A 226,179-nucleotide genomic window follows, 5' to 3' on the forward strand; every position below is an offset into this window, starting at 1 on the left:
CACCCTGTTCCCCCTTGTGATGTCATTTTGTGATACAGGAAGTGCTCCATTATGTTTTTAAACTCCAACTAAACTTCACTAGAATCATTTGGATCATTTCAGCTCTGGAATTGCTAATCTCTACTGAACAAACGTAAAAGGTATCTGTTAGCTTAAAAACTACCACTTCATGACATCACAAGGGGGAACAGAGCATTTTGAGCTTTGGAGATGTAGACAGACTAATAATAAAGTGTCACTCAAACATGTGTGAATGAAATGAAACACAACTCCAGGTCTGTTTTTGAGGAGGAAACAGCATTATAACATGGATTAAAGCAAACAATATATTATTCTTAATCATTACAGCATTAGAGCACTATTATAGCATTATAATCATACATTTTTCAAAGTTGAATTATTTTATTTTTATTTCATGGGGCCAAAAATGTGCCAGCAGAAAGCATTAGGTCGGTTCCTGTCTGCCATGTATTATTGAAAGCTTTCAGGCTCTTGCTCTTCTCTATTAATAGGTGGCAACATAAAAAGAGTACGCAGAGTTCAAAAAAGAAATAGCTCTGGTTACTAGACATTTCATTACACACGTCTGTCTGGCAGAATATGAGCTGCAAAACGTTCACATTTACATTTGACCTGGTGTGATCCTTCCACAGGAGAATGAGCCAGTCAAAAAGTGCAGATTTTATAGACTGGTGCTCATGTTAACATCAACACAAACATTTCTCTTGGCAAGTCTCAGTACCAGATGTCCTACCTGTGAACAAGCCCTGCACACACTGTGATAGTCAGGGCAAAGTGACTCAAGTTAAGTCCTGCCCAAAGACACAATGACGCTATCGTGCTTTAAGTGGGAATGAATCTATATATATATCTATATTTTTTTAAATACAGAAAAGTTGGCAGAGATTGTTTTTTTCTGAGCACTTGAATACCTTGAATACATGGATCAAAATACAACTTTGATGAGGGAACACAGTTATAACATGGCCAAAAGCATATACATTTTTACATAATACTGTATATCTCTTCCCCATGGATGATTAAAGTTGGACTAAACACCTAAACTTCACTTGTAACCATGTTTCAAATAGAGCTGCTAAACGAGGAAGTACCTGGAGGACTAAAGGAGAGAGTGAGGGGGTCTGGGGGATAGAGTGTGCTTGGTCTAACAGATATCCACACCTGTTTGTAATCAGGTTCTGTGTGATGTCACGTATTACTTGAAATTGCAGTGGCCACTGGAGGCAGCACACACTCAGTTTTTGACAGTTTTTTGAATCCAAAGCTGCCTAGTTTGCACTACATAGTAACAACAGAACAATGATAAAACGCCATACATACAGTTTACTACAAAACGTTCACATTTACACTGAAAACAGTTGAATTAGTGTTTAGTTAAGTGTGTTCTCAAATGAAAATCAAAACTTAAAGAAGAGGAAACGGAAAAAGTAACAGTCCAAAGAGCTTTACAAACACTACCACACAACAATCCTCATCCTTGTGCAGAAACATCCTCAGAAAGTACATCTGCAGTAAATAAACCGTGATTTATGCAATACAACCTTTCAACAATTTACATCATGACACAAATTGTAAAGTATTTGAACCCAGCGCACTCTTACGTAAACATTCACTGCCCGCTTCCTGTTTCCACACCTGCACCATGGTCTTTTTACTCTTTGAGAGCATCGCTGTGGCCTGGCTGTTTAATCAAGCGCAGTGAATCAAAGATGTTTTGAGCTCTACCCCCTCCTCTACCCCTCCTCTACCCCTCTCTCTCCTCTCCCTCCCTCCACCTCCTTTTCCTCTCTCTCCTTCTCTTCTTCCCCATTTCTCCCTCTCTCCTCCCTTCTTTTCCCCTCTCTCCTCCTCTCTGCCTTTCTCTCCTTCTCTTCTCCCCCATTTCTTGCCCTCTACCCCCTTCTTTTTCTCTCTCTCTCCTCCTCTCCGCCCTCTCTTTCTCCCTCTCTGTCTCTTCCCTTTCAACCCTTTCTCTCTCTTTCCCCCTACTCAACTCCCTTGTCCTCTCTATTTCCTCCTCTTCTTTGCCCCCTGCCTCCCTGTCCTCTTCTCTTATCTCCCTCTCCCCCCTCTCTCCCCCCTCTCTCCTTCCTCTCTCACATCTGTTTTCTCCCTCCACTCCTCTCCCCATCTTTCTCCTCTCCCTCTCTCTTCCTTGCCTTTGCCCCCTCTCTCTTTATTCCTCTCCCTTATCTCCTCTCTTTCTCCCTCCCTCTCTCTACCCCTTCCATCCCTTCTCCTCTTTCCTCCCTCTCCTCCTCTTGCTCCTTCCCTATCTCTCCTCCTCCTCTCTCCCCTCTCCACCCCCTCTCCTCCTTCCTCCCTCTCTCCTCTTTCTCACTCCCTCACTGTTTCCTTTGCTCCCTCACCCTCCCTCCTCCCCACTTCTCTCCTTCTTCCTATCCCCCTCCTCTCATCCTCTCCCCTGTTCTCCCCCTCTCTGATCCTCTCGTCCTCCTCTTCTCCCTCTCCCTACTCCCCTCCTCTCTCCCTCTCTCTCCCTCTCCCTCTTCCTCTCTTCCCTCTCTCCTCTCCCCCTCTCTCCCTCTCCTCCTCTCTCCTCTTCTCCTCCTCTCTCCTCCTCTCCCCCTCTCCACCCCCTCTCCACCTCCCTCTCCTCCTTACCTCCTCCTCCCTCCTCCTCTCTCCCCTCCCTCTCTCCTCTCCTCCTCCTCTCCCCCTCCTCCCCTCCTCCCCTCCTCCTCCTCCTCCCCCTCCTCCTCCCCTCCTCCTCCTCCTCCTCTCCTCCTCTTCTCCCTCGTGTGTGGACAGTAGTGGTGTGTGGGAGTTTGGACATAAGCTGGCCGGAGCATTCTCAACTTCGTGCCAGGAGAGAATTCTCGGGCTAGTTGGAAAAGATAAATATATTCCCCCCGTTTTTCATCCAGAGAGAAATGAGGACCTCCTGCTCCCTTTAGCAGCCATCAGATGAGAACAAAAGCCTTCTTCAAGTAATTATCAGCAGCGGGGCTCGTAGAATACAGCTGAATGTTACCAGTGTTTAGTAAATTCAATCTGATTTGACAGGCAGTGTGTCAGTGCTTATACATTTTTGGCAGTTCATGGATTTCATGTTATTTCGGGCAGCACTGGCTCAGTGGGTGGAGCGTTCAACTATTAACTAAAGTATCTCTGGAAGTGTTGTGTCCCTGAGCAAAACACTTCACTCATCTTCCCTTAAGATACAAAATACAAACTACACTGCCTGGCCAAAAAAAAAAGTTGCCAACTGATTTAACTCAGCAAATATGTTTGAGTTGCTGCAGTTGTTCAGGTCTAGGTTCAGCAACAGTCTGTGCTCAAAGAATGAGGTCAGCTGACACATGAATATACTGAATGAGGTTATTCCAGGTTATTCCATCTACAGATTTTTTCTTCTCTGATGGCATATTCCAAGATGACAATGCCAGGATTCATCGGGTTCAAATTGTGACAAAGTGTTTCAGGAGCATGAGACATCATTTTCACACATGGATTGTCCACCACAGAGTCCAGACCTTAACCCCATTGAGAATCTTTGGGATGTGCTGGAGAAGCTTTGTGCAGCGTCAGACTCTAACATCATCAATGCAACATCTTGGTGAAAAATGTATGTAACACTGGATGGAAATAAATGTTGTGACATTGCAGAAGCGAAATCGAAACAATGCCACAGTGAATACTAGAGTGTGTGACCTTTTTTTTTTGGTGGTAACTTTATTTTTGGTCAGGCAGTATATATGAGCACAGTGAAGCTTTTCAGAACTTTTTTGTTTTGAAAAAGTGCCCAGGAGCTACAGAGGTACAGGGTCTAGGACTAATATGTTGGTTAGATGTAGGTTAATGCCATGGAGTAATAATGATTTGTCCAGCTGACAGATTTAAACTTTACCTTTTGAGGGATTACACAGACATGGAGTAATAATGCACTTGGTGGTGGTAAGCTACGTCTGCTCCAACTGCCCTTGGGTAGACTGACGGAAGCAAGGCCCCTCCAAGCACCACCAACCTCACCCACACTCCAAATTCATAATAGTCAATGTGGGGAAAGTGTCTTGCCTAAAGGCGCAACAACTGTTTCCACTTGAGGCGCTGCTTTCCTCGCAATGTGGCATCTGGTATCCCCAACAGTCTAATATCTAAGTGCTAACCAGACCTAGCCTTGCTTATCTTTTGAGATATTTCTAACTCGTTCTGGACATTTATTATAATGATGTTTTTAACTGTTGTATGTTGTGCGTCTAGCCTCTCTCTGATCAAATAAACCATGTTATTTTTCAGACTGTTTCTGTGTCCAAGCTGCAACCTGTTCTCCAGTCTGTCGGCTCCTCTCACTCCACATTTACCCGGCTCCTCTTTACCATTGTGAGCTCAGACAATTATTGCATAACGCTTCACTAAATTACTTTCCTTATGTTCAAAGACTGATTCATGCCTTACAGTTCTATTTTAACCATGCTGGCAGATTTGCGATGCCAGACTTAGACTTTTAAGTGAATGTTTTGGGTCCTTTGAAGGCGTAGGTGGGATAAGAAAGAGGGATTGGTGTAATAAAACTGGTCTTGTAGTCGCTTTTATTGGATGCTAATGGAGACGCACACGGGTATCGTACACACACATCACACTAAAGACTAGCATAATACACATTGATTTTGTCATAATCAATAGTACAAGAGGTCGATATGAAGCACAGGATCTCTCCATATGGCTCTGTTTGTCTTTGTCACTTACTGTAACATATAGAAGAGGCAATCTCTTATGGAAAATGAGTGTTTTGGTGGTTCTGTGTGTGCGGAGGTTTGTTGTCTTGAAAGAGAATGCAAAAAGCTATTAAGATAAATCTAAATATTGATTCCTCCTGTTAAAATAAGTGATAAAACTGTCCGATGTTTATTTTTTATGAGTATTTACTTTTAGACTTTTAAAAATAAAGCACTAAATGGACTGCAGTTTGATTTATAAAAAGTATTTCAACTTTCATCCCATTCGTCATGATGCTGTCCGTCTAGTTCCGATCGCCTTAAAAGTGCAGATTTTCACTCGCTGTTCTGTTCGTTTCCTATGGGGAGTTTTGCTCAGTCAATATTAAAAGAACTTTCAGAGTAGAGATGGCTAACATACATGAACTTTAAAATGAGCCACTTTTCTTATCATTAAAACCACTTCAAATGCATGTAATAAGTTCATTTCTTTTGCGTGAATGTAAGTTTAACATTAATAATTCCATTTCATTTATTACATGCTGTTAGTGGAAAAAGAAAAATTCAGCTCTGACACACTTAGAGTAGTTCAATAAACCTAGATAACAAACAGAAACTGTAAACAAACAGGTGTTAGTGTAGTTAGCTCCTCCCTTCAGACAGATATAAAGCAGTGTCCATCAACAATCTGAGCAGAACTGAAGAAGCGTCTCACTCCTTTTGTCCAGTTGACAGAATTGTATTTTTCTTTTGCTGTGGATCAGACCTGGACGACTGGGGGATTGCACAGACATGCTATTAGTGATAATCCATCTCTAACTGGCTGTCCTCTGTGTGTTTTTTAACAATTGATTTGTTTTAGCGAGTCTTGGCTAATTCCCCATGGAACAGTATCTAAAGACACACTTTTGAGCCAGGTAGCATTTCGGGGACCCAAGTCTAAAAGATATGTTTAGGCTGTATAGTTTGCCTGTGCAGACTATATATGTATATGATAAAAGAAGGAATCCAAACCTTTTTCTGTGCATACAAAAACACCAGCAGAGAATGCAAACATTAGGGACTGCTGAAGGAATAGCTGCTGGCAATGACATTGATTTAACAACAACAATATGAATATAGAAATGTGCAAGTCCGGCAAAGTTGTATGGACTTTAAAAAGATAGAGGAGCACTTTTTATTACCACCTGATGACATCATGCAGTGGGTTGAAGCATTTTGAGTTCTTGAGAGGGACACTCAAGGGACAGTCAAATAAAAATAAAATAAAAAAAAATAAATAAAAAAAAACCCTCTATATATGTTTTAGAAGACTATTAACAGTTGTGCACCTGATTGAACCTCAGACTCATTACACTCTGATTCAGCTGCAGATCCCAGGCCTAACTGTGTCTGTGAGGTCAGTAAAACCCACCATTTTCACAGGGAACCCTCAGAGACTAAACACCATCCGCCCTGAAGTCCAGCCTACACTTTCTAATGACAACTTTTTTTTTTTCTTCACACTCTGCTGTTATTAGAGCTGCTGAGATACAACACTGCAAGCCACCTTTTCACCACTGCGATCTTCATCAGAGCCCTGCAGAATATGAGAAACACTGTTTATTACTTATTTTACGCCTGGTTTAGAGCAGCCTTTTGTATATATGGATGTACTTTTTTACAACTTTTATCTAGCTATGTCCAGTAGTGGAAAATGCAAAAGTAAAAGTAACATTTTCAGGTATCTTTAACAGTGGATACCGCATTTAAGAGCAGGTACCTGTACTTTCTACTTGACTACATCTTTGAACTTGACTGAAAAGTAAAAAGTACTTTTCTTGAGGGTTTATTTTTAGCACCTTCATGGTAATATCCTGACTAAAGGTAAAGTGTCAGATGTGCATTACTACTGTTCAAATCAGCAAGATTATTTATCAAACACATCTTTAACACTTACATTTAACACTCAAGACTTATACTTTTTACTCTTAAAGCACTTTATTTTACCTTCAATAGTGTTCCTTAAGTAGATTTTGTATGTTATAATTTTACTTGAGTAGTTCTTTGCTCATGTACATGTACTTTTAATGAAGTAACAAGATCTAGTACCTCTTCCATCACCGGCTTTTATCTTATCCAGGTCAGTCTTTCTTTCGACGTGTTTTAACAGCTCTGATCCCACTCTCCCTTACGGTCAAGAGCTTTGGATCACGAGATCCACGGGTAAACCAGCGTCCATAGTGATTTTCCCCTGCAGGATGAATCCATCCTATAGGGAGCTCGGTCACCCGTGTGGAAAACAGAAACAGAAACGTGACAGCTAGAGCGATGCAAGCACGGGACTAGGAAATACCCAAAGTGGCTTATAGACGAGACCCGCTTAGATCACTATCCAAATCCAAATCCAATCCATTGTTGAAAGCTGCGGGTGCTACGTCAGCCAAACAATATGTACATTATTATATGCTGTGTCCAGTTCTTATAATATATTCATGGTCCCATAGCCTCTAATGGAAGAAGTGTCCACCTTGAGAATGCCTGATCTCGTCTCATCTTGGAAACTTTTCTGGACTATATGTTGCGCCGGAGTATAAGTCAAAAAATGCATAGTAAGGAAGAAAAAACGTGGTTGTCCGTGTGACTGTAACGAAGATGCAAAATGTATACTCAGATGTGACTTATATTCCACATATAAGTCACATCTGAGTATAAGTCGCACCCCCGGACAAACTATGAGAGGAAAATAAAGTGTGAATTGTAGTCCGGAAAATATGGTACGCAGGGTTGGGTTAGTACTTGGATGGGGCACCACTGTAAATATTATTCCAATTATTCATTCACAGAAAAAGGACAAAAAAAGGGAAAAGAAAGAGGAAAAAAAAGGAAAGAGGAAGCAAGAAAAAAAGAAAATAAAAAATGAGAGGAAAGAAAGGAAAGGGAGGAAAGGAAAAGAGGAAAACAAGGAAGAAAGGAAAGGAAGGAAAATAAAAAGGGAATAAAGGAAAGTGAAAAAAATAAAGAAATAAAAGAGAATGGAGACTCAACCCTGAAAGTGAATGTCAAAACTAGTATTCATTCAGTCATTCATTCATTTTACCTGCTCAATAATAAAACATTAGCTCATTGTAATAGTGCATGTGATGTTGTGTCCTTAAGCAAGACACTACATCCACCTTGTGTATGAATGCAGTGTGTGAGGGATGGGTGGTGGTTAGAGGTGATGATGGCGCAGATTGGCAGCCTCACATCCATCAGTCTGTCCCAAAAGAAGAAGAAAAAGAAATAATGGTAAAGTATTCACAACCAAGTAAGGAGTAAATAATGCAATATAAAGCAATTTGTGTGTCTTAAACAGCGCTATATAACTCCAATGCGTTATTATTATTATGACAGATCAGAAAAAATCCTGTGTTTTTATAGCCACCATCTTCATTTCAAGATGGTGGTTGTCGAGTAACAGCTTCTGTTTAACCTAGCCTTAGAGTTGTCCGTTGAGAGCTCTTGACTGGTTTAAATTGCATTGCAGTTTGGAGGTTGCTCGCGTACACTCTCGTAGCAGCAAATTGGACAAGGTGTTCAGAATGGATGCCGCAGGTCACTACAGGGGAAACGGAGCCAGATCGCACTCCACTTTACACACTGTGCGGCCGGAGAGTGCAGTTTTTGACAATGTGAAATGTACCGAGCGCAGAAGTTCAAACAGAGGGTCAGTGTTACAGTGGGCAGGACAGAACACACCAGCTGGCAAAAGAATGGAGAAGCTGAAGCTGCAAAAAAGATTCTCATGCGTTGTTCTTGGTGGTTAGGTTGTACACAAGATTATTGTTGCATTAAAGTGGCGATAGAGTGAATTTTTTTTGCCTGAAGTGCATTTGAAAGTAATGGTAAATGATCACAATTTTACATGGCGCTTTTCCAAAACGCTTTACAACAAGGAACCATTCGCCCATTCACACACACATTCATACACCAGTGTACATAGACACTTGGGGCGAGGTGGGTTACGCGTGTTGCCCAATGACACAACAACAGCATTGATCTGTGGGAGCTGGAATCATCCTGCCAACCTGTGGGTCAGTGGATCTAACCGCTCAACCAAATGAGCCACTGTCGTCCATAATATATTTTTGTAGTTATGGCTTGGTTTGGTGATAGTACCTGAGGAAATATTCATCATAATTTTACACGAGTCAAGTGGCAGTTTGTGAAGAAATGCAGAGAAAAAAGAAAAAGTTGTAAAACATAGTAAGTAACAGGGACTTTGTGAAACAGAATCCCTTGAACGACTTCATCAACCAACATGCAAGACAAAGTTTAAGGTTTTGACAGTTTAATCATTAATTAAAGCATTAATTTAACATTTTTGTATTTGTGAAATTGTAACTATTGTGTAATTCAGCCCTTGTTAACATTATGGTTGCTACGTAATAGGACATTTGACTTACCCTCAGTTCAAATTGTGACCATCAGAGGGAGAGATACTGAAACATCTGCCCATTTCCAACCATGAAGTCAAATTATAACCTTCACCATAATTCCAAACTAAAAAAGATTCAAGTTTTTTAGTACAATCTTGAATCTAATGATGTTAACTATGTTTTAGAGAAACGCACAGTCTCTCACATGCAACTTTAAACCATTTTATGTTTTTCTCCAACAAAAATAAACCAAGAGTAGTTTAATCTAATTCTCTGACGTCTGAGTAATCCAGCAGACATAATCAACCTCCCTCAGACTGGACAGTACAAAATGGTCACGCTCATCTTAAATGTCATCTGAGGGTAATCCAGAAATGCTTCTCTGTGTATTTAAAAACACCTGTTGTTTTTGGTGTGTCCTGGGGCAAGACAAGTATTAGACAGACTGACAAATAGTGAATAAATGTCTTCGCAATACATAATTTTACACTCAATTCCCATTTAAAGGCCCATTATGTAACTTTTTCGGTTTGCTATCTGTATCTGTGGAGATGTTTTTGCTTTGCTTGAAATGTTCCACACTAATCTTTCTGTTTTGCATTTATTTAAATACAGGTGTTTTATTGCACTGAAAATACCTGCTAGTCACCATTAGACAGACAAGTTTAAGCTTCATGCAATCACCAGAAAAGTTACACAGTGCAGCTTTAACTCAAAGATGAAAGTAGATTGTGTTCATTTCAGTCATGTGTTTGTTGCTTCTGTACTTGTATTTCTAAGCCGACCCTGCTCATTAATTACCAGAAGAATAGCAGACATGGCGTTACGGGTGGCTTAAGCTGCCTTAAGACTTTTATCACGTTGAGGGAAAATCTTCTATATTTAGCCGCTCATTTCCTCGTGCGCTGTGGTCACAGTCTGTCCTCATATAATTAATGGCAACATCATTTTTCAAGTGCCACTCGCAGCCAAAATTAACATACCATCAGAGGCCTGGGTCTGTGTACCCGCTTTCCCAAGAGCCTTATCTGCTCCCGGGTCTGTGCTGGGATACATGCAGTGACCCACCTGCTAAAGGGGGACTGTATATTTGTATCTGAAATCCCCTTTGTGATATTAAAGATACATATTATGCAAAAATGTACTCTTTTGGCTTCAGTCACTTTTTTCATTAATCCTGTTTATGAAGTCCTCTCTTGGGGCCTCAGGAAACACTCCATTTTAATTTTAGGCAGACACATGCAAAATTAAGCTTGTTATATAGTTTCTCTTATCCTTATCTTGTATTTTTAGTGATTCATGCATATTTGTACTGTCACATTTGATTGAAAACTGAAGTGGGTAGTCTCAGTTACTTTTAATTGAGTCACTTTTCCAAGACATTATACGTTTCAGTGTATTTTTCTATAGCAGCATAACTTTACACCTATTTGAGTATTATTTGAATTGTATTGAATTAACGATACTCTTATTATTTGAAGGTTTTGGACATTTTAGTTACTCCTCAAACTTTGAATCTACACAAAACTTTATGTTGACAATATTAAATGATCTGAACATTTGTGTTTCTTGCAGCTCCTTCATTTATAATATAGTTTTTCTTGTTTTTGTGTCTATTCTTTGAAAATACCAGATTTTGTGCATTATTTAATGTTTTATGCTTGCAATTACATTCACAAATTATAAATCAGATGTTACGTCCACACAGTCACTCTTTAAGTCACTCTTGCTTTAAACTTTTCCCAAATACTTTTTTGTTCTTGCTTGAGTAACATCTTGGACCATTACTTTGTACTTCTACTTAAGTAACGTTATTTCTGAAGTAATATCACTCCCACCTGAGTATAATTTTTAGCTGCTCTACCCACCTCCGATCAAAAGTTGCTGCTTGCTGTAAAACTGTCGCTATGAAGAGTCAGGTTTAGTCGCATGTTTTGCCTCCTGTGCTGTTCTTAAGTCTATAAATTGTCGCCAGACTTGTTCTGAGCATTTCTGGTGTCGAATTGAACTGCTTGCTTACATTAGCTTGCCAAGTATGATGCTAAAACAGCTAGCTTTAGTTTTTGTTCCCATGGTAATTCCCACTCCTGCCAGCAAAAGTACTCAATAACACGTTTAAAGGTCCTATATTACACAAAATTGACTCATATGAGCTTTTAACCATATTAAAATGCAGTTATCTTCTCAAGAACAGACCTGGAGTTGTGTTTTGTTTCATTTACACATGTTTGAGTAACACTTTATCATTAGTCTGTCTATATCTCCAAAGCTCAAAATGCGCTGTTTCACCTTGTGATGTCATGAAGTGGTAGTTTTCAAGTTAACAGGTATAAATTTTACTTTTTGTTCATTAGAGATTGGTAATTCCAGGGCTGAAATTATCCAACGATTCAAGTAAAGGTGTAAGGAGTTTAAAAACACAGTGGAGCACTTCCTGTATTACCACATGACATCACAAGGTGAGACAGAGAGTTTTCAGTTTGAGAGAAGAACTCAGCCTAAATATGCAGGATTTGTGTGTTAAACATGTGTGAATGAAACAAAACACAACTCCAGGTCTGTTTGTGATGAGGAAATATCATTATAACAGAGAAAACAGTGTAATATGTTCCCTTTAAAGGCCAGTAACAATACAAACAATGTATAAGATCTGGGGTGATAGTCGTGTTGACCCTCAGATGATAAACTTTCCAGTTCAATTCTCATCCAGGGTGCACTAGAGTCACAGTAAAGGCATCTGGCATAAAAATTCTGTATTACATCACTGAAGCAGGTAATTTCTGTGTGATTATGTCTTGTTTTGATTCATTATTTGCACAATTTCATCACAGAACAGTTATCATCTATCACGGACAACAAACCCAGCTGGTGTTTCTGCCAGCCCCTGACACGCCGAGTAAAATACAACTTCCCTGCTGCTATTTTCTGACCATTGTTTAAACCGCAGATATGATTTCCTGTTTACTGACTTTGGACTTTTTTATCAGGTAAAGAAGTAAAGTTATGCCAAAGCACATTTATCAGTTGGCAAAGGACAAACCTCGAGCAATAATTGGACTTCATCATTTTTAAACCAATCTGATTCTCATGAAATCGCTTTGAGTTTTTATTCAAGCTGTGGCTGATTGAGATCAGTCACAGCACTGCCAATTATAAGGAAATGTTTGCATGTTGAGAGCGGTCATCTGTAGGTTCCTGTTGGTTACCATTTATGTTTCAATAATATCATTCTGTTCAAAGTTCACAGTAAAAGTTTGGCCAGAAAGACTGAAATATGAACTGACAAACTTAAACAAAGTTCCAAAGTTTTTCAGAACATGTTTGTACAGATTTGATTTTGTCATTTTATTTAAACAGGGAGAACCCAATAAGAGCGCCCTGTTCAAATACAGAACAATACAAACAAAAACAAAACTAAACAAATAACTACATGTATTCCATTTATGGGAAGCAAAATAACCGTTTCCATTTCAGTTCTAGTGCGGACAGTTTTAGGATGTAGACAATCATGAGATCTTGTTTTAAAAGTTCCCGTATCAAAGTTCAACAAACAAGTGAGATATTCAAGTATTGTTGTAGTCCTTTATAAATACATTTATACAGTCTTGTTCTTCTGATAGACAGCGATGGCTGACCTACTCTTTCATAGAGTGAAGATGGTGGGGTTTAAATTCATCACTTTCATGAAACAAAGGGCTAGAGTGATATCTGATCTTTTTGTGCAGAATAAGACCGGATATTTTGTGGCTGGTGGAGAAAATGATGGAACCTTATAAACTGCAGTCTTTGTGTCCATTAAAATTGGGATTTGCAGCCCTTTAGGGTTCAATTCCTAGACATGGTGGGGCATTTTATATAGAGTCTAAGTTTCTTCATCTTAAAGTAGAAAATGAATGCATTACATAGACAAATTCTCCATTTAAATGCTCCTGATCAAAATGCTCAAATCCTGGCATTGGAATATGCCCGTGCCATCAGGGAAGAAAAATCCATTGATGGAATAACCTGGTCATTCAATATATTCAGGTGTCAGCTGACCTCATTCTGTTGCTGAACCTAGACCTGACCAACTGAAGAGGCTCGTACCCCCTGAAAGCTAGTGCCGGCCCTGACCCCAGTGACATCAAAGTATGGGTCAAATGTAGTGGGCAAATTTCAGAGCACCACCCATCAGCCACGAGAAGTCATAAAAATGTGTCTTATATTGTATAAGCAGCTCTTGAGGTGAGTAAGTTGCACGCTGTCTGCATCTAATTAGAAAGCATGTATTGTCCGATAATCAGGAAGTGTTCAGGCACTGTTAGCATGCTAGATGTTGTTAGCTTTACAGTAATGGCAAACTCCACTCCGGTGTCTGAAAGTTGTGAAAAGTGCATATAAAGTCATCACTGTGAATATGATGCTCAGAATGCAGGAGGTAAGTGAATAATAACTTTGGACCACTACAAACTGTTTAAAGTTTAAAGTTTTGTTCTTCATGTTTTTTAAAAATCAGGTACTATAACTACCCCAAGCCTCCCCTGGTTCAGGCAGCAAAGTTCCAAGAAACTAATTTCTTGAGTGCATCATGGAGAGTTACCAGCTACTAGTTAGATGTTTGCCATCATACAAAATACATGAAGTAAAAGTGCAGTTGTCATATTTTTTTGGACTAGAAGTACTGATATTTTTGTTTAATCATAAATAAACAAATGAAAACTAAATAAATGTAACAAGAGGAAACTAGATCCAAGCTCCACTTTTCTATCCCAGAGCCTCAAACCAGACCATAAACAAACTCAACTTCCAAAAAACACATCTGTATCCAGTGTCCTGTGAAGCAATCCATCATAGTTCTAAATAATAATACATTTTCTGCTCGACTAAAACCATCCCACATTTAGTTGACTAACTAAGCATGACATTTTATCAAATAGAAGCAAAAGTAAAACCAAATATTTGAACAAATTTCAACTAAAACAAAACATTTATTAGTATTTTAGTTGATCTATCCGTGGATGGTGTGGATCAAAATGTATTCTGGTCGACTAATTATTAGATTATAAGGATTTATATGACAGCAGAAGTTAATAAGTGAGTCAGCAGAAGATTGGGTATTTTGGGGAATTTACACATAAAAAAGCAGATTAAACTCATGATTCAACTTGAATCTATCTTTATACAAATACACTACACACGTACACATTTCTAGTACATTTTTCTGCATTAATAGTTGTTTCTGTTGTAGTGTTGTGAGTCCAGATTGGGTCAGATATGTAATAGTTTTTAGTAGAATCTTTGGCACGCCCCCCTTTTAGTCGTCTATAATCTACAGGACCTGTGTTTAGTCGACTACAGCCCTAATGAATAAACGACACCTAACATTCTACTCCCCTTTGTCTCTTACTGTCAATCCCCTTATGGCCTTTTGCACACGTCTCAGTGTCGGCTCTGGACCAGCCTCCTTTGTGCACCCGCTCTGCCCTGGGTCATGCACACACAGAACAGTCCTCAGAAGTCTCCACTGCCTTTGATCCAAATGACAGTGTGACTTTTGGACTGGGGACTTTGGCATTTGGCAGTTAGCGATTAGCAGTTAGCGACATAGAGAGAGCAACAAAGCCTTCATGCAGAGAAAAGGAACAAGGGGAAATATAAGAAGTAAGATCCTTATTGTTATGCAAAGTTGTGAGTAAAAAATACAGGGATGACCATATATGGAAGTGCAGGGGTACCAAATTTTCTTTGTGGTCTTACATCAAAGGAGTTCACCAGGAGTAACTCAGGAGTTACCTCAACTTTAAAAAAAAAAGGAAAAGGTTGAAACTATATTTTTAAACATTGCATTAAAGAGGGAGTATTTTACTTTTATGGGATATTAACTGCTAACACATGACATATTTAGATCACCATATTACTTTTTATAGTATAGTATAGATATTCACCCAAAACAACATTTTCAAATATTAATAAGTTTCACATTTGTTTCTGATGCTCAAAGACCCTAAGTCACTTAGGGTACTGCACATTACAGCAGGTTTGCTATTGTATATTTATAGAGAACCGCATAGACATGGACGTAGGCTTGTGGGCAGAGCATTTTACAGGCTTGTACTGCTAACCGGACAGAGAGTTTGATTAGGCCTTGGGAGAGATCACTAAATCATAGCAGTACAGCACGCTAACGTAACACATAGACAACAAACTGAATACATGTCTGGTAAGTTTACGTGAGATATTAACAGTTAATCAGATACGCTAAGCTAATGTAACATATGCACCTTGTCCACAAACACAAGAGACATGAAAGTTCTTTTCACTGATGTTTACTGTGGTCTTACTTCTTCATCACAGTTCACACCGTAGATCTAGCAAACACATCAAACATAACATAAGCTCTGGCTCATATCACATATACACACAAAACTGCACATGAACGCATGGAAAATAAACATACCACTTTGGCCTGCGAGTAAACGAACCAGTGAACTGAAAACTTTATATTTTACTTCTCAATTGTTTCTTAAATAGTGCTCTGTCAGGTAAAAGTTCTCATTAGCTGAACCGGAAAACAGGAAGTAGTTTTCATGACTTTAAACTATGATAAACTAAACATTTACAATATTGTTCCAAATGAAAAAATTATCACCTTTATGATATTATAAATGAAGAGGAAATAAATAAGGGGAAATTAAATATGAAATGTATAAAAGAAAACGAGTCAAGTAAATTTCCTTACAGGTATTACAAGCACCATCTAGTGTTCAAACAAGTGAACTGTAACGTGTATAATCAACGTTACCTAACACATATGTTAACACACACATTAAGTATAGACAGTGAACTGAACACATGTCTGGTTTGTTAACGTAAGATATTAACAGTTAATCAGATAAATAAAGCATAAAAAACAAGCTAACAAGTTTACTCTTGATCTCACCCCAAATCACTAAATTCATTGAATTCTTCATCCTCGGTGTGAACAACTGACAACTCTGCCTGCTCCGGAAGTAGATGAAGTGCCGCTCCAGAAGTAGATAAAGCGGCGCTTCCACGTGGCTGTTATCCTAGAGTTCCTCGCACAGCCATCAGTGTGACAATAACGAAGATGTGACATTATATATTTTAATAATTTCACATAAGTCATGTCTGAGTATAAGTTGCACCCCTGGACAAACTATGAAAAAAGTGCAACTGAAAATACGGTATTTAATTGTATTTATTTATTTATTTGATTGGGACAAATTACATGTTTTTTGAATGGCAAAGGCATGTTTTTAATTATAAGAACAAAACAATACAATTAAAAAAACTATAAAATTATAACATAAATTGTATATTTGTATATATATTCTTTATATTATAATTTAAGATTAAAGTGACATTGATCTTTTTAATAATACAGTTTGTATTTAAAAATACAAATAAAAGTAAAATCCACAATTTAGAGTCTAGCCATTAAACCACAAAATAGTAAAAAAAAACACATGAATATAGACACAGGGACACTCTTTGGTGCCCTAGCTGACACTGATTTGATTGATTGATATAATGTGCATGGAGCAGACATCCTTTATCTCTGTGAAAACTTGGGCACAATACTTGAGTGAATGCTAATGTGAAAGCTAACACACTTTACCTTAATAGATCTCACATAGAGCCCAGTTTATCTTTGTGTCTTATAAAAGTGATGAAATATCAAGAGTCCTCTCCTCTGGGACCATAATTCATTTTTCTCTCGGCGTATGCAGCTCTTTTCAGTCTGATGGATCTTAACAAAGACGAGTTGGGTTATGGAAGGTCGCCCCAAGAGCAGTGGAGGAGCCAGGTAAGTTCAGAGGAGAAGTATTACACTTTTTATGGATACAAAAAATAAACAATAACATCACCACTTTTAATTGTATTCATTGTAAAGAGCAATATTTAACAAAAAATGACTAATAATTCATGGCATTTCATTGAGCAAGTAGCAGGTTTTTATTTTGCATTTTTATGTATTTATATTGACTCTGGCTATGCAACACTTCTGAACATTGTATGTTTTTGTGTACTTTTTCCATAGTCTAATAGGGATGCACTAATCCGATACTGGAATCAGACATCAATGTTGATACTGAAAAATATTCTGGCTTGGATATTGGCTTCCACATATTGATTCCGGCATTATCCTAGTTTGGCATATAAATTGTTGTAATAAGACAATGTAGTGTCATAACTGGCCCAACCTCTAAGGTCGTTTTCACACTGCCACACATTAGATCAATATAAAAGGGCATTCACTCTGAGTGCAGTGCCCTTGGACTGGTGTGACCCCAACAGTCTCATTCTGGGCTACGTTAAAAGCTCCAAGAGCACTTAAAACAGAAGGTCTTGGAGCGACTCCACTCACTCTCTGGAGTGGGGTCAGTGCACTGTGAACACGGTCGACCTCGAGCACAAGCCGACCTATACAGTCCGCTGTGCAAGTTAAAGTGCTTGGAATTAGGCAAAAAAGCACTTGGATCACATATATTTGTATGAATGTGCACTGCATAGATGCTGTTGGACACATTCATCTGATGAGGCAAATTAAATGAACCAGGGCCGGTCCCGTCTATAAGCAGAATAAGCAGCTGCTTTGGGCCCCGAGGCCACCAGAGGACCCCAAAGAACCCATACATTTATACTGAAAACAATAATTGGAATGTTTTTGGAAACTAAAACAGTGCTCAGGTGTTTATAGTAGTCTAAATATCCTCCCAAAACGATTAGGTGTGTTTTATTTCTGGTACCTAAATATATGCTGCACTGCTGCCATTTGTTTTTGAGTCGGGCATTGGTGTGGACAATTTGAGGGAAAGAGGGGAGCTTTGCCTTTCTCTGGATGCACTGAGGCAGTGGTGGTACATTTGAATGGGTGTTTTACAGACTAAAAGACTAAAAGTTAGTGAAGTTAAGTTTATCTAAAGTACGGGACAATGTATGAAGAGCCCAGAGGAAGATCGTTTTGGGGAAGGGACTTTTCAGAGATGACTCAAAATATGCCACCACTTTACCACTTTGGACCTGCAGGATAAACCAGGGAAGCTGGACGATTATAATTATGCAGACAGGATATACATCAGAGTGACAAAGGAGAGCAAGTGAGTCTGTTTATTACACTGGCTGTTTTTAGTTGTGGCTGATCCTTTTGTGACCTAAACTGTCAGATGATGTGAGTGTAGTTAAACCAGGTTACTGCTCCTGTGTCAGATTAATGATGTTGATTATGGCAGAAACCTGTCTTTGTTACATCTGCTGGATGAATGAACAACCTGTGAATGACTCCTGATAGTGTTCTAAATGCTCATCAATATGCATAATATGCAAATGTGTGTCACGTAACTCAACCCTGCATCCAAAGCCTGACAGTAAACATCAATATATCAAGGACCTAAAATCAAACATGAGTCTTTCTGAGTTGGATCACTACTTTGTACTTCTTGAGTAAGTATATCCTTGCTTATGTAGTAGTCTTTTGGCTTTTCTGTCCAATTCAGCATTTTATAACTTAAAGTAAGAATGAATGTAAGCCCGAGTTAGCCAACTGAAACACATTAAAATGGACCAGAAATCAGGAACAAAATGTTATGCTTTTATACTGTTATACTTGTGGCTATTGCTTGAGATGAGATGATGAAAGCATTGTCTTCATTTGGTCAAATATGAATATGTGACACTGGAAAATTCTGCTTAGGCCCCCCTGAAGGTTAGGGTCGGCCCTGGGATCAACTTATTATCAGCGACAGCCTCCTCCTGCGTCTGTCTGTGTAGGTCCAGATTGTATTTGCCCCAAGGGGCCATTTAAAAACATTGTTTTGATTGATTTTTCCTCACTATACAAAAGTTATAGACGTGCTACACATTTCTAGCAGCAAGTCCTTTTAGTTTAAAAGTTGTAATGCCAGATTAAAAAGTCCTTTGTCAATTGAAATGGCCAAGACACTGCCAACAGGTAGGAATATTATTCATTAGCCCTTATTCAAGCAATTATATCAGTAATAATTTGTGAATAACATTCATATTTATATGTATAACTGAAACAATTCTATCTCCACACTCCTCAAATTGAATTCTTGTTAAATCGTTAGCTGCCAGCCAAATTTGCATTCTCTGTACAACCCTCCCGCCTGTTTCCAAATTAGCCAAGGTGACTCGTGGCTTCAGATTAGGGAAAATCCATTCCCAGAGACTTCTCCTTTGCCTTCGCACTACCCATAATGTGTCATATTGGCATTCTGTGAAGACCCTTGCTTCTTAATTTAAGGATTTTAAAGTCTTCGACAGTGTTTTGAGAGACAAGCAGCTACTTTCATCTGCACTGTCGTAAAAACTTATTCACAGAGCAGACCGCACAAACCGCACCTGGCCCGTGGGAATATTACCTCCTCGCTATAAAAAGGCAGAAAATGGCTTTATGTCAAACAATGTTAGTCAGACAGTCACACACCAGCAGAGGCAGAGAGAGCAGCCGTATACACATTGAGTCATGGTGAGTCTATACAGTGCAGAGTTCAAAGGTCGCAGTGATGGTGGTGCATGCTCCACTTACTATATAATGTGCAAATCAAGAGAAATAGAAAGGAAGCATGGAGACTGGGAGTTTTTTATGCTTAAGTTTGAAGCAAAAGTCCTCAGGGTGTTTCTGCTCCACAAGAACATGACCAGAGCAGAGGCAGATTAACTTTTATCTGTGTGTTTGGTAAAAATATTAGTCAAGTATTTTAACGTTAGTCATAAAAACTGTTTAGACAACTTAATGGTAGGTATAAGGGCTGCAAGGTTAATCTCAATCAAATCGAAATCACAATTTAAATGGACACAAGAAGCAAATCACAAATCACTAATGTTTTAAAGGGCCATATTACTCTATGATCTATGTTATAATGTTCCTGATCACAAACAGACCTGGAGTTGTGTTTTGTTTCATTCACACAAACTCTGTATATTTAGGCTGAGTTCTTCTCTCAAACAGAAAACACTCTGTTCCACCTTGTGATGTCATGTGGTAAAACAGGAACTATTGTATTCTGTATAAAAACTGCTAGCCCTGTAGTTTATAACTGTACAAACATGTTCTGAAATAGATATGATTATTTTTTTCTTATTTTATAGGTCTATTTCAGTCTCTTTGTCAATATTCCTGGACATATTTAAAATCTGAACTTGGAACTGAAAACTATTTTTAAAACATAAATCACAAATCTAATCACAATGTCAGAAAAGTCACAGTTTGATATTTTACCACATTGTGCTGTTTTACATGATAATAGAATCGTTGAGAATTATCCAATCAGACAGCAGAATAAGCTTCACATGAGTCCAGAGCCTCAATCCTTATTTTTTACATTTTGAATCTAATTTATAAATCGTAATATCGCTACAGCAAAAAAAGTGTATGGTTGTAGGCTTAATCTCAAATTATAACCTCCCAAATCTATAATATAGTTTTACAGATGATTAAGGAGGGAGGACTACATATATACTACATAGCACTGTTACAAAAAAAAAACAAAAAAAAAAAACAAAAAAAACAAAACCATTTATTTTTAATTTCCAATAATAACTTAACAAAATGTTTTTCAGGGCATTTTTAAAGCTGACTAATAAAATAAATATGATACTGTTAATAGTTTAAGCAGAAACTAACATTTTGGTCTCATTAAACATCACTGTTAGCCCCTGTGATGGTTAAATATGTATTTTTGAGGTGTTTGAAGTGTCTGTCGTCTTCACCTGCTCTGTTTGTAAAGAAAACCAGCTTTGCAACATCCCCGACTTTCACCCGGAGATAATTCTCCTGAGAAACCCTTCTCTTTTTTAAATATTTATCAATGTTACGTACTTTTTACGTGATTATACTGCCTTATTTCTATTCTGGGATCCAGAACACACACTTTTCAATACTTTATGAAGATGTGAGTCTGGTCACTGATGAATCCCTGTTTTCAAATGGCTGTGATTGACAGGTGGATTAGCCAATCAGGGAAATACATGGTCCATTGGAAATAATAACCTACCTAGATCTATTAATTTCAAAGAGCTGTTCAAAAGACCGTCTCTTTCTAGTGTTTATTTATGTAACAGAAGCCAATGTGAGAACTCATTTAAACAACAAACTAATCACAGAGAGAAATGACCAAGGCTCAGATGTGTTTAAACTGGTTCAAACTGAGAGTGGGAGAGAGTTTACCATTTGGAATTATGCAGAATGTAAATCAAACATCGCACGACAATAATAATAATTTAAAAAGTGAGTTATTATGATGCCAAATCTGTTTTTTGTGTGTAAAAAGCTCTCACCAACTCTACTTCTGGGCTGATTCTTGTGTTGGTTCAGCATAAGTTAGTATAAAAATGCTGAAAATTTTGAAAAAAAAAAAAAAGATTTGGCATTAAGGACCCATTCAAAAGAGACTTGTTCATTGATGGTTAATGAATTTAAGAAGATCAGGGCTAATATTTATCACTAAGAATGTGAATGAGTTTGACTACAGCAGAATTCCACATAAACACGCCTGACTTAGGACGCACTGTGAATATTATTTTAACCATAGACAAAACCACCCGCTGGTCAACAGTGTGACCACATCATCCAGAGATATATTAACCACACTGGGCGCATATTACATGTTACGTAACCACAGCCCACTTTCATCTGACTCTTTCTGAATCCTGCATTTTCTGCTGTCACAATAATAACACTAACACCATTCATTTCAGCGAAGCATTGGCCATTCCGTTTGCACTATTACGTCAGTGCGAAGGAGTATACAGGCCTCGGGAGTCCTGTCCGGTTATTCGGGGTGATCTCCTCCGGCGCCAAGTGATGCCAATTGGAGATGAAGAGGCCGTCACTGGCAACTAGGCAACTGCGACAAGCCCAAGACTAAAAAGAAGAAGTAGCAAAGATAAGACCCTTAACACGCGCACAAAAATATTAAACACTCTAGCGTTTGTTATGCTAATTGGGATGTAATCAGGAGTGAGCTGCAGTCTTCCTTCTCCGTGACATCAAAGCGAGGTCTCTGACAAAGAAAATGGACAGTTGTTTTGGTAATCAGTTGCTCACAGATCTTTTCAATAATGAAGGTGAGTTAGAAAGGCACTCCAAAACCTAATGGGCACCGACAAAATGAGACTAAAAGCAAAGATGTTCTTGTGTCTGTCTGAAGTGTAAAGCACAAGTTACAGGGCGTACGAAAGTGGCCCTAAAAGTGTTCATTTGCATTGGGAATGAAAGGTCTGTTGTGTTATGTAACAAGTGCGCATGGTTTTCTTCTGGAGTGTCTTAAGTCTAATACAGGATGTGCTCCACTGTTTTTTTTAAAACTCCACACACCTTCACTAGAATCAATGGATAATTTAAGACCTGGAATTGTCAGTCTAATTTGAACAAAAGGTAAATGGTAACTGTTGACTTTTCAGACTAATAATAAATACTTGAATGAAACAAAACACAACTCCAGGTCTGTTTTTGAGGAGGTAACAACATTCATTCAACAGTTAACTTAGCGTAAGGACCTTTAAGAATCACCAGCTGAATTGTTGTAATATTGATTGAATAACAATTGCCAAACATCAACTTTTTATGAGTTTAATTCACGCCAATACACTGGAGACCTGATGGACAGAGTCTTGCCCAAAGACACAACGGCATTGGTGGGACCTGGGATTGAACCGCAGACCTGGGTAAACAGTTAACCAAGTGAACTATCACAGCAGACTGATTGATTTTTGCACAAAAACACAAACAAATAAATACATAATTCAATAAAGCTTCCAGACTGTTACCATACAAACACAAAAAGCCACAAAAAAGAACAGACACACACACACACACACCTACACACACACACACACACACACACGCACCATTCCAAATAGGGGTGTGACACAGGATCCAAACACTGATATACTGACACGTTATTTTTGTGAGTATCAATTTATATCAATTTGTGTGTTGCTTTATATCAGTATGATGCAGTGATTTGATCCACAGCCCTATTTCCAGTACAGGAGAATGTGAAGATTAAATGATCAGACGTCATTACACAACATCTTGTCCAATTACTTTTATACTTATATTTAACATTGAACTTCTAAACTGATTTGAGCCTTTAGTAAAGTCATTCGAGGAAAAAGGAGTGCGAGGCTGCAGTGGTGATTCAAAGGTGCAGATGGACGTGTTGCCTTGGATGTGACCAGGAGGGAGCACGTGGATGTGGTCCTCAGCACGAGAAAGCCAGGATGACAGCTGAGACAAGACCCTCCCCCCTCCCTCGATCTCAACCCTTAACACGCCTCCCTTGCCCTTCAACACGCCATGGGCAACTGTCACTCAACCACGACACGACGCCAACTTTTCCACGGCATAATTGTACTGACAGGAGCCTTGGTATTTCACTGTGAAACGCTGCTATTTATATAATGCTGACATATTGTTGATCGTTTAATTAATTAGCACATCATCTTGGGTGCCAATGTTAGCACCTCACCATCTGTAAGGTCTTCACGGTTTACACATGTAATTCATAGACGCAGAAAAGGCACCACATTATCACCGTTTGGAAATATGAAAACACAAAACAAAATGTTGTCTGCACTGCATAAAATGAAAGCACTGCATGCCACAGATGTTACATAATGGATGAGGCACCATGGGGCATATATTGTGTTTAGACCAAACTGCAGCCCAGATGATGGTGCAGTTCTTTCTACACAGACATCACTGAGTCTATTCTCACCTCCCCCATCACAGTGTGGTACGCCGGGGACACTACCAGAGACACAGACTACAGAAGAGCATTGTGCGCTGTGCCGAGAAGGTGATCGGCTACAGCCTCCGATCGCTTCAAGACCTGTACGTCTCCAGGACTTGGGGGCAAGCAGGTCAGATCACAGCTTGCTCTTCTCACCCAGGAGTATTTGCGCCTCTCCCTTTGGACAAGAGGCTGTGGTTTGGCCTTGAACCTCCCGACACAAGAACAGCATTTTCCCCTCTGCTGTTAGACTCATGAACACTTTATAACACCTGTCACTTTAAACAACTTACTTAAACACTTCAGCACTTTTACTTATTTTGTAGTTTTGCACTGCATGTTGTTCTGTCCATATTATATATTTTGTATTTATATTCAGTCAAAGTCTATTTTTATTTAACACCTTATTTTTCATGCATGCTCTTATTTGTCAAGATTATATTTCACCATTATTATTCATTGTTTCCTTGTTCATAGTTTGCTCATTTTTTTCACTGACAGCAGCAATAAAGCATTTTCTGGAGGGCATACGTCTTTTGATTTAATTTGAAGCTTTTTGATTATCTCTCCTTGATCAGTAATAATACTGTTATCTAAAACCAACAATCAGACAACAATAAGAGTGAGATTAGGTCTGCACACAGTGAAATGCACAGACAGTGTATGAGCTGAACACAGCTGCATAAGGTCCTCAAAGGTTCTCAATGTTTAGTAGTGAAAATATAATATAAGAATAAGTAGATACACTTGAGGTCACCTAAGTTTAAAAGTAATTTTATAAGTCGGCTCTAGCCATTTTTCTACAACGGCCTCAGACTGGTGGTCAATACAATGAATTATTAAATGGGTGCATTTAGCAGAGGTTAGACCGAGCCACCATGTATTCAGGTTTGGAACCATAATGTCAAGTTTGTCCCAGACTCCAAAATGTTTCTGACTGAAATTATGACAGGCGATTTTTGAGTTTCCAGTAAAATCTCTGGTTGAGCCAACAGAAATGGTCCTGGGCCATAGTTTGGACACCTCTCTGTAACAGTTTATAGGCCTTGAATTAAATGGACAGTGTTAGAAATTTGTGATGGCAATTGGAACACCAGATGGACGAGTGTGAGGCGTTTTCAAGAACTCCGTCTAATGCAAGATAGAGCCACTATCACCTCCAGCCACAAGGGGTCAGTAAAAGAACATTTGTGTAAGTGTGCTGACTTCCCCTCATCCATACTCCTTTGTTGAAAACATGCTATGACAATGACCGTTCTCAATCAAAAGTGAGACGAATAGGTATTATTATTAAGTCTTAAACTAAGATAACAGCAAGTCAAGTTTTCCTTATTAGTATTGACCTTTGACGGTTGAAAATAAATGGCTCTATATTTTATCCCTGCATGTACGACTTTGATGAATACTTTACTTTTATAATAGAAAACTGATTTTCCAATTGATTCGGCCGACTTGGCTTAGTTCCCCATTTTGCACAAGCCAAGACAAGCTATTAAAGAACCTATCATTTAAAGACAGATTAAAGTCAGTCCCTTAGCAAAACACCCCCAAAAGCTTTTTCAAACCACTTCACAGCCTTCTGACTTCTGCACACCTCTCTGGAATATTTATGCGCTCAGCCTGCTGCTAATGTCTTTCTTTGACTTTTACTATGCTAACATTACATCATGTGCTATTGATAAGTCGCTGTGCTTTGCAGACATTGGTTTTATGACAAGCAGTAGATGAATTGCTTTGTGTGTCTGAATACTTTCGAATGCATGCCTATCTCTGCATGGTTCCCAGCACTCCAGGCACGTTTGCACAGCCTAAGGGGGGATTCTGTTATGTCACATTTGTGCTGGTGGGTAGCTGGTTTGTTGGTGTTTTTTTCCTGTTTTTTTTTTGTTTTTTTCTGGGGCCAGCTTAGACAACAAACCCCCCCCTCCTCATAAAAGACAGGGCAGAGCTAAAGATAGACAGTGCCATCACAGGGACAGTCATAAATCACAGCACTAGACCCCCGGAGGCTTGGTCCTCAGATGGTGTGGCTTAGTGCGCCTTCATTAGCCTGTCGCCACAGAGCGCTAGCTTTGTTTTCAAGCTTTTGAGGTGAAAAGAGAACCCATTTTGTACTACGAGGATGTAACGACAGAGAAGTTGCACAGTATGGGTTTATTTATTATTTATTGCATTGTCGTCAGGATGCTGATGTTTTTGTAAAAATTCATACCAAAAGTGCATCCACTATAATCTTTTAAATATGAGTGACATTTTTGCAGCCTATATTTTCATGTTGACTGCAATAAAATGGAAAAAGAATCATTTTATATTTTCTCATCAGCTATAATAACAATTTTTTTTTCAAAGCGCTGAATAAAGCTGTTCACAAAATATGTTTATTTTGAGCAGCTATGGGATGCCTGTTAATAACTAAAAAGTAATGCAAAAGATTTATTCGTAGTATTTCAAATAAGAATAGGCACTTCTACTATTCACTTCATGCGCAACACTCCACAACCCAGACCTTTTCCTTTAAGACCAAAACCTTGCCATATTTCTGATGTATAGTGTCGATATTGTTGTTGACTCTTATTTTAATGAAGATAATAAAACATTACCTACCCTTAATTTGCAATATTGTAACATATATAGTCATAAATGTTCTCTACTATTCCCATGTGTACAGACATCATTTTGGCACTGATTGGACACCACCGTGCTCTTGTGTAACAGTCCCATATGTTCCAAAGTCTGATCCCTGGTCTCTCCCTGCCCATAGGGTCTCCACACATTCCTGTCTCAGCTGGACATTCTACAGGCCCCCACCGGCTGCATGTCAACAACCGAGCGTTAACAACCCCCCAATCACCCCAAACATCCACACCCAAACTGGACAAGGCTATAAAAACACTGTCTGAAGGTACAACGGTCCACAGGCAACCGTGGAGAACATTACCCAGAATAGCTGTTAGGAAAATGCTGTGTTAAATGAACGAGGAGGCGCTGGGCAGGTAAGAATTCTGCGTCTGAATGTGCAGTTTAGGTGTAAATATAAAGATGTTTTGGCGTCTTAAAATGGCTGCTGTTTTGCTTCTGTAACTTGTGAGACTAAAGTGATATTAGTGCTCGTTCTAAAGCCACACAGAACAAACCTGGTAAGTATTTCCTCTTCAAGTTAACTTTTGCCAGTGCATAAATCGTGTCAAATCAATATTCATCAATATTCATTTTAATTATGATCCAAATAATCATGTTTTTTTCAACTTTCATACAACATACAGACAGATTTTTGTCAATGACTGTCCAGATATATCAAATTAAATAGGTTTAAATCTGCCAAAATAGCATTATAATCTGCAGTGGTGACATCGCTTCACAGCTCCATAACTCTCATGATGGAGTAGAATGGAGTTAAAATGGAGTAAACTCTATTCAGCGTATCTAATCTCTTACTTCAGACACAACTACTACTACTGCAGTTATAATAGAACAGGAAAATACATTGTCCATGGAAAACAAACACCCAGGAACCTCAACCCTCACTCGTTTTAGTACCCTGGCCTCTCTAGCGGAGATCGGGAAGGAGTCACAGAACTCAAATGAAAACAGCATTGAAACAGCCACGCCAGAGATTTCATAAGTTCTGAGAGAGCTAGAAACTCTTAAGGAGCAAAGATGTTATATTGAATGAGCAGGAGAGATTTGAAAACAGGGAAATTGAAGAACAAAACCTTAACCGTTAGAAATCTCTTTTTGAGTAACCAGGTGAGATGAAAATTTGCTCCCAGAATGAGCATACTGAAACAAGGGAATGTCTCGGAAGCCTTGAGAAGGAAATTCAGATTATTATAAAGCACCTCAACTTCAATAAGGAATTTAAAATAGTCAATCAGGAGAAGCACACCAGAAGAAAGTGACTTGGCTATCTTCACAACACTTAAAGCCAACTTGCTGCAAAGAGTTTTCAGGCCTTCACCAACTAAAAATTACATTAGACAAACATCAAGCCAGGAAAACAGCCAACTGCATCTACTGAGCATCACGCATATCTACAAATGCTGTCTGGAGATTTTAACCTCAACAGAGGAAACAAAAGGTATTTGTCAGTGCAATTCTGACGAAATCAGTGCTCAATAACATGAGAGACTGGAGATCACTGGTTTGAGTGGATACAGTCAGAATATTTGAAGTTTCTACTATATAATAAGGAGAAATAGACCGTTACTAAAAGGGACAACCATTCTGACAATGATGGTGAAGTTGGTGAAGTGTTGGTTACCTGGATTGGCTTTGGAGGAGGTTTATATTGAGTCCATCAGTCCATCTGATTCAGAGAACTCCATAACATCACATTATTATATGGACTGGTCTGATGAGCACCAGGAGAGTGTGTGCATTTGTATTCACAGAGCTCTGTTGCATGAAACGAGTTGTCATGGAAATAAGTTTGTTGATCAGCTGATTCCTCTCGTGTGGCTCATGGTGCGGTGTTTGGAGTGAATGATGTGTGGTGCATGTGAACAAGTCCAACCCAGAAGCGAAGTAAACAGGACTAAATCTAATGCTCCACAGAGCACATTAACATGTATGAAAATGACTTGTCCCTCTCTCCTGGTCTGATATGTGTCTGCCGGCTGCATCGAGTCATTCTGAATATTATGTCTCACATGAGTGTCATGGACTGGGGCTCTCCAGTAAAGGTTGACAAGCTCAGGGCGAAAGGATTTTTTCCGCGTTGTGATCATAGACTTCTTTAATAATAATAATAATAATAATAATAATAATAATAATAATAATAATAATAATAATAATAATAATAATAATAATAATAATTATTATTATTATTATTATTATTATTATTATTATCATTATTACTATGCCTTACACCTGTTATGCCCCTCCGACCACCACTTTGCGCTGGAAGATCACCGCTTTAACCACTGAGCCACTGTCACCTCTTTATAGTTGTGTCCCAATAAAGAGAAGATCCCTCTGAATCTGTGAATGAAAATTTATGATTGGACTTGAGACAATTCTCCTCCCTCAGATGGAGCACATGAGCAAGGCTTGGTTTAAAACTGGATGAAGTAGCTGACCAATCCATGACTCTTTTGAATGCTTGAAGTCTCAAGATTCAGAGCCAGCAAACCACATACCTTTGTGAAGTCACCTGCATCATGACTTGGAAGACTTTGATTTATTTAATTTCACATAACTTTGAGGGCTTATAACGAACCTTATACAAAGGTTGCTGGGACGTTTGAAAATTCTAGTTTTCAATAATAATAAAAAAAATCCCAGCACATCTATCAGGTGTGGTCCAAAAGATATGGAATCTTCAGTGTAAATTGTTGGATCTTCTCTCCTTAACATAAAATATTGGGAACCGGCCATCACAACCATCAGAAACAGCCGCACATTCTCACAGATGTATGAAATCACTGCCATTGGACGACAAAGGCTTATTTTTAGATTCAATTTTTAGATGAACGAATGGTTCCATATAGTGGACGTCTTATGGAATACAAACTCATTTATCATTTAATCACTAGTTTCACAATGACCAATAAATTATGTAAATATTTGGCCATGTGTTTGATTATTTGATCCAAAAAAAATGTTGTTCATTGACGTTAGCGACTGTAGCTTATGACAGATATGCACGTAATGTTTAAATCACTAAACTGTACAACGTAGACTGCAAATATTTCACTTAACTGTATAAAATCCAACAAAAAAATAAATGCTGGACTTAACCTTAATACAAAATGGATCTACACAACACATTTTCTCCAGCCTGTGATAAATATGTGTGATCATCCTGTTTAGGTATGTCCAACAAAAAGATTAGAGTGACTGAATGAAAAATTGTTTGCTAATGACAGCTGGCTTGTGACTGTAAAGTTATGTGAGAGTTGGGTGACCAGACTCCCTATTTACTTGGGACAGTCCCAGTTTTGAACCCTGTGTCCCCTGTCCCAAGTTTTATACAAGAATTTGATACACACCAAGAATAAAGAGGGGCGTAAACTGTCATTTGTTTAGCCAAAATACAGAAAAACGCGCTTGAAAATGAAAAAAACACAAAAATATGCACTCAATTACACTGACTGAAGTCTCTCAGATGACACACTGTCATGAATGGACCGAGTGCATAATAATATTCTTAATTACACGCTCTTTTCACAATTTTATTATTACCAAACCCCTCCAGCTCGGCTCTGTCCCAGTTTATGATTTTGAATCTGGTCAGCCTACGTGAGAAACACTTGTTTAACAGCACAAATCAGATCATCTGTCGTTATTCCAACCAAGTGAATTCTTTATGGTCTGATTGTGTTAAAACTTAGATGAAAGTCTAAGTTAACTAACAGAGCAGTGCCTCTGGTTCACATCATCCCCCAGAGAATGTTGATGAAAGCTGAAAGCAACAATAATGAATAACTTTAAAGAACTGGTTATGTTTTGTCACATTTTTATGACAGTAAAAATCAGGTACAGTGGCTTTAATAGTTGAAGTTCAGTGGCATTTACTTATTTTTAAGAGTTCCTACATAAAGTCCATGGGTCAGACCCCAAAATTTGAATTAAATTTGAAATTTTGATTTATGGATGAAAGTGTCATTTATGGACAAGTACACAGCAAACATGCTAATGTTTTGTATTTGTGGTGTTTAACTGTATCATTTAGGGTTATTTAGCCCAGTGTAAAGCAGTAAAGGAGTACAGGGCTAATAGTGAGTTACACTAACAGTGAGCCACAGTAGAACACATGACAGGATTAGGACTGTTTTTTAACCATGTAAATGTAATTCTTGTCTCAAATATTAGCATCTATCTATGTGTTTGTATTCATGTGAGTTGGTTTAGAGCCATGACTACATGATGTTTAGTTAACTCAGCTGAAATGATTATTAAACTGTACAATTTTCCGCTTCAGACAAACTTTTGTACGCAGTAGAGACAGTTCTGATGGCATATGTGAGTAGTGTGAGCCTATTTAAGCTTACACATATTTCAAATGTATGAAATAGGCAAAAATAATATTTACGTATTTTACGTACTAAATCAAACTGGACTTTTCATGAGGACAAGGCTTCACCGACCATCAGAGCCTATGGGACAGTACATATAGGCTTCGTTCTTTGGGAGATCCACCTCTGTGAGAAACATCTTTGTACTTGGTGGCTCACTATGAGGCTCTGCTTTGAAACAGTAAAGACATTTTATACATTTTCTGAAACCTAATTTAATATCACAAATGTGTGTCTGTCATGTTCCTAGAGGTTTCACGGTTAAAAGTAGGAACACAATTCAGGCAAAAATGGTGACAAAATTGTCTCATGTAGCAATTTGAAAAGCTGTGGTTACCATGGTAATTGTCAGTCATAATTGTGCCTAAATGAAAGGTAAGACTGTTTTTCATTAAAATGATGCCAAACACAATAGTTTATCATTCAATAGTTTATCATCAAAGTGCATTTTCCACACATGGTTTGACTCTTCAAAGGCTGAGAACTGTGACCGCTGAAACTCAACTTAGACATGGAAGTTTTCAAAAATCAACCTGTGATACTGAAATGTTGTCTGGCCTGTAGACTAATATGGCACACCAGTGTTCAAAGTGTTCTCGTCTTGTCTCTGTCAGTATGGTTCTGTTCCATACCCACGCACCACCATGTCAGTCAAGTTGTCAAACGTACCCAAAAATAATGCTATTTTTATGTTTTGACAATAGGCAAACACTTTTGTTCATGCCGTAATGGAGTTATTCCCACCCACAGTGACTTTTGTTCTGTTAAGAGGCTTCTCATATCCAGATGTCACCACAGGAAAACAGGTTTAAAAAATGGAAACAATTTTGACTGAATTGTTTGGAGAAAATGTCAAAAGAAAGAAATTACTTTTTGTATCACAATAGAAAACATAATGCAGCCAAAAACATTATGAAAATATTACAGCTAAGTTTACAGATTAAAATAAAGTACATACCTTGTTAGGGGAGCTAAGGCATTAAGAGATACAATACTGGCAATGTTTTGAATTCATATGAACTAAATATTTAAAATATGATACAGCTGTATATATGTCATCGTCCTATAATCGCTGCTACAGTTCACCCTCTGTTTACTCTGAGCTGCACTGCAGAAACACACACACTTATGTTTAGCCTTGGACTTTTGCTCTACTTGCACAGCGCTGACTTACATTAAAGTATATTTTTAACTGTTATTTATATTGATTTTTCAGTTTTATTAGTTAAGTAAAAGTACAGATAAAGGAGAAAAAAAATACTCAATTAAAAGTAAAAGTATTGAAGTACCCATTTAAAAATGTACTTAAAGAGTATAAAGTATTTACACAGTCACACAGAATCTAAGATCTAATAAAGCTTTAAATGTAGTGATCTTCATAAAGATTTGTGCTGAATTTTGTTAAAAATAAACCCTTTTTCAGCAGGTCTCAGGTAATTATAAAAAATACTTTACTTTTCAGTCCTGGTCAAAAAGTATAGTAGAGGAGTACAGATACCTTCTTCCAAATGTAGTGTGCTAAAAGTAAAAAGTATCCACTTTAAAATGTACTTAAGTAAAGTACAGATACCTAAAACTGACTGTACTTTTACTTCATTATGTTCCGCCACCGTATACATAATATATCATACAATCATATTTCTTTTCTCCTGCTGTTCTTGAACTGTACATTGCAACACTTTAATTTCCCCATCATAGGATGAATAATATTGTATGATGTGGTTCTCTTATCTCTTCTTATCTACTCTGTTATTGTTTGTATTTATTTTATAATGTTTCCATTGAGCAGGGCATGTTCCAGGCTGGACTTTGCATCAGAGGAATAATGATTCATTTCTATTAATCTGGTTGTGTTTTCAATGAGCGTTTCTGTTTTGTCTGAAAACATTGTCAGGGGATTTTTCATGCAGCTCTATGAATCACTGGAGAGACGCAATAGTTAGTTAGGTCCTAGTGGAGCCGTAAGATACATTCACACACAATCAAATCAAAATTGCAGTTTGAATAGTCACAGTTATAATAACATTCTTCCCTCTGCAAACCACTACACATCCTCTTATTCTATATACCCACACAATATTCTGACATGTGTGGGATTCTTCATATTTCAAGATTCCTTCAGATGTTAACGCTTGTGAACATATTTAAAACATGAACTTGAACAAACCATAACTACTAAAATCGCAATTAGATATTTCTGTTCAGCTCTCACCATCCCAAAGTTACCCTGCATCTCAAACCACTTACTCACCCTTCTTGTACATTCATTTATACTGTATGCCATCAGCGATCATCCATCTTGTGTGACATGTTCTTGTAAATAGTTTGACCCAATGTCTGACATACAGGCACCATATGGTACAGTTTACTACAGAGAGAGAAGGAGGAGGGTGAGTACTCTGTCTGGGACTCGCTCACATTAACCACATTCCTCTCAGAGAGACAGAGGTAGAGAAAGAGGCAGCAGAGGTAGAGGCAGAAGTAGAAAAAGAGGCAGTGGCAGCAGCGGTAGCAGAGGTAGAGGCAGAGAAAGAGGCAGACACAGAGGCAGCCCTGATATGAGCTCTCTGCACAGGCTGAATCATCACTCAGGTGTGCTTAGCCACTATTACACAACAAACAACTCTGTGTGTCTCTCTGTCCTGCTCTAATATGTGTCTGCGGCTGCATGGAGTCATTCTGAATTTAATGTCCCGGGGGATGAATGTATTTTCATGGCTCTCCAGTAAAGGTCAGCAAGTTCAAGGCAAAATCATTTTTCTCTTTAAACCACCTTAGTCTTAGTTATGGGCGACATGGCAAAAAATGTATATCAAAATTTTGATGGAGTCAGTTCAGTTTTATCATGATTTCAGTTTCATCACGATTCTTGAACAATTTGCTTTTTTGTATTTTGACTTTAAAGGGTAAATGCAATCATCTGCCCACTCTGAAAGTTCATATTCTCTGTGATTGGTTAAATCCAGGTGTCACTCACACCAACTGATAGAAGTAGGTGGGAAAAGTGTTTGTGTTTGAGCAGACAGCTGTGTTATATGGAGAAATAGTGAATCATGCTGTGACCGAAATAGCACATCATTGTTATTGTCATTGTTAGGGATGAGTGTGATTTGATTATTATTATTAACATATTGCCCAGGCCTAGTCTTAGTATTTACATTGTTTTCTAGTGAAGGGTCTGCCTCCTGCTTGACTTCATAGGTATGTTATTTCTTTGCCTGGAATCTTCCACAGAATGACATTAAAAGACCCATATTACACTATTTTCTGATCTATGTTATAATGTTCACACATGTTTAACACACAAACCCTGTATATCTGAGCTGAGTTTTTCTCTCAAACGGAAAACACTCTGTTCCACCTTGTGATGTCATGTGCTCCACTGTGTTTTTAAACTCCGTACACATCACTAGAATCATTTGGATGATTTCAGTCCCGGAATTGCCTATTTCTACTGAAATAAAGCTAAAAAGGAGGTGTTAACATGAAAACTATCACTTCATGACATCACAAGGTGGAACAGAGCATTTGGAGCTTTGGAGATATAGACAGACTAATAATAAAGTGTTACTTAAACGTGTGTGAGTGAAACAAAACACAACTCCAGGACTGTTTTTGAGGAGGAAACAGCATTAGAACATGACTTAAAGCTCACAAAACTCAACTTGTGTGCATAATATAGAACCTTCAAACTTATCGATCTACATGGAGACCATTTTGTGCACCTTTAGTGTTTTCTTGCTTTCAGTATTGTAATCATTTGTGAGCGTACAAAACTCTACGGTTGCAAGGGCCTGTGTAATCAAAGTAGTGAAGGCAATTAGAGAGCTGACTTACAAAAAAGTCCAGTGAAGGTAAACATGAAGGAGCATTCCCTTGTATCTCAGTGTAGTGGTAATGAAGCACCGTCCCAAATGACAGCCTTTCAGCCACAAGATGACATGGGAAATGTACAAGGGTAAAATTGAGCTGATGTAAAAATTCAACCCAGAATCCCATTTTTTCTTCATTCTGGTGTTTCCTGTCACATGCCACTCACACCCTCTCAACCAATCACATCTCACATCATTCATTATTTAAAGCAGTCTCTTTCCCTCTTCATTCTGCCATTTCATCTGCATTCACCAGGAGAACTATTAGCCTCTTCAGCCTCTCCATCTCCTCTTCACCACCATCAGCCTCATCCCCTGCAAATCCATTATTCTCTCCTTTCATCAGACCTGCTAGCTTCTCCGTTAAAGGGAACACATTACGCTATAATCTGATCTTTGTTATAATATTGTTTCCTCATCACAAACAGACCTGGAGTTGTGTTTTGTTTCATTCACACATTTAACACAAACCCCGCAGAATTTCTTTCAAGTGGAAAACACTCTGTTCCACCTTGTGATGTCATGTGGTAATACAGGAAGTGCTGCACTGTGTTTTTAAACCCCACACACCTTCTCTAGAATCATTTGGATAATTTCAGCCCTGGAAATGCCAATCTCTACTGAACTAAAGGTAAAAGGAGCTGTTAACTTGAAACTACCACTGCATAACATCACAAGGTGGAACAGAGTGTTTAGAGCTTTGGAGATATAGACAGACTAATGATAAAAGATTGCTCAAACATGTGTGAATGAAACAAAACACAACTCTAGGTCTGTTTTTGAAGAGGTAAGAGCATTAGAACATGGCTAAAAGTTCACAAGAGTCAATTTTGTGAAATATAGGAGCTTTAAATAAACAACACATCACACAAGTTTGCAAGTTTCTGGTTGAAATAGGGATGAAAAGAAGTTAAAAAGTAATTTCTTTTCAACCTTGACCAGCTATTACTTACTCATTATTATTTCAGCTGCTGCTAACAACCAGATAGGTAAAAATAAGGCGTTTTGCCACACTCCCCACAAGAGAGAGGGAGAGTCTCCACAGTTTTTCTAATATTTCATTTTCATTCAATTCTATCCCCCTTGGACCAGTGCCAATATTGAGAGGAACGCAAGCCGTTATTTGAAAGTGATGCGTTTAGTTTGTCAGGGTAAAAATGAATTGGTAGAAATTTAGGGATAGCTTCAAAAAGAAAGTGTTTAATTCATGCCAGGCTAAATCAGTGCTAAAAACTGTGGCACAATATGTGATGTAGTTTCATCATTGTGTAATTGGTGACAGGTTAACTTTTTACATGTGAAACTAGCAGAGATATCCACGAAAACACTAAGAGTTCCAAGTCCAAAGCCTCTTATGAGCACATGGGTTAATAAAGTAATAATTAAGTAGATTGTTATTAAGTCGTGAAGGGATTAACAGCTTTATAACATTAACATTTTATAAGGAAGCCACCCTGAAAGCTATTTTTATCCAAGAACAAATCACTTGCATCAGACTTGGAACTGGTATTCTGCTTTTGATATAAATACCAATAATGTGGATAAGGGAACTCTTAAAGCTCATTTTATTTCTGCAGTTATTGCGTATAAATGGTCATTTATGTAGTAGATACTTTGAGAAAATCTACGTTTAGGGAGTACATATTAATTGCTAACTAAGTGCTAATTAGTATGCTAGTCAAAGGTTATTCAGTTCAGTTTCAGTTAGCACTAATACAACTCTGTATGTACAAAAGCCATAATGCTAAAGAACACTACTTAAAGGGCCCATATTACGCCATTTTCTCATCCATGTTATAGTGTTATTTCCTCATTAAAACAGACCTGGAGTTGTTTAAACTGCATTCACCTTCACTAGAATTATTTGGATGATTTCATTCTTGGAATTGCCAATCTACTGAACTAAATGTACAAGGAGCTGTTAACTTGAAAGCCACCACTACATGACATCACAAGGTGGAACAGAGCATTTTGAGCTTTGGAGATGTGTTACTCAAACATGTGTGAATGGAACAAAACACAAGTCCAGGTCTGTCTTTGTGGTGATAATGACAGGACAACATGGCTTAAAGCTCACAAGAGTCAATTTTGTGTAATAGACAACCATTAAGAGCATTGATGGGAAGAAAAGGTCACCCTTTATAGTAATTACTACTAAAAAAAAGCATGGAGAAAGACTTAATTTATATTAAACAAGAGTGACTCAGGCTTAGTAACTGAAAGATTTTCATTCTGCACTCATATTTATGATCATTTGTTTTAATTTGTAAATGCAATGTCTGTCTTATTCAGTAAAGCACTTTGAATTGCTTTGTGTATAAATTTTTCTCTACAAATGAACTTGCCTTGCCCTAAGAAGTTAGAGTTATGGTCTTATGGGCCACAGTAGCTCAGTTGGTAGAGTGGTTGGTTGAACAATCAGATCCACTGGCCCACAGGTTGGCGGTGCAATTCTAGCTCCCATTGTGTCCTTGGGTAAGACATTTAACCTCTTCACCTCCAGTGTCTGTGTACACTGGTGTATGAATGCGTGTGTGAAATGTGAGTGGTTCCTTGATGTAAAGTGCTTTGAGTGACTTGAAGGTGGAAAAGCGCTGTATAAAAATATGACCATTCACCACCATCTTAATTAAGTTACTGAATTATTCTTAATATGCAATGAGTTCATTGTTAATGAAGCCTTTTTTTTTTACAGCTGTAAATAGTGTAGTGAGGGTTACTGAAGAAAATATTTCATACTGAATACTCAAATATGGCCGTAGACAATAGTCATTATGCATGTTACGATCGTTTAGCCATTACTATGTGATCTCTAAACTCTTATCTCGTCCCTACTACTCTGGCTCCTGTGAAACTATGTTAGTCAAAGCTCCTGACAGAGTCGAGATGCAGAAGTGACACTCACACCTTTAGTGTAAATCACACTCTCCAAATAGAAACACCTCCACATGTATCAGACACCACCTCCACCACCAGCTCCATGTCAGCAGAGCTATGTGGAGACTGTGCTGACAAAACTGGTCAAAGTAAAGGCACGGAATACTTGTACATACTGCATGTCATTTTGATGAAAGGCTGTTAAGGTGTTTCAGACAGTCAGTAATACTCATCACTCGATTCTATCCCCTTTGGACCAGTGCCAGTATTGAGAGGAATGCAAGCCATTTTTTGCAAGTAATGTGTAGTTGTCAGAGCAGAGCTTCAAATGTAAATGAAAAAAGAAAATGTTGAATAGACGCCAGGCTAAAGTTTGATAAATCAATGCTAAAAATTCTAGCAAAATGTTTGTTGTTGTAGTAGTAGTAGTAGTTGTTGTTGTAGTAGTAGTAGTTGTTGTTGTAGTAGTAGTCGTAGTTGTTGTAGTAGTAGTCGTAGTTGTTGTAGTAGTTTCATGGGTCTGTAATGGGAGACAGGTGACATTTTACTCATGGTTTGTGAAAACATACATATATTAAAAAACAAACAAACAAACAAACAAACAAAGATAGCTATACAAAAAGCAAAATCTATCAATTGTTCAAAACATTTTAGGAGTTCTGGTCAGATTACTGGTGGACACTGTCTTATATCTGTCTGAAGGGAGGAGCTAACTACACTGAAACTGGAAACAGCTTTTGTTTACAGTTTCTGCATGTAGGCTAGGTCTGTTGAGCTACACTAAGTGTGCACTGTGCCTGACCCATACTTAGCATTTTCATTGAGCTCTTGATGGGAGCTTTCACACCTACTGATATCCTGGCATATCTAGACATTGTGCAGATATGCATTTATTGTATCTATTAGTTAAAGTAAGTAAGTAAGTAAGTAAGCTCAACAGATGGCAGATTATGAAGGAAAAATATTTTTTTTCTACAGACTTTTGAAAAATACATAAATTAAAAAAAAATGAACGGGGTTTGTCTCTTGGGCCATATGGATTACAACATCAAACATTATAAACCACAAAGGTTGGTATATGGTACTTCAAGGCACTCAAAGGACTTTACATCAAGGAACCACTCATCCATTCACACACACATTCATACACCAATGTACACAGACACCAGAGAGGGGGTTGAGTATCCTGCCCATGGACACAACAACAGCATTCATCTGTGGGAGCTAGAATGGAACCTGCCAACCTTCGAATCAGTGGATAAACACTCCACCAACTGAGTTACTGTTGCCCAAGTTATGCATTCATTCTGCTCTATAGGATTTGAATTGAATATAATTGTAATGTCATTATAGCCTTTAGGAAAACTATTACTATCACAGCTGTCACAGAACCAAAATTTTAGAACAGTAATTTCCTTATGCTGGCTTCAAATGTGTAGGCAGCCCCCCGCCTTTTTAAGATGATTCAACAAAACATTTAGGCACATCGAAACAGTCATTCTAACCATTATAATCCCCCCTGTTGAGAGACTATATCACTTGTCATACCCCTAAATAAAAGCACTCAGCATCCTCATTAAAACTATTTACTTATCTGTTAACTCCCTCATGGTCACAACCTGCACAGCTGCTGCCTTCTCTTAAACCGCGCTATCCCTGACAGAGGTATAAATAAATACACACTCAGAGTAAAAGCTATTCTAATGCCAAACCACAGCGCCACAGTGTCAGACAGCTCAGGGTAGGCGCGAAGAGACACCTCACCTCTGCTCCATCCCACCTGGGAACCCACGCAATCAGCTCCAGCTCGGCGGCCATTTTGATCTGCGAAAACACTCGGCAAACTGAATCAGGGATGGCAGGGCAATAAGGCAGAAGATGCAGATTGCGTGCGGTGCGGTTATTCCCTCTCCCATTTGCATTTCGTTTTCCAATTTCAGTTCGACAAAGGAGCACGCAGGGATGTTGAAGGGCTCGGGGTTTTTGTATGAGAGGGGAATGCATGATGGCCCGCAGTATTCGGATTGTACAGATGGAAAAGCGTTCGGCCCTCTTTGATAATGGTAAAGTGTTTTTTTATTGTCACAAGTGAAAACGTAAAATGGTGTAATGAAGTATAAAAAGGATAAAGACCTCAGCCATGGCACTAATCTGATATCGCAATGGTAAAGTTATAGTGCCATTGAAATGACCGACATTACCATAAACATCACATAAGTACAGTTTCAATATTTTCATTATATTAAGGTAAAGGTTGAGATACACTTATAGTCCACCCAGGCATTTGACCCATCCTTCACTGTAGCCTGGGTAACCTGTGAGGAAGAATGGGTGCCAGGGACCCATCTTCATAGTTTTTAGCTAAGCTTGGTCAAAACTACCGTCTGGATTGTCATATCTTCATATGTTCTAATTGCACATACTGTACATAAATCCTATTAGCTGTAACCTGAAAAGACAAATGAGTCTTAGGGCATGTAAACACAAGCCTACAGTGGTTGTGTTGGGGTGGTCATGTGACTGTGGTCATTAACTGTGTTAGTCAGACACTACACCTGGAGGATGCTGGGAAAATGGCATTCCTACCACAACCTTTGATCTCTATTTAACCCACTGACACAAGTATAAAGTTCCGGGAAGCTCCTACCATAAATCTCACTGACATTCTCCCATAGACAATACTGTTAGTATAATTTTGTTTAGACTTTTTCTGTTGTTAATTATGATATTGTTTTTACCTCATACGTGCAGAAGTTGAACTTAAATTCACTAATACAATATTTCTGTTCTATATTTTTAACAACTGACTTGACATTCAATATAGTGATGGATACAAAATGTCTTCTTTCTTCGATCAAATGATTGAAATCTTCTTCGCTGGTCATTACAGATGCATTTGTGTTATGAAAATGACTCACCCCCATTCTAAGAACACTTTAAAAACAGGATTTCAGAGAGATGGACATCAGCTGTTGGATTTGTATAATTATCCTCTAACCTTATGCTCAAACATGGACCTCTGTAAATGCCAAACATTTGTCAACACAGAGACCATTTTATGCCTTTTAAACATCTGGACATATTCAGAGCCAGGGGCAGTTTGACAGTAGTTCAATAGTTCATAGTTTGTATTTTAAAATAATAATAGATCTGTTTTTTGCTCTTAGACTCAATAGGTGGATTGTGGAAAATTATATTAGTGTTAAGCTCAAATGAAAACAGCTATGCTATGAGGCAGGCAATATGCTCTAAAATGTACAAATAAAGTACAAAACTCCAATGGAGACAACACCAGGTAAGGACCAGAGGCTGACCTCCAAGAGTAGACACACTGATGTGTTGAAGGACGTGGGAATGGAACAATCCCCTGCTGCAGAAGTGGTCCTCAAGGAATTGAACTCAACTGAAATTTCCAGTCAGGTGAATTCTTGGAAAATGTCCATCCATCCACCTTCTTCCGCTTAACCCGCACTGGGTCATGAGGGCAGCAGTCTAAACAGGGACTCCCAGACTTCCCTCACCCCGGACACGTTCTCCAGCTCCTCCGGTGAGACCCCCAAGGCGTTCCCAGGCCAGCCCAGAGACATAGTCCCTCCAGTGTGTCCTACGTCTTCCCCGGGGGGACATTCCCGGAACACCTCTCCAGGGAGGCTCCTCTCCCTGAGCACCAGAATGATCCTTGGGAGCTATGTTGTCGCCCTGAAGGAGTGACGTGGGGCTGTCCTCCCGTGGACTCACCACCTGCGGGAGGATCCATGAAAGGCGGGTGCACAGAGATCTGGGCAGCGGTCGAAGGCCGGGGTCTCGATGACCAGATGTCCGGACATGGAGACTGGCTCTTGGAAAATGTGCACTGGTTTAAGTAATCAATGACTTAACTCAACATGTTTTTTATATTGCATTAAATACTTTCACTCCATACTTCCCCTCATTATTATTTTTCACAGTTGAATTATTGTATTATGATTTGTTGTCTTTGGAGGGCTAGCCAGGATGCTAATAGGTGTGAAATCACTCATTAGGGGCTTGAATGACTATGCTTAATAAGACTCAGGCACAGTGCACACTTAGGGTAACATAATAGACCTAGCCCACAAACAGAAACTTAACAATAGTTGTTTTGAGTTTCAGTGTAGTTAACTCCTCCTTTCAGACAGATATAAATCAGTGTCCAGCAGTAATCTGACCAGAACTGAAGAAGTGGCTTGGATGAGTAGCAAAACATCTTCACTCCTACAACGATTTGTCCAGTTGACAGATTTTAGTTTTCTTTTGTAATGGATCAGACTTGGACGACTGAGGGATTACACAGATATCGTAACAACTTTTCTCAAATTCAGCTGCAATCATTACACACCAAGCTAACTATTTGCATTTATATTACAAAAAAAACATGCCTGACCAGACTACATCTTGTCTTAATCTTCATTCATGAGTGTCTTTCTACCTACATCACTATTGTAATTATTCTCAATATACCTATATATACTCCAACATTCTCCCTGGACATAGTAATCAATAGGGGATGATTTGCAAGTGCTGATTACTCCTATGCTCTTGGGGACTTGAGTGTTCTAGGAGGCAAGACCAGATTGACTGGAGAGCCCTTTACTTCCATATCAATCAGTCACACACATGTCTCTATTAGTACCTCATGTTCAGCGATGAGCTCCAAAACGTGGAATAATGCCTCGTCTCATCCGCACCTATCTGATTTTGACGCTTCTAGCAGGAACACAGGAAGGAAGTATCATTATTGCGTTTGCTAAGTCAATTTCCTGGGCCCTGCTTGTATTCATCTCTCAACATGAGGATGCGGGTAAGCTATCAGGTTACAATGCAAGGCCACGTCCGCGAGATGCTAGCGCGTGTGGTATTGCCGTTAAAGTGCACGATTTCTGGACCGGCGCTTCCCATGGTGCAATTCACCTTTCACTCTCTCCTTCTCACTGTTTCTCTCTCCCTCTTGTCTAGTCCAGTGGGAAGACAGGTCCGGGCAGGCAGGCGGCAAACAGACGGAACATGGTCCTCTCAGGGGAGATGGAGTCTCTTCTGTTCTAGAAGGATCCTGGAAGGTCAATGCAAAGTCTCATAGGAAATGTGCGTCAGTCAGGCGCAGCATTATAATCACTGATCTCTTCATCATGGCACTTGTTTGGGGGTGGTGCAGTATTACATAATTATAAAGTAAACATTTTAGCTTAACACTTAAAAGGCCTGTTCTCATTTTTTCATTCATATATTTGAACAAAAGTCGTCTTGCCCCAGTACAGATCTATGATATAAGCAGCTCAGTTTAAAATAAGTCCACTGCGTGCTGTCTGCAGCTAACTAGAAAGCAGGTTATTGTCCGATAATTAGAATAATCACGTTAGCATGCTAATTGTTGTTAGTGTTAACGTTATGAGAAAAAGCACTGATAAACTCATCAGGGTGAATACTTAGGATGCTCGGATGCGTAAGGTAAGTGAGGAATAACTTTGGATCAGCGCAAATCGTTTAAAATGAAGTGGTTGTTTACATTTTTAAGACAGTAAAATTCTGGTACGTTTAATCATTTTCTTTGATGAACCTGGTAGTCTTAGAACATTAAAGAGCATTGTGTCGTTGGGCGGAACACTTCATTCCCTTTATTTATATGTATTATGTATGTGTATGATAGTTGTCAACATTTATATTGTGTCCAATTAAAAGTATATATGTCTAAAATACATAGTGCTGAGTCCAGTGTACTCGTCCAGTGACACCAGCCCTTAAAAAGCATATTAGGCAATTGTTTGGCATCACAGTATCTGAAAATGCCTCATGAGAATATTTTATTTTTAAACTGCTTGTGCTGCAGTTTTATAAATACATTTGACATTGACCATTTGTGCTTTTATTGTACTTACTGATGGCCGTACAATCTCATACTGTCAGGCCCCCAGCCATTCTTATCTTGGTCTGTCCAGTTCTCGTGACATTTACGCTATCTTAAGAACCAAACTTTCCTTTGGGATCAATATAACGTGTATTCACAATGGGCAGAAATTTTGAGCTTTTCTATGTCGATAATAATAACTACTAAAATAAGTCACAGTGAGTACCCATCACACTCATGCACTGTAATATGAACTGAATTGATTTATTCTAGAAGATTGATTTTTCTTTTTCAATATTGTATTTATCATTTTCTATAGATCAGCTGTCTTCTGTTTTTCCATCAATAGTATTTTCTTCCATAAATATCAAATTCTTAAAATGAGAATGATTGGTGCTCTCATTTTAAGTCTCTAGAGGTTTGCATTTGACACTGTTGACAACCATATGTTCCAATATTTCCTACAAAGACTCAAAGCAAGGCAAGGCAAGTTTATTTGTACAGCACATTTCTTTCATAAGGCAATTCAAAGTGCTTTACAGAATAAGAATGACATTAAAATCACAATACAACAAATCAAAACATAAATAATCATCATAAAATTAACATTAAATGAGAAAAGTGCAGAATAAAAGCCTTTCAGTCATATGCACAGCTAAACAGAACTGTTTTGAGCCTGGATTTAAACACTGTCAAAGTAGAGGCCTGTCTCACATCTTCAGGAAGACTGTTCCAGGTTTTAGTTGCATAAAACTCAAACACTGATTCTCCATGTTTAGTCCTGACTCTGGGCACCAGCAGGAGGTCGGTCCCTGAAGTCCTCAGAGTGTGAGATGGTTCATGTGGCTCATGTGGGAGATGTTCTTTGGTGCTGGTCCATGGAGAGACTTGTTCACACAGAGCTGTTTTAAAGTCTATTCTCTGGGCCACAGGAGCCAGAGACCTGAGCACAGGACACATGTGTGAAGTACTTCCTGGTTCTAGTCAGAACCTGAGCAGCAGCGTTCTGATTACTTTTATCCCTACCTTTTAAACAGAATCTTTACAGTCACCTTATGTCATTTCACCTCCTCCTCAATGCTCATAACCTGTGGAGTGCGGCAAGATTCTATTTTAGGTCAGATTTCATTCTTCTGTTTATATTCTCCCCTGGGACATGCTATATCCCGCCATAAGTGTCTAGCACAAAATTATACTCATGAAGTTTTAACTCTGAACTTTTATGGACTCTTTTTTAAATGACATTTATTAATTTATTTATTTTTATGTCTGCACTTTCTGCATTTTTTTGTTTGATATATTTTAACCTTTGTCTTGATGTGCTGTATTGTCTTATGAAGCACTTAATAAATTCTGTTTTTAAAAGTTCTAAATAAAGATCGTTATGATTAATATAGAGGCAATTGTACTTATAAGTCATAAGTTGGGTTCATGGACAACACCAACTGAAATCTGACTGCATAACATTATTCAGTAAAACCCTGAAGGCTTTTAATAAAACAATGTGACCTTCGTACCCGCACCCATTTGGGATCTCCCACAGGACACGGTATGTTCCGGAGAGTACTGGAACTTCTCAACCTAGCTCTGGTTGCTATGTTTCTCTAAGCTGTTACTGGCATTGCTGCTGGGGATTTTATGAATGGTTACATAAATCTTTGTATGCAAGTGTGTGAGAGTGGGTGGTAATGATGTGCAAGCATAGGTCTGCATATTCCCAAGACACCCCCCCTCCCTCCTCCTCTCCGATACCGTAGTCTCCCCTCTCTCTACCTCGATCGGTGTAGGAGAGAGAGAAAGTGCCTTACAGGAAAACAGTGACTAATGTCTGCCCTCTTGTCTTGTGTAATCCGATCGGCCCCCAAGGCAAACCGGAGGGCACGGTCTTTTCACTGTCCAGAGATGTTGCACAAAATGGCAAGACGTTAAACCTATGTTACAGTTATAATACACAGGGTCAGATCGGATATGATTACAGAGATTCATTAGTCATCAGTAAGATTTACCAAAAAAAGAGTTGTTTTTTTTTAAGTATTCATTAGCATTAGCAATAACATGTGTCTTTACCTTTCGAATTTGGCTACTGATCATGTAAAACAATCAATTTATACAAAGCTAACTGTGCTAATGCTAACTAATTTGATTTTATTTGCCTAGATTTCACACAAATGGACTATGTTATCAGCGTATTATTCTATTCTACTTTGCGTATGAATAATAAGTTAAATAGCGTTGTAATAGTTTACTCTAGATGCCCATAGACCCTTAGTCCATTGACGCCATCCACCCCCTGAGTCATACTACCCCCGCTGTCGTAATCCGCTCAATAATGTTCATGAATGGATGGAGCCAGTCTGTGTGCAGTCATAGAGTCTCTGCATGGCCACAAGGTTAACTGGCGTCCATTACCTAAGCCACAACATCCAAGGGAGATGACCCATACAGCGCTTAAGCCAAAACTGGTAGTGCCGCATTACTCAGACTATGTAAACACGGAAATAGTCGGATGAGATAAGCCTACACACTTTCGGACCCGTCATAATGATAAATGCTGCAGCGCACAAATGCATCAATGGTAAAGGAATTGGAGACACATGCTACAACAGCGGGTAAAGTGAGAGACGCTATGGAGTCAACCGTCACTGACAATTCACGAAACTTCCAAAAAAGTTGACATTTTTTTTCCTATTCAAAACAATATTCCAGAAATTTCATCCTAGGCCAACAAAAGCTCTGAAGTATTTAACCATTCACAAATTGAGCTAAAATGGTAGCTGAACACACTTCCTTATGCTGCACCAAAATCACGCCAAATGCCTCTAGTTGGACGCCTTCGCGGGCAGACGATTGAAACTCAACGTGAAAGTTCAAATAGTTGAACTCTGCCGTCTGTGGCGTTGACGCTCAGATGCACCGCGTGAACACTTGAAATGCGCCTCGGAAACGTTGGACTAGCATAGATGCGCGTCCCCCGTGATTTGCATGTAAACCCGATGCCCCTGATGCAGCAGTCTGAGCCCAGCATCGGCACTTTTTTACATTTTTTAAAGTAAGTTTAAGTTACTAGGCTAATATAGCAATTGATAAACAATGAGATTTTCCATGGACACTAAGCACAACTTACAATAGACTATTTTACTGGCTACATGTTCAAAAGAAGACTCACCCACTGCAACAAAACCAGTCGTATTTTCCATTCAAAACACAGCCCTAGATACCTCAGACTTGCCATAAAACTTATTAATGTGCACTCAGCAGTAGTACACACATTACTAAAACACACTTGACTGGACTATTTCAATGATGAACTTGCAAATGAATAAATACATTGATTTAAAGATTGCCGCTTAAACCCTGGCATGGGTAGAAAGCAGGGTGGTGATAAAGGGAGGAAGGTGGAGAGGCTAAGGAAGTGTGCGGTTCTGCTCTTGTGGTGAGGTGAGATGGAGATGGGTTGAAATAGAAGAAGGGTAGAGACAGGACACGGGTAGCGTTAAAGCATTGAAGGTGATTGGTTAAAAGGCAAAGTCAGTAGGCTTTGATTGACTGACAGCAGACTGACACCAAAGAGGTAACAAGAGGAAGGAGCTGGGCTGAAAATACAGAACAATCTCCCTTATTAAACCTGCTTGTCTGCTTTATATTTAAGGGTGCACTATGACACTTGTCTCCATGGAGAAGGGAAGATGTGCTTTGCCTGGAATGTCTCACAGTAAGACTTTCAACTTATTTGTTTTGCTTATATTGAATTACAAGTGTTTTACTGGTAAGAAATGTTTTGGAAATGTGACTTTCCACATATCTGACCTGTACCCTCTGAAAAGCACATGACAATCCACACCAGAAAAGTTACACAACAAACCTTTAATGGGTGATAAGAGTCAATAATTGCGTTTTAAGTAATCCCTGTCCGATTTGTTGATGACAAAAACTATTATTGTGCTATTTCATAATGTTATTTGCTGCTATTGAGAAAAAGGTGGCAGGTTTGTGTTTATACGATCGGATTTGCAAATGTTGGCGACAGTTTTGCCATTTTGAAGAATTCTCTGTCATCTCTGTAATCCCTTTATTCAAAACAAGGTCCAAACAAGCGTATTTGCAACTTTTCCTCCTCTTTTTTTTCCCTGCATGAATCAGACAAGGTACAAAAAGTTTCTGGGTAATCCATTTATGTCGGGAAAGGAGAAAAAAAGATGCAACTTGTATGGATTTTCCTCTTTATTTAAAAAAAAAAAAAAAATTGTTTGTAATATATTAAATTCTAAAGTTGAGAAAAACTGAATTTAGCAGCGCATTCAAAATTACTCAAATAAAATACAGAAATTAAAAGCCTCTAGCTGTCTTCATAACACAATTTGCTTTCATCTTTTCTCGCACGACAACAGCGGCTTGTTTACCACGGCAACTTCACCTCTACATATTACTTAGCATAAGGCTTCCGAGATGAAAACATATTTTTGTCTATGGAATATTAACTAGTGTTTTGTGATAATAGATGAATACCTCCTTCTTAGATGCAATGTCAATGAGCCTTTCTTACCCCGGCCCTCTGTGTCTGTCTGCTTTGTGGTGAATCTGCCACGATGGACAGGGCCAACAAAAGGTGACACTTAATTTACCTCTGTCATAATGGACGCTGCCTGCTGCATCCATAATTAATCCACAAGTGTTAGGTACATTGATAAGACACGACCCTTTATATAACATATGTAACCTATAGACTATACATAGGTGAGGAGACAAGAAGCTGTGGACGGTTATGCGTAGAGAGGTTTAAGGTCTTAAATATATTGGTGTGATAAAGCACAAACAAAACAAGGCTTCTGTGATGAAATTAGCTACCGATCAGCTAATGCAAGAAATGCTACGTTCAAGAGAATACTTCAGGTTAATTCACCCAGCGTTCATATTCCAAAGTTTGTTTTTAGCCAGAGCACAAATATCTCGCCAATCCGTAAATTCTCCAGGTTTTTTCCCCTTGTTTGTGATCACATTGCCATGTTTGTGTTGGTTTGTTTAGGTCGTCTCCGCCACATTGCTGTCATGCCATCGGCCTGTCCGCTGAGCTGGCTCGACTCAACTGAATCATCTTGAGCTGAACAAGACGGTTTTCTGTTAATTCGTGAACTCACAAATCTCACGAGAATTCCCGTAGCTGTAAGGTACAATTAGCAATCCACAACACATTAAGCAAAGAACTATTTTATGACGTGTTGTGTTAACATTTACGTATATATCTGTTTATTTAAGTTATTATAATCTCTAAGTTATCCAGTTATGATCCACAGCAAAAGGAAAAATCTATTTGGTCCAGTTGACAGAAATGACTATGAACTTCTTACTGTGGATCATGGACAAGTTTCATTTGTGATACCTCAGACAAGTAGCCTGGTTAGCCATCTGAAATGAAGTTTAAACATCAAAAGGTACATCATTAGTAGAGCGGTCAGACCCACTGACCCACAGGTTGTTGTTGCGATTCCAGTTCCCACAGATGAATTCTGTTGTAGTGTCCTTGGGCAAGACACTTAAGCCCCCCTAGTGTCTGTGTACACTGGTGTATGAATGTGTTTGTGAATGGGGGAGTAGTTCCTTGATGTAAAGTGCTTTGAGTGCCTTGAAGGTGGAAAAGCGCTGTATAAAAATAGATTTCTCCGCAAATCTGAATTACATTATACACAATTAGACAGAGCATGTGTGTAATATAGCAACAGATTTTTATTCATCATTATAAATTAGTGCTACATCCATAAAATCAAAAAAGCATTTTCAAAGCACTGTACTATGCTGTACAAATACTGTCTAATGCCAAAACAATCTTAATCAGGTTCATTCTAATTAGTAATAATGACCAATAGCTACTCCCTCTGCTACTTACCACACAATCCTGTAGCTATAGCATGGTTTCAAGCAGACAGTAAAAGGACCCATAGATAACATTAGCTGCGATTAGCAAACCAAGCGTGACTTCTGCCTTTTAAACAGATCTTTACAACCATGGCAATACCCTCCATAGGACAATCTGAACAAATAGACTTGCCCTTTATGGCCCTAATAAGAACCGCTTGGAATAATAACAAGCCCAGAACTACTACAAGGCTAAACCAGAGCAAAAATAAGATACTATTTTTACTCTTAGAATCATAATGAAACATGGTCAGCGCCCTCTCTGTTTTATCAATGAAGGATTTGAAATAGATTTAAAAGACATGGCAAGGAAAAGGTTCATAGAAATGTGTGAGAGACCATGCAGTGTAGGGCTATTCTTATCCCCACAGTCACACGTTGAGGCAGGAGCAACATGGTGTATAAAATAGCTCATTATGTTGAACTGTCAAAGAAAAGTACTACTTAAGGTAATCAATATTTGCAGGGCCATGGGGTTAATCTGCTCTCTGTACACTATAATACAGAGAGCGCAGGGAGATATATTCGATCAGGTGAATGCAATGGCAGTTAGACGCAGTATAAAAGCCATTATTATGAGTGTTTTAAAGTTGCACTATGTGACTTTTCTGGGGATCTGGTATCTGCTTGTCTCCAGTGAGATTGTATTGCTTTGCCTGTAATGTTCCAATATGGCATTAAACAGATCTATCATGCGTTTATTCTATTACAGGGAGGTTTATTGCTCACAAATGCCTTGAACATGGCCTAGTGACGTAACTTGCAGTGGAATATTCTGGCTGAAGCATTACATCTCCATGGAGACGAGAAGAGCACCTGAAAAGTTACATAGTGCAGATTATAGACCCTTTTAGAATTGGCAGAATGAATGAGGACAGATAATAATTGTGTTCTTTTGAATGAATTGTTCTACTTTGCACATACAGAATATATTAAAATAAGAATATTTCCTTTTTTTTTCTTTTACATTTTGACCTCTGACAAAGACTCACGTAAATCATAGTAATAATGATATAATGACTTGACGAGCCTCTTATTATTATTCTTTCACTCTCACACAGTGGAGGAAGGTAAAACAGTACAAGAAGTAAAGTACATTTTTAGGTATCTGTACTTTACTTAAGGGGTACTTTTTACTTTTACTTCACCACATTTGAGAGCAGTATCGCTACTTTCGTATCCACTACATTTTTTTTTAAACTGGACTGAAAAGTAAAAAGTACTTCATATGATCTGAGGGGTTATTTTTACCGTGTTCGTGGAAACATCCTGATTAAAGGTTTTGAGTTCTGAGTAAACAAAAATAGATACAGACATAAGACACTGATCCATATAGTTTTTTAATCAATATCACGACATTCATTCATACATTTTGAAACAGGTACTTTTACTTAAGTAGATTTGCTCATGTGTTACTTTTACTTTCACAACTTTTTGCCCCTGTATCTGTACTTTTACTTAAGAAACAACATTAACTACTTCATCCAGCACTGCTCTCACACCACAAAGATAAGCAAGGTACATGTGGAATCTCCTACTTATAAGACCTATATATTCCAATCAAAGTGACATTAATTTCATGGTAACATTCTGTATTATTATATTTAACGAAAACATGCACCACAGCCGTCAGCAGCCAGAACAACACAAACACTCGGTCAGAACTGTGTAACTACAGTTGACCTTGTACCAGACTTCTCCCCTCAGAAGGTATGCAGTGGTATCTGGCAGCAAGATGTTACCCCGTGGCCTCCATAAGGACATGTGCATTCCCATGGGTCATGTTTGTTGGTCAGAAGATTCCGAAAAGGTCTTGGATCACCAGTTTGGCATTGACCCCTTCCCCCAAAAATGGATGAAATTTCAGACATTAAAAAAAAAAAAAGTCCCAGGCGAGAAGTCAAAGGGGAAGTCTTGTCAAAACTTTCCTCTTCCCCAAGTTTATTCTACCCTTTGAGAAATGCTGTGACAACAAACAACTGCAAACAACTGCTGATCATATGCAGCGCAGACCTGGGAGGATTTCTGTGAGTGATAAGAATATAAACAAAAGTAAAGTTATGTAGGTGGATTTCTGATTGTAACATTTATAGTTTGGGAATTTTTATTTATTTTTTATAAGTATGACGGGCTAAAATATGTGTAGACGGGGACATATATTGAACAGGTGAATGCTACAGCAATTAAATGGAGTATAAAAGCCATCATTGTTAGTGGGGTTTATTTTATTTTAATTGTTAAAGTTGCACTATGTGACTTTAGTGGGGGATCTGGTCTCTGGTATTGCTTTGATTGTAAAGTTCCAATATGACATTAAACTGATCTATCATGTGTTTATTTGATCAAAGGCAATATTTGTAGTAATCAACACTTTTAAATGTGATTATTATGTAAAATTATTACGTATAAGCTCTCATAATAAAAATCTCTCTTGCAACAGTGTGATGCACAAAACCCAGTTCAACAGGTTGAGAGTAAACAGTTTATTTGATGGTGCCACATGTTCAGCTCAGGAGGTTAGGTATTAAATCATGTTGATCTGTAATGAAATGTTATGACTTTTTAAATAAACTGTCTTTTGACTCATCCTCTCCAAATGTAAGAAGACTAATTGCGCATTTGCCTGGCTCCGTCACACCACGCTGCCTCGTGTTGTGACGCCTCGCCGCGGGGCCCCGGTGAGTCCCGGGTCAGGACAGGACAGGGTGTGGAGCAGGAGGGAGCTACTTTGAGGAGAGACAAACAAATCTTTGACAGCAGCGGGAGCACTGGCAGGCGGCGGCATCGGGAGCAGAAATAGCCTGTGTGTCTCTGTGCGCGCGTTTGCAGCGAGTGAGCGGCGGTCCAGTGTGTGGAGTTGTCTGGGCTCTCGTGTCCAGCCGGAGCTCGTGCGCGTACGTGCCTACGTGAGTCTATAGAAGGAGGGGAGGGCGCAGCTGTAATTGGTTTCTCAATGAAGGCTCATCAGCCTCTCCCGGGGGGTTCGCTGCTCTGTGGCGTGTAGCGCTGCTGCTCTGAGCTGCTGGCGAGCTCCAAGCGCCACTTCGGACGCTCCTGTCAAATAAACAAGTGGCCAGGAAAGGGATCATCGCGAGCTTCACCATCTTCACCGCTGTTCCCCCATCCTCGTGCGCGGGATTTCAGTGCGCGCCGTGCCTCCAGCCTGTACGGGAGTCGGCTCTACTGTCACACGGAGGGAGCAAAGTTTATCGCACCATGAGTGATCTGGAGGAGGACTTCGCCAAAATCCTGCTGCTCAAAGAGGAGAGGATACGGGACTTGGAGCGGCGTTTGGCCGACAGGGACGACGAGATCCAGGAACTCAAGAGGAAACTGCACAAATGTCAGTCCGTTCTGCCGTGCGCTCAGCAACTTATTGGACCGAGGACCCGGAGAGCGCAGGGCATCTCCGCGGAGCCTCAGACGCAGCAGGACTTGTCCAGACAGGCTTTTCGGAAATACGCTAAGTCGGAATGGTGAGTACATGTGTTCCTGCGTGCGCCCTGACACGCACATACAGCATTTGAATCAGTTCATTTGGCACGGTCAAACTTGTTGTGCACCAGCTCACTCCTCACGCACACTTTACCCCCGCTGTCCGTGCGGTTTTACGTGTAAACAGGTCCGTGTGGCCATGAATGGACTAAGCACTTCTGATTCTTGTTTGATTCTTTGGGGCCGATGACGCAGCTTCAAGGCAGGCGTAGCAGCTTCAGAAAAGAGCTCCTAATTGATCAGATCCATCATGGCAGTCCCACAGGGCGCAGACAGGAAGAAGCGCGATGCATTATTGGCTTTTAGGAGCTGGACGCTGAGGACCAGAAGTGCATGTCGGAGGATATTTAATACACCATTAGAAAGTGCTTTGTTTGACCATATGCTTCCTTCATCACCTTTAGGCGCTGGTTTGAGCCTCGGAGCGTGTGGCAGTGCGCAGGGCTGGACGTGGTTATTGGAAGTTTGGAGCACCCTGTCCTTATTAGCGCGCACTAATCAGAAACTCATCTAAACAAATTGCTTCATTAGGATTATGAACACCAGCAGACACAAGCTGGTAACTTGATTAAAATGCATTGGGCAGTTTGGGTAATTTTATTTCACTGGCGAAACAGCTTCCCCTGCTCATTTGCATTTATAAATTGAGGGCACGTTGTTGTTATGGTTGTTGTCAGTCACTGGAGGAACATTCAAGGCCGCAGGTTGAATTGTGCTCTGATAGTTCATCTCATTTGAATAAAAGTTTTCATCATTTAGACACCTGATCCATTTTTCTAGTTTTTCTCAGAAATGATTGACTTCTGAAAGTTTTGATGACAGCATTTTTGGAAAGCCCTAACACACAAGCTGTTAAAGGTGCATTATGCAACTTTTCTAGTGAAGTGTCCACCACCTGCTCCTCTCCACGGAGATGCTATAGCGTTGCCTGGCTTGTTCCACAGTACGGCATTAAACTGACCCATCTTTAAAATTAAATTACAGTTACTTTTGTAGCCCAGAGACACATCGATTCTGACTGTGAGTGGATCTGCCTCTCCACAGATCTGACCTGTAACATGGCATGTTGACATTGCCTGTTACCATGGAAATAGATACATTTAATGCCATATTATTGAATATTCAAGGCAAAGCAATGACATATGGAGACAAGCAAGTACTCACCAAAAAGTTCTATAAAACATCTTCAGCTTTCTAGGCGCTAAAAGTTTAAATAAGCTGTTAAATACTATGGAAATCTTTGTTTTACTTCTTCAACTTATATTATCCCTCAAAATTATGCTAACGTCAACTCCAATTACAGCTTTTTATGGCCCATATCTATTGCCTCTCTTATAATTATCCCCTAGAGCAAGAAATCCCTTGTTTACAGCTTTTCTTATGTTGTGAGGAATGAGGGGTGAACTGTGGCTGTGGGGGCGTTCACCTGTGGGTGCTCTGTCCCGGGGCGATGACTGGAAGGGCTCTGTACGACCCCTCCCCATCCCCATCCCCGTGCCTCCCCACCCCCTTTTGGAGAGGGCTCGTATGGGACGGCACATCAGCCTCCTCATGTTACCACGGCATTGAGCTCCGGATCCTGTTTCGATCGATCGGAAGAGGGGAGGGAAAAACGGCTGAGCTAGGATGGTTAGGGAGGTGAAATTTAACCCAGAGGAGCTTTGAAGGACACCGGGCAAAAGAGGACGACAGGATGGGGAACATACGAGGAGAAGCTGCAGTTCAAAATGCACTTCAGCCAGTAATGGTAACTTTACTGATGAGTCGGCGAATAGGGAGTGGAATGAAATGAATGGAAAACGTGTGAGAATAATCGGGAATAGTAATAGTATTTTGATAATCGCTCTCTAGGCCTGTCACTGTTTGAAATGAATAACAGAATGAAGCAATAATTAGCCACAGAAGTTACTTTTTCAACCGCGTACAGCTCAAATCTTATCGTATTACAACAAAAATACCCACAATGTCTTCACTTTTATAAAGAAACTGGACACTCGATAAATATAGAGCTTCAAAGTATATCGTTCCAGCTTTCGTATATATTGAACAATAAGTCAATATAGTAATTATCGCTACAGGCCTATCACTATCTGCACTATACAGACTCTAAAATACATGCCCAACAACTTTTATGACAAAGACTGCTGCAATATTCAATCAAAATGTCAAAAAACGTAAAATGAATGGAAAAATTTAGCGTTCAATAGTAATAATAATTTTACTACCAGAAAAAAAGACTCACTGACTAGTTCACTACCAAAATAGTCCTTAGCTGCAGCCAATGATCGACCGTCATGGCTTTAACCTTTCACTTTTTCCATACAAGTTTTATGTCACTTGATATTAATAATGTCAAGTAGCCTGGATTGACTTGCAGGTGAAATAGGTGCTGTAATAGTGATCGTAGTGGTGACAGTAAATCACCGCAAATAGAATTGTTTGCTAATTCAGATGCTGTGTTTGCTCGGTGTTTCTTGGTAGATTTCAAGTCTATAGCCTCCCACAGCAATAGTGCCGTCCCTGACAATAGATTTAATCCATCTACTAAATTATTGTGACGTTTCATATTCTTATATTCATACACATTCACCGGCACGATATTTCCCATATAAGGCACACAGGCTCTAAATACCAAACAGCTGATAAGTAGCATCCTGTGGGGGCCAGAGCCTGTCCCAGCTGTCAGCTAATCACAGGGCTAACGCTAACATTCACAGACAAGCGACAGCATCCGGAGACAGGCTACGGAAGCACCAACAGGACATAATGGCTGTACAGGCCGCGATGTGTCGGCAACGGAATCAAACCTTCAACCTTCTGGCTATAAGGCACGAGAGCAAAATGTTCAACCGCAATAAAATGTATGCCATTGTGATTGTTGCAAGATGAGAGCACATTGATTTAAATAAGGCTAAAAACAATAGCTGCTAGCAATTAGAAAGGAGAGACCTTATGCTGTGTTTTGAGTGATTTTGAGTGATTCATGCATGTTTGAGTAATCTTTTTGTCCTGCATTTGAGACGCAATCACCTTGAAAATTCTCATTTTCACCTACCCCCTATCCACACCCACTTCTCTGTACAGTGACATAAGAGTGGAACGCTTTGCTGTCATGATGTTCAAAGTGAGATAAAGTGACGAGCAGAAATCAGTGGTTGTTTTTCTATTGTTAAACTGTTTTAAAATGTGAAATTATAATCAAATAAATACTGGAAAAAAAATCCATATATGCTTATGTAATTACTGTAACGTAAGCTTGGTCCTAAACCCTCCCAAAGTTTCATGTTGTGTAATCTTTTCTCAATACTCCTTTCCAAATGGGATAAGTCATGCAGTCAGTTTATTTAACACAGTTTTGGATTGTGACATTCAGCTCTAATGGCAGCCAAGTCTGTTTTATTTTATTCCAGTGCACAGCAGTCCAAACTTAGCTTATGAGAGAAATAAGACGATAAGAAAACACAAAAATCATAAGAAAAAACAGACATGTGTAAAATGCGTAAATGTTTTGAGGCTCCTTATCTCGAAATGGAACAAAACGTCTCACATCTCCACAGGATCAGGACAGGAGTTTATGTGAATGTAATCCACATTGATACTGCCATGACGTCATGTTTGTGAGATATTGTTACCACTTGTGAATACAAACACTGCTTTACTTGAAAAATATGTAATCGATCCTCAGCAAGACCAACCCGACCATCCAAAATGCAGATATAAAAGTCACTAAGGAGCAGATTTTATTGCAAACATCTGCTTGTAAAATCCTGCTTTCTGATCCTATAGGGGATTGTGCATTTGGATAAGCTGATGTGCAATGAATATCTGTCAGAAACGACTTTACCACAAGTTCACGTACTGAGAGCTTAAGCGGTGGAAGAAGTATTTCAAAGTATAGTCTTAATTCAGTATGCCAAGTAGCCAATAGTTTGAAGTTTTCTTAGTACCACAACTATAAAATGTTACTTTAGAATATGATCATCCATAATAATACACTAAGTACACGTAAAATGTTACTGAAGTAGAACACATTTACTGCTACTTCATTCACTTGTGCTGTATTACAACTATACTAATACAAATGTTCAGCTGCTACACATACTTACACTTTATCACAGCTTCCAGTTCTATAAATACAACAGTTGTTACTTTGTAAGCACAGCTCCTTCATTATTATGGCACAATCTAGTAATATTCAACTTTTTACCAATCAAAATATACAAAATAATAATAATAATAATAATAATAATAATAATAATAATAATAATAATAATAATAATAATAATAATAATAATAATAAAAGCAGAAAAGCTCAGAAATGTCTTTATAAATGTATGTAAAATATTGATGGTACAAAAATAAAATACATTTCCATGTTGCCTGTTTCTTCTCTACTATTAGACTTTGATATTTCTGATATTCTAACACTAATTAAAATAGACCTGCAGAGTGGTGGAAGGTGGTGGAAGTTTTCGAGTTCAAGTTTCAGCTTTGAGCAAAACAAAAATAAATACACAAAATTCACAAGAAAAATTAAGAAATGGATTTGTATTTCAATTTTTCACCAAAATATATGTAATTTTTTAATCAAGATCTCTACATTTACACTTATAAACAACAAATAAACAACACTTGAGTGAAATACTTTTACTTTTTACGCTTTAAGTACATTTCTAAACAGCTACTAAACTAAATACATTTGCTTAAGTTGATTTTTTTCATGTGATACTTTTACCTTTACATGAGTAACTTTTTACCTCTGTATCTGAACTTTTACTTAAATAACAAAATTGAGTATTTCATCAGCCGCTAGATCTGCACAACCAATACAGCAACTACTGACGCTGTTACTATTACAAAAGTACTGCCAATTTGTCCCTGTATTGTATTTGTAAATGTATACTAAATTGCTTTATACAAACTTCTACACTAAAAGCACAATACAAGTGTAAAGGTTAAGGCAGATTGTGCATGTTTCAAAAGAATAAAAAATAAATAAAAAAAGATAGATCAAATATATTTAATAAGACACTAGTCCAGTGTATTGGTCCACACTTGCTTGCCTCTTGTTACAGTTTTAAGCACGGATCATTTGTCCTTGTTTTGTCCCTATGTCCCACACTGGTCTATTCTTATAATTCAATAGGAGGGCAAAGCTGGAGCGCTTATTACAGCATGCCTTTAATCCCTGCTATTGTTTATACCCAGCAACCACAAGAGGGCAGCTGTGGTCTTTTCTTAGCAGCGCTTGTCTCGTCCCATTTGTTTACATGCCTCACTGCTGTCAGGACCAGGGGGAAAGCACCGTGCCCTCCCTCCCGTGACCACTTCTGTCTGACAGCTGTCCACATCCCCCCTTCCCCCCCAAAACCCTTATAACAACAACAACAACAACAGCAACAACAACCCGTGCTTTATCCATATTGTCCTTTTACGCACGTTACGCACGGCCGGTAATTCATTCATTATTTATCTGATCGTCCTTGACAGCTTTCAAATTTTGGGGGAGAGCTGACTTCTTGCCAAAAAGACCTGCGCTGTTAATTTTTTGGGATGAGTCATTGAGATTGAGATTATGAAACGGGTTTTGTGCAGAAAGTCCAACAGACGCGCGCTGGATTAGACTGTGGGGGTATGCTGAGGTGCTACTGGGGAAGGAAGTGTCTGGAGAGGAGAGAAGGGGAGGAGGGGGAGGGAGAAAAGAGGAGAGGGGCAGACTGGGGATTTGCATGTCTGTCTCGTGCAGAATCCGTCTATTTTTACGCTTGTTCACAGTCGGATACAAGCGGCTGAGGGTGCCAATTTTGAATAGCGCGAGGAATACCTTTACAGAAATCTAGAGGCAATTTTGAATGTATCACTTGAATAATTTGAATATGCTTATTATTATTATTATTTTTGCAATATTTAGAACAACAAAAATGTAGGTTGTTTCAAAGAACTCCAGAAAAAATGCTCGAAAAATGACCACTTTTATTTTGCGTGGCATATTTTTCTTGCGTAATAATAAAATACAGTTTAAAAAAATCCACAATTGGTGCAAGCAGCCTCAGTGGATTAAAACAAAACATGCCCTTGCAGTTAATGCACTTGACACTTAACAGCTCCCTACACCTCCAAACGCTTCATTAAACATCCAAATTGCCCGAGTCCCCTCTCCACCTCCCGCCTTCAGTCACTGCCCGCCTGTGCCTGAGCGCGCGCGTGTGCTGGGCAGCCTCGGGGCGACTCGTGGAGGTATGAGGATGATGACACGCGCTGCCTCTCTCGCTCTCTCTCCGGGTCCATTATTCATGTGAGACGAACAGCCCCGGTGCGCCAGCCAGACTGCGCTTCTCCCGCTCCACGCGCTCTGTCCGCCGGGTCACAGCCTGACGCACGCACGGCCAGGACGCTCCTCCGCTGTCACACGAGGAGAGGAGGGAGGGAGGGAAGAAAGGAGGAGAGAGAAAGAGAGGGAGAGAGAGGAAGAGGAAGAAACTTTGCCTGGTTGTGTTTCAGACGCGCTATGGGTTCACCTTAGCTCTACCCACACTGGAGGAGGAGGGATTTCGTTTTAAGGAGCGAAACACACACGGAAACAACGGATTAAAGTTTTATGCCTGGAGCTTTACCACTCCGAGTGCGCTGTGACTGAGTGAAAGTTCGCGGAAGTGCAATGATGGGCACGTTGCGCGACCTGCAGTACGCGCTCCAGCAGAAGATCGAGGAGCTGCGACAGAGGGACGCGCTCATAGACGAACTGGAGGCAGAGCTGGATCAAAAAGACGAGCTCATCCAGAGACTGCAGAACGAACTGGACAAGTACCGCTCCGTCATCAAGCCCGCCACGCAGCAAGTCCACAAGCACAACCAGCTCCGCGAGCACCAGCGCTCCAAGAGACAGGCCATCTCCGCAGAGCCCACCGCCAACATCCTGAGCCATGACAAGCTGCCCTTCTACGACAAGAGCGCAGAGTAGGTACCCCCCAGACAAAGCAGCTGGTGTACGGGAGAGGAGAGAGGGGAGCGGGGTGTCTGTAGCTGCGGAGATAGTGGTGGTCCCTGTGCGAGCCTGTCTGATGCGTAATAGTCTCCAGTGCAGCAGCAGCAGGCGCAGCACCTGTGGCACAGATGGATCTGGTTTGCCAAAGTCATTTGAGGTACCGGTCTGCTTCTGGGGCATATCGGTCAAAGAGGTGAACGACTCTGGATGTGTAGGCTGTTACATAAAGAATACAATATATGACATAGAGTAAAAAGAAAAAAAAGTTGGACATAATAGTTTATACCTTAAATTCACGGTGTTGCTATAGTAACAGAGGTCTCAGGTCTGAATTAAGTGAACAGTGGAATTGCAGAACTTTACATTCACGGCATTCTTTAAAGCAGTGTCTATCTGTGGGTCTCAGAATGATAAAAAGTTAGCACCGTTGCCGTAGCTGTTATTAACAATTCCAAACAAAACATTACATCTTTTGAATGGTCTCCTGTCCTCAAAATGGCACCATATAAAAGGACGCTGAAACCCCTGAATAGATTCCCACACAATCGCAAACATTTGCCACATGGAAAATGAAATGTCTGAGCGTGCCATTGTTTGCTTTCAATAACAGCCGCAACAGTGCAAAACATGACAATGATGATTAAAAAAACAAACAAAACTTTCCAATTTGGATGCCCTGGTTTTCCAGTAGCTGGCACAGTCTTGAGTTAACGCTTGTGTTGTCGAGCACATGTGCAGCTCTCATGACAGATCAATGTGTACGGCTCATGATCATTATTCTCTGTGACAAATTTGATATTGGACTGCAACACCGCTCAAATTCAAAGATGTTACTTATACCGGCTACTCAGCAAAAACACAAAACAAAAACATGTGCATATAATCCCATTGCAGTTAAACGTGTTCGTATCATTGAACTTGTTGCGCATAAGTGTCAATACGTGAGTGAGTAATGACTGAAGGACTAAAGCGGGGGTCTTCAGCTAAAAATCGGAATTACCAGGAGCTCTCCAAGGGATTTATCAATTATACATACTACGCTGAATTATTCCAGTTTGATTTATCACATGTCTGCTTCCATAGTAAATGTACTTTAGATCTGTATGCCTTTGTGAATGAATACATGGATAATAGTTTATGTCTATAGGCGTCTCACTGTGCTCCATCTAAGCCAAGCTGTCACTTTTATATCAACTCAGCTTCTTGTGAGCGCCCAAGGCTAGTTTTCTGACATTGTTGTTTAGTAAAAGTAACTCTCTAAGGTTGGAGACGTCTGGACTATAAGTTCCTGCATTGAGGCGATAATAATAATATACTTTGTTCTGGGGTAAGTTGGTAGAGTGTTTGTCCACTGACCCACAGATTGGCAATGTGCTTCCAGCTCCCACACATGAATGCTGTTGTTGTGTCCTTGAGCAAGAGACTTAACCCACCTTGTCCACAGTGTCTGCGTGCACTGGTGTATGAAAGTGTGTGTGAATGGGTGAGTGGGTCCTTGATCTAAAGCACTTAAATGTGGGAAAGCGCTATATAAAAATGTGACCAATTACCATTTCACTTGATCTAACCTGATTTGTACTGACACATGTCGTCATAGTGACAGTTATCTACAGCTTTCTGTCGTCCATTTTTAATCATTTATGAATTATTTATTGAATGATTAATCAATATTGCTTAATGGTTTGGGAAAATATCTCCAACCAGCCTGTAGTGAGGGGAAGAAGCTGGAGGGGCTGAGACAGTTTTGCTGCTGCGGTGTAGAATTGTGGCACATATTTGACGGCAAGAACAAAAAGGGGAGAAATTGTGATTCATATGAAAGTTCTGGTGATTGGCTGAAAGGCAAAAGCAGCAGGCTGTGATTTGCTGACGGTGACAAATGAAACGGCAGAAACAAGATTTATCAGAACGTTAGATTTAATACAGTTACATGTGTTAATCTAATAGTGTCAGTGAAAGTATTTTTTTCAATAATCATAATATTGAATGCTTCATCTCTTCTCACAATAAACACAGCTAATATTCAACACTGTGACACTGGTGTTTCAGTGTAAGTTTATCAAAGCTGAGTCCAAGTGGAGGTGACACAAGGCAGAGCTCTACTCTCTGTTTATGTGCCTGTCTGTCCTTACCCAAACACCGCTGTCCGGAGTTTGACAGCCATTTTAAATTGGGTCTAAAATAGTGCACAGCTGTGAAGAAATCCAGCTGTTTGACACTGGGCTTAAGAACAGACTTCCTCCTCTATATGTATTTGAATACAGTATACGCAATCAGAGTTTTAGTACTGCAAGTGATGTGACAAAAGTACACGCAAGAGTCATCAGGGGAGCCATTTTAAATCAAAATATAGTTGCGTTGATATGATCTTTGTCACACTTTACACTGATGTTAAGTCATTGCTGGGCTTTGTCAAGACTGTGGCAACGTAATATATTGCAATTGGATAAAAATAACAGTTGAGTAAGTGCAGTTATCACATTGTAACATTTCAACTGTTTATATAATATAACGTTTACTGTAAAGAACCAAATATCCCAACGTTATTGAAAAGCACTGCCATACTTTTTAGACCTATAAAGAGTTCAGATTCTTGTGTTATTTTGACAGTTCATGTTTCATTCACTCTGTCCAAAAGTTCACTTTTAGATTTACTCCCATAATCCTGCAGCCCTAGGCAAGACACACATAAAAATAAAACCACACTATAAGTATTATCCATGCACACTAACTCGAATAGGCTATACTCTGACCTTGTACAAGTTCTATTTACTTTATTCATGCAGTAAACAGACAAACACTGCGAGCTCTTGAAGTGTCTCTGCATTGGCATATTCCACTTTATGTAAAGGAGAGAGTGGTATCGTGCCATCCATATTAAGAATGGTGCCTTGGATACAAATGGCATAAAATGTGGGTCACTAGAACAGTTTGCTCCAGATTTGTGCTGGCGCTTTCGAATCCAAAAAGTGGGTCATTTGATGTAAGGTTCCCATGGATGACTCGAAGGTGTTTAGGAGGAGTCGCCATACGTGCTGCATTTAAGAATATTAATAGAATAACATGATCAAATAGTTAATAAGGTTGGCAGTTCAAATCCCGCTCTTGACCTAAACATCATTGGCTGAGCGGTCAAATCCACTGACCCACAGTGTGATTTCAGCTCCCACAGATGAATGCTGTTGCTTTGCTCTTGGGCAAGACACTTAACCCGGCTTGCCCCCAGTGTCTGTGTACACTGATTGTGTGTGTGAATGTGTGAGTGTTTCTTTGATGTAAAGCGTTTTGAGTGACTTGAAGATGGAAAAGCGCTATATAAAATGTGACCATTTACACTGCTGGCAATATCCAATCATGCCACTTTCATACATAGGCAAGGTGGATGAAGAGTCTTGCCCAAGGACACAACAACAATATAGACCAATCTGAGCTGGATTCTGACTACCAAACTGAGAGTGGTTGGACAAATGCTTTAACCTTTAAGCCACTGTTTTGCACAATGGACTTCAGCCAAATTGTCAGTCATCTTAACTGACATTAGAATCTGTTGATTATAGTTGGATTAATCACTTAAAGTATTGTTTTCTGCCATTGTGCTCTAGTGCTTGATTGAGGTCAGAGGTTTAAGCACTTTGAGTGTCTAGAAATCCACTTTTTTTCATCAAAAAGTACATTTCAAACTCGAAGCAGCACATAGTTCTAAATTTCTACCTCTTAAACTCTTTCTGCACAGCCTGAGTAGGGGCGTAGTCCTCTAGTTGTGTTGTTGGTTAATGAGTGAGTGAGTAAATTAGCTGAAGATGTGGTTTTTTTTTTACATAAAAAGTTTTTTGCATAAACTCCAGTGCAGTTGCGGTCTTGTGAATGCAGTTTGGGTCAGATATAGCGAGACATGCCTTTAGTCGACCCAGCAATTCTTTAGTCGACTACAGCCCCAGTAATAATCTTTTCTAATGTTTATATTAATTAGATTTCCACAGCCAGAAGTCGCCACGCTGTTTTCGCTCCATGCCCCACATCTCCCATGAACTTAGCTGAGGTCACGAGTCCCAACACAAGCCAGAGTTGTGTATCTTCCGGAAAGAGGCAGAAGTAAACAAACATGGCGGCTGCTCAGATGTGTCAGATATGAATGTCATTATCGTGTCGACAAGGAGGCAAACACTGCTCCTGGGATTGCATCAAAGTAACCGCCCACTAGATTTGTTTGGGAAAAGAAAAAGCTATTAATCTTTGTTTCACCTGTCAGGACTGCGTTAGGCGAGCACAAAGGAAGCATGCACACTTACTGTTTACCTGTTGTGCTGTTCTGCTTCTTATTTAGACCGAGTTCTTCTTCAGTCCTGATTTAGACTCGGTTTACTTCTTGTTCAGACCTGGATTTGGCCCTGAGAACTTGCAGTAAGACCTGGTTTGGAGCTAGTGCAGGCCTGATACCTTATTAAATCCTTCTGTTCTGGTTTAACGCTGCTATCAACCTTGATTAGCTTTACTTTAAAGGTCCACTGTGTAACTTTTCTGGCTGAGCATCCTCCAGTTTCTTGTGTCCTTGAAGATGTTAGCTTTTCCTGGAATAAAATAATATATAATCAAACTTATCAACGTCCATGTCAACAAGCAGGTGACACAAGGAGACAGGAAGTTACAGGTCAGATCTATGGAGAGACCACACCAGTAATTGAAAAAAATGCAAGAAATATTCCAAGAAAAGCAATTATATCTTCATCCAAATAACTATTTTTTTCATTCCTCTTCCATTTTGAATCCTTCCTTTGGACAGAGACGCCCTGTTCCCGGGAGACGCCCTGTTCCCGGGAGACGCCCTGTTCCCGGGAGACGCCCTGTTCCCGGGGTGCTGGTTTACCTCACCAGATGCAGGGTGCTAACGTGATCATGTCATTAGCTTAATTTGCACTACGCAGCATATGCCCATCATTATTACAAGGATTTCGGCTCCACAATTTTGTTTTTAATGAGAATTATTGCAGTTCACACGTACTGCAATCATGGGCCACTTCGGTAAACATTTAAAACTAGAGTGATTTTGAAATGCTGCCAGACAGACACAAGCAAAAAATATATAAATAAATAAATAAAAATTGTCGCTTGAAATATATTGCAGTAAAAGTCGCCCAAACTTCGATCAAACGCTTTCCAACTTCTGCCCCAATTTCCGGAAAAATGTTTTTCCCTAGGTTTTTTTTTTCCTCTGTTCAGTCTCTATCAACTTGCACACATAAAGTCAGCCTGCAAATGTACAGCGAATTTCTCTTTGATTTATTAGTTGAAAACCAATTGGGATTGTTCTAAAGCAGGCTAATCTAATCAGAACGGCGAATGTTTGAGGAGCTTTCAAAGACCTTCAGCAGCTGCGCTTGTCAAAGTGCTGCACAGCTTCACAGCAATGCAAACGTGGGACATTTAGACTGTATTTGGGTTAGTTTTGGAATGGGATCATTTTAAACTTGCTTTTTTTGTTTAGTTCTCTCAGTTCTTCCATTTGTGGGTTGGTCCTGGTTTATTTCTGGCTTTAGTTGCTGAGATAGACCTGGTGGATGAAAATGACTGTTTGGATAAGTCGAAATGGGGCGACATTGATCTGAATGAAAATCCTGATAAAAGAATTCAAACATTCTGTCATTATTATGTAAATCCAACAATATACAGTATGCTAAATGATTTTTACAAATATTAGTTAATGTTTAAGTAAAATTCCATAAATATAATTTCTTCAATATCAGTTCTTTTACATTTTACATACAATATGTAAACTCTGGATATCTTTAAAACAACATACATGATATACACCTGTCCCTCTGTATATCGTGGTTCACCTTTCGCGGCCTCGTTGTTTCACGGATTTTTTAGTGCAAATTTGCTTTTTTTTAAATATTTTTTTTTTTTACCCCGTATGAACGTGCATTGTGTTGTGCGTCCTGATTGGCTGTTGGACTGTAGACCATTGTCCATCAGTCTCCTCCGTGCCGTGTCTCCTGTACAGTACAGAATGTGTTCAGACAAATTTACATAAACGTTTGATCGCAGTGTGACTCTTAAGTGCTGTATGTTTGCAATTTGTTTTCTTCCAGACAAAACTCACAATGTCGATGAAACGTTCTGCACCGACAAAGGCGCCTACGAAGGTTTGAACTTTGAGAGAGTTTAAACAAGAGAGAAATGTGACAAAATGTTTATGCCTGTGTGAGAAAAGTGTATAAAGTGTGTGGTGAGGGGTTTTACAGCCAAAAATATATAGAATAATGTAAAAAATAAAGCTGATACTTCGCGGATTTACCCTATTGCGGGTTATTTTTAGAATGTAACCTGTGTGATAAACGAGGGACCACTGTAATAGATATTTTGATAATCTACCATATGTTTAACCTTGAATCAGGCTCATTATAGCCTAGTTTTAGGCTTTAAAATATGGATGGCACAATACCACCTGAGTAATTTCCGTTTTAGTTTTACAGAGCCTGCAATTATCCAAGTTAAAACCTTTGCCAATGGTCTCACTCAGAGAAACGTAACAATATCCAAATCCCATGCCATATTATCAGTTTTCTATCAAATTGCTCCTGAGCATGCAATTCAGTCCTTGCTTATTCAGCTTAACATTTTGCTCCTTAAATCTGTTTTATCAGTAGGTTCAGGCAGAGCTTAACCTTGATTTAGCCCCACGTTAGTCGGGTTGTAAACTAAATACTTTCTGAAGTGCTTGGCCTAAAAACGTCAACAGCATTGCAACATTGTACATTACTTTTATGAAATGCGCCAAATCTCCATAACCAACCACGCTCCTCTTTCATCTCCACCAGTTGTTCGCTCCATCCTTCCATCTGCTAATCTTTTTGTTTTCTTCCTTAAAAAGCAGCATATTTTCTCCTTTTAAGGAACTTGCCAGGGCCCCAAAGTTGACTGGAGGAAATCTATCATCCTCATAAAGTAGCTGGTGTTTTTGCAAGCCCGTGGCCAGACAGACTTTAGAGCAACGTGGAGTCAGTTCTCCTGGGTGTAATTGTGATGGAATAGTGGATTAGCAGATAAGGTCAGAGGGATAAAGGAGTTTCATGGGTAGAGCTGCTCTTAAAAGTTTACTAGGCTAAGTAAAAGTAGCATTAAAAAGCCCAGTGGGAGTCATCAGCCCAAATTAAACTTCATTAAAGAAGAATTACATAGCATTTGGGGTTTAGCATGTTGAAAATTGTAAATGGTAGATCGAGACTCCTCCTCTTTGCTGAGCACTCGTTATTAGCCGAAGGACTGATAATTTACAAATTTGGGGAAAATAAATAAAAAATGACTCACAATGAGCTCCTTTCTCAGAGCCATGTTAGATTAATTACAGTTCAACAGTGAGCAGAAATTTATTTTAATAGATTCTTTTTTCAGACCAAGGTTCACTTTGTTTTTCTCAGAGTGGTCACGTGATGTTGCGGTGATGTCTTCCTACCGGTGGAGGCAGGGCAGCAGCATCATTTAGCGCAGATTTAAATAATTAATCAGAAGACCAGATGAGCCTCATTGGAATAAACAGAAATCTTTGGTTCCAAAAGTTAGATTTCTATTAATTTGCCCATAGACTTTTAAAATAAATGAATAAATAGGGTTTATGTGCACTGTAATGTCACTTTTATAAAGCTTTTAAACTCTTCAAGACGCTGCACCTGATTTTACTGTTTTAAAGGGCCCAAATATGCGTTATGTTATAATATTGTTTCCTCATCACAAACATACAGAGTTGTCTTTTATTTCATTCACACGTTTAGCACACTAACTGAAACTAAAAACACTCAGTTAAACCTTGCGATATCGCCAAGTGGTGATACAGGAAGTGCTCCACTCTATTTTTAAACTCCAAACATCTTCACTGGAATTATATGAATAATTTGCAGCCCTGGAATTGGTGAACTTTTAAGCTAAAGCTATTGTTCATTTAAAGTTCTTCACTTCTCAATGCACCAGAGGATATTTTAGACTTTCAGTGGGCATCTCAATTGACCAAAACGTAAAACAAAAAAGCAAAAAGAATTTATTTATAGCTGTTAACTTTGAAACTATCGGTTAATGACATCACAAGGTGGAACAGAGCATTTTGACCTTTGGAGATGCAGACAGCCTAATAGTCCAGGATTACTCAAATATGTGTGAATGAAACAGAACACATTATAACGAGACTAAAAGCTCACAGGAGTCCACTTTATGTAACCTTTAAAAACATGAAAAACAAATACATTCCGAGCATCCTAAATATTCTCCACAATGACTTTATCAGCACTTCACAACTTTAAAGATGGAGTTTGGCCGTCATGGTAATGCTAACAGCAAATAGCATGCTAAGAGTGCACTTGTTGATTTGCAGAGATAAAAACTAATTAAATCCAAACAGCACAGAGCAATCGATGTCACCTTAAGAACGGCATATACGATGTATCATCAACTCATTACATAAAAACTTTGTGTACAGCCACTTTGTTAATTAGTTTTAATGTAATCTGTGCAGCAGAGTAATGTCATTTTACTTCCTGAATCCATATTTGAGCTCAATACACATATACGTTTCTGTATATAAACTGTAATGTCTTTATTCTAATGTCGTGTTCATGTCATTACATTTTCCAGTGGCACTTGCTGTAGGTGCTGGCTGCTTATTCATGTATAGAAATACTTATAGCACCATTACCTTGCATCATTTAGTTTGTTTATGAAGTGTGAATTGCATACTGACAAACCTGATTCTTCTTTCTCCATTTTAGAAAACTGCAAACCCTGACGTATTGTTCTTTCTTTCTATTGTGATAAAATAGGGTTTCTGAAGTTAACCAACCAGACAATGAGTCTATGGAGGAAACACGCTGCATTATGCTCCTTGTGCTATTTCGAACAAGCTAATAAGGCAAAACCACCACATTTTTAGGGTTGTCACCGCCGTAGGACTGACAAGTGCTGTTTATAGGTGCGACGTCTCTTAATCTCTGTCGATTTTCGGGTGACTCTTGCTTCGATTCCCAAGGGCATAGGAGCAGTTGGTTTTGGGCCATCATACTTGTACTTAGATTAACAGCAGTTCAAATCTCAGAGCTTGTCGTTGTCAGCTCAACATCGCTGAGGGGGCTTCTACCTCGCACCTATATCCAGCCGGGATCTGTTCAAACACATTAACATTTTAATTGACGAGTGACTGTGCACTTTCCTGAGGACAGTGATAACGGAGCCTTTGTTTCTTAGCCTGAAATATATATCACGCATTTTGTGAAAGTGGCAGGTAATTCAATTCAATTCATGTTCCTTTCTATTACACATTTAAAACAACTGCAGCTGACCAAAGGGCTTCATATAAAAGGCAACAGAAAACAAATATACAGATAACACGATACGTAGTAAAAGAACCATAAAACACCAATACATCCTGTCTACGTTGTAATGCTCCAGAATAACAGAATATTTACCCTTCATTTTTGTAGACTGGCTCCTATAACGGAAGGGTCCAGGCTCATGATGCATTTGCACACCACCCCAAAATGTTCCCCTATTTATATTCCCTCACATTAGGCGTGATAAATTATCTACAGAAAGATGCACAACGTAACTTTTCTGGTGGAGGGTTATTGCTTTGCCTGGAATGTTCCACAGTATGTCATGTTATATTTCCACAAAAACAAGGTTATAGCTACAGGTCCAGTTGGAGGTCAGAATATGCATTTTTGAACTATTAAAACACCAGCAAGTGAATAAATGCAAGATGGTAAAAGCCAAAGTTAAATCTGTCAACTGGACAAAAAGTTGTAGGAGTAAAGACGTTTCGCTGCTCATCCAAGCCGCTTCTTCAGTTCTGATGCAAGATAGATACATTTAAAGCAATATGGTGGAACTTTCCAGGCAAAGCAGAGTCCATAAAGAGAAGCAAGTGGCAGAACGTCTGGCCAGAAATGTCAACAGTGCATACATAGTGGCTATAAGATATTCAAATGTAGAGTTATAGTCATGGTGTTTGATCGAAGGAAAAAAAAAAAAAAATTCACATTTGTGGATCAAGATGAAACATATTGGAAAATGGCAGATGACTAATCACAGGTGGGCTAACATTTACTTTGATTTGAAGCTGTGCCAGGCCAGCTACGGACCAAAACAGAGGCCTCAGATGGATGCCAGCATCTGTGATTCAGGACTAGGCAGGGCTGAGCAATATCCAAAAAAAAAAAAAAAAAACCTTAAATAAACTTGTTTTTGTTTTATTGATTTGCAGTTTGGTTTGGCTGTGGACCTGATGATTAAAAAACACCCAAGCATAGCACTGATGATTAGAGTTTACTGAATGTGGTCATATTCCATGTATTTAAGCAAAATTTGTCTTACCCCAAAATTGAAATATTGTATAAGCAGCTTTTGAGTTTAAAATGTGTCTGTGTACTGTCTGCATCTAGCTGAATTATAACATCTCATTTGTCAGATAATCAGGAAGGAATCTGAAAGTGTATGTTAGCATGCTAGCTGCTGTTTACGTACCGTGACAGCAAAACCCCGCACTGGTCTATGAAAGTTCTGAAAAGTGCGTATAAACTCATGGGGAATATAATAATAACTTTAACTGCAGACTGTTTAAAATGAACTTGTTCTGTTTTTCATGAGTAAAAATCAGGTACAGCGTCTTTAGAACGTTATTTATTGACAACCGCTGAGAAATTATTGATCTGGAGAAATGAAAGCAATCACTGAGGTATTCTGATTTTTTTCCCACTCCTATTTAGAACACCATCAAAAACACTATTATACCAACTTGGAAATGGAAACATCAAAATGCTCCATGGTCAGAGGATGTTCCAGAGCCAGTTTTTATAGACAGTCCACGTTCCAAGACTAGAACACACATATGGCAATGCACAAAAATAGCTTCTACATTTCTACAAGTAGCTTTTCCGCTAATAGTAAACAACATGACAGCCAGCATAATTGAGCTATTGGCAAACTTGCAAGACCATTACCTTGAATGTAGCTATTTCAAACAAGAACGCTATTTTTACCCAGAAAACATATCGAATTAATTTCCTTGTAAAAATCCAAATCTCTTTTCTGACTTTCTATTTGGGTCGCAGCTCAAAGTTAATCACTACATAGGGGGGTTTAAAAGAGGCTTTTAAACATTTTGGCAGACGTTAGTTTCATAAAGGGGAAAATGCGTTAAGTAGCATTTAGCAAGAGTGTAACAGGCGTCAAAAACATGGCTGAACAGGTTTTAGATGTCATCCCTGCATGTTTGAGTAATCTAGAGATCTCTCCCAGGCGCCATTACAGCCCTCCTTGTGGTTAGCAGTACGACTCTGTCCAACGCTCAGCCCACAAGCCGACGTCACCCATGCTCCCGTACAACAGTTTTTCATATACAATACAAAACAATACACTACAGCTTCACAAACCTGATGCGATGTGCAGTAGTTTCTTTAGTGAAATGCACATCGATTGTGTTGTGATGCTTTGAAAGGGAAGTGACTTAGCGCAGGGAAGCAAATGGAAGGGATGTCAAAACAGCGTCATGTCGTCACACTGTCAAAAATGAAACTGAAACATACCATATTAATAAGTTGTTTTATATAGCATTTTCAAAACAATAAAATAAAAGCCAACAACATAGTATAAAATCACTCTTTAAGTTGTTGAAAAGGACTTGCCAGTATAGTTTTCACTTGTGATCTATAACATCCCATTTAAGTGGTTTATACTATCAGAAAGTATATAGGGCTTATATGAAGAAAAAAGACAAAGCTCAAGTGCACGGCTTTAAGTCAGCTGAGATGATACATGAAGGACAGTTCACATAAACTGAACAAACCCAGACAGATTCCTTTGAAAGATCTGCTGAAGATATGCTCCTTGGACTGTCCCAGTTTTGGAGTGTGGGAGCTGATTTATGTTCTTGTGCTTTCAACTGAAACATCTGAATATTAATGGAGCAGTTTGTCATCTACAAGTGATTACACAGAGATGGTATGCCAGGGCATGTTACATTTCCTTAAAGGGCCCATATTATGCTGTTTTCTCATCTCTGTTATGATGTCGTTTCCCCTTCAAAGAGAGACCTGAAGTTGTGTTTGGTTTCATTTTGTGATTAATTATGTTTTGATTTGTGTGATTTTAATGTCTTTCTTACTCTGTAAAGCACTTTGAATTCACACATGTTTAACAAACCCGACATTTTTAGGTTGAGTTCTTAAACACAAAACACTTTGTTCCACCTTGTGATGTCATGTGGCAATACAGGAAGTGCTCCATTGTGTTTTTAAACTCCACACACCTTCACTGGAATCATTTGGGTCATTTCAGCCCTTCAGTTGCCAATTTCAAACAAAATAAAGGTAAAAGGAGTTGTTAACATGAAAACTACCGCTCCATGACATCACAAGGTGGAACAGAGCATTTTGAACTTTGGAGATGTAGATAGACTAGTAATAAAGAGTTACTAAAACATGTGTGAATGAAACAAAACACAACTCCAGGTCTGTTTTTGAGGAGGTAACAACATTATAACGTGGCTTAAAGTTCACAAGAGTCACTTTTACGTAAAGTTAAGACAACAATAAAGTGATGTGGTTTAGGTCACTGTATATTTAAAAAGGGCTTATTTAGTAATAGACTATGATTTTGACTTTGCATTTTGTTTATTGTAAACCTCAATATTAATCTAAATAGCTTAGAACCTGGTCCACTGACTTCCTTTTCAAAATAGCAGAACTGCCTCTTCATAGTGCCATTTCACAGCAGACAGCAGACGATTTTCAATTACGTGTTTTTAGTATTGAAAAATGGCCATAGTGGAAGGATGGAGTTTTTCTGAGCCTCAAATGCAGAACAATATTCAATACTCAAAAGTCAATACTTAAACATGCATGAATCAATCAAAACACAACTTTGAGTAAACTATGATTAGGGAACACTGTCATAACATGGTTAAAAGCTAAAAAAGTCCATTTTACGTCACATGTGTACAAAGAAATTCTTCGTCTTCCATAACATAAAAACCACAGCTGACGTGAAGCGTTGCCATAGCACCCATGACTGCTGCACCTGACAATATAGAAGCGGCTTATATAGGTAGTTACGCCACTTTGAGCATTGGATAAGTCTACTATTGTACATGGACTTAAACCAGGTATGTTTTAGATGAAATTTGAAAAGTGAAGTCAGTTTTAGCATCATAGGGTATATAGGACCTTGAACTGCTGATTGTAATTACCATTGTCTAGTAGTAGTAGATTCAGTAGATCTAAGAGACCTAAAAAAACAGGACAACAGAGAATCAGAACCTAGGAGAAAAGATGTAACTATTCCTTGCAAAAGCTTCAGAGGCTTTTCAGACAGCATGAAATCCTGGCTCATTTCAAATCTACGAATACTTAAAGACAGAAACTGGTTCAGCCAAAGGACAAAACCTTGAGTTACAGACAAACAAAGCAAGGTGTTCTACTCCATTCAGTGTAGTGAAGGCTGCAGTGCGTGTTATATTAGAGAAAACAGCCACTCCATTAGAGAAAGTGGAGAGCTGCTTGGGACCCCAATCTTCTGTACATCTCCATCTCAAAGACATTAACCACTCCTTTGAAGACAATGAGCTACAGATCTTAGCCAAAGAAAGGAAATGATGTGAGGGAGGGACTTAAAGAGGGCATTTTTACTAGGAAATACCATCTTTGAACAGGAACGGGGCCCTTAGACATCATCAGACCTAAATCAAAACAAGGAAAACAATAGTGATAACCAGTATGCTAATAGGTGTAAGAGCTCCTCGAATGCAATTTTATGCAAAATATAATATTATAGATAGAGTTTGTTTCACTCAAATATTAAAAAAAAAGATATTCCTCTAAAAGTTCAGACATTTATATTTGTATGGCCAAGTTTTCCTCCATGCCTCAAATGCAAAATGAAATGCTTATTGTTCACTGTTTATACTGTTTATGTATAATTCCCTGCAGGTAGTATTTTTTTTTTCTTCTGAGAGAGTGCCTTGTGGCGCCTTCATAGCCTATTTGTCCTTTTAGCTCCTTGCCCCTCTGGTGATGAGTACCTACAGCGTTTCTCTCTCCCCCTGTCTTTTTCTCTCTCTTCATTATCTCCTTCTCTCTCTCGCTCTCTCTAAAAGACCAGCTCGCTCCAAACCCAGAGCGCACAATAGAAAGTGCCTCAGCTCTGCCTGTCAAACGTAGCAGCAGGTGCGATAAGGAGCGTTCCCCTTTTATGAATTAGACGATACTGTAAAAGGCTCACCACAGGAGGAGAGCCTTGTCAGATTAACCCTGATACATAATATTAACCTAATTCAGCACTAAACCAGGCTAAAACCAGCTCTGGGGCTATGCTTTGCTTAAGAAATGTATATGGAAAGAGCGGGTCTTAGCTTGTGATGCCTGGTCAGGTCTATTTTGGTGTTTTGGTGAAGCGTGACGACTGGTCTTGACTGGTTTTGGCAAAGGTTCTGCTGCAGTGGACAGATGGACAGCCCTTCACAAATCCGCTTTTAACCTCCACCTGGACAACGTCAATGTCGTTTAAAGTCATGTCTCTCTGAAAGGTGCTGTTAAAATAGTGTTGCTATAAGTAGAGCGGGGGTGGCTTTTGATGTTAAGGTTAAAGGACACACGGCACAAACTTTCAGTCAATGGCATTTAAACAATTTTGAAATACCGGAGCAAAAAATCACATCAAAATCTACTTAAAGTATTAAAGTACCTGTTTAAAAAAGTACTTAAAGAGTAAAAAGTAAAAGTATTTTGTGCAGATTTTGAGATCTATTAAGGATTCAAGTGGAGTGATTTTAATGCAGATTTGTGCTGAATTTGTTCAACAGAAACAACTGATGTGGAGGGTTTTTTATGTGTTAAAAATAAACCCTCCAACCTTTGCAGCAGGTCTCAAACTATCATAAAAAATATTTGAATTTTCAGGCCTGTTCAAAAATGTAGTGGACTAGAAAGTACAGACACCTGCAAAAGTAAAGTAAAAAGTAGCCACTGTAAAATGTACTTTACTACTTTTTTTGATACGTTCCATCATTGAATTTAACTCAAAGAAAACAATCTGCTCTAGTCTGAGCTTCCACACCGCATTCTTTTTCTAGGAACTTTTCTACTGTTGTTACAAATGTGTTACCACTTCTGCACCAGTTGAACTCCTGCTTCTAACAATAGCTTTATCTGCTGCATTCTAAAGTCTTTGGAGTATAAATGTTCTGTGTATAATAGCCTATTGTCTGACATTAGCTAGCCCTTGCACACGCTCTACTTTGCATACTGGGTGCTTACAATTAGCCAAATGGGACTTGTATCTGTGTTCATCCTCTCAATTAGCTTGTAGCGGAAACACTGATTTCCCCAAAGGTCAAATTATTCCTCTGACATAGCGCCCCCTTTCATGTGGTGTCTCTTGTTTTAAGCTGGTCCCGTGAAGCCAAGTGTACTTTAAGCATATTTTTATTGGTCTAATAGGTCTGCAGTTCGAAGGCCAACTTTTGATGTGCAACCATTTGAATCCATTAGCCCTGGCTTTTGCTGTTTAGTGACTTGTTCAACAGTTTGAAGATAATAAAAATGTCTACCTTATTATCCAGGGAACCAGCGGAGAGGGACGTAATGGTGTAGCGCCGTGATCATTTTCAGTTTGAATATTCATCTAATTTTGTTTATAAAATGAAAGAAAGCTGTAGAGATGGCTAAAAAAAAACTGGATGGAGCAAGAACTTGGAAACTTCACACAAAAAGTTACCCAGGACTTGGCTGTTTGTGTCGTTCCTTTTGTAGAATAAATTGTATAAAGAAACAAAGCATCCAGGCAGATACAGCAGGAGTCTGTACTAGTGTTGTCTCGATTTCGATACTAAGGAAGACTCGAGACTCCATAGAATGTATTTTCAACATTAAATCGTAGTACTTTCTTTTATATTCCCATGTGTCTTAAATCTGTGTAATCCCTCAGTGTCCAGTATGTTCATAGTGGTCCATGGATGTATTGTAGTCTATGTTTCTTATACTTGTACTGATACAGCTCAAGATCATTCTAAAGACATTCAGGAAAGGTTCATTTCTGTCCAATTGATGCGAATTTTTAGTATCAATACTTGCTGAAATGAGAATCTAGTTTCGATACTAGTTTTAGCATCGATTAGTATTTGATTTTCAATACTTTTACCACCCTAGTCAATACTAAATTGTCCCGCTTCGTCCAGCAATCAAACCAAGGTCTTTGCTAACAATGATGTAACCCTGCAACCTCGACAAGCTTTGTAGTTCGGGCTGAATTATAGTTACGGTAAGATTCGAATTATATTAGATTTGATGATTTATAACGTGTCTATTCCTTTTATATCTTCATAGGTCCAAGGAGTTGATCAAGGAAGCCATCAAGGACAATGACTTCATGAGTAACCTGGAGGCGTCCCAGATCCAGGAGATCGTGGACTGCATGTACCCGGTGGAGTACGCCAAGCACAGCCTCATCATCAAGGAGGGAGATGTGGGCTCTCTGGTCTACGTCCTGGCAGGTAAGACAGCTCCGCAGAAATGATAAATGTTTGTGAAACCCATTGTCTTTGAACGCATCCCCATAGGTCTGACTGTGAAACGAAAGGGCATTTTTGATGAGATGATCGCGCAGGTGAAGAAACGGCTGGCGATGCTGCGTTCACTGACATCCTGTTGATTCCATTTGACGACAAAGTGAGCCCGCTGAGGCTTTTAGACGGGACTGATTTTTTTTCTACTTCGGCTTTTATTTACACTGCATCGCTTGACGTGATTGTGAAAAATATTGACCATATGGGAGCAAAAAAAGTAAAAATGGCAGCTCTTATCTAGCCAATAGATTTGACCACAGTGACACAGAGTTTATGCCACTGAAATCAACTAGATCAATACAACAATATACCGCAGTTGAAGTTCATAGTATGTTTTGATTGAGGTCACATAGAAGTGCAAACAGTGTATAATTGTGCCTATTATGAAAGCAGCAGATGACCCACTATCGCAGATGCTAGGTTGGCGTTTGCGTGCTGGTGAAAGCATTTTAATCACTGTCTGAAATGGGAGTTGCAGAGAGGGATTATGAGGGCGGAATTAATTAATAAACTAATTTATTTGAATGTCATTATTTTGTTTACCATTGTTGTTCCAGCATTGCATGTTTTAGCGTGTAGTTGGAATGTTTGTCCACTGATCCGCACGTTGGCAGTTGAAATCCTGCGCTGGACATAAACATCATTGGTTGAGCGGTCAGACCCATTGATCCACAGGTTGGCGGTGCGATACTACCTCGCACAGATGAATGCTGTTGTTGTGTCCTAGGGCAAGACACTTTGCCCCCAGTAGCTGCGTGGATTGGTGTATGATTGTGTGTGTGAATGGGTGAGTGTAAAGTCCTTTGAGCACCCTCTTATGAAAAAAGGTAGAAAGAAATTGTTGCCTATAATCATGTCAATAAACATTAATATTTTTGCGGTACTTACATAATTGAAAATGAAAAGTAGGAGTAAATTATTAATCTAAATCCCCCATAGTTGTTGATACATATATAGTAGCTGAACCAAGCACATATAACTTTGTTGGATAAAGTTAAATGCAGTTTTACAGTGCATGTGTTTGTGCTGTGTCTCCATCCGAGCCGAACCTCACAGTTGTTGTGATGTAGTGGTCAGTCAGCCGCAGACTCCAAATGCATCAGCCTTCAGCGCGGGCAGCTCATACTCCAGAGTTTTTGTCAAAGGTTGGACAATAAAAGATGGCATTTAAAGGTTAATATTTTACAAGGAGGTGCGCTGCTATTGATTGAGGGATTTGTCTCTAGTGGGCCACCTTTTTAGATTACGGACTCTACTTGGCATTTCTAGTTTTATTGTGCTGTTGCGACGTAGCTGGAAATTAAACGTCTTTAAAGTAGTTTCACTCATGTGTGATGTAATGTTTACTGCATGTTTACTTCTACCAAAATGACTTCGTAGTAGAGACGGGACAAGATCTTGTGCCACAACATCGCCTCAAGGTAGTGCACATATGAGGAAAATGAGGAAAATGAGCTTACTTATCTTTACATGTGACGTGGACAATAAAAAGAAGGGCTCAACACAAATGAGTTATGTTTTGAGAAGCTGTATTTCAAACAAAAACTGCAAAACTGATTTATGATTTATGTTGAAATCTGTCTTGTCTCGTCTTGTGGGAACTGTGTCTCAGTCCGTCCCTTCTTCATAAGTACTATCTTCATTTGTTGACAGTACTATTTCAACTGCGGCCTCGCTGCACTGTTTTGTTTACTTACTCATATAGTGATATTTGTGTGCAGGTCGTGGTGTATGTTTGTGTGTGCTCTGTTTAATTGGTCTCTGTGAGTTTAGGTTAATTTCCTTGAGGTACTCTTAGCCCCACCCCCTGTGAAAACAACAGCAGGTTTATCCATCAGCCGGGTACTCTCGAGCCTCTTTCTCAACATCTGGACAAAATTCCTGGACGCTGCTCCTGACAGATTTCAAAAGTGCAAACTTCCTTAGTAACATAGCAAAAGAAAATTGATATCTCTCAAGTGGACAGAAGTTTTAAAGAGTTAATACGTTTCTTCCTCAGCCAACTGCAGCTCCAGGGGCAAATTTCCTCATCTACTAATATGAATATTCATTTTCAAGTAGCCTGTGGTTTGCATGGCAATTATAGGCCTGTAGTAGTTTTAGTAGTAGGCCTGTAGTAGCAGGCCTGTTGTAGTAGACCTGTAATAGATGTAATAGCAGGCCTGTAGTAGTAGCCCTGTAGTAGAAAGCCTGTATTAGTTGTAGTAGCAGGCCTGTAGTAGTAGGCATGTAGTAGCCTAAAGTAGTAGGCCTGTAGTAGTAGGCCTGTAGTAGCCTGTAGTAGTAAAGAGTAAAGGGGGTAAAGATTGTATTGAAATAAAAGACATGGAGGTCATATATTCTTCTGTTTACACGCTGTTTACATGTTTATATAAATTACAAAATTTAGTTGTGAGTCAGTGAGAGGATAAGAGGGGGACACTCTCTTACCCCCCCGTGATTTCCACTCATATTCAGTTCCGACAGAGTAAGGGTAAGTCACTGTTAAATACCACCAAAGCCATATTTTGTATCATCATTCATCCCTCTAATCTGCTAATATGATTCTTCAGTGACATTACAAAATAACTCAACCGAAAAAAAAAAAAAAAAAAAAAAAATCATTATTCGAAATTGTTCTTAATCTCCAATAAAACCAAACTGTGCTGCAAAGTGTGACTAAAAAAAACAGTTGACTTTCATTACTTGCGTGACCCTGACTCGTCTTTCTCCGTAAAAAGCATGGTGCAGTTTGGCTCATGTGGCTGGTGTGATGGGGCCAACTACTCTCTGGAGAAGCATCCCTCTGTTTGAATGCCAACACAAATGTTATGGCTGCATTCTGTCTTCATTTAGTGACTCACAGGCTTTAACTCCCTGCTCCCTGTGCCCTGGATAAGAACTATGACTTAGGAGGTAATTATATTTAGGAGATGAGTCAGTCAGATCGATCAGTGTGTACCCGCCTGCATCTCTACTCCAGTTTACTCCCGGGAATTGGTGCATGTTTTTATACAGGAGTCACGGATCACTGGAGCCACATGGAGAGATGCGTCCTACCACTTAAATGTCAATATTCGCTATAGAATATCTCCAAGCAGTATTAGTAGTGATTTAGGTCTTGATTACAAAGTTGCTAAAGCTCTATAGTCTCTATAAATGCAGTGAATACTACTTAGTTATTTGGCATTTTCTGATGCCAAATAGCAGTCCAAGCTTGTAACCAGTGAAAGAAGCAGGCTGGATTAGATCAGTAATTGTGCGTATTGGCAAGGTTTCTTTGTAGATAGTGATTTGCATATTCATTTGGCTTATCAAGCTAGTTTGTTTTAATACTAGTACAAGCTCTTAATTCAGCAAAATGTCTATAACTTGTGAAAAGCCAGTTTAGTGAATAAGTGGTTAGCACACTTTTCTCACAGTAAGAACATCAAAGGTTTGATTCCCGCATTTAGTTTGAAGAGCTTTCCTGTGTCTGGGTGGGTTTCCTCTGGTTTACTTGTCACTAATAATATGAAGTCTATAATCTTCCAGTTGGGTACTTCTGGCCAAGATCTAAGACCAAGATTCTGGGTCTGGAGCTGCTTTGAAGTTGTTCACCATTCCTGACAGGTTGCCCAGTGGTAATCTTTGCAAGATGGGTCAAAGTCAAAGCACTCATTTTTCCAAACCACACATACAACTGTGGTAAATGGTCCATTTTTATAGAGCATTTTTCCAACTTCAAGGCACTTCAAAGCGCTTTACCTTAAAGAACCACTCACACATTCACACAGACATTCACACATCAGTGTACACAGACACTGGGGGCAAGGTGGGTCTTGTCCAAGGACACAATGACAACATTCATCTGTGGGAGCTGGAATCATACCACCAACCTGTGGATCTGACCGCTCAACCAATGATGAGAGTGGGATTCGAACTGCCAACTTTCAGATCTGTCAACAAACACTACCAACTGAACTACTGTCAGTCCATATATGAACAACAATATAACATCTACACTATAAGAACAACGAGCCGTGAAAACAGTGTTTATCTTATGAAAATGTGATCATTTGACCTTTCAAGTGATGATCTGCTAACGATAAGTGTAGGCAGCTCTTATGGTATATGTAAAAAGTTCCATTGCAAACACAGATAGCTCTGTTTTGATGACATTTGGCAAAACATATTTTTCCTCTCTGGGACAGATTGATTTATTGATTTCAGCAAAAATACATTTGACTTTTGAAAATATTACTATAGATACAAACAGTAAACTGCAAGCCTCTGCTGACTTTTTAAAGTGGAAGTTATTTATATATTTTTTGCTAATTAACTCTTCATTTATTTTGCATATATTTTTCTGTATTTAATTTTAAAGGTCTGAAATTGAAAACATAGGCCTGTCACAATAACTATTATATCAACTAACCGTTCTATATGTGAAAGCTGGAACAATATTTTGGGCCTCAAAATGTATCATGTGCACAATTTCTTTGTAAAAGTTTTGAGATTTAGGGATTTTATGTTGTTAAATGAGCTGTAGAGGGTTCAAAAAGTTACTTCTGTGGCTAATTATTGGTTTATTATGCTATTCATTTATTGCAGCTCACGCCATTTAATGATACTACCTATTTAAAATAAATGTACTAGTATTTTCTTGCAGTATTTTCAAAATTTGTTCTTATTGTATAAGTATTACACTTATTGTATGTAAGTGGCATAAAGCAGTTTCAGTATTATGGTTTATCGCAGTATTTCTCTGTGGCAATATATCATGCTTTAAAATGTGTTATTGTGACAGGTCTATTAAAACACGCTACTTTTATCTTGGCACCACGTCACAAAGTATAATACCCAAAGCTGCGTACTCGTTGCTATTCCTCTGGTGCTTCCAAATATATTGATCAGTCTAGTCTCTGTGGATTGTTTTGAAAAAAAAAACAATGAACTTACCATGTGTTTTACCTACACACTTCTGCAAAATGAGTAATGCATGTTTAGCTCTGACAATAACAAGTGCGCTCTTGACTTTATATTACGCCTGTAAGACCAGATATGCAAACAGAGGTCTACAATCTAACTGGAAAATGCAAATGAAATGCAAAAAAGATCCACGGTAAGTTCCAGCACAGCACCTGGCTTCAACGCTATACCAAAAAGAGGGGGGGGAATGTATAATAAATAAATGTGACAAAAATGGAGTGACATGATAAATAGATGACATGATGATAGTACATTGTCATTTTTCATTACCAATTTGACATCACTGAATATTAAAATAAATATGGCCATGCTAGCTCGGCGTTTGCGAGCTGACGAGATGAGAAAAGATTTTAATCACTGTCTGAAACGGGAGCTGGAGAGGGGGATTGTTAGCGTAGGTGAGTCGTCATGCTAGGTCACAAATGGGGAAGTGTCTTGATGAAATGGTTCCTCTTGAATGCAAACTGAAGATAGAAATGAAAGGTGGGAAGTGCTGTCAAGGACTTTTCTGATTTCTAAGATAGCGGAATAGGTTCTTTGAGAGATTTGATGTAATATTAGCAGATGGATTGTCCGATGTCCAATTACAAAGCTTTATGTATTGAACAGAAAAGTATTTAATTGCATTTTTGTGTGAATATGTATGCATTTTTTTATATTTTTATGTTTCCTGTTACTATGAAAAGTATTTTAATATCATAAAATAGGACTACACAATATATTTAAATCAAGAATACAAGTGAGAGTAGGTGCAATTATCATATCACAAAGACTGTAATTATTTAGCTGGTAGAATGTACTATGCAAAGAACAAAATATTCTGTCTTTTTATAGAAAAGTCTTGTTTCAACCTCTCCAAATATGTTCTGAAATTCATTGGCTTCTTGTATTAGTTTATCACTTTATAATTCAGTCAAATGTTAATGCTCCTGGAGTTGTTTACAATGTGCAGCCTGAACAGAATCCTATTTTTAAGCACATATTGCAAATCTAATCCCAATCGTAACACTTTGAAGAAAAAAAAAAAAAAGCAATTTTGCAGCCCAAATATAGAAGATTAGTTAAATTCCAATACAAACAAATGATGTTTACATTTGTGCAAACTGAAGGCCATGTAACCCCATGTCTAATCCCATTTTGTTCCCTTAAGGCATACATCATCCACTTCTCTTCAGTTTTGCTTCTTTATGACAGCTGATTATCTCTTATGGCCTGAACTTGTTTTGCATAGAAAACAAATGCTATCAGCAGAGCCTGGGGGTTGAGGCCCTGTTGCCAAAGTGTTTGCAAGTCTATGGGAGTTTGTAACGTGGAGTGACAGGCAGTAGGCTCGTGCCATGTATGTCACACCCACAGCTGCAGCCGCTCTGTTCTACATGATTTTCTTATCAAATGAGCTGTTCCGCTGCACACTGCCGTCTCTTAGTGGAACTTGGCAGGTTAATAAGGCAGTGAGGTGACGGAGACACTCACAAAAAAACAGGTTATGGAGTGAAATGATCTATGAAGACTTTTCTGAGTGGCAGGTGCAGTTTGGAAGTCTATTGCTTCATTTTGAATAGTCTACTGTAACTTACCACTTACCACCTCATGTAGCTGGTGCAATACACGCTCATAGTGAGCACATATCCACGCCGGCTGTTGCTTTGAGACTCATTTGATTGCTAACCATTTTCAAATAGCTTAAATGTGTATGCTAGCCCTTGTTTGGCCTGGTCTGTGCAGTGACATTTAACGAGTATGGCTAACTTCGCCAATATTTATACTGGCACGCTGTTATTGTGTCACCCTTTGTCTCACCAGGTTGTTATTGTAAATGATATTGTTAATAAATCACCTGGTTAATAATAATAATAATAATAATAATAATAATAATAATAATAATAATAATAATAATAATAATAATAATAATAAATGAAATACATTTTAAAAAGTAATACAAAAAAAAAACATAATAAAATAAAATAAAAGCTTTAAATACTTATATATACTACCCCCCTGATGGTCCAAACTCTTACAAATAAAATATAGCTAAATGAAACTGCAAAATGTGTGAATCATTACTAAAATACCATTAACACAGAAAATCAAACTGGCTAATGTGAACATTTCCTTCTCAATATTAACCTATTGGATGATAACAAGCTATTTGAAGAAGAAGAATTATAGAATGTCAAGCATGCCCCAAACTCACCTCTCTACACCTCTTTTCATTTTGCCTTAAACTCTTTACCTCATCTCCATCCATTCGTGCCAAAGTCAAGTCTTAGCTCTGTTTGTTTAATCAATAGCCTTCCAATGGCCTCCTTCATGCTAAGCCAGCATATTACCTGCCCATTCTATTTAAACAACCCGCAGTAGTTAGCTTTTGTTACAGATGTGCCAGATAATTGGAGATTAGACACAACAGTAGCCGCTCGAATGGAAAAGATCTTGGCACCAATTTTGCTCTGTGATGAGGCTGGCCCGCCATGGACATTTTAATGATATTTTGTTGTCGGCCCTCGTTTTAAAAACACAGAGCTGATTGCGATAGACTAGACAAAAGGTGAAGTTTCCATGGCGATGAGATGAGATTTTTGATTGGCCGTGGCACCGGTGTAGAGGCGCGCAGGTGGCACATAATGATCATAACCATTGTAATCATGTTTCAATGAAGTGTTTCCCCCCAAACAGAAGAACATAGCAACACTAGCAACACTATCCTGGCTTTTGTTAGGCTGCATAATGAAGGAAAGAGGATTTAAAAGAGAATTACAGAAAAAATATGGATTATGGAACTTATTAAAAGTTTACTTAATTACTCTGAAAGCCAAATCTTTTCTTACTTGGCGGTACTTGGTGTGAGAAGTTTGAGAGCCGCTGGTATAATGCTATTCTTAATCGTCTTTTCTGAACTTTTGGCCTCATTATGGCGGGTTCCCGATCAAAAACATTCGATTCAGTTGTTTTTTATTTCATCCTTGCATATTCGAGCAATACCGTGTTGATTTCCAGATCTCGAAACACCTTTTGACTGGCTCATACATGTTTTTAAAGTCTTTTCACCTCATGTTCTGAATGTTCTGAAGTCAATTACATTAATCTTCTCTTTATCTATAGCTTGTATTTATTCAATTACAGAGGTGCCTCTCACAGATCTGACGTGTAAATTGACCTGGTGGCATCATCTGTTGTCGAACTTTTAAATATCAAAGCTATATTGGTGTTAAATGATCATTAATTTTCTGACTGACCAGTACAGATCAGATTAAAACCCATTTAGCCTACACCCCTGTCTCTTTATTTTATTTCAAACATGACCAGATTGTCCAGTTGTAGCATACACAGACCATAACGTTATATATATTTAGAGTTGATATTTTGAGCACATTCACATCCAGTTTCTTGTATCCCTCAGTGCTTTTCTTCTGTGGATCTTGGCATTGTTTGTGTAGAATCGCCCGACCTACCTGGTGCAGCCGTCCCCTATGGCAGGACTCAGGAGCTGTCACAAAGAACAGACCCTTTATGGCGTGTATAGTGGGATGTATAGGACCACAGTGCAGTTTATTTTCCGCTTCTGACTTGTGTAGTGATGTGCAAAATTAAATGGCAACAAAAAAAACCCCAAGTGAAATAATAAAAGTGGCTGTACCTGGTCTTCTCACTGCAGTGGAGCCATATGTGTTTCCTGCTTATACATATGTAAAAGCAGATTTTGGGCATCATCTGAATCAGAACAAAGCAAAACAAACTCCGCTCTGATCTCTAGAAGTTAAGAAAAGCACTTGTAAAGTCATCACGGTGAATAATTAGGATGCTGGAATGCATTGAAGAATAACTTAAACTGGTTGTGTTTTTCATGATAGTAAAGATCAGACACAGCACACTTCTTCCCCAGGCTACTCCAATTTATTCTACAACGATGCCTTTAAAGCAGACAAAGTACATTACAGGCCGCTGTCTTAAAAACGTGAAACTCTAGTTCATTTTAAAAGGTTTGCAGTGGTCCATAGTTATTCCTCACTTACATTATGCATTCAGAGCATCCTAATTTTTCACCGCAATGAGTTTATAAGCTTCTCACAACTCCCAGAGACCACAGCGGAGTTTTGCCGCAGCGGTAATGCTAACAACAACTAGCATGCTAAGATGGATTTCGTGATTAATGGACTATAATTAGAGAATTAGATGGAGATAGCACACACTGGACATGTTTTGACCTCAAGAACTGCTTATACCATACATTTTGCACAGATATATGTGAAGGAAATATGTGAAGAGGGTACAGCTTTAAACAAGACTTAACTATTAAAACTGCATACACACACACACACACACACACACACACATAACATAATGCACATGTACCTCATATAATTTGAACTGTGAGCTGGTAGTTACATTTTTTATTAGGATATTATGCAAAATTCAAATAGACTTCTTCCAAGTTGTGCTTCTACAAGGTTCTGGCTTAATATTTTAGCCTAAAATAAATAAGAAATCTCAGTGAAGTCAAACATTCATGGACGATAGCTCTGCCAGTATGAACAGTGCAATGCGGCCATCTTGAAAAAACAGACAATGTTTACATGCTCGTGCCATTCCGGGCTCACGTGCTGTCCTTGGACGCCGTGCGACTGCACTGGTGGTCTTCTGGTAAATATCTGCAGTGTGAGTAGGATTTTAAAGCCAGTAGATGACATTGAATCATGACAGCTTGATGGCACACTGGGTGGGAATTACACACCAGCTGCCTTTTGAATTAAACATTTTATATCATGAAAATATTAATGCTCTAAAGGACATTGTGTATTGAGGATCATGACATGCTTTTTATTTCAATTCAATTTCATTTTATTGTAGGAATATGATATAAAGTCCATTTCATCATCTACTTTGTGAAAGTAAAAGTGAAAATGAAAGTGAGCTTTTTTGTGATTGTAAAAAACACCAAATCACATGAAAAAGACAGATTAGTCTTCTGGGTTTGTCCTTCATGTAAAGGAATGTGTCAGTATAAAACATTTTAATTGGATGATACATTTTGAAAAGGAAAAAAGTCAAAAAGCATGCCAAACTTTGTTTTACAATGCTCATCAAAAAGAGCTTAAAGTGCACTGCGTAACATCTCCCAAGACACACCACCTCTTCTCTTTGAAGATGTTATTGCTTAGCCTGGAATGTTTCACAGTATGGCATTAAACCATAGACTTTATATACACACACACACACACACCCCTACACACACACGCACACACCCCCCCACACACCCCCACACATATATATAAATGGACATACTGTAGCTAACCCACTAGTTCCAAACAGGAAGTGATCATGGACGCACTTCTGGCTCCATTGACTCTGGCTCCAGTTCACTTTACATTGAAAGATGTTCCTCTCTCTGTAACTGCTGCTGTCAGGCTCGTCATTTTGGTCTTCAAATGTTCACAGTACCTCGCTATTTGCTATTTTGTCCGTAAATCAAAATATGAACATTTATAACAGACAAATCAGGTGCCTTGCTTTTCTGAGGCTGCTCCAACTAGCATTAGCAACAGGTTTGACTGACAGTGTTGCTAAGGTCCCTCTCCCTGCTAAGCCGTGGTGCAGACAGGAAGGGGGCGTTACCTTCAACAGCTCTGCTTCAGATTGGCTCTTTTGTTGCTATGATACTCGTGGTTGGAATTCCAAACATGGCACTCGGCTTCAAATTGGCCCCTATAATTTCTAGCCTCAATGAGCTTCATTTGACTGGAGCTGAATGCTGTGGGTGAGGTCACACTCACTTAGCCCACTTCTTTATACAGTCTATGCATTAAACACATCTATCACCATGGAAACGAGAAGGTGGAAACATCAAGCCAAGTTACAGGTCAAATCTGTGAAGAGGCGACCTTGCTCACAGTAAGAATGTTTGTTTTTCAGTTTTCTTCAGCAATGAAAACACTTTTAAAAATAAATGTGCTTGATGAATATGTTTAATGCAACAGCATCTCCATGGAGACCAACAGGTGGCAGACCGCCCCAAAGAAAACCCCCCTCACCCCTCCACAAACATAGTGTACACAGGGGAAAGGCATGGCACTAGACAGCATACTTTTGTCGTATTGTGCTTGAATAATGCATTTGTCTGCATTTGTTATCTTTTAGGCACTTCAAGATGCCTCTGTATTTTTTATTAGTTTGTCTAAGCTCAGCAGGGGAAGAGGAACGACAAGCACACGACGGGTGATGGTGCAATATGACCAAAGTGTCAGACTGTACAGCTCAAAGACACTGAAGGTCCTTAACATTTTAGCTGGAAGCACATTTTATTCAATTGTGGTGTTAGTGGATTTATGGCACTACACAGCTTTCTCTATCTCAAATTGGTAGCAGTGCCAATTAGTGTCTTGTTTCTTGTCAGGTAAGGCTGGTAAAATCCTCAATTCCAGTGTAGAGTTGAAGGAACAAAAAACACACAAAAACAATGGTGATATACAATAGCATTTCCCCAATGTGATTTACTCCAACTAGTGTTTTTTTTCTTCTGGTAATCCATCATAATCTGAACTATGAACATAAACAGATGTACAAACACACTGCTTTTGTATTCCCCAGTTCAGCTCAGGTATTTGTGAGAAGACAGATCGATGTAAAGTGCCAGCTACCACAAAATGCATTACAACATTTAAAACTTGCGTGTTAATGGAGAGGTTTAGATAAAGCAGAAAAGCAGAAAAAGGGCCAAGGATTTAACGATAAAATGATAAAACATCCTATCTTAGTTTAAGCTAATGGTGAACTGTATAATGTTTAGTATAGTGGGTCTAGTGGCTTGTCTCCATCTGTGGCAGAACATATCTCTATCTTATGTTTATTCAGTTGGTGTTTTTATTGCATTGCCTTTCCATAGATCTGACTTGTATCTTGGCCTGGTGGCATCTAGGGTTGTCAAAAGTATCGAAAATATGATACTAATACTCATTTGGGCAGGTATCAATACTGAAAAAAAGTCAGAACAGGACAGAAATGAACCTTCCCTGAATAGTTTTAGAATGATCTTGAGCTGTATCAGAACAAGTATAAGACACACAGACTAGTATACGGTATAAGGACACATGGTAAAAGAAAGCACTTCAATTTAATGTTGAAAATCACATTCTATTGTCTTAATAAAGAGTGTTTTTATTATTATTGTGGTATCAGAATCAATATTGAGTATCTGATACTAAGAAGTATTTCGAATTTGAAATTTTTATATTGTGACAACACTAGTGGCATCACCTGTCTCTAAAGATCCATCCATTCTTTTCCTCTTATCCGGGGCCGGGTCGCGGGGATAGCAGTCCAAGCAGGGACTCCCAGACTTCCCTCACCTCAGACACATCCTCCAGCTCCTCCAGTGGGACCCCAATGCGTTCCCAGGCCAGCCGAGAGACACAGCGCCTCCAGCGTGTCCTGGGTCTTCCCTGGGGCCTCCTCCCGGTGGGACATGCCCGGAACACCTCCCTGGGGAGGCGTCCAGGAGGCATCCTGATCAGAGCTCATGACCATAGGCGAGGGGAGAAATGTAGATTGACTGGTAAATTGAGAGCTTTGCCTTTTGACTCATCTCCGTCTTTACCACAACAGTCCGATACAGCGACTGCATCACTGCAGACGCTGCACTGATCCACCTGTCAATCTCACGCTCCATCCTTCACTCACTTTTGAACCGAGATACTTGAATTCCTCCCCTTGAGGCAAGGACTCACCATCCTGAAGAGGGTCTCTAGAGATACACTATCTTAATGCTGTACTGTGGAATATTCCCTGTGAAACAATAAAATCTCCAAGGAGACAAGCAGGTGGTGAACCCTCCAGCAGAAGTTACATAATTTATCTTTAAGACTGTAAATAACAAACAATACTTTGAGCCTCTCTTATGCAATCAGTGATCAGTGATGTGATATAATACTACGACATACAATATGTTACACAATAGCTATTAAGACATTATCACTATGACAACGGGAAATCTGTTATTTGCTAAAACAGAGCGGCTTTCCCTACTCTTAATAACAAGCAGGTAGTATTTTGAATCATTTATAGTAAAATCGTAAGAACTTTGATGGATGCGAGTTACAGTGAAAAACAACATGACTTTTCCATTTTCTAATCAAAAGCCATAGGGAACATGCAGGTCGCTAAATATGTTTTTTCCAATGTGAATTCCCTGTAGATTATCAACTGTTTCATGTGTGGCTCCTAGGATGATTATTACAACAGAAAATTCCTTTCTTTGTGTTTTGTTTCATTTCACACATGTTTGATTAAGCCTTTAATATTAATCTGTCTAGGTCTCCAAAGCTCAAAATGCACAACACATAATAAAATACATCAGGCAATTGTGCAATATGGCCCTTGAACTGTGTCAAAAGCTCTCCTACATGTGCTTGATATAACTGGTAATAATTGTATGTTGTCTGTAATTAAAAGTTATGTTTTATAAGTTAGTTTGGTGCCAAAAAAAGATAATGGGAACAGATATGTGTGACTATTTTTGGCGACATATTAATCTAAATTGTGAGCAATCTGTGATGCTGGAGGCTAAAGTCAACGCTATACTTTGATGCAGAAATTGTGTCAAGAGTGAATTATGACACTGATGCTGTTTGTTAAAAGCTGTTTCATATTTTGGACAGATTTACCATGAACACTGTTGAAGTCTCTCAGCGTAGGTATTACAAAGCAGTCGCTATAACCTTATCTTAAATTGTGGATAAATATGCAATTTATGGGCCATTTATAAACTGTCCATGATCATTTTGAAATCTGTTTGACTCAAAGCCAATGCAGCCATAGAAATTCTAAAGTCCAAAATCACACTATATGAGACATTTTGCCAAATAAACAGATCTATAGATTGCATTTCCCTGCGCTTCAGTACAGTGATCTAATAGTGCTACTGTTACGACCCGACAGGAGAACAGAGTTAAGGGTTCAAAGCTGGTTCTTCGTAAGTTTTTAAAGCCGTTGAAGAGAAAAACCCTTATCAATCCCTGTGCCCCCCAAAAAAACAAAGTAACAAAGGAAAAAGACCATGGTGAGCCGGCCAACGTAAAATAGAGACAGTGCGCTGGGCAGGCCGACCTTGTACGGACTTGTAGGAGCCGCCGCCGTCCCTACTCTAACGAAAAAACAACCCCTACACAAAATAAAGAAACAAACAAAAGAAGCTATGCTAACGAAAGCTACGGACTCGGGATGGAGACACCAGCAGGGGGCAGTGCCGAACCCAGAGTGCGTGAAGTAATGTGCACGGGAGCGGAGACTGTGCTCAAACTTTTGACTCGTACTGTATATTTTGTTATTTTAAACAATGCAAAATCTGATTGGCCTCTTATTAAGCGTTGCACTGCCTCCTCCCTGTAGCAGCAGCAGATATTATGCACGCCGATACCGATACTGGGCCATGTATATCCGTGCATCCTTAATAATAATAATGGTAATAGTGATGAAATGTATTATAGTAATTTGCACTGATTTGATGACCATGTGGTTTAGTGGCAGAGCTGTACCCATTTGTTTACAAAGCTGTGTCTATGCCTCTGTCAGAACTGATGCGTCTTAATAACATCTTATCAACCATCACACCGGCACCACAGCATTTTTATTCAAAATATTCCACTTACTTTTGTTTTGACGGATGGCACACAGACACATTAGTTCTATTATACTTGTTATCACTGGGAGGATAAGGGGACTCCACAGATAGACACTGCTGTAGGCCAACCTCCGGGATCAAACCCACAACCTGCTGAGAGGCAGCACTAACCAAAAAGGGTCAACCCAGTGGTGTACTGCCCTGTCATGGGAAGAATGTGCCAGTTGTCCTCTGTTTTAAAGTGAGGAGACCTGCTGTGGTTACCTGAGGCTGAGGAAGGATTTTCAAGAGTTTTCTTTTTATTTTACCACACCCTCTGGTCTGTGAGCCTTCTTCACTCGACTGTTCAAATGCTCAATAAAGCACTGCAGATGTGGCTAAAAGTTGGAGTTCTGTTTAAAAAGAGGAGTGTTAATGAAATGCCGTAGTAATTATATCAGTCAAGTTTTGGTAGTGGTTAGTATTATACTGGCAGTAATACTGGTACTGGGAGTATTTCGCCATTGTGGTAATAGTATTAGTAGTAATAGTAATAGTAGTGGCAGGGCCGGCTCAGCCTGTAACCAAACGAAGCAGCTGCTAAGGGCCCCAAGGCCACCAGAGGACCCCCAAGAGCCCATACATTTATATTGAAAATAATATACTTAAAGTTTTAATAGAAACAGGGCTCATGTGTTTAGAGCAGCCTAAATATCTCTCTCAAACAACTGCATTTGTTTTGTATCTATAGTAGCAAAATACCTGCTATCTACATTTATTTTTGAGTCGGGCAGAGGTAAGGGCAGCTCTGTGTTTATGCTGGTAAGGTGTCTTTATAATTTAAAAGTAAACCCACTGTCGCCAACTGGAACACATTAAAATCCACCAGAAACAAAGAAAAAATGTCTAGAATTTAAAAAATCTTGTACCTTATATGTTTGTGTTCTGTTCTTGTGACTGTGATATTTGTGACATTCTGGATGTTTTCAGTCTGATATTGGTCATATAAACACAAATACAATTGGTCAAGGTGATGAGATCAGAGTCAGAATGTTGTCAAATGTGAATCACCAATAACAGAGCCAGGATACATCCGCTGTCAGGGGCCCCAGAGACAAATCCTAAGCTGAAAGGCCCCCTGAAAGCTGGGGCCGGCCCTGGCTGCAGGTGCTTAAAAGGACATTTCAACATGTTTTGTTTATCCCTCTTTAGTAACTTTCAGCCCTTTACTCCTCGTGCCTATATTAGCTCCACATGTGGTCACATAGTAGTTCGGCATTTGTGTTTATTTTTCAGATAGCGGTAGAAGTATGTTTTACTCATGAAAAGTACATTACAGCTCAGGTGCAGTAAATAGACTAGAATAGATTTATCTTTCGTAAAGATCTCAGTGTCGTCCTTGGACAGTTGGTATTGATAAAAGCACTAAACCTAAACAATGACTGTAAGTATCTATGTTATCGATTCCACTGGGGAGCCTGTCTCTGTAATAATAATAGATGTTTCTCTACCCCCCCACCCTTCTATCTCCTTCCCCCCACCCTTGGGTGCTCACTGTCCAATGAACCAAGAGAACTGCACTTTTCTCATCTGTGGCACGGACAGGAGATGGAATCAATAGAAGCACCTGAGTGAAGAACATGATACAGAAAGAAAATTAAAGGCGCTATCACTTCGCCACTACTATAGACACGCTCCGCTGACCTGCTCATGTGAGAACTATCACAGAAGAAAGATATTCTCATGTTAATACTATGTCTGAACACGTACACATGTATAAGCAGTGATCCAGCTTCACTTTACGACTACCTCAGGATATATAGCATTAATCATATCACTTACTACTAAAGGTGCGCTATGTAACCCACCTGTGCTGTTATTACTTTGCAAAGTATTTTAAGCAATAAAAACCCCAATAATGAAATAAATGTGTGATAGAGAAGTTGAACGGCATGCTGAGGGACATTCCAGGCAAAGTAATAACAAAGTAAAATATATGACTTTCAGTTTCATTTACGCTGTACTGTTGCCTTCTCACATGTACAGACGAGATTCAGACCTGTGACTTTCTTTTTCCATACCTTCTGCTGAATTAATTTCTCCATTGTTCACTTGTTGCTCATATGATCTGTCACTTTTTATGTTAACGGTGACACATTTTGAAGTGCGATATATTGCTGAAGTAAATATAGACGATAAACGATAATACTAATGCCAAACCATAAAGCAGAAAAAAAAAACCTGCAAGAAATAAATGACAGAATGCAACACTTACGTCGTTAGTTTGTGTCTAATGAGTCATAATTCATAATTCTCCTACAGCTTAAATCTCATTACAGTACAAAAAAACTAACACAAATGTTCTCACCAAAAGTACCACAATAAATACTGACCCCCAAAAATGATAGTCCCATCTGTCACGTACTGAACGATAAGTTGATGTAGTAATTAATATGACAGGCCTAATGTTAAAGAGGTAAACTGTGTTGTTCTCATCACAGAAAGGGCATGTAAATATATCTGAAGCATACAGGCCTGTCACGATAATTCAGTAAATGAAAGGGGGAACAATAGTTATCATTTGTACATTTTCTTTGCAATAATGGGGAGATTTGTGCCATTTTTTCTACATTATGATAAGATGTGAGCTGTATGGAGGGTGTAGAGCTGGTTCAATCTGCTTTTCATTTGTTACGGCTCAGGTCTTTGATGATACCTTCTATTTAGGGATTATCCTGCTATGCGTGCATAGGCATAGAGTAGTTTCAATATTATCGTTTATCGTTATAGTTCTCTGTAGCGATATATCATGCTTTCAAATTTGTAATCGCAACAAACCTACAAACACATGATGTATTATTGTGAAGAAATAAGCTGTTCCCTTGTTCTTTATATGCTCCAATTTGGCATTTCTTTTTACTCCAGATGATATCTCTGATGACACTCAACACCAAATTGTACGTTATCAGTGGATCTCTTTAAATGACTGCATAATTATAATAACCATCAAAATGTACTAAATGCTTCTAATTTCCCATCATGCATTATTTTCACATTATCTTTTATCATAATAGACCCTTAAAGTATATTTTTACTCTGCTATTTTTCAATCACTGCAGCCGGCTATGTCCTACCATTAAATACCATAGAGAAAACTGTCGAAAGTATTGGTTGTTTTGCTCTCTATAATACGACTAATGCCTCGGATGTACTAATGTGAGATGTTTTGAGTGAAAGTAGGGCTCTGTCATCTTCCACTCCAGAGCTTTTTGACAGGCTCTCTGGGCTTCTCTTATATTAAGCCTGTCCAACTCAATATTTGACAAATGAAGCTGGTCTTCTGTTCTTGTTGTGTGACGTCATTTCCAGAAATAGCTTGTATTGGCAGAAAATTTGAGGTAAAAACCAGCTGGCACAATGTTGCTCAAGGATACGCTCTCATGTGTTTGGAATGTTAAGTTTGTTTCTAATATTATCTGATCCGATTGGCTCTGAAGTCCAATAAAGTTACTGTCCACGATGCAGACTATTCTGTAAAGGATTGTCAAAACTATTGAAACTCAGATGCTAATGGTAATTTAAATAGCGCTTTTCCACTGGGGGTGAGGTGGATTAAGTGTCTTGCCCAAAGACAACATTCACCACCAACCTGTGGGTCAAACAATTATGTTTTTTAAGCCCGAGAGCAGGTTTTGAACCGGCAACTTTCGTATCAATGGACAAACACTCTTCCAATTGAGCTACTGTCGCTCTCTGTCTCTCCCTGTGGCTTCCTTTCGCTCCGTGTCTCTCCCTGTCTCTCCCTGTCTCTCCCTGTCACTCCCGTCTCTCCCTGTCGCTCCCTGTCGCTCCTGTCTCTCCCTGTCTCTCCCTGTCGCTCCCTGTCGCTCCTGTCTCTCCCTGTCGCTCCTGTCTCTCCCTGTCACTCCTGTCGCTCCCTGTCTCTCCCTGTCGCTCCCTGTCGCTCCTGTCTCTCCCTGTCGCTCCCTGTCTCTCCTTGTCGCTCCCTGTCGCTCCTGTCTCTCCCTGTCGCTCCTGTCTCTCCCTGTCACTCCTGTCGCTCCCTGTCTCTCCCTGTCGCTCCCTGTCGCTCCTCTCTCTCCCTGTCGCTCCCTGTCGCTCCTGTCTCTCCCTGTCGCTCCCTGTCGCTCCTGTCTCTCCCTGTCGCTCCTGTCTCTCCCTGTCACTCCCTGTCGCTCCGTCTCTCCCTGTCGCTCCCTGTCGCTCCCTGTCGCTCCCTGTCGCTCCCTGTCGCTCCTGTCTTTCCCTGTCGCTCCCGTCGCTCCTGTCTTTCCCTGTCGCTCCCTGTCGCTCCTGTCTTTCCCTGTCACTCCCATCGCTCCCTGTCTCTCCCTGTCGCTCCCTGACGCTCCTGTCTTTCCCTGTCGCTCCGTGTCGCTCCTGTCTCTCCCTGTCGCTCTACTAATCAATACTACAACTAACTAATATCCAAACTAGATACTCATCTAGAAAGTGTCGATACAGCAAAAAAAATAAAATAAAATAAAATAAAAAAATAAAATGCATTAATAGGACAAAATTTTAACTTTCCTGAACAGTTTTAGATTTTGAGCTTTATCAGAGCAAATAAAAGACATCATGTTAAGATAAATCAAGTTAAATTTTAATTTGTTTTATCTTAATTGTGTTATTGGGTATCAAGTATTCAGTGAATTCCTTAGTATTGAAAACGAATTTGAAATTTTAGTATCGTGACAACAGTATCTCCAGTATCCACCTTATTCCCTCCACTTTTACTTCTAACTGTGACTAACCCTCACTTCAATTATGATTGGACTTCCACTTAAGTAGGAATTCTGTATGTAATTCCATGTTAGAGGAAATATTTTAGCATTTTCTTTAAGGTTCACTGAGTCACTTTTCAGATTGAGGGGGTATAAGCCACCAGCTTGTCTTCATGAATATGTTATTTCTTTGTCTGGGATGTTCCACAATATAGAATTGAACACATCTATCTCTTTGGAGTCAAGCAGGTGCCAATCCAAGGTACAAGTCAGATCTGTGGAGTTTGGACACACCCACTCTCTCAATGTGTTTTTTTTTCTTCACTACTTTCTACATTTTATAAAGAAACAGAAGACATCAAATATATGAAGCAAGATATATTGAATTATATAGTAAAGAAGTTAAACATTTTAATAACTCTATTAACATTTTTTCAACAAAGTGTGACTGCTCTGAAAAAAAAAAAAAAAAAGGAAAAAAAAATTGAATGAGAGGGCATGTCTAAACTTTTGACTTTTGACTTTTTGGTAGTATATGTTTAATGCCATACTGTGGAACATGCCGGCAAAGCACAAAATGTTCCCTCAGAAAAGTTACACATTGCGCCTTTAAGGGTGAATGGTCTGGGACATTATGAACAAAAACTCCGGTCTGTAAAATTGCGATTCGACATATTGCCGTATCCGTCAGTGTCCAAATGTGGTTTTAGAGTCATTACATGTTCTGTTTTTGGCTCATAATGATGATGTCACACACTGAAAATGGCTGTAGTAGAAGTACCTCTTATGTTCAACCATTATGGGGAGTATTCATGCCTCATCTCATCCCAAAAAGTGAAGTGTGAAATGGTCCTATTTGAACTACTGGGATTTTTATTTCAAGGCAGAGCAGAATTCTGAATTTTTTCTCTTTTCTGTGAGATAATACTACTCACAATTTTATAGTAGCATTAGTAGCAGTAGCAGTATTAGTGTTGGTGGTCATAATGGTATTGTAGTAGCTTTTGCACAAAACCTCAAAGTGTATGCGGGACTATTCTTGTAATATTTCATTCTGAACTTGGCTGTGGACTCTACCTTCTGTCTGTTGTATACTTTGATGTTTCCCTTTGGCCAATGTTATGAAATATTAAGTAGATTTAAATGTCTGTCATCATGGAGGTGGTAATGACAGCTCAGTGTTGACATGTCAGGAGTCTCTGCAGTGGTGGAAGGTAACGAAGTACAAGGAGTAAAGTATTGTACTTAAGTTTTACAGTGGGTACTTAACTTTTACTTACAAGTATCTGTACTTTCTACTCCACTACATTTCTGAATTGGACTGAAAATTAAAAAGTACTTTTCACATGATTTGAGGGGTTATTTTTTTCGTGGTAACATCTTGACTAAAGATTCTGAGTTCATGTTTCGGCTTTAGACAAACAAAATAATTTTGAGATTTCACACATTGCTTTATTGCATAATGTATGACCCTGGAGTACAGGCCGTATGGACCCAGGCCGTATGGACACAGGCCTCATGGACACAGGCCTCATGGACACGGGCCTCATGTCCCTCTGCAGCAGCCAGTCTAAGTAGTATGTTCAAATGAAACAAAATCAAAATATTTGTGCTGTTTATGTCCCTAATGGAGCATAATTAGCCTTGATCACCAAAGCATAATGGGGGAAAACTTAACTGAGAAAAAATAAGAATAAAAATTAAAGGTCCACTACGTAACTTTTGTGGTGCACAGTTTGTCACCTGCTTCGCTTAGTGGAGACGTTACTGCTTTGCCTGGAATATTTGATGGTACGGTATTAAATGTATCTGTCTCCACGGACACAAGCAGGTGATGCCTGCCAAATGCCAAATTACACATTCAGATCTGTGGAGAGGTGTCCTCATTTACAGTAACAATGAGGCTTATTCAAGGGATAAAAATGCTTTACTGTGGAACATTCCAGGTAAAGTAATGACATCTATATAGAGACTAGCAGATAGCAGATCCTACACCTGAAAAGTCACACAGTGGCCCTTTAAATGTAAAATGTAAACATCTGTAAATTGCCCAAAAGAAAGAAAAAGCATAGTGGATTGCTGCTTGTCCACTGTCCAAACCCTGACCCTGACCCTAACTCTGACCCTAACCCTAACTCTGACCTTAACCCTAACCCTAACTCTGACCCTGACCCTAACCCTAGTTCTGACCCTAACCCTAGTTCTGACCCTGACCCTAACCCTAACCCTAGCTCTGAAGCTGACCCTAACCCTGACCCTGACCCTAACTCTGACCCTAAGCCTGACCCTAACCCTGACCCTAACCCTGACCCTAACCCTGACCCTAACCCTGACCCTAACCCTGACCCTACTCCAGCTCTAACACTCAGCAGATAAAACCTTGCCTGGTGCTTGTGTCTTTTCTCTCTAAAACACTTCTAGGCGATTGGTTGGTTGTACATTTTAAACACATACAATACTCACTATACTCATACTCAATACATTTGTATTCATTCAGTAGTTGAATCTGTCATGTCATCATTATTATCACAGTTACATAATCTAAATAATGAGAGTCCACATGGCCAAGGACAGCCAGGGAGTGCAGTGGTCTTTAGAAATGAAAGCGGACTGCGATCTGCCGTTACTCCATTGTTGCCTGGCAACTTAAATACATGCAGGGCACAGATTGTTGCTGCTGCTGCTGTCAAAGTAGCATCCTGGGAAATTGCACAGTAAAACGTTGAGCCTCTTTGAATTTGAGTGTGAGAAGCTCAGGGGATTCCACTGTAGCCTAAAAGACACAAGAGCTAAAAACTCTGCTAGTCTGGGCCGCCTAATGGGATTTTTATCAACAGGCTAAAGTAAAGGCATAATGAACTTTTTAACGAGAATGGATGGTACTTAGAAAGATCATGTTGAAGCACTTAGAAATTTCCCTGTTGTGCAATTTGTAATGTTATATCAGCAGCAGGGGATGATTGATGAGGAACTTTGTTTGCAAGAAAACTTGAAAAGTTGAATTTTGTTATGAAGTTTTTATTTCTTTTTTTACTTAAATGGTGCTTTAAGGAACTTTTCTGATGCATTGTTCACTGCCAGCTTGTCTCCATGTAAAGTTACATGTCACATCTGTGGAGTGGTAAGCCTTATGTTTGGCCTTGTGTTTTCTCAAGGTATTTTTGAGCAATAACACCTTTAATTGAATAAAAATGCATGTGGAATATTCCAGGCAAAGCAAAAAAATCTATCATTTAAGATTTATAAAGCTGCACTTTCAGAATCTGCATATTAACACCAGTGAACAAAGAGCTTGTTTTTAATAGCTGATGATTTTCTATATACTTTTTGAGGGGCTTGACAAAATGGCCACTCGTAAGTATTGCATCAAGCTTTACCTTTTGGTTACAAATAAAATAATGAAGAGCACAGCCAACTCCGTACCTAAACAGTCGACACACAGTTACTCCACGCTCTCTGTCATAATGTCATTTCTGTGCAAATATGTTTCATATGCAACTCCCCTAAAGCACAATGTCTTTTTCTATTTCACTCTGTCTCCATCTCCATTTCATCTCTCATTGGCGCACTCATTCACACGCACAAATTTCACTGCCAGTACTGCCACTCCTGAACTTTGACCCCAATCTGTCTCTTGTCGCTAGCCTCCTTCCGATTGCTCATCACTTGTAAGTTACCTATTGTATTCTAGCGCTATTGTCAGCCTCCACCTATCTTCCCGTCCATCTCCGCAGCTATTGTTTGCAGCTGTAAGTGTCACTGATTTGCAAAGGCATAGCGCTTTGTCTTTTTGGCCTGTGAGTTCGGAGTAAGAATTGATCCGATATAGTCACTCCACCATGACGGAATTAATGAAACGTTCGTCGGTGATCCTTGCTGCTTTGAACTCCATTGTGGCCTACCTGCTTTGGAGAGTCCCTCAGTCGGAACCAAGCAAGAGGAGGAGGAGGTAGAAGAGGAGGAGGAGAAGTAATATGCAAATTTTCTCCCAATTCAATTCTGTCTGGACCACACTGAATCTTCACCCTGTTTGTTTATGCCGCATAAAGTAAAATATGTCCATGTTTATATTGTGTGGCTATATGCAAACTGGAGGCAGAGTATGCTAGGAGTGGATAAGCCGTCTTTGCAGAGCTTAGAGACAGAGATGAAGGCTCGGAAAGTGAAGACTTTGCTTCTGGATATACGGAAAAAAGGCATTCTTGGCTAGACTGTTGAAAGCTGAAAAGACTTGAAGGTAAATGTGAAATTAGGAGTATTTAAGCTCATTTTGATTTGGTTTTGGAAACCAAAAACGCTTTCATGTTCATTCACTAGCATTCTTTTTAAGTTGTACGCTTGTTTTAGGGGGTTGAAGTGCCAGAACAGAACCCACAGTAAGACAGAGGAAGAAATAGAGACACTCAGAGAGATTACTTTCAGTAGGTCTGAGGATCACAAGATTTCACTGGAGAATGGCCATCCATCATCTCTGGCAAAGACTCTTTTATCTATTTAATCCAAAAATCACTTTAATCTTTGTACATTTTTCCTGCTTCTAATCCCAAAATCTTGATGCTAAAGTTCCCACCAGCAGAGCCAAGACTCAAAGGAAGGCTTCCCATGGCAACAGTAATCACATGCCACATCAGGGTACAAGATCTGCGACACTGATATCAAATCTCTGCGATGGTCTTATGATTTTCTGGTGATTTTTGACATTATATGGGAATGGTAAAAGAGCAGAGCTAACACCGCTTTGTAGTGTGGGCAAAAAGACAGCGCTTTGTTCGTCAGATCCCCTTAGACGGAGTAAGACCTAGTGCTTTCATTAATGTCAAGCCCTCACTGGGGAGTAATATTGATTTGTCCAAAATTAACAAATACGATAACTAAATTAAAAAGTCTAAACATTACTCAATTGATTTTTTTTAAAGTTACTCTATGCAGTGAAACCTAACTTTGGGTATAGTTTATTTTGTGTAAGAAATAAGTTCAAATGCATGAGTTAGAAGCACTCGTCCATCATATGTTTTTACTTTGAACAACAATATGCCCTATTATATGATGTATTTTCTTTATTTTCTTCAGTGTTTCAGGATATAATGTTAAACTTATCTATCTACCAGGAAATAAGCAGGTGATGCCATGACGCTAAGGTACAAGCCAGATGTGCCTCCAGTGTTTCAAAATGCATTCATTTCTATCAAATTAGTAACATATTGCCTTATATGCCATTTTTAAATTTAACCAAAAATTTAAGTTAGTAATACAGTGGTCCCTCATTTATCGCAGGGGTTACGTTCTACTGATGGGCAATGGTCTACAGTCCCTTAGCCAATCAGGATGCAGAACACAATGCATGCAAAATTGTACTGAAAAAATCCGTGAAACAGCGAGACCGTGAAAGGTGAAACGTTATATAGCGAGGGACAACTGTATAGCACAGTAGCCTACAGAGGTGTGTTCGTTTCAGTGTAGTTAGCTCCTCCCTTCAGCCAGATATAAGACAGTGTCCACCAGCAACATGACCAGAACTGAAGAAGTGGCTTGGATGAGCAGCGAAACGTCCTCACTCCTACAACTTTTTGCCCAGTTGACAGAATTTTTCTTTTACTATACGTAGCCTATCGTTATTTAAACCCAAGCTTGCAAGTGAACAACAATGCAATTATCTTACAGAAATTAAGCATAATCTTCAGCCCGTTAATGCGTTCTTTGTTTACAAGAAAGCACTTCAAAATAACCATTCCATTTCTACAGCAACAAGTATTGATTTTTTTTTCCACCTGTGAAAATTGCATCAACAAAGCCGTCACTCATGTGTAGAAACGCTCCTTACTGTGGACTGTATTCCCAAGTGCAGGTCTACAATTGAATCAATGAATAAACCACGTTATCTAGATGACATTAGAGGTGGCAGTAATGCTAGGAAAAACCCTGCGCATTCTCTTTATGTTTTTAAGTGATTTCAACATGGCCGACACTTCCTCCTCTCACTGTGTGTCTATGAGAGCTGTGTATTTAAATGTCATTCCAATTACAGGACTTCACACTTGCCCCAAGATGACACCTTAATAAAGCTCCACTGAGAAGCTCATTAATGTTATCATGGACGACCAATAGCCGGACCTGGGGACTGACTCATTCACTGTAATAACTGGAGTGCACTCGCAGGTTATTTTCTTAGGATAGGAATACCAGTTATAAGTGTATTGGCTATTATTCTTTTGCTTCTCATTAAAATTCCCATTAGGTGTCCGCAGTCTTGTCCGGTGAAATTTAAACTCAAGCCTACTGTAGATATCCCTGGTTTGAGGCTCACTTTTGGTGGTTTTGTTGATTATTTCTTATTCTTGACAAATCTATACAGACAAACAGAGACACAAGACAATATACCAACAGCAGTATAGTGTAAAAATGCCACGTTTCATTGAAAGTGATATTCTTCCCTAAATAACTGTATAAACAAATAGATAAATACACAAAATTGAACATCATGGTGTTTAATAGAAGGATGATTATTGTGACACTAACAGTACAAATAACATAGGCTTAATAATGAAAACTCTACTGCAAATCATGTACAGAACTGACAAAAAAATAAAATAAATAAATCAGTAAAATCCTTATGCCTACTCACAAGTCTAATAGATTTTAAATGTGATGTTCTTCAATGACTTTGTTTCTTCAGAGACTTGGTAGTTGGATTAGGAGATAGACCTTTTCCATCAGGCTGCAATAATGAATCAATTATGGGCTTGGCTGCAAAAACAGTTCTGAAAATGCATGCATATTAATTTTGTCACAATCATCCTCATGACTATGACTGGAGCAAAAGGGATTTAATGTCAATGAGATGATGGGTTTAAGATTAAGGATTTCAACCAGCGGTTTGAATGTGAATACTTAATCCAGTACACCATTCATAATCAAAAAAGTGGTCAGTAATAGGAAATCAGGAAAACTGATATTTGTCAGACTAGCACTTCTTCAACTACAATTACTCATCTTACCTGCCATGTTTGCTCTGTACACACATAGTGTACTTGAGGAGCAGATAAGTTCCAGTGTGAGTGCACACTTCAGTACAAGGACAGCACTCCATCAAGGTTTTCTTCTTTCAAACTCACACTTCCTTTTCTTTCCTAAGGCCTTGAAGCTTTTATAACCAAATATGGATTCAAACAGAATAGCTTGACTAAGGCACTTCAAGGAAAATTTAAATAAAGGACTGTGGACTGCTGTTCAATGAAAGGATTCAGGAAATATTAAATAAGACACAAAATATATTAGTGCTGTCATTGATAAGTTACTGGCGTCATTTTCAATCCTTTCTAAACGCCTTACAACACAAAAGCTCTGACGCATTCTTTGATCCTCCGTACGAACTTTCTGTCAGAAATGCTTTCTAAAACATCTTTGAAGCAATTCATGAAATTGTGTTTTGACTTACTGGACAGTTAAAATCGCTTCTAAATATTAAACAAAAATGCCACCACCAAAACAAACAGTTGTACAATAGATTGCAGTGTCAAGTGTTTCTGTGTATGTTGTGATGCAAGTGAAAACCTATTCTTGCTGGAGAATCGACCAAGTCTTATGTCTATATGTAGAACAACAATGCTGTGAACAGTAGGTGAATGAGCTCTGCAGCTAGCTTGAACACATGCATGAATGGGCTAAAAATCATGCTGGCATTGGGAGACATTTGGAGGTGGCCAGACTCACGAGTGTTCAGATCTCTGTGGAGGTGTGAATGGGAACGCTTCCTGGCTGCTATTGCAAGACCTCCCACATGGATGACAGGGTTTGAAGCCAAAGCATTTTTCCAAAGAGCTGAGAGACAGTGGTGGATAAACGCAAAGGCATTCAGATGATTTTTTTTTCATAGTAACTGGGGACATATGGCACCTCACAGCAAGGAGGGTCTTAGTTTGAATAACAGACTATGTGTTGCTTTTGCACAGTTTGCATGTTCTCCCTATGTGTGGATGGGCTTCCTCTGGGTGGTCCTGCTTATTCCCCTGAATTAAACATGAACAATAATAAACTTTTATATTGGGAAATGGAAGCTTTTTGCAACTATTGTTGTATTTTATATTTTAAACATTAAGCACTTACATATAGCACCCCACCAAGGCACACAAAGCTCTTTACATCAAGGAACCACTCACACACCTGTGTACGCAGTTTGAATGTTTGACAGTTTGACACTGGGGGCAAGGTGGGATAAGTGTTTTGCCCAAGGACACAACAGCATTCATGTGGATCAATGGATCTGATCACTCAACCTGTGATGTTTACACTCAAAGCAGGATTTGAACCGCTAACCTTCAGTTCAGTGGACGAACACTCTACAAACTGAGCCAGTGCTGCCCATTTTTCAGCTCAGCATGTTGCAAAACTGGCCACCGCTGCTACATGAGTCAGGCAGAGGTGAGGGCAGCTCTGTGTTTACACCACTGCAAGGACCCAATATAATGTAAATTTAAGCCCACTGTTTCCAACTGGAACACATTAAAATCCACCAGAAATGAAAAAAATCTTGACCCCCTTATATGTTCGTGTTCTGTTCTTGTGACTGTGGAAGTTGTGACATTCTGGATGTTTTCAGTCTGATGGTCATAAAAACGCAAATACAACTGGTCAATGTGATGAGAGTCATAATGTGTCAAATGTGAATCATCAACAGCTGAGCCTGGAGGCATCTGCTGTCAGGGGCCCCAGAGGCAAATTCAGCTTAGGGCCCCCTGAAAGCTAGGGAAAGCTTATTAGTTTGTAATAAAGTTATATTACAGGAAATTACTAAGTCATTTGAAAACCATCCAAAATACACAATGAAAGACCTTTAGCCAACATTAAAATGATTCCCATTCATCACTGTCACAACATCGTCTATTTCATTGCATCTCACTTCTCCATAACAACCTTTGCCTTTTACATAAGCTGTCATTCACACACGCATAACCCTTAATGATGAAACAACCCTCAGTAAGTGTACATTTCTCTTGAAGTTTGTTTAGCGTCTCTAAAGGCCAGTGTCATCAATCACCTCCAGTGAACTGCGTGTCGTCAGAGTTCTCAGATAAGACCCCACCGGCTCTTTTCAAGTTCCTTCCATAACTACAGACTTGGTGGCTGTCTCCTCTTTGATCTCGTTCCATTCTCCGACGCTCAGATTGGAGCTGGGGGTTTCTGTGCTGCTATCTCTATGTCACTGCCATGGGGCGGCACACTTTTCGCTGTATATTTAGCGCCAAATGATTCCATAATTTATGTGGTGAGGTGGTGATTGGTTGGATTAAATACTACTACAGGGTTTTTCAAGTGGCTCAGGGGATGTTCTCCCTAACAAACAAGGCTGCCAATCGCACACAGTAAAATCTACAAGATCCTTTTGAGGATCAGAAAGTGCTGACAGTTTAGTTGTACTTTTTCATGTTCTTTTTCTGTTAAAAAATAGAATAGTGCAATGCAATAGGTGCAATGAGTAGCTGGCTAGATAAACTTTGACACTTAGAAGCCAGTAAGTGGAAATAACAAAGATAGAAGAGATGTATGGTTTATTTGACAAAAATAAAAGGAGGATATGCAGTGGCTGAGGAGGCTGATGGTTCTACTGCTGCAGTGGTGATTAGAGCTTGGCAGTATTCATGAAATGTCATGTCTTTAACCAGGTCCAAACCAGAACTGAACAGATTTAAAGTGGAAGTAAACACTAAATCCACTGTTTTTTCTCTACTAAACTGTGTATATATGGTTCTTAGTCATTTTTTATCAACTTTAGTGCAAACTAGGTACATTCTGGTCAAAACTTAAAGTGAATCTTAACTATGTTCTGCCTCCAGAGGCCTGTGGAGACTTCACGAAAGACAATCTGATTACAAACACCTTCGCAGGGGTGGAGTTTGAATTGTGGATATCTGTTAGACCAATCACACTATTCTTTATGCCTCTAGGCCCCGCCCCTCCTCCTCTCTCACTTTAATTTTTAGTCTACAGGTTCTGTCCAGTGAGGACAATATGCAGCTATCCATCAGAAATGTGTAAAAGCATTATAAGATCTCAAAATCTGCATGAAATACTTACTTTTTATTCTTTTAAGTACATTTTTAAACGGGTACTTAAATACTTTTAGATCTTTTCATGTGATATTTTTACTTTTACTTGAGTATTTGTTTACTTGTATATCTTAAGTAACAAAATTGAGTACTTCACCCATCACTGCACTACAACCAAACAAAAAGAAAGTCAGGGTTTTATAGAATTAAAAGGTTTCTGGACTCGAAAACTAGACACTGTCAAAGTGATAATAATCTATGTCAACAACCGTCAGCTACAAGATCTTAGCCTGATTAAAACATCACTAAAATAAACCTGTTAAACTAACTAAACTGATTTAACCAAGGCAGAATTTGTCTGAATAAAAACCTTTTATTTTTCATGTTTTGTAAATGCACTAAAATCATACTAGTACCATCCGTCACACAGCTGTAGCACTGATCATGCCTGGTTCATAGTGTCACTTCCTCCCCAACAGCTCGTGCAAACAGAAATGCGTGTGTGATTGGCGTCCATCTTTAACCGCCGCGTTAATTTGTATTCTGATGTGGAAGCTGCCTAATTAGCCTGGACTGCATAAAAAACAACTACACGGGGAGCAGGGATGCTAACCGCTAATTACGACGCTGCGATCGGTTTGACAAATACACAATTATTATTTTCACAGGTCTTCCTTTGCTCTGGCAATCAATCCGTTTGCCCACTTGTGACAATAATAATAAGTGTTGAGTGATTGCGAGGAAAGCCAAAAAGAATTTAAATGGCTTGGTAAGAAGACGGTGTGCACGTGGGGATTGGATCTCTTGCCTCATGTGCCCTCTTCCTCTCCGGAGACGTGGGTGCATTTCAGGTCAGCGTGCAGAAGGGCTACAAAGGTAGACAGGCGGCATTACGCTAGTGCTTTTGGCTAATTTTTTTCATCTTGTAGCCTGGCTGATGTAAAAAGGTTGAAACCAGCTGCCCCCTGTCCTATAGAGGTGCCACAGCGTTTGTTTTTTGTGTCGTTACCAAACCAATGAAAAAAAAAAAAAAAAAAAGGTGAAATTCTCAGAGATGCAGGGAATTCCCAAAAGGAACATGGAACAGGAGATGGGGCGAGATACACTTTGAAACTATTATGTATGACCTAGGAAGACTTTTTCGGAGCACATTTTGTTCTCGCCGTGTCTTTCTAATTTAAGACATACTGACAGAATGCTTTTGAGTAGACTTTCCTCTGATAAACAAGGATGCCAATCACGTAAAATCTTCAAGCTCTTTTGGAGAATCAGAAGTTGCAGTCACTTCAGTTGTACTTTTATATTCTTTTTCTGTAAAAAAAAAGAAAGAAAAAATACAACAGTGCATTGCAATAGAAGCGATGAATAGTTAAGTGAATAGATAAACTCTGACGCTTAGAACTTTGTAAGAAGAGACAAGAAAGGAGAGGAGATGGATGGTTTATTTGGCAAAAATAAAAAGAGTTTATGGAGTGGCTGTGGAGGCTGATGGTTCTACTGCTGCGGTGTTGATGGGTTTCTTTATTAGCAGTATTGAGACGTGATTGGTTGAGAGTTTGGCAGTTTTTGATGTATAATGGCAGATGAAATTATAGCAATGAGAAAATACTTTTTTATAGTTGATTTTATGATTTAAATATTACACAAAATGGACTAAATGTGAGCTTTAATCCATGCTGGAATTTGGTTACCTCCTCCAAAACACACCTGGAGTTGTGTTTTGTTTCATTCAGACATGCTTTATTCCTTTAATAATCTTTCATTATTAGTCTGTCTACATCTCCAAAGCTCAAAATGCTCTGTTACACCTTGTGATGTCATCAAGTGGTAGTTTTCAATTTAAACCTACTTTTTATCTTTAGTTCACTAGAGACTGGCAATTCCAGGACATAAATCATCCAAATGATTCTAGTGCAGGTGTGACTGGAGTTTAAAAACACAGTGGAGCACTTCCTGTATTACCACATGGTGACATCACAAGGTGGAACAGAGTGTTTTCTGTTTGAGAGAAGAACTCAGCTTCAGCAGGGTTTGTGTGTTAAACATGTGTGAATGAAACATAACACAACTCCAGGTCTGTTTGTGATGAGGAAACATTATAACATAGATCAGAAAATAGTGTAACATGGGCCTTTTAATGTAAATAATTTACCAATAAACTCAATCTGAGAGTTTCCATGAGCTCATGACTGACAGCATGAACGATATAATTGCATCCTCAAAAACAAGTTAGTTTGCTCAACCATCCTAATCCCTGTTTGATTCAATTCAGACCATGTACCTCGTCTCCATGGGCTGCAGATTTCCTGGGCGTAATAGTTTTGGATTTAACTGCCACTGATGCAAGTATTAGACATATTTCTGTTATTGATTGTGTGGTGTATGGTGAAAATACTCAAGAAGCAGTTGTCTCATTAATTTTAATCATGTGCTTCTTCAGTATTTCTCAAGGTTCTTGTGCGTGGAAGATATTCCCTATTAATATTTAGATGGATGATTGTTCAGATATGAGATCATTTTCAGAAAACACATGATAGAACAAGTTAGGTTAAGTTTTTTTGAATAACATTTTTGAGCTTTTAGCATTGTTATGTTGCTGTCCCCTCAGGAAATACAGACCTGGAGTTGTTTTACATTCACACGTGTTTCGTTAATCCGTTAATCCAAAGTCCTTTCTTATCTCTCAAAAAAGCTCTGTTTGGATTTTGCCAGTTTACTAGTGTCACAGTTTTTGGATCCACATACACTTTGTTTGGTGACTGGCCCTGCGCTCAAATTATGTTCACAATTAACACGTGACTCTATTAGGCTCTATTATCATAGCATTCACTGTGGATTTGTTTACTTTCCCATTTTTCATTCTCATTGCTGACAGCAGAGGGAGCTCTATTGCGTAAATACCTAATTGGAAATGTAGGTGAAGTTTATAAAGCATATTTTCCTAATGTAGTTATTATTTTAAGTTAAATGTGAAATACTTATCCCAAGATGACCAAAAGGCACAAGCATTCTGTTCGTATCAGTGCAGGTTAAGGCGCTGTTTTTAACAATGTCAGATAGGGCCTTCACCTTTACTCTTGCGTGCTGTTTCTACTTGGGTCACAATGTTCCTTGCAAAACATGGCACAAACCAGCTTGGTCTGTTGCCTTATCTAATGCTAGCCATTATGAACCAACTGCACTGTTTGGATTGACGCATTTTGTCTCAGAAAGCACGCGGAAAAGCACGAAAAATAGACCAGATGGTGATTCATAAGACCTGATATTTTCTAAAGCCACACTGGTCCCCATCGAACAAATCATACACTTAACTATAAGCTCTTTCAAATGCATTTTCTTTGCTCCCATGGCTTCAATTCCCACAAAAGCACACTCAAAATGTCAACTGGCACGACATGCTATTTTTCCCCATGGCTGACCCAAAATAAATTGTGAACTTGAGTTTCTCGCCACCAAAACCTCACTGAGCGTTATCCACTGGGAGCAAAAAGGAAATAGATTGTGAATTTGATCTTATATATCTTTTTTTCCCTAATGGACTCGCAAAACGGGGTTTGGAAATGTGACCCTATAGACTATGAAAACTGTAAGGCTGATTGTAAATGCGTTGCTCCGAGGCACGCCAACTCCCTAGCATCCTGTTTCCTCAAGTCCATTTTGCCGGACTCGGAAAACATCAAACCGTTTTCAGTTGAGGAGGTTTCTAATAATATCTTGCTGCTGATCTTTGGAGCGCAGGGTTATTTATGGACAAAGGCTAATGGTTTTGAAAAGGACGACACAAATGCCAACAATTGTCCCCAAATTTATACCCAGACAAAGTAACCCGGTACATTCAAATTATAATAGAGGTTATTTAAGATTTTACACAATAATTGGAGGTAATGCATGACCTCTAATAGATAATTATGACCAGAGCCCCATTTGGAAGAAAGCAAAAGAATCAATGTCAGACGTGATTTTTTTTCCTGCAATCATAAGACGATGAAAAAGCATTTTTTATGAGCAGCAAACCCGTTAGTCAGTTCTGTGCCGTCCTCAAGACTTGCAATATGAGTTTTTTATTATTCAATTTTGGTTTGTCTGTAATGCAGAAATGGGTCCTATATGATCATGCAATTTATCAATACTTTAATCAGCTGGAAATTAGATCAGATAGATGTATTCTGCCCTCTGAAATATTACCTAATTATAATGGAAAGGGAAAGATTGAAAATGACTCTTTCATTAAACGACGGTAACATGTACAGTTGTCCCTCGCTATATCGCGGTTCACCTTTCGTGGTCTTGCTGTTTCGTAGATTTTTTTTTACATGCAATTTTACATGCTTTTTTACAGCGTCTAAACATGCATTGTGTTCTGCGTCCTGATTGGCTGTTGGACTGTAGACCATTGTCCATCAGTCTCCTCTGTGCTGTGTCTCCTGTACAGTACAGAATGTGTTCAGACAAATTTACATAAATGTTCGATGGACACTACAGCGGAGCGACACCAGGACGAAGAGGCACGATCAGAGGAACTGTGAAACACACGTGAATCACTATTAATCAATTAAACAAGAGAGAAATGTGAGAAAATGTTAATGCCTGTGTGAGAAAAGTGTATAAAGTGCACTCTACCAACTGAGCTGCTGTCACCCCAGAGCCATTTTTTCAAATTGTATGATATATTTTTTGTGGTGTCATTACAAAAGATTCCTCCTCAAAATACAATACATTGGTCCCTCCTTTATTGCGGGCATTAGTCAGCTTTATTTTTTACAATTATTATATATGTTTTAAGGCTGTAAAACTTTCCCAGTGATCAGAAGTTTGGCGGTTCAAATTCCACTCTCAAACTAAAGATCATTGGTTGAGCAGTCACATCCACTGACCCACAGGTTGGCAGTGTGATTCCAGCTCCCACAAAAGACTGCTGTTGTTGTGTCCTTGGGCAAACCCGCTTAGCCCTAGTGTCTGTGTGTGCTGTTCCTTGATGAAAAGTGCTTTGAGTGCCTCGAAAATGGAAAAGTGCTATATAAAAATGGGACCATTTAAAGTTTTAGAAATGATTCAGGCTTAGTAAGAACTTATGTAATACCCTATCCCTAACTCACCACTCTAACCCCTTAAGTAATTACCAAGGATCTTTTTTTCCCTGCTTTCAACTTAATTACAAAATACACCCAAGTACAACAAACGTAGCAGAAAACATACCAGTGCGTTCTTATACATGTCTTACAGAAGCCTCACCTTGTGCAGACCTTGATGTAAGAGCCAGAGGGCAGCCTGCTCTGTTGTCCCTGAAGCTGCTCTCGTCTTGTGCATTCAAATGATCTCCCATTAGCAAAGCCCCATCGCCTGGAGGACAGACAACACGCTGCGACGCCGACAATAAAAACACAAATGGCACTTTGGATTAGAGACAACTTACCTCCCTCATCGTCCCTATTCCAAAGCATTTACATTTTTATCACTATACCTCATGGCACCGGGTAACAATCTTGGCAAAAGTATTAGAAGAGATTTTGAAAGTAAATAAGTACATTAACTGTGAAATGGTGTTTTTGTGGTGCTTCTCTGTCTCATTGGGTTTTCAAAGCATTCACGCAAACATTCTTCCAGTCACATCCTTAGCCAGTACAGATACTAATGACAGGTTGGGAGAAGTGTCTTGCCCAAGGACACAGTGCCATCATACCACCAGCTTTTAGCACAGTAAGCTCAAAGTAAATTTGTAGGAAATGCCAAAGAGACTTTTTGGACTTATTTTAATAGATTATTTTTCAGACCAAGGTTTAGTTCGCTTAGCTTCAATGGCTCATTAGCGATCTGACTCACAGAGGTCACTTGATGTTGCTGTGATGTGTCTGGTCAGTTGATTTTAAAGGTTTTGGCGCTGTCTTCCAACCAGTAGAGGCAGAACAACAGCGCCATCTGCAGTCCGACTTCTCCTAGGCAATGTCCCAAGTGTGTGAGAGTAAAAAAGACCCTCTTGTCCCAGTTTAATGTTTCGATTTTTCCCTCCTTAATCACCTGTGAGGCCTGCCAGTGAGAAGGTGAGACTGTCAGGTATGAAAACAAACTAAGCCTTGGTCTGAAAAAAGAATCTATTAAAATAAGTTAACAGAAGACCAGATGAACCTCATTGGACTAAGAGTTTTTGGAGCAGAAAATGAGCTACTAACATTTTGCACGAAAAAATTAAATGATAAGATTCCAAAACAATATCCTAGACTTACCTCCCTGTGCGATCCAAACTTTATGAAAAAAATATCTTGTCCTCATCTAAACTCAAGCACGTGTTATTAAATAAAGCTCTCCTGTTATTACTTCTAATGAAATTCCATGTCTTGTATGCTTTAAAACAGCATCCCAATTACGTGTATGGACCCAGGCATGCATATGTATAATCAGAGTCTCACTAGCGCCTTGTCTGTTTAACTTTTCATTATTCTCCCCAGTGGCTCGTGTGGAAGGGGCTCAAGGGACAAAATTAAGATTTATTTGGAGTTTTGGGTAGTATAAGAAATCCGCATGCGAGTGGCTAGGTTTTCTACCTGCCTGTTCATAAAGCGGCAAATTAAAACAAAGTAGTGAATAAAAGGAAGGAGTCAGGATTGTAGTAAAGAAGAGAAAAAAGTCTTTAGTCTGAATATCCTTTTAACCTTGGGGGATTATGTGGGATGGTACAATAATAATGCACAAGTAGAATTAGAAAAGTTGCAATAACAAAAAGGGCAATGGTACAGGGATGACAGGTTTAAAATCGAAAAACCTGCTTCACTGTGACTGTTTTGTGTCATTCATAATACACGGACTAATATTTGAAAATTTACATGTTCAACATTCAACATGTTTTGGTTTCAAGTCTTGTGTAGAGGCAGATGGCTTGTTCACTGGTCCACATAATAACCCTACAGCAAAATCCTGTTGTCCAAGTATGAACCTCAAAATAGGCCAGACAGTTAAATATTCAATTAAAAATAAAGCTATTATCATTTTTTGCAGTGGTGAGAAAGTTTTTGAATTATCTTTTGTCTAGCTGAAACATGTGGCAAATTCATGTCTTGTTCAGCCAATATTCAACAGTTTGAAACTCGATTTAGAGAAAATGCTTAATAGACAATAAGGATTTCAATACTATTCATTCCCTCTTTCTTGCAATGTAACAGAACTTTCAATACATTTGGTCTTACTAATATAAGACCAAACATATAGTAGTACATATTGTATATCCTTGTTTACGTTCTAAAAATAACCCAAAATAGGTGAAATCCACAAAGTAGTCAGCTTTATTTTTTACAATTATTCTATATATTTTGCATCTGTAAAACCCCTCACCACACACTTTATACACTTTTTTCACACAGGCATTAACATTTTCTCACATTTCTCTCTTGTTTAAACTCTCTCAAAGTTCAAACCTTCGTAGGCGTCTTTGTCGGTGCAAAATGTTTCATCGACATTGTGGGTTTTGTCGGGGAGAAAACTTGCAAACATACAGCACTTCAGAGTCACACTGCGATCCAACATTTATGTAAATTTGTCTGAACACATTCTGTACTGTAGAGGAGACACGGCACGGAGGAGACTGATGGACAATGGTCTACAGTCCAACAGCCAATCAGGACGCACGACACAATGCACGCTTATACGCTATAAAAAAAACAAAAAAAAACACGTAAAATTGCACACAAAAAAAATCCACAAAACAGTGAGACCGTGAAAGGTGAACCGTGATATAGTGAGGGACAACATCATATATAATAAATATCTTATAACAGTATATATTGATCAAGATAATTCTGAAAACAATCAGACTCAACTTTATCCTCTGTCCTCATTAGTTCAGCATAATTTTCTGTCCAAGTTAGTATCTGCTTTTGATATTAATTTTGTATTATATATTTACTACGCCATTCATCTATTTCATTGGATCCATTTTATAGGACATATAGTTGATATTCAGTAAAGCTTCTCTGTAACATGGATTTGCATGTGGTGCTGCTGACAGACCACAGAGACTACTGGCTACAGGCTGTTACATGGAATTGAAGAAGTTCTGGAAGTAAAAAAAAGGATGTCACCAAACACAGTGTTAAACAAAGGCAGGCGACTCACAGCGAGAGAGAGAGAGAGAGTCGAGGGAGAAAAGTATGCCACCGTATTTGCTGACACACTTGTAGGAGCTCTGGTTTTACGTTCGGTGCTGATCAGTAACAGAACGTGAGCAGAGAGTAATACGGCTCAGGTCCTTCAAGTGTGCAGAGACCAGGGGAGAAAACAGGGAACTGTGGAGTTTACAAAGCAGATCGCAGTCCTTTGTAACCAGTGTCAAAATGTAGCCTTCAGGGAGTGCATGTCTGCTCTTATCACCGCAGTGCAACTCAAATGGTGGAGGCAGGCTTGCACTATGCTTCCCACGAGAAAACACAGAGTAAAGGGATTGTGTTTAAACTAGTTCAATATATATAGCCATAACAGTGTATATGGTTTTATAATTTTTAATAAGAATGAGCAGCAAATGCCAAGTGAAGTGTAGAACCTTGTGGGAAACAGGGAGGCTTAAGTGGCTGATGTTTCCGATGCTGCAGTAGAGAAGAGACTGAGTGTGGTGCATCGTGCATATACTTATTTGATGGGGTAAACAGTGGGTTGGATGCTTCGCGATGTGATTGGTTCAGAGGTAAATTGCAGACTGATTGGCTGGCATTTGATTAGAAAATCTCAAATAGGTAACGGTAACTAGCTCACTGTGTCTCAAAGCTAATAGTCATTTGTATTAAAATTGGAAAACATAAAATAAACAACCTATTAAAATTTGAATTAATTAAAATAAAGACTACCCAGTTGTTTTACATGTAGAATACTTCCATTTGTGCTGTAGTTTTAACATTTATTATGCTTCAAAATTAGCGTTAACATTAGCATTGAGACACAAACATGTCTCTTTCTAAACAGTGTTTAACATGTAGTCAATGACATCCACCCGCTGCTCTCTGTCCACAGCATGATCTTTAGATATTTAGTCATTTTAGCGTGACTCTGCAAAAACCTCATAGAGAAAAAATTGGACAGGAAGTAGTGGCGCTAACAATGAGGATGCCGAGTGCACAGAGTTATAGGGTTTAATTCATAGACTGTATGTATAAATGGACATAACTAACCTGCTAGCCGTCATGTTCAAACAGGAAATGATCATGGCTGTGCTTCTGGCTCCAATTCACTTTACATAAGAAAACTGTCACCCCTCTCTCTGTAAATGCAGCTGTCAGATTCATCGTTTTTAACTTAATATGTTTGTACTGACCCACTCTACATGATCCTTGTATTTTTATTTCGCTATTATGTCCACAACTCAAGAAGAACTTTAATAAGAGACAAATCAGACAAATAAGAGACAAATCATCCTGCTCCACTGGTTTAGCAGGGGGTGGGTGCTTAGCAATTCTGTCAATCATACCTGTTGCTAACGCTAACAGTGCAGGTGGGAAGGAGAGTTACCTTCAACATCTTCATTCAAGATTGGCTCTTTGGTTACTATAATACTCACGGTCGGAATTCTTAATATGGAACTCGGCTCCAAAATCGCTCCTACAACAGCTTCATTTGACCGGAGTGGACGCTGTGGGTGACGTCACTCTCACTTAATTAATTTCGTGATACAGTCTATGGTTTATTATAACAAATAATACAACAATAATCAGCATCAGAAGAGTCGATACTTGTTATTTGGGCCATAAACAAACCAAACCAGAAGATGTTTTACCAAAAAAACTATGACATTATCAAATGAAAATGGCACAGGAATGGTATTTTTTTAAACATTCTCCCCAAGTTTTATTGGCATTAGTCTGGATAAATAACACAAGACATTTCAAAGGTGTAACAGAAATAATCACCTGTCTTGTCAACTGAAAACATACATATAAATTGTTCATTTCCTATTCCTCAGTGTAAATATGTTGCCTTTAGGGAGGTTTTGTTTGCTCTTACTGCCTAAGATTATATGGATGATCGTCTTTTCTTATGAATAATCCCAACGTCTCAATGGAGTTGAGGCCGTTTCCAGGCACAGGTATGACCTTGATAGTGCTTCTATATAAACAACAGTCTCTTAGCTGCCAGAGAACACTCCTCAGGTTTACCTCAGGGAGTTTTAGCGCAGTAGCAGTTGGTAGTACATCAAACTCAAGCCATATCCACAACTATTGCAGACACTTTTTACCGATTGCTGTTGCCTGGACATGCTGCTCCTAAAAAGATATGGTGCCGAGGAGTCTGGCCGAGTAGGTGGCAGACGAAGAGATCAATACTTACGAATTAAAGTGACAATACCTAACAGAAAATAAAAATGTAACCCACAGAGTGAAATTGATAGTGCAGGTTCTGACACAATATGAAACAGATAAAGGTGGATCTAACAGTTTTACAAAGCTGACAACAGTAAAAGGCCTTATTTGTTTTGAAGGTAACAATTTGCCATCACTAAATTGCCAAAGGATAAAATTACACCATGTAATTAATCAAATGAACCAGCTCAAAGTGGCTAATATAGATATTCTTTCAGCTCTTAGCAGCCAGAACTTATTTTTAGTTTGAAGGCCTTCTAGCTCAAAGCATAGGTTTAATTTACAATATCAGATTTTTGCACTTTTTATAATACGTCACTGAGAATGTTTATCTAATGCCCTCTGCTGGAAACACTTGGTGCTAACGGGTAGGCGATTCATAGTGAAGACCATTTGATCTCCAAAATGATCAGAGCCGCTTCATAATATACTTTTTTACTGTTTCTTCCAGTATTTTTTTCTTTTTTGTGTGTGTGTGTTAACAGCTTTATAAGACGGATGAAAGCTCACTTCCCGACTGCTTGCTAATCCTCGAATTGGACTCTTGTTACTGGAAATGTCGTCATAAACAGATAATAATTCTTAACGGCCTATGACTTTGGCTCAACTGTTACTTCTATTGTTTTTCTTTACGCCCTTTGCACAGTGTAAGAAAATATCTGCCCGTCTCGGTTCCCTTCATGCTGTTATAAACTCTCTTCTCCACTGGAGTCACTCTCCGGTCAAACATCCCATTTGTCCACTTAACTTTACGACTGTTTTAAGTACTCTAGGCTGGCTGCTAATAGTATGTTTACATTGTGTAGGGAGATGGGAAGAATATTTAGTTTCAAAATAAAATATAAAGTGCCAGTAAAATGCCTAATGTTTCCATATATGTGCCGGCTGTTATCTGTAAATTACTGTTGTAGCGAGAGTAGCCAAATATTGTTATTAACGCTGGTGTACTTAGTTTTAAAACAGTGAAAGGAGGAAGTATGTGTGCTCTCGACACAAACATCAATGTTTGAGCGGTCAGATCCAGTGGCCCACAGGTTGGTAGTGTGATTCCAGTTGCCACAGAGGAATACTGTGTCCTTGGGCAAGACACTGAACCCCCCCCCCCCAGTGTCTGCATGCACTGGTGTGTGAATGTGTGTGTGAATGGGTGAGCGGTTCCTTGATGTAAAGCATTTTGTGTGCCTTGAAAGTAGAAAAGTGCTATACAAAAACGTGACCCCTTCCAGTTTACATCCACCTTACTTGTCCTTAGCTCTCACAAGCCTTTGGCACATCATTAGTATTCACATGCGTGATTTTTTTTTACCACCAGCACAACTTTATAGCAGCTTCAGATCCAAAAGTGAACCAGCGTGGGCTGCCCTTGCACAGTCAATCAGCTCCCATCACAAAGTGTCATATAGTGACTCACACGGCTCTTTCATATTTTAATGGATTCTTCAGACCCAAGTTTAGTTTGTTTTCATACCTGACAGTTTCAACTGCTCATTAGTGCTTTTCTTCAGAGTGGTCATGTGATGCAGCTGTGACATGTCCGGTCACCTGATTTAAACTGGTTTTGGCACTGGCTTCCTATCAATGGGGACAGGACGACAGCGCCATCTGCAGACTGACTTCTTCAGGACAGTGTCCCAGGTGTGTGGGAGTAAAAAGGCCCCTTTGTTCCTGTTAAAAGTCTTGTGGACACGTTTCCATATTTCGATTTCCTCCTTAATCCAGCAATGATGTTTGTTGTCCTCTGTCCTAATGATGTTTGCTCCGTCTCAGTCCATAATGTGTTTTTCTCTTTTACAATGGTCAAACTGTGTGTAAGCAAACTAAACCTTGGTCTGAAAAAAATAATCTATTCAGATAAATTATCAGAAGACCAGATGAACATCAATGGACTCTGTGGCTAGTTTGCAATAGATAAACTGTTTCATAAGAGATTTCTGATTACTACAGCTTTAGGCTTTTCTACCTATTTAAGTAAAAAGTACTCACCAAAATTATGTGAGAAAAAATACAAAAGCAAAACCTGACAATATTTATTTGTCAACATAAGAACATCTATGTCTCACTACAGCAGGTGAATATGGACCAGTGGATTCACTCTGTCACTGCATCCAACAGATCAGTGTGTGGATGCAAAACAACTTTCTCCAGATAAACTCAGACAAGTCTGAAGTCATCATCTTTGGCCCACAGAAACATAGAGAAAGTGTCAGCAGTCACCTCCAGTCCCTCTCTCTAAAACCTTCAACTCAGGCTAGAAATCTAGGGGTAACAATGGACTCAGACTTGAACTTTAACAGCCACATCAAATCAATAACATCTGCAGCTTTTTACCACCTAAAAAACATTGCAAAAATCAAAGGTTTATGGTCAAAACCAGACTTAGAGAGACTTATTCATGCATTTGTCTCCAGTAGGTTAGTGTAACGCCTGTTCACTGGCCTCTCCAAACGAGCCTTAACACAGCTGCAGTACATCCAGAACACTGCTGTACTAAACCAGGAAGTATTTCACACATGTGTCCTGTGCTCAGGTCTCTGGCTCCTGTGGCTCAGAGAATAGACTTTAAAGCAGCTCTGTGTGAACAAGTCTCTCCATGGACCAGCACCAAAGAACATCTCCCACATGAGCCACATGAACCATCTCACACTCTGAGGACTAAACCAGGACTAAACCAGGACTAAACATGGGGCAATCTGTTAATTTTATGATGATTATTTGTGATTATTTATGCTTTGATTTGTTGTATTGTGATTTTAATGTCTTTCTTATTACGTAAAGCACTTTGAATTACTTTGTGTACAATTTGTACAAATAAACTTGCCTTGCCTAAAACTAATGCAGCCAGTAGCCATAAAGTATGATAATACGGTAGTACACATGTTTGCAGTGTAGCCAAAACAGTAAAATAAGAGTACTGTTACTTCAAAATATTCTTACTCCAGGGAGGTTTAAAAATGCACTATAACTTTTCTAGTAGATAATTTGCCTCCTGCTTGTCTCCATGGAGATTTTATTGCTTTGCCACAGTGTAATGCACATATTTTCAACCACCAGAAAAGTTACATAGTGCCCCTTTAAGAACCATTTCTATTCCATGATAACCCCACACTGCCAAATAATCAGATTTTTCTTTTCCGGATGAGAGAGCTGAGAAAAAGTCACGGCTTGGTGCTAATAATTTTAGAATCCAGACCCCACAGACAGACCATAACCCGGTCCGCATTTTATCTCTGAAAGCTGGAGAGAGGAGCTGAGTGGGGGTCCGGCACACCTGAGTAATCAAATGAAGGTGTTATTTGAATGGGATTATTTATAAGAGCTCTTCTGTGTGTGTGTGTGTTACAGATGGCAGAGTGGAGGTGTTGAAGGAAAATGCTCTACTCGGGGAGATGTCTGCGGGGAAGGTGTTCGGAGAGCTGGCTATTCTCTACGACTGCACCAGGACGGCCACTGTCAAAGGTGAGTGTCCCCACGGGGAGCTGGGGGACTAAGTGTGCATGCCAACTCTATTGAAATTGTTTGACTTTGGGTCGCCATTGTCTTTTATTGCATGTTGGTGGATCAAGGATTCTCAGATATTTTAACCATTAAAGTTATACAACCCTTAAGAATATGGTATTTAGTAAATGATAAAATAGTTAATCTATACTCAGTTTAGTACATAAATGTTTTGTAGAATTCATTTTCAAAGTGCTTTACAGTTGTCCATTACTCATTCACAGTCAATGGTGGCAAAATGTATCTGTAGCCGCATATGTCCCGGGGCAGAGACATGGTTTGAAGTATGTGCCATTGGCCTGTTCAACCTGAATCACACTTATCTGGCCAGTGTTGGGAATTAACCAAATACATGAACTGAAAATACATATTTAGAGTATAATTTTTTTAATTTTGAACACATTTAAAATCAGAGACCTACATTGCAATATTTAATCACGCAATTTAAGCTTCAAACTGTAGATCATCAGTAAGAAAAATAAAACACTGCTCTTGTGGTAAGTGCTTCTGCAATTTCGCCTTCTCTAATCAGTGATAAAAGCATACAGACACGTTTTTTTTTTTAAGTCTATGTCACATTTTTACACTGTAATAAAGTGCAATTCAATCAAAGAAAATGAATGAAAGTATTCAGAATACAGTACTCCATTGGAATATATTACAAAATACATTGACATAGTAAACTTCCCAACACTGCATATGACATATCCTCACAGGCAGGGACTGGAGTGTCATTATAGGACACACGGGGATATGAACTGAATAGAGTGGGACTGAAACAGGTCAGAAGAGTGCCAATAACATCACAGTTAGACTAGAGACTGTTCCGCTCCTTTGTCCTGTAAGAGTGATACACAGTGATAGCATTGTCCCTCTCTGATGATAAGCCTCCTCCCTTCAGCGAGCTCCACATTCCCAGTGTAGTGTGCCTCCTCAGACTCCCACAGAGCTAAATGCCAAAGTGTAGTGGCTGGGTTCTTTCATGTGTCAGCCCCTGCTATGAGCGATGAGCTCCGGGTGAACGGGCTGTCTGTCAGACTAACTGTGAGAAAGCTCTGGTCCAGTGAAGGAGTGGACCAGGCGGTTGGGGACAGAGGACACATGCTGCTAGTGCTAATGACAGACATTATGGTGGCACAGGAGTTCTCTATAAATATTACAGTCAGTGGAAAAAAAAGAAAACAAAAAAACTTTTAATTTAGAGTTGCTACAGTGAACCACTTGATATTGCAGCTGCTGATTTTGAGTACTTCTCCTGCCTGGAGAGTCAAGTGTCTTGTCAGGGACACAATGAAAATAATATGTTGGTTACAAGAAAATATTTAGATACAATTACACTACAATGAACTGTTGTTTTGTGGAAATTCACTACTTCCCAACATTTTTGTATAGCGTTTGGGTTAAGGAACGTCTGACGGGGAGTCATGAAAACTTTGAACAGCAAGTTTACCAGCGTTATTCTTTGGACTCAACCATGGGGTGATGGATTGCAGAAAAGCACAAAAGCGAATAAGCCCGTAGCACCGGAGCAGTGCAGAGACAGGGACACACATCGTGCCTCATCCAGAATCACTGCAGTGGACCTGCATGCTCCTCTAGGACATGGGACAGATGCGTGAAAGGCCAGTTTCACGACAGTTTTCACGCCAGTCAGGGCCAAAGTGTCGCAGATCATATATTTTTTCACTGCTACTTTGAAAATAAGTAGCAAAAATGCCCTGTTTTGCATATTATAGGATCACTCACAGGATCAAAACAGTACTGCTTCTTCTTTAGCATCTCTCTGTAAAAAATTACATAGAGTTTTTGCTCCACTTTTAGCATGTTTAGCTGTTTACCACATGAGCAAATGCTTCATAAATGAGGCCCTATATATATTACCTCCAGTCCAAGGGGAAAAAACAAGCGGCTCATCTTTAAGTGGGAGTAAATGACTTTGAGGCATTGGCATTTTGATTAGTCTGGGTCTCAGTGCTTCCATGGTAATACATTCAGCTGGGAGTGACCCCTTGCTGCCGGCACTCACACATTTAATAAAACATGTATTGACCTGCCATATTCACCATACATTGAGCTTTTGCCTCTCTCCGCTTGGGATGTAAATTTGTGTTTGACTGATATTTACGCGGGGTCCCTGTAGGCCTCACAGGTGCACCAAATCAACAATGGTAATGAGGATTGCACAGTGAATTAGTGGACATCCCTGACCTCCCTTGTGTGGCTGATCCTTTGGCAATGACCGCTCAACCTCACCAAACTTTTAGATGCGGTTGCTATGGTAACAGGCCAATGGGATAAAATATTCCCATTTCAGGCTTGTCTCTTTCAGTTGGGACGTCTTGGTTTATTAGTACCGAGCCTGGGGAGGTTTTCCGTCTCCCCAGTTAGCACAGGAATACGTCAGCGCTTCAATAAAAAAGCACAGCATGGAACATATGAGGTAACTGTGGTCTATGGGCACAAGCTGTTTATTCTGTGACAGCTTTACTGGCTGTCTGTTTTGTGTGCTTAGTTTCTGTTAAAGTGGGAGATCAGAGGAAAGGTATTCGGTGTGCATCCTTTTAGCACAGACTAAAAGTTCTGTTACTTATAGTTCTACAATACGGCTGACGTTAAAAATGACACAAGATGTTCTTATTTGCAGTGATCTTTTGTAAGCTTTGTTAAGAGCTTAAAGGTCCTATATTACACAAAAGTGACTCTTGTGAGATTTAAGCCATGTTAGAATGCTGTTACCTCATCAAAAAAAATGTTGATGTTATGTAGTGGTAGTTTTCAAGTTAACTCCTTTTACTTTTATTTCAGTAGAGATCAGCAAGTCCAGGCCTGAAATGATCCAAATGATTCTAGTGAAGGTGTGTGGAGTTTAAAAACCCAGTGGAGCACTTCCTGTATTACCGCATGGCATCACAAGGTGGAACAAGTGTTAAACATGTGTGAATGAACCAAAACACAACTGTGACGAGGAAACAACATTATAACGCAGATCAGAAAATAGCTTAATGTGGGCCCTTAAACTTCACCACAACATTTAGGAGCTGATCATACAAAATATACATTGTAAGCCAAATTTCAAACTTGATTTTTGTTACTAAGGAAAAAGCTTCATATTCAGTACAGATTATTTTGAGTAACCTACTTGTAAAGGACATAAAATTCTGATGTTTCCCATTACTGCAAGAAAACAATATAGATATAGATATAGATAGAGATATAGATAGAGTAATTATCGTGACACGGCTACAAATATAACAATGCTGTTTGGCTGCTATCAGATTACATTGCTTATTATATGAAGTGCACCCAGTTCAAGTCCCAATTAACCAGGTTTCATTTAAGATATATATATATAGACTTTACCGCCTGCAGTGTATATACTGGGCCCCCTAAGGACATATGCATAAGTAATTACATCTGAGTAGACTGGCGTCTGCTAATGTGCATTTGAATGTAAAGCAGTTGATCCCTATGCAGTCCTTGGAGGTAACTGACACTATAATATTATTAATGCTAACTGGGATAATGAACACTGCGCTTGCAATGAGTAACCCCAGTCGCCCGGCTGTCCAATCAGAATCCATCTCCATACAGCCTCATGTAATCAATGCCACAGAGATAGGTTTAGTGCAAGGTCAAGTGTAATTACTGTCTGTATTGTAATCAGGAATAGAACACACAAACACCCTTGTAATATGTTGACAACATATGCATAGCAAGTAATAGATAACTTTCAAAATGTTGTATGAAATATCATTTATTCACTAACTGAACTATTCTCAGGAGTGCAAATTACAATGTGAATAGAATTAGTTCACCTTGACAAAACATTTAAAATTATTTTTTCAAGGTTCTGTCCAGTCTGTATAAAAACTGGACTAAGAGTGTTACGTCACCCACCCATTCAGCTCCAGCCAAATGAAGCTCATCAAGACTAGCAGTTATAGGGGACAATTTGGAGCCAAGTTCCATATTTGGAATTCCGATCAAGAGTATCTTAGCAACCAAAGAGCCAATCCAGAGCGAAGCTGATGAAGATAACGTCCCTTCCCGCCCACACCACTGGTTTAGCACGGATCGGACACTTAACAACGCTGTCAGTTAAACCTGTTGCTAACACTAGCAGGAGCGACCTCGGGGAAAGAAGGTGCCTGATTTGTCTGTTATTAATGTTCATATCTTGATTTGCAGACACAATAGTGAAATGAAAACCCCAGGATCATGTACAGCGGGTTAATACAAATATATATTTTTTTAATTACGAGCCTGTCAGCAGCAATTACAGAGAGAGGAGTGACAATTTTTTCAATTCTGAATTGGAGCCAGAGTCAATGGAGCTGGAAGAGTGCCCATGATCACTTCCTATTTGGAACAGGGTGGCTAGCCGGTTAGCTATGTCCAATTATATATACAGTTTATGGTTCTAAGAGTTTATCTTATATTCTTTATATTATATCATGTGTTCAATCTGTGTTGGCAACTTGTGAAGACCAATCAATAGTTTATTTATAAAACCATTGTGGACGATCAAATTTGACTTAAAAAAAAAATCTGATTTGACTGATAAAAACTCATTTGTATTTTCACATAAATCCACAGAACTTAAGCATTTTTGTGATCAAATGTTCATAATCCTGGTACTTACTTACAGTGTTATGGCTGTGCCAGTGCCCGCCCCAGCCTCACCCACGTCCTGCTGTTAATAAAGTACAAAGTTGAGTGTCTGAATGAAAGCCCCTGTGCAGATGATTGACTAATGAAGCGATTAATAAAGCATCAGCAGTCCCGGCGCTTGCCTCCTCTCAACAGTGTCCATGATTAAAACTTAGTCATACTGAAAAACAAGGCAAAAAACACCAATAAAACATCATTCAACTGTGTGGTAGAGCTGACCTTTATTTACCAAATATACCAAATATAATTATATCTTATTAGAAGTATTTGCATAGTGGGAATGACTTGCATTTTGAACAGTTTACAGAGAAGTGCAAGTAGAAAAGTTTCAGTGAACATAAATAAATAAAATAAACAGTGCTGCACCTGGACACCCATCTCTAGACTTGGTCAGGACTTACCTTAGCTGGAGAATTATGCCTCTTTTGTTTTGGCTTAGGAGAAATGACCATGTTGTGGTCACCTGTAAAAGCATTTTGATGATGACGAGGGCCACTGTGACAATAACCAGAAGCCCATATGGTCACTGTGTCCCTGTGCCAAACATGTCACTATTGATGTCAGCTGTGTGTGACAAGAAGAAATCCAGAGAACAAAATCGATCAAGAACAATTGCCACCAAACTGCTTTGCTGTAGGGCAAGCATCACGCTTAAAATGTCTGTGTAAATGTTCAATGCGATCGTAATGGACCCAGCAGACCCCAAACCAAAGACAAAATATTACTTTGATCTGCTGCTGTGCTATCTTTGTAATCTGCATCAATAAATGTAATTAGATTTTAGAAAAAAAAAATAAAAAAATGTATCAACAAATGGAAAATACAAAATCAAATTGCTTCTCGGGACTGAAGAGATTTAGTTGTTTATCAAGAACAGAATGTGCCGTAATGTTCTATTTCAATATTCCCAAAAATTATTTTACGAAAAAAGGAAAAAAAGAAAATTATAAATTGACTCTCAAATAGAATTGTGACTGGTGCAGAGTATTTGCACACTTCATTTTGTGGTGTGTAACATTGGGCTGTTTCGTGTCAGAGACATTATCAGGGACTCATTTGGGTGATTTATAACAGTAAGAGTCACACTGCTGTTTCAGATCATCCTGTGCCGTCTGGAATTGAAGCTAAAGCAATTCTTTTTGTACAATAAAGGTAAAGTGCCTGATAGATTGCACATTTAAGTTTACAATACAAGACACTGAATTATACGGAAATTCTGTTTTAAAGTCCCAATCATAGTTTTGTTTTTTGTTTTATTTTAAGTCAATCCAGTCATGACAGGTGAGTCTGAGTAATGTGTCATATAAGGTATCATATTTTGTAATAACCCTGGTCATCACATCCCCTTATCTCACTTGCGCAGATCTGTGGGACAACTTAATCAGGTTTGATTTCTGTTTCAGAGACAATCTTCTGTGATGTTTTTGTCAGTGTAATCTCAACAAAATCAAATTTTGTGATGCTTTTCCAATGTGCCACCAAGATTATATTTGTAGACACAGGTCAGGGTGGATAATTACCTCTGCTTATACATTTTATCCATCCGCTACGGCAGGGGTGGGCAAACTTTTTGACACTCGGGCCACAAAGGGCTCCTGCATCTCAAGTCACTGCAGGAGATGATGGGGGTGAAAAAGGAGCTTCACAAAATCAAAAAGGTCACAGCAAAACCAAACGTGGCAGACTTGGAGTTGCAAAAAGTCACTGCTTTGCTCCAAGAGAAAGAGAAGGAGATGGTTGTCCACATCAGTGCACATAAACAGCTGAGAAACTCCAGAGCACGAGCGACAAAACCAGAGCCAACGAGCAGAGGGAGGACAAAACAACGCCAATAATGGACAACAAACAAGCATCAACACTAGCGGAGATGCTACTAAAGACGAGATGTCCAGAAAGGCACTACTTTCAAAGCTGCAGTCGTCCAAGAAGGAGGTGTGCTTCCTAAAAATAGAGGAGAAGAATCTCGAATGTGCTCTTAAAAAAAGCCACAAAGGACACAGCAACTCGCGCAACTGAAAAGACGAGTGGAGGAGCAGAGGAGGCGGCCCGGGCTTTACCAGCGCTAAGGCAGCTCCAAACATGACCTTTGAACCCTGCATTAAGACAAAATAAAACTCAAACTACTTTAAATATCTGTTATTCGTGTTTTATTGTTTGACAGTCCAAACCTGACTTACCTGTTGCCGTATAACTGGTCATTATTATGAAGGATCTATGTTCCTGCCCTCACCTATGGTCATGAGCTCTGGGTAATGACTGAAAGGACAGGATCGCGTATGCAAGTGGCCGAAATGGGTCCGCAGGGTGGCCGGGTGCTCTCTTAGAGATAGGGTGAGGGGCTCAGTCACACGGGAGGAGTTGCTCTTACACGTCGAGAGGAGCAGCTGAGGTGGCTCGCGCATCTGTTCAGAATACCTCCAGGAGGCTCTGGGGAAGACCCAAGACACGCTGGAGACACTATATCTCTGGGCTGGCCTGGGAATGCCTTGGGGTCCCACTGGAGGAGCTGAATAACTTGTCTAGGGTGAGTGAAGTCTGGGAGTCCCTGCTTCGACTGCAGTCCCGGATAAGTGGAAGAAAATGGTTGGACTGACCTTTATCGTATACTTTGTGGAGTCCTTATAGTGACATAGTAGTAAAGGTAGGACACGTTGGGCAGGGTGATGGGACGTGGCGATATGGGCATGATAGGCTGATAGATAAAGACTCCTTTTGAAATAATTTATCCCTTAAAACAGTTCAAAAGTTTAGAATGGTGGCCGATCACACATTACAAATTACTCCCAGAAAAGTTTGTGTTTTCTATTTAAATCTGACTTTTTGTTTAGAAGTGAGATGACAGACAAGGCCCTAAATGAGAGTTATGAGTTTTTGCATAGGAAAAAGCTCAACTTACTCAAGTACTTCAGCCTAAAAACAGTAATAAACCATGTCTTAAAAGCTCCTGTATTCTTAAAGCCCTTTGCTGACACATATCCTTATCATAACTCTGGACTGTGAGAGGAGAAAATCATAGGGCCAGACTCAGAAGTGATAAATGTAGAGCAGCGTTGACAGACACCTCCAGGGAGAAGACAGAGAGAACGATTTGAGCCGATACAAAGACACCAGCTTGTTCAAAACGTCTATATCAAAATGTCACCAGTTTGAGAGGACAGGACACGACAGCAGCGTTTGATTCAATTAGGCTTGAAACAGAGTACACTGAGATCAAGTGAATAGAGTAAATACTACAGCTGTGGTAACCCTGTATCATTAACCTGATGTACAGTCTGTTAGCTTTTACACCTTCAAGCGTTTAACTCAAAGTGTTTTACATCAAGGAACAACGCACCCATTCACACACATTCATTCACCAGTGTACGAACACGCTGGGGGTGGGAGCTTAAATCGCACTGTGCAACCTGTGTCGTTTATGTCGAGAGCGGGAGTCAAACCACTAACCTTTGCCTCTGTGGACAAACACTCTACTGTTGCTCCTCATATTGATTCGTCCTGAATTACAATTTCATTTAGTCTTATTAACAAAACAAAACTAGGCAAATTTCTCCCTCCAAAGTCTGAATTCTGCTCCAAACAAACTACTTTTACTCACAGACAATTGGCTGCAGAAGTCTCTATTACTGACAAATAGAAATGACTGTATTTTACTAATTAAAATTCCATTAATTACACAGTGTTAGTATGGGGTCACTTGAACACAGAGGTAGAAATGTGTCCTCCTGAAAATGACAGTAGGAGTTTAGGGATATATGTAGGCCTGTCACGATAATACATTTTGGAATACTGGAATAAAGCATTATATAGAAACTACTTTATACCAATCATACAACAACAATGATGCAAAATAATCCTTGTAAACCATTTTTAAATAGACAGTATCAGTACGAGGGCAACAGTAGCTCAGTTGGTGTTTGTTCACTGCTCCCAGTGTCTGTGTACACTGGTGTATGAATGTGTGTATGCCTGTGTGTGTGTGAATGTGTGTTTTCCTTTATGTAAAGCACTTTCAGTGCCTTGAAGGTGGAAAAGCGTTATATAAAGATGTTTACCAGTTTCATGGCATGAGCTGCAACAAATAAATAGCAGAATGAAGTAATAATTAGCCACAGAAATTACCCTCTACAGCTCTAATCTCATTTTGAGTCCCAGCTTTCATGTATTGAACGATAAGTCGGTATAATTATCATGACAGTCTTAGATACACGTGTCTGTATCATTAGGTACACCTGTTCTGATTAGAAAATGTCCATTGTTGTCACAAAGTCAAGTTTAAATATTACAACAGTAGATGTTTGAGTAGAAATATGTTTTATTGAAATCAAACAAGACTTATGTGTCTTGTGCCACAGCCGTGAGATTCTATCAGTTGTATTTTATGAGGTGGATTCCTGCCATCATGTCAGACTGAACCATAATATTTGAAAAATGACAGTGAAAGAAGGAAATAAAAGCAAATTGAATTCCAAGTCATTACTAGCGAGCATAGCATAGCCTTGTATTGTGGTGAGAGATATTTGGAAACACAAACACAGGTTAAAGCATGCCTAAGTAGTCTTAGTTCTTTCAGTTTGGGAAAATGCTTTTAACTTCTTACAGTATATTGTAAAAGCAGCTACATGTGAAAATGAGACTGAACATTTCTGCCAATACAATTTGAAAGGCTTTTGTTAGATGAGAACCATGATGAAACATCTGTCAGGGCTTACAGTTTTCAGAGACATTGTTGGATGAGAACTATATGGAAACAGATCAGTATGATGGACAGCTGCTGTGGACGACGGTTCAGTGGAAGACTTTGAGAGCCAGAGCCAAAGTGTTTAGAGTTTATGCTTTATTAAACAACATTTTATTGTTTTTTTATCTGTCATTGTTCTTGGTACTTTTAAAGCATTTAAAATCAATCTCAAATGTCCTGTAGGTGCACATTACTTTCTTACATTACTGAATGACGACAGAAACATGCACCGTGTGATCCATTCTGACCTATTAGCTCGATGGCAGCTAGACAGGAGCTAGCACGGGCTCAGAGCAAAATCTTACAAACTTAACTTTTAGGAGCTTTGAGGATTTAAAACATTTAAAAATGTTCTGAAAACCTTTCGTGAAAGGTGTCAGCGCCCTGTCAGCCGAACACGGGCCTTTTGATTTCACTAAAAATACATTGTGGCTCTATGGGAGAAACCTTTAAGCGCTGCAGTTCACAGGAGCTGCAGCACCTATGAAGCGGCCTCTAATCAAACGTCCATCAGGACAGTGAGGGAGTGTCTTATCTAGTTCTTATTGTAAATCCGTGGTTATATCACAGCATTGAATGAATAACATTTTTTGCTTGTTGATCTTCCAATAAACATTTTCAATATTTTGTGCAGCTCTAGTGCCTAATAAATTGCGGACATAAAAATGTAACTGCAGCCAAAATGCCATACCTCGCTGTAGAAGTGCTCTCTTTTCCAAAAGTGTTGAGATGAAGTATGACAAAGTCAATAGTGGGCTGCTCTGAACACAATGACACCAGAGTGAAATCGATGTGGGGAGAGCGAGGGCTGTTTTAAACGGGTTTTGAATGTGGATTTGATAGTGTTTTCGTTTCGGTGCTGCCCGTTTGTGTCACAGCCCCATTTAAGACGCTTCGGAGTACCATCAAACTGCTTTGAGTTTTAACATTTGGACGGTTAACAACACTTATGTGAATGGCCACAAAAGGCACTTGTGTTGGCACTTGAATGGCTCTAACAATAAGATGCCAAAAAGAAAGAAAAGATGCCTACTTTAAGTTTACAAAGAGCTGTCTCTTTATATAGTAAACAGGCCTGTCACAATATATACTATACTATATTTTTTAGTACATGACAGATGGAACAATACTTTCTGAGGGTCAATATTTATCATGGTATTTTTTTATTGTACTAGTGGGAAATATTTGTTGAATTTTGCTGAAGGCTGAATAATGAACTTCTATGACTCATTACAGACACAGACTAACCACTAAAGTGTTGCATCCTGTTGTTTATTTTTTGCAGTTAATATTTATTTATTTTTTTTACAATTTTGTTGATTTTTACATTATCGTTTGGTTTCAGTATTAATGTTTATCATCTGTATTTATTTCAGCAATGTGTCAGACTTCAAAATGTGTTATCGTGACAGGCCTAATGGTAAATGTAGAACTTGGATAACACTTAATGTTAGGGCAGACTTATTAATAACTTGCTAACTGCTATTATAGAAATTAGTATGGTGTTTATTAGCATTTAATCTGCCCTTATTAATGTCTATTCTGCTGCTAATTAAACACTTACCGACACTTCTTCCTTATGAAACTGCGTATTACCTGCAATTGTACATGAATTATGACTAGGGCTGTCATGATAAACATCGTTCAATACCTGACAACGAAATGATATTTTTTGGATGTGTACTTTTTCTTTGCACAACTGAGACATTTTTGGTTATTTTTTGGCTATATGATAGAAAGGTTCAATAAATAACTTCTATGGCTCATTAGAGATGCAAACTAAGCACTAACGTGTTTCATTCTGCTGTTTATTTATTGCAGCACAGGATTTTTTAACAATATTGTAGATTTAGAATAGTTTTTTTGTGGTTTAAATCAGCTTTTGGGTTATTGTGTCACTTCATCAATATATCGCACTTCAAAATGTGTTATGATGACAGGCTTATCCTAAGATTTTGGTATTAAAGGTGATGTTAGGGGCCCGTAACACAAGAAACTTTTGTGCGTGTACAAAAATATCCTAAAAGTAACGTACAAACTAACATCATATACTTACAAGATGTTTATTAATAGGAAAGTGTCAGTAAATGCCTTTTTAACAACAGCATAAGCTCATGCAGTAGACACAATTAGATCAAATATATCTTTATTTCAGCGTTTCCTGAGGAGCAGCAGTGACTCATCGATGGTTCTATCCCCTCTGTAGAATTTGTCTGTGCACGCCGCTGTATTAATCAGTCTGTATTTGTGCAGGTGGGGCAGGTTTTGTTTTGTATGTTAATTTATATCACTTTGAATGTGCCTGGAGGTAATGAATTATGAATGTGTGCCACCGTAACACAGAATAACATGGGATTAAATCCAAGAGGGTGCAAAAACCCACCAGAGTGCTTACCTGTCTAGGGATAACAGATGGCGATTAGGGCCTTTGATATAATCTCTTCATTATGTACATTAATTTGCACAGTCCCTACTGAATAAATGCATACTTAAATACACCATCCTAAACAATAATCATTTTTTTATATGATTACATTTAAAGGTTCCATTTTACACAAAATTGACTCTTGTGAGTTTTAAATCATGTTATACATGATGTTACCTCCTCAAAAACAAACCTGGAGTTGTGTTTTGTTTCATTCACACATGTTTGAGTAACACTTTACTATTAGTCTGTCTACATCCAATGCTCAAAATGCTCTGTTCCACCTTGTGATGTCATGAAGTGGTAGTTAGCATGTTAACAACCATGTTTTACCTTTAGTGCAGTAGAGATTGGCAATTCCACATCTGAAATTATCCAAATGATTTTAGTGAAGGTGTATGGAGTTTAAAAACACAGTGAAGCACTTCCTGTATCAGCACATGACATCACAAGGTGGAACAGAGTGTTTTCTGTTTGAGAGAAGAACTCAGCCTAAAATAATATAAGTCAGAAAATAGAATAATATGGGCCCTTTAAACAAAAGCAAACATAATAATAATAATAATAATAATAATAATAATAATAATAATAATAATAATAATAATAATAATAATAATAATAATAATAATACATTTTATTTTAATGCACTCTTCATTCCATAGAATCTCATAGCACTACAATAAAACAAGAAATATAAACCAATACTAACTTGCTAAATGCTAAACACATCAACAATAAGCTTTTCTACATAAAAAAGGTCTTTAGATTAGTTTTTAAAAAAATCCAGGCTCTGTGTGGCTCTCAATTGAGCAGAAAGGCAATTCCAGAGTCGTGGTGCAGCTGAACAGAAGGCTCGGTCCCCCATCGTATGGAACCTCGTGGGGGGGACCTGAAGGAGCCACCTGAAGATCTGACGGTGCGGTTTGAAGACTGCAAAGAGATCAGGTCTTGCAGATACAGTGGTGCCTGACCAGTGATGCATTTATGGGTCAGCAGAAGGATTTTGTATTCAATCCGGGATGAAACGGAGACAGTGCAGTGATTTGTTCAAATTTTCTGACATGCATATGAATAATTCTAAAGATGTACACAATCCTATCACACTTTCAGGCCAAAAAAAATCTAAAAATATAGAAATAAACTTGGGTTAAAAGTTGACAGATTGTTGGCTCAGAGAGTAGGGTCTAATTTACAGGGTAAGATTATGTGAGGCTTTATCTTAATGACAGGACCGGTGTTTGAGCAGTCTGTTGAGCTCGCGCTGTGTCATAACTTGAGCATATGGGGGCCTTGGCACGCATCCAAACAGACGACTCAAAGACAATGTGTCAGCCCTGGAATCTGCGCTATGTTCGTGTCTATTACCCCCATCTGCACCGCCGCCTCCGCTTCTCATTCCTCTACTTTGCAATAAAGACATCGTAAACCTGGCTAGTCCTTCTCTGTGCAGTAGAGGTGTGGAGAGGGTAAGGCTCATGTTTAAATGAGTGGGGTTGTCTCATGCTTTTCCATTAGCGTGCTTCATTTCCTCCAGTACTCACTTTGGTTAAATGGTAATTGGGTATTTAGTTAGTTCAATGTTTGTGTCTATTAAAAAAAAAAAAAAAAAAATGTTGTATCTCTACCAGTGGTTAGTTTGTTCATTCTGAGAAAAATTAGTAATAGTTGTTAGGTTATGTATATTATCAAAAACCTATACACAAAATTGACTCTTGTGAGTTTTAGCCCATGTTATAATGCTGTGACCTCCTCAAAAACAGACCTGAAGTTGTGTTTTGTTTCATTCACACATGTTTGAGTAACGCTGCTCTCTCTTTTCCACCTTGTGATGTCATGAAGTGGTAGTTTTCAAGTTAACGTCTGCCTTTTACCTTTTGTTTTACCTATTTAAATGATTTTAGTGAAGGTGTATGGAGTTTGAAAACACAGTGGAGCACTTCCTGAATTACCAGATGACATCATAAGGTGGAACAGAGTGTTTTTTGTTTGAGAGAACTGCCTAAATATGCAGGTTTGTGTGTCAAACATGTGTGAATGAAACAAAACACAACTCCAGGTCTGTTTGTGACGAAGATGATAGACCTTTATGCTATGGTCATTTAGCAGTTAGCATATGTAGTGCATTTGTGTGATCAGTTTGTCCACTCTTGGCGACTGTAGTAACCAAATACTGAAATCACTACTTAGAGGGGAAATTTTAGCATTCTACCATGTTATAATGTTGTTCTCTCCCCAAAAACGTGCTTGAAGAGGTTTTAGACGTCCTCCATCGATGTTTCAGTGTTTTAGCGGTCTCTCCCGGGCCCCTCTGAACCCTCCTGATGGTTAGCTGTAAGATTCAGTGCAACGCTCAGCCCACAAGCCTTTGTCATCCACGCTCCCACACGACAATTCGCTATAAATATACAAAAATATGATGCAAAACTGTACACAGCAACTTGACAAACCTGATGCGATGTTCTGTAGTTTCATGCGGAGAGCAAAGCCAGGGGAGACTCAGAGTGTCAAAAATGAAACTGAAAACATGTTTATACATTGTTTTTGGTGAAAATAGCATTTTCAAGGCAACATAGCAATTAACACCCCAGAGAAGTAAAAAAAAAAACAACAACTATTAAATTTTATACAAATGCAAAATGTATTATGACCAGCTTAAAAGAACTACACATTTCTTCACAAAAAAACATACTAGACAATTTGATACTAATGATACTCCATAAAATCTGATTTATTTGACAAAGTGGGACCTTTCCTGAATAGATTTAGGATGATCTTGATTATCTTGAGTTGAAAATCACATGCATCTGTTTATTATTATTGTGGCACTGAGCAAAATTGGTCCTGAGTATCGAGACTTCTCCTTAGCATCAAAAATACATGAAGTTTAGTATCATAACAACACGTATTATTACACGTATTATTATAGTAGTCTGCAGTTTACAATCTATAAATCACAATGCAATAAAATCTATATTGCAACAACAAATCTGCTCATCTTTATATATATATCATAGATTCATTATGTACTTTCCATTTATAGAGGCCATCAAACTCATATAGTGTAATATTACTCTAATTTAGCATGGGACCAGAGCTGGTGCAGTTATATAGGGCTCAGATGAGAGGATGGACCGAGCAATCTGAAGAAAATGGTGCTTTAATGTTGCCTCGGGGCATTTTGTTTCAAGCGAGTCCACACCATGGCTCTCCCTCTGCCTCTCATGTCTGCTGCACACAAGGAAATAAATAAAAGAAGAAGCTATAACACAGGCTAACTGCTTACGATAGTCATAACGTACAAAAACTGTTTCAAGGACAGATTAGCGGATATAACTCAGCTCTCAATTTAAAGATTCCATGACTTAAAACCAAAAGTAACGTTTTTGTACGGCTGTAACGAGGGTACGGCTGTGGGGCAGACTAGAAATGGATCTAAGACATTTGTGAAAAAAAAAAAAAAAAAAAGCAAGGAAATGGTCTTTATAGGTACGGGGACAAACTCAAGGCCCGTGGGCGAAATGTGGCCCGACACATCATTTTATGTGGCCCGTGACAAAGTAAATTAAAAGGTATGAATGTCTTAAAAAATCTGTTTATCATTAGATACACAGTTACATAGCCATTTTTCTATGCAAATTCATATGCAATATTTGTAACTTCAATAAGTAATAAATATAGAAATGGTTAATTAACAAGATTAAAGATTGCATTTGTTTTACATTACATTTGGTTACATTTACTCACATGTATCTTACAGTTACATCTGGGCCTTTGAGAGCAACCATTTTGCTGATGTGGCCCTCTGTGAAAATGAGTTTGACACCCCTGTAAGAGAGGAATGTGTCTTTTTATTAAACACACTGTATCACACATTGTATCAAGCTCAAATATTCTAACAGGGGCAGATTGTGTTCTAGCCATAGACTGTAACTATAAATGGACATACAGTAACTAACCTGCTAATCGCCGAGTTTCAAACAGGAAGTGCTCATGGGCGCACTTCTGACTTCATCGACTGGCTCCAATTCACTTTCTATTGAAAAAACGTTGCCCATCTCTCTGTAACTGCTGCTGTCAGACTCATTGTTTTGGTCTTAAAATGTTTGTATTAACCTGCTCTACATTATCCATTTTTTTTGCTACTTTGTAAATCAAGATATGAACATTAATAACAGACAACAACATGTCTTTTCTTTATCTGCTTTTTAAAAAAAAAAAAAAAATTAATGCTGATTCATGTTTTGTTATTTTTTATATGTTCTGCCATCCTTGAAATTAATCATCTTGGTGCAAATTGTGATGGTCAAATATTTCTAATTTGGAATCACAAACGTTTTCTGAAAATCAAAAGGCAAAAGAGATTGAAAAAATAGACTGCAAATAACAATTGACCAAAGCCGCCAGGAGCCAGATAAGTTTGGATTTTTATTGCAGCACTGTACAAAAGTTCACGACAGCAGTTGTTGCTGTGAATAAATGAATGAATAAGATTATGAACACTGACTTGGATTCAAACTAAACAATTGTCAGTTCATTTTACCCCATTGAACCATACATACTGCAGTTGTATATAAATGTATGTACAATAACTGCATACAGTACAGAAATACATAAAGAAATGCATGGAGGTATATGTAGTAATTTCCCCTTCATTAAAGTGGAACTAAACACTAAATGTACTTGTAAACTGTGCATATTGTGTTTTAATAACATTGTCTACGGTTCCTAGTATCAGTCTCAGTTTTTTTGAAAGTTTTAGTGCAAGTTTCTCATTACAAACACCTGGCTGTGGGGGCGGAGTTTGAAGTGTGGATATCTTTTTGCAAGTCAGCAACTCAGTTTGAAATGTGGTGCAATTTAAAATGTTGATCGTGTTTAAATGTGTGCACTCTATATGTGAGGGAGTTACTGCAGCTCTGCACTCCACCCAGAGCTCTGAGATCAAAACCAGGCTCAAGACCAGAGGTGACAGAGCCTTTTCTCTGGAACAGCGCCCTCTGCCTGTCAGATCCTCTCAGTGTGTAGTGCAGTTTAAGACCAGACTGAAAACCTAAAGCCTACCTGTTTTCCCTGGCATTTGGTTCTAGCGAGGCAGGATCTCTCGTTTTTTTATTGTTTTATGTTGTACTTTATGTATACCTTTTGGCATCGTACCTTTAAAGTAAAATTTAATTGGATGTGGGCGGAGTTTAGATGTTTAGCCCCACTTTAAAAACCTTGTACTGTATTTTCATGATCCAATAATAAGAATGCAAATGTGAATCTGAGACACCAATTACTGCAATCGTGTATATTATGAATCCCTTCCATCTGTATGCATAACATGTTACACAGCACGGCCAATTTGCATAAGAAACGTATCATCTTTGTAATTTAGTCAACATACAGTCATATGGAGGTATCATTTCTTCTCATTACTCTCATAATATGTAATGTATATTCCTGGATTCTGCCTGTAAATGGTGACTCGGAAAAATAAATGAAGTGTAATTAATTTCAAGGATGACATTCATTTCCGTTTTGTGGCAGCTATCTGCGAACGGCATGAATCACTCCCTCAAGATGAGATTAAAAAACTCAATTTGAGAAACTTAGATTGAGGTGTGTGGTGGAAATTGCACTGATTCAAGAAAATTGTGGTTGTGTTGTCTAAAATTGGGCTTTGTATTGTTAGCAGTAAACAAACCAATAGTCCAGGGAACCAGTCAACACAAGTCCAGGTGTGTTTTGTTCATTTATGAATCAGTGTGTCATCAAACTGCATCAGCACATTTGTGTGGAGCCACTCTGCTGGTCCTTCTGTTCTCCTTATCTTTATTGAACATATGTGGTTAAAAGTATAGCCTATTTACACACATTTGTTTAGGGATTTCTAATGTAACAAATAAATCCATATAGAGTGAAATATTATAACTATTTAAATTTCATCTGGCACACACACTTATTAGTAAATGGTCTTTTCTACTTCTAAGTTCTCAAAGCATTTTACATTAAGAAACCACTCATCCATCATCTGTGGGAGCTGGAATCGTACCACCAACCTGTGAGACAGTGGATCTGACCTCTCAACCAAAGATGTTTAAGTTGAGAGTGGGATTTGAACCGCCCACCTTCTGATCAGTGCACAAACACTCGACCAACTGAGCTACTGTCGCACCCAAATCATCAAATTATTACCAAATTCTATAAAAAGATATTCTGTGTAAGAAGCCCCTGTCTCACAGAAGGTCAGAGAGACTGAAACATTGTGCTAATAAAAGTAAATGAAGAGTGAAACAGTGTGCGGGAGGCTTCTTACTCAGTTTTCAGATAAGTGCCTCTCCTCTAGGGCTCAAGATTCATCTCAGTTGAATTGAAATTGTAATTTGAATGGTCGCACTTAGCAAATCGCAAAGGCTGCAATTATTTAAGTAACATAATTTCTTCTGCAGACAAAAAATGCTCCTCTCTTATGGAAAAAAATGCTAACCCTGTAGTTCAGACCTCATGTTCAGAAAAGCTACGATTCTTACATTAGTTCATCAGTTCAGATTTGAATCTTCTGTCAAATGTTAATACTATTGCATAAGTCGTATATAACACTTTAAAACCCGCTCAGTCGCTTTAGAATTGTGTGCTTTATTCATTCACTTTATTTACTTTATTCATGCAGAAGTGAAGCTGCCAATCTGCACAATCAACCCCTCCGACCACCAACACTCACACAGACAGCACGTTCACACAAGGCAATGTGGGTGAAGTGTCTTGCCTAAGGACACAAACACAGCCGTGCTTAGCTTTTTGAGATCTGGCTTTGACAAGAAGGTTTGGTCACAACAAGGAGGTTTGGTTAAATACTCCTGGCCGTCTTTAAAAAGTGAACTTTAAACAGAAATCTGCTGTTTAAACTTAAATATAAACATAACGAATTAGATATTTTTTCTAAAATCTAAAATTGTGCAGCCGTACTATGCACCTGTTCACAAATCAAGTGTGCAGAGTTCACCCAGAAACAAGTACATCTATAAAAATACATCAAATAAACAAGCTAGTTAGATTTTGTTATTTTAAGAGCACATTATATGCCAAATTACATGAACGACTTCCTCAGTGTTGAAATATATGACATATTTTCAAATAAACTATGAAAAATTTGGCATAGACTGTCACCGTAGAGAGAGTTTTGTTGCTTCAAACCCCTTCATTTCCTCCCAACACTTTTGTTTATCCGTGACCTACAAGCTCCGCCGACTCAATATGATAACCTTTAAAAAAACAAGCGCACAATCATAACACCATAATGGAGTGCCAACTATTTGCATAAACATGTTTCCGACGATTGAAATTTGGCTTTGAATTCTCTGCAAACAAAACGCGCAGAGATCTAATGTGGAGCATCATTAGTTGTGCACACTGGAATAATGACATAGCAGTTCGTGGCTGGCTTCTCAGGAAAAATAGGGTTTGTGAGTATAAAACGTCGTCTTGTTGTGGCAGTTGTGATGTGTTCAGTTGAAGGGAGTCTATAGTGAGCACCTGTTTAAAGTGCACATATCACACCATTTCTGATCTGTGTTTTACTGTTGCTTCCTCATTAAAACACACCTGAACCATAGAGAGTGAAAAAACACCGTCTAACTTGGTCCAACCACAGCCGCTAATTAGTATCACATTGTATCTCTCAAGTGCAGAACACATCTCCTTTCAAAAATTCTCATATCATTCAGAACAAAATAACTTCTTTTACCTGAGATAAATAACAGTTTAGTGCATGTTTGTTTTGACACAAAGGACCATGCGTTTCTCTAATTCGTTAATCCACCTGTCAATCAAACGGGGTGGACAGGATACGGTTCCAGACCCTCCCGTGTTTGTTACATTTTGCTAAAGTGTGTGGTTCTGCCTGGACACGTATAAGTAATATAGTACGCTTAATAATATAGGCAGTTTGCATGATTGTTATAGTTGTATCCATGGTTTTCAGAGTGATGGAAAGTTATCACTGTTGCCATAGCAATTAATATACATTTTGAAGTCTGATCTTTCTTTTAACTTGTTGGAATATATTGATCACTGCAGCCAAAGGAGCTCAAAGCAGAAATAAAGGATCATTTTTGGATTTTTGTGTTAAGAATGGTAGAACATTATACCATATCCTTCACTATCATTGGAGGATAGGGACAAAAACTTGCACAATTTTTATTCAATAACTGACGTTGAAAGAAAGTTTAAACAACCTAATGGCCAGAACTGCAATCAAAGTTCATGGAGATGCTGAAAATGTGTCTGTGTAAAAGTACAAAACAATTTGCTGTTTTTCTCATCTGTCTGAAATCCTGTGAAAAAGAAATGCTATTCCATTATTATCTCTAGGACAATTTTGTGTATTTTAGTTGAATGACAGCTCCACTTTTTCTGGGCATTGCCATTATAATAGATAAAACAAGTCTCATACATCAGTGTTCATTGTCCAGTGAGGCTGTTCGGCTTTTAACCGTGGGTGTTTGGTGACAGAGGGGCGGCACCAGATGGATACATTGACCTGAGTAGCGACACTGTTGTTAATTGGCACACCGTTGATTGGCGACAGCAGGAAGAGCCTCATTTGGGTCAAATAGCTAATGTGCTGTCAACAACTGCTACAAATGAAGGATTCTGCCCTCTAATAAATTCTGCCTTGTTGTTCGCTAAAGATTTAACTGAAACATATCACGCCAAATTCATGTTTTGTCTTTCTTTGTCAGTTTAACTTTACAGATTATTTAGACTTATTATCATAGCTCTAATTTGTTGACTCTTTTTGGATCATGTTGTCAAACACATCACCCCATAGTTCTGCTGAGACTGCCAAATGCCTAATTTAACAAAGTCCATCCATCAATTTTCTTCCGCTTATCCAGAACCGGGTCACGGGGGCAGCAGGGACTCCCAGACTTCCCTCACCCCAAACACGTCCTCCAGCTCCTCCGGTGGGACCCCAATGCGTTCCCAGGCCAGCCGAGAGACATAGTCCCTCCGGCGTGACCTGGATCTTCCTCCCAAGAAAGTGCTTCTACATTTTTACACATCTCCACTAATATTTTAAGTTATAAATACAGAAATACCAATGAGAAGTTACTGCATATCTCCTTGTTAAACTGTACTCAAGTCTAAGTTCTGTTTATCCCACCGCTTCGTGACCCCTCTCCCTGTCAGCCCATCACCGCCTTTCGTCAATCTCAGTACAGCTTTCAGGTCACATCATGATCAGAACACAACAACACCCCCCCTGTTAGAAGTGTGAAAAGAAAGAAAAAGGATTGTAACAGTAGCTCAGTTGGTAGAGTTTTTGTCCACTGATCTGAAGGTTGGTGGTTCGGCATAAAGATCATTGGTAGTTCCACTGACCCACAGGTTGTCGGTGTGATTCCAGCTCTCACACATGAATGCTGGCGTTGTGTCCTTGGGAAAGACACTTAAGACACCTTGACTCCAGATTCCCTCACATTGTTTTATAAGTGTGTTTGAATGGACGAGTGGTTCCTTGATGTAAAGTGCCTTGAAAGTGGAAAAGTGCTATCTAAAAAAAATGTGACCATGATTCTACTGTCAATCTATAAATCTCTCAAGGCCACTATTAAGGTTATACACATAGTTTCCATCCGTAATACATTTAAGATAGAAAAGAGTGAATCTAATCTCTGCCTAAGAAATAATGTTCATTGTTTTACTGCAGGTGCGCTAAGTATCTCACCTGATTTTCTCCATATATATTATTGCTTTGTAGAAAATGTTCCACAGCACGGCATTAAATCAGTCTCCACGCACACAAGCAGGTGATACCATCAAGTCATGATACAGGCCAGTTCTGTGGAAAGGCGACCCCTCTCACAATAAGAATACAATGTTTTGAAGGCGTTTTTGTAATAAAAAAAAAAAAAAAAATCACGGAGATGCCTGAGATTCCCCTTTAACATTTCAGTCACGTTTTAAATATTCAAAGTTTAGAAATGGAATATATTTGTTAGGTGAGAGCGTCTTTTAAAATTTTAAATCAGGTAAGAAGTGAGAGTGAGTGAGATAGAGCTAACATCAGTTCTTTTTTTTTTAATTAAAACATTTTTTGCACGGATAGTATCTGGCTTGCACATTTCCATTCACTTTGTTGTCTCATTCATCATAGTCATCCAAATTACACAGAGCTGGTTGTATAAGTACGTTGGAGAGATTTAGTTTCGGTCGGCTGGATATTTTGCTGGTGGAGAGGCTGATGCGTGCGGCCAGAGAGTCCCAACTGTGTTTTGTGCTCCCACAGTCCAGCTGCCGTCAGAAGTGCCCAACAAGCAGGTCAGCTAATGCCAACTCACAAGGACTGCCAGCTCAGGAGAAGGATAGCACCCTTTTAGTTGGCGAGGAAATCTCCAAAAATGGTCCCAGTATGCACATGTGCCACTTGTCGTGCAGTGCCTCGTGTCGCTTCACTTTTCAGAGAAGTTAAGTTTGGAGGAATAGAGTGGTACTTTCTTGGAACAACTTTGCGCGCTGGAGGGGATTTGTACAGTTTTAATTTTGATTTGGCAAAACAGCAGCTGGCTAGAAGGTTTGGATCAGAGATTATAGAGAAGTTTCCTTAATTTAACACTCATCTGAATATGTAACTTGACAAACTGCATGGAAATATTTCATGACTGGGTGATATGGAAAAAATCATATATCACGATGTGGATTATTTTATATCATGGTAACGATATATATCACGATATACCAGAGCAAAGCATGTTTTCAGTTATTCTCTGAAAAGTTTGACAAAATTTCATTGCTTACTTTTCTCCAACTTTGTTTTGAAGTGAAATTTAACTGAATTGTCACAAATGAGAAACACATTTTAGTGCAGCAAAATAAATGTATCAAAATAAAACAGCTGTGGTGGAGGTACATTAGCCTTCATATTTTTTTTTTATCGTACAGTTATTTAGGCGTAATGTACCTCGGCTCAAGGACTTTGACGAGGTCCCGACAGCTGTCCTTCGCAACTACATACACAGGAGCAATACCTTTATTATTGTAACGCGAGATGGCACATGTGATCTGTTTTCTCATACCTTGTGCGAAAGGCTGCTTTATCTTCAACTGGCTATAGTTTTTCTTTTTGCAACTTGTCCCCACTGTTCCACAACTTGGTTTAGCTCAGATTTTTTGGATTCTTATGTATTCTTTTTTCTTTAAATGATGGAAGAGGTTTGTTGTGTTAACATCGGGCACGGGAATAGTCTTGTGGCATAGATTGCATATGTCCCTCTTCTGCTCTGTGACGGACCTCTTGAACCCAAAATGCAACCAAATCACAGACGTACCCCCTCTTTTCAGTAGCTGCCTCTGTCTGTTGTGACTCCGGGCGTGAAACTTCCACCTGTTGCGTGTCCGTCGTTCAGCACTCATGAGTTCAGTAACATAAAGCATGTCGCAAACCCGCTTGAGAATCAAAGAACGTAAAGCAGAGTCATGTCGCAAAACCACAAGACAGAGTTTCTTTGCTTTTTCTTTTTCATTCTTCTTTATTTTCACTTATATAAACTTAGAGTATGCATAGTGACAAGACAACACCAACACAATCATCGCAGGCTATTTAATGATATTTAAAATTAGGTTAGAAACGATAGAAACAACAGAAGAGATATGCCACAATAGACACTTTTCTATCTATTCTATATTGCCCCGCACTATTCATAACTACATAGAAAGATGAAGGCCACATTTTTGTATACTGCTATAAATATTGAAAAACCACTCACCCACCGCACATACTATGTAGCATCTAATTATTCCACATACAAAATACTAAATACGTGCATTTGAATGTTATTTTCTTTTTTTGCAGTCTTTATTTAATATTTCAACATGGGACCAAGACAGTGGGAGAAAAAGAACAATAACACCTTATCCTATTTTCATTCACACCCCCATGGCGCTATTGTCCTGGTACACAACCATAATACAAGCCAATGCTCAGTGCAACGCTAACAAGAGAGATGCAGCATACCATGTGTTTTTCCCAATCAGCCGCTCCTGTCTCTATAATCAGGTGTGACCGAGAAGAATGCAGGAGCAGAAGTGATGGAGGAGATGTGGAGAGAGGGAGAGAAAGGGGGAGAAAAGAGACATCTTATTTATGCAGGCTTCCACATCAAAATGCAAGAGTCTGTGCGAGCTGGTGTTCACTGTGTTTACAAGGGAGAAAAGATAGTAAACGTTGGAGTGTCCGTATGCATTGTGAATGGAGGCAAAAAAAAAAAGAGCATTCAACAGGGTGATGTTTTGGATTTGTTGTAGAGAAAACACAATTGTATCACGGTACTGAAAAGCCCTCTTTGGTTCAACAGTTGTATTTGCATATGGGGTAATTTGCATATTATATAATCTTTTAACCGTTTGGAATGAGCATGTCAAATGAAAACATAATGAAAATCTAATCTGGCTATGTTTTAAAATGGTTTATATGCCGGGATTATGCATAGTGGTGTATCGTGACTGTTTTGTACACTTCTCCACTGTATCCATGAATAATCACAATTACTATGGATATATGCAACATGAGTATTTAGTGTTTAGTTAGATTAGGACTTAAAAACAACAGGCTCCAGTAGAAACATATGGCCATACCTTGGTGAAGATATTATATGATTAACTCAAACCTCAAAATTAAGATTTCTTTGTCCAACGTTTTAAAAGTGCACATAGACGGGCATAATGGAGGCTTTTAACCATAAGTACTCTTCCACTGCCTTACAAAATTAGAAGCAATTCAGGAGTATTTCTGTTACAAAAAGATAACTCAACATGCATTTGGAATTAAACAAAACATTAAGCGCTAATTAATTCCCATTTCTAAAAGCCCAAATGTTGCTGAATTTGCACCAGGCTGCGTGAGTTCAGTCGAGTATTCACTTTTTGAAATAAAGAAAGTGGGACAATGAGGAGAAGGCCAGGCGAAGAGTGGCTTTGGCAGATAAACTGTATGGGGACCGACTGGGGAAAGCGCTTGTTTCCAGCGTTGCCATGGAAACACTGTCATCCCCAGCTCGCAGCAAGGAATGTGGAGATAAAATGGTAATGGTGGCGGGTCAGTTTCCCCCAAGAAACGCATCAAGATGTGATGTGTGAACGCTGACGGTGTTTTGAATTTAACTTTTGTTGTTTAGATTGGGGAAAAATGTGCTGACAAAATTAGAGTGCAAATGACATCTGGAGGAGCAACCAATTATCTTGACTGACAACTCATAGATTTAAAGTGACAACATTTTAAACATCATTAAAAAACAACACCACATGAATCAAGAACAGTAATTATTTTCATTTTTTTCTCACCATCTGGATCCAGTTTACACACCTGTTCAATCTGCAAACATTAAAATAATCCATAGCATTTACAACAAGACAACAAGTATCTCCTAAGTGAAATTATTACCAAACTGCGCAGTGATTTCAGCTTTAGCCTGATACAAACAGGACATTTCTTGTTATTCATTATCTTTTATTGCTTTGACAATGCTATATTTCCCACAAACACAAAATGCTTAACGGGTTTCAGTTTAGCTAATAAACCTACTGTACATCACATCGGGCTTGTGAAGTTGTAGTCTATTGTTTTTTTTATCATGTTTTTGTATTTATGATGAATGGCGGCCGGGAGCTAACCATAAGGGGGGTTCGAATAGTGCCCGGGAGATCATGCAAGATTATTCAGACATTCATAGATGACACATAAAACCATTTCAGGCATGTTTTTGACAAGGCAAAAACATTCTAACATTGTAAAGGTATAAAATGTACATTTTGCAGAATAGCCCTTTAAGTGTTAAGATGCACATCAATTTTCAGAGTGTGTCTTCTGATACAAAGCATATTTCAACAGAAGATTATAGTTTGCTGTCCAATATGAATTGAGAGACTTTGAGACTTTGAACCGTGTCCCAGCCACCTTTCATATTTCAAATGACAGTGTTTTAGTTCTGTACGCCTGGAGCCTGCTGGTGTTGTTGTCCCGTCTATGGGTATGTGCACAGCTGTGGTCCCTGGAGCTACCCAGTATGGCGCTTACTCCGCTTGGATTTATAGGGTTAAAAAACACAGACGGTAGCAATACCCAGTGAGTTAGTGTGAGAAAAGCTCCGCAGGGAATCTGTCACACAACTGTCTGCTCCAGACATCTTATGCTAATAGCTTTGGAGAGTCAATATAGTGGCTGATATTATCACCTTGAGTTTGACAAAAAGAGAGTGGAGGGCAAATCAGGACACGGCTCGTGATTGAAACAAGACTCTAGTTAAGGTCTAGGTTTGGTTGGTCAATCGTTGCTTTCAAATACACCATTGTGTGTATTTGTGTAATATTGGTCTTACAGTAGGTATATTTTTACTTGCATTGTCTGATTCACAATTAAATAATGAATTGTTACTTTCACAAATGACTGGCTCATTGTTATATTATTTTACAAAGCTGACCTGATAACTCTTTTCATTCTTATAATGATTACTGCAAAAAAACAAAAAAAAAAACAAAAAAAACCACAAAATGTTAGATTTAGTAGCTGTTTTAGTGCAAAAAGCTGCTTTGTCACCTTGCTTTTTCTGGGGCCCATTCATCTCAAAATAAATCTGTCAGCATGTCATCACAAATTTAGACAAAATGGGAAAATATTTGATGTATATACTGATTTTGGCCGTAAAGAACCCAACACTGCTTTTAAAAAAGAAAAGAAAAACAAAACAAAGAAATCCAAAAACTTTTTTCCCTCAGCACCACTGAACTTGAGCTCTTCTTGGCTCAGGTACAATCCTTGAATCCACGAAAGCTGTGCTGGATTTCTGGAGTGAGGCTGAATGAGGCACTCCAAAGTGACTTTCGAGGTCAGTGCACCTCGTTATGAAGAATCAGACAGAGCACATCTCGTCTGCAGTGAGATAGATGGTGTCAGACTCAAGGTGTAATTTAGCCATAAAAAGAAAAAAATAAAGGTCGAACAACAACTATTTGGTCCCTTTTAGCCCTTCAAAATGTGTCTCGTCTTTGCCAGCGGATACTTTTCTCCACCTTTGAAACATTGGTTTGATGAGAAAAATAGAATCAGCAAATCAATAGAAATTAATAATAACAATAAGAATTATCAGTTTAATTGGTAATAACATTATCAGGGACCCAGTTGGAGAATGCTGTTGGGCCAACCTGTCATGAGCAGTGAACCCATCACTTGTCTTCCCCTTGTCTTTAATTACTCAGTTAAGACTGACAGACTCGTGATTCAGTTCAGTAACAAAGCATCATGTTAGTTTGGTTTGATGACATTCAACTTAAAGCTCCTGTACCTGATGTTTTCACATGTATTTAAGATAAAATTTGTCTTGCTGCAGCAAGACAAATAATCAAAATATCAGATACATCACCTTTAAAGCAACAAAAGCTTGCTGTGATATTTTTGTATTCAGAACAATTTCTTTTGGAATGAAAATGGTTTGCAAGTGGGAGAGCAGGTTCTTTAAGGTTAAGCATTTTGAGTACCTATGGAGATTCAAATGTACCATAAAAACATCCTTCATTTTGATGCAGCACAGTATAATTTGCATAGCTGGATGTAAAATTCAGTGGGTAGACTCCAGACTCACTTCACTTTGGTGGAAAAGAGGCCAATAAGAGTGTCCAGGCTAAAGTAACACATCACTATTTTTCAAAGACTAGTTTGTTATTCATTTTTCATTTTCATCCTCTGTGCACTGCTTTTTTCACTCTAATATTGTAATAATAGCACAATCGGTTAGCAACAAAAGCGGTACACCCAGTCCAACGCTAGAATTAGCAAGCCTTTCATTACCGTAAATAATGTTACGCCTCTTCCATAACAATGATTTCCCCAGACTGACTAGAAAACACTGGTATACACTAGACGCCTGCTGTGATCAGACTCTTGAGGATAATGGGGCTTCACAAAAAAGAAAAAGAAAAGAAATAAACTCCCTCAGAATGAATAAGAACCAGACACACCACGTCACTTAGCATTGTACGCCATAATAATCTAATAGTTAATTTAACTTGATCTTTATTTGTGTGATTATAAATGTTTATCACCAAATTATTAAAATGCAGCAGTGGCACCAGTGTATCCAATGTTTCGAATGTCCTTGAAATATATTCCATTTATGGAAAACAAAACAAACAAAAGCTTTTTTCCCATTCCAGTTCTAGTTTGACCAGTTTTTAGACGTAGACCATCATGAGATCTTGTTTTAAAAGTTCCAGTATCAAAGTTCAGCAAACAAGTGAGATATTCAGACAGTCTAGTCCAGACATGGGCAAACTACGGCCCGGGGGCAACAAATGGCCCTTTGGGTTTATTAATCCTGCCCGCTGAACATGACCAAATTATATTAAAATAGCTAAGGGTAAAACTTCAAACTTCAATTTATTGTTGTTCTTTTGGCACTTGAGATATATACATATACATAATAGCTATAGTCAAACCTACTTTCATAGAGTGAACAGTGATGGGTTTTAAATTCACTGCCTGTTACGAAACGTGAAGTGAAAGTGTATCTAAGGTTTCAAAGTAGAGACTGAAGTCTGCATGTTTATTATATCTCCATAATCTAGTGCAGAAAGAAAGGCTGTTTGAACAATTTCTTTTCTGTAATTCAATGGGATACAAGATTTTTTTCTATAATAAAATGATCATTTTTATTTGAAGCAGTTACATAATTCCAAGATATGTATTTTAGAAGATAGGTTTTCGTCAAGACAAGACCCAACACATTTAAAGATGGGGTCTCTGTCAATATAACTTACACAGCACTTTTTTCTAGAAAAAATAAAATAAAAATCATGTACTTAGTTTTATTTGCATTCATCAATGATAATTTAGTTTTTTTGATGGAATTCTGGATTTCATTAAAATCTTACTGCAGTTTTAAAATAGCCTGATCAGTAGAGATAGAGAATATATATATTACATATTCTTTTTTGTTCAACGGAACAGGAAGCTTAAACAAAGCATTTCATTTATGTTCTAATGGAAGATAGGGGTGGGATTTAATACGTTTCGTTCCCACTCCTTATCGAGCTTAAATAAGAAGAAAAAAAAAAAAAAAAGTGAAATGTGCATTAAGTGTACTGGACACATGGGTTAATTAATCTGCTCAAAATAAATAAGTAAATGAATTAGGCAGCACTCGCATACAAAACAGCATCATCTGCATATAAATGTATGAGGCTTTCTCTTAAATTGCAACCAAGGGAATTAATAAATATAGTAATAGTATAGTATAGTTGTTTGTATGCTGCACTTGTCTTACATTAGAGTCTATTTTTAGTTTGTCTTACAGTAGAGTCTATTTTTAGTTTTGTGTTACATTAGAGTCTATTTTTAGTCTATTTTTTAAAGTTTATTTTTAAATTATTTTAAGCTATTATCTATTATCTTGTTTTATTGCATGTTACCATTTCCCTGCTGTTCTTTAACCGTGCGGTGCAATACTGGAATTTCCCCACTGTGGGACTAATAAAGGCATATCTTATCTTATCCTAAAAAGTAGTGGGCCCAAAAATGAGCCCTGGGGCACTCCTTTGCTTAAAGTTTCTAAAGGCATTGTTGTCGTTAACTGTATTTCCAAGATACATTTTGAGTTGCATTATTTGCAATTTTACAATCCACAAATTGTCATGTTGGACAAAGTTAATATGGTATCAAACATTTAGTAGATGTTGAAAAGTAGCTTTGCTTTTTGGCAACTCAACTCAGCTTCACAAAAGTAAAACATTTGCACTATGACAATCTTACCTCAAGGTCCTTGGTTTGATTCTCAGATTGGAGCACCTTTCTGTATGGAGTTTACATGTTCTCCCTGTGTCATGAAAGACTTATTTCTTTACACGTATTAGTTGGACTATTTATTTTATTATGTACAATCTTTGGCAACTCTACTCACATGACAACATTTCATAGTAGACTCAAAGTTCTCACTACTGCATCAACAACAACAACAACAACAACTTCATTCTAACAAAAGGTATTTCCTAAGCCAGCAGTAATTTCTCAGCTTGTCAAATCTAATAATAACAACACGATTCCAAGTTTGTTGTCACTTCTCCAAACAAGGCACACTAGTCTAATCCAATTGTTTACCAAAGCCCTGGAGGTATGGGAACTCTACACCGCAGTGACAATGCCTTCAACCTAATCGCACCTTGTTCCCCGTTATTACATTTTGTGACACAATCAATAGCTCTGCGTGGAATGGGGGGATCAACTGTGCTACCCGATTCAAGCCAGGACAGGCCCTAAAAATAAAACTCAAATGTACTGATGAATAGTCAACACACCACACTTCCTCCGCTTGATTCGCTCTAGTCGAACATTTATCAGGTTATTCAAACACATTTCCTGCCCGGCAAATGGCTCCTGGTTGATGGTGTGTTGAGATAAGAGATTGAACGGCAAACAACGATGCCAAGATGGGGTCATGTTTATTCTAAAAAGGTGTTAATTAAATATTGTTTGTATGATCAGTGTTTGGTTGTTTAAGGTAGTTTTATAAATACACACAAGGACCTGAATGATTGTGATTACAGGTCAACATTCAAGTAGCTCGTGGCACATTTTCAACCTAGCAAGACATATTGAAATGTTCGCAAAATCTGAAATACTGCTGTGTTATCGAAAAGAATCACAAGTTTGTAGAGTTCTAAAGTAAAGAGTAAACAGTTTAGTTTTTTTTCTGGAAAACGGCTGCCCATGGAGTCAGGATATTTTTGTTCTCTGCAGATGACATTATTTCACTTGTAACCTATATCTGATTTTTTTATTCTCCGGTAATTCTGCAAAATTTATCTGCCCCAGCACATAGACAGATATATTGTATAGGCAGGTCTTAGGGTCAAAATAAATCCGCTGTGTACTGTCAAAATCTAATTATAAAGTGTTGTTGCAAAGTGTTCTATTGTCTGATAATCAGTAAAATGTGTGGTTAGCATGCTAGTTACCATTAGCTTTACCGTGATGGCAAAACTCTGCTCTAGTCCAGGAGAGATATGAAAAGTGCTTATAAACTCATCACTGTGAATAATCGCTCAGAATGCATTAGATAAGTGAGCAATAACTTTGGACCAATGCAAACGACTTAAAAATGAATTAGTTCTGTTTTTGACATTTTTAAGCTAGTAAAATATAGAACAGTGCCTTTAAAACAGCACTGTGTACGATCTCTGTTGGTGTCAATTATATCAGTCTTTAAAAAGGCCAGCATCGCCCAGACAGCAGCTTCAGTTGAATATTTTATTGAGTCAGCACGCATCTAAAAATAACGAGATAGGCCACGGATTACACAATGACTAAAACGGCATCAGTGGCTGCAAAAGACTTTGTAGTATCGCTGCTTCTCCCTGTGGATTCAGTGGAGCTTTGATGAAATTTGAATTGTCAGTTATGCAAAGCGGCGTGATGATGGCGCACTCGAACAGGTGATGATGGCACATCCGACACGAGACTGTTTCATGTAGCTAATAGTACGACATGTCCATTATAATTAACACAAAGGGTGTCAACGTAGAAATATCATGCTTTATTTTAGTTTTTACTGGCTCCTAAACACGCTTTTTGTCAGCTCGGTGTTTAGATTTTGTGTTTTAGAACCGTAGACTTTATAAAGAAGTGGACTAAGTGAGTGTGACGTTACCCACAACCTTCAGCTCCAGCCAAATGAAGCTTATCGAGGCTAAAGCAGTTACCTGGAACAATCTGGAGCCAAGTTTCATATTTGGATTCTGACAGCGAGTATCCTAGCAACCAAAGAGCCAATCTGGAGCAAAGCTGTTGAAGGTAACGCTCGTGCTCGTTAATGTTAACAGGAGCGACCTCGGGGAAAGAAGGGCCTGATTTATCGATTATTAATGTTCATATCTTGATTTATGAAATAAAAATACCAGGATCACGTAGAGCGTTAGAGAGTTAACACTATCTACACATAAAATGGCGGGCCTGATAGCAGCAGTTACGGAGAGACGAGCGACAGTATTTCAATAGAAACTGAATTGGAGTGGATGGAGTTGAAAGCATGGCGAGCGGGTTAGCTATGTCCATTTATACACAATCTATGTTTAGAACTTAAAATAATAAGTATTTCAATCCAATTCAAACAGTCAAACTTTTCCAACCCCCCCACCCCAAAAAAAAATATTCCATGAACTTTGATGATGAAGTTTGCGTGCTGGAAGGCTGATGTAATGTTTAGATTAGCGTTCCCTCTTTGGGTAATGGAGAGCTCTTCAAAGCTTCTAAACGCGATAATGTTTACCATGAAATACCAATAAATAAAAGGACAAGTACGGCTTCAGCAGCACTATTATATAACAAAGTCAGCATTAGTTTTAGATGCAAAATAACACATCATGGGTAGGAAGTGACGGATTACTTTGAACTTTTTGCTCTTTTCTAGTTCACATTTTTGCCAGATCTATGTTTGCAGTATTTTGGCTCTCCCATGTGTAAATTAGCATGTAGCTTTTGATTAGCTGCCAATGCCTCCATCCATCCTACTTCCTGTGTGTCTCCCCAGGGCCACTGGACGACTCTCTCCACTCTTCCACTAGCGCTCTCTCTCCCTCTCTTTCTCCTCTCTCTCTCGCTCAAATGGGGAATTAAAATGACGTGCACGCTGCGACTTCTTTTGATCCTGTTTCCACCCAACTGCGGTGTGTACTTGTTTGTTGTCACCGAAAGCGCAGCCACAGTGTCCCAAGGGACCAAGTTTAAGGAACACCCACAAGTCTGCCACTGCTACTTTCAATTTTGGGCTGTCAGAGAAGTGATAGATGACAGAGGAGGTGAAATAATGTGATGTTGTTATCTTTTAATTAATCGGAAATTATGAGGAGAGTTTGGGAAATAACATAGTATGCCAATCTTGATGCAGTTCAAAGAATGCTGTGTTTTGTGTTTTTTTTACTTAAAATGGCGACATATTTTTCAAAAGAGGCCATGAGCTTCTAATGTTTGCGTTTAATTTGCATTTTTTTCCTTTACCTTATCAAATCATGTTATTATTATTGTCTCTTTAAAGGTCCTATATTACACAAAATTGATTCTTGTGAGTGTTAAGCCATGTTATAATGTAGTTACCTCTTCAAAAACATATCTGGAGTTGTGATTTGTTTAATTCAGACATGTTTGAGTAATCTATTAGTCTATCTACATCTCCAAAGCTCAAAATGCTCTGTTTCATGCTCTGATATTTTGGATAATGTGTATTGCATTGATTTACAAGTGAACGGTAGTAGTAGTAGTAGTAGTAGTAGTAGTTGTAAGTTGTTTTTGAGAATGACTTGGTTTGATTACTTTGGAGTCCAGTGGAAGCTATTTTCTCTTCAATAAAAATAAAACAAAAATGTAAAAGTCACTACTAATTAATTAAACAAGAGAGAAATGTGAGAAAATGTTAATACCTGTGTGAGAAAAGTGTATAAAGTGTGTGGTGAGGGGTTTCACAGCTGTGAAACATGTAGAATAATTGTAAAAATAAAGCTGACACTTTGCGAGGGCTATTTTTGGAACGTAACCCCCAAGGTTATGTTGAGGGACCACTGTACTTTTATATGCACTTGACAACGTTAATGTAGAAAAGCACTGGGATGAGCATGAAACAATTATTTCAATGATTATAAACTGGTCCTAATCTCTCCATTACTACATGGTTTTGGCACAAATGCAGGACCCTCCACTTTTTAAATGAAGTGAAATGTCAAGATGCCCTATCACTGAACTATGAGCTAAAAGGGGCTTACAGCTGTCCTTTTTCGGCTCCTTCTCCCAAAGACACTCACATCAATGGCTCTTGGGCCTCTTGATCAGAATGCAAAGTGAATGGGTCTGCTCACACGTGTTTAAAATTACAAATCCTGCCGTGCTGATAATTACTCAGCAGAACCATGTGGAGCACTCATGTGGAATAGTTATTATCTATTAGCTTTAGCAGGTGTGTTCCTTTTAACTTCACACCCAATTAACAACTCTTAACCCATTTAATAATGAATAAATAATGAGGCATTAGGGTTATATAACGCCTGTAATATAAGTGTCATTGCTTTGAACATTCATACAAGATTGGAGGTGTCTTGCCCAAGGACATAACAGCCATAGGACAGACAGTATATTTGTGTTCTGAGTCTTTTTGACTGTGGTACCTGCATAAGAGACAGGGGCTGACTAGAGACTATAACAGACAAAGTTATGATGTATTTTGGCAAAGATGTGATCTACAACATCTTAAACATTTCAAAGTGTCTGTCAGACTTTCAAAGTGTTTCTTAGATGCATAGATGTCAGTATCTGAGCGTGTTTGATTAAGTTAAAAATAAGAAAGTTGTTTTGCGTAAAGAAACTGTAGCATCTAAGATATTAATATTTAAAGCTGCATATATATTTATCAGATGTTTACGTTTTGTATCACAGTTTCTAACCGTATATTCAAACCACCCACTTTGAGCTTTTAGCAAATCGAGAGCCCCCAGCTGACACATTAACAAGGTTTCAAGCAGAATAAGTATATTAATGTACTATTTTTATAATCGAGTAAGCAGTTAGCAACAGCCTCTTCAATAATGCATCTCATAATTTGTGACTGTTTGCGTTCCACCTGTTTTGTCTCTGCTGCTGGGTGTTGTGTGTGGCTGAGAGTCCGGCGGGTGATGGGGGTGATGGGGGTGATGGGACATGTTGCCTGGGACCATGTTAGACCCAAACATCTGCCGCATCCTCCACCGCCCTGAGCCTCCCTCAACACAACTGCACAAGCCCAACTGGCAGCTGCACAATGCATCTGTCTAAGCCACTTACCTTGTTCACACTCTATCACATGGGATTACGCATTTGCATTTGATTTTCTGGGCAACTCGCACTATTTCACTATTTCAAGTGTAGCTCACCGAATAGGACAGTTTAAGGCTGTTAGTAATTGTTAAAAGTGTGGAGTAGTTTCGATGGCGGGTGTCCAACGGCTCCTTCTGAACTGGTTGGCTTATTTGCACTTTCATACGCAGGCCGGTCACGATAACACATTTTAAAGTGTAATATATTGGCCAAGTCACGTCAAGTCAAATTTATTTATAAAGCACATTTAAAAACAACCACAGCTGCCCAAAGTGCTGTGCTTCTGCTCAGCTCGTGTTTAAAGCCAGTGCAAACAAATGAGTTTTCAACAAACATTTAGATAGTTCCAGAGTCTGGAACTAGCTACAGCAAAAGCCTATCACCCTCGAGTTTTTAGCCTTGGAACATTCATAATCATCTGGTCTACTGATCTCAAAGTTGGTAAAGAAACTATAGATGATAAACTATAATATTGAAATCCATTATGCCACTGACGCAATAACGCTGAAGCAGGTTTCCCCCAAAAAACGATTCTATATATACAGTATTACCGACTAAATGAGTCATAGAAGCTATTTATGCAACCCTCTACGGCTCAAATCTTCAGAAAAGCAAAAAAAAATAACAAAAAGTTCCCCCACTAATACAAAGAGAAAGTACCACAGTAAATATTGACTCCCAGAGATGATGCTTTACGATAAGTTGATATAGTACTTATCATGACAGGCCTTTTGAATGAATTAATGAGGTTTGTTTTGGTTGTTTACATTTTTTGAAAACAAACTTTAAATGTATCATCAAGATCATTCCAAAGTCTTATTCCTAAAACAGACACATCTTTACCTCACATTAGCTCTTATTTTACTAGTTTCAAACTGAAGCAAACCTCTTACGTTATAGCTAGTCCTTAGTTTACAGTAGACATTTCTGTTTTTTTTTTTTTTTTTAGATATTTATTTATATGTATTAGATAATTTTTTAATCATTTTTATTTATTAATTTTTTTTCTTAGATTTGTTTATAGTTGAATATTTTAAATGTCAGGTGCCATTTTGCAATCATTACTGTGACTGGACTGGACAAATTGGGAGTGTCTTATAAAAAAAAAAAATAAAAAAACATAAAAAAAAAAAAAAAATCACCTATCCTTGAATTACTAAATGAAAACCCTCTAGAACAGGGGTGTTCATTACGTCGAAGGCATTTTGGGTAGACCACGTCCCGTCATCCATCCAGTCACACGACTAATATACAGGACAAAGTCAGATTACACCTGACCCTAGGTCACATCATGGGCGCTGCACACGCATAAACAAGCGCGAGTTAGTTTAACCCTATAGCGTCGGATCGTATCGTCGCCGATAGAGCGGGTTGCGGACTTTCCAGCAGCGTAACTCCGCAACCAGTCGTGCTCTCATGTAAATCCAAACGGCGTCTCAAAGCGGAGACATGGGGCTATCTAAATATTTTACCATCATTACAGTAATCTGCCTCTGTTGTCCCTCGAAGGTGACGAACGAGAGCGCGGGGCTGCGGGGATTTTCCCAATCATTTATTCGATGCGTAAAAGAAAACATACGGATGGATGTATAAAATAGAAGTAGTTGTGTGAAAAAATGCAGTAAATTCTGATACTTCGTTTAATATGTTTTTTATGACTATAAAAAAAGACAAAACCATAATCAACATGATTAGCTCTGTTATCGCTTTCAAACGAAAAATGCTATTTTACTCCTGGCTGGTTGTCAGAAGCTACTGCCCGAACTATGCATCCCTCACTGATCCCATTCAGTGCAAGTCAGAGCAGTAATCATCATTCAAGTAATTATGAACATGTAGGAAGTTCAGTTGTGTTGTGCAGTATTATCTCATGACTTTGCGCAAGGTACATCAAAATGGACTGTACAAGTAAGAATTCATAATACATTTACAAATAAATATATGTTTAACATTTTTGTATTAGGTGGTAGATCTTTCAGATGCGATCATTTTAAAAGTAGCTCACATACTGAAAAAGTCTGAGCACCCCTGCTCTAGAAGCTCTCTGACTCTTACTGTAGAAAGTCTGTTGGAGCACAGGTCAACACTAGATGCTAATGTGTGTAGTCTGGTCGATGTTGCTGGAATATTAATGATTATAATTTTGTACAGACTTTGTTTTTGTTCCCTCTGGTCCGCTCTCCCTGTCTGCTGAGATGACCTGTCCTGCTTTCTCACGCTCACAGAGCTGGCTACAGATGTAATCAGACTTGGATCGGGTTATTAATGACTTTGGGGGGAATGGAGAATTGCTCTTCTGCCCATACAACAGCTCTGACAGCAAGAATATGGCCTTACTTTGTGCAGGAGACACACAAGAAACCCCATATATCTAAAGTCAATGTTTTTCTTTGCCATGAGACAGTGGATAGAGATTGGATGTGGAACTACTAAAACTGTTATAGCTGAACAACTTACATTTTGACATAATATGTAATTTGTTTGATGTGTGGCTTGTTCGCTTTTATTGTTTTGTCTTTCAAAATGTGGGTAAAGTATATTTTTTCTTCGGGAACAGCACACAGCAGCTCAGAGTGGAAGTCAAACTACCAACCTTGTGATTAATGAGTGACTTGCTTAACCTCCTGTGCCACCATTATCACTCTTGTGCGACTGAAATCACCAAATGGGGCCTATATTAGAGAACTGTTAGGGGTGTAACATTATGCATGGTTTGTAGACAATACTGCTTTTTTAATTATTATTTTTTAACTTTATCTAAATGAAGTTGGGTGGTTAATTTGATTCTATGGACTGTTTATATAAATGGACATCAGCTAACCTGCCGTATTCCAAATGTGATATGATTGTGGGTGTGCTTACGGCTCCATCGACTCCACTTTACATTAGAAAACTGCCCCATCTCTCCATACCTGCTGCTGTCAGACTCTGCATTTTGGCTTTAAAATGTTCGTATTAACCCGCTCTACATGATCCTGGTGTTTTTTTTTCACTATTGTGTCTGTAAACCAAGATATGCACATTAAGAGCAGATAAATCAGCTGCCTTCTTTCTCCAAGGTTTCTCCCGCTAGTGTTAGCAACAGGTTTGATTGACAGCGTTGCTACGCGCCCGCCCCCTGCCAAACCAGCGGTGTGGGGGGGTAAGAGGTGTTACTATGAAAGTACAATTGTTCTAAAAAGTTTGAATGCGTAAATGTTGATTTGTACATTGGCAAATATTTATTTATTTATTTACACTTTTTTACACTTACAAATTTTGTTTTACTATTACAAATGTTGATTTACGCTTACAAATATTGTTTTATGCATACAACTTTGTAATTTAACATGTACAAATCTGAAAATTATGCTCTCACGAGTTTTGAGACATTCGTTGTGCCAAGTTTTGGAGACACCAGGGGACGGGTCTAGAGGGGACCGGGGTTACTGTGGCAACGGCTAAATTAGTTCAGTACGTCACCTTTATGTGATATTATGATGTGCATTATGAACCCTTTAATAAGTTTATACCAAGGTAAATTGCGTAGATGAAACCAGTGTGGCAACAAAAGTCTTAACAAGTTTTTCAGATAATGCCATGTTAGCATTAGCTTGCGCCTTAAGCTAGCGGACATCTGAAACAAAATTTGTAAGTGTAAAAAAAATAATTTTTTTGCCAGTGTATAAATCAACATTTATACATTCAAACTTTTTGGAACAATTGTACCTTCATACGTTACCTTCAACAGCTTCACTCCAGATTGTCTTCTAATACGGGACCTGGCTCCAAATTCGCACCTATAACTGCTAACCTCGATGAGTCCACTTCTTTATACCGTCTATAATTGAGTAAAATTGAGCTAAAAATGTAGCTGCATTATATTCATTTTGAGTCATAATTGTTCAATGGACAGTTAAAATGGTTAAAACTGGTGATTTTTCTGTAGCTGAGTAATTGTTAATGGAACTTTTTATCCTTGAACTATCCCGAATGTCAGAACATACAGCCTCCGCTGTGCTGCCATGCTGATATTCATAATTATAGACTATGAACATGCCTCCTTAATTAAAAATAATCAGAGCAAAAGCCTCTCCTCTATATTGTGTATCTGAGATGTCAAACAGCATTCATCACTGTACAACTCAAGGTTAATTGTCGACAAGTTGTTTTATGTTCATTCGCAAATAGTCAGGTCCTTGTCACTGACATTGCACCCGACTCACTGCTGAATGCTGCTGCCATGGCAACCGTTTAAATGACACCCGCAAGAGATGACTGTCTGACTTTGACGTTGTCCGAATTCACCAAAATATCTCCTGAGATTTGATTTTGGCACGTACAGAGGGGTAGTAAGACAGTCACTATAAATACTATGTCGACTTATCGTTTAATACGTGAGAGATGGAACAATCATTTTTGGGGGTCAGTATTTATCGTGGTACTTTTTCGATGTACTACTTGTTTACTTTTAGGTACTACGATTAGATTTAAACGGTCACGGTTTGAATTATGAACTCCTTTGACTCATTATAGATACAAACTAACTTATATTTTTTTACGATTATGCCACGATTGGGGATAATTCTGCTTCATAGTTTGGTTTCAGTATTATCGTTTATTGTCTATATTTACTTCAACAATATATCGCTCTTCAGAATGTGTTTTCGTGACAGGCCTAAGGGGTAGAAAGAGGAAAATACACGTGTGCTCACTTTACTGTCCATGTGAAGAGATGTTATGCTGAATGGATCTATAGGGGAAGGAAAATGCACCAGTGGTTTGAAGTAGCCAGAAGGTTTTACTATAGATGCTCTTAGGATCAAATTATGTTTCCAATTCAGTGAGTTTATGGATAAAAAAAAAACAGCAATGATGGAAAAAAATAAAAGGTCCTATAATACACAAAAGTGACTCTTGTTCGCTTTTAGCCATGTTATAATGCTCTTACGTCCTCAAAAACATACCCAGAGTTGCATTTTGATTCATTTACACATGTTTGAGTAACTTTTTATTATTAGTCTGTCTACATCTCCAAAGCTCAAAATGCTCTGTTTCACCTTGTGATGTCATGAAGTGGTAGTTTTCAAATTAACAGCTCCTTTTGCCTTTAGTTCAGTATAGATTGGCAATTCCAGGACTGAAATAATCCCAATGATTCTAGTGAAGATGTGTGGAGTTTAAAAACACAGTGGAGCACTTCCTGTATTACCACCTGATGACATCACAAGGTGGAACAGGGTGTTTTCTGTTTCAGAGAAGAAATCAGTCTAAATATGCTGAATTTTGTGTTAATGTGTGAATGAAAGAAAACACAAGGAAACATTATAACATAGATCAGAAAATAGCGTAATATGAACTCTTTAAATTAAAATGAACTTAAATGAAGCAGAGTCAGCGTCAGCTCATTTTTTTAATTAACTGTTGAAGAGATGGATCAAAATTGCACTGAAGAAGTTTTAGCTAGGTCTATAATAATAATAATAATAATAATAATAATAATAATAATAATAATAATAATAATAATAATAATAATAATAATAATAATAATAATGATAATAATAATAATGTATTTTATTTATCAGCACCTTTCTAGACACTCAGCTAAACAAAAGACACAAATAAAAACAACTTGTAAGTGTAGGGGAGTGTGGTATAATAACACATAGAAACCCTTGTAACTGGGGTGGGCGATCAGTCAAAAAATAAATAAAAAATAATATCAGATTGTAATTTCTATTTTACCCAAAGTAATGTGAAAGTTGTTATGATGAACTGCAGATTTTACTAAAGCCATCTGCTTCTTCTGAAAGTCCACAGTTCATTACAGTCGGTTAAATCCGTCTATCACTAACTCATGACGTTGCAGAGGCTGACCAACAGGAGGCGTGTGTGGGAAAAAGCTGCTTTCAAGATCAAATTTGTGAAGTGATTTGATCAATATAGCACATCGTAACAAGAATGAGATCATAATTCAGTTTATATTCCCATTCTTATAACTCAAGGGTTGATGATTCGGTAAACGATCAGTCAGTGCATACTTTTGTGTCCTACTGCAAGACACTCCTTACAAAATCGTGCAATCAGTTTTGAGTGTCCCAAACACTAGATATGATTGGTGTATTAAGTGTGATTGCAATTTAGCTTTTTTGTGCTACTGTGTGCTAGCTGACTAATGATATCTTTCCATGCGTGAAAAAAGGTCTGTAAGTTTTCGTTTACGGGAGCAATGTTATTTGGTGCTAATGTTTACCTCATTCAAATTCATGTTCTGACCCCGGAGCAACCTAAAATTGAACATCACCCAAACCTAGAGTCTCCAGACGTATATTGTGTCATAAACAAAATTACCTCGTGGATTCCCTCCTGTTTTTCTATAATTCAATCAACATAAATTTGCTTACCAACAGACATACAATTTGCATATAAAGCTCTGGGCTGAGATTTGGTTATATTCAATTATTACGGTGCAAAATCAAAGATGGGCCCCTTCAACGCCAATAAATTTGCAGCATTCACTTTTTCCACAAAAGTGACTTGCACACTCAGGCCTAGCCAAGCCACTGAGCACGCTAATGGTTGTTGTGATTCTTATTGAGTGGCAAAACATAAAGCTCACCAGTATTCCCAATCAACTTCATTGATTGGGGCGGAGAATAACTGGAAGGTATTGAACGGAGAGGGATTAGAGTTATTAAGAGAAGACACGGAGGCAAAAGTGTTCAGTAAACAAAAGATAATGACTGATCTGATCTGTATAGAGAGCCAGGAAATGAATGGGTCTCCTGAGGCACCAGAACGTTTCATTTAGTGGCAATTTAAAGGACAAAGTAAAATATATTGTGGCATGTGTTTGAATTAGCCTCTTAAACAGAACTGAATCATGAATTGACAAGTAAAATAAAGGCACTTGCTTTCTAAGATCCCTATAGTTTGAGAGTATTTTCAAACTTGCAGCCTTTCGTCCGTATTGACACGTATTCGATCAGGCACAGACGAGCAAACATGGAGAACATGGAGCTCAAACGTGAGGAGAAAAGGGAGAAACGAGCCCACAGGGGTTATAAGCTACAGTAAAGTCACGTATTGTGCCACTTAGACACAGTGGAGGGCTGCGCACACCTCTTGGTTTCATCAAGTGTCAAATTAGCATTGTTAGCCTTGCAGACAAAATAACAGCACACCGCTTGTTCGAGTGAAATATAAGCCTCATTTGGGCTAAAATCATCAAAAGAAGAAGAAAAAAGAAGAAGAAATGCATGTAATCTGTACCAGCTCATACACATACTACATACATACACATATTGCTTGTACCAGTGCTAAACCAATGAAATATTAGGTCACTTTTTACACCTGCATAACACTGCTTCTGATTGGTCTTTTTTCCTGTCGATCTGTATTTTAGCTAATCACATCAAGCCCAAGCCTCGTCTTGCTTCTGTTTTTTGACGACAGTAGAGGCAGCGCCAGGGAAAGTAATAGAACACTTTGTAACTTCTAAGTCCGGTCTTTGGTGCCGACTTTCAGCTTTGAATTGCCCCTGAATTAGAGGAAAGAGCAAAATTCTGTGGAAGAATTCTCCGTAATTGCTAGGCCGATCAACACCAAACAAAAAGTGGCATTTAGACCAGCATTATCTCTGTCAGTAGAGTCAACAAAAGTGAAATTATGTTTTCACAAGACAAAAGATTGTTGTCAGTGGGAAGCCCAGTCCCACACAAATAATGATTAGGTTCAACATTTGTGGATCAGAAGTTTGGATGTTTCTTTCAGTAAAATCTTCCATAGAGTTATACAGTAAAGGCTCTTGTGCCCCATCTGAAATTATGACCTCATCAATTTATACATGTGAATAAAACCTATTATAGAGAATGCAATCCTCTGCATTTGATCAGACAAAAGGACAAGCACATTGGACCCCTCTCTCCATCTTAAGCAGGATTCTGGTTAGTATTAGTAGCTGGTGTGTATATGTTCTTGGGGGAAGTGAAGTACCCAGAGGAAACCCATGCGGAGAACATGCAAATTCCACATAGAATGATAGAATGACCCCACTCACAGTTTGGGCAAAGGATGAGTGAAATGTGTAGGACAGATTTAGCCTCTAACCAGTCAGTATGTCCCAGCACAGTTGTGGCTGCAGAATTAGCAGGAGTACTTTGAGACATTCTATAGTGAAGTAAATCAAAACCATTTCAGTGGTCCATCGTTTATCGCAGGGGTTATGTTCTAAAAATGACCCGCTATAGGCGAAATCCACAAAGTAGTCAGCTTTATTTTGTACACTTATTCTATATGTTTTGCAGCTGTAAAGCCCCTCACCACACACTTTATACACTTTTCTCACACAGGCAGTAACATTTTCTCACATTTCTCAAAGTTCAAACCTTCGTAGGCGCCTTTGTTGGTGCAGAACATTTCATCGACATTGTGGGTTTTGTCGGGGAGAAAACAAATTGCAAACATACAGCACTTCAGAGTCACACTGCGATCCAACATTTATGTAAATTTGTCTGAACACATTCTGTACTGTACAGGAGACACGGCACAGAGGAGACTGATGGACAATGGTCTACAGTCCAACAGCCAATCAGGACGCAGAACACAATGCACGCTCATACAGTGTAAAAAAAGAAAAATTGCGCAAAAAAACTTATCTGCAAAACAACAAGGCTTGAAAGGTGAACTGCTTTATAGTGAGGGACAACTGTAATACAAAGCACATTTTGAAATTCTTATCAGGCTGTTTTTGTAACATAGCAAAAACTTTATATCAAACTGTTTTTGTTAACAGTACATGAGCCCAGGACATAAATGGTAAATGGTAGACGCGCTCACCCATTCACATACATATTCATACACCAAAGTACACTGACATTGAGGGCGAAGTGGGTTAAGTGTCTTGCCCAAGGACACAATGACAGTATTCATTTCTGACCGCTCTACCAATGATGTTTACGTCGAGAGTGGGATTCGAACCGCCAACCTGTTGATCAGTGGACAAACGCTACCAACTGATCTACCGTCGTCCTGTATATCCATATAAAAGAAATGTTTATAAAATGCACCTCCAGCGAGTAAAGACGACTTTTTATTTCTTTCAAACTGACACTGCAATTTATTCATTCCTTTCCGAAACCAAAATGTTATAATAAATAAATAAATTGAGACATATTGGCTTCATAGTTCACCTCAGCATCGCTCACAGTATTGCAGTGAGTAAAACATATGCATAAACCTGCCAGTTGCCCTCGGTAACATCGTGACACTCTGTGATTTAAATAAACATGAGCACTGGGTTTACTGCTGCGGTTTGCCTCGTGCACACCTGTATCCACCACTGCCTCTCATTCTCAAATCCATTTATAATTCAATACTCACCAAAGCCAGATGATGCGCCATATGATGAACAACCCATTCAACTACAAACCGCCCCCATGCACCGCAGGATAACTAGCTCCCCAAGTCTCAGTGCAATTTTGTATACCCGGTGAATGATCCGTTTACTGACCGCGATGTGCTGGGGGCTGGTATATACTGTATATTACTTCCAAGTTCTCCTTTCTTTCACAAACCACATGATTGCGTGGCGGAGTGGGCGTCTAACCTCCCACACAGTTTTACTTTGGGGTCAAATCAGAGGCGCAACTGTAGTGTTTTTCTCTATTCTTCCCTTTGTAAAGTTGACAGTAACAAATAAATAATAAGTCTCACATTGACAAGATGGGTAAATATATAAACTAACTAATGCCTGCGTAGGGTAAAGTTCATCTGCTAATGAGAATATATAGTATGCAACGTTCTTTTGATTACATACAGAGCTTCCCAGTTGTTGAAATTTGAGCAGGTGAGCGTCTAGTTTGTGGGTGGACACTCTACCACTGATTCACTGCAGTGTTAGCCCTTAAAAGGTTAATAAAGGGCCGTGTAAGCAGATGAGGACAATGTTGGCATCAAGCTTTATGGAAATGTTTCTGTCTACTAAGCAAAAGCTCAGTGGTTCAAACCTCTTCTCTGCTCCCAGGGTCTACATGCTGCAAATACTGTTCATTATAGGAACATGTACTCCAGTAGCGACAGTAGCTCAGCTGGAGTGTTTGTCCACTGATCTGTTTGAATCCTGCTCTTGACATAAACACCATTGAGCAGTTAGATCCACTGAAAGGTTGGTGGTGCAATTCTGGCTCTCACAAATGAATACTGCCCAATTGTGTCCTTGCACAAGACACTTAACCCACCTTGTCCCTAGTGTCTGTGCACATTGGTGTTGGAATGTGTGTGAATGGGTGAGTGGTTCTTTCATGTAAAGTGCGTTCAGTGCCTTGAAGGTGGAAAGGCGTTTTATAAAAATGTGCCCATTTACCATTCATGTGAACCAAGTGTGAGCGTCCATTAGACGAAAAGCACAAATGTGATTAAAATAGCTCCTACTTGAAGACAGGTCTGACACTCTATCAACAAACAGTCAAAGGTCCGTACATGGCCAAATATTGACACTGAAATATCCATGTTTATGTGTGCTGCTATCTCCAACAGCTATACCTTTATGCACTACATCTGAGTTTGATCATGTTTTAGGATTCCAACTGGAGTGAGTGAAACAGCGCTGGCGTGCGTAATGAGGGCACTACTCGTGTGGTTTGGCCCTATTTTCAAGTGGTGCCAGAAAGAAGCATTTATGAAGGCTGAATTTATATGAGCGTATAGCACAGTCTTATAAAGAGCAGCTTGTGAGGAAGAGCTCGCACTGTTACGTGTCTCTGCAGCGTCTATGTTTATAAAGGACACTCCGCAGAGAAACAACATAGAGGGGTCACACGGGCAGTGTTTGTATGACCACAAAAGTACAGACACCGGAGCAAAAATACTCAAGTAAAAGTATCACGTGAAAAAACCTACTGAAGTTTTAAGGTACCAATTAAAAAATGAACTTAAAGAGTAAAAAGTAAGAGTATTTCACATAGGTTTTCAGATCTAATACATCTTTAAATGTATGTATTATGACAAAGATTTGTGCAGAATTTTGCTCAACAGAAACAATTCAATCAATATTTTTTTTCGGATCTCTTTTTATTTGTATATTTTAGTTTGCTCAAATTATGAAAATGTAAAAAAAAAATAAAGACCTCTGGCTTTTGGGCAGATCTCAGATAATAACAAATAATAGTTTTACTTTTCAGACCTGTTAAAGAAATGTAGTGGAGTAGAAAGTACTTCATCTCAAATGTTGTAAAATAAAAGTAAAGAACATTCACTTTAATATCTACAATCTAGTAAAGTGCAAATACCTAAAATTTATCCTTAACTACAGTACTTTACTACTACTGTTATTACTTTACACCTCGTCATAGTCTTATGTTTTTGATAAATGCAGGTTGATATATGGAAGTGGGCGGGGATAGGGGGTAGGTGAAAACAGAAATAATCTCAACACTCCCCAGATGCAGCAGTACAGGACACTCAAACATGCATCAGTCAATACAACTGAGTGTTTTTTTTTTTCTTCAATGAAACTGTGATGACACAACAAATCGAACCACAAACTGCCAGTTAAGGAACAAATTATATACATGTTTTAAGATTCAATTTCAAATGAAAAAGAATTTACCGGAAGATTCCCGAATTTATGTGTAATACAAGTCATTTTCTAATCTTTTCATAGATATTCATCGCTTGCTTCCTTGTACAATTAATTCTTTCATTCCTTTCTCTGGCCTGTAGCAAAACTTGGAAGTGTTGAAAGCGAGCAGAAATGATTCTTGTAATCAATAAGTGCACTGAGATGGTGCAGAAAGAAAAGCTCTGTCTCAGTCGGCGACACATTGAGTGAAAATACCACGTCGACTTATCTGATGAATTTTTACATTACATGTCGTCCTGGCAGGAGCACTCCTGGGGGATACGCTGCTATTCTGGGGTCACAGTGTGTAGTTTCACTTTCTTGGATCGTATTATTCCTCACAGTTTGCTGCTTAGCCTTGTAGATGATTCTTGATGTGAAGACAAATACTTCTTTTTGCCTCTTACTTGGAAATAAATGGAAATTCAGCTTTTGAGCATATAAAATTGGTTTAATTGTTTACAAAACTATAGCTACCTGGAGAAGATTTTTGCTAGTTTGGTAGCCCGTTTGGGACATCTCTGTGTTCTCCGGAGGATCAGTCTGATCACGTCACCCATAGTGTTCAGCTACAGTTAAATGAAGCTTATCGAGTTCAGCAGGAGCCAAGCTGCATATTAGGAATTCTGACCGCGATTATCATAGCAACCAAAGACCCAATACAGAGCGAGGCTGTTGAAAGTAATGTCCCGGGGATGGGAAGCGGGCACTTAGCAACCCTGTCAATCAAACCTGTTGCTAATGTTACCATGAGCGACATCGGGGAAAGAAGACGTCTGATTTGTCTGTTATTAATGTTCATATCTTGATTTATGGACACAATAGTGAAATAAAAACACCAGGATCATGTAGAGCAGGTTAATATGAACATTTAAGACCAAAATGACGAGTCTGACAGCAGCAGTTATAGAGAGAGGGGCCACAGTTTTGTAATATAAAGTGAATTGGAGCCAGAGTTGATGGAGCCGGAAGCGTGCTCATGATCACTTCCTGTTTGGAACGCGGCGGCTAGTAGGTTAGCTCTGTCTATTTATATTTACAGTCTATGGTTCTACATGAAAACTAATTACATCTCTATATTTTACTTATTGACTACAGCTCTTCTATAAATGATTTAATTTATAAAAGGTCAAATACCAATCCAATGATGTCCCAAATGATATAGATTTTTAAAAACACAATACAATACGCCATTATTAGTTTTAAAGAAAAGATTTGGTCCTGAATTTGTGGCTCTAAATTGCCCCTGCATGAATGTGAGAGATAACGTGTGGTGTGTCTCAGGCCGGCCTCTGCTCCTCTTCAAGGCCCCATTGTTCAGTAGAAACATCAGTCACCATGTAGAGCTATATTGGCATGCACTGAAAAGGATAAATGTATGTCATTCTTTGAGCAATGTACAATAGGGCAGCCTGGCCACACAATACAAAATGTAATAAAAAGGAGATAATGCTAAGAAATCTATAGGTACCGATGGAGAATTGAAAAAGGCTGGTTGGGTTATGACTGACAAGCCTTATCTATGGAGGTGAGCTAAGAAAAAATCAAAATGAAAAGACTAATAAATAAATAAATGGCAACTGAGAGTAAGAGTATTGTGAATTTCCATCAACTAACTCTTTCTGCGCCAACTTAGTTCGGATGGACATGGCTTTTTCAAGAATCTAACACCGTGCAGTGTGCCATCGAGCTTAAGGCTTCTGAACAAGTGTCCCTGAACAAGAAAACAAGAAAATTGTCTCCAAACTCAAAGAAGCAGGCGCTTATCAGTAAAAATGTGGATTGGGGATGTTTGGGATCCAAGCAACAAGTGGAAAAGGCAACAAAAGCCCCAACTTCCATTAGTCATCAACCAGGCATAAAACCCTCTGCTGCAACTTTCCAACTAAAAACATCATGCATTCTCTCAAGTCTAAAGCACATTCAGTTTGAGTATCCTTTGGCCAGTCTTAACAAAAGCAAAGCTCCCACTGAAAGGCTGAATGTCGCTGTAATCCTTCAAAGTTTTGGTGCCGCAGGGCCAGACCAGATCGCAATCAAGGAAGCGTAATTAATTCCAAATGGTTGCAGGCAAGTGGACATCACAAAGTGCAGTCGGCTCAGGCAGATGTCAAACTCACAACTCGTGTTCGTAATTGCCTTTATAGTTCAGGGCAAGTAGTGCTATTGCATTTGACTATAAAAGAATCACACAAGTATAATTAGCCCAATGACCTAACTTTAACCTCCTTATAAATGTGCTAGGATGAGTACAAACAAACCATGCAGAAAAGTTATTCCAACAATATAAATTGAATTTGCCTGCTGAGGAAATGCTAATTGTGTTAAATCCTGTATTTATTCTGCTGGCCCAATCAGCAGCTGCAGATTATGCTGGCTCCAGGATAGAGCCGGAAACAGAATGTTTCAGTCTGCTGGTCCACTGAGCTCCACTTAGGAAAAAGCACCTGGGCCGAATGTCACGTTTTGTACTGAAATAATCAGAGCTGCATCGGTCCATAAAAGGCTAATGATTGTCCAGATGTGAGACCTTTTCTTCAGTGCAGCCTGTTCATTGTCTGGCAAATCACACCTAAGAAATGCAGTTACGTTTTTTGACCAGTCAATCCATAAAACAAACACATTCAAATACACTTCCTAAATACAACTATGGCTATATGATAAGATTTAAGTCCTAAAAGGTTGGATTCATAGCTCATTAGAAATGCAAACTAAGCACTAAAGTGTTTCATTCTGCTGTTCATTTATTTTATTTTTTTTTACAGTATTGTAGATTTAGAATAGTTTTTGTGGTTTAAATCTGCTCTTGGGTTGTTGTGTCATTGGCATAAATGAGTTTCAATATTATCATTCTTCATCTATATTTACTTCAGCGATGTATCAAACTTCAAAATGTTATGGTGACAGGTCTAGTTGTCACTTGTTTGAGCTAACATACAGTAAACTAACAGAATACTAACAGCAGACTAGTTGATTCATTCTCAAAAGTTATAGTTATATATAGACAATTGGTGTCTTATTTTAATTCATATTTATACATTGTTACATGTATTATGTTTTGCACCAGAAAATGGAAAAAAAAAATGGCTAGCCTTTATTGTCCTGCATATTCAGTTTTAAAATTGTAATAATTTGGTTTAATCTTTGGCATTTTATACAGTTTTTTACCGTGTTTACCGTGATTTGTGTCACCATCTTTCTGAACACAGACGCTAAAAGCTTCTAAACATATGATAATGAATGTGTGCCACTTACTACTGCTCTTTGTTTTTGCCTTTGCTCCAGAGGAGACCACTGCGGCCGCATAAAGGAACCATAATGCATAAACATAAACTGATCAAATGGATGTCTAATCTCCATTCAATAGTTGTTTTAGTTGTCTGCTCTCACTCAGAACAAGTCGACGGTTCCACTGTAGAGTTTCAATGCACAAAGGCACAATTAGAGGCTGGAGCATGTCTGGCATATGCGCTTTATAATTATCCCAATTACGTAAGGCATCACTTATGTATGCTTGTCTTTTCATTACAGCCGTTACCGATGTGAAGCTGTGGGCCATCGACCGACAATGTTTTCAGACCATCATGATGAGGACGGGGCTAATCAAGCAGACAGAGTATATGGAGCTGCTCAAAAGGTAAGGTTCCACATAGACTCGTATAAACCATGAACAAATATACACCGCCAAAAAACCAACACATGCATGAATTTAAAAAGATGTCTCCCAGATGATGTTTTACTCTTTTCTCAATAAAATAAAAAGGTTGCCCCCATCAAAATTTCATTCCCACAGCCATATTTTTGTGTTTATGATTATTATTATCTGCTATTTTTATTTTGTTTCAATACATTTTAAGTCATTCTTGGAGACTATTGAATGAAATCTCTGTATGTATGCACTGTATAAGTCAGAAAAATCAGAATGAGAAAGAGAGCAAGCCAAAAACCAAATTAGAATAACATTATGGTATAGACGAACAAGCCCATTACCACTTTAAAGACACAGATCCTTTGGTCCATTGCATAAAAGCAGGGCTTGTATCAAAAGACGTGTGTAGTCATAAAGATGCATGCGCTCTCGCCTTTGTAAAACGCCACACTTCCTCTGACACCCGCTTCAGTCCTCATCCTGGCACTTATTAAATTGATGTCCCCATTACGTGTTGAAATCCTCACTATATTTTTCATAGCAGCAGAATGAGGCGCTGACTTCCTCTGGCACAAAGCTCCATGAATCACTGGGATCATGACAAGAATCTGTCACTATTTGAACGCGCCGTTTGAGGGCAGATGGATGCATACAAGTGTCACAACTCCATAGCATCCCCTATCCTCAAAGCAGCCCACACACTTGGATATGAAAAGAATATGAAACAAAAAGTAAATGGAAAGTTTGTAATATTTTTCTGCTACACATCAGTGTGTAAGTCTGCTTGGTGAAGCACACTTGTAAAAACATAACTCAAACTTTAACATTAATTGCAGAATGTTATACTATACTGTATATATTGGACATTTTTAGGTTTCAGATGATATTACAATATTCTATATTGCTATAATATTTAATACAGATGGGGGAAGCTACAGTTAATTCAAATTTTTGTTGAAAAAAATTAAGTTCTAGGGCGGGGTGTCCAAACGTTTTTCACTGAGGACGACATACTGAAACATATTGCTGGTGGACGGTGCAGTGTTGGTAGTCCATACAGTGAGCCAATCATATGTGTGCTTTTTATGTTATTGAGGTTATAGTAAAATTATTTGAATTTATAGTAAAAAGTCCTACCTGTTATCAATTGGGTCTACAGTGTCCCTTGTTTATCGCAAGGGTTACGTTCTAAAAATAACCTGCAACAGGCGAAATCCGCTAAGTAGTCAGATTTATTACAATTATTCTACATGTTTTGCAGCTGTAAAACCCCTCACCACACACTTTATATGCTTTTCTCATACAGGCATTAACATTTTGTCACATTTCTCTCTTCTTTAAACTCTCTCATAGTTCAAACCTTCGTAGGTGCCTTTGTCAGTGCAGAACGTTTCATCGACATTGTGGGTTTTGTCGGGGAGAAAACTTGCAAACATACAGCACTTCAGAGTCACACTGCGACTGGTCTACAGTCCCTTAGCGATCCAACACGGAGGAGATTGGTCTACAGTCCCTTAGCCAATCAGGACGCAGAACACGACGCACGTTCATACACTGTAAAAAAGGCAAAATTGCACAAAAAAAATCTACAAAACAGCGAGGCCATAAAAGATGAATCATGTTATAGTGAAGGACCACTGTAGTCATTAATGCAAAGCATCAGGTTCTATATTTGTGAATTTGCATTTTACATATTTCAAATTAAAATGCATTGAAATCTATAGAGAAATCTGGCTCTTGCCCTCCATCTGTGAGTATAACATCCTCACATTCTACAATCTGAAAACCTCCAATCCCTGACCAAGATCTTAGCTCTCAGACTTAGAGTTATCCCCTGGGTGCTGTCTTTAATAAGAGGAACTGGTTACCCGCTGTGTTAAATGCAAAATTGCCTGCAGGATCAATAAAGTCTACAAATACTTAAAAGCTCAGGGCAGCTTATTTTAATATTAACTAATTGGGCTCTACCGTAAAAATACTTTCAAATTTGTGTTAATGTGATTGAGGTATATATAGCGTCATCAAACAGGTCTAACTAATAAAATCAAAGTAAAATTGACGTCTATTTTTTATAGGAGCGGGGAGCGGAATGGAAACATTTGGTTAAAAAGCTACAGCAAGTTCTTGTCCCTCATTGTTTTTCTTAGGTTTGCATGCTGTACACTTCCTCTGAAATCTTGATGCACTGGAGTTTACAGTGAAAACAAACCACTGAGGGCCTCCACTGTGAGACTATGAGACAGGATGTGAACTACATATGTGCTCACTGATCCAGCCTGACCTCCATTTCCTCCTCCTCACTCGGTGATGAGGAATACGTATTACTTATTTCAACAAATCGTGAATCATCAAAAAATTGTCTCGTTTTTAGGGTTTTTACCTCTGTACAATCAAAGCTCTTTACATAGAGGGACTATTCAGCCACTCACTCATATTTATATAGCGCTAAGTGCAAATACTACCGGGGCAAGCTAGGAAAGTGTCCAAAAACGCTCCAAGTAGAATTATTAAAATGAGTCTGGTTAAAATGTAAAGAGTTTGAAAACGCAGAGGAGCTTCATGATGTATACCACTTTATTTTATTTATTTTTATTTTTTTCTTGTGTAATAACTATTCTCACAAAGCAGCAGTACTCTAGCTTAGTAGAGTTTTTTTTTCCACTGATCTGAAGGTTGGCAGTTTGAATCCTGCTCTTGACATACAGTAAACATCACTGGTTGAGCAATCAGATCCAATGACCCACAGGTCGCCAGTGCCATTCCAGCTCCCACAGATGAGTGCTGTCGTTGTGCCCTTGGACAAGACACTTAATCCACCTCACCCCAGTGTCTGTGTACACTGGTGTATGAATATGTGTGTGAATGGGTGAGTGGTTCCTTGATGTAAAGTGCTTTGAGTGACCTGAAGATGGAAAAATTTGACCATTTACCACTGGCCATTTTTTGTTAATCCAACAAAAATGTGCTGAAATGTGTTTTTAAATGTATTAGTTGAAGTTTAAGCATAGACAGACACATTTGACATGCCCGGAACAGCTCTTTAGGGACGTGTTCCGGGCATGTCCCACTGGGAGGAGGCCCCGGGAAAGACCCAGGACACGCTGGAGGGACTATGTCTCTTGGCTGGCCTGGGAACGCCTTGGGGTCCCACCGGAGGAGCTGGAGGACATGTCTGGGGTGAGGGAAATCTGGGAGTCCCTGCTTACATTGCTGCCCCCGCAACCCAGCCCCGGATAAGAGGAATTGGATGGAGACACATTTGAATGGACAGTTAAATGACCTAAACATACATAAATATTACCTTACACTTTGCCTTTTTAACTATATGGACAATATTCAAATTTTGCAAAACTTCAATACAGAAATAGTTTTGAGCTCTGGGGATGGAGAAAAAAAATGTGTGAATGCAACAGCACAACTCTGAACTATGACACAATAAAAGCAAAATAAATATATGTTACAAGTCTTTTGGATCTTGAATAAAACCAATATTGCAAGGCTAAGGTACAACTGGTAATGGCAGCGTTTTTGTTTGGCCCGGCACATTATGGTCATTGTACAGCTTCCTGTAGAGTGGCTGGTTGAGCTGAGCTGACCTTTATGTTCAAAAACATGGTAAAAGCTTTTCTCTGCTACAGAAAATAAACAACATTTTCCCATTTAGTGTTGCAATAAAATGTAGCTCATGTTGCTTATCGTTGTAATCATAGTGAAAAGGGATAGTGAACCGAAATGTGGTGCAACAGGATGAAGGAGACTGATCATAACTGCGTGCTGCTGGAATAAATGATGGAGGAGGAGTGTTTGTGATGCTGATCTTTAGCTGACAGATTTGGATTAGTTGTGCAAATTTACAACAAATCTAATGAAGTAACCACATGTCAAGCAGTCTTAAATTGCACGCATGTAGACTTAAAAGTTTTATCCTACATTTCTTCATAAAATTCGAACCCAAGAAAGTGTATTGGACATATTATTTCGTAAAAGGTCACATGAAAGAACCACTCACTCATTCACAGACACATTCATACACCGCTCAAAAAGGGTAAGAGATTATTTAAAGTACCGCTCAACCAATAATGATTATGCCGAGTGCAGGATTCGAACCGCCAACCTTTGTATCAGTGGACACTCTACCAACTGAGCTACTGTCTCCAAATTCTAAGGAAGATCCATGTGCGTAACTATATTTGAGACGAGAGCTGACTGGCTGTCCTTTGGTGGTCCATTTTGTGAAGGTCCTTCAACAGAAATTTGGGATCCTGCGATAAGAAGTCTCAAATGGGGCCCCGTCTAATGTAAATAAATTGGAAAAGGGTCCAATTCTGGGTCCCTAAAACCTTAGGATCAGGGACAACAGACCTCTTTGTCCACACGCCTGTCGACTCTCTTGATCTTGTGTCACTTTTCCATCTGTTCTAAAGCTGTGCAAGTGGCCAGAATGAATACAAGTGATATCCTTTCACAGTTTGAAAATCAGGTAACTCGGCTTTAATGTGTTTAATAACCTTGACCAGACTCATTCAGTATATTTCAGCTATTAAACATCCTTCACGTCGGAGCTCGGCAACCAGCAACTTCTTTGTTAGCAAATAAAATCCTAAGCAAAACTGAAACTGCTTTGGTGTTCAGTTACAACAGCTTAAGACATTGCGTCCTCAAACTCAGTCGGTATCACAAGAAGTCTACAGTATATGCGTCATACTTTGAGAACTATGTTAAAAGGTCATATTTTTATATAGCGTTTTTGTGACTGCTCAACCAATTATGTTTAGGTTGATAACAGGATTTAAACAGCCAACCTTCAGATCAGGGAATGAGCACTCTACCAACTGAGCTACAACTACTAATGAAGTCCTTTAACCTTGACCAGACTCATTCAGGATATTTCAGCTATTAAACATCCTTGACGTCAGAGCGCGGCAACCAGCAATTTCTTTGTTAGCAAATAAAATCTCAAGCAAGACTAAAACTGCTTTGGTATTCAGTTGCCGCAACATGAGACCTCGTGTCCTCAAACTCAGTCAGTGCCGCAAGAAGTCGAGATGTGTCATACTTTGAGAAGGTCATATTTTTATACAGCGCTTTTCCAGTGTGACCACTCAACCAATGATGTTCATGTTGAGAGCTGGATTCAAGTCAGCAACCATCAGATCAGTGGATGAGCAATCTACCAACTAAGCTACTGTTGTCCGCTGAGTTCCTGCTACTAATAAAGTCCATTAACGTTGACCAGACTCATTCAGCATGTTCTTTTTTGAGATTGAACCTGCTTTGCTATTCAGTTACAACAGCTCGAGACATTGCGTCCTCCAAAGAGAAGTCTACATCACACCTGTTGAACCTGCATCATACCTGGAGAACTATTGCATTGTTGCATTCACAATTTCCTGACTTAGCACCTGCAGGTATTGTCTGTAAATCTTTAACGCTGCTGTTGACCGTGTAAGCCCAAAGTATCAAATTTGACAGAGGTCAGATTCTGCGTTCAGACCAGCAACAGCAAATCAAATCCGGGTCAAAATGTCAGCAAAACAATCAATTTTATTTCCTGTCTAAACCAAGCAACCACTCTAATCCAATGCTCGTTTTATTCAAGTACTCTCCTGCTGCAGATGCGGAATGCAAAACTATTTCCAATTCAGTTTTTTTTTTTTCCAATTATATTAAGACTGTTTGAGAGATAGCTAAAAATAGACCTCGCTACAGTCTTTCTTCTGAGTTTCCTTTTGCGTAACAGTCGGGCAGATATGTAAATATTTATTAGATCCACATGTGGAGTTTACACTGCACTGGTTGGTTATAAATGTTCTTTTCTTTTACTGGCGTCTAATCTAGGAGTGGTGGTCCCAGATAAGCAATGTGGCTTTTACTTATCGGTTCTGCTTTGAAAAAAAAAACAAAAAAAAAAACAAAACACCTAGGGACAAATGAGTTTTAACTCAATCTGACAACTATTCCAGCCCAGTGTCTGTTCTGAGAAAGCGTTATGCGGCAGTCAAGTGAAAAAAATATTTTAACCCCCAATGTCAGGGTTATTCTATATTGTAATTTTGGAGTAGTCCAAGTGAAAACGTCTTTGCTAGAACAGATTTCCAATGATTTGACCATGCATTTACGAGACTATGAAGAACAGCTATGCATTAATATTCAATCTATAGAAAGAATGCCTTGGTTCCTTATTTTTCAGATTTTTTTCATTATTATTATTATTATTATTATTATTATTATTATTATTATTATTATTATTATTAGTATTATTATTGTTGTTGTTTATGTATTATTATTATTATTATTATTATTTTTATTTTTTTATTTTTTTTTTACCACAAAGCTAAAAATGTACCTCTAAATAAATAGTCAATAAAAAGTCATAAGTGCTACCAGTAACAGTATAGATTCAGTTTCAATCATACTTGTTTCATGAATCTTGATCACTGATAAAACACTCAATTTCTAATTTCCCAAGATTGTTTCGTCATAGATAAATTTACAGAGGTGTTCCTATGCCGTAAATCATCACCAGACTGGTTCTAAACATTTCTGCCATCAAATCATGTTCATTACAGCTGCATACTTCATCTCAGTATTGGGATTTTAAGTTCTAAAATATGGAACGCCAAAGCAGAAGCATGTTTAACGACCAGTAATCCGTGTAATGCATGTTATTTGTCCTTTAAATAATCTCTTACCCTTTTTGAGAGTTCCATATATTTTCTACTAAACACATAAAGAAAGATAGTTATTAAATTATGAAGTGTCTGGAATGAGGGAAGTTTGAGAGTCTCTGCGTAGACTGCTGCCCCCGTGACCCAGCCTTGGGTAAGTGGAAGAAAATAAGTTGAATGAGGGATGGAATTATTAAACTGAACAGAACTTTGAATACCAAGCCTTCAATATAATTTCTATTCATTTTTCTATGCACTTCTGGCCTATGCCCCTTAAGACTTGACTCACAATAGCCCGCATAATGATTATAATGCAAAAACACAATAATATTAATAAGAAACCGAGTCACCCACTGGCCTTTTAAAACTAATTAAGCCCTTGCAATACAAAAAGAAAGCTGATGGATTGGAATTATCACAAAGGAAATGATTTTGCCCATGTCAACAACGTTAGAACTTGATCCCACGCCGTTTTTGTTTAGTGGCAAGTGTAGCAAGCTAGTGCGGGCCGGCTAAAATGTGGATTGAGGGGAGGTTGAGGGTGAGATGGTGCCGATTACAGTAATAAAGCGTGGAAAATGAGTAGGAGAGGGAGGGAATGGGAGATGGTAAGAAATGATAAGGGCTTTGTTTGCCAATGCTGCTTGTGGCCGCTGCTGCTTGATAAACATTGGGTTAGTTTTATTTAGTAGGCTTGATAAGAGCGTTAATTCAACCAGGCGCCAAACGGAACAAACATCACAGGCTGCTCATCTGATAGCCTCACGGGAAAGCGCAGACCTCGATGTTTGTATCAATATATGTACAACTGTGTCGGACAAACGCTGGGTTTAAGAGTATAGTACGCTGAATGTATATACAAAGAAAAAATGTAAGTTCAATATTTAAATAAATAAAAAAAATACAATGACAATATTCACACTTGCCTGGTGTATCCAGAATGATGTCGCACTGTATTTTTTATACAGATTTATATCAGTCTGGTCTTCACAGCCTTCATTACGTGTCAAGCCAGACCAAACATGATCATGCAATCAGATGCCCTTTTTTTCAGTGACTCATGTGAAACAAAGAAGCTCATTGGTCATCTATCATTTACAAACATTTCTGTCACCTCAGATTAACAGTTTAGTGCCTCATTCATTGATTCTGCAGAAATCAGCAATGTTTTTCTCTTTTTCCTTGTGAGCAGAGAAAAAGTGCATTTTCTAGATCCGAGGCAATACTCACACAACTTGAGACTTAGAGTTATTTTGTCAGGTATATATATAAAGTACGGCTCATGTTGTATTCAGTGCCATAGTTGGTGTAGAGTAAAAAAAAAAAACAAGGGAAAAATTGAAGTGTTCTCTTTCAGAATCAGAATTTTTTACAATTTACTCCCCTAAAGTGATAGAAAGTATACACATTTTGAGAGCCAACGCCCTAAACTGCATCACAATGAACAGAATAAACTGCTAGCTACTTTTTTTTTTTTACCATTACAAGGCTGGATAATGTTAATTGTCTCCTTTGGGTGTTGAGCTCTACAGTACATCCTATCCACAGAGAAACCACATTCCTCTTCCCTGTTTAAAGCCACACATTTTCATCTGCGAGTGCTTTAATATAACTCACAAAGGCCTATCTATTATTGATCTGAATGCAAGGCTGATGCACACACATATTATACAGTATCCCGGTAGTGTCCCCTACTTTCAACACTGTCGTCTAAGCCACAAAAGAATGACTTATGAACAAAGATATGCGCCGATTTTAACATAAGTATTCTTTTCTCTTCCCTGCAGTGTGCCTACGTTCCATGATCTACAAGAAGATATTCTGAGCAAAATGGTGGACATCCTGGAAGAGGTAAGTGCTTGGTTTGTAAATACAGGGGCCACTAAACGCTCTCTGACATGTCCCAATGCATCCTTTTCACTGCAGCAAATAGAAAGTCAAGAGAGAGCGAAAGTCAAGGCAAAATACTATTAGCAACTATAATGTTGGAGATGTGCAGAAGCAGTACTAGGAATACAAAGTAAACTTGTCTCCATGCAGCTGTTATGGCTTTGCCTGGAGGGTTTAATACTGAGACATGTCTATGGCCATTGTGACAGGCACGTGACACCACATGGCCAAGTTACAGGTCAGATTTGTGGAGAGGCGCTTAGGCGTGTCATGATACGTACTATATCGACTTATTGTTCAATATACGAAAGCTGGAACAAGGTACTTTAGGGCTCTGTATTTATCATGTGTACAGTTCTTAACAATAGTGGGGATATTTTTGTTATTTTTGATGTAACACAAAAAGATTTAAGCTGTAGAGTTGAATAAATAGCTTCTCTGACCGATTATTGGTTCATTCTGCTCTTCATACTGTATGTTGCTGCTCAAGCCTTTTAATGATTCTGTATATTTAAACATTAGGATACTGGGTTTATCATTATTGTTATTGTATCAGTGGCATCAAATAGTTTCAAAATAGCAATACAATGTCATGACAGGTGTAGGATCGATCCTCAGAGAAAAAATGCATGGTTTTCAAAGCATTATTGAGCAATGAAAATACTGTTAAATGAATAAATGCAAAGTAAACTGCCAAACTCTGGAATATTCTAGGCAGAGTAAAAATGTCTCCATACTGGCAAACCCCTTTGCAACAGAAAAGTTATATTGTGCACCTAGACCTGTCAGGATAACAGATTTCGAACCACGGTGCATTGCTACAGAGAAATATTGGGATAAACGTTCACATTGAAACTACTAGCATCATTAAAATACCTGAGCTGCAACAAATAAATAGTAATAATTATCCATAAAAGTTATATATTGTACCCTCTACAGCTCAGATCTTTGGTTATGACATAAAAATAGTAAAAATCTCCCCCAAGAAATTGTGCACATGTGGAGCCTCAAAATGTACTGCAGCTTTCATCTACTGAAGAATAAGTCGATATAGTAATTACAGGCCTAAGTGCACCTTTAAGAAACACAACTATAGATTTGATTGTTCTGAGTAAAGTGTTGTGTGGTGGGAGGGCATCCAGAGTAAGAGAATAAGTCATTAATTTTATATACTGTGCTGGATACTTTGTTACAGAACTTATCTTATTACCGTAAATTTCGGACTACAGAGCGCACCTTGATATAAGCCGCACCAGCTAAATTTGAAGAGAAAATCAATTTTGTACATATATAAGCCGCACCTGAATGTAAGCCGCAGGTTTTCATATTGTAACATGAGACATTTACACAGAAAGACGGTGCACCGACACGCTTTTTTTTAAACTGTGCCTGAAAATTGGCACCAACACGACATCAACACGGGATGAACACATCTGCAGGTTTAGAAAATAAAGCTGCACCAACACGGAAAATCTGCTTTTATTTCCTCTGAAAACTTTTGTCGTCTGTTTACATTGACCAAGTTGGATTCATTGATGTCGAGCTTACGTGCAGTGGCTCTATTTCAGGGGTCGGCAACCCGCGGCTCCGGAGCCGTATGCGCCTCTTTCAGCCTTATACTGCGGCTCTGCGTGGCTTGGGAACTAACACAGACACAGCTCAGTCCTGCGTAAAGAGCCCTGATTTTCAGACGCTGTGCGCACAGGGGTCAGGAGCAACTTTGGCCCGTCCCTAATGACACACTAATAAGCTCGTCCGTAGATGTATCATGAAAATCCTGCTGGAAATCGCCACAGAAATCTATTTGATGTAGTAGCAAGTTTATTATCTGCTCTTGTCTCCGCGGTGACGTATCACGTATAACACATCAGACACGACGCACAAAAGTAGAGCCAAAAGCGAGTGAAAATGAGCCAAAACAAAAGTCTTTGGAGAGCTTTTTAACAAAGGGGAAAAGGACAACTGAGGAGCCAGAAGAGGAGACTACGACCTCCAAGAAAAAGAAAGATAAATTTAACAGAAATTAAAATCTGGGTTTGTCGCTGCAGGTGACTCACGCGCACAGTCCGCTCTACGTAACATACGGGAAAAGCAAATAAGGCAATGAAACCTTCAAAACTGCTTTGGCACATGGAGAATAAGCACCTGGGATAAAATGATACGCTACGAGTTTTTTTGTTGTTGTTTTTTTAAAGAAACTGCGGAGCAGAGTAGACATAATCACATAATCAGTGCGATGCATGATGCAGCGGTTTGGTGAGTTGTATTTTTTTATGCACTTAAGTTGTTTTTGTCATATTTATCTGCCACGTGTAGAAGGCTTGTCCGTGAAAGTAAAACCTACATTATTCTGTTACATTATTATTATTATACACAGTGTTATCTTCATTTTAGATGTCAAAAAGTATTTGCGGCTCCCAGTGTTTTATTTTACGTGGAAAGTGGGTCCAAATGGCTCTTTGCGTGTTAAAGGCCGACCCCTGCTCTGTTTCCTTTCTGTTTCTTTATCTTAAAAACGGCATCATATCCATTTCATGATGCGCAAAATGATCGTTCAAAATCAAAACTAGTGAATTCTTCAGAGCAGAATCTTTCCCCACGTCTGTCTCACTTTTACGTTTACAGCTAGAGAGCGCCCCCCCGGGGCCGTTATCCAGTAAAATTCCATATATAAGCCGCACTGCTGTAAAAGCCGCAGGGCTCAAAGCGTGGAAAAAAAGTAGCGGCTTATAATCCGAAATTTACGGTATCTTCAGGAACAAGTTTATAAGGCACAGTGGCTTGTTGTTATGTTTAAGGGTCAACGGTAAAAAAAAAAAGTGATATAGTTATTATGGCACAGGATTTGACCAGAGTGACGCACAGCAGATGTGAATCATGTGGTGCTGGCTCAGTGTGGTGTTCTGGTTACAACACAGATACATCCTGGCTTAAGCACAGTCACAACAGACGTACCTGGGAAATGTCAAAGTATCCTTTTGTGGAAAGAGCCTTCAGACTAGACACAGCACGCTTTGTTTCCAAGCAGGTACAAAAGAAATCCAGGTTTTTCTATCCAAATACAGTAATCGTAGATAGTAGTGTGTAATTTCTACCCCAAAAATTTAGAAAAATACACTTAAATAGATGAACATGCCACAAAATTAGTTTAGGGTTAAGGTTAAAATGTAAACACAAAAATAAAAAACAGGATATACTAAAGGGTAAATGTTCACATATAGTGCTTTTCCACCTTTAACCTCCTGAGACCCGAGCTCTTGCATGACAGGCTTTATTCATTTCCCTTTGTTATTTGGGCTGATTGGGACCTGATGAGTCTAAATACAAAGAATTATCTTTTTACATTATGTAGTTTCTGAGAAAAAAATATGTAAATCAAATGTCCTCATATGTGGACATTTTAATCATTTTGATAAAACATTTGAATAATGATTTGCATAAACTATTTATTATGACCCTGAAAACAGCAACATTTGTCCTGAATGTAAAAAGAAAATGAGAAACAACAATTGTGCCTCGTGGAACAATGTGTCTCATGTGAAGTGCTGCTGACAGAAGCAGGAAGAAAATAATAATAATAATAAAATAAAATATTCTAAACATTCTAAACTCTTAAATGAATATATATAATATATTTGCATTGTTGCTGATCTTGTTGCTGTTATTCTTCTACTAAAAATTTGCATTGTGGCCTAGACCCAAAATGTGTTGTCCACATATGAGGACGCCAGGTCTCAGGAGGTTAAGGCAACCCGCTCGATGAATGATGATTACGCCAAGAGCAGGATTCGAACGCTCTACCAACTGAGCCACTATCACCAGCTATTACTACGACCCCCCAAAAAAAATAAAAATAAAAAAAACCAAAAAAAAAACAATACTATTCATTGTGGTATATGCCAATGAGGTTGAGAATAGTGAAAGAAAAAAAGAAAAAAGATCTTCGGGTATTTGTTTTATTATTTATTTTATTATTATTGTATTATTTTTATTTATTTAATAATACATTTATTATTGTATTATTATTATTATTATTATTATTATTATTATTATTATTATTATTATTATTATTATTATTATAAGAAACGCTGGCCCTAGACCGCCAGCGTTGGAAAAAACTGGTTCACCTGGTCGGCTCAACGCGTGGGGACGGGATGCCCCCCTCCCCTTTGCTGGAGCCTTAGATAGATTATAAGAAAACACTATTGTTGGCTCTGCACTGTCTTTGTCATTGACAAAGACAGTGTCATCATGGATATGTCGTCTTTCACATTACATAACCTAACCTTGAGATAGAGTCAATACAAGTCGACGGCCCTCTATACGGTATGCAGCGTGTGTGCAACATGTCATTGCTCTTGTATAGGGACATGTACCTGAATAGGATTGAAGCAGACCTATTACGCAAAACTGACTTTTGTAGATCTAACCATGTTATAGTTTACCATTTACTCACCCGAAGTTGTATTTGGAGTGATTTGTCTACTGTATATTTGAGCAACCTTTAATCACTTATTTTCAAGACGCTACGTTGCCGATCACGCCACCGGCATACGCCCACTGATCTGTACTTACTTCCTTCTCCAGTTTTATGTGCTTAATCAGTGATGCACATAGGATTCGGAAACGTTACTTAGTCATTTTGGTACAGATTTAAAAAAAAAACAACAATGAAAAACGCTATCTATGAGGAGCCAACAACTTCAGAAAGTCCTGAAAAGTCCTATCCCTACAGAAGCAAAGGGATATTGTGTTGAAAAGCCTGTATATTATTTTTAAAAACTGTTACCCACCAATCTGACATTATAAAAAAGACATATTTGAAAACAATATTTTAACCATCTATTTTTGTTACCCTTGTTTCGAAGATTATACCAAACTAGAGTAAATATTTCTGTCACTTTTTGAGGCCATTTTTAATCATTTTAATTCTAGACAATATACTTGATATTCCCAAAACCACAACTGTCGATGTTTTGATATATCTTCCACCTCTAAACAGGAGTAAAATGCAAAATGATTCCCGAGTGTCCTCATAAGGAGCTCTGTCCCGCTGTGATATTGGAGTGACCTTTGCTGGTCTTGTGTTCTTTTTCTCAAACAGACGACTTATGAAGAGGGAGAATACATCATCCGACAAGGGGCCAGAGGAGACACCTTCTTTATCTTCACCAAAGGAAAGGTGAGTCTGTCATCGTGATAATTCCCGACCATCACTCAAAAGCAAACTACCCATTTGCCCCTAAAGCTGACACACGGTGCACTGGTTAATGGCGGCGGGTCTGAATGTCTAATAAAAATGTTCTGATTTGCTTTTTAAGTCAGCAATTTTGATTTATTAGCTTTGAACTAGTGTGAAAAAGACAAATAAAGTGTCAAAAAGTGTCAAATTCAATGGTATATGTCCGACCTGGGGTGTAAAGAGGCTGACGACTGTGGCTTGGTTTACGTGCACGCCAAAATAGGATTATTATTTAACGTTTGGGCCGTTAAAATTTACATTACAGGCAAAACGCACAAAATGATGTGAGTAATCAAAAGGACCATGATCAGAAAGAATGACTTTAAGTAAATATACATGATAAACGATAATATTGACCATAAAGCAAAATTATCCCCCCAAAATGTTCTAAATGTACAATACTTAAGTAGTTTGTGTCTATAATGATTCATAATACAGCTCAAATATTGACAATATTTATCGTGACAGGCCTAAATGGGATGATTTGGCTGTTTTCTTGCTGTATAATGTGTTAATAATTCTGAGTGCGCATGTTACCGCAGCCTGTTGCAGCTTGTGTGCATTTAGCCGCTGACAAATTCGATGTAGGGGGGTATGAAAAAGCGTGGAGGCCTGTCATCAGTATTCTTGAGGGGAACACTCTAAAGAGGGGAACTGAGCAGCGTTCAAGTCACCTCTCTTCAGTGGGACAAGGACAACGTTTTTTGGTTTATGTGTTGTTGTGGCTTAAAGGGCCTGTATCACACTTTTTTTGCGATCTATGCTATAATGTTGTTTCTGCATCAAAAAAAAAAAAAAAAAAAAAAAAAAGAGTTGTGTTTTTTGTTTTCATTCACACATGTTTAACACACAAATCCTGCATATTTACGCTGAGTTCTTTTGTCAAATAGAAAACACTCTGTTCCACCTTGTGATGTCATGTGGTGATACAGGAAGTGCTCCACTGTGTTTTTAAACCCCACACACCTTCAATAGAATCAGTCGAATGATTTAAGGCCTCAACTTGCCGATCTCTACTGAAGTAAAGGTAAAAGGTAAATGTTAACTTGAAAACTACCACTTCGTGACATCACAATGTGGAACAGAGCGTTTTGAGCTTTGGAGATGTTACGGACTAATAATAAAGGATTAATCAAACATGTGTGAAGGAAACAAAACACAACTCCAGGTGTGTGTTTTGATGAGGTAACATCATTATAACATGACTTAAAGCTCACAAGAGACAATTTTGCCTTATATAATTTCACGTCATAATGCTATTTGGTGAATAATTCAGAAAGTAAAAAATAGAAAATGAATAAAATCACTCTATCAAGTACATACGATGAACCGATGTAAAAGTCTCTTGAAAAACAGATGCACATTCCTCAGTACACTCTTCTCACACAAAAGTGAACTACCTCCAGGTAGATGATAAAATTACTGCATAAAAATACTTGACCTTATTTTGTTCCATTTTTCCATTTTATTTTCTAAAAAACAACCTTGTTTGAAGAAAATGATAGGTCTCTAGTGAACACAATGGGATTAAATTGTGTTTTCTTTCGTAGCTCTCAATGTTAAATGCTATAATCATGTTTTCCTCCAAGACACATATTTCCAGGTTAAGAGGAAATAGTCGGTGATTACTTACACCACTTTAAAGTTTGGGTTCACATTGTTGCATCAACCAAGGTTTATTACTATAAAGAGATAGACAGGTTGTGGGATTGATTCCTTTGCCGTCTGGACGTGCATCAAAATCCCTACTCTCAATGTGTTTAAAGAGAGAATTAAAGAAAAGTTAAAAATATGATGAAGTAGGTTTATTTGTGTAAAATGCCAAACGTTCATGTACATCGAAAAGACAATGCCCCCTCTCTCCGGACGGCTTGAAAACGCCTTTCTAAGCTGCAGAACTGTTTTGTTGCTGTGTCGCCTGTGGCAACTTCCTCAATAAAGTCAATAGTATTTAATAGCCAGTGGAACTCAAAAGGCTAATTCCATTCAAATGTTATGTAACCGCAGCAGCAAGGCCAAGACACAGTACTGACGTCAGGAAGAAAATGGTGAATGTTTTTCAGTTGCTGTTAAAATGAGCAGGAATTCATTACAACTCAGTCAATATTTTGTAGTGGGATTTTATACACAACACAACAGCTTTTTTATAGACCCTCTGTAGCTTGTCCACAGGTTCCAAGAATCAAAGTGTAATTTTGTGTTTAATTTACGTGTGCATATCAAAGTGAAGTATGTGATGAGCTTTATCCATTGCTAAAATATTGCAAAGATATTCCTAACCAATTTAAAAAGTATGAAAGGAAACACATTTTACAGTTCAATGTTTTTCTGAATCTACAATAATGTTTAAAACGTGAGGTGCAAGAAATAAAAACTAGAATGAAACACTTCAAAACAGTAGTATCTATAATTAGTCAGAGAAAGTAAATAGTAAATAGTCACATTTTTATATAACGCTTTTCCACCTTCAAGGCTCAAAGCTCTTTACATCAAGGAACCACTCACACATTCACACACACATTCATACACCAGTGTACGCAGACAATGGGGGCAAAGTGGGTTTAGTGTCTTGCCCAAGGACACAGCGACAGTATTCATCTGTGGGAGGTGGAATCTCACTTGTGGATCAGTGGATCTGAGCGCAACAAATTATGTTTATGTTGAGAATGGGATTCGAAACGATTCTCTACAGCTCAAAAATGACTGCACTAAAAAAAAATAAATCCAGTATTCCCTCGCTATATCACAGTTCACCTTTCACGGTCTCGCTTTTTCGTGGAAGTTTACATAAATGTTCGATCGAGACTACAGCATAGTGGAGTGACACCTGGACGAAGAGGCACGGTCAGAGGAACTGTGAAATACACACTATTAATTAATTAAACAAGAGACAAATGTGACAAAATGTTAATGTCTGTCTGAGAAAAGTGTATAAAGTGTGTGGTGACAGATTTTACAGCAAAAAACATATATAATAATTGTAAAAAATAAAGCCGACTGGCCGAGGGAGTATTCTTCCAGCTCGATCCTTCCATTTCTTCCATTTCTTGTCTTTAACCAAGCCAGCGGAACAAGCCCATAAACAGACCTGAAGGCGCGCATACACCTGACCTTTGGAGTTTTGCCGCAGCTGTTTTCAGGCTTGGCTCTGTGTCCAGCTCACCCTCAGCACCCTTTTCTGAAGCGCAATCCCCCTTCTGGCCCCGCATCACCCAGACTACAGATCAGCCTCACCTCACACCTGCCACCTGAGGCCTACGCAGAGAATACAGGAGGTGGATTAAACCCCCCTCACCTATAGTGTCTGTGTATGAATGTGTGTGTGAATGGGTGAGTGGTTTCTTGATGTAAAGCGCTTTGAAGTGCCTTGAAGGTGGAAAAGCGCATAAAGTCAGACTATTTACCATATTTAGGATAGAAATATACAAGAAGAACAAAAAACAAAAAACAAAAACTGAACTATACATGGATTTTGCTTTGATTTGTGGTTGGTGACATTTTGGTAATAAACAGAAAATTAACTCTTAAAAACATCAAATAATATTAAAATTCGGTGCTACGATGGCATACATGGCAGGTTAACGTCTCCCACTAATTTAAATATGATCAGCTGGATATTTTATTGATTGTGGAAGGGTATGTGGGGTAAAACCCAAGTCAGAATGTAATCGTTTCATGGTGGTATCCCTGTTTGAAGGAAGTGACTTTGGACTATGCATTGATGTAAAAAAAAAAAAGCACAGTATCTTTAAACATAATTGGCAAAAAAGTTCTCTGCCATTCAAACTCAATCCTTATTTTTTTCACCATTTTGCATAACCCTCATCCGTTTGGAGATATTTGAGTTTTATTTTTAACATTATAGTACGCATGCAGTCCTTCTGAGTCTTATAAGTTGTGCCAGTAATTTCTTACTTCGAAACAAAAGCGTCCTCCCGTTGAGTGGTGTGTGTAATGCCGGAGAGGCAGACTTCCATCACTCAAACGTCAGTGGGCTAATGAAGTGGCGTCTGCTGCCTGGATGCCTGCGCACTCACGGGGAAGCCGCCTGTTCTGCCGGGTAAAGGCGGAGATGTGCACTCCGTCACGGCATATGCTTTTCCAATGTCTCTATAAACCTTTGGAAATAGCTCATTTATGAAGATGTACATAGCAATTTGGAGAAGTGATGGAGCAGTGGTGCTACTCACAGGACGACAGAACATATATGTCCATGTAAATATAAACCCCTACCAGGCGTGTCAGGTTGTCAGGTTTTATCAATAATCGTGATTACTCAGGTAATAATCATCACCACTTTAGAAGCAAAAATACTGTAAGTCATTTATATTAAAAAGTTTACTTTATTCTTCAGAAAGTTTGAGTTGATAAACTAGATGTCTGTGTATTTCCTCAGTCATCCAGGTCTGATCTATAGTAAAAGCCAAAAGTAAAATCTGTCAACTAGAAAAAAGATGATGTCTGAAGCCTCCATTCATGTTTAAGGAACGATTCTCTTTCCTAACAAAAAAAATACTTTTTTAACTCCCCTCTCAAACCATTTCTTTTCTCTGGCTCAGATCATAAACTGGGTCACATACTGTTTAAAAATAAGAATTCACATATTGTAAATAATCATTAAATTGTGGTGTCAATCGGGTCGGGTCGTGGGGGCAGCAGTCTAAACATGGACTCCCAGACTTCCCAGACACAGTCCCTCCAGCGTGTCCTGCGTCTCCCCCGAGGTCTTGTGTTGTTTTTGTCCTTAAATAGTTTCTTTGTTTTCCTTTTCCAGGCTGATGTGACCAGGTTTGAGCGGGTGGGCGGAGAAGCAGTGTTCGTTCGTAGCCTGGCCAGAGGAGACTGGTTTGGAGAAAAAATATTCCAAGGGTGAGTTGCCTCCTGAACTGTCAACTATGCTTCAAATCTCACGCCCATTATGCTCCCATGCCTCCACCCTCACCTGCTCTCAGTCTTTTACCTTCTATATTAATCTTGCTACAATTACTCGCATCTAATTCGCTTGTCAGTCAGGGATGCTATTTTTTTACCTTGGTGCTACTTGACGGGCAGGATCACAAATGAAAAAGGACGAGCGATGCACTTTGTAATGCTGCACAGAAATACATGTATGTGAATATGAAACCCCAAGACTGTGCTGAGAGATAAGGAAAACGTGGATAGTGGTGAACTTAAAAGGCTGATAATACACTATTTTCTGATTATAATGTTGTTTCCTCATCAAAAACATACCTGGAGTTGTGTTTTGTTTCATTCACACTAGGGATGAGACTATCAGCTCGTTTATTTGGATTTGTTCCTGTCAAAAAGCTGCTCAAAAGGCTGACTCTTTACTATTTATTTATGTGACAGAAGCCAAAGTGAGAACTCATTTTATCCACAAACTAATCAGAGAGAAACGACCAAGACTTAGATGTGTTTAAAATGGTTCAAACTCAGAGTGGGAGTGTGTTTACCCTCTGGAATTATGCATCTAAATAAAACATTGCACTGCTATAATAATCATTTTAAAACTAAGTGTTCTGCTTCTATGCTGATCCTTGTGTCAGTGAGTTCAGTGATAATTAGTGTAAAAGTGCAAGCAAATTAGAAAGAAAAAGATTCAGCTCTTTTAAAAAAAAAAAAAAAGATCTGGTCCAACTGTTCACGTTAAGGAACCGTTCAGACTAATAATACAGGATTACTCAAGCGAAACATGACCCCAGATATGTTGGTATTGTGGTAATGACATTATAACATGGCTTAAACCTTACAAGAATATATATATTTTTTGTATTATAGGACCTTTAAGAACTTTTTTGTTGATACATCTTTGAATGTTGGGAAGAAATCTGTAAGAATAATTCAAGGGAAGTAGTGCAATGTTGGAAGTAATTTACACTACTGACGAAATACTCCAAATAAACTATTCCAAATGTACAATACAATTAAAAGAAGAGCTGAAATAAATAAATATTAGAATGAATCAATCACTAGTGTTTTATATCTGGGTTATAATGACTCATAGGCGTTATTGATTCAAGCCTCAGCGGCTCATATCTTATTGTAGTAAAAGTTGCCCAGTAGTACAAAGACAAAGTACCTTCCCCAAATATTGACCTGCAAAAATGATTGTTCCATCATGTGTTGAATGAAAAGTCATGTAGTAATAGTAATTATTTTCACATGCCTAACACAGAGGCAGTGGAGGAAGAAGTACTCCATGTGTTACTTGAGTAAAAGTACAGATACTACAGCAAAGAAATACTCAAGTAAAAGTATCACATGAAAAAAAAAAAATCTACATAAGTAAAGGTGTTAAAGTACCCGTTTAAAAATCGACCTAAAGAGTAAAAAAATAAAAGTATATCTCACAAATTTTGAGACGTTGTAATAAATAAAGACGATCAAATCAATCATTTATTCTAACAGTTTTTATTTGTATATTTTTGTTCGCTCTAATTGTGAATGTGTTAAAAATAAAACACTCAGCTTTTTCAGCAGATCTCAGACAATAATAAAAAAAAAACTTAAACTTTTCAGCTCTGTAAAAAAATGTTGTGGAGTAGAAAGTTCAGATAGTGCTCTTAAATGTGGTGAAGTAAAAGTAAAAAGTATCCACTGTAAAATGTACTTAAGTAAAGTACAGATAGCTAAAATATGCACTTAACTATATTCCTTTAATACTTTTATTCCGTTATCTGCCACCACTGCACAAACGATACATTTCTCTCCAAAGACAATACAGCGCGGATGATTTGAAGTGTCCAGACTGAGATGATCATCAGATGTGTGAGAAAAATACTGACAGATGGACACTGAGGTTTGAACTGCCAGGAAAAAGTGAAGAGGAAGAGCAAAGATAACAGTTATAAATGTAATGAAAAATAAAGTTAGTCGGTGTGAGAGGAGACGCGGGCGATAGAAACAGGTGACTCACTTTGACAAACCCTGAAATGTTGAAAGTCGATAAGGTCTCCAACACGAAAAGCCAATTTGCCGTCTAGACGTTGATCTTATTCGGGAAATGTTATCAAAAGTTTCTTCCATCTCATTTCCAAAATCAACGTTCCAGAAGTCCTCATTATGACTGTGTATCTCTTGTGTCGGAGTGCTGTTCCTTTTCGCTCTATCAGATGAAACTGAGTGTTTTTTTTGTTTTGATAAGTGACAGTGGAGAATCTTCACAATCTCAAATCTCAAGTGACAACCCTTCTGTGCCTTCATTTGTGCGTTGCCGTGTTGGATTGTTATCTACATCGGAAATCGCTTTTATGATTGGTCGGTGGAGTCAGGCGATGTTGTAGCTCGGATTCAACGTGGTGCATGGTGTATATACGTTTCTTTAGGCGATGGGTGATGTTGTGGTTGTGACATGAAGGTAATTCTCGCAGTGTCCTTGGAGGGAGAAAATAAACTGTGCAGGTCTCGGTGCAGAAAGGGAAAAAATGTGTGTTTTACTCATGAAAAGATAGTATAAATGAGTTTAGCATAATGCATGTGTTTATAATATTGAAGCAAGTGGCGTAAATATGGTCTTAAGATTTGCATTTGTTCAAAACCTATTGTTATCAAAAATGAAATACTCTATTATTTCCTAGCAATAATAAACGCAATCGTGTCGTCTGTTTATCTATCTAAAAAACATCCCAGCTTACACCAAATCAGAATTTAGCCTTATTATTATTTTTCTTTTATTTATTTCATGTATTAAATATAAAAATACATCAACAGACATCATAAAGTTAGTCTGGAGGTTGGTGGTTCAAATCCCTCTCTCGACATAAATATTATCCACTGAGCCACAGGTTGGCGGTGAGATTCTTGCGCCCACAGATGAATGCTGTTGTTGTGTCCTTGGGCAACCCGCCTCGCCCCCAGTGTCTGTGTACTTCGGTGTACAAATGTGTGTGTGAATGTGTGAGTGTTTCCTTCATGTAAAGCATCTTGAGCGACTCGAAGGCGGAAAAGCAGTTTAATAATCTGGTAACGAACTTTTATACACACATCTGCTCCTGTTCTTAACGTTTTATATGATATGGACTTTGTTGTTTTGTTTGTTTTTCTGCTTGTATTTTATTTTAAACAGGGCGCCCATGATAAAGCTAACCTAAATGCTCTCATTGGGTTCCCCTGAATAAATAAAGATAAGAATGAAAGAAATATAAAAATGTGACCATTGATCATTTGACCATTTACTGAGAGTTACTTTAAAACATTTCACATACATATCATTTAAACCACATATAGTCACTCGTTGCAAACAGATATCTGCCCTTTTATGCAACAACTTTTTTCTGCACACTGACTTAAAGAGCTTGTTTTTATGTGTTTTCGTAATTTTATTATCTACAATCCCTTCTTGTACTAGGCCAGTCTTTTATGACTTGGTGTTCTGAAGTATACTAAAAACTCCTGAAGTGTTCTTTTGCTCACAGTTTACCAGCCTGAGCACATTCTCCTTGAATTCAGAAGCCAGAGACTCAAGAGGAACATAAAATAGTTTCGAGTGTGTTGTCTGCTAAAGGTCAACCACCATCACAGAGCCACCACATAGTCCTACTCGATTGAATGATTGCTCTTACTAAGCTGCCAGTGTAATGAAACTGTCTCCATCTAGTGGCCAGTTCCAGTAAACATGCACATAAGGACATCTGGATAGTGTAATTCAACTAATGAAACGTAGTGAGTTACAGTAAGGGCAGATGGGAGATAAATTTGTATCTTAATCCAATCCTACCACTTATTATTGTATTTGGGTATTTCCGGTTCAAAACATCCCCAAGTGCTCAGAAAAGGACTGGTTATTGTTGATGTGGCAGCTGGAGCTGGACAGATGGTTAGTGTTTTTCCCCTTTTCTCTCATACGAAGTAAGGACTATAGGGTACAGCATGACACTACATTAAAATGCATGGAGGACGTGTGAGGCCCGGGGAGCGCTTGATCTCTTGTTAGTGGGAGGAGACGGCGCGGTGGCAAATAGAATTCGATTCTTTTCAACTAATGGGCAAAAACAGTGGAGATTAATGGGAAAATGGCACCAAGGACAGATTTGGAATGCACAGAACAACATCTCAGGAAGGAGTACACATGCAATATCATACAAATTTGAAAGTCCTACATTATTTTATTTATTCATTTACTTATTTTCCCCCAGACAGAGCACAAACTGCAAACTATAGTAAAACATATACTATTGTGGCATTTACAGTGTACAGTTATATATCTGAGTTTTGATAATACATTACCTTTTCCCAAACTCTCATACAGTAGCTCAGTGTTTGTCCACTGATCTGAAGGTTGGTGGTTCAAATCCCGCTCTCAACATAAACATCGTTGGTTGAGTGGTTAGATTCACTGACTCACAGGTTGTTGGTGCGATTCCAGCTCCCACAGATGAATACTGTCATTGTGTCCTTTGGGTGTGTGTGTGAATGTAAAGAGATTTGAGTGCCAAGAAGGTGGATGCACTATATTTACCAGTTATTTGGTTTGGTTTATTACATCTATTTTTTGTTTCTTTTACGTTATTGTTGACTTTGTTTGCACCAGACACAATTGTCATTCTTATATTCATTGGACATGGCAGTTGGCTGAATCCTCTCCCACTGACCAAACAAGAACAAAAAAAAAAAGCCAGATCACTTCGTGGGAGGATGGGTTGAGATGTCCATTCCCTTTTAGCTGTATGTTGTCCTATACACCCTTCATAGACACATGTGGGATTAACTGTGTGGTGTATAATTATACCACTCAATCTAAAAAGCTATTCAATTAGTTGTTACTGAGGCTATTATTCTTTTGTGCAAGGGAAAACGCATGCCGTCTTCAAGAAAGCCCCTTGCGTCAGCTCTGCATTGTTCCCACTCATGTTCTTTGGCTGGGAAGTGTCTTGAGAGAGAGAGCTCTATTGAAATATTGAAACGCACCTTTGATGGTCAAGCATGTCTCAAATTTAAATGATTGAGACGGCGGCCATCTTGGAGGACACTGCTTTTGATCAGAGGGCTCTCAGGCAGCTGTCTTTCTAATTAGAAGTTAACTGTGTGTCTCATGAAACTCAATAGGTTCTACTCCAAAGCATGAAGACGCACACTTTGATCCTCAGGCAAAAACATATTTACAAACCGAGAGTGGCACGTCATTGGTTCACATATGTGCATCACGGCTTAGGTTACCTTGTGTTACAATGGAGAGACTTAGTTTGTCATGAAGTAACAATTTGGAGAACTGTTTTATTGGGGGGGGTGAATTAATTTTTTAGACAGATAAAGACTTCATATTCATATTGAAACATACACAGAAACTTTTCACGTTCCTTAAAATTAGATATCTGGTTGATCATTGGTAAATAACATGTTTATTTCACCCTGGTTCTCAAACATGTTTTCTGTGTATTCTGGCCTGTACCCGATTTTTTGCTCAGGTATTTGAGCAAAATGTGTCTTACCAGAGCACGGATATATTGCATAAGCAGCTCTTGATGTCAAAATAAGTCTGCTGAGTGCTGTCTGCATGTAATTATAAAGAATTTACTGTCCAATAATCAGGTGCACTGCAATCAGTTCAGTTCAATTAACCTAAAATAGTACTTATAGCATTGTCCACGAGACAGTGGTACTAGAGAGTAGGGAGCTGCACCCAGGCTAGAGAGGTTTGACCTTTCTGCTTTGTTGTGAACGTCATCTGTCTACATGTACACCATACCTGCCAGCGACCTGCACCACTCCCCCCAGCAGTACAGTCATCTGCAGCTTAATGAGACATCAGTGTGTTCCCAGATTTATAGAAATATGACATTAAAGGGGCCTTCACTGCAGTTATCTTGTACTGCCAGAACACACGTATCCAATACAAAAGCTGCAGGAACAGTTTGATTATCTAAAGGACATGTTCTAAGATTGTGCTCACTTAATCACACCAACTGAGCCAGTACTAGTGGAACCCCCCGGTGGTCCTTTGGTGGGATGTACCAAATTGAGATGGGCACTACAAGGCCCAGTCAGCCTAATTCCACAACAACATAACAAGTCCTTCATTTTGGCCTTGTTTCAAAAGTGGACTCCTCAGAAATGACTCCAATGGCCAAATGATACTTTGTCTTATGTGAAAGAAAAGACAGCAGAGAGATCAAACCAAGACCCACTCCTCCTCTCAGTACATCACTCCCTTATTAAGTTCCAAATAGTTTGCCTCTCCAAGCTCAACCAGAGGCTGTTTTGCCTCAGCTCCGTGCCACTGAAAGCCGCTTGTCCAAAGACCCTAAACTAGCCAAGGGCTCCCAGCTAGATTCTCAAATGGAAATAAACAAACTTCTTGATGCTGGTTACATCAAAAAGTTACCCAGTGAGTCATCTAATCCATCATAAGAAACATGGTAGTGGTACCTCTGATGTCTACCTCCAGAAAATAAATGAACTAACACATGTCAGCTTTGTTACGGCCAGATCTCGCTTCAAAAGCTTTAAAATGATAACTGTCTATTCCCTGCCTTGAGTTATGTGCTGCCCTATATGATGCCCAAACTGCTCACCTTCTGAGAACTGAACTGGACCATCCCAATCCAGTCAGTGACCCTATGAACAATTCTACAGCTGTACGGTCATGGATAAGATCTGAGTCTTGTCTCTATAACATCTTTGTCAGTGCAAGGATATTTGAAATACAAAAACTGACAGATACAAACAACTGGAGATATGCTGACTCAAAGAACAGCCCTGCAGATGATATAACAAGGGGAAAACTCTCCTGGATCTGTCACAGCAGGGTAGATGGAGCCAGAGACCTGTCTTTCTCCTCCTAGACCACAGTTGCTGGCCAACGAATCCCTGTGTTCCAGTTGGAAGTGAGCCAGTACAGGAGCTCAGGAAGTCACTGTTTTGTGGCACAGTGAGATCAGTGAACATAAACTTACCTAATGCAAACAAATGTGAACTGGAATGACCTTGTGAATGAAACCAAAGCTCTGCTATATGGTGCTGAAACAGTGCTAAATGTGACTTTCAATGTGAAAGACTTCTCCTGCAACAAGTGCAGGTGGACTATTTCCCAGATGAATATGTTGTTTTAAAAGCAAATAAACTAATAAAAATAACTAATAAAAAACAGCAAACATTTACCTCTCTGAATATGACCCAGCTATTAAGCTTATTACAGATGGTGGTCAGCTCCAGAGAGCAGAACATCTTGATTGTGAAAGTCTCCACCCTGGACCCCAGTCAAACCATCACCAAAATATTAATCAAACACAGTGATGAACAATTACTTCATCCTGGTCCTGAACATGAGACGCACAGGCTAGACCCTGTGTGGATGCTGACACATTTCTACCGGCTTTCAGAAGACTTGTATCATGCAGAGGAAACCCTTTGAACTCATCTCTGATTATGGCACACATTTTAAAGCAGGGGAGGCAGAACTCCAGTGGGTGCATTTGAAGTTATGGCCCTGCATTAAAACACGCACAGCCCAGTCACAGGTATCCCAGTTTAATCTTCCATCCGCTCCACATTTTGGTAGAAGCTGGGAATGAGAAATCAAATCTGCCTGGAATGTGGCTTTGGGAAACCAAACTATGACAGATGTTGTTTTAAATACAGTGCTATTTGAAACTGAAATGATTATAAATTCCAAACCCCCAGGATACACATCTTGGCAGATCCTAATCCTGTGCCTTTGATGGGCTTGTGAGATTGCCCTCTACCACCATTTACTGTGAAAGTGATGTTCTGGCCAAAACGAAATGGTACCACGGTTAAATTCTGGCTGATTCGTCAATATCTCTCTACTTTACAGAGCCAGACAAAGTGGATGGTTAGTCCCATCGTGCAACTTGGTTTATTGGGAAAATTACTGCAACATTTCCAGAAGCAGATGGACATGTTCACAGTGCAAAACTAAGTGTTATGGGTAAAGAATACCTACAGTCTGTCTCCAGACTCATTCCTCTACCAAAACTCCCTGGTGATGATACAATTTAAATGTATTTGCTGCACATATCTGGGGGCAACTGTCCAGAACTGCATTGCAAATGTTTCAATTCATATGAACCTAAAATAGTAGTTCCAGCTTTGTCCAATAGATAGTGGTACCTGAGAGCAGAGAGCCACACCCAGGCTCCAGAGGTTTGGCCCTCCTGGCCTTCCTTCTCCAGTGCTTTTGATCATGCATCTATGAGCGTGTCAAATTATGTTGTCAATATGTATTGTCAATATGCATGAATCCTATTTTAATTAACTGCCAAACATTATTTGTTCTCATTATTATGAGTATTATTGACTATGTCACTGATGTTGACAACAACAATAGTACCAACACTGTGGAGTAAATATCATGTCCTGTCTCCTGGTGATCTGTGGGTCCAGTTTGGATCTGTATATTCACTACACCAACCATTCCAATGTCCCTGGACAGCCATTCTAGACAGTTGGTTTCAAAACTGCTTCTTCCATCTGAGATCTATCTCTAAACCGAGTGCAATGTTATCTAAATCTGATCTGGAATTGATTATTCATGCTTTTATTTCTTCTCGTTTAGATTATTGTAATTCTCTTTTTACTTTACTTTTACTTACTTTTAACAAATCTGCAGTCACTCATCTCCAGTTGGTCCAGAATGCTGCAGCAAGGCTTTTAACAGGAACCAACAGAAGGGCACACATCACTCGGTTTTATCCTCTTTACACTGGTTACCTGTCAAATTTAGAATTGATTTTAAAATTTTAGTCTTGACTTTTAGAGCTTTTAATTGACAGGCCCCTGAATATATCTCAGAAATGCTGGTTCCTTACAGCTCTGGCCGCTCCCTCCGGTCTTCGGGCCAAAACCTTTTGAAGTTCCCTAAGACCCGGTTTAAAACTCGAGCAGACCTCCTTTCAAGCAGTAGCCCCTAAGCTGTGGAATGCCCTGCCCTTGTCCCTTCGTGTGGCTGACTCTGTTGACTCCGTTAAAAAGCAGCTGAAGACACTGTTATTCAGACAAGCTATTAGTTAATTTACTACTCTTTGTCTTATTTTACCTGTTTGAACATTTATTGTTGTTGTTTTATCTTATTTTTATTTGCACTCTGTAAAGCACTTTGTGATTTTATCTGTGAAAGGTGCTATATAAATAAAGTTTACTTACTACTTACTTACTTACATTCCCAAAGTCTGCTATGACACGGCCCCCTGGCGACGTGAAGATCACACAGGGCCCCTCTAATAATATTTTACACTATATGTAAAAGAATATGCAATGTTTTCTCCTTGATTTCTATATTAAAACAATACAGGGATGTGGGCTTAAGACTAATATAAAGAAATATGAAGAAACATCTTATGTAAAGTTGATTTAAAACTCAATTTTCTTTCTTGCTTGTGTGAACAAACGGAACTGTCCCTTCAAAAGATGAAACAGTAAAATACAGTCATACAAATAGAAGAGTAAACAGTTACATTTGGCAGGAAAAACTGAGGTAACATAGTAACAGAGCTTCACTATAACTGTACCAGTACACTTCAGATTGAATTCAAAGCTATAGGGATCTGTAGTTAGTTTTCTTAATCATATTTGAAGTGTGTATAATCACTTGTAGAGAAATATCATTGTCTTTTATTATTTTGAATCTCTCTAGAGAGGGAGATGGTTCTTTCCTCTAATGTCTAATGACTGCTGCTTATATAGGAACAAAGTAGTGAAAATGTCAGTTTCCTTGAAACATTTTGCATTTCAAACTGCTTGAAAGTACTGAACTGTACTGTACAGGGATGTTCTACAGGTCTCAACAAAGGTATTCACCAACTCTATGCAAAAGGTTTAAGTCCAAAGGGATTTTCACCTCTGTGTGACATAATGCATGCACAGTGTAACATTACACTGACTGTCAGACGACAGCAAACTGCTGGTCATACACATGTACCACTCGGGTGAAATCTTTGCACGACTTACATATTAAAATAGACTCTATACTGCACACACTTCCTGATTGACAATGGGCTGGAATATGAAACAGCCCATAAGGCTTTGTAATGATCTCCCTGTGTATCGTATCAGTTATTTCAAAGTCCTGCTACTGTGACTGAGTTTGAGCATGAAGGGCTGTCTGTGAGTATCAGTCCTGTGATTAGCATTAGCACATACTGTTACTCTTAAAATACAACATGTTTGCATTATTACAGTAACTGACAGAGTAAAGGAGGTTTTGTTACACCAGTGATTTCTATGTACTAATATAGGAACTCATTCCACAAGCTTCACCAAAGCCAAGGGATTGTCACCTGACTATGACATAACATGCCATGCTGCTGAAAAGTTTTTAGAATGAACTAAATTCCACAGCAAACATGTGTAACAATTGAAAGCTCTAATCATAGTGTTCCTGATAGAAAAAATAAAAATAAAAAAAATCTTTGATTTTAGGAACAATTTCAATCAGAAGTCAAGTTTACAGTAACACCAGTGGTCTTTAGATAAAGCATCTAATCCTCGGTGGTTAGATGTATACATAGCCCCCCTTTAGCAGCAGCTGTTTTCCCCTCTGTCACTCTAAGCCTTGAGGCATTGGCACTGTCCCATAGCTCCAGCGCTCTACCGATCTTCTCTCTAATTCTATCTCAGCACTACCGCACTCAACGTCATCTCCAAAACCCCTTCCTAGGACACCGTGATCACCACTCAATTACCACTTTCCCTATTCATTCTATCTGACTGAAAATCAACACCGCCGTCTCCGAAAACGGGCTAGGACATTCCCGATACAGCTCGCACCTGCCTGTGGAGATGTTTGCAGGGGATTTCGTTTTGCTTGTTGCCACAATTAAATCTAGCTGCACCGTCCTTGGATTAGCGCAGACTTGAGGCTCAGCGTGGTGTGAAAATGGATGTGCTTGACAGATATTGTCTGTAGATAGAGTTTCATGGGGACTGGCACCTAGCATCAACGCTATGACACACTAAGTTGTTTAGCCGGGCAGGAGCGGGGCACAGCGGGACAGGTGTGCCGAGTTACTGTCTAATATGAAACCGTGGAGGTCTCTTAAGGATGAGGAAGGATTATGTAAGCAGCATTTCTGTACAATGTTGTGGTGCATCTCCATGGTTCGCCCAATGTAAACACAGCACTTTCTTTTAAGAGATAGTTATTTATGAATTCTGTACTATCCGTAGGGTTCAGGGTGAGGACAAACACGGACCGTTACCATAGAAATTAACGATTCAAATCAACTCATCAAACAGAAACTCATCTATTTTGCCACATTGAACTAACTGAGAATTTGTCTTTTCTAGTTGAGCCAAAAGCCATTATTCACGCCTGTCCCAAGCAATAAGCCAAACGCCCTCTTTGATGGCATGAAGTTTCAATTTCACTTCCCAATGCATATACGCACTGGCCAGCATCCACTCGCCATGTTTACGTTCACGTTTGGGACTAATTTCAAATGCAGCGCTCATTAGTTGGGATTAAATTTGAAAATCAATTTCAAAATTAGATAAACGTGAAGAAAAAAACACAAACAAGAAAATAAGTTGGATAATCATTTGGCCACAGTCACAAGCTGCATAAATAAATAAATGAAGGGATTTGTGATTGGTCATACTTCATATCAGTCCTCACTTGGAGAGTATCATGGTCTTTTATTATTTTATTACTTTGAATCACTCTCCAGAGAGGGACATGGCTCTATGGCCAAATTACTACCACTTCCACTACTGGCTCTGTGGTAACGAGGTAGTGAAATTGTCTGCTTCCTGATACATTTTGTGTTTCAAACTGACCTGAAGGTATTGCAATAGACAAGCATGTTCTATGTTATATATTTATTCAAGCACCAAACCTTTGCAACATACTACATCAGTTTCTACAGACATTTTGATGACAGAGGTGTCGTTACAAAATGCATGAGAGTCATTTCAAATGCGGTGTTCATCAGTTGGGATTCAAATTTTAAAAAATCTATTTCAAAATGAGATAAATGTGAAACATAGTTAACCACATATTAAAAAGAAAACAAAATATGACAGAAATTTGTCTCACTTTGAGCGTGCTGTAATCCCTTGTGTGCTTGTGGAAATGACTGCAGGGCTATTCAATGTTGCTGTGGCCAAACAAAAGCAACAGGTGGGACAGTCCCTGGCCAGACTATTGCACTGAGCCTGGATGCAGGTCAGAGGGAAGCTTATGGAAGAAATCTGTCCCCTGCAGCCTGCCCCACTCCAAATGCAACTGTTAACACATCTCTACGCCTCCAACGAGCTCCCGCTACTAATGCGTCTGTTTATTCCACACCTTCTGAAATGAGTTGTTCCCTACCATCTGTGCCCTTTATTTGAATGGGGTCAGTGTCCAGAGAGCGGGCCGGGCTTTTGCGCATTTGAAAAGGGGAAAGCCGAGGGAGTTGACATATCATGGAGAGAATTGTCAACCCTGGTTCATTGGATGAGTCTGTGTTGTGTCCGTGTGTGGGGAGAAAGTTGAGGCGAGATTTGGATGAAGCGTATCCACATGCAAGTTAAAGAAAGAGTCAAGCAACATTATAAGTGGATAATGTTGAGGTTTTGGCATTTGAAGATGGAAAATAATCTGGAAGGATTGCGTTTCTGTCATTTTTTTGTCTAGCGGAGTGGTTTTCAAGTGACGTGTGGCGGCCGGTTTTGTGTTCCGTGCTGCGGCGAGCTGATTGCGATTGGACTTTGGATATTTTGTTTGGGGACAGTGAAGGATGGAGACTTGGGATAGTGATTCAGAGGACTCGTGTGGATGGAGTGATTCTTCTCAAGAGCTGTCATCAGATGAAGAGGAAGCTGGAGTCAAATATAATAAAGAGTAATGCCATTGATTTTGTGTGAGAGAGTGAGATATCTTGATCTGTGGTTGGATTATGAATGAAATGTGTGTTCAGCCAATTTCAACAAACTTTTTATGGAGACTGGGACTGTGTCGACACATGGAATTTACAGTTAAAACAATGTTAAACCAATGGAGTGTTTTGACAGTGTTATAAATGTATTAACTGGTAGCAACCCAGCAGCTGATCAGGTTGTTCCACAGCTTTTTAGTTGTATTTCTTCATATGTTTTGCACATTTGGACATGTGACTAATCAGTTTTGGGCCAGTTATAAATGTGGACTAAAGATGCAGAAGTCCTCATCGATTATTTGAAACATTAAAGATATAAAACATAAAAAGTACTAATGACTAGAGGAACATATTTTAGCAAAACGTCCAAATGGAGTTGGGAAACATCCAAATAAAATAATTTTATGTGCGATCCCTCCCTGGATGTTGATTGACACGTTAGTCAGAAAAGCTCATAATACCACATTTGAAAGGTGACTATGCTGCATGATCTGCCTTCATTTTGCATCCACATCATTTCTTTATATTTGCCAGTTATGTAATCCAGAAGCGAGTGCACAGTAATGCAGCTTTGCTTTGTCTCCACAGAGAGGACCTCAGGACGGCCAATGTGATTGCGGCGGAGGCAGTGACATGTCTAGTCATTGACCTAGAGTAAGTAAAAGCATTCATTCTCTGCTATGTTTCTAATAAGAGCATTAGTCATGATAAATGTGCAATAAGAACACTGAGCTGCACAAAGCACTACACAGAAATCATTTGGATATTACAGGCGGCTCTGCTTTATTGGGTATTTGTGAGAAGTGAAGGTCATTTTGAATCTAAGCAAAAATAAAGGGCAATATTTTCAGAGTGATAATAAATTCTTGCAATGAATGGAGCAGATGTGTATGAAAACCAGACTGACATGGGCACCAAGGGACAAAACCAAATAGTAATGAAAGAAAGAAATACCACATGTTTTTCTCAATATCAAGACGTAAATAGAGATAGAATAATAGAGACTAGACTATTTTGTGTCTAATGGATTTAATGAGTCTCCTTGAATTTCTGAATTGCATGTTTTGGTCTCGGTGCAGATAGTTCACACATTGTATGTTTTATTTTTATATGACTGATTAATTGGTATTCAGATATTTCAACTTTTACTTATAGGGGACATATTATGTAAAACTAAATTTTAATGACACTCCTACGTCATTAGCTTACTCAGAGTTATATTTTGATTCATGCATGTTTGAGTAATCCTATACCATCCTGCAATTCAGACCAAAAAACAAAAAAAAATAAAACCTCATAGGATTCATTAATACTATGTAGCCATTTAAAAAAACAACAACCAAAAAACAAAAAAACAACACGTACATGAAAAGGTCAATATTGCAGATTTTAGTGAAAAAATAGTAAAATAAATAGCTGGAAAAAACATAAGGAACACAAAGTAAATGAATAAGTAATAAACAATAAAAATAAATAAAAAAAATAAATACATTTTCTTTAAGGCACCAAGCCAGCAAAATAAGAAAGTGTCAGTTTTGGGTTTTTTTGTATTGTGTTTAACATGAATAATTATTATTATTTTACATCACAATAACAAGCTTCACTTACAGTAACTGTAGATAATCCCTGTCAAATTGGGCCAAAAGCTGTGCAGGTTATATAAGGTGGTATTATGGTCTGGTATAGAGTAAGGTGTTAAACTCATCTCTCACAGTGCTGCTTGTGAGAACAGGGAGGTTCAGGCGGGTCTAGATCATATCAGGTTACTCGGACCTCCGTGTGGCCCCTGGGAGCCCATCCCGGCAAGCACAAATGGGACATCCTCCAAGCAGCCAAAAAACAGAGGGGCGAGCGAGTGAATGAGTCATCCCACACATGTGATTACTGCTGTCCATCAGGGAGCCTAATGTTATCACTGCCCACACAGTTAAAGCACAGGCTTTTGTTCACTCAGGTTAAAACTCTGCCTACTTGTGTCTGCGCCTCTGGCTCTGAATGTTTTTGCACTTCATTAAAGTGCAGAAACATGCAGATAAAACCAAAAAAGCAGAGAAGGAAATATAAAAATATTGGTATGGACGAGCACAAGAAACGTAAACATAGCAATAAACAGGCAAATAGGTTTGACATCAGCCAGCTCAAACCTGGATCAGGCATAAAAAAGAAAGAAAAGAAAAAAATTTCCTGTAACATAAAATTGGCACAATTTAATGACTTATATGATACAAATTAAACTCAGTTCTGTCTCTGGACCATTGGGTGTTCAGATGAATGTGTAGTTTAATAGACTAAAGAGCAGAGCTAAAAGGTAAAGAACAGATAATAGCAAGAACAAGTTGGAGAATGCCCTGCAGGGAGTCTCCGAAGAGCACAGACTGAGCAGTACACTCAAACATTACAGTGTCAGTGGGAGCAAGCCCCAGCTGAGCCCATCGTCTGATGCTTGATGAGGCTCGTATCCAGCCGCCTTCATTTTCCCTGCAATATTTAGTCTATTACACACATCATTATAGTTTTAGGGAGATATCAAGAAAGTGGTGAGTTAAGCCCCATCTAAGCCCGGTAAATGAGGCATTTGTCTCATGATGTCGATACTTGTGTAAAAGTAGCATTTTCATTGGAATCTTAAGTGCACACTTTATAATAATAATACTTAATAAGTGCAACAATTATACACACTCAAAGAGACTCTTGGTTTCATAATAAAATCTGTAGAGATTTACAGGCAAATGCTCTTTCTAACGAGCCAAAGACAAAAACATTTCGCTGTCACAGTGGTCAAGATCGTACTAAATAAGTTAAAGAATTATTCCTACACCACAATAGCTCCTGATAATACTGTGTATGTCTGAAACAATGCCACGGAATCCCAGCTCAGTCTCACTTCTCTATGGGAATTGTGAGGTCTAATCAGCCCAGTGTCTCATCACCGTCGCAGTAGGATTTCTGTTTTATAATTCATTCATTCAAATATTTATGCAGTTTCTACTTTTGTCCCCAGATTTCCCTCTCATCCCTTTCACACATTTACACCTCTTTGTGACTGCACAAAGTGGATTTGCTGTATCTAAAGCAGAGTTTCTCAAGCTGCGGGATGTGCACCAAAGTGTTACGTGGGCTGTATCTGGTGGAGATATCTGCGGTTGAGAATTTGTTAAATGAATTTTCCTTTTTGCTTTTGTCCTCCTTATGATTCATTTTTATGTAGATTTACCTTATTCATGGTTTGGTTTTGTTTTTGGTTTTGTTTTAGACCTTCTTCAGTCTCATTTTAGACCTGTTTTAATCTCATTTTAGACCATGTTTAGCCATAATTAGGCTAGATATAATCTGGTGATACTTGGAAAGCCAAATATTACCTCAGGTGCTAATTTATGTGAAAAGTTTGAGAAATACTGACATAGTATATTGAATATTGAACACCTGAAGGTTGTGTGAGGTATTATAGACTAATAATAAGGGATTTTGTAGTCCCTAAATGCTTTTTTTCCCTTTTTTCCAGATCCTTCAACAAACTGATCGGAGGGTTCGACGATAATTCTAGTAAAGGCCTAGAGGACGCTGATGCTAAAGCCAAGTAAGAACACGTTTTATTACCTCCTACTTCACAAAGCACATCCATAGTGTTGCATTATTCACTACTAACTGCTGACCTTACCCGACCCACTTTTGCCTCTAAATGCTACTAAGCAAGAACTTCTTTGTGATTATTCCTGTTCATTTTAATGGAGAATTTGGGAAATGTTTTGTTGCTTAAGTAGGTTTATTTGTGTAAAATGTTCTATGTTCATGTGCACCAACGAGTCAACACTGGTCCGATTCTTTGCGAAGCTTTAAAATTCCTTGTAATCTGTATAGAAATTATTTATTGTCAAGATCGGCAGTTGCTCGCAAAACAATACAACCTAAACAACAATGACGGCGCCCACGGCAACTTCCAGGATAAGGCGAATAAAAATAGCGAGTTAGAGTTACTATATTTTGTCCTGTTTTTAGTGGATTAAAAAAAAAAACTTAAATAAACAAACTTTTCTGAAAATTTCATCAAAATAACAACATTTAAATTAAATTATGTGTATCTGTTGTATGTCGCCTTTAACTCCGCACCATAAATACTGCCCTGCTGCTAGAGATGTGCCTTCACTATTGGAAAGCTAAAGTAGTTCAAATATAGAACAGTGTTGCCGTTTCCATAGTTAGAGACGCTGCAATGAAAACTGAACAGGTATCGCTCATTATCACTGTCAATCTTCAATGGTCCCTCACTCGTGCTGTAAATGTGCTCCGTTATGCACAAATTATCCCTGAAAATAACAGGAACATCATGAAAATAAAACACGCAGATTTCGTCCAATTTGCAACACAAAAAGCTGTTAGTTTCATTAAAAAAAATCTATTGCAGAGGTTTTGGGCTCAGGTGGTGAGGCGGTCGAGGCTGTGACCCCTGTCTTTCTGCATCCAGTATATTTACAGTTACTATGGAAACAAAAATAAAGAAACGAGCGCAGATCCCTTTGGTTCTTTGGTGGGATGTGAAAGTTCATGGCGTTTTTATATTTCGGCGTAGAGTGTCTGTGCAGTAGTCCGCTGGGAACGCTGCGAGCCAAGGTGAAATGAAACCGAAGCTTAACTAAACAGAAGGCACACGCGAGGACAGTTTATCGCAGCAAAGCGTAGAGATAAAGTGAGAAGGTGAAAAGAGGGTGAACTCAGCTGGTGTATGGGAGTCGGTCATGGTTTGCATTTTGACAGTCACGCATAGATATAATAGAGCTATTTAGATGCATTTAGACCCCTGCTGTTTATAATATGGCATATACCAAACATATAGAGTCTAAGATTTGCTGTGGTCATGTCACGTTTTATATTCAACGTTCACATGAGGGCATGACTTTTGAGAATGCCTGTAGTTTAAAATTGACCATGGCTGTGTCCGAATGTCCATCCCAGCACCTAACCCCTCATTCACTGCACAGCCCTGCACTTTTTAGCGGACTATATTGCATTCAGGTAACGTGACTCTGGCGTCTGGGTGAAAAAAAATCCGCTAAACTCTGATAAAACTTGATTTTTGTCATAAATAATGATCAGATTGCACATATTTATAGACTAATAATAACCATACACGTTTTTGTAAAGATGGATCTCACGTAAACAGATTGGATTATTCATTTTTTTATCTAAGATGTGTAAATTATCACTCTGTTAGCAGCTTAAACTAAGGTAAGTGGTGAACGCTAGCAAGTTTACACAGCAACAGTTCATGTGAAAGTGTTTTATTCATAATCGCCAATCAACCCGTGCTTCTATCTGCTTTCATTTAGTCGTTTTGTGTCCAGTTAAAGACTTGTTTTTCCAACTCTTGCAATGCATAGTGCTTTTCATTGACCAGCCTAGTGACCACTGAAGCCCACTCCTTTCCAAGGGGCCTTGTGGGAAATTCTGAGTGCACTATTTTCCCACCAGCCCCTAAATAGTGCCCTAACGAGGGAATAGTGTGGACAGACGATTTCTATGGTGGAATTTGCTTTTTAAATGTCAGATTGCAAATTTGTTGACCTTGTTTATGGTTAATATCTCTGTAATTACTGGGTTTATTCACATGAAACAAAAACTATCGATTAATATGAGTTTGTGGAGCCAGTCGCTTACATATAATAACAAGGTTCAACATTTGAGAATCATAAATTTGGTTATTTCTTCCAAAAACAGTAAAGCTCGATGGGCCCTGACTTCATCAATTTTGATATAGCGCTTTTCCACCTTCAAGGCGCTTTACATCAAGGAACCGCTCACCCATTCTCACATAATTTCATACACCAGTGGACGCAGACACTTGAGGTAAGGTGGTTAAGTGTCTTGCCCAAGGACACAACAATAGCATTCGTCTGTAGGAGCTGGAATCGCATCGCCAACTTGTGAATCAGTAGATGTGACCGCTCTAGGAATGATGTTTTTGTGTCGAGAGCGGGATTCGAACTGCCAACGTTTGTATCAGTGGACAAAGATTCCCCACAACCTACTGCAGCTATTGAATATAAATAACCAGTGAAATCTACAGAAATGTTGTACAGCGCATAATAATGACGCTACTTTTACACCGAAAGTGAGAAAAAAATGAAAAAAACAAGCCATGAAACCAGAAAGAGGACAGCTAAAGGTGTCTGTCATGGTTTTGCGTTCCATCAGCGGGGATCAGGACACCGGAGCAGAAGCAGAGGAATGGGAGAGACGAGGTGTAATGGCTGGACCCAGTGGTACATCCTGGCACCGGGCCCTGGCTCTGTGCCCGATGGACTGACTGGCACTCCGGCTACCAGCTGCCAACTGACGTCTTCAGAGAGCTGCTGTTCTGTTTCTTCAAAACCACATCTAAAATCTATTTAATGCCTCGTCATTCATTTACACGGTGTATTTTACCTATTTCCCAGTGGAATCTGGACTACGGCCATCGCGCTTTGGTCTGTTCTCCCACATTTGTCACATCAGAGACGTTTCCACCCTGATCAGGCCACATTCACCTGCTGCTCTGCATATTCAGTAACGCCACCACTGTGCAGGCCATGATGGGAAAAAAAAACTGAGCCAATTTCTTTTAATGATTACTATCCACAAATCATTACAATAGAGCCGTCAAGCCTGAGTGAATGAAAATTACTTCAACTTTTTTTGTTTCACGTGATTGAAGTTTGAGATATTAAAGGACCCATATTACGCTATTTTCTGATTATAATGTTGTTTCCTCATCACAAACAGACCTCTCAAACGGAAAACACTCTGTTCCACCTTGTGATGTCATCATGTGGCAATACAGGAAGTTCTCCACTGTGTTTTTAAACTCCATCCACTTTCATCAGAATCATTTGGATAATTTGAGCCAAACTCTACTGAACTAAACGTAAAAGGAGCTGTTAACTTGAAAAAAAACTACCACTTCATGACATCACAAGGTGGAACAGAGCATTTTGAGCTTTAGAGATGTAGACAAAGTAATAATAAAGGGTTATTCAAACATGTGTGAATGAAACAAAACACAACTCCAGGTCTGTTTTTGAGCAGGTAACAACATTATAACACGACTTAAAGCTAAAAGAGTCAGTTTTGTGTAATATAAACATAAATAACAATAGAACAACCATTTTGACACAAATTTGAACATAGAATTTTGGTGAGCGCATTCTTGCATTTCACTTTTTAACTTTTTATTTCATTGGACACAGCCAATAAGCAGCATTGTGAACAGAACCAGAGAAGCCCCATATATCTCAGTATGAGGCTGATTGTTGGCTCAAAGGTGCCTCTGTGTTCTTCACATGTTGGATTTGATCAGCAGCAGGGCCTCTCCGTGGGGGGGCGGGGGGCAACTTTGCACCAAATAAAAGCGGAAACGACAGATTCACCTGTATGCATAAAACATGTCTCGTGTTCTCAGTGGGGAGAGAATTCTGGCTGCTCGACAACAAAGCACTCTACCTAGATGGCATCTCCGGGAAAAAATCAAAACATTGAAAAACAAAATAGGGGCTGTATTTTTAGCGTTCCCATGTTAGCTCAGATTGAGACAGAACAACACAATTTGAATCATGAGTTTGGATAATGTGAAAACTATTATTCTTACATGTGCATCTATATGAAAAGAAAAAAAAAAAAAAAACTTTGCAAATTTAGGATGGCACAATGTCTTCCTATCAAACTACCCCGTATGCCCTTATCCAAAGTAAAGGTTAAAACCTCATTATCCCGCCTTTCTCTCATGAATATAAAATGTGTAAATTTGCTTTTTCCTTGTAAAGTGTTATAAAAGACAGACATGTGACAAAACACTGCTTCATGCTGTCAAGTAATAAAAACAATACTGAATGTTGCTACGATGGACATGGAGACAGGATCATATCAGTGAAGACAAATGTATTTTTTCACTGAGTCATTTTTTCTAAGTATTGAAATTGTTTTGTTTCATTCACACATGTTTGAGCAACACTTTATTATTAGTCTGTCTACATCTCCAAAGCTCAAAATGCTCTGTTCCACCTTGTGATGTCATGAAGTGGTAGTTTTGAAGTTAACAGCTCCTTTTACCTTTAGTTCAGTAGTAGATTGGCAATTCCAGGTTTGAAAGTATCCAAATGATTTTAGTGAAGGTGTACAGCGTTTAAAAACACAGTAGAGCTTTTCCTGTATTACCACATGATGACATCACAAGGTGGAACAGAGTGATTTCTGTGCAGGATTTGTGTGTTAAACATGTGTGAGTGAAACAAAACACAACGTTATAACAAAAGACGAAATTTGAATCTGTCAATGGGACAAATTTTCAGCCCTGGACTGAGGGATTACACAGACACAACTTTATAATGCCATAATATGGGCCCTAAATTATTAACCGTTGTACATTCACAAGCACAAGTAGCACATGCACATTTTGGCACAGGGATTACATCACTGCAATGATGTCAACAGTGCACTGTTACACTTTATGACACCCTTGGGTGCTACCTGACTGCTGCAGCTACATCTCAGATGGCTGTGTTATTGATAGACCATTCGCTGCACAAAAGCAATATGTACCATACCACGTCTTATTACCAGATATGATTACAGCTCAAGTCTGTTAGTCGTCAAGGTCACGGAGGGCTATTTGAGGAGCATGTACGCAGCCACGCTCTCTGGGAATTCTGACCTATATCATATTCACATTCTCAGAAGTGCTTCACGTTGTAAGACAAGGCTAAACTGTTTTTGGACAAATGACAAACAATAGCTCAAATAACAAAAGGAGGTTGAACTCTGTCAACTGGACAAAGGTTTTTAGAGGATACATTTTGCCTCTCATCGTAGTAGCTTCTTCCCTACCCAGACGGTTGAGGGATTTAAAATTTTTTTAACTTTAATATAACAAATTAAGCCAAAGCACTTATAATGATCTGTTGGATATTCACAAGAACAAATCAATACAGGCTGAAACAATAACACAGTTGAAACTAAACTAAACTAAATTATTATTATTATTATTAATATTATTGATAATAATAATAATAATAATAATAATAATAATAATAATAATAATAATAATAATAATAATAATAATAATAATAATAATAATAATAATAATAATAAAAAATGTAAAATAAAAACATACGCTGCCTGAGGTGTGTTGAGACAAGCAGATTTGGTATTGGTGTCTTTTTCTGTAAAATAGTATTACTCAGACACATAAAAATATATATGTAGCAGCCTCTCTCCATGTAGGTTATACATTACTCCTGAAAAGGGAATCGTAAGAACTGAATGGTATCGTATTCATTGCAGTTGTTGCTCCTGTAAAACGATAACCGAGCTCGCTGGTGTTTTTGTATTAGTCTAAGTGCTCAGAATATAATATGGTGCATCAATCTGTCAGCACAGGCTCCACACAGCACTTTGATTTGGACTTCAACATGCCAGAGCTCACGTTTCTCTAATGGAGGTATGACTCTCTCTGCTGGAGGAAGTCCAGTACTGCATGCCATACCAAGTTTTATTTAGTCAGTGCAATGAGCTGACAAATCAAACTTTTTATTATGTGCTTACCTGCTATCATCCTGGTTATAAAACAAAATAATAAATATGTAAATATAGATATTTTTAAATTTTCTGATTTCTCACAATTAAAGCAAAGTATTTTATTTGCAATTTTCATCCCTACAAGAAATGACTTTTTAATCTGTCCATGTTACCTTATGATATACAGTTATAGATATATTAGAGAATTCATAATATTGCTCATATAAATATATCATTTCAAGTGAACTGAAAATAACACTTTGAGTTGAAAGAAAACATAAAATCTGTTGGTTGCTTTTTCCAAACTGAAAAAGTAAATGTCATCGGCATAAGAAGCTCCAGTCTGCAAATCCATGCCCTTTTGTTTCATAATCCCACATCTTGCCTCACTGGTCCGTTATTGGTCACTTCCTTAAGCAGAGGGCATTTTGGGATTTGGAGTACTTTTTTGGCCTGCTTCCACATCACTAAAGATAAACAGTTCCCATGATCACAGCAGCAGAATCAATATAGATGCACACAAACAGTAGTGCCCCATGGAAACGCTGTGGCTTTTCTGAGAAACATTTACCTGCCTACACGTGTCGGGCTGCTGGCGTTTGACTCACTTTTTTATGGTTACTTTGCGTTCATTTAGGGGAACATGATCATTTTCACTGTGCGTCAAAGCCGACTTATTAAGGATAATTTTGCATGGATTCCTGGGCAGTGTTCTCTAAATGACTCATTGTTTATCTTAAGTTTAGATACAGACCCCAGCTGTTGCTTGAAAGAAGGCAGACACCATCTCCGTATATGGCTCTTGTTGTGGTATATTCCTCTTTCCTGGTGGGGCACGGCTGGTCGGTGTTTTGGAGTGACCCAGATAAACCCGTCCCATATCAAAAGCTGTCCTGAGCCCACTGATCCGCAGCCTAACACTGGATAGGTACAATAACCAGAGAAGACATGCGGTGTCTGGGGATAAGGATTTGGACATTGCCAGTTCTGCTGACGTCACTGTTGTAAAGAAAGAAGCAGCTCAAAAACTGGGGTGAATGCACCAGCACTCAGAAGTTTAGCCATTCTTTAGTTTCAAATAAAGACAAATGTTGACATAACGTTGGTGTGCCTGGGTTTCACTGTCTTAAAAACTTGAAAAACATAACTATTTCATTTTAAAAGTTTTGCAATAATCCAAAGTTATTCCTCATTTAAGTTATGCATTGTTCAGTGTGATTAGTTTATATTTGCCATGACAGTTAAGCAACAACTAGCATGTTAACACACTTTCTGATTTTTGGACAATCAAACGCTTTATAATTACTGCTAAATTCTGACTGTAGAGCGCACCTGAATATAAGCCACACCAGCTAAATTTGAAAAGAAAATCAATTTTGTACATATATAAGCCACAAGTTTTCATGTTGTAACGTGATATATTTACATCGAAAGATGTTTTTTAATTTTATTTTTTTTTACACCCTTTTTTTCAAACTGTATCTGAAAATCTGCAGTACAGCACCAACCGCCATCAACACAGGATGAACATACCTGCATGTTTAGAAAATAAAACAGCACCAACATGGGCCATCTGCTTTTATTTGTTCTGAAAGATTTTGTCATCTTTTTACATCGACTAAGTTCTTGATGCCTGTTCATTGATCGGTTCATTAATGCCAAGCTTTCGTGCAGTGGCTCTCTTTCTTTCTTTGATGGTCAAACTTATGTGCAGTGGCTCTATTTCCTTCTTTGATGTCAGATCCATTGCCTTTATCTCAAAAGCTGCATCATTTGCATTTCTTTGTGTGTTTTCCATGATGAGGGTGTGGCATGATGAGCAAAATGAAAGTTCAAAATCAAAACTAGTGCATTCTTCAGTGCATAATCCTTCCCCACATTTGCCTCACTTTTGCATTTACTATTAGAGAGTGCCCCCCGGTGGACATTCGCCAGGAAAAATCCATAAATTAGCCGTTATAGACCGCAGGGTTCAAAGAGTGGGACAAAAGTTGCGACGTATAGTCCGAAATTTACGGTAGATGCAAACAGCACACAGTGGAGTTATTTTTACCTCAAAAACTGCTTATGAAATGCAACTGCTTAAAAATATGAGAATAATGTGTATAGGGCCTTTAATTCAGAGTACAAGCAAAAATTCTTAAACGTTAAACAAATAACCCAGACTGCCTTTTTCCATCTCAAAAACATAACCAAACTCCATCCTCTTAATCCATGTATCATCATGTCCAGAATCGACTACTGCATTAGCATCCTTTATGTCACACCCTCAAACACTCTCAATAAACTGCAATACATTCAAAACTCCACTGCCCACCTCCTCACACACCATCCCCGTGCTCCAGAACCTCCATTGGCTCCCCATCCCTCAGCACATCCACTTCAAAGTCCCCCTCATCTCCTTCAAAGCCCTCCACAACCTGGCCCCGTCCCACCTCTCAGACCTGCTGCTGCACACCCACACTCCATCCGACGCCAACCTCCTGTCCCTCGAACCTGGCGAGACAGAGCCTTCTCCAGAGCCACCTCCACCCTCTGACTCTCTACCTTCGCAAATCCGTGACTACACTAAACTTTCCACCTTCAATAAACTTCTCAAAACCCATCTATTTGGAACCACTTGAACCACTTTTTGCCTGCTTTTATAATTATACCTATACTTGTCTTTTTATCTTTTTTTTTCTTTTTTAATGTACTCTTGCAGCGTCTTTAAATGTTTACAAAAATATATAAATCAAATGTATTATTATTAGTATTTCTGCAGTTTGAGGTTGCATGTAGCCCTCCTGGTTTAGCTGGGTTTAGGTACAGTTTAGTTTTGGTTTAGTCCTGGTTTGATCTTACTTTGTTTTGGCCTCAACCCGTCTTTGAAATCTTTGTTTAATTTGTAGTTGCTATGATAATGTTTATTTGTATGTGGCCCTTAAGTCTTCTGTTATTGTAGCGTGAAAGTTGTATATGGTGCAGTAAGGGCCAAAAAAACATGTTTTGGGAGCTGGGAGATGTGGATTGTCTATTAATCCAAGGACATTGTGAATGAACAGTAGATACATCCTCTTCACATCCTCAATAGATTAGGACAGCTGTAATCCTTTAAGATTTCCAAACAGATGAACTGAAAACGGAGTCGGATATTTTCGGATGGCTGGTTGGAAGTGGATTAGCTCATCTTTCATCCTTCATATCACATCTAATCCTGTTCCCATTCTGCTTTCTCCTCCTGGTTCTTCACCGCAGGTATGAAGAAGAGAATGCCTTTTTCTCCAACCTCAACCTGGCTGACTTCAACATCATCGACACACTGGGGGTGGGGGGCTTCGGGCGCGTCGAGCTGGTAAGGACACCAAAGACGACGTGGTACTAGAACATCACTATACAGGGTCCGTAACTGTCTTCTTTATCTGTGCAGGTTCAGCTGAAGAGTGACGAGAACAAGACGTTTGCCATGAAGATCCTGAAGAAGAGGCACATCGTGGACACGAGGCAGCAGGAGCACATACGCTCGGAGAAGCTCATTATGCAGGAAGCTCACTCGGATTTCATTGTTAGGTATGGTCAACGGTATATTTTGCACCTTCAGGTCACTCAAAGCGCATTACGTCAAGGAACCACTCTCACATTCGCACATATATTCATACACCAGTGTACGCAGACACAGGGGGCGAGTTCGCTTAAGTGTCTTGCCCAAGGAGCTGGAATCGCACCACCGACATTTGGGTCAGTGGATTTGACTGATCAACCAACTGAGCTACTGTTGTCTTCATATGACACGATCAATACAGAAAGGAACAATCACATATTCACTGTTGGTAATAAAAGCAGAAATAACTTTTGTATTTAGGGAGGAGGAAGTTTTTGATAAAATGGTAATCTTGGTTATCATAAAGTTAGCAAAAGTATCCATAAACAGTCACTTATAAAGTTAAAAAAAACAAGTTCAGTTTAAAATGGTTTTATATGTAGTGTTGTAATATTGTGCATATATAACTTAGCAAGGACACCTCCACTTCATTGCTGACATTGCTCTGTGGTTAGATATGGCGTTATCCAACTATTACAGAATTTCTCCTGCTTAAACATTATCAGTTTCCTTGGTCACACGTCTCACAGAATCAGTCTGCTATGCACTTCTCATTATATCTCGGCCAGCTTGTCCCCAGTCTGTCCTCCTTAGCCCCTGTTTATTTATTTCCTTGTGTGGAAGCATAGTCAGACTTGAATGGCTGATACTAACGTGCAGTGTTGAGTATTTAAGTCACCGGACTGATGGGAAATGAACTTCTCCTACCTCAGACATCCAGTGTCTCCTGCTTCTCTTTACAACTCTATGTTAGGAATAAACTTATTTCCCCTGACATATATCACTTATACTAATGACAAATGACTAATTAGCCTTCATAAAGCATGGAAACTTAATTAGTAATAAACACATATCTTATTAATGATTCAGGCTAGTAACTACATAGGGGAGTTAGAGTTAAGAGTTAAGGTATTAATTAACTATTTACTAAGTCTGAATCATCCTTAATAAATGCTTTATTAAAGTGTCGTTCTTATAAAGTGTTATGTTTCATATATTTAGCTATAATTAGATTTGAACATCTCACTAGACAAGCTCTCACTATATTTGCTCTTTCTTATTTCAATATAAAACTTTTAGGCCAGTACATCAATCAAACTTGTCAGCCGTGAGTTTAAAAATCAGATTAAGATGTAATTTGACCCTAGAACATTTAGTTTGGCCTATGCAATAAGTTGGTCCATTCATTCACTATCCTCTTGCGGGCCATGAGAGTTTGAACGAGCACGGGTATAGTCCTGGAAAATTGCCAGATAATAGCAGAGCTAACTGGGGATTGGTACTGACAGATGACTATTCACACCCAATTCTTTCCTTAACGGCAATTTGGACAATGAGAGGAAGGCATGTGCTGAGAGAGGCCATTGAAGCGTGGGATGACTGCAAACCACCTGTCCCCTTTTTGTAACAAGGGATGTTTGTTAACTGTTATTGTGTTTGCAGACTTTATAGAACATTCAAGGACAGCAAGTACCTCTACATGTTGATGGAGGCGTGTTTAGGAGGAGAACTGTGGACCATCCTTCGAGACAGGTAAACTTTTTCAACTCAAATAACATTTTTATTCAAAGTATCTCAACCAAAACAGTTTCCATCACGTTACATGTCAATATCTAGTGGCCTGTATACAGCATTACATTTTCAATACCATAATCTAAACTCTTACATCAAGCAGCACTGTACTTTGACCAAGAAGTACACACAAAAGCCCGGTTGTGAAAATAATCTGACTCTGGATCTTATGATGTGTTTTTGATTTAATTTATGTATTCATTTATCCGCAGGGGCTCATTTGAAGAATCCACTACCAGGTTTTACACAGCTTGTGTGGTGGAAGCCTTCGCCTACCTGCATTCCAAAGGGATCATCTACAGAGACCTCAAACCAGAGAACCTTATCCTGGACCACAAAGGCTACGCCAAACTGGTAAGACAGCATGGAAAATCAGGGTTTACCAAAAAAAAGCCACAATTTATAATGTTTGGCTTTACTATTACAGTCCTGCAGAAATGTTTATGATTATGCTGTGAATATGAATGATCTTAACCCCATTATGTAAAGCCTTGTACTTAAATGTATTTATTTTGTTGTATTTTTGTGTTGTTTTAAGTTAAGATTTATAGCCTATTTAAAAGATGCAAAAGAACAAAAAAAATAACATTTTCTTTTCTTTTCTTTTATCTTTATTTATACTGGGAGAGCCCAATGAGAGTATCAGACTTTCTTTTTCATGAGCGGCCTGTTAAAATACAGTACAGTACAAACAATTCAAATAACTGCAGAGATCAATTTACACATTAAAACCAGGAGTAGGTGTGATTATAAATGTTTATCACTAGATTATTAAAATGCAGTAGTAGCACAGATGTATCCAGTTCTGAATGTCCTTGAAATGTATTCCATTTAAGGGAAGCAAAATAACCGTTTTAGTTCTAGTTTGTCCAATTTTCACACATAGACAATAATGAGATCTTATATTAAAAGTTCCTGTATCAAAGTTCAACCAACAAGTGAGATATTCAGACAGTCTATCGTCGTAGTCCTTTATAAATACATTTATACAGTGTTGCTCTTCTGACAGACAGCGATGGCCAACCTACTTTTTCATAGAGTGAACAGTGATCGGTTTTAAATTCATCACTTTTATGAAACAAAGGGCTGAGTGAAAGAGTATCTAAAGGTTTCAAAGTAGAGGCTGAAGTCTGCATATCTCCATAATCTAGTACAGAAAGAAAGGTTGTTTTCTTTTCTATAATTCAATGGGACACAAGATTTGTTTCTATAAAAATGATCATTTTTATTTAAAATTGTTACATAATACTGAGATATGTATTTTAAAGGATACATTTTCATCAGCAGAGGGAGCACTTGTAAACAAAACAGCATCACCTGCATTTAAATATATGTGGCTTTTACTTAAATTGCAACCAATGCAAGAATAAATATAGTGAAAAGTAGCGGGTCCAAAGCAGAGCCTTGGGGCACCCCTAAAAGAGAGACACAATGCCCATTAAAAGCATCACACATTTCCTGTTTAGAATTGACAATAGCTGAAGCCAGTAAAATACTGGTTGGTAAATACTAGGTTCTGTGAGGGCTCTTGCTGCCCTCCAGAACTCTGACTCACTGCAGACATGAAGTAAGACGTTTTTGCCTTTCTAACTGCTGATAAACATCTATTTTTTTCTTAAAAAAAAAAAAAAAAAAAAAAAAGCCAAATCCAAATCTGATCTAGTTGTGTGTGCAGTTTTCCAGGCAGCATTTCTTTCTCTAATGAATCTTACAATTCTCTGAACCAAGTATTAATACAGTTTTTCATTCCATTTTTTTCCAGTGGAAAAAAACACTATTTGCCTTATAATTATGGGGTTTGTTTGTTAAGATCATATCAGTGAGTGTCCCTTTATTTAAATTTCTGAGGTCAGGTCTAGACAGAAAACAAATGAGTTTTGTGAGATTCAGGCCGTTGCATGAGTCTTTCAAAGTTTCAGACTCTTCCTCCAGCCTGTTGAGATTTATATCACCCATTAGTAGGACTTTGTAATTTTCCAGTTTCAAAAGCATCATGAATAGAACATTAAGAGCATTTTCTGGGGCTGAAGGAGCATGATAAATACCAGCAATAGCCAATGTTTTATCAGGATCATTTACATAGCAAACAGAGAGAGACAGATATTCAAAACATTTAGGTTTGAGCTGTAGAATAAAAGGTCCACAGACAGGTGATCTTTAACATAAATGGCAACACCACCTCCATTTTGCCTGCTACAACAAAAAAAAAAAAACAAAAAAACTTATAATTTTCAGTATTAATTTCCTTATCACTTGTTTTCCTTGATAGCCAGGTTTCAGAAAATATAAATATATCTGTATCTGTTTGATTTACCGAGACTTTAATGTAATCTAATTTAGCTGTGATACTATTGACACTCAAATGTATAATTCCCAGTCTCTTTGTTGCTTTCAAGTTTTACATATCAGATAGTCCTGACTCTTTAGGGATACTGGGCTTTTTTGAGATTGACCGGGATAAAGAGGAATGCATAAGGAGTTAGGTGCAGACTCCAGCATTCATTTTATATTATCACTTAACAGTTTTGTTTTTTTTTTCCTGGCCCCATTTAAAAGAATACCATCAAGAGCCAATAGATTATTCCTCTTCCAGAATCCACAAAGATTATCCACAAAAGGAATTCCTAGAGCACTGCAATAACCCTTCAGCCAGACGTGAACTTGGCAAATCCGACTAAACTTCATGTCACTGAAACTGGGAGATGGAATTGGACCAGACATTATGCATTGTTTTCCAGACTGCAGTAGTTTAATGTCGTTGGAGCCGATGTGCAGTATCACAGTGGACATGTGCGTATGATTGGACAGTGTGTCTGTGAGCACCGTGTTTATCTGTGATACCTGAAATGAATCAATGAGGAGTTGGAGGCAGGTCTTATTCCCTTACCAGCTGAGGCCGGGCTCACATGTTGTGGCGGGGACTTGTAGCCCTCTTTTTTTCCACGTTTTGCATTATCTTTATTTTGTTGTTGTACTATAATAAAAGGGGATGGTAACTCCTCGTGTCTTAATAGATATGGAAACTCGTTCATGTCAAGAATGAACAAGTTTGTATATTTATGTTCAACAGGAAATTGAACATAAATATACAAGTGAAGCTAACCACTGTTTTATACTGTCTGGTAGGTGGACTTTGGCTTTGCTAAGAAGATTGGATTTGGGAAGAAGACGTGGACATTCTGTGGTACACCTGAGTACGTAGCACCAGAGATCATTCTCAACAAGGGCCATGACATCTCAGCTGACTACTGGTCACTAGGAATCCTCATGTACGAACTCCTGACCGGCAGGTACGTGTGGACACTGTTTATGTTCATATGGAATAGTCTTTGTATTTACTGAAAGGCTTTTTTCCCTGCAGCCCTCCATTCACTGGCACAGACCCTATGAAGACCTACAACATCATTCTTAAAGGCATTGACATGATCGTTTTTCCAAAGAAAATTACCAAAAACGCTCTCAACTTAATCAAAAAGCTATGCAAGTGAGTGCTGTCTTCACAATTTAAAAACTTAAGGTCTCTGAACATGACTCACACTGAGATAACTTTTTGGTCGTTACAGGGATAATCCTTGTGAAAGACTAGGAAACTTGAAGAATGGTGTCAAAGACATCCAAAAGCACAAGTAAGAACTGCGATGGCTGTGGTCTTTTTATAGAAATTGCATATTCGCTTACTTTACACTCGAGGGTAGACTATTTGTTCTGATGCCCATTTAAGAGAAAGATGAAAGGAAAAATACTCTCAATACTGTGGAAAATTAGAGATTCACCTTAAAAAGATTGTAAAAATAGAACAAACTACAGAATGTATAATTATTTGCATTTTTTTCACAGATGGTTTGAGGGCTTTAACTGGGAGGGTCTAAAGAAGGGGACATTGACACCTCCTATCATACCTACTGTGAGTTACTTCTCCCATTATAACACCACAAACGTGTACTATTTCACATTTGATTGATGTATTTTTACTTCCTTGTCTAGGTGACATCAGCAGTCGATACGAGTAACTTCGACAGTTTCCCGGAGGACAATGAGGACCCGCCCCCTGATGATAACTCCGGATGGGATGTAGATTTCTGAAGCACCCTCATCTTCCTTAAAAAAAACAGATATTCTTTTTACTGGCTTGGAGGAAGACATACTTGTAGCTGTGTTGTATAAAAACGGCATTCAAAAAAGACTGACAAAGTGGATTTCTGGATCGTAGATGGCACACCGCTGGGTCACCGATATGCCTTTATTTCACTGTGGCTGAAGCTGTGGATCAAGCGTTTTTAATGGGACTGCTGTAGCACTACTTCAGTGTTGTCTTATACTTGGTTTAAAAGGCAAAGAAAGTGCAGGGATACACACACATACAACACAATGAGCTAACAAAGGAGCCAGTATAGGTCTGAAAGTTCTGTTTTTGGGTGATAAAGTTATGAATGGTAATAATAGTGACTTTAATTTTGTTTTGGAAAGTTTGCTGGACAATTTTGGGGCCATTCCCTAAAAAAGAGGTACAGAGGAGGAAAAACTAAACCAAGTGCTCAAGACAATGAATGTCAATGATATTTATTTACGTAAGGAGTGGTACATATAGCATTTGAACTCACACTCATGGGCGTTAAGGCTGACGGCTAGAACTTAGTACACTTTCTATACAGACAAATTGTAGTTTTCAGAAGCACAATACACTGTGCATTCAGACAAGAGCCTCCAAGTGCCCTGCTTTGAATTTCTAGGTATACCACACACCGACATGTGAGAATTGTCAGCTATCATTACCATAAAGCAATGTGTCATTATGCACTTACGACCATTTACTGATAAACTTTGTGTTGCCGCTTTTTTGCATTTGTGTGGATCACTTTCATTTTTTCATTTTATTTTCTCAAAAGTGCTTAACGTCACACTTGAATGCTTCTTGTTTTTGAATCACCCGATTGCCTCTTCCTTGTCAAACCAGAATTCCTCTTCTTCTCCCAACCTCTATAGATCTGACTTAACTGTGAACCCTGGTTTCAGTGTCTTTGGTGCTGTTAATGACAAATTACAATAGGCAGTGAGTTGACAGTACTTGTTTTGTATAGTGATTCTTTTGTGCTTGGTTTCTTTTGGTCTTTGTAAGATTATTCGGAACAATTGGAGTTTTATCGTTTGTTACTTAATTCAGTGGATATTTTTTACCATGTTGAGCAGTGCAAAGTGGTCTTGTCAAAGTTTTGAACATACATTGATTCACTGACATCCCAACCAACATCATTTAGCTTCATATTCATCGTAAAATTATACAGTACAATGCAAAAAAGGAATATTTACAATAGACTTAGACTTAAATACATGCAGAAATAACCAAAAAAGAGTCAAATAACACCAACTAAATTAAACTAAACAAGACAAGTTATGTATTTAAGTAATTTAAGTAATGTAAACGTTCCTTTTTAGCAGTGTTCTAAACTAAAATACCATGACATCTATATCAAAATCTGTTCATCTGATCCGAACAATGTAAGTGCCTTAATTCAATGGCATCCAAAAGTCTCACCCTTCCAGTTCTCCTTCAATGCTGCATGTACACACACACACACACACTCACACACACCTCAATGTGTCCTCTTAGGAAGCTGCTTTTCTCTTTTCTAATATTTCTGAGAGATTTGTTTATCTAGGAGTTTTTCAAGTCACTGGACGGCATTCAAAATCTATAAGGATCATGAACTTTTGTAGGAAACATGCAAAAGGATTTATTCATATTGGACGTGGCTGCACTGATATGCCTTAGATGTCACTTATATGATATGATTGTAATGTAACAGCAAGCATAAGATCATATCTCAAACACACTGAACATATTAGGCCGTTGAAAATGGCAGGAATGATTTGCAGCTTAAATAGTTATTCAAACGATGACAATCTAGTATCAGTCATAATGAAATACCCATGTCCAGTTGTATCATTCATTTCTAAATGTTCTTTTCCAGTAGTGTCCACTCAGCTTTATTTATGAACTGTACATGCAAGTCCCATGTCAGTCATCTGATGATGTTATCTGGTATTTGGTTCTATTATGTTTTTGCAGTAAATTAATTTTGCAGAGTGCCACGTGTAAACATTTTTTTTTAAATATAGAATAATAAAAATACTTTTGGGTGAGCATTGTGCACTGACTTTTTTTTTTAAGAGCTTTCTCTGGTCTTCATGTGACTTTGTAGGAGGTATTTTAAATGTCTACAATATAATACTACAATAAAACCCAATGCTAAAGACTTTATTCCTAAATATTGGCTCCATGTTCCCATCAGAGGCGGATCAGCCCTCAGTCATCAGCAGCATGTTACATTTTATAAAACACTAGCAATGTCGTCCTGTCTCCACTAGAGGGCGCTGCAGGAAAGACTGATACTGCAAGGCTCTTCACTGATACAAACAACTCAGTCCAGTGCAGAGGAGATAATCGGGCATTGTGTCAGCCTCTCAGGGTTAAGTGCAGAGATGATTCACGGTGTTGTTCACAGATCTGTTTGGGGGACAGTCGAGATGCAGACAGAACAACAGAGTGACACTTCTCCAACATCAAAGAGGATCAAAGTGCATCACAGGGGCTCACCTTACACACACTGGCATTTAGTAAAGTGGAGATAAAAGCTGCACTTCAAAAGATACGCAGCACGCATGCAAAGTGTCTCTGTGCGTCAGTCTGGTGTCTGTGGCGCGGATCTGTCACACATGAACACGCACACGCACAAAAACAAACCACGTGACCCGCGCATGACGCTGAAACTGTCCGAAACTTTGGCAACTAACTTCTCCCTTACTTTTACAGTCAGCCTAGATCCAGAGCTGCGCTGAGGACAGTGAGCGCGCAGTGGAAATAAACAGTGAGCGCGTAAATATAAGAATGTAAATATAAGAGGGCCAACAGGGCAGGCTGACACGAGCTAAAACAAATGTTCATTAGCTAGATTGTTTTACAACCACTTTGTAGTTTTAAGGCGAACTCACCACCCTGGTGCACGCCGTTATCTGTGCTAATTGTATAATTGCCCGGACAGTGAGTGTGTGACCCAGATGCCCTGTCACCCCTGCGTCTGACACAGGTGACCGCGGTGTATTTGCTTATATTTGGGATCGTGGGTGTGGAGACAAACACACCCTGCAGAGAGGGTGTCTAAAGGGTCAGGACACATCAGAGCTTCCTTTAATCTCGAAGTGCCAGTCAGCCCTGAAAGGCCTCGCCGCGGAAGTCCATTAATTCGGTAAACTTTTCACAGCCCTTAATGGTGCGCATATCCTACACACTGATGTCCGTTGCTGGTGTAATCAAGCACACTTTGGAGGATAATTGCCCCCTTTGCAATCACAAGGATCAAATGAAGTAGTTAATCGACGCAAATAACTTCAATGAGCCTTTACGCAGCGCCAAAGGCGAGATCCTGAGTGTGAAAGACACTTGGAATAACCAATAAGTCTGTCTAATATCACCCCAGTGTTACACTGTGATAACACAGTCAACATCATGAAACACTGCTTTATACATGTGCTTTATCTTTACGTTAAGTGTATTAGAACATTTGGTGTTAATACAATCATAAAGGCGCTTGTTGTGTGCATAGAAAAAAGCCTGACTATCTATCTATCTATCTATCTATCTATCTATCTATCTATCTATCTATCTATCTATCTATCTATCTATCTATCTATCTATCTATCTATCTATCTATCTATCTATCTATCTATCTATCTATCTATCTATCTATCTATCTATCTATCTATCTATTAAACCAAAAAAACTATATTTTTATTGAATTTGGTGTCACCAAGTATTGACCATGCAGTGATTATTTGCTGGTAATTATCATTACATAAACACAGTGAAGCGGGGTCCTATGAGCACAGAATAAATGGCCATTTCCGTACAGTGGGGCTCTCTTTGAAATTCCACCCTCCTCCTTTGTTGTGCACAGCGAGGGGCGGGAAGACAAACAGGTCCACATGTATAAAGGATCATCCCAGCGCTGTGCGTCAGGAGACCTCTGAGCATCGTCCACTAACTTCACTCTGAGGAGTTTGGATTCAGCACTCGAGACTCACTTGGACTTTGTCACTTTTTACGCACAAGGATTGTTTTTGCGTTCCCAGCTGACTGAGTGTGGAATCATGCAGCTGTCAGTGCGTTGCTTCGTGGCTGTGTGCCTTTCTCTTTTGGGATACCTTGGGGAAGTTTACGCAGGGACAGTTCTCATGAACTCAAACGCCATTAAGAACGTGCCCGGTGCTGTGGGTAAAGGAGGAGACACTGTCAGCCCCAGCCCGCGCACCTCACCATCTCAAAGCGCAGGACACAAGTTTCACCATGACAACATACAGGTAATTATTTCTCCTGCGTTAAAGTCAAGTGCGCACAGGTTGGCACACTTAACGCACTCACATTATCGATAAAAAAATAATTATAAAAAACCAAAAAAAACCCCAAAACAAAACACTTTTTGTCTTTGCTACAACAGCACCCGGGAGTGTGTTTGGAGGATGAGGACTGCAACGCTGAGGAGTTCTGTAACGATGTCCGGGGCGCCTGTCTGCCCTGCCGTAAGAGCAGGAAGCGCTGCTCACGAGACTCCATGTGCTGCGCTGGAAACCGCTGCAGCAACGGTGAGCATGCTCTAATGTAACACTGAATCACTTCTACAACATGACTGAGTACTTTAGATCGTGATTATGAGCCTCTGACCTGAACTGAACCTAGTTGATTTTGGACTGTGAATTGTTGGAATTTTATATAGAGTAACTAATGTGTGTTGTTTTTCCAGGTGTTTGTCAGGCTAATGATATAGACAGCACTGACCCCTCTCTCATCCCCGGCTGGCACAAACACAATAACACTTTGGAGCATCACAGCAAAAAGCTGCCTGCTTCACACAGCCACCTGCCCAATGCAGTTAAAGGTAATTACTCTCACATCTAATTCACATTTCATTATCCAGCAGCCCTGCTGTATGAAAGCCAGTCACTAACAGTCTTGTGTGTGTCTGGCTTAGGTATGGAGGGGGACACATGCCTGCGCTCTGCAGACTGCTCTGAGGGACTGTGTTGTGCCCGACACTTCTGGTCTCGCATCTGTAAGCCCGTGCTGACAGAGGGCCAGGTGTGCACACGTCACCGAAGAAAAGGCACCCACGGCCTGGAGCTGTTCCAGCGCTGCGACTGTGGAGACGGCCTGGCCTGTAAGCCCGAGAAAGGAGAGCGGGAGCACGGAGTCAGCAGGACAGCAGCCCGGAACCTACACACCTGCCAGAGACGCTGATCCCTACTCCACACAGCCCATACAAGCAGTCAGACACTGGTGGATAGCTTTCAGCCAGAGATGCTGACACACAGACACCCAACACCTAAGACATCCTTTCCGGCCAAGCTGCTGACAAACAGCAGCCGGAAGGGGAGACATGATTCCGGAGAAAGGCGATACACCCAGAGGGATGCGGAAGTGTAGGATGGACTGATCCTGTGGCACCAAACAAACCAGAGGAAAAGGAAGTTGGAGAGTGACATTAGGAACTCTCTGAAGATCAATTTATGTCGTTAGAAATGGCAGTGCTGTTTTGTTTCTCTTTTGTGGAACTTCAAGCCTCAGTTATTGCAGTAAATTACTGTGTTGTAAATATGTTGGAGGTGGCACTTAATTGGAATATAGAATTTTGTCAACACCAGTATTATTTAGACATGGTGCTGCATGGTTCGTTCTCAGCATTGTAAATGTGTACACAGCATAATGTTATATACTTTGTAAATTACTATATTTTTAATTTACTTGTATAGAAAATGTGAATATATTGTTTTATTAAACAACACCCTGAACATCTACATCATTGATTTCTTGTATTTTCTTGTTAGGATGTATAATAGAATAATGTACCATTAGTGATTCATGAATTAGGTGACCAATATTCACTGCACAATGGCTGTTGGTGTCAAATGCTTGTGGCATTCCACAACAACAGTCTTCTCATTTCACACATAAACAGTGACTGTTCCACACAGTTTTGTGTGTCGGAGGGTTTTGTGTGTAGGAGGGCTTTGTGTGTAGGAGGGTTTAAGTGCCCAGATATGCAGGCCACGCTCATTATAGACAATTGCCTAAGTATCTTCAGGCACACATAAGTACTTACAACAAATATACAAAGCATTACTAGTGCCTCAACATGCCACATCGTGCTCCATCCAATCACAGCAGAGGACACGCTGGGGCCACTGTCATCAGATGAACACAAAACCAAGAGGAGATGATGCCCTATCACAATGCATAG

The 226,179-nt window shown here is 38.8% G+C and overlaps 2 protein-coding genes across 4 annotated transcripts; both read left to right on the forward strand.

The window, feature by feature from the left end:
• The first annotated feature begins 52,346 nt into the window (after positions 1-52,346).
• LOC117382184 (cGMP-dependent protein kinase 1-like) lies at positions 52,347-222,032 on the forward strand. Of its 3 annotated transcripts, none has more exons than XM_033979277.2 (18): positions 52,347-52,870; positions 76,236-76,402; positions 119,481-119,594; positions 169,462-169,567; positions 178,035-178,098; positions 183,242-183,319; positions 188,154-188,248; positions 201,784-201,849; positions 204,698-204,772; positions 213,976-214,072; positions 214,148-214,287; positions 215,762-215,851; positions 216,103-216,244; positions 219,017-219,180; positions 219,252-219,374; positions 219,454-219,516; positions 219,728-219,794; positions 219,875-222,032. In XM_033979277.2, the coding sequence occupies exons 1-18, from the start codon at positions 52,611-52,613 to the stop codon at positions 219,971-219,973; spliced, it is 2,010 nt and encodes a 669-aa protein (XP_033835168.1). In that variant the 5' UTR covers positions 52,347-52,610; the 3' UTR covers positions 219,974-222,032. The 3 variants fall into 3 exon arrangements, with proteins under 3 accessions (XP_033835168.1, XP_033835167.1, XP_055083275.1); XM_033979276.2 differs by lacking the exon at positions 52,347-52,870 and adding an exon at positions 59,258-59,846; XM_055227300.1 differs by lacking the exons at positions 52,347-52,870; positions 76,236-76,402; positions 119,481-119,594; ... (2 more) ...; positions 183,242-183,319; positions 188,154-188,248 and adding an exon at positions 201,015-201,161.
• Positions 222,033-223,929: 1,897 nt separating this feature from the next.
• Positions 223,930-225,732, forward strand: dkk1b (dickkopf WNT signaling pathway inhibitor 1b). Its single transcript, XM_033979278.2, has 4 exons — positions 223,930-224,245; positions 224,383-224,527; positions 224,686-224,820; positions 224,914-225,732. Exons 1-4 carry the CDS (start codon positions 224,036-224,038, stop codon positions 225,177-225,179), a joined length of 756 nt encoding a protein of 251 aa, XP_033835169.1. The 5' UTR covers positions 223,930-224,035; the 3' UTR covers positions 225,180-225,732.
• Positions 225,733-226,179: the final 447 nt, after the last annotated feature.

This window comes from Periophthalmus magnuspinnatus, chromosome 15 (assembly GCF_009829125.3).
Source record: "Periophthalmus magnuspinnatus isolate fPerMag1 chromosome 15, fPerMag1.2.pri, whole genome shotgun sequence".
NCBI classification, from domain to species: Eukaryota; Metazoa; Chordata; class Actinopteri; order Gobiiformes; family Gobiidae; genus Periophthalmus; species Periophthalmus magnuspinnatus.

Excerpts from the sequence above, each read along its gene's own strand:
- LOC117382184 (XM_033979276.2), top strand. The coding sequence starts at position 59,548 with ATGATGGGCACGTTGCGCGACCTGCAGTACGCGCTCCAGCAGAAGATC. Across the intron at positions 219,517-219,727 it reads AAAGACATCCAAAAGCACAA|ATGGTTTGAGGGCTTTAACT; the intron begins GTAAGAACTGCG and ends TTTTTTTCACAG. Across the intron at positions 219,795-219,874 it reads CACCTCCTATCATACCTACT|GTGACATCAGCAGTCGATAC; the intron begins GTGAGTTACTTC and ends TTCCTTGTCTAG.
- dkk1b (XM_033979278.2), top strand. The coding sequence starts at position 224,036 with ATGCAGCTGTCAGTGCGTTGCTTCGTGGCTGTGTGCCTTTCTCTTTTG. Across the intron at positions 224,528-224,685 it reads TGGAAACCGCTGCAGCAACG|GTGTTTGTCAGGCTAATGAT; the intron begins GTGAGCATGCTC and ends TTGTTTTTCCAG. Across the intron at positions 224,821-224,913 it reads CCTGCCCAATGCAGTTAAAG|GTATGGAGGGGGACACATGC; the intron begins GTAATTACTCTC and ends TGTCTGGCTTAG.